The sequence below is a fragment of the Micrasema longulum genome, unplaced genomic scaffold, assembly GCF_059751315.1.
Source record: "Micrasema longulum isolate JH-2025_06_02 unplaced genomic scaffold, ASM5975131v1 h1tg000583l, whole genome shotgun sequence".
Lineage (NCBI taxonomy): Eukaryota > Metazoa > Arthropoda > Insecta > Trichoptera > Brachycentridae > Micrasema > Micrasema longulum.
The window spans coordinates 55,680-308,814 of record NW_028277779.1 but is presented as its reverse complement, the minus strand read 5'-3'; the positions used below and the strand labels follow the sequence as shown (position 1 = coordinate 308,814).

General features: G+C 33.9%; 5 protein-coding genes and 1 non-coding gene across 7 annotated transcripts; 4 read left to right on the top strand and 2 right to left on the bottom strand.

Annotated features, from left to right (window-relative positions):
* Positions 1-7: 7 nt before the first annotated feature.
* On the top strand, positions 8-2,239 carry LOC148280395 (uncharacterized). Its single transcript, XM_088228465.1, has 3 exons — positions 8-117; positions 1,821-2,028; positions 2,140-2,239. Exons 1-3 carry the CDS (start codon positions 48-50, stop codon positions 2,237-2,239), a joined length of 378 nt encoding a protein of 125 aa, XP_088084591.1. The 5' UTR covers positions 8-47.
* A 1,071-nt stretch (positions 2,240-3,310) lies between these two features.
* Positions 3,311-6,947, top strand: LOC148280394 (uncharacterized). The gene is made up of 4 exons (XM_088228469.1): positions 3,311-3,591; positions 4,145-4,397; positions 5,123-5,243; positions 6,609-6,947. Exons 1-4 carry the CDS (start codon positions 3,366-3,368, stop codon positions 6,762-6,764), a joined length of 756 nt encoding a protein of 251 aa, XP_088084595.1. The 5' UTR covers positions 3,311-3,365; the 3' UTR covers positions 6,765-6,947.
* Positions 6,948-17,566: 10,619 nt separating this feature from the next.
* Positions 17,567-28,978, bottom strand: LOC148280393 (protein FAM114A2). The gene is made up of 9 exons (XM_088228468.1): positions 28,287-28,978; positions 27,199-27,387; positions 26,112-26,328; positions 24,866-25,087; positions 22,808-22,933; positions 20,379-20,514; positions 19,297-19,524; positions 19,064-19,193; positions 17,567-18,050 (listed from the first exon to the last, which is right to left on the bottom strand). The coding sequence occupies exons 1-9, from the start codon at positions 28,869-28,871 to the stop codon at positions 17,976-17,978; spliced, it is 1,908 nt and encodes a 635-aa protein (XP_088084594.1). The 5' UTR covers positions 28,872-28,978; the 3' UTR covers positions 17,567-17,975.
* A 4,238-nt stretch (positions 28,979-33,216) lies between these two features.
* Positions 33,217-199,275, top strand: kibra (WW and C2 domain containing protein kibra). Of its 2 annotated transcripts, XM_088228467.1 has the most exons (16): positions 33,217-33,552; positions 87,881-87,990; positions 115,605-115,699; positions 179,983-180,091; positions 185,307-185,466; positions 186,371-187,219; positions 187,520-187,758; positions 189,207-189,320; positions 191,032-191,149; positions 191,604-191,748; positions 192,617-192,788; positions 194,037-194,173; positions 194,583-194,794; positions 194,967-195,236; positions 196,010-196,213; positions 197,272-199,275. In XM_088228467.1, exons 1-16 carry the CDS (start codon positions 33,425-33,427, stop codon positions 197,519-197,521), a joined length of 3,312 nt encoding a protein of 1,103 aa, XP_088084593.1. In that variant the 5' UTR covers positions 33,217-33,424; the 3' UTR covers positions 197,522-199,275. The 2 variants fall into 2 exon arrangements, with proteins under 2 accessions (XP_088084593.1, XP_088084592.1); XM_088228466.1 differs by lacking the exons at positions 33,217-33,552; positions 87,881-87,990; positions 115,605-115,699 and adding an exon at positions 170,628-172,469.
* TRNAV-GAC (transfer RNA valine (anticodon GAC)) lies at positions 177,632-177,704 on the top strand. Its single transcript has one exon. It is a non-coding gene; the product is annotated as a tRNA-Val (tRNA).
* Positions 199,276-204,440: 5,165 nt separating the features above from the next.
* LOC148280390 (nucleoporin p58/p45-like) lies at positions 204,441-227,797 on the bottom strand. The gene is made up of 12 exons (XM_088228470.1): positions 227,524-227,797; positions 226,949-227,328; positions 222,206-222,360; positions 219,955-220,027; positions 216,331-216,378; positions 213,807-214,018; positions 211,861-212,014; positions 209,620-209,763; positions 208,022-208,098; positions 207,260-207,443; positions 205,983-206,102; positions 204,441-205,277 (listed from the first exon to the last, which is right to left on the bottom strand). Exons 1-12 carry the CDS (start codon positions 227,589-227,591, stop codon positions 205,078-205,080), a joined length of 1,815 nt encoding a protein of 604 aa, XP_088084596.1. The 5' UTR covers positions 227,592-227,797; the 3' UTR covers positions 204,441-205,077.
* Between the last annotated feature and the right edge of the window lie 25,338 nt (positions 227,798-253,135).

Here is a 253,135-nt window from a genome sequence, read left to right as displayed (position 1 = left end):
TGATGAATGCAACACTGAGACAACGCCAAAGACTTTTCCAACAACAAATGCAAAATGAATATGCCGTAGTAAACAAAAAAAATAAAACAAAGCACAGGAGAATACGATCGAAGAAAGGTAGTTTATTCAACATTATTTTTAAAGTAAAGCTGCACTCCTCTTAGGCATGCTGGGGACCAACAGTTTACAACTTAATAGGGGTGGGTTCACACTGATCCATTTTTTGAGGCTGATAAGAGGTTACATCGAGAACTCGATGTCTCTGACAGCATAAGCTCAGACTGTTTCCAGAACCAATATGCCTCTGCTCATGCCGATAGGAAGAACAGTCAGGTATCTGAATGCAATCACTTTGGAGATCGACATCTTTCACATTACAATGACATCAACGTGTGATGAAATAATTTTTAAATCATGTTTCTAGTAAAACTTCATTTGCTAAGCGATATGCGAAATAAAGTCATATTTGCTGCACATTTGTTGATACACGAACATCATAGCATTTATCAGTGTTGTAAATTTTAAGTTAAAATACAAGAAAGTTTGACTACTGAAGTTACGATGTCGCATACAATTGTCAATATAGAGTGCTTTGGGGCACTCGAGATAAAGTCGTCTGGTTTTTTTTTGTTGCACCACAATAGACCAAGAAGCTCAATCACAGCACAAAATACCCTAAAATAAAATCACATTTTAAAATTTTATTTTTGTGTTCTCACCGTGAATTGAACCCGGAGCTTTCCTATTATGAGTCAAGCAAACCACTGAACTTCTTAATTGCATAGTACTCATAGTCCTTTTGACTGAAAATGGTATTTTTTTTTATTTTTTTTTTATTTATTTTTCAAAAATATTTACAAAAAATTCTTAAATTAAAGTCCTGCTGAGTTGCATACATACAACTCGTCAGCAGGTTCTTATAAATTACATTAATTATTTACACTTAGCCTACATTAACAATAATTTTACTTGAAAAACAATTACAGATTACATTTTGAAAAATTAAAAACTACCACTAATACAAAAAACTTTTTTCTAATAACCATAATTTGAGCAAACGTCGAACTCCTGTATTTAACTCAGTATTTTTAATATTGTTTGGTAACATATTAAATATTTTAGGTATACTGTATTGCAGTGTCCTTTTGCCATATTTATTGCAGTATCTAGGAACAGCTAGCCCTTCCATACTAGTAAACCTGGTGTTGTAATCATGTACCAACTTGAGTTTATACTCGGAGTGCGACGCATGCTGACAAATTAATTTGTACCAAAGTAGAGCCCTAACAGATAATTTATTTACAGATTTATACATTAATGATATTGAAATATTGTGTCTCTGGCGGTATACATCTTTATGTAGTAGCAATTTGATCATAGAATTTTGCAAGGTTTGAATAAAATTAATATTAGTTTCACTTGATAACCCCCAGGAAGTTATGGCGTATCGTATAATTGATTCAGAGAGAGATAAATAAATAATTCGTAAAGTATTAACAGGGAATAAGTTTGTATTTGTTCAAGTATTCATGTCGTTTATTCAATTCTGAACAATCCTAAACTCCAATTTTTCAAAATCATTCATCTAAACTATGTATTAAATGGCAATTTAACTTTGAATTCTTCACAGGATATTCTCGCTTTTAATGATTTTACAATAATATGGCGTTTAGAATATTCTGGAATGTACCGTTTGTGAAGTTGAAAAAAACGATCTCCTGCACATTTTATGTTTTGGCGTTTAGGATAGTTCAGAATCGAATAAACAATATTCAATCGTAATTACTCTAGGTAACTATGAAGTATTTATCCTTTTCCAGTTGGAATAGCAGACAGCACTTCGAGTCCCGTGGACATCCGCGGAGATGGCTCCCTGCAGAGGTTCATCGTGTCTGATCCTCCGTCCCCTGCCTCCACGGACCCCACATCCTCAGACACCAGCTGTGGAAGTGTCATCGTCCGTAGACCTCGAGGACTGGTCAGCCCCACGTCCTATCTCTCCATGCCTTCAGTCAAATCCTTCCCGAGGTTAGTAAATTTTTGGGGTTCATAGTCCATGATCGATGACACACACACGTGTTTACATTTTTCACCTGAAATAGAGCGACGACCGATGAAGGGAGACATCGTTTTCCATAGAATCCGTTGCAACAATTTGTACAACTCTAAGGGTATTGCACAGAAAGACGAGAGCATCGTCCTGCAGTACATCAACATCGTCCCTACCATGAAGAAATGAACAACAATGGAACGTGGCCTAATAAGAAACCACAGGGCGCAGCCAACGCCCCGTTCAGTTCAGCATCAGTCAGCTCAGCTAGTCCGAAGACTCAGCTCAACGCTTTCACTCAGTTCCAGCTTGTAGTTCAATTGCAGTCCCTTCAACCCATCATCGCTGTAACACTCGTGGAACACAATTCACTATTTATTCACCACGTATATAATATATATGCATTTAACAGCTACCTCGTGTCTTCTCTGTTAATCTTTAACTGGGGTAGGAGCTCCAACCCTCAACAATCGAAATCCTACAAATTAATAATAAAAATTTATTATTGAGAACAGCAGTAGTAACACAATAAGGAAGTTCATTGATTTTTTTAATTTGTTAATAGACTATCAAGCTAACATAAAAAAAACTTTATTTTTATTTTTATGTATCGTTGCTACGATTTTTTAATGTTTTGCAATTTTTTAAATACACCGCGCGTGACGTCACTCTTCAGTGAGTTGTCGTGATTATGGGGTTGGCTTCCCGGAAACCAGAAATCTATCACACAATCTATCATTGGTTGATTTAGAAGAACTTGTGACGTTAATTTAAGTAATTCATCATTATTTAAATAATTTTGATGAATTTTTTTATACATTTTAGAGAAACTTTTCCTTACAATTAAATGCTCTAATTTTGTAAGAAGACATTTTTTATATCCAATTTCCTGTAGCGCTAAACTTCCTCATTATAAAATATTAAGTTTCATTATATAACAAATTTTCATTGGAGTCATATTTGCATATTCTAGAATCATGTTAGTTCTAAAAGAGAATGCATTGGTTTTCAGAACATCTGTATATTAACTAAACAAGAATTATGAAAATCCACTAGTTTTTCTGGGTGTCCCGTGTGTCGTTCGAACTCTTTTCCGACGTTTCGGATTACATTACAGCATCCATCATCAGGGTTGATGTTGGTGCTTGGTCGATAAAATGTCTGCGATGATAAATACTTAAAACTCCCTTCCAAAACATCAACACAAGACAGCAAAAATTAATTATCTTAGGTTTAACCTTTTTTTAATTCCAGGAACAACGCAGTGGAACCTCTTTCCAAAGTCTTGGAGCCCCTCTGCGTCAGACATCTTGATATGGATTCTCCTATTCACCAAACCAAAGCTGGCTCAGGTCAGGGATTCGATGATTCCGTCCACTGTGCTAAGATAGAGGATGGAGGGGACAGAGAAAATGATGCTCAGAATAAAGGGTTGAGAAATATGAAGAATTCTCCGAGTCTTGTGAGATTCGGTAGTATGAACAAGGACCCTGGAGTTGTCAGTCCGATGGTTTGGGACATGCATCAACAGAGAATTCAAGGTATGCAAATTTAAAATCTATAACCGCGCTTAATCCTCTAAAAGTAGCTCAAAAAAATTTCCTTAAAACAATGTTAAAGTTCCCAATTGCCACCAGTTCGGTATTTGTGTTCCAAACAGCGCCTGTTATGAATGTTACAAATACAAGACCAAAACCAAAGCTAAAAACAAAGGAACCCGGGAAGCCATTGAAGAACTGCAGCCGGTACCGAGAATGAGAACATCAGATGGTCAATGTTCCCACTTATATCTTGGACCTAAATCTGCCAGGAGTCTACCAAAAAATGTTCGGGACATATCGAAATACTCAAAATTCAAGCAGAAAATAAAAAAAATATTAAGGCTGTAGTCGGTCATTCGAATTCTACGATTTGCCTAGTAACTTGTATCCCGTTTTCTAAAATGCTCATTCAAAACTAAAATAAAATAGCTCCAAAATTTAAATATTTGGGTAAATCATAAGATCGCAAATACTAATTTTAATTTAATAACAAAAGGTAATTGAGGATCCATGAAATAAAAATTAAATTAGAAAATGATGTTGATGTTTCTAGATAGTAAACTCGGTCTTCGGAATGCAGCGGTGGACAGTACAAGTGGAGCCAACATTTCCAAGATGCGTCAGCGCTTCAGCGAGCTGGTGGACGACGCCTTCAGCCTGTTCGGCAGTGGGAGCGTCACCCCCGGATCCTCGGCTCCTAACGGCCTGCAGCAGCCAGCGCTTGATAAGACCAGGCACCCACCCAAGGCTGACAAGTTGGCTCTACCGTGCGAACTAGATGCTAGGAAACAAACTGCCATAAAAAGGTAGGTGATAATGAGTATTATGCTGATGACAAAAATCTGTACAGAGCGAGGAAGTTCTTGTATTTTTAATCTAAGCCAAAAAAAAATATTTTTTTTTTTATGTATTGTATTATCAGCGCTATGATTTTTTAAAGTTTTGTATTTCTGAAATGAATCCACGTGTGACGTCTCAAGTTCTCTTCCGCTTCTTCTTGAGTAGTTTTTGGTTCGTTGACTGTAAGTAAACCGGAAATCTTCCACAACTCTCTTATCATTGGTTGATTCATATGAACTAGTAAAGTCATTCAAAGTAGTTCATTTTTATTGGAATTTTTTTTTGTACATTTTCAAGAAATTTTGCCATGTAATTTAATGCTCTAATTTTTAACGCGCGTAAGAAAACATTTTTTGTATCTGATTTCCCAGAGGGCTGAAGTTCCTCATTCTGAGCAAATCCTGTACCTATTGCCGATTATATTTCTGATGTGAAAAAGAACCAGAACCCATAATGGGTATTTTCAACTCAAGGAATCAGAAAAACGCCTGAAAAAATAAATCAAGTTCGATTCCTGACAAGGTTAATGTCAAATATTTATTTTAAAAGTAACTTAATTAAGTTATCTACCGCCACATGACAGCCGCTAGATGACAGCACCGCTCTCTTAGAAAACTATAGCTTTAGAGCTGGGTGAGACGCCGAACATTCGCCATTACTATGATTACTATGCATTTTTCATTGTTTCCAGCAATCCAGTTGGTATTCACACATTGGATATAAAGCCAGAGCGGCCTCTAACTGCGCTTCCCCCGCGGCCGCCCCTCCCTAGGCAGGGGACAGCCTGGGGCTCCACACACATTGTGCCTATGGTGAGAGAGCAGTTCTTCCATTCTTACGAAGATGCCAAAAATGGCTCGATTCGTGGATAGCCTTAAAAGATGAATCGTTCTTTCAAGATGGTATTAATACGCTGCCAGAGAGATGGGAGAAAGTAGCCGCTAACGATGGACAATACTTTCAATGACATGTTCTTTACTAATTTTTAAAACAGCGGGAACTTATTCAAGTCCCCAATAGTATATTTTAATTATTCAAAATATTTGTATTTTATTTTTATTATATTATATATTATAGATAATACTGGTTTACGAATTTTTAGGAATGTGTTGTCCCTTCAATTTAAATGCATTTTTCGGAAAGTATGTACTATATTTATGTACAAAATGAAAGTAAAGAAGTAATTTATAGACCTAATTAGGAAGATTCTTTCTCATTCGGCATTTTGTGTTTTTTGTGAAGAAGTTACAAGAAGTTGAATGAATTTTCTTGTTTCATTCGCAAGCGTTCGTCAATAGCGAGATATTGCATCAATGACAGTTCCTCATGCCTTTATATCATTTTGTAATTTCAAATGCAATTTTAGATATTCGTTGTAAAGATTTTTACCAGTTGTAACTTGCAATAATCGTGCGAGATTTCGGGGAATACCAATACCACGTGTGATTTTGTGTAAAATCCCCATTGGGATTTGATTTGAATAGACCAATGTCTTTAAACTAAAACTTTGATGGTCAGAAATAAAAATTGCAAAAGTGTAACTTTTCAGGAGAACAAAAAATGTTATTTCAGTATTCAGCTAAAGAAGACATATTTTTATCATTTTATCTGTGTAACCACATTGGAGTAATTTGTACAAATAACAGAAATATTCCAGATATACTACTTGAACCATTAAAGATGGGACAGAAATGAGTCTACTTATACTACTAGAACCAACTTATATTATTTGTACCACTCAATGAACAATAGAAATGAGTCTACTTATATTACTAAGACAGTGTGTCACTGAAAATATGACACAAATTCGCATACTTATTTTATTCAAACCAAAGTTTAATAGGCACTATAATATTTATGTTTTGAGTAGTCGTATAAGTGTACTGCTTATACCATCGATGCAAGCATAAACAAGAAACATTTTTTCATATTTATTGTAAAAGCTGTTATTATACTGTTAAGTCCACCCATCAAAGTAAGTAAATACTGTAAATGCCTAAATTTCCACATTCCGTAATAATTTATTTTTCTCTGTGGAGATATAGGTCTATTTATTAAGTAAGTTTAATCATGCTCTCGATGAAACCGCTGTAACAAAAATTTGAACATAATAAATCATCTGAACTGAAAACATGTGTACTATGTAAGTTTGCTGAATTTAACTATCTAATTTCCAGTCCCGTTCCACAAGTGCCGGAGCTGTCCGTCAGGGTGCCAGCGACGGCGATATCCTCAGCCCTGACGCAGCTCTGTCGGCGCGGGATCCCGCCTTACCTTTGTTGCAGGCCATACGGAGCGAACTTAATAAACTGCCGGGCACCAGTGATGCGTAGCCGTAGAATTAGTCCATTATCGAAGTATCGGCAGAGGATAATATGTTTAATACTAATCCAATGACGTAGTATATGACGTAATACTACTACAATGTAGTACATCTCAAAACTGAACGTAATGCAGATTTGCGACTTTTGTATTGGCTCGACATATTAAATAAGTTATCGAATTACCAAATGAAATCTCTCGAGGTTTTTATTTTTGATTTAAATTTCATCTCAATAAAAATGCCAAACTGTTTCGGAAGACATATTATTCAATAAATGTTGGTAAATATTTGTATATAACCACTTACTGGCTTTTCTATGTTTACTGGTTTTGTCCGGACACTTACGCTAACATGCAAATCCCATTAAACACCCACTATACACTTTAGTTTTAAAAATTGAAATGAAATAAATAACACCATTTATTTTAATGGTTGTTTGAGAGGAGTTGCCATCTGGCAATAAGCCCGTCCATCGACATTTCAAATTCCATTTGTACATTTACAAATGGACGCTCTTATGCAAAAATGTGTCAAGCCACACCAACCTCATACTGCGACATCACATCAGGCGCATTTTTCAAAAATATGATTTTTTTTAGCTTGGCTGTTACATAAAAAGTTCTTAATAGAACAGAAAAAAGTGATAAAAATTTTATATTTATTATTTTTCAATGTAAAAATTAACAAAAAAGTGGGATAACACATTTTTATGATTCTGATATGTTTTATCACACAATTGGGTAAAAGCCACAATCTAGTGGGGTTCCATATTGTGTGGAATATAGTTTGGAGGAAGAAACATGTCTGTGATTTGTCCATCATCACTTATCGAATCGGTGCAATTTGAATGGTCAGAAGCATTAGCGAGTAACAATGAAGCTTTTGAAAGCAGCTTTAGTTGGTTCATTCCCTCGTTCTTTACCCGATGCTATGGTTCGGATTACAGAGATTATACTGTATTTGATAAATATGATATGTATGCTGGAACTATTTATTATACGTCAATGTAGTACCTAGAATTATTTTTAAAGTGTTTTTATTTGGTTAGCTGTAGTATTAATAGTCTGTATAAGAACATGTAGATAATTTTAATTATTGCGCTAGTGTTTGAATAAAAAATACTATTCTTTGTTTACAAAATGTGTTCAGATAAAAGACAGTAAATTAGTTTTATCAATAATCTAGTTTAATGATTCGTTTGCAAAAAAATATCACATTATTTTGTGTATACGGTGATATACTATATGTATATGTGAAATAATCTTCAATTGAAGAAAAAAGTTCAGTGACAGAAGAGCTTCATTATTATTTATTAATTTATAAAAATCTTTATAGGGTATTTTCACTTTTTTTTTTAAATAAGCAAAAAATTACAATGGTAACTGAGGTTTAAAATATACATATTTTGAATTACCCGAAAATGAGACGTTTCGTACCCTGTAGGACAAATGGCACGTATGACGTTTTGGCACCAAACTTGTACGGAACGTTTATTCCAGGCACAGTCGGCGGTCATAATGCGTGATGTCAAAATGACATGATGCCAAGTGCGAGCTGTTTTGCATGTGCCCATTTTTAAAGCCAAAAATTATAAATGTAAACTTGTTTTGAATACATTGTGACTTGTGAAAATACCCTATTATGTATTATTTAAATAGTAATTTTATTGTTATGCATTTTCAAATAATTATTGCAGTCCCTTCTTTTATTTGGAATTTTATTTATTCTTCTATAGCACAGATAATTTTGTATACTTATTGTTGACGTATCGATACTGACCAAATGCAAAGGCCAGTTTTAAAGTAGCAGGTTATTCTTGTTAAGAAAATATGAAAAATTTCTCACTTTTGATGTAAAATTAAGTTAAATAGGTGCAAAGGTTTTCACGGTCACTGTTATCAATATTATGTATCTTTTTTGGGTGATACCGTGTATGTTGGATTTGATCCGACGTTTCGGCTACCATTGCAGGAGCCATCTTCAGGGAAAACTGAAGACTGTTTTCCCTGAAGATGGCTCCTGCAATGGTAGCCGAAACGTCGGATCAAATCCAACATACACGGTATCACCCAAAAAAGATACATAATATTAAAATTAAGTTGTGTTTTTATTATTTGAAAACTATCAATTATACTTGAAAATGAAATGCATTAAAAACATTGAATTTGTAAAATTTACATGAAATATAAAGGACAATAGCTTAATAAAAAACAAAAGTATATCGTCGACGGCAATCCATCAGCGCATATGTAATATGACCGCCTTAGTCATCTAGTTATACCATTTGGCGGTAAATATATTCAAACATTGTAAGTAAAAATAATAAAAAAACATTTATAACCGTAAAGTATACCTAAATGTTTAAAAAAAAAAAAAAAACTTTACTGAACATCATCATCATCATTAATGGGGCTACAGCTCGTTGTGGGCCCTGACCTCCTCCAGAATTTGTCTCCATTCCTCCCGGCACCCTGCGGCTCTTCTCCAGTCCGTCAGGCCAATTGCTCTAATGCGACTTTCCACACTATCCAGCCATCTTAATTTTAATCTGCCTCTGCTTCGTCTACCTTCCGGAGTGGTATAAAGAATCTTTTTTGGGAAATGTTTATCATTCATTCTATGCACATGGCCCAACCATTGTAATCTTCTTATTTTGATGAATTGTACAATGTTGGGTTCGCCATACAGTGCCTCATGATTAAACTGTCTCCTCCACACTCCGTTTCGGTTGACAGCACCAAATATCTTCCTTAATATTTTTCTTTCAAATGTTAAGGTTAGGTTTTCATCTTCTTTGGTCATAACCTAGCATTCGGCATAACCGGTCTGAGTCTGAGGAGAGTTTTGTAAAAACAATCTTCGTTTTTCTAGAGAGCGATTTGGATCCCAGATGTTTAAACAAGCCATTATAACATCTGTTCGCTGCCGACAATCTCGGTACAATAATTATTAAGATTAGTTTTATCAGGACCTAAATATTTAAAGAAGTTGACATTTTCTATGTGGTATGACCCAACGTCAACTGCCTGTTGTGCATAGTTTATTTGTGACTTTCTTGCTAACATATATTTGGTCTTAGATGTATTTATTTTAAGACCCATGTCACTTGCAGCCATCTCTAGTCAACTTTACTTAACACACATAAAAAAAAAACTTTTTAATCTCTCTCCTCTAAAATGGTTAAATTTGAGTTACATGGTGATAGATTGCCATCAACGATATCGTAATAGCGCCCGTAATATATTTTTTTTGATTGCTCACGAGGTGAATAAAATAATGTATCTTTTATGACGATGGTTTTTTTTGTAAACATTTTTTACTGGTAACAAAAAGTACAACTCGTTGAGATCGTAGAGATCGTAGAGCAACGACGCATGTGATTTTCTTAAACTTTACATGAGAGCGGTTTTATATTTTTTGGACACTTTATGTCACAACTTGATAAGTGCAAAAGAATGCCATTTGAAACTGGGGTAAGTTAAATATTATATGTATATGTACGGCGGCCTCCGTGGTGTAGTGGTCAAGACGCTTGACTCACGCACGGAAGGTTCCGGGTTCGATTCCCGGTGAGAACACAAAAATTAAAATGTGATTTTTCTCAAGCCTGGGTGCTCTGTGATGTAATTCACCACTGTAATTAGGCCTCCTGGCCTGTTGTGGTGCAAAAAAAAATGTAAAAAAAAAAAAAAAAATGTAAAATGTATTTGCAAATCTAGAAAAAAAAAAGACTTTATACACGGTGTTCTTTAAACCCTGTCAGATCCAAAACCACGATGATCAGTATAGGCAAGAAGACATATTAGCATATTTAAAAAAATATTTAGAACGAAGAAAATTTTTAAAAATAAAATATTTAAAAAAAACAAATGGTTGGTTACTTCTGCAGGGGAGAAGCGAGGGGGCGCGGATGTGCGGTTAACGGTGTATTAAACTCCCCTCTCCTCGTCCCCTGCAGAAGTAAGAAACCATTTGTTTTTTTCTATATTTTATTTTTTAAGATTTTAGTTGTTCTAAAAATTTATTTTAATGTGCCTTCCTTGCTCATACTGATTATCGTGGTTTCGGATGTGACAGGGTTATTTATTTATTTATTTATTTATTTACGGACAAAGTCCATTATAAACATTACAATTAAAAGAAATTTTTACAAAGGAATAAAAAAATATAAGGAACAGAAATAAGCAGCAAAGACAGATGATAGATTTTTTAGATTAAGTAAAAAGCATAGGCTAACTATACAGATTCTTTAGCTGATTTGTAAAGAAAGACATCCTTACACCATAATAATCAAGATCTTGATGATCGTTCACCCGCCTGATCATTCTGGGCAAAGGCGACTGTGCACCATAATTGGTCCTGTAGTGACCGAGGAAAAGCATTTCATTATTTCTTAGTCTACGGGTGGGAACGTTAAAAAGAATCTTTTGCAAAATTTCAGGGGCATCAATGAGACAGTTCATAATTTTATACATGCAGATTATATCTGCAATGCATCTGCGTTTTTCAAGACTTGATATGCTTAAAAACCTCTCCATATCAGAATATGAATAGTCTCCTCTTTCCAATCCCATCTTCCATGCAATTTTTCTTATAAAACGATGTTGAACTGATTCAAGGCGCTTGATATGAACAGCATAATGAGGGGACCAGATTACAGATGCATATTCAAGAATAGGGCGAACTAAAGAGCAATAAAGTGTTTTAAGTGTAAGCATACTTTGGAAATCAGACGTAGTTCTATTAATAAAGCCTAAAATTTTTAAGGATCTGTTTACTATATTATCAAAGTGTTCCAGAAAAGTTAGTTTATTATCTAGGATCACTCCAAGATCTCTTATAGAGGTGACAATCGAAAGAACTTGGCCATTAAGTTTATAATCAAAAATAAAAGGATGTTTACATTTATGGTATGAAATAATTTTGCATTTATCGATGTTAAGTTCCATGTTATTAGTTTTGCACCAAGTATGAAATGCATTTATGTCGTCTTGGAGTCTGACACAGTCATCAATATTTTTAATTAGCTTAAGTATCTTGTTATCGTCAGCAAAAAGCCAGAATTTTGTAAAAGAAAAAACATTAGCAGCATCATTAACAAACAGATTAAATAGAAGAGGGGCCAAGTGGGCACCCTGTGGTACACCAGAAGTTACTAGGAAGCTATTTGATATGAAGTTATTGATTTTTACACTTTGTTTTCTATGTGAGAGGTAGGATTTTAAAAACGATAAAAAGGGATCTCTAATGCCTACAGCACGAAGTTTAGCACATAAAATGTTGTGATCAACTTTGGTTTAAAGAACACACTGTATAACTTTTTCAATATTAAATATAAAAGAAAGTCAATGTCCGTCGGATGTGCATCCGTCTTTGTTCTATGATACCGACAAAACTAAATTAGAAATTAAAAATACTTCAAAAATAAAGTTCACTTAACAGATATTACCGGCGCAACAATGATATTTAAAATAAAACAATAAATAAATACTTTTAATTAAAAATAAAATAAAATGGGCCTGTTTTGATTGGGACAGCAATGCTATTTAGCACATATAATTAGGTTATTGTAGTGTAATAAATTATGCAAAAAAATATTTTTATTTGAATTGTATTATAATTTTATATAGTTGAATATTACCTCTAATTTTTTATAGTGTTTTCTTGAGGTAATTAATATGCTGGTTGTAATCATAATTTTTTCGTATATTGAATATTGCATCAGCAGGGCAAATGCAGATTTACATTTATTTTTAGATATTCATACTGTATTCATCAATTTGTATCTTATTTATTATAATGTGTATGATTTTTATTTGCATAAAATAAAAAAACGTGCCTTCCAATTTGCCTTTAAAGAAACATTACTACATAACTTGTTATATTCAATTTTGTAAAGGGCCAGTTACATGAGAAAAAACTTTTTCGTTTTGCTCTATCCAACCCTTTTCATGAAACTCATTTTGATAAAAACGAAACAGTGAGGAACTTTAGCCCTACGGGAAATTGGATACAAAAAGTGTTTTCTTATGTGCGGTAAAAATTAGAGCATTAAATTGTAAGGCACAGTTCCTTGAAAATGTACAAAAATAATAAAAAATATTTTAATAAAAACGAACCAACCAATAATAAGAGCGTTGTGGAAGATTTCTGGTTTACGGTAATCCAACGGATCAATCAGAAGGACCGACCGAGAAGCGGAAGAAAACTTGAGACGTCACACGCACAGTAATTTCATAAAAAAATTTAAAACCACTGAACTTCCTCATGTATAACCTGAACAAAACTTTTTTCTTTGCAAGCCTAAGCACTTTCAAGTGTAATGCATTTTATATTTCTTCCAAGAAATTTTTCTAAGATTCCAATGCCATGAAAAAAATACATAATCCAATCCTATCTTCCACTAAGTAATAAAGAAATTGCGCATTTTCAGCCAAACTCCTGTTCTATTTGTTTCGCCGATGGGTTGTAAATCTAAGTACACAGTTGTTGATCATATGAATTTGAGTCTCTGCGAAAAATCCTCAATGGTCAATCGAGGATCTCGACCTCGACCAGGGATTTTAATATGTCATTATCAAATTAAAGGCCTTCCAGATTTAGGTGCATCTTTCAGATTTCTATTGCCCGATTTAAACCTTTGAAAACAAAATTGACATCTACGTGCTGTTAGCACTTCACCATAAACTTCTTTAATGGTGTTAGTAGTCTTGCTGGCATTAGAACCCTGGTCAAAAAAAAGTAACGTACAGTGCCTGAGGTGTCTTTTGTCAATTTCTAGATAGGACATCAATCTTTAAAAAAAATAGATTTTATTACTCGTAAATAATTCCAAATAATAGTTCAAAGAAAAAAAACTCACGGGCGTGTTTACTTCATCGTATCTGGACACAAACTGCACTCGAATTGCAGGTCATAAAATATGCAATTTCACACCTAGTCGTTGTATATATTGTACATATTGTCGCTGCAAATCCAATTATTTCCATGCTCCATCAAACACTTTTCATAAAGCTTTGGATAAATTTACTTATGGATTCGATTTTTGAGTCATAAAAAAATAATAAAATATTTTTTCACTATTTAAAAACATTTTCCTGAACCAAAATATGCCTTGTAACTCTGATTCATACCTTCATGTGAATGATCAAAATATGCCAAAATTGATCGAAATTAATCCAGCCTATTTCAAGCAGAAGAAATTTACACATTAGAAAGAGATGTCAATAACTTACCTTCCCATATCAGGACTTTATACAACCTTGGAAAATAAGGATGAAAATAGGCTGAATGCTCTCAAAATGTGATCTCTGAGGAATGTGCGGTAAAACTATGTACGATAGGTATATGTACTAATGTCGAGGTCCGTACATTATGTACGGCAAGCGTTATCGATAAAATCAAGAGAAGAGTTTTGCATTGATTTGGACTTTTGGACATGTAGAGTGAACGAACAGCGAAAGAATGGCTAAAAAGATCTGCCAAATGCGGATGCAGAAATCGAGGACAATTGAGAAAGACTTGAAGATACGTCAAAAGGGAATAATCGGCGGGCGTGAATGAGATATGTAAAGACAGAGTGTAATACATTCTATCCCTGCAGGGAAATAGCGTGATAGTTTATCTGTTTGTTCTACCAGAGCGCCCTTGAGATAGTTTTCACGAAAACGGCGCCATATAAATTGCCTATTAATTTATGTAATTTTTTATGAGACTTTTGCTTTAATTAACAAAAAAGTAACTACAGATATACTCTTATAAAATTGTAATTTCTTGATGACAATTTTACACGAGACTTGGATTTGCAGTGTCAATTTTAATTTTGTTACTTGTTTTATAACTAGTATTGTATAAATATGTACTACAAAAAAGTGTCTTAATGGATGAAAATATTTCTTAATTCATTTCAATAATACATTCCGTCCATTTTTATTGTGATTAATTGTAATCATTATATTTGTATAATTCGTTTACCATTTTTAATATTAATAAAAAAAAAAACTAAGCATTGTTTTAGTTATTTTATTCCTATAAGTAAATAAATAATCCATTTGTCCAAACGCATATCCAAACATTATATAAATTCATCAAATATTAATAATTAATTAATCCCGAGAATTTATAAAAAACATTTTTTGAACTCAACACACATAATTGAAAATGTAACACCGGAGCAACTCAAAATTCTCCATTAGGAAGAGCAATCAGTACATTTTCCAAATATTAGAAGATGTACGATTTGGACTTGTTCAGCCACTCAGCTCTCCGCTACAAATGTTACTTTGTGAATAAAAAAATTGAATTTGAATTCATCTAGACTAGTCATCTAGTTTATAAATATTAGTATAGAACCACTTACCGATTTTTAAATGTCTATTAAAATTTACTAACATTACCTGGTTGAAATGTTTGACCAAAAAAATTTAATTCATAATCCATTGCCAAAAAAAATATGTTCAAAACTCATTGTAGATGCTCGAAATGTAACTTACTATGTTCCCATTTAGATGTTTTTAATACGAAATTTTATGACTTAAAACTTTTGAAAAACTTTGAAATTAAATGTTGATCTATATGAAAAAATAAAACATCTGTTGACCATCGAAAGTTTAAATATGGACAGAATGGTAAATGTTACATAGTGTCTAAAGTGGCTACTTAAACCAGCCAATGACAGATTATAAGCCCTGTAAATGTTGTTGCAACAAATTTAGATCTAAATAAGTCCCTAGGGGGGGAAATTCGGCCTATATGTAAACATTTGAGCATACTCAAAACATTGTCGAGATATACCCGATTTGCGTAAAGACAATGCAGCGAATATGCCATACGTAACTGCCACACTTAAAAACAAACTTCGTATAGACGCAAACGATAGTAAAAACAGATTTTCTAATATAAATCCCTCTAACAAAGTCATCCACTCAAGTAGCGAATGCTGAATCAGAATCAATGATGTTGTCACAGATTGGTTTGAAGTCACCACTGGAGTTCGTCAAGGTTGTGTCGTTGCACCGTTCCTTTTAATAATCCTCATGGACTTCATCCTAAGGAAGTCAATTCCGCTAGATCGAGGAATATCCATCTCCTCCTCCCAAAAACTCTGCGAGCTAGCGAGTATGCCGATGATGCGGTTACAATTGACGATGCGGTTACAATATACGATTCAGTCACAGGTCTTCAGACCACTGCAGATAGCCTAAATAGGTACTACATGCATGGGTTTGAAAATCAATATTGCAAGAACCCCGGTACTGTGTAACACTGTATGCCTTGATGCACAAAATCCCCTGACTCCAAACCATGACATCAAAAGGGTCGAGAGTTTCAAATACCTGGGCGTATATGTTACGGAAAATGGCAGCTTTCAAAAAGAACTGGAAGTGCGGCTAGGAATGGCAAGCGCCACATTCAACAGTGTGAATAATTACAAAACTATTTACAAAGCAATTATTGAACCACACGTTAACTACTGTAGTAGCATTTTATTTTTATCAAACAAAGAAAACATAGATAAACTAACTGTATTACAAAATAAAGCCTTTAGAATCATTTTGAAAAAAAACAGATACACGAGGGTCAAGTCGATGGTAAATGAAATGAAATTATTAACATATAAACAAAGAATATTTTACAATACAATGATATTTGTTCATAAAATTATAAACTCTAATAAAAAAACAGAATTTTGGAAAAAAATTGATCGGAACCAGCATGAACACGATCACAATACTAGAGAAAAGAACAAAATTAGACTTCCATTTAGGAAAAAGGCAAAGTCACAAAATTCAATTTTATTTAAAGCAATCAAAAAGTATTACGAAATGGAAAAAAATATTTATGAAGAAAAAAACATATCAAAATTTAAAATAATGGTCAAGACATATGTGATAAACAATTTATAAATTAAATATATTTGCAATGTTATTATAGAACACACATAACAATATGTATGATATGTGTGCCCTACTTTAAGATTTAAATAAAAAATATAAAAAAAACAATAATAATAATAATTAAAGAGGTAACTATGTTCGCTTCCCTAGAGGAAATATTCTGTTCAATCAATGATTTTTGCAAGTGAAGGCTGTCTGGAGATTGGATATTTACTCAGTGAAAACCAAATGCCGCCTATATAACACCTGCATAACACCTATTCTCCTCTATGGATGCAAATTGTGCCACCTCACTAGGGCCCAAAACAGCAAAATACTGAATTTTGAGAATAAGTGTCTCAGAAGAATATTGGGTGTGCGGTGGTTTGACTTTGCAAGGAATGTAGTAATAAGAGAATGGACATAACAAACTCCGGTGATAACTGTCATCAGGCGCAGACGGTACGGTTGACTTAGCCATGTACTGGGGATGCCTCCCGAGAGCCTTAACCACGCTTGAGACACAGGAGCTGGCAGCCAACAGAGATGCCTGGAGCTTCTTCGTAGACACCATATGCTCCAACTAAGGAGCGGACATGGAATGTTGATGAATATAAATCAGCAACACAAAATATGTTGCATTTTATTAGTTTTTTTTAATGGCGAGGTTTTTATCCCTCCTGAAAATATTGACTAATGGTTCATCCGCGGTACTGAACTTACACAGACGATATATTAGGCTACATAATGCAGACACATCAGCTCGACTGGTCAACTCGAAGCAGATCAGGGAAAAATCATATCAATCAACATTGGTATTCATTTATTTGACTTCTGTTGTTTTTCATAAAATTAAGAGAGCATTCATTAGTGTAATTGTTTTTCAAATAAAATAAATACTATATATTATTTAATATATTTGCATTTTCTTAAGTTATTTTGGTTTTATGAGTTTCATTAATGCAGAGATGCATGCAAAAAGACATTTTAAATACATATAGAGAATATTTAAAGGCATGACCTTTCTAGAATTAACTATGTATAAGTAAAAAATTAATAATCTAAAAATGTACATTGCAAATTTTAGAATATCAAAATGCTTACAATTCAATTTAGACTTTTATGAACATGTGGAAAAAATATTATAATACAAAATGCAGAAAAAACCTCGTTTTTATGTTCATCAATTTTACGAGTCTATGATAGTTTAGTACGTAGTAATTCCATTTTTTTCCATGCATTTTTCATTTCATCACTTAAGCATTTTACACTTTTTTTATTGCTACCTTGAAAAATGTAAAAAGGAGGTTTTACTGTATTAATTAAAATTATCTATTCATTAATTGTTATGTGGCACCAATTTGTAGAATGGGGATCGTCAGATAGAACGCATCTTGCAAATAGGAGCTACCTTTTCTTGCCTGTAAAATAATAAATAAATAATATGTCATAATATTTTTTTATTAAAATAACAAGAGGGAATGAAATAATACACAATATACTCCAATAATTGACTTACTGCAAACATAGATTTTGGTATGCGGAGTCGATGAATAATTTATGAATACAGGTAAATGTCATTTTGTGCCAATTTACAAATAAGCTGGTTGGAGCTGGTGTGGGTTTTCCCGGTTCGGCCGACACCAGACGACAGTAGGCGCCGCAATTCTAATAGCAGACACACTTTTACACGTTGTTTTATTTTATTACCGTGTACGCGCAAGCAGCCTATTGTGTGTGTGAAATTGTTTCCAAGTTTTAGTTTTGTTTTAAAGAAAAATAAAAAGGTATAATTATAATTTTTATTTTATTATTGTTAAAATTTAAAGAATATTCAAATGTTTGTAGTTTATACTATGATTCTGCAAGAAAGGAAGCAACAATCGAAGAAAATGAAATTGGATGCTTTTTTAAAAAAGAGTGTGTAAATTAAATTTAGTACCAATGAACTGGTGAGTTATTGATTATAAAAAATATAAAAAAGAGATTATTATTTATTTTGTAGACGAATTTAAACTGTATTTATTAAATACATTTATAGTTTATTTAGAATAAATAAAGGATATGTATTAAATAAACATGTAAGATTGTTCTTAGAATTTTGACACGGAACCTAACCTTTTATCTTCAAATATATCTGTGTTCATTTCACGCCGATTTTTTTATGTCAATGTCTCTCTGAACGGAACCCTATCGTAAAACGACATTTACCCGTATTTTTAAAGAAATTTCTGATATTTTTATATTTTCAATGTTGCAATTTTTATATTTTCAATTACACAATCACAAGAGCCCTTACAGGGCACTGAAGATTGAATGAACACCTGCCATATACATCACAATAAGCAAATTCCACCGTATTAATAAAATTCATAAAAATGGTTAAATATTTAGTAAAATCTAATATAGTTAATAATATCATATGAGCTTTTACCTCTAGGAATATGTTTGTGATGAATTCGTTAACTTTTTCCTGGTGTTCGCACTTCTGGGCAATTTTATGAAGTTTCTGCGAGTAAACAGCGGCGACTTCACCAACATGTGAAGAGAGAACTGCTGTAAGCCTAAAAAAAGTCATTAGTACACATTGAAAATCTATATTTACACTATGACAAAAGACAGAAACTAAACTGCATATTTTTTTAACCATTTAAGAGTTTTCCTTACTGCGTAATTCCGTCAGCTTCATCGGCAGTGGATCTTCTCACCCTGACGCTGAGCAGGGCGGTGGACTTGTGCAGCAGTTGGACGCAGAGAGCGGAGCAGCGTGCGAGGTTGCTGACAGCAGAGTGGTAGATGCCTTCAGCGGTGTCCACCAAGTTTCCTTCTCCTTCAGAGCTGTCTTCGTCCGGTTGGAGAGGTTCATTGGTCTCGGCCAGGATTTCTTCCCAACATCTGCAAATAATTTATCCATATTTTGAGCATAACCAAATTTTGTTGACTAATACTATATTTTCATTAATACTTTGTAAAATAAAATATAATTTAAATTAATTTGTCAAGTCGAAATTGTTATCCCGGCTAGGTAGTTAGAGAAATATCAGCAACCACAAGATTTCCAAATGAATTAATTAGTGAGGCTCCCGCAAAGGAGTTCTAAGCATTAAGACACTCTGAGGACATCACGAGACAAGCCATATTGTTTATCTTTTAGTCAAACCGATTTAAAATTATTTTTAGGCATTTAAATTCACTATTTATTTATGCATCAACAGTTCAAAGAACCTTTTACAAAAAAATATTTTACAAAAATAATCACAGCAGAGAACAATAATTATAGAGTACATTAATATGAAATATAAGGGGAAAAATTAAAACTAAACAATTTAGTAAACATGAAATATTAAAAAAACAAAAAGTTTAAAAAAAACATAACATCTCTAAATAAAACATGAGAAAATAACATAAGATAACAATTAACATGAGAAAATCATATGTTCTAAATATAAATATAACAAAGTAAAGTTGAGAATAATTTTAGATAAAAATAAAGTGGTTAATATTTAACAAGGTAATAATAAATAAATAAAAATTGATGCAACATTAGTACTTTATAAATGATATGTTTTTTAGAGCAATAAGAAAACTTAAATTATCTAAATAACACCTTTATTTTATCAATTGGTTGGAAGAACTTGCCATTTGGCAAAAAATCCACCAATGTACAATTTATATTATGTCCAAAACGTTGAAATAAAGAAATAATAATATTGGAAGTAAAATAAATTAAATATATCTGCTATACTAACTTTAGAATAGTTTCGAAGGTGAGAGGAACTCCTAATTCTTTAGTTGCTTCCTGCAGTTTACATTTAAGGGTTTCCACATCCAGCTTTCCATCACTGTCGTCTTCTTCGTCATCAGGATCAGGAAGTTCGCATATATCTGGAAATTGGTACAAGAAAGAACTTCAAAACTATATTTAACTCTTTCACCGCTAAGCATAGATTACGTTTGTCGACACCCGTACGCGGCGGCATATTTTCAAGCGCTAAATATCACGGATGAGATTTTTAAATCGTCTAGTTATAAGAGACAAAGGCATTTATCCGTATAATTTATCGTTTAGTTATCTTCCCAAATACTTGAACTTCAATAATCAAATAAGTTTTTATGTGTACACAAAGAAATTACATCAATAATCATTCAAATAAAAGCGTTCTAACCGATTTTTGAACAGAGCGCTAGCATTATACTATAGGTACTCACTCATGTTTATAAATGTGTTGATGGAACACAGCGCAGAGACACTTAAGCACAGTAATTATTCGTGTTTACGTTCTAAGATTATACATATTGAACGCATTTGCTTATAATATAGCTCAACAAACAAAAGTATTATTTGTTCAAAATTCATTTAATATTATGTCCTAATATTGATTTATTTATTTTTTTAACATCGCATTGGTTCAAATTTCAAGATGCGCGAGGAGGGAAACTTATATTTATGTTGTTTTTATTGTTAAAATAAAAATAATTATACTTATAATTTTAGGATTCTACATATAAAATAATAAAAGTGAATTTATCGTCCGTTAATATCGGAGTTTTCTGTGGCATATATAGAAACAACAATATTTTGAATATCGTTTTCAAAATGAAAGACTATTCTAGATTACTTTAAAATCTGTCCTTCACAAGTCTACTCATCATTTTCGTCGGTTTGACATATTGAGATATTATGATTATTTTTTAAATAATGTATATTTTTAGAAATACAAAACACGAACTATACAAAATGAGGTTTTTGATGTAATTAATATAGTAGTTATTATTTAAAGTCGTTATTATTACAAATACATTTCTTACATGTTTTCAGTACAACAGTAACACAAGGTATTCAAAAACGCGATCAACGCACAGTTCTATAGAGACAACGAAATACGACACTCGAGATACGGCGCGAGGTCATGCAGAGCGGGAATTTAAAAACTGTTGGGTCATTTTTTCGTCCGCTCTGATTAAAATCTTTTATAATATAAACAAATATAATCCTAGAAGTTATTCAGAGATGTCACTCATCAACAAATGTTCAGGGAATATTTCGATACAAACTTTTTGGCCATCTATCGTGCACTTATCGAAGTATCAGCCTGTAAAGTCGAAAATGTCTAAAGACAGTTGCCGCGTACAGGGCACGATTTTTCAGACTGTCTAAAGATAGTTCTCGCTGGGATTGGGTTAAGATTCCAACAATAATTAAATTTTATCAGTGTTTTTTTTTCAATAATTAAAATAATCATTGATTTCTTATATAAATTCATTATAAAATATTTAAGTTTGGTAGCAAAAAAAAAAAAAAGGCACGCGGCTCGTTGTCTTTTGACAGATAGTTTTTAGACAGTTTTTTTTAATTTTCAACGTAAAACTGGGGTTATGAAAAACGTAAAAAACTTTGATTGGGTAGAATATTTGAATGAGAATGTATGGAAAAAAATGGGACCTAAATATCTTGGTGTAGAAAGCGGGAAAACATAAAATCGAGGAACGTAATAATGAGGTTTTACTGTATATATAACATTCTAAAACGAGACAAGGACAGACGAGACTAATAAATCAGGGACTGAAATTATACAATAAACAACCAGACAAAACTAAACAAAATACTCAAGACTCAAAAGAAAACCTTTACAAAAGATGTTAAGAATATTATCATTAACAACAACAACAACAAACCATCATGCCGCTTCCCCGTAGGGATAGGCAGAGTGGATAGAACGCCATATCACTCTATCTTTGCATACAGACCTCGCTTCCTCTCATGCACGCACGCCGATTATTCCTACTTTTGACATGTCCATCTTCAAGTATTTGATGGACTCGATCGTGACATGTTTTTCTCGGTCTTTCTTGTTTTCTGCATCCATCAACATTCGCATCGTAGATTATTTTAGCCGTTCTTTCGCTGTCCATTCGCTCTACATGTCCAAACCAACGTAGCACCCCTTTCTTGATTCTGTCGATAATGCATGTCTCAGCCTTACACAGTTCACGGATCTCGAAATTTGTGCATATCGTTTTACCAAACATTCGCCTGTGGGATCGCATTTCGACAGCATTAACAATAATTATTTTGTTAAATGAATGTAATCCGTAAGGGTTTATAAATAAATTTCAAATAAAAAAAATTCAAAAATATTGTCAGTGCTAATTGAGGACATCAAGATGAACAATTTACCTTTAACTTGCGCCAATGTCTCTTTTAGTTCAACCAACTCCTTTCCTTGTGTGTTATTAAGTAGAGATTGTATCTTCACATCGCATTGTTTAGAAAGCATTTCTAGAGCTTCCAAATGCACCAGTCCTGAAACAAGGCGGTTCATTTTTTAATCTTAACTTTGAAAAAAAAGGACCATAAAATTATTTTTATTTAATTAAATTTTCATTTTACAAGATTATTATGATTAATCCTAAAAACGAAATTGAGCAAAGATGAGTCCGCCTCAAAGTGTAGTGGATGGGACATTATAACCATGCTTGAGGTCTCTGGCATTGCAATATTTTACTATCCCTGGGCTGGCACCTAAAGCATAAGGTCGATCACCTTATCTTCATGTAAAAAAATATTTATCAATACACACGGGACACAGTGCCTTATACCATACAAAAAATACACATTAAGAAGAAATAAATATTTCAAATACAAAATAAATTAAATGTAATATATACATACACATCATATCACAGTTGTTTCATACAAAGAAAAATTAAATCAATATGCGCAAAATAAAAAGTTTTAAAAAAAAGAAGTTTATCTTTTAACATATAACGAGTCAAAAAAAGTACAGCATCTAGCCCCGCGTTTGCTTTCGCTCCCGTTGGGTGCCATTTGTAACGCGCTGTGCCATTTTACACATGTAGATGCTCATAAGATCACCGCGCGTTGCAATTTGCATGTATGTACATGCATATGCTAAATATTAATATGATAATATTCATCATTCCATGTCCGCTCCCTAGCTGGAGCATATGGTGTCCACACAGATCCTCCAGGCATCTCTGTCAGCTGCCAGCATCCGCGCCTCCTCCCAAGTCGCGTGCGTGTCCAGTAGTTCTGATATAAACTGCCAACGAACAGTCAGTGGCAAATGTCCAGGACATCGAAAACCTGATGCCTTGCAAAGTAGGCAAGCCCGATTGAGGCTCTCAGGAGGCATCCGCAGTACAAGGTCGAGCCAACCGTATCGCCTCCGTTTTATAACAGCTATCACCGGAGTTTGCTGCGTGTGTTCTCTTATTACTTCGTTCCTTACAAAGTCAAACCACCGCACACACAAGATTCTTCTGAGATATCTACTCTCAAAACTTAGTATTTTGTTGTTTGGGGCCCCAGTGAGGGGTTACGATTTGCGTCTGTAGAGGAAAATAGGTGTTATGCAGGCGTATAAATAAAATTATAAAAATAAAAAAAGATTTTTAAAAGATGGTCAAAATAATATATTAACCTAGCCGGACCGAAGGGGGGAATTCGAATCCCCCATAGACCGATTTTAATTAAATAACTCGAGTATTATTTAAGATATTTGCTCTATATTTTTTGCAATCGTAAAAATAACAGAAAGAAGCATTTTCCTGTTTTTGTTTTTCAAATCGTTTAATATTAAAACAAAAAAAAAGACATAAATAATACAAGGGTCGAGTTCACTTTATGTACATTGGCATTCGGCGAACTAGCAAAAATGAATAAAATACACGAATGAGTGAAATATTTATACCTGAAAACATGAATAAATTTTTGCACGATCATAAACACTTCCCACTTTTTATTCTTGTGATGCCATATACAAATAGGCGCTGAGGTCGTTTGGTCCACCCTTTCGGGTCATGTGTAATTTTTGGATGGTTAGTGAGGAAAAGGTTAATAAGGAAACAATGGTGATGAACTTTTAACAAATAATTGTGATCTGAAAAATCTTCTTCTTTATTCCCTTTTCGCGCTGATTAATGTATACGACACTGGATTGTTACACCAATCGCAGCGTATCTTGATCATTTTTGTTACATGAAGGTAAGATGATTAATCTTACGCTTCAGGTGCCAATCCAGGGACAATGAAATATTCTAGTGTAAAAACACCTTTCTAAATAAACATTTCATGTCAAGCATGTCGGGAATCGAACCTCTTGCATGGAAGGCGAACTCGCTGATCACTAACTACACAAAAGAAAAATCTCATTTTCAAAAAAGACCAAATCCAGAAAATGGTTAAAAAATATTCTGAAAGTGATGTCAATACCTTGGAAATCGTCAAAGAGAGCTTCAAATTTAGGTGCCTTTTTGAGGACTTTCTTGTCTCCGTCATCAGACTTGGGAGGCATTTCATCGGCATAGTCCCTGGCTTCTCTCAGCAGAGTGGAAAGTTTGACTCGCCCCCCTGGTTCGTCTCCCTGTATCACTCTCATGGTCCTTTTACCGATCTCTTCTAACGTGTCCAAACCTCCAGATACCACAGCAGTTCCTACAAATAATTCTTTTATTAAACGGTAATATTGAAATATAAATCATTCTTAGGGACAAAGAACAGGTCCCTAAGAATAATTTATAATTCAATATTACATGTAAGCATTCATTTCATAATTAAGAAAATCAGTGCTACGAATAATTGAATAAAAAAACGTTTTCTTAAATGCGGTAAAAATTAGAGCATTTAACTGTCAGAAAAACTCACCGACCTGAATTTGTGACATCGCGGGCGGTGTAATTTTGAAGTTTCAGTTAGGATTTTTAATTTAACAAAATTCAAAAAATCACAACAATATTAATACAATGCATAAAAAAAAATTTGGCTTAATTTGATAGTCAATTGATTCATTATTTAAAAAAAAAACCGCCGAACTGATTAATTATTCAATTATATTGACCAGTTTCAGGTCAACTGACAAACTAAAATTGAAACATATAATATTATGTTCTACACAATTTTAATGAATTAATTCACAAAATGTACAAGTTTTTCATATATTGACATAAGTTATGGTTTCCTAAGAAAGCAATGTCGCTATCTATCAGCCATGATATGCCGTAATCCGGTGGGCGTAACAAGATGGCCGTTTTAACGGTGACCAGAGATGTCAACTTAAGAAGAGCGGTACAGTTATCTAGCACCTGTGATCACCTAAACTGAAACTATGACGTACTGCAGCGGAAAATTGTCATTTCAAACATACTTAGCATTATGAGAAGGTATATATGGAAGATGAAGAGTCTTAGGAAGTCGAAAACTATAGTTCTCAGGAGAGTGAGATGTTTAAAAATCATGCTACAGGGTGATCATTTTAAGGTTTGGTGCAAATTTCAAATTATTCATATTTTTTTCAACCTTCAACCATTTAACCTCTCAAGAAAACCTGAGCTATCTGGTTTATACAGACGTTTTAATAACGTCATCTACCGCTGCGTGACGACAGCTAGATGACGGCACCGCTCTCTTAGGAAACCATAGCTATAGAGTTGTGCGGTTTATCATAGTGAAAAAAAAATACCTGTGGTTTCAACAAGTTTGGTAACACTGGAAACCAATTTTCCAAATTGAAACACTCCGGAATCTTCAACGGCTGATTCTGACATCAGCTTACTGGGATCCTTCGTCTGTTGCTCCTTCTCAAGTTTCTCTCTTGACGCTTTTTGTATCCTCACCAGCTCTTCTGGATCCGGAGCCCCCATTCCTGATTCTATTACATTAGACACTGTGTTAAATCCCTAAAAAAAAAAAAGATTCAGGAGAATACATTAAAATAAATTTCAATTAAGTCATCATATAATAAAAATTGCATTTACAAGATCTGTTTTGTGTGTTAATATGTAATTTTAAATACTTAATATTAACAATAATTAAAAATAATGACAAATAGCACCGCCCTTTAATTATAGTGTTTAATAATATGTTTTTGTATCTTTTATTATTTCATTGGTATATTTACTTATATATGGTTTTAAAAGATTAAAAATAAAAACAAAATGATTTAGGTTTTACAATTTTGTGAACAATATTAGTTGCAAAGAACTTTTTTATAATAAAACATGTGTTTGAACATAATACTGATGTTTTGGTCAATATTTCTTGATAAAACTAATTTTGATATAACGTATCAATCAAACTTCTTAGTTTAGATTTGTTTCTCAATTGACTGAGTGCGAATATTTTAGTTCATTTAATGAAGTTCCGCTATACGAATGTTTGTATTGTTATTCTATTTAAAATTTTGAAGTATTTCAGATGGTGTTGAAAAAACAAAGTAATGATCAATTTTAAATAGGTGCGTAGATTTTCACCGTAGGTTGGCTGCTGTTGTAGAAGCCATCTTCAGAGTAAAATATTTGTTGTGCAGAAAAAATTATGTGTTTATGTACTAGTAGTTTATACCGTGTCGCAGTACATAAACCATTTTTTTTTTCACAACACATAGTTTACCCAGAAGATGGCTCCTGCAACGGTAGCCAAAATGTCAGAACGAATTCAACCTGCAAAGGATCACCCAAAAAAACGATACATATACGATAAATTTTATTTTCTTAAATCTTTTTGACCTTTTTACAGTTCTAAAACGTCGGGTGATATAGTTGGATTACCTGTGATACGTGTGACGTGAGTTGCGAGACTCCGGAGGACAGGAGGCTCGCTCCCCATCCGCCCCACGCGCCCCAGCCCCCGGCCGAGGGCTCCTGGAGGGCTGTGTCCTTGTCGCCGAGGGCACTGAGCCTGTCAGCCAGAGAGTTGAATTCTGTGGCCGTATTCTGTGCGCTATAGCTGTTCGAGATCTGAATACAAAAATTATAATCATTATACCCATGTCGGCACCTGATGGTGCAATTGATCGATCACCTGTTACATCGAAGTATTCTATTCTATCCTACCTACTTTTGTGGAACTCACCCGGAAAGCAATGCTTACTGTCGCTTGACCTACTATTGTCCAAAGTACAGTGCAAAAGGTGAATCATACATTTCCTGTGTGTAAATAATCAAATATTAAAACATCTAAATTACTGATATCAAATTGCTGACAGTCAGGGAAATAGAATAGACCTCAATCACCCACTCGGAAGAAGAGAGAATAATAAAGACAACTAACATAAAACCCATGCCCTTACTACAAGCGGTCAGTGGTTTGGTTCAGTAATAAGTCGGTGGATTAGTTATATAAGTTAACGGTTGGCAGTTCTCGCTATCACTCTTGCACTTTATTATCGATTCTGTATGTCATAAATGTCATAAATAAACATGTCATAAATACACATCGAAGCATCAAGATAGTATTATTCCGTCATCTCCTAATAAGGTAGAAGCTCTCTTGCAAGCAAAACTCCTTCTTACGCTTAAGGCGCCAGTCCGGAGACATGATTTATTAAATATTTCAAGTATACAACATGGTAGGTGAACTACAATCTAGCGACCGGAACTGGTTGTACACTTTCATATAGATATGAATAAATTGTTGTTTTGGCGGTGAAATAAACTGAACTTCAGTTTTGAGAAAAACAACTTTCTTAATAGCTATAAAACATTTATAAATAGTAAATATTGGATATATTATAAATTTCAAAACAAAACACTAAGAAAAATCTTGTTGCAAAAGAGATATTAGGTATTTTTAAATTGGGTCTTTTCACCGCGAAAACAAAATGAAATAAATTGCATAAAAACATAATGATACTCACATGGCTCTTAATTTCTTCAGTATCTTCTCCCCAATCTTCAAATCCGTCATCCCAACCATCTGCATCTTCTTTTTTTGTCTCTGCTTTAATACTTTGGGTAGAACTTTTAATAGCACCATCATCTGTAGACTTTTCGGGAGTTTTAGATTTTGATTTTGATTCAGTGTCGAAATCATTCCATTCATTGTCCGAACAACCTGATTCCCGTGACGTTTGGACCTCGACTTCATCGTTTTTATCTCGTTGAACAGGTTTTGACAGTTTTTGTGCAACTTTTTCGGGTTCGGCAACCTTCACTCCCAATTTCATCGATTGTTTCGGCTTCCGCTCAGCAGGCTGTCTTTGAGGCTTATTTTTCTTTTTTTCTCCTTTATTTTTTACTTCAGAGTAATCGTCATCAGTCGATTCTGTGCGGTTTTTTGGCGTAGAATCATTTCGTTCATCTTTTTTGGACACAGGATTGACAGATGAATCCGTAACTTTACTTTTAGGGTCCGTGATTTTTACATTCGACGATTTTTTTACATTTTCCTCGAGAATATCTTCATCCGCACTTTCGAAGGCCTCGCTATCGGATGTCGTCATTTTTAGGCACTGGAGGAATTTTTAAAAATACTTCGCATAAAATAAACAATATTTACTTTAACGTGTCCGCTGACAGAACAGTGACAGAATATGACGTATTAGATTTTTCTATGGTTATTTTTCTGTTGGCAACATTTGAATAGTGTTGTATTTTAAGTTCATTGTGGTATCTACGTAGTTATTTAGCGCCCTTGTTTGAAAGTTGAAAAAGTATTTCAATATGCGAAATAAATAAATAAATCATTTTCGAAATCCTTAAAATACTAATTCAGTATTTAATACTAATATTTTAGTATTTAATACTCAATAAAACAAAATTATCTCAGATATTTGTACTAAATATCGTAAGATTAAAGTTTAATATTGTAATACGTGTAAGTTATGTTTATAAGATCGTATAATGCTCAATATTGTAATGTTTTTTACTTAAGTATTCTGCCGTATTTTGTTTAATGTTTAATTTAAAGAGCCATAACCTTGATAAGATACGTTTGGAAGCAAGAAGCGATTATCTTTCTCGGGTTTATAAATGCAGAATCGTAAAATTTGCAAAGAAATAACTAAACCAAATGCTCAGCTAGGTAAATGCAAATGGATAGTATGTTTAATTTTATTAATTTAGGCGGAGTAATAATAATAATTTCCAATTCTTATGGTAATCGTAAAAGGATAAATATAAAAATAAATACTACACGTTGAGTTTGGATCAGATCCGTACTAGAAAAAAATGTTATGGTAGGATTATCTAAATAAAATTGTACATAGCTAGTAATGCGCCACACTGATTATTATGACAAAAATATACAATTTTGACTATGTTCGAGAATCCATATTTATTCGAATAGTAACGTTTTTTTCCTGAAAACACTTTGGTCGAATTCAAACTGATATCGATGAAAAAACCAGTGTAAATATTTTTTTTAAATTGAAATTTAACATTGGAAGTACATTTGAATTTATATATGTTTTTACACTAAAACGGGGTGATACTTTAATCCCCTCTAGTTTAATTTTATCGTTGTATATACCAATAATCTCCCGTCGTTATTAAAAATGTACATATGAATTAGTGTAAAAAAATCATCAACAAATTCTTACAGAAAAAATTAAATTGTTTATTGTTTAAATGAAAACTCGTCTTTTTTTAATCTTAAAGTACTTGGTATACATATAAAATAAACAATACACTGATGATTTAGATTTTTTATACCTAGCCGTTGACGATCGAGATCCAAAAAATAATACTTTTTTTTTAAGCCAATCAACAGGCTTAAGTAAGCCCTAATATATTGGCATTAATGGGTAATACTTAATCTAAACCTTCTTAAAATCTACTTGAATTAACAGTGTAGGTATAATTAACAAAAGGTATGTACATATATAGCATAATCTAGGCGGAAATGGCAAGTGTGACATCGCGAGTCAGAAGAGACAACACCGCTTGCTTCTTAAATGCCTGCCCTTGATGTAGTAACACATCAACAGTACCGTTTAGTGAGATTTCGTTTAGTGAGATTTCGTTCACTGTTCTGATCAATGAGTTATTAAACCAACACGCCGTTTCCCCGTAGGGTAGGCAGAGAGAGTTGAATGCCACATTAATATGTATTTTATACAGACATCGCTTCCTCAACATTCATGCATTTTTGCGACTTTAGACGTGTCAATTTTCGGACAAGTATTTGTTGAATTTGGTAATGCCATGTCTTTTTCGGTCTTCCCCGTTTTATGCATCCATCAACATTCACATCTTAAGTCTTTTTATCCGTTCATTCGCTGTCCAATCGCTTTACATGTCCAAACCAACGTAACACTCCTTGATTTTTTCGATAATGGTTATCTCAGCCTTATATGAAGCATACCTAGATTTTGACATTTCTGGAACTATCGTGCATAGTTTCTCTACACATTCGTCTGAGAGATCGCGTTTCGACAGCACTAGCCAACTTAACCTTAATGTTTTTGATATAATTTTTTACATTTTCAATATAATCAGTGTACGTTGGTTTTAGCTTCTCATAGCATGTGTCATATCAGCACTTTCTATTTTTTTTAAAGCAATTATGTATTATGGTAGTGTGATTTTCATGTAAGTGTGTATGCATACGCAAAAATTTGCCGGTTGATGCCACCCGTCAATTAATAAATGCGTTTGTAGTGTCAAGAGTCGATTATTGTAATGGTATCTATGCAGGTCTACCAACGAACAAAATGACTCGCCTACAGTGTCCTACAGTCTGTATTAAATGCTGCAGCGAGATTTATTTTCAGAATCTCTAAGTTCAGTCATATCACTCCACTATTTCGGGAATTACACTGGCTACGCGCACCACAGAGGGTGGAATACAAACTCTGTTGGCTTATGTATAAATCACTGCACAACTCTGCTCCGGAATATCTAAGGGAACTATGCATTCCAGATAAACTAGCTGACAGGCGTCTCACGCTTAGATCAGCTACGTCTACGGCGAGAGAAACGGTTATTATACCTCTACGCAAACAGCCCACTAAATTCGGTGAACGCGCATCTGCGGTCGCAGGCCCTATGGCATAGAATGCTCTCCCAACAGACGTCCGAGGCTGTGAGAGTGGTGATGTTTCGGAAAAACTTAAAACCCACTTGTTCTCTAAATCATTTGAATAAATCCGTGGCATGTGACAACAAAATATTTAAAAAAATAATAATTACTAATTCAAAAGCTTCAATCAAACTTATTTAAGTATATAATCACTTTGTTAAGCGCCCTTGAGCAATTGTATTACAAAAATAGCGCTTTATACGTTATCCATAATAATAATAATAATAGTGTCCTGACGAGGAGACGGGTACGTCTCGAAAACGGTTGATGTATTAAAGTCGGTATGGGACTACATACAAATGTTTGCAAACGTTTTTTGAAGTGTTTGGGCATAAATTTATTGCTTTTTATTAATGTTTTAATAAATACATGTTTTATTTTTGACAATTGAATATTTTTTAACTGTCTTGTTTAAAATTTAATTTTATGACATTGCCTCTTTTCCAAATGGGAATCTGATCTATTCGTTGACAAATGTTTTCAAGCATATTAGATTGAAAATTGAAAGGGCATTTTTTTAGACAAACAACCGATCTGCGTCTGGTTTAGCACTTGAGAATTGAGAATACACTTTTATTCAAGTTTTACTGTGCATAATGTATAACATGAATTTTACACCGGGCTGTGGAGTGCTGGCGACAATTTTATCTATCCGTTTCGTTGCCTGTGACAGAAAGGAATTCCAATACGTATTTTAATAATATGTGAATACATTGATATCCGAAAATTATTCAAATGAGTTTGATTCTCGACGCAAAGGCTTGGCAAAGAGCAATTATAGACGGAGAGATGTAGGCTCTGAAGACCGGTGAACGAGTCGAGTTGTTTACTCGATAAATGAATACTTTACTCTTGATAACACTTTTTAGAGTTTTTCCTTTCAGAACAGTCAGCGTATTTAAAAGTTTAATGGACTTTGGCTCACAAAATGCAGTATTTTATTCGGAGTGGGCGGGAAAATAATCTCGAATTGAGATTCGAGTTTCATTGGAATTTGAAAAACATGTCGCCGTATGCATTTTAAGCATGCAATAACCGGTAAAAATATTTCAAATATCGCTTAGATCTCGAAAATTCACGAAAACATGAAATTGGTTTTGCAAACGTCTTTTGATAGGCGTAAGGCAATCGGCATAACTTGGCATTAGTCAATTTAGTGTTTTTTTTAAAACAGTCTTACCTATGTTTTTATTAAATGATTTAAAAAATAATGGACATATACGCTATAGTCAAAAGTGAAATAAAAAGTAAAGCCCAATTCAAGAGTGATATGAAGTTCCATAAAGATAGGTGAAAATGCTATTTTAGGAGTAGAGTGAATAATTGCAAGTTTTTCATTATCTTTTGAAAACAAACTATTTTGATTTCCTTTGTGGGGTAGGTACCTAATTTCTGTGGTGAGAATCGCACTGAAATATGTTTTTGTTTTTGTCCTCGCAAGTAATGGAACCGTAGGGGGTCCGGTTAGGATAAAGGTTGCGTATTATTGATTTAGATTAGGAAGAAGACGGTAATCAATTTGAAGGCTGCGGATTTCTGGATCCTAAAGCCCTCGGGGAATAATAATTTTAGCATTCAAAGTGCGGCGGTTGGGGCATCACCGCAGGCTCCTCGCGCAGAACGCAGTAACCGGTAACCAGTAACGTTACCGATATGCAGAACCGAAGCTCGGTGACAATAATGGTCGCATTCGTAAAGAGAGTATTTTATTTGCATGATTATCGTCGTGCTTGATAATGGCGGTGGGAGAACTCCTAGCGGCTGGCGGCAGTCGCCGATACATGCTCGTGCGCTCCGGTCGCTGTATACCGCGCGGACTACTTTCAATACTTGCGCATTCCTCCGCCGGCCCCGTCGCGCGATTGGCCGAGCGTCGTGACGTCACGCACTATAATGAGCTATTCAACATGGCCGTGTAGCTAGTTTCGCGTGTGCCAGTTCCTATTCGTTTTGAATGGATTTAATTAGTGAAATATGCCAAGGAGAAGAAATGGTGAGATACCCTTACCCGATGGTTGGGAATTCGCGAGGGACTACGATGGAAAACTCTATTTTATCGACCACAACACCAAGAAAACGACGTGGATCGACCCGAGAGACAGGTAGGTTCAGTGCGCGAGTGTGTTCACCCCGCGGGGCCCCACGTCAAAACTCCGCATTCCTGAGATGTTTTGTGTATTTATCCGACGTTTCGGCCTTCTCGGAGCCCGTGGGGGCCTGTGGAGTGTCCTCGTACTTTTGTGCCCGGTTGTCCTGTCATTTCCTAGCTCGCGATCTCATTGTTTATGTCCAAAATCGGAAAACAAACCGAAAGTTCCCGCGGAGATGCTGCCCTCGCTCTGAAAACACGCGAGTTAGGGCCGCCGATTTCACACAACATTCTTTACTCGTATTTTAGTAGCGATAAATAGGAATTATCGTATCGGTGGAAGCAGATATCGAGTACAGAATGATTAGAGGATGCGTGAGGAAGCTGACAGTGTTGTCAAGCAGCTTGCATAGAGATATTAGGAAATGCCATTAATCCTAGAATCCGACTGCATTCCTCAGCTTAGTACTAGCGAGTAGCGAGTAGTGGCCGTTCGGATATTGCCCAACAGATATGTAATTAACTCGCCGAATAATTTCACGAACTGATGGCTCCAGGAATGTCAATGTTTGTCTATCTGTCGGTTTCGCGTGAGTCAATTTTGAGCCGTTCATTATTGACCCGGTACATAACTTTAGAAATAACATATTTGTTTGCGGACTCGACCATTGCGCGATATCCATCGGAATTCGAGTGTACCGTGTACATACGGACTGATTTATGAAGCTATTCATTGCATGACACGTGATATTTATAACTCTTGATTGTAAACACTTCGCAGACTTTGTGCAATAGTTTTATCCCGGTCATCCAGGCGAATTCACATCGGATTAGAAAATCGCTATATTCATCATGAGGAGTGAGACGTTTGCTCAATTTATGGTTATTAGAAAAAAGTTTTTTGTATTAGTGATAGTTTTTTTATGTTATGTATAGTTATGGGCAGAATGGTGAATGTTATACAGAGTGTAAAGTGGGCACTTTTAAAACAAATTTTAATTATATATTCAAATTATTTACAAAAATAAACAATCTAGATCGCGCCAAGCTAATAATAAATAAAAGTTTATCGGCGCGTTTCTAATAGATTTTTTTTTAATAGTAAATTATCACAAAATATCAAATATACACAAAAACAAACAAAAACAACCACTTTAAAAATTAAACAACACAAATATATTTGGACTGGACAAACACAACTTTACACCTTGATGTTTTGATTCTTGATCAGGAAATCCTACAATCGTTTGCTTCTTTGCTGCAAACTGGTTGAGTTCTTTACCTCGGCAGGAAGCTTATTAATACTTAAACAAGCCAATGACAGGTCATAAGCCCTGTAGATGCCTAGACTTCTATATTTCCTTCTCTAAAATGTTCTTCATCTCTGTTGTAATATGTTTTATTTCTCTAGTAAATTACAATTGACTTCTCTTTAGACTTTTGACTAACAAACTTGAAAGTTGTTGACCAGATTATTATGTAATTACATTATTTGGATATTGGATTTTTAATAAAAACCATTACCCAAGTCTATGAATATTTTCTAAATTTATTATTAAATTTTACCTAAAGCCCGTCTTTAGTGATCAAAGTCACGAAATATTGAGAGAATTTGTAATATTTATGGTAGTTTTATTACTTACTAAATATTTTTATCGATTAAATACCCATTCTTGGCTGTTATCTAAACTTTGGAGCGTAAATATGATCGATCACCTCATTTCATTTTTATTTATTGAATTATTTTTACTAAGAAACAATGACAGACAACTGGACAAACATACATAATATACATAATATTGCTGGACCCGTCATTTGTCCACGTGAGTTACAAAAAAATAAACAAAAAATAAAAATATTGAGATAGACCAGTGGTCGGCCAACCGCGGCTCGCAAACCTTAAGCCACTCGAGTACGGCTCACACAGCGCAAGTTACACTTTTTGTTCAATTTATTTAGTCTATGGGTTCCATAGAATAACTTGCCTTTTGAAGTATCGAGGATATTGCAAATACTGTAATCGAACGCATGAAGAAGCATCATATTAACATAATATGGAGCTAAAAGTATAACAATAAATTAATCACAAGATACTTGTTTAACATTGCATTATTCATCAAGAGGCGAAAATTTTCAAATGTTATCCATTCGGTGATCGATATTGTCAACACAATTGTCGTTAAATCTCATTTACATCGCTTATTTAAAGAATGTTTACTCAATAACGGAGAGTAAATACCAGGATCTTCATTGCATAATTAGGTTGGCTTTGAAGAGGAAACAGTTTAAAACGAAAAGAATTTTGGCCCTCAAAAGAAATCTTAATCGTCGTAATGCTGATCTTTGGCTCTTTTAACTAATGAGTTTGCCGACCACTGAGATAGATGATACAAAACTAAAACTAACGGTAGGTATATATTGCAAATTCTTCTGGGCCTTCTACCGCCCTCCTGAAGGCCTTCAGCGCACACGGGAAGGCGCTCAAAAACGCCTCACGAGTCGCCAAAAATATTAATGTCTTCTTCTCCCTGGCTCCATCCCAACTCTCAACTCACTGTCTGTATAGACTGTTGGGGCCAGCTCTCCTCGTCCTCAGACTAGGTCCTTCTCTCCTGGACGACGTCCCCCGAGCCAAACCTCCGCATCTGGCTATCTCTGCACTACCCACGAATTCTTCGGTCCGCTTCCGGTTGTTATTCGAGGAAGAAAAAGACGGTGATCCATGTGATCAGGCGCTCTGCGTCCCACGTGCCCATACCTTCTCAATTGTCTCTCCTCCATATTACAGTTGATATCTGACACCTAGGCTTCCACGAGAGCGTGAGGATGTTATTTTGTCACGTGGGGACATTCCAGCCAACCATCTAAGCATGCGCATTTCAGAAATTTCCAATTGCCTAGAGTAGGAGTTATACACCGTCCAGCGGTGCTATTCTGAATCGCTCTCGTGGCCGCAGAAAACACTTTTATCTCGCGTATTTACATACAAAATACGTGAGATAAAAGTGTTTTCTACGGCTGCGAGGAGCGTTTGGAATATCGCCGCGGCACTCGAAGCCACAGAGCAGTGCGGGGGAAAGGGAAACTAGGAATGAGGAATCAAAATATATCGATGTCTTCTCCTTTATCTTTTAAGGGATCTGTGTCACAGAAAACTAGTTATTTTCCTGAGATGATGAGGTCCAACTTTTCCCCCATCTCTTCTAGGCGGACGTTGCCCAGATGGGATTTCATGGGCTGCAGTGTACACAAGTCTGTCGCTGTTCATTTTGCCCACATGGTCTCTTCTGTATCTTCATCTGGATCTGTTCCATCATAAGATATCCTCTTTTCCACACGTATCTCTAATTATAGTATTACGGATTCGGTTCGGTCTCGGAGCATTTATTTAAATAATGGACCTTAAGACCTATCAATGTCACGCATAATAAATAGACACGTTATTCTTGCACTAGTAACGAGCTACATAAAATAAATATGAACTAAGGAAATATAATAAATGTCTTTTTTATATTGATGTTTGCATCGTGATATTCAATACATTTTTGATAGAAAAACGTGTCCATTTATTATACGTGACACTGCTATCTTTAGAGGCTTTTTGAGCATTTTGTCAAAAGTTTTGGAATGACTCCGCGTGTGACGTCACAAGATCTCTTCGGTGAGTTCTGCTGATCGGTGAATAGACTGCCCATAAAACGAAAATCTTTCACAACACTCTATTTATTTATTTATTTTATATTATTTGTGATTTTTACAGCTATTACATAAGCAAAATAAGTAGAAAAATATTAACAATACTAGAGCCAATTAAAAAAAATCCACTGTAAATCTAATGACACATAAGATATAAGAAGAAAAAAACGAAATTGTATGTGTGTGACGTTTGTATTCATGTGTATGTGAATGTGTGTATGCGTGAATGAATAAGGGAGAGGGTGCGTGTGTGTAGGTGCGTAAGTATAAAAAATAATTGTTTAAAACTTGCAATTATATTAAAAATGGTACAAGAAAGAGCTTGGTAAAAAGTTTGAAACCTTTTTGTTAAAATTCAAATCAAGAAATGTTATAAATTGTATTTTTTAAAAGTATTTTAAATTTCAAAACCGTATTCTGAAAAAAAGCATTTTATTTTAAAATTTAACTGATACACACTGAATAAATAATGTGCGACGAGTCCCATACTATACGAGTACGATAGGTAACCACAAAATGCAGCAAATACGATATAATGTCAACAATAAAATAAAGTTTGACAATACGCGAACGTTGATTCAAAACGAACATACAAATACATATTAAATGCACCTATCATTGATTGATTCGGAAGAACTAGTGACGTTGTTCACAAAGTAGTTTGTTTTTATTCAAATCATTCTTACGATTTTTAACATACATTTTCAAGAAATTTTGCCGTGATCTAATTTTTACCGCGCCTAAGAAAACATTTTTATACTTAATTTCCCGTATAACAAATATAATAATTCTGTAAATCCACTAAATATTGAGAAAATTGTACATTTACTAGTCAGTTGTTAGGAATGCATAATCTAGTTAAAGGATTTTAAATTTAAAGGCTTCGAAATGTTGAAGACCCTTGTCCAACTCATTCATTGATACTGCAATTTAAATTTAATCATAAAACTTGCCTATTTTCCACTAACAGCAACGACATTCGAATCGGGTTGTGGTCCAGTGGATAGTGTCTCGGACTCACGGCTCAAAGGTCCGTGGTTCGAATCTTACTCTACCCCAACTCGGTTCCCATTTTCTAATAAGGAGTAATTTACAACTCGTTGAAATTGGCCCTCAAAATGAAATGTTAAATATTAAAATTTAAAAAAAAAACATGTAAACTATGCCGAAAGTGACAAATAGCAAGTCGCTATTGTTATTTTATATATCAAACACACACGCTATATCCATATCTAAATAGACACATTCCGATCTTATCTACTCTACCGAAGAATCATTATTGAATTATTGATCATGTCAAATGATAAATTATGATTTTAAAAACGTAATAAAACATAAAACCCAACGTTCATTTTACTTTGTCCGTTCATAGTTCATTGTTTATGTGAATCTGAGGAATTTCGTATATAATATAATGATAATAAAATAATTATCTCGTTTTATAGGAAACCTAAATATGGAGATTATTTTTGTTATAATATGAAATTATTTATTTATTTCACATTTATTATATTTTACACCACGTGGGACTCTTATATTTTTTTTTGTATGTTCTACGTATTTTAATTTAATTTACAATATTTTGAGTTTGTTCAAATGTTTGTAGACAAAATATTGGATTTCACTACGTAGGAAGTTATTAATTTTATTTACTTGAGAATTAATTTAATTCGTGTTGTTTTACATGCGACATAAATTAATAAACGTATCTTAATTTTATAAGAGCGGTTCTGTCTTTAGATTAAAAACATTATTTTTTGTGCTAGGCGAACGGGCCAACCACTACATCTGTGTTCGTTTTATTTTGCTGTCTTTGTAGTCTGTTTATGTCATTTTGATTTCCTGTTCCCCATAGTAGTTGCATATAACATATTTTAGTTTTTACATAGGCTTCGTATGGTTAGTTATATACAACTCGTTGAAAATGGCCCTCAAAATGAAATATTTGGGTAAATCATAAGAACGCAAATATTTCTTTTAAAAAAATACCTTTTTAAATTAATATTTCATGTCAACCATGTCGGGAATCAAACCCGAGACCTCTCGCACGTTAGGTGAACACGCTGACCAATGCAACTCGAAGTGGATTTATACTGCAGTATTTTATTTATCCTCGGACACGGTACCCGATGCTGTCGAACGTGCCGCACACCTTTTCTGCCGAAAATGATGTACAGAAAAAAATATTTTTTATTAATTAGTTCGTTCTTTATCAATTCCAATACATCTTGGTATAAAATAAATAGTATTTTTCGTAAAATCGCCCGCGATAAACGCCGTCGCGTATTCATTTCAGAGCGAACTGCGGCTGAATTTTCGCATTGTCCTATTGTATTGTCCACATGTAAACGGCCCTTTAGTGAGACACTCGAGCGCGTACATCATTCCTCCCCCCCCCCTCCAGGTAGTCCCGTCCTTGACACCCGCGGTGTTGTTGCGCCTCCCGAGAACAAAACAAATAACTCGCCGTGTGCGTAAATAATTACGTGGACCGCATTCCGCACGTCAGAGCGACGAAGGATTTTCCAAAATGCTTTCAGTCGGAAAACGAAAGTTGGCACTCTCCGCCAGCCCGCCGCTCCGACACCGGCGCGGCTATACTTTGTCGCGTGTTGCAATATCCTGCCCGCACTCCGTCACCAATAAAACAAAAATGAAGACGACAAGAGCGAAATAATTATAATGAATAGAGACATCGGGGGGATCCGAGAAGTGGGAACGGGACGAAATCTGGTCCTCTGTCCGTCCATCGGGCGCGTTCCGTCCATACGTACTGTTAATGAGACGCATCCCTTGAATATTTGAAAGTAAGAAGATGACGTATTTTATTACTAAAAAGTATAAATATGAAAAAAAAACTTAAAATATTTATTTTATTTTATTTATTTCAAATACAAACAGATGTACCGGTTAAATTAATATAAATAAAAACTATAAAAAATGTATACATAGTAGGGCCTGCCATCCAATTACATGTACACATTCACTAAATTATACTGCAATAAAGCGGCGACATTTTAAAGTTAAAACTATATAAAGAATAAATATACTATATATTAAAATAAAAGAAATATAGACAAAACAAGGAGATAGTGTGAAGGAAATTGCTAAGAAGTTACGAAGGGTGATTGAAGGAAAGTAGGAGTGGAAAATTGCTTCAATGATTAAGAGCGAGAAAAGAGACACAACGTCTATTCTCTGTTATTCTGAATCAAGACTATTAGTTCTCTTCTGTACCTATTATATGGAGTATTAAATATATCAAGACTTAAAATTATCGCAGAAAATGTTCGAGCGCGCGCAATTTACAATTTCAAGCAATATTTTCAGTATATATACCCAAATGCGTATGCGTATTAGTTTGATACGCTGGAATCTGGATACTTCTCTTCATTTTGAGTCAAGTCTTATTAAAAATATTCCAATTTCCGCGCACGCGCATTAAAGTTTATAACGTTCTCTTATTGTTCTACGAGACTCGCAGAGATAAGAGCATCCAACTTGAGCAATGCAAAGATAAAACGACTCAAATAACGTATAGCATAAAGTTTTCAATAGCGTGTTATTAAAATTTAACCAAAGTTTTAGGTAATGTCCAAATGTTTACAACTTCACTGCTAGACGCGCCTGCTCCCGTGCTCAAAAAAATAAAATAATAATAATAATTTTAACGTATTTTTTTATATTACATTTATTTTATTTTTACAATTCTGCGTGTGCGCTCTTGGAATCTGATGTGTTTTTTTTTGTCTTATCTTTCATGTATCGTTAAAGTTTTTATTTTATATTTATAACGGCCTTTTTTTTTAAATACCAAACTGTATAAATATATACAAAAAAAGTGCTCTTTTTTATATCTGGATATAATATTCGTAATATTTATCTAAATTTTATAAATAACAACTGTGGCGTTTAAAATTAACCTTTACAAAGCGTAAACGCTGTAAAAGGGTGAATGTCAAAAATGGAAGGTTTGAGGTATAAAGTTTTTAAACCTCTGGAACATTCAAATAGACTTAGAATAAAATAAAAGTAACCTACTTAATGTAAATAGGCTATACTGCTTTAGATTATCTAAAAACGGTTTTTATTAATATGAAATTATTGCTTTATTCCCAGCACTGATCCACTCTTTATCCCTTGTATGCATTTTTTTTTCTTATTCAGGTGTCTGAAATGTAAACTGTCGTCAGAAGCCATTGGTTTAAAAAACGTACAAATTGACATTACTAACTGAGATCGATATGTTCTAATCATCAGGAATTGCCACAGCCACTATCGTCTGCGTAGCATGCGATGTTAACGACCTTATCTCCCTTAGTCCTATATTTACAACTTCCTCCATTCTTAAAATCGTTTTTGTTTGTGTAAGGGAAGTTTTTTGACTTATATATGTGTTATGATATATCATAATAGGTATATCGCTAGCCTAAAGCGAAAGTGAGATATCTCTGAAGAACATATTCTGAGATAATCGGACTTTGAGGTATGCAAAGGGTCTGATTAAACTTAATTATTTGAATTAGATCATAAATTATATATTTTCACAAAGGTTAACTAACTAACTTCAATATTTTATTATTTGAAAACATTAATTTATTTCATTCATGAACATATCTGCATGTGAATCTCAAAATTGGTAATTTCGGGTTTGTTCCTGTTGCTTTGGGCTAGCGAAATGTCCTTTTTAAAATAATGTTAATATTATTTAAGTCCCAAATTGAGCTGTAGTAATTCATGGGAATGTAATTAATGTATTTAAAAAAAAAGTTATTATATCATTGTCGACTGTTTGTTTCTTTAAAATAAATGTGTATTATATGATTTATAAATAATAATAAAAATAACTTTATATTTTTCTTGATTGATTGTTTTGGTGTTTATTTTGTAGAACTCCGCAGTTAAACTTATAATATTAGAAATCAAACACTGATTTGAGTCTACTGAACACTTTATTTTATTTTTACAAATATAAAAAATATAAAGACGTAGACTCAAATCAGTGTTTGATTTCTAATATTATATTAATTTTTTTTTTTTCAATGAATATTTTTTGATATCAATACTTTTCTACGAATGAATTATTTCAGTGAACTGATGATATTGTATGTGCTTGGATGACTTTTTTTTTTATGTATTGAATCAGTTAGTCGGGTCTGGAACTGACAACGAGGCGTGGGAGGGATCTCATTGCCTTCGTGTAATTTGCCAATAATGATGAGTAAAGAAAGGCGCATAGGTGCTCCGAGTCCCCCGTGTGTATGCGATGTGTAGCGTACATTGTACGCTGTACTACTGTCGAATAGTCTGGCTCTGGCCGCGTTCTGATTCTCGGCAAGTCACCGGTCACCACACACAACATGACAGCCGAAGCGAATGACCATGAACCGAAGTACGCCGATAAAGAAAAAAAAATGTAAATGTGTATCTATGAACGGAACGCTTTCGACGAATCGTGAACCCCGTGTACCTAATTTGAATAATTCAACAGCTTCTCCCATCCGATCTTTATCAGCGCTTATTTGCGAGGCAGTTTCCCATACATTACCACAAAATTACGCGGACCGAAAATAAATTCCACCCGAATTGAAATCTGTCTATGGTCCCCTATTCGTAGATTTTGTCGTAAACACAAATAGACGAGTGTGTGTGAGTGCGGCTTGGAATGCGGGCGTATTCCGCGCGCGTGTGTTAGTGGTAATACCAGTCACGAACACCTGTTCACCTATGGAAACCTCCCATCTATCTGTACGGACTACGAGCGGGGACCGGGAATTCGATCGTAGTCGAGATTGCGATCGTATGCATACAAAATATAACACGTTACGTTGGCATTTTCATTATTTTTATACGAACTATCGCGTACCTCGATTCTCTTTGGACATTTCGTCTCGAAGCACTGACGTATGATAAATAATAGACACGTCATTCCTAAACGAGCTACATCTAAGATATATAGCAAATCACGATATGCGTGCAATTATTCATGTAAGATAAATATGCTCATATTTCCTTGGATCATCTACTTAAAATAATAACTATAGTCCTTAAATGATTAGTATGACAGTTGTCAGCAAAAGTGACGACATAACTTTGTAGTAACGTCTAAGGAATGATTTATATTGACACACGAAAAATCGTTCGTAACTGGCATGTCAATTTATTTGTTTAGTACAATGCTTGACATATAAATAAACATAAATGTATAAAATCAGCTTTAATACTTAAAAAAAAAAACTTAAATGAACCTAATTATTAACGACGTCCTTACGAGGTTACATCATTTTTCAGAAATGTTAGAGCTGGGACAAATTGATCGAATAAAAAAATAATTCGTTTGATGTTGTTCATGAAAAAAGTATAAAGTGAATAATTGTCTTAAACACACTATAATAGGCTTGTTTTTGCATTTTTATATCAATTTTCGGAAACAGAGTTTCATGTTTGCATGCAAAAACTGATAAAAATCTATTTGATCAGTGATCAGTAATTTCCCATCACTAGTGACATTAGTTTGACAGCTGTCATTTTAATCAAGCCATATTTTAAGGACTATCATTATCGACTTATTCCATTAACCGGATTGTATCTACGAATACAACTATGTATATGTTTTGTTTTACAAAGCTGCAGTGCAATTAAAGTATTTTTTGATCACACACGAACATTGATATAGTAATATAGTAAACTGGCGTAGACAGTATTTTTTCCTCTGCTACGCGTTTTGTACGGCAATGTTGACGCTACAACGCTAATTTTTTAGAACATAATTTTAAACTATCGTTCTATGAAGCATTATCTCTATTTAATTGTACCTCTGTACACACGACGGCATATTTATGCGAAGCATCACATTTGACCACGTTGAAAATGGTTTAAAAAAAGTTTTTTTTAATATTTATTTAATATTTTTTAATAGACTATCAAACTAAGACAATTTTTTTGTAAATTAATGTATTTTTTTAAAGTTTTGTTATTTTGTAATTATTTCGCCCCTGATGTCACGAGTTGTCGTCGGTAAGTTGTGCTGCCATTCAAAAGTAGAGCCCCGTGGCTGTCAAAATAATCTAAATGTTGAAAAAACAGCTACCCGGAAACCGAAATCTGTCACAACTATACATGAACTATGAACAGGCTGGAGGCTTTTGAGATGTGGTTACGTCGCAGACCTGATAACGGACTCAGAAGTCTTAAGTCGAGCTTGAACGAACAGAGAACTCTTAACCACCATAAAAGTTCGTTAAATTTCGTATCTGGGGTATAAAATGCACGGAGAAATGTACCCCTTCATTCAATTTTGAAGGGCAAGATTGAGGGTTAACGAGGGGCTGGAAGAATATATAAGACCGCAGCTCCTGGCTACGTAATATACAAGAACTGGACTGGCTTCAGGACTATGGAGCAGATTTTCCGGGCAGCACAGGACAGAGAAACCTTCGCCAGAGTGATTGCCAACGTTGGGGATAACTGACAGGGCACTAAGATAAGAAGATAAGTCTAAATGTATGTTTTTAATGTAAAATATTCCTCAACCCTTCTGTTGCGGACGTAAGGATTTACTCGGATTAAACGTGAATTAAAAAACCAAATATGTATATGTGTTTGCTTGTGTATGTATCTGTGAACTTTCAAGGCATCTTGCATTTTGCTCTCGTTGCTTATTTTACTAAAGCGAACCGTAAAACGGTCCGCACATCGCGAGAATAGTAAAATAGATGCACCGAATAAAACAAACACAACCGCCTACGTGCTGTCATTTTTTTCACGCGGCGAATTAAACGTCTTTTTTATTGATTGCCATTCGGATTTTTAAAAATCGAACGTACCACGTCTTGCATTCTTAAGCGGTTACTCTGCGACTAATGTGGATGAATTGATTAGTCAAATATGTACATTATTTAAAGAATTTTCGCATGTCGCAATGTTTGTCTTAGAAGCATAGTGCTAAAATATTTTTACCGCATTTATCTTACATATATTATTAATTTCGTAATGATAATGTGGGGAATCCAGCTGAACGTGGTACCAATAAAATTTTACACAAAATATTCCAAAGCTCTAATAGAAATTGATTAAATCGATAATGCATTTCTGGTTTTAAAGGCCTTTGCGTGCTTAATTGTCAATTCAACCGAATTTTCAATCAGGCAATTATGATAGTATCAATGTTAATAATTTTGAAATTTATTGCAACAGACAGGGAAAACATTTTTGTGGGAGGAAGTAGAGAAGTCTAGACATACCTGTCATTGGCTGATTAAGTGGCCGCTTTGCCCATTCGGCCTATGTATAAACATCCATATTTCCTCAACTCTTCCATCTGTTTTTTTTTTTTTGTGAAGTAAAATATCTGAAATTTTTATTAATGTGGGTGAGATCTATCTGGCTGAATTAATTCACTTCTGTTGCAATTAATTTCAATCATATGGCATGGCTTAGCTCGAAATTTTGCACGTTGATCATGTTTTAAAATATATTGTATATAATTATTTTACTGCCCTTGTTTGTCTTTGCTACATAACTTTATGTTCTTTCAGTTTCTAGTACATATGTTTCTTCATTAAAACTGTTGTAATTGGCTTACGCCGTATATATAATAAATAAATAAGTAATTTAGTCGCCCCTTTTAATTGTATTACTTCGGTTCTTATTTCGAAAATTACGTTTTTAAACGATCGAAGAGTTTTTGCTCGACCGTTGAAGATATTTTCGTTCGGTATGTCCGAGAAGTAGCTCGTTATAAAAGTGAATAAATGTATGGAGAAATCCATAAACTAAAATGTCAACTGTTGTTTCCTCATTCTACCCGAGTTCTCGCTATTTCCGTGATCGTCATAATCAAGTTTGACTGTGATAAAAAATATGAACTCCCCAGGGAGTGAAACCGAGACTACAAACATTTGGACATACTCAAAATATTGTTGGCTGCAAATCCTATTATGTCCGTCGGTTCGACCGTCATATTCCCGCTTTCCTCTGTTGTTGTCAACATTGGTTTTCGACTGTACTTATTTGAAGTAAAACTGAAAGTTGTTTTTAAATCAAATGGGAGAGTTGCTCATAAATCCCAGGTAAGTACTCTTTACTGAAATTGCATCGATTTGAAGAAGCGTAACATCTTTTCCCTAATTAAAATCAAACAACTAAATTTTATTTTATGTAACTCAATTATAACTTACGGCATAATAGGATGGGGAGGCACTAACAAATCAATATTAAAACCTCTCGAATCTGCTAAAAAATCAGTAGTAAAAATAATTTTAAAAAAGCCTTTCAGGTACACCAGCGTCAAGTTATTTGAGATCTTTGATATAAGGAATTATATGTTTTTAGAATAATAATGTTTGTGAATGCAAGTTATGAAGTCAAACTAGAGGATGGGTCATGGGGTCTACCACAAACTCTGAATTCGGTCAAAGAAATTTCAGGTTTCTGGGCCCCAAAATATTCAATACGTTACCCGAACATTAAAAAACCATGACCCGGATTAAATTAAATAAATTTGTAAAAAAATGGTTACTGGGTTTAGGTAGAGAAAAATCGGAAAATTTACTCAAAAACATTCTTAAATAATAAATGGTATAAATTAATATTGTATAACTGTATAATAAATTAACTACAAGGTAGTAATGTTATTGTTTATTTTGCATAAAAATGTCTGCTTTTTAAACAGGTTGTACTTTGTTAGACAGACTAGACACGATCCAGAGAAATCTATTAGCTAAGAGTGTATGTAGTAGATAAAGAAATAGTTATTTTTGTTAATAAACCACGATTATTATTATTATTAATGTTTTTGGAAAGGTGGTCTACTTTTTAGGTGGTAACAGCTTTTTAGATGGATGTGACCACGACAGCTAAAATGTATATATATTTAAATTTTTTTTAAAGAAATATTTGCGTTCTTATGATTTACCAGAATATTTAATTTTGAGGGCCATTTTCAACGAGTTGTAAATAACTCACTATTAGAAAATGGAATCAAGTTGGGGCAGAGTGGGATTCGAACCACAGACCTTTGGTCCGTGAGTCCGAGACACTAGCCACAGGACCACAACCCGAGCATTTTTAGCGATTTTAATTCATTTTTCCGTCATGAATCCTCGTACGTTTTTCTAGTCACCTAGGGCTAGCATAATCGGCTAGCCGCGACCGTCAGAGTGCAGAGTGCGGAGCTCGGCGGCAAGGCTGGCCTCAAGAATGCGGCGCGGTCGGATCCGCGCCGGGGGCGGGGGCGGGGGCGGGAGGGGGCTCAATCACCGAGCGGGCGGTGATTGGCCCGCCGTCCGCGGGAAGTGTAACTAGCCATTTCGATCCGCGTGTCACCTGTCTCCCCGCGGATGTGACGTCACGCGAGGCGACGTCCTTAGGGTTGGAAAGCACGAAGGCTTATCATCTTCGTTTCCTGGAATGCGGGATCCAATTGAAGTCCTCGAATATAATCGATTTGACTACCGCTCCCTCGAGCATTATTACTCATCATAAGAACATGCCATTAAAAAAAACAAATGAAATGTCTTCGTACTAAATTTATCGCAACAGAGAGGGATAAAATTTTTGGAATGGAAGTCTAGGCGTTTACAGGGACAAGTCTTAAACCCTTTAAATGCCCAAACTTCCATATTCCCTTCTCAAAAATAATGTTTTGCCTCTCGGTTGCAAATACTATACTGATTTAGATGCTAGCCCTCCCCTTACTGTGCTAAAAAAATCCCCACATTCCGGTGCTGTATAGCCAATACACATACAAAAATAAGGTATTGAAAAACCTAAAAAGACATAAAAATGCTTCAATTAACTAACAATTAACAAAATTAAATATTGGAAATCAAAAGTGATAATATTTTTATATAATCGCTAAAACCTCGGGAAAAAAATTTGCTAACGCGCGAGCTAACAGACCACGCGCGCCCTTAACGAAACTCCTAGAGTAACTAAGGGCAATTGGGAAAATATTAATAAAAACTACTAGTAATACATAGCATTTCAAACAAATTAATACCAAACCAGTTTTTTATTGTATTATTCACCACTATAAAAATAAATGATTAAGTTTGATTATAGAAATTCTAACAACTCGCTAGAAACGCGCGTACAAGAGAACCCAGTCGATTGTAGCCTTAGAGTAATAATTCGCTCTTGTTCAGAGAGAAACCCTTTAGCTCTATTGCATAGAAAGCGTTCCAATGTTTGTTTTGGTTTTTAATTAATATTAATGTAATAATAATTTGGTTATGATATTCACTATTACAATACGCGTTACTCGGGGAATCTTCATGTGTCTAAGTTTCGCTCAACAAAAGTCGGCAGTTGCTCTTTGGAAAATATTGGCCATTCCGAATATAATAAACTGCCCGATGAGCTAAAACACGAAAAATTGAATAAAAAATCCTGAAGTGTCGCAATCAAAAAATATTTCTTAAATCTTTTTGATAGTGATAATTATTCATGTAATTCATATAGATGGTGTAAAGTATTGTGTTTTATGTTTCTTATACAATTTTAACTATGTATGATATTACGTATTGTAAAAAAAACTTTTTTATGCACGGTCCCAAATGAGTTTCTTTAATAACTCCTGGGAGTATAATATGTACTTTTTGTATTATATGTTTTATTAATAATAAAAAAATTAAAAAAAGTATACTGGTTCAATCCACTCCATATCTGTTTATCGGGCCGGGCGGATTTTTGTTGTGGTGTGGAAACAGCTAATGAGTTTTATGGAATGGAATATTCAAAACGAATCAATTCTTACTTGTAGAAAAAAAAATATGGGTCGGCAATTTTTTTTTACGATTTCTGCAACGAGATCGTTTTTGTACGTTCAAGAAAATAGTAGATATTAATAAGAAAAAAACTTGTCGTTTTTTCTGTGATTTTATGTAAAAATATATTTCATATATATATATTTTTTTTAATATTTGCGTCCTAGCGTCCCACAAATAAGGTTTTTATTTTTCTTGACGCTCTCATGTAAAATTCTTTATTTATTATTAAGACCCTTCAAATGGTTTCATTCAGGGCTAGATTCAAAAGTATCACGATACTAACTGTTGTACCGTTTTCCAATTAGGTGCATACTACTGAGATAAACTATGTGAACGTAACTACGCCCTGGCGTAGTATTTACGAAAATGGCTGTGTAAATTACGCATAATTATTAAAAAGAGACCGCGGCCAGACCGCGGCGCTGTTATTAATAAATATTAACATCACTATAACCAGCTAGTTGCTACAATGTAAGGAAGATGGCGACGGCTGGCCCAGCCCGCAAAATGGCCTGCTACAGCGAGGAAGGGGGCCGCGGGGCCGACCCGTCCGACTGCTTTTCCCTGAGAAAAATGCAAATGTTAGAATTCCCTTATAGAGCCAACTATCACAGCACCTACAGCACCGAACAGATTAATTGAAACAAATCTTTTTTTGTGTTTTCCACTTTGGCAAAAATTTTCAAACATGTTTTGGCAGTCGCCATTTTGATGTTTTATGAATATCAGCGTGTATTGCAGATTGCGTTCACACGTTTTTTTGAGATTGTCTAAGGTAATTTACGCGTTTTTTCATTGTTTTATTTAACGTTGTCCAGTTTTATCATTTCAACGGTGCCTTCAAAAATGGATGCATCTATGATTAAGTTTTTAAAAATTCAACACATCGTCGTTTTTGTCCAACAGACCATATTTAACGAAGTTCTGAGAAAGCCTTTATAATATTAAAATGAAAAATTGTTTGAGGGGTTTTTGTAACGAATTTTGTCTTAAGTTGTCGACATTATTTATGCCTATTTCGTAAAAAAACACTTTAAAGCTCTATTTCTGCAGATTTGTGTTTTGGTCTGTTGGACAAAAACGAACTGAAGCGACGATATGTTGACGGTACTGAACATGCTTTCGGTAAAGCAAAGAGTAATTTTAAATACTTAAGTGTTTATACTCAAATTGAAAAATAAATTATTGCCCGAATACATGTTTTGTGATGTTCAGGGTAATAACGAAATTTATCGCTATCCTACGAGGGGAGGTGAAGGTTTCAGACTTCTCAAAACAAGAGTCCAGGCAACTTAAAACAATCTGTATCATAAAGGACTTAAGATGTTTAATGAAACGCCAAAAGGGATGCTGGGTCTATCGCATCGTTTCGTGGGATGGCGATGATTTTTGTTAAAAACAAACATCCATATGGGTAGATAGAGTGTCATCGGAAATCGTCTGGATTTTATAACAGTGTTGAGCTTTTGAAATTATTTTTGTATATGTATTGTTTATTTTTTTATATTTTTATTTTTATTATTAATAAAACATATAATACAAAAATTACATATTATACTCCCAGAAGTTATTAGAAACTCATTTGGGACCGTAAATAAGAAAAAAACATTTTTTTGACAATACATAACATCATACAAATTAATACATCCGAAATAAAAAGAACACATTATTGTATAAGAAACATAAAACACCATCTTATATAAACTACATTAATAATTATCACTATCAAAAAGATTTAAGAAATATTTTTTAATTGCGACACTTCTGGATTTTTTATTAAGTTTTTCGTGTCTTAGCTCATCAGGCAGTTTATTATATTCGGAATGGCCAATATTTTCCAAGGACCTACTGCCAAACTTTGTTGAGCGAAACTTAAGACACATGAAGATTCCTTGAATAACACGTATTGTAATTATGAATATTATGACCAAATGTGTGTTTTAAATTTGAATGAGCAGAAAAGTTGATGATATTTAAAATAGTATTGATTATGTCATATATTAGTCAAGGTATTTGAACAACCATCTAAAATAAATACATTACAAGTGGACAACCGTACTATAATCTTGCTGGACGGCCAGGAAAATAATAAGAATTCACAAACCCAATTGAAAATATATAAGAAGAGTCTCATCGTCGATTCTTAAGTTGATTGCTTCGCTGTGAAAAAGTTCATTTCGTCCATAATTTAAGTATGGTTTTGGGAGGAATAAAAATGCCTACATGCCAAAACCTCTCATCGAATCGATACCAAAAAGAGTAAAATGTTTAATTAAGGCCAAAGTAGATCAAACAAATTTAACTATTGGTACCTAGTACTAATTTTTTTTTAAAGTAGAATAAAATATTTTCCGGTACTTTTTATCTTGTTCCAATAAAACTGTTCAGTACTGTACCTGCGTCTACTTCACAATATTACATACACATTACGGTTTTTTCTCCCGTACAATGGCTCGGATCTCGAATGCAATCCACAGACATTCTGATAATAATTTCTTTATCTGCCATCTTAGATAGAACACGTTAATTATTCCTCCCTTGCTACTGTTTCACGACTGCCACTCTTCGGCTCCGAAGATCGCTTTAAGAGATAGTAACTAATTTTCGTTCATTATTTCACTGTCAAGCCAACGAACGCTTAAGAACTGATGCGGGTATACATTATATCGCTATTAGAAAATGCCAAATTTTAAATCAAGTTTTAATTTTCCACTGTGATATTTTGTCGAAACAAAATATCGCTCTAACAATTTTTAATTGTATAGTTAACATAGTTTTTTTTACGCAAAAAGACAGTCGTAAAAATCGTTAAAATATGAAAATTTCAGTCCTAAAATTTAAAAAAAATTAGTTTTACACGCAATCTTTGTATAAATAAGTTATATTTTGATGTTAATAATGAATGAAAAATATTTGTAACATTTTCGTTTTAGTTTATTCTCTGTACCGAATTCGTCAATTAAATTTATTAATTAATGAATTTTCACCAATATTTACCCTCTAAGTACAAATCGGGTTGTGGTTCTGTGGCTAGTGTCTCGGACTCACGGACCAAAGGTCTGTGGTTCGAATCCCACTCTACCCCAACTTGATTCCATTTTCTAATAGTGAGTTATTTACAACTCGTTGAAAATGGCCCTCAAAATTAAATATTTGGGTAAATCATAAGAACGCAAATATTTCTTTTCCTTTAAAAAAAAATATATAATCCCGTGGGTAGTGTCGCGGATCCTGGATCAGGTGGTTCAAAGTTCGAATCCCGTCCTTTAGCATCTTGTATCCCATTTCCCAACACGGTTTTTAACTCTTGTGTGGCTGTGATGTCACACTAGTCGACAGACGATAAAAGACTTGATATATCTCTCTTATTTTTTTAAATGATGAAGTTGTATTTTTAATAATCTTAAAATGGACATTTGCACACCGGATTTGGAACGTAAAATTTGTATAACTACTGGATTTTAAATACAAAACATATTTGACCTTGCTACCAGATAATGTCCGCAAATACAGCAATACATCTGTTTTAGAGAGAGCACGAAGATAGAACACATAACAAGGAAGACAGAGACCCTGTTCTGTAGCCGCCGTAGCCGGTGTTGTGTGAAACAAATTCAGTCGGTTGTTGACAGTGACGGGGGACGCACACGTGAATTAAGTGCGGTGAATTTATGTTTTTTGTTGCTATAACAGGGTTGAATTATATGTTTATTTTTATAAATTATAGAAAAATAATTATTAAACTGTATGTCTCCATGTTTTTTTTTCATATGTCTGAGCTTTAGAATATTCCGTCTTTTGCTTGTGGTAATACGATGTTACATCACCGCACGCAAAGGAATTATTTGCCAGCCTTTTGAGAGTTAACGACTAAAATAAAATAGCAGAAAAAAATAAATATTTAGCTAAATCATAAGAACGCATAAAAAAAACTTACCTCTGTTATACAGGGTGTTCATTAAACCCTGTCACATCCGAGACCACGATGATCAGTATGAGCGAGAAGACATATTGGCGCATTAAAATATTTTTTTAGAACGAATAAAATTTAAAAAAATAAAATATTAAAAAAAGCAAATGGTTGCTTACTTCTGCAGGGGTGAAGCGAGGATGGGGGGGGGGGAGAGTCTAATACTGCGCTGCGCTCCCCTAACTTCTCCCCTGCAGAAGTAAGCAACCATCTGTGTTTTTTAAATATTTTATTTAAACAAAATTTCATTGTTCTAAATACTTTTTTAAATATGCTAATATGTTTTCTTGCCCATACTGATCATCGTGGTTTCGGATGTGACAGAGTTTAAAGAACACCCTATAGTATGTATGTAATAGTTACTGGCATTCTTCTAATATAAAAATTAAAAATAAATTGAATTATTTACGCACGTTTTAAATGACATACGTAGTTTTAAGTTACGTATTTCTAGTGGTGGAGGATGGGTGGAATTCCACATTCCTCCGGTTGGTATCAGGAGATCAGAGGTCACGAAGGACGACCGGTGACGGTGACCATCCAACCCATATTACAACCATCACAGAAATAGCATTATCATTAGCATTGTTGATTCATGATTAATTTACAATAGCAAAGCCAACTGCTAATTTTAAAATGAAAAAAATCAAAAAACTTCGATTTACCATATCTTAAGCCTCCAATGAAAAACTAAAAGAGGATACGAAAGATTCTGCATTTAAAAAGTATTTATTATAAATACGAGTAATAATGTCGGCCTCGTGGGAGGTCTCAGGTTCGATTCCCGGCATGGATGACATGAAATATTTATAAACAAAGGTGTTTTACTCTATAATATTTCATAGTCCCTGGACGGGCCCCTGAAGCGCAAGACTGATTATCTTACCTTCATGTAACATAAAATGATCCAGATAAACTGCGATTGGTGTAATCTTATTTAAAGATTCTTCTCATCGTTTCTTTGAATCCTTTAAAATATGTATGTGTATATTTATGTTTTTCCTTTTTAAAAAAATGTTATTATTTTATTATTACATCTAAGCATGTTTTTCATTCTTTATTTTAATTACTTTTAGAAATTTTCTTCATTTTTCACTTTGATTTTAATTTTTAAACAACTTCTATTTATGTTTATTTTCCTTCTCTTTTTTGTTCTTTAATTAATAACCTTACATATAATTATTATATAATATGGAAACTTCACTGGTCCATTAGAGTTAAGTCTAACTGTGTAAAATATAAAACTATGTAACTGTACTGTATGTTTCCTAAATAAAAGAAAATAAATAAATAAATCAATGTACCTATGTACTATTTGGTGCGGAAAGGGGAATAATGATGATAATTTTGAATTATGACGAATTTGTTCTGTATTTTGTAAAGATAGTGCTAAAATAATAATAAAACACCGGCCACAGAACTTATTTGTTATAAGTTCTATTCTCGTACAAAAACAGATTTACTGTGGTATTGGCATCACTTTCATTCGTATAATTATTCTTCGCGTAGTAAGTATAAATAATTTTTTTATTAAAATCCAGCATATTTGTACAAATTTTACTTTCCAAATCAGATGTGAAAATGTCCATTTGAAGATCACAAAAATACAACTTTATAATTTAAAAAAATAAGAGAGATATATTAACTCTTGTATCCTACGTAGACTCGTGTTACATCATAGCCACACAAGAGTTAAAACGACAATTAGGCTTATTCGCCAATTTGAAATGAATGAGAAGAAAAAAATCTATAAAATGTATCCTGAAAATGTGCAATTTTTAATTTTGCTTATCATTATTATATCGTATGTTATTAATTTCACGTGCTAATTAAATTGGATGAAATAGCAATAATTTAATTTCCATCAACTTCCACCTTCAACCCAACCTATTATGCGCCACGGTTGAAAGAATTCCGTGGAATTTTAATTGCCGCTTCTCAGCGTTTGTATTCACTATTCATAATAATTAATTAGAGCCAGGAATTATCATGGAAACGCTAGGCGGGTGTATCTCTATGTGAATCCTACACCGAGAATGCTGTAATGATATTTTTAAAGTAATTACACCCCCCTATTTACAATTTATCGTACTAGTAGTAATTACACTCATTCATGTAACGTCAAAAACAATGATAATTGTCCGGATATCTATGGAATTATATAAATATTAGCGCGAAGTCATCTTAATGTCCGAGAATTCAAATATTCGTATTGAATAAATCAGGGTTTCCCATAGTTTTTCAGCAACGAAACACTTCGCTAATCCGAAAGTTTTAACGAAACTCTTGAAAACCTTTTACACGTGGACAATACAATATTTTTAAGTCCTAGGACTCGACTATTGTCCACGTGTAAACAGGCTATCTCCGCGGAACAATGATTACCGCATTGTCCTCGTGCGAATACGCACGGAGAGGACCTTGTGACGATAGCGATTTGCTCGACGTGAATTACGAAATGTAAATATTTTGACATTTAATATTAGGTGTTCACGGATGTTCCATTGTGATCGCGAATACGATAAACAACCGTGGTGCGTCGCTTATCAGCACGTCGATAGTTATTTGTGATTGAGCTTGTGGGATATAAATATGCCTCGTGAATGGTCGTATCTTGTGCTTTTCTCTGCGCCATATTTTATTATTGGGACGATTCTCTATCGATTGACTACGAATGATGAATTCGCAATAAGTCCGCAGCTCGATTGGAGCGACGAAGCATTTGTAATGCAATTTCAATGCGCATACTGTATCTTAAACACCTAAACAATGTTATTTATTTATACGAGAATTTAAGGTACCACGGTACTGCAACCCGTCACAAATGTGATTATTCGGATATCTATACATATATGTATAATTAATTTTATTATATTATTAACTTACTCTTATATATTTTTTGCTATTCTTGTATTTTTTTAAAAGGCTATGCCAAGAATACACAATACATGTATATGAATGTTTGGCCAATTTTGTTTATGGACGGCTTAAGGCTGTTGCGAATTACGAGCTTGTCTGAAATTCAAATTAGGTACTTGCTTTGATTGCGCAATAACAGTAGAAAAATGTGACGGAATGTTATGGCCGCGTGTGGTGACTGGTGACCTTAGAGCTCAGACATTACCTTTATAAATTATACTCCGACATCTATTTGCGTAACTTAGAAATAAATAATTAAAAAATAATATACTTGTTACATCAACTCGTTTTATTATTTTAACGTATTAACATTCCACCGAAAAATGTCCGGGGGAACTAGAAAAAATCGGTTTCCTCTTATGGCTGTCTGATAAAAAATAAGTAAATCATTCGATTTCGTCATTTTAAAAAATGTCGTTCTTTCAAAATCGCGCCATTAAAAAAAAAAAGAAAATTAACATTAGGCATAAATAATCATTTTCTTAGGTATTTCTGATAATAAATCATCATTATCATTTCCGCACCTAATCATGCATTGGTACACCAATCGCAGTGTACCTAAATCATTTTTTTGTAACATGAAGGTAAGATTATTAGTATTGCGCTTCAGGTACCAGTCCAGGGACTATGAAATATTCTAGTGTAAAAACACATTTTTAAATAAATATTTAATGTCAACAGTGTCGGGAATCGAACCCGAAACCTCTTGCATGGTGATCCAACGCACTGACCACTACACTACTACAGATTACGCCTCTTTAAATTTAGATTCAACTTAAGTACATCGGTAGCCATATAAAGACAAAGTATTTCAATAAAATTTATTCTAATAATTTGAACATATTTTTAATTTATTTCAACAGAGAGGGAAAATTTTTGAGAAGGGAATATGGAAGTCTAGGCATTTACAGGGCTTAATCAAACATTGTTGAATTACTACCTGGTAAAAGAAGAAGTATAAAAATTGAAAAATTGTTTTCAGGCGTTGCCTAGTAGGTGATTTGGTTCAGCCGGATGAATCTCACCCACGTGATAAAGGTTTCAGCTCTTTTACTTCACAAAAGTCAACAGATGGAAGAGTTGAGGAAATGTGGATGTTCAAACTTGGGCAGAATGGTGAATGTTACACAGTGTGTAAAGTGGCCACTTAAACCAGCTAATGACAGGTCATAAGCCCTGTAAATGTCTAGACTTCCATATTCCCTTCTCAAAAATTTTCCCTCTCTGTTGAAATAAATTTAAATATGAACAACTCCCTAGGGAGGAAATCCAGCCAGTCTGCAAGCATTTGGACATAATCAAACATTGTTGAACATATTTTAATTGAACTGAAAAGTATCAGACTACAGCCTTAATGTCTTCCTTGGAGCAGTCAAAATAATCAGATGCATGTAGTATAAAATTGCATCCAAAAATTATATGATAACCCAATTCTAATATTTAACCCTCGGTGTGTTATTTAAAACATATATTATGAATGAATATTGTATAACTGTATAAAAAATTAACTAGTGGGTAGTCATGTTATTGTTTATTTTTCATAAAAATGTGCCTTAAAACAAGTTGTTCCTAGTTAGGCAGACTAGACATGGTCCAGAGAAATCTATTACCTGAGTGTGTATGTTGTAGATAAAGAAATTGTTATTTTTTTGTTAATAAACCATGATTATTATTAATAATAATAATGATGTAATGTCGATTCGATCGATTAAATTCTTTAATTGAGTATTTAAAATTATAACAATAATAATATTGTTTTTACTCTGTCTCCTGCCATGGTTTTTATTACATTTCTAGTAATATCTATCTGCTAAAGTTAACATTTACCAACTGGTTTAACATTACTCACGGACTAGTAAAAACGAAAGCTGATTGTACCATTGACAGTCACGTTTTAAATTCAGCTCGCAGTAGCAGAATAGGAGCCTGTGGCAGTCAGTACTGTAAATTTTAACCTTGTGTCAACGAAATTTAAGGTAAATGACAGTTTTGTGGGTCGGCGTAGTTAAATTCTTATTAGCTTGTTTCCTTTGATAACAATCTCGAGGTTTTCGTAATGAAAATATGCATGTATTCGAATCGTGTATCGTTTTGTCAATTCGTTCTAAAGTTGTGCACGAATCGGCGGAATAATTTGGCTAACTGTGCTTAAAATGTCCCACGCAAAATTCGTGTTTTTATTCGTTTGAAATGTATTATTGTGCGTGCTTATTTTTTTATGAGATGTTAATTTTCTCGAAAATGCCTTTACTGCACGAGGGAAGGGTTTGAAAGTAATTATAGTCTTTTGACATAAGACTATAATTACTTTCATGCGTCATATTGCACGACATATGGCGCTCGACGCGGCCGTTTTTAGCACTATTCATTTCTAGAATAATTCGGCCAGTTGACATTTCAATTGAATACCTAATATCGACTGAATCCATAGTTATGTATTAGAGAAATGGATAATATATCTATATAATATAATATATCACGAAGTTACGTCGTTTGAGTTGATTTCACGGATGAGAGTTGTTGTATCACACAGAACCACAGAAAAATATCAATTTATAGTATATATTACTTACATTATATTATGTACCTTCTACGTAGGTACAAATATATGATATTTTTTATAGCTTACCTGTAACTAAAATCACCATTCGCCACTGCTAGGTAGTATGTTTGCAAAAAAAACTACAATCTAGGAATCTAATGCGATTAATTTTTATTTTAGAAACCGTATTTTGTAGTGATTTTAAACTATTTTTAAGACTGTGACTGTGCCATGGCGCAGTTGATTAGACGGCCAACTATGAAACTGCCGTCGCGGGTTCGATTTTTGCCGGTTGGAAGAAATATTTTTTTCTCATTTGGTCTGGGTGTTGCGATGTATTTTTAATAACCTCCTTCCATATCCCCTCTTTCCGACCCGCTGACAAGCTTCCAAATAGTGGCTTAGTGGATTATCCCTTTATTTGTTTATAAAAAAAACGTCTTCCCATGCTCGCACGACGATTATTATTTTATTTTAACAAATTACAACAGAGATGGAGAATATTTTTGAGAAGGAAATATGTAAGTCTAGGTTTTATGGCTAGGGTTCAGGGTTTATGTGGCCACTATCCAAAAACATTCGGACAAACCCACATAATAATAACCCAAATAGTGTAATTTTGCATGCGTTTTGGCCTAATTAAAAATTAATAAATGAATAATATTCATGCACCATAATATGCTTTTAAATGTTGTAATTTAAAGAAATTATATTAAGTATTCTACCTATATTTTTTGTTTTTTTATGTAGTTTTCTTAAAACAAGTTACAAGCACAGAATGGAGTGTTCTAAGATTCATAAATCATAATAGGAAAAAAAACATTGAATTCTCGAGTATTTTTTAAATATAATATCCAGTTTTTCTGATTGTGAGCGGAACTATGAAAACCTTGAAAATGTTTTTAAAATACAAGATTTAAAATATTATTTATGAATAAGTCACTTTACTTATTCAAATACAAGTAGAGGCAATTCAAATATTTAATAAACTTTGCTTATGCGTGACAGAACGTTAAAAATAAAATATTCTAGTGTACTGACTGATTCATTCAAAAAATAGTATACTTATTTGTTTGAAAAAATAAGCTGGAATAATCGGCTAGTGTCTTGGCTCACCCAGGCGCTGGGCGCGCTTTATTAATATTAATATTTGTATACAAATACGAACGGTGAAAATGATTTAAAATAAATGGTAATTATTTTTTTTTCTGTAAATAAAATTAAAGTAAAACATTGTTATGATTAGTCAGATATAATGGTAAGCTGCGCATAATCGCTTCTATACACGGTTCGCCCCTGCTACCGAGGTAGGTACATACTTGTTTTGTGCTATGATAAGGTGTCTGAATCTCTTCACGTTACAAATAACATTATTATTGATGATAATTTTAATAATGGAAGTTTCTTGTTCTGGATGTGAGCGTGGGAATTTCCGTCCCTTGAATTCAATTTTATTACAAATTAAAACTCGCTAAGGTTTTATTATTAATTTTATGTCCGCCAGAACAATGGGTCCGAAAAAACATTTAGGATTATCTTTGATTAAATAATGAAAGTTAAAGCCAGTTTTATTAATTTAGCGCGCATGCGTGGACGCCAGTTATGCGATCGGAATTCAAAGAGTTCTTTAACCCGTTTCATCTCTTGTCTTGCGCTGCTTCGTTACATGTTATTGTTTTCTTTTACTATCTTGGGAAAAACCAACTTACCTACACTTATTTATCTACCTTCTGATAAGATAATTGTTTTAATTCAACTTACAAATTAATTTAATCGCCGATTTCATTCCGCTTCTGTTAATTTCTGGTTAATCTGCAATTACCAATGTTTTTGACCAAACCAAAAAATCGGTCTAGTAGTGTTTCCCAGCCTTCTTTATGCCATGCCCCACCGTAGTCTTTTCAAAAGTCAGATGCCCCACCGGCATATTTTTTAATTAAACAGCAGGTAAATTTTCAAATCATCTTGTAATATGTTTGTAAACATATGAACCCCCAATGAAATTAAATAAAACCTATTCTAATACATATATTATAACTGAAATTATTACAAAACACAAATTGAAAATGTCATTAAGTAGAATAAAATAAATACGTGTATGGTGCCCTTTATAGACACGTCTTCCGCGCATTGACATGCCTATAACAATGTACTATCAAAATACCACAATACAATTATACAGCTTGGGTCCAGTACCAATACAACATATACAGCTACATCCTGCACAGTTTCGGTGTTTTTAGATAATTATTGAAATAGTTACGGGTTTCATTCTATTTTAAGTACAATTTGGCGTATATTTCAATTTCGTACATCTCAGGCATTGTCTTTATGACCGATGAGTATTCCCTTTATATGCGGAATGCCGACGTGTCTCCTCTCTAAAGCGTGGTACCCCACCTCTCAGGCGTTATGCCCCACTGATGGGGCGCACGCCCCACCGTGGGAAACACTGGTCTAGAATAAGAAGCATAATAACGTTGATGATATTATTTTATTTCTTTGGATTCTTCGTTTGTTGACGAATTTTTTCGTACCCGTCTACTCGTCAGGATACTAATTGCACTAAATTACAAATTCCACTAAACGCTAACACCATAGTAATTGCACATAAATAAAAAACCAACTTGCTAATAAGACACATGCTTTAAGTAGCTAACACTAAGATTTTTAAAATATTTTTTATTGTAGTCAGTGCATGTTAGTTTTAGCGACTTAATCATGTATCCTATCGGCGCGTTGGTTTTATATTTCTGCGCAACTACTATGGCTAAGGTGTACAGTGGGATTTGCATGTTAGTGTTAGTAGTGTGCCGAAGAAACCGGTCACCGTAGTAAAGTCGGTAAGTGATTATACAGGATGTTCATTAAACCCTGTCACGTCCAAAACCACGATGATCAGTATGAGCAAGAAGACATATTGGCATATTAAAACATTTTTTTAGAACAATTAATTTAAAAAAAAATTAAATATCAAAAAAAGCAAATGGTTGCTTACTTCTGCAGGAGAGAAACGAGGAAGGGGAGGGGGGAGTCTGATACTGCGCCGCGCTCTCCTCACTTCCCCTGCAGAAGTAAGCAACCATTTGTTTTTTAAATATTTTATTTTTGAAAATTTTCTTTGTTCTAAATATATTTTTTAAATATGCTGATATGTCTTCTTGTCCATACTGATCATTGTGGTTTCGGATGTGATAAGGTTTAAAGAACACCCTGTATACAATTATTTACTAAAATTTTATATGTTGTAAAGTTCTTTTATGATTTTTTGGTAAAGGGATGCAAAAAATATCGTTTTTTCTCATAGGACGTAGGCGAAATGAACCATTGTATATTAGCCCTATGAATTAGAATAATGTATTTTCTTTTTGCAAGTGATGGGTTAACAGTTAATAGCAACAGGGTTACGCAACCCGAAGTCGCGGCGTGTGAATCGCTCTCTTTCGATACATATTTGATTTTTTCGCAACGCGCAGATGTTGAATTTAACAAAAAACAGTGTACAACAACTGCTGAGGAATGTGGACTTTTTCTCGCTTAGCAGGAAATGAAAGGAGCGGCGGGGGGCGCCGGGAGGAGGGAAGGGGGAAAGATCCGAGGCGATTCGCGCCGCGGGCGATTTGTGCAAGCAACAGGCGACCCGCGCACGTTACACACTGGTGATAGGAATTATTGCTATTTCTAATCAATTTCATTAGCTCGCTAAATATATCGCACCCCCAGGGGCCCGATTACAATGGGAAGTTAACGTTTATCTTAAATTTTATCTACAACATAAAATAAGTCAAAATAAAAAAAATAAATAGGTTTTTTTTAAAAAACATGTTCAATTATAGGTTACCGACGAAGATACTTAAACATTTCAAACAAATATTTACATTTTCGTACATGTATATCGATTTTACATATTATTTGTATATTTTTGTTTGTATACTTTATATATGGGCAAGACAGCTTGGCTTTAGATTCTTGTTTATTGATTTTAATTGATTGATTTTATGATGATTTAAATTTATTCGTTTGTTTGATTTAATTTACTAATTGTTGAATTATTTTATATATCAATAATTTTATCGAATTTTATTAGTGATTCAATGAATCCTATGTAAATAATTTTATAATATTTACTATTTTTAAATAATTTAATGTTATTTTTTTTTGTTAATTGTTATTCTTAATATTGCTGTTTGCCATGTGTAATTATTATTTATTTTAAGTTACTATTAGTTTTTTCTTGTTAATTATTAACACGAGCACAGCGTAAACAGCTATGATAAGTTAGTGCATCTGTAAACAAATGTAATTTGAAATGAATAAATTAAAATTCTTTAAAAAAAAAGTGCTCTAAAAATTATCGCTTCAATTGCAAAATTAATTAGATAGGTACGTGAAAAGTATTTTCATGGGATATTTTTTGTTCCAACCCACTATCGGAAACCCGACTCGCAATTTTATCTGTAATTACCTTGAGCTGGGCGTGGTTTGTTTTGGGAATTCCGCTATAGATATAGAAATATGTAAATACGTTGTTAGGAAATGAGATGGTATCACCTTTGGTGAAACATGTTTGCAGCGAGCAATCTCGAAAGGTCAAACACACGTATTAGGCGAGGGAATAACTTGGGAAGATTGAAGAGTTAAGATGTAGAAGTTAAGACTTTTAAACAATAGAATTAAAAAAAAAACAAATCCATTATTATGAAAAAAAAAACAGGTATCTATTATAAATTACGTGAAGAAACCATAATATTACCCATGTTGAATTGATAGACGGAATTGAGGACCTTGTATAAAAATGGAGCCAGATCCAGTTTGCAAAAAAAAGGGTTATACCTGAATTTTAAAGTTATTTTTTTATTTATTATATATAAAAAAACATATACAAGAAACTGAACAAAAATAACATAAAACTATGTAGCAAAGACAAACAAGGGCAATAAAATAATTGTTTACAATATATTCATAAACACGATAAACATATAAGACTTCGAGCTAAACCATGCACAATCCATCTTCATCCCACACCGCTTAAGTGGCGAAGAGATCTACGAAAAGCTAGAAGATCTACCCCAAAGATACCCAAGTTGTGTGAGACGAATTGACTAATCTACTCATTCTGGACATTGGGGCATAAAAACAAAGGTTGCTGTTAAAAGATTTAATAAATATTAGATTTTGGCTTCTGGTGACATGGTTGGGAACATGAAAAGAAATTTATTGCAACAGAGATGGGATAGCATTAAGTATTTTGAAAATGCATATAAGATCTATCTCAGCTCTACGTTTGTCCAATTAAGACAGATTACGAGATTGCTCTTTTTACCCCTTTGCAATCCGAGCATCCATGCCACTTTTCTTAGAAAACGGTGTTGGACAGACGCGATATGGTTAATATGAGTTCCATAGAATGGAGACCAAATTGGAGAAGCGTATTTTAGATAGTAGGTCGAACTAGTGGGCAATAAAGAGTTTTGATGGTATTAATATTTTGAAAGTCCCTATATTATACATTATAGCTTATTAAAATTTTTGCGATGGGTCTAAATTTTAAACTGGCCCCATTTTGCATCAAACTACCGTTTTAAGGATAGTATCTAATAAAATACACAAATATATATTTTTTTATTTTAAAAACATCATATGTTCGCACTACATTAATCATTAAAAAGGGGGACAAAAAGCCTCAGATCTGTTTACGGATTGCACTGTAATGCACCATGCACGGTGGCAGATACAAATTTTGCAATAACCTGCTTGTTTTTTAACGGAATCCACTCTCTTGTGTATCACACAATAGCATTTTTTTCACAGATAGTAGCTGAAAAAGTCGGACGGAATACGCTGTTCACTACTCAATTCTCGGGTTATAGATACATACATTAGTCCTATGGGCTGTCCATGGTATCCGCAACATTCTACGCCAGCACCACGTTTCGAGCGCGTCATAAGGAGATATAAACTTTGAACCATATTAAATAGACAGTTGAAAAGAGCCATTGAGGACCGAAATGAATTGAGAAGGAAATTATAGTATTTGCTGCAAACCAATTAAATTTCTAGTATTGAAACTAAGGAGAAGAAAAAACGCGCCCAATATTTTATTTGTTCATAATTTTAATAAAATTTTATTCATTTTTATAGTTATCTCTTCGCAATTTCATGAAAAAATACAGAATAATAGTGAAAAAATGGCGGCTCGGGCGATTTGGCGATTTTGTGCACGCCTCGTGTTATCTCGAGCTTCCAAAGACATTGTTTAATCTATAATCCAATTACTGAGAAGGAAGTATTTTTACAAACAAAATATCTTTAAATCTTAGTTTAATTAGTTATGACAGCAAATATATATGATTTCGATCAAAGCTGGGCATAGCTGTATGATTTTCCTTAGTAATTTTTCTAGGAATATTAAAATAGGATTATTCAAATGAGTTGTTTGTTCGAAGTATAATTCAGTTTGTTCTGCGAATGATAGGTAATGTGTACTATCCGAATTTCTTATTACTCGGCGAGCATTCATAAAAAAAGAATCGTGACTCGATTTAATTAAAAACCTTTTATGCTCGTCAATAAAATAATCTCGTTTCGAAAGAAAATACTTCAGCTGGTCTACAGGTACTTATTGACGGGCAGTCGATATAAATCGGGTGCTATGCGTTATTGATGGTCCTGTTTTTGTTGGATTGATATTTTCACTTAGTGTGTCTGCGATGGAGAGAAGAACTCAGCAAATCCTTAAATAAAGTCATCAATAAACGCCAATACTTTAACTAAAGAAATTATTCACACAAACCTAAGAAAATTTCACCAGCATCATCATTTTTTTTTTTTATTTTTTTTTATTTTGGAAAGCCAACAGATTACAATGTTTATTAATTACAGTGTAGGTTAAATTATATATTAAGATCCAATTACAGGCCTTCTCGTAAGCTAAAAGATAAATATTACCAATAAGAAGTTAAGAATAGATATTAAATTTAGATATGTATGTACATTTTACAGTGCGGATAACATAATAATAAGTATACATACATATGCAGCGAGTATAACATTTGCGATAATTATTGAGCCTTATAAGAAGAACAACTTAATTGAAGAAAATAATAATTATAAAAATAAAAAAAAAACTCAAAAACTAAAATAAAATAAAGTGTTTATAATAATTAACCAAATATCAAACTCACATACACATGTACATGTACATATCCATACACAATGTAACTGCACAGGTAGGTATTTCGGTTAAATAAGATATTATATAAGAGAATATTAAAAAACATATTTAAAAAAAAAAAAAAAAAAAAATTAGTGAAACATAAATTGATTTTCAATTACTTTTCTAAAATTGTTGCATGTTATATTATTAATATCAATATGGTTAAATTTATTGTTATACAGATTGCAAGTTCTACATATATAAGAATTTTGGCAAGCATTAGTTTTATATTTAAAAATATGAAATTGGTTTTTGTTTCTGGTCTGCGCTACAGGGATCCTAAAACCAATTAGGGATAGGAGCTGTGGACAGTCAACCTGATTATTCATAATTTTCATCATCATTATTTTACTGCGTCTCTTGGTGCATAGCTTCTCATGTCGATTTTTTTTTACATCAAGTTAAGATGATCAGTCCTAACCAGTCCTAATCCTGGGCCCCGATTACAATAGGAAGTTGACATTTATCTTAAATTTTATCTACAAAGTAAAATTAAGTTTCCTGTATGAAAAGCAGAATATGTACCCATACATTCTTTTCTTCTAAACATATTCAGTTATAGGTTACCGACTAAGATACTTTAAATGTTCATGCAAATATACTCATTTTCGTACACAAATATCGGGTTTTCTTTATAGACAGTCTAAGATAACTCTGTTAACTTCTCATTGTAATCGGGGCCCAGGGTACATATTCTGATGGGAAGTTAAAATTTATCTTCAATTTTATCCACAAAATAAAATAAAGTTTTCAGTATGAAAAATAGAACATGTTTACAATTTTTTTCTAAGCATGTTCAATTTCATGTAACCTACTAAGATACTCTGAATTTTCATACACATATACACATTTTCGTACATAAATATCGATGTTAGTTTATATCGCCTCAATATGTATCGATGAAGATATCGTTAATATTCGTGGCGCAGGTACAGGTAAAAAACTTACGTTATTTTTTGAAAGATTTCCCTCTAACGATTTTCCAAGATATTTAGATTTTGAAGCCATTTTCAACAAATAGAAAATGAATGCTTGAAAATGAATATCACGTTGTGGTACGCTTTAATCCACGGAACCGCAACCTGGTTTTAACTTTGTCAATTAGAGTTTTTTGGTCAAAGCGCCCTACAGAGTCGCTGCACTTTCGTCGCACATTTCTTTTATGGAGTGTCGCGCAGTGTAGCGCAGCTGTAGTGCTGTTTGTTTCTTCCAAAACGGTGGAAATTATATTTCGCGTTGCCACAACGCGCTACGCAGTGCCGCTCTAGTGCTGTTTAACCTTTAGTGTCAAAATATCACGCGCAATCGTACGATCACCTCATATTATATCAAGTTGTTTTTTTTTATTGACGTGACACTGTAGAAAATGATGAGTGTTTCTTTCGTCCGACATCCGCATATTTCACATTGTTTGCCGTCGTGCCTTTGTTTAGATCGTAAATTACCCTCCCTCGCACATTTCGGCCGGTATTTTTCGATCGTGGCAATTATTGGGTCACACGAACTCCCAATTTATTTTATTACACGGTGATACTGTATCGCGAGGTGGAATTATTTTGATCGGTGCCGTCCCGACGCACATAGGGCCGAATCCGTAAATTACGACACAAATATAATGCATGATTTTATTTGATATTCTGATCAGAAACGCGTATAAGAAGCATATTTTAATATTTTCAGAAAAATATTTCATTGGAGTCAGTTGGGGGTGAAGTGCTCATAATATTCTGATTTTTAGAAAAACATCACATATAATTATTTCTTTGTTCTGAAATTTACCTACTGTACATAATGTATGTACTATTTTTATTAAATATCCACATCCTCATTATTCTTATCATTATCATCATCATACATAGTTCTCTTCTCGTAATCTTTGATTCCTTTAGAGCGGGCTCTGTGCATGAGTACCTGCAAAGGATACGCTCATTTTCAAATAGGGGAAGAGGGGGACATGTGTTTTACTTCATTAAATTTATCATAAGGTATTTGTTCGTACTAGCAAAATGAAATTAGTAAACCTTTAGAACTTTTTCATTTCACACTCAAGCAAAAGTAAACATGCCAATATTTAAAAAAAAAAAAAAAAATGTTTTATAAAACATATATTACTAGCTGAACCCGGCTACGCTTTGCTGTGGCGAACTTCCTAAGTTGAATGTCAAACATGATGATTTTCATTAAGAACATTATTGCGACCTCAAGCATTACTCAAAACACTTAATTAGGTTGAATTGACCAAACCGCATTCGTTTTTTTAAACAGTTTTATACGTCATTTGTCTTTTAATCATAAGTGTAGCCATTATTTGAAGCAAAGTGTCGCCGTATTAAAAAAAATCCCAAATTAACCACTCTCTAGGGTGTAGAGAAGATTCAGAATACCACCACAGCGACAACTAAATTGATCATTGGCCGATTGGGCGATTCGACGATTTCACACGTGCTAAAAGCTTGGCATACTCGTCTTTTGTACGCGGGATATTTTGTATTAATAGTGTTTTGCGGCGTGTCTTTGTATGTAAACATAATATACATAAATACCTCTGTGGAATGTCGGATTACGACTGCTGACACATTAAAAATTATTCACGAACGATGAAAAAACAAGGAAAATTCTTAGACGACAGAAAACACTATCAATCATCTCGTGACGTCGGCGTCGATCGGAGTATTTTCACTTTCTTTGTGAAGTAAACGGAAATCGGTAATACTTCTTCATTTTCACACCGATACCGTGACGTGTTATGTCTGTAATCGCTTTTCCACCAGATGATCGTTGTAAATTTAACACTGCACTTTCTGATTATAGCTGGCTTTGTTTACTTCACGTGCACTTCTAGTAATCATTATGAGAAAATCCACTCAAATATGCATAATGCATGGTGTAATATGCTTATTTATGAAGCTGCGGTCTATCAGTAAACTTCCAGAATCATAATATCAATCGGGGCCTGTTGTACCACAAAAGAATAAGTGAAAACTTCATAGTTAAATAATTGTTGCGTTTTAAATCAAATAAATACGTTTAATCTGAACCAGGTTGTGGTCCCGTGGTAGTATTGTGGACTCACGGGCCAAATGTCCACAGTTCAAATCCCACTCTACTACAACTCGATTTCCATTTTTCCAACACAAGTTATTTACGACTTGTAGGAAATGGTCTGAAAATTTAAATATTTGAGTAAATAATAAGAGCCCAAGTATTTATCTTTTTTTTAAAATAAATAAATCAGCAATGTTTTGTGTATGTACAAATGTTTGTAGACGGGCTGAATTTTATCCCTAGGGAGTTATTTAATCCGAATGTTTATAGACAGACTCAAGGCAAGTCAACGTGTGGAAGAGTTGAGGAAATGTGAATGTTAGAATATGGGCAGAATGGTGAAGGTGGCCACTTACACCAGCCGATGACAGGTCGTAAGCCCTATAAATGCCTAGATTTCCATATTCCCTTCTTTAAGGTATTCTCTATCCCTGTTATAATTTGTCAATCTTAATGACTCCCGAGGGGGTGAAATACAGCCTTTTGTCTACAAACATTTGGACAAACTCAAATATTGTAATAAATACGTATTTAGTTTGAGTAAAATCACTAACATAAATTCAACATACGACCGGTTTCAGAACACGACTGTTCCTGACAAGGCTTAATATTTTATATATTTTATTTAAATCTTAAAGTAGGGCACACATATCATACATATTGTTATGTGTGTTCTAATAATAACATTGCAAATATATTTAATTTATAAATTGTTTTATCACATATGTTCATAATGGAGTTCTGGTACCAACCCTAATGTATGGAAGCGAAGCATGGAGTTGGAAAAAAAGGGACGAAAGTAGACTGAATGCTGTTGAAATGCGATCCCTCAGGCGAATGTGCGGAAAAACAATGTATGATAGGTGCCCTAATGTCGAAATTAGAGCAGAATGCAAGGCTGAGTTAAGCATTATCGACAAAATTAAGAAAGGTCTTTTGCGATGGTTCGGTCATGTGGAGCGAATGAATGATGAAAGAACGGCTAAAAAGATTTATGATGCGAATGTGTCTGGTTGTAGAAGTCGAGGAAGGCCGAGAAAGACATGGCATGATCAAGTACAACAAATTCTTGAAAGTGGTCATGTGAAAAGTCGGAATAATCGACGTGCGTGCATGAGAAGATGTATGAATGTGAAGGAAGCAAAGGAAGTGTGCCAGGACAGAGTGGTGTGGTGTTCTATCCTCTCTGCCTACCCCTCTGGGGAAATGGCGTGATGGTTAGTTAGTTAGTTAGTTAGTCTTGACCATTATTTTAAATTTTGATACGTTTTTTTTTTCATAAATATTTTCTTCATCATTATTACTAACACTAAATATTTGAAATCTTACCAGATTACTAGAACGAGATATACCTTCTAAAATAAATCTGCTAACATGTGTTCAGTGTTCTACGTCCAGACTACAGTTTCTCAAAAAAATAATATGAGTTGGTTGGTAGGTATTGGTTTAAATGTTTTTAAATAACTGGTGCATCTCTAATAATTTGTTTTTAAATGTTGATAAATGTTTTTTTCATTTCTCCACAACAGGCCAGCAAGCCAAATTGCAGTGATGAATAACAGCATAAATCATCCAGGCTTGAGAAAAATCACATAATTTTTTTGTATTCTAACCGGGAATCGAACCCGAAACCTTCCGTGCGTGAGTCAAATGTTTTAGCCATTACACCACGGAGGTCGCCAATTATTTCATTAAGGCAACTTATAAATATCGCAATTAATGATACATTTTGAAATTGATTCGCCGGCAAATGCGATTCTCATGTATTTCCCGAAAGTAGCTTTGAACGTGTAGCGTCTGCCATTTCTCAGCACTATATGGTAACTTTTATTCCGTTCACCTAAACATTAGATTCCTGGCATTTGCGGAGGTATAAGCGTTTAACAATAATTATCCGGCGCAAAAACAAACCACTTTCCTGGCATAATCTTTCTGGTCTTTGAATTTGTGGCATTCTGCCTGTAATTGGCACTGCTATGATCATTCACCGACCGCTTAATTATTTCAATAGACAAACGTAATCACGACACTTTCACAGAAATTGAAAAATGATTTCACCCGATAAAAAAAAAACTTTGACTTATTTCTAATATTAACATATTATTTTATCAGGCTCAGCTTTCAAATAAATAGGTATATAAGAAAAATAATCAATATCAGAATTAATTGTGGTATACTTTTTTAAAAACTATTTTTTCTTCTTGAAATTTATACGAGTAGCAACATAAAGATTAAACATTTTTGAGAAGGCAGTGTGGAAGTCTAGGGATTTACAGAGCTTATGACCTGTCACTGGCTTTTTATATTATTTTACTTCCCCTCTCAAATACCCTCTTAAATGTTCACAAAATATTAAAAATCGTCCTTCGCTAACAACAACGCTTAAGTCATATTTATTATTGAAAAAACTGCTTATTTAATTTAAAGCTCAACTAAATTACGCCTTTAAAATGTATTCAATGGAAACGTTTACCCGTAAATTGTCGCATATTAGAAGCTTTTAGTCTAACTCTTCTTCGATTCAATAAAATAAGCAGTTTTTTCGTCGTCCTGTAAAAATAATAAAAATTGTTGTTACTTGTTACCTAAGCGACGAAATGCCCATCTGTGAATAATCGTGTTACAAAAGGAAATTAACTTGTGTTATCTCGACCGAGCTCTGTAGCTCAATCACAAATAACTATCGACGTGCTAATAAGCGACGTAATAACAATTTCTCACCATGGTTGTTTATCGTATTCGAGATCACAATGCAACATCCGTTAACAACTAATATTAAATGTCGAATTATTTACGTTTCGCGATGCGTATTCCTGCTGCGCAATCACATATTTAAATTTCACCGTTGTAAATATGGAAAATATTCCAAAACTGCTTTTTTCATTAATTTATTTATTGTTTATCATGCTATTTATTGCATTAAGTCGGCGGTTGACAAGCCAAATGTCAAGAAAAGCAGTCGCCATAATAATTGTAATTTAATTTTAACTTTTTTGCATTAGATACTCCTTACTATTTTTCAAATGCAATATATTGTATTATTTTTTATAGTTAACGCCGATTTTTCGCTAGTGAACTGTATTTATTTACGAGAAAAACAAAAAACAAACCGACTCGAGCGTTGACTAGAGATTACACACGCGTTGACTATGACTGAAAAAAATATCTATGAATTGAGCCCAGCGCCCTGTTGATTTTAATGAACGATGAAACTAGCCGATTACATCAGCTTATTACTCCATACAAAAAAGTACACTATATTTTACATCTTTAATCTACGTCAGTCTTTTAGTACAAAAACAAGCTTGCAGATTACAAATATTATTTGAGGATTCTCTATTTGCAAACTAGTATTTCGAACATTATTTCCGAAGGTCTGTTTTTTATGATAGGATACCGTTGATATACTATGTATCACATAGGACATGTGGCGTTTACTGAGGCTATTTTTGGCATTATTCATTTTAAAAGGATTTGGCCAGTGCTCAGTGTTGACAATTACTGCAGAATGTCATTGTGGTATTAGTTAATAAACTATTGTACAAGTATTGTATTAAAATAGTTTAGAATAAAGCTACGTTTATCGCGTGGTGAATAATAATTGTTGCTTGTGTTGATTTTTATAGAACCACAGAAAAAATAATAATTGATAATTATATTACTTTCATATTAGGTACAAATTATTAAACATTTTTTGTAGATTACCTATAAAATTAATTACGGCTCGCCACTGGTGTATTTAAGACTAAGGGAAAGGTTAATGTTTCCTAATCGGTAAAGAAGTCCCAGTATCCACCGGGAACGGGCGCCGTGGCCGATAGACGCCCGCCTAAATGTTTCCATCGCCGCCCCCGCCTCGCGGCACCGGCTTGTCTACCGAGGACTCGTCTATTTCAGGAATGTCCCAGCCTGTCTCGTTAAGTTTATCGATATGCCTACACAACCACACACTTGTTCCGTCTCCTAACATCGCATCTAATCCCCTCGGAATTACGCTTCGCTTTTATCGACTGTGGAGTAGATATGTTACGAGTACGTTCATTTTCTTTGATCTTTTTTTAAATGCCTAAATTTTATTTCAACGAATACGGAATTTGACATGTTACATTTTTAGAATATTAGTCTTTACACTCTTTACTCATGAAAAATACACAAAAGTCCCGATAAACAGCTTTTTAAGCAATTTTTCATCCGGTTCTCAAACATAAGTTCAATATTTTACTTGAATTACGCTTTTTTTTATTTATAGAAGTAGATGTGTGACGAGTACTAAATTTTAATTCAATAAAAGAATTTTCATCCTTTTTTCTTATCACATTAGTCTTTTTTCATAAAAAAATCACGTAAGGTAGAAAAAGATGATTTTTGTGTCTGGGAAGCATGATTTCAAGAGATGGAAGAGTAGAAAAATATGTTAAAAGGAGAGTGAATGTAGGCAACAAAATGAACGGAGCACCTAACACCGTAATTGCTAATAAAAATATGTCAATCGAAGCTGAACTGGCAGTACACAACGGATTTTTAGTCCCAACACTTATGTACGGAAGTGAAACATGGAACTGGCAGAGGAAGGATGAAAGCCGAGTGAACGCTGTCGAAATGCGATCTCTTAGACAAATGTGTGGGAAATCAATGTATGATAGGGTTACGAATGATGAAATCAGGCGAGAGTGTAAATTTGAGTCAAGCATAATTGATGAGATTAAGAAAGGGTCTCTGAGATGGTTTGGTCACGTAGAACGAATGGACGATGAAATAATGGTAAAACAAGTATATATGGCAAAAATGAACGGTAACGTGAGACGAGGACGACCAAGAAAGACGTGGCATGATCAGATAAATCAAAATCTTAAGTTTGGTCATGTCAAAAGCAGACAGAACCGAAGGGCATGTATGAATGTGGAAGAAGCTAAGAATGTATGTCACGATAGACGTGTGTGGCGGTCCATACTCTCTGTCTACCCCTACGGGGAAATGGCGTGACTGTAGTAGAAGTAGTAGTAGTAGAAGTCCCGATAAACCGTTTTTAAGTCATTTGTCATCGGGTGCTTAAACGTAAAAAGCAATAAAAAATTGATACAAATGCGAGAAGTGTAAGGAAAGAATATAAATGTGAGATATAATATTATATTGGCATATAAAATCAAAAGTTCAAAAAAAAAAATAGATCTATCGCAGTTGGATTGTCATTTTACCTGGAATACATAATACCTAGCCAAATTATTTTACAAAATGACTTCGTATTGTAAAATGGCCAATCGACGATTAGCCGTATTGCATTTTGGCTGATTAAAGGAACTTATTCTGGGAACTTTTTCTTTGTATTTATTTGTTCATGACTGTAAATAAAATTAAAAAATTAAACGTTCGTCCAAAATACTAAAAATCATATGAGCACGAATGTGGAAGTTTAGCCATTTATTTTCATGGCTGGTTTTAGTGGTCACTTTATACAATCTATCTATCTTTAAACAGAATTTCACTCGTCCATGCACTTTGTAGCTGCAAGACGATTAGTAATCTAGCTTCAATAGGTAAATATTATCAACTATCAAATATCCAAATTTAGTAAATGAGGTCTAGAATTCCAACCATCCATACGCTCAGTAGCTGCAAGACTTGTTGTAAACTAACTTCTATTTTTATAAATTTGTTTTTTATTATTTTTTCAATATCACTAAATCTCTAAACTTTATTGTCAAATAAAAAAATAAAAAATGTAAATAGGGGCTAGGTTTCTTATTGTCTATGCGCTCTGTAGCTGCAAGACGTGCTGTAATCTAGCTCCTGTATATAATAATTGGAGACGAGGAACAAGAATCCCAACCGTCCATGCGCTCTTTAGCTGAAAGACGTGGTGGGATATTTATTTATTGTACAGCGCCCTTGAGGTGATTTTCACAAAAACGGCGCTATAGAAATTATCCAAATATACAAATATACATGAATATTTCTTCAATTTCTACACGTGCTGGTATCTTGTAAAAGTATATAGCTTTATTTGGTGTAAGTAGAATTTTCCTAAAATATGTAGGAATATTTTGATAAAATCTGACGGGGGTTTAATACGTTTAAGATTATTTGAACATACGTGATATAGTTTTGCTGAAGTCATTTTTTATTACAAATAAAGTAATCGTAATACTATTAGATTAATTATATGTAAGTGATATGTACTAAACTCAGTAACTCTTTGATAATACACGTTTGCAACATCTTTTGTCTCTACTCGTCGCAAAAATAGATAACCAGTCACGAACTATAATGGATGCACGTACTTATAATAATATAACTATACAAACATAATATGTATCATCATCAGTTTGGAATCCAAGTTATCACGTTTTACTGTTCAACTATATGTTTCAAATTTAAAAACTCAAAAAATTATATTCATTTCGAAAACTTTCATAGGGTTATTGATTTTTTTGTCATTATTTTTTTTTTGTAATTTGCCACTTTTAGAAGGTCGACCTCTGTCTGTACATTGCCATAAACTTACTGCACAAAAGATGAGTCTTTTGATATAAATAATATGTTATATGTCCAATGTCTCTATGAAGAAATCTGTGTAGGTATTTTTTAAACATAATAACCAGCTAATCCTCTTCTTAGAGGCTTGTCAGCAGGTGGGAACTAGAATATGGAAGAAAGTTATGAAAAATATACCACAAGACCCAGACCAATTGAGAAAAAAATCCTTTCTCGGATTTTTACCTTGCAACTGGCGGGAATCGAACCTTCGACGCTAGTTTTACAGTTAGCTGTCTTACCAACTGCGCCATGGCGCCTGTCTGTATTGTATTAATTAAAAAACCGATTAAATCGTCTACAATTATTACTATACCGTATCATACGACGCTGCGCTGGTTTGATATCATATCCCTAGCGCTTGAGTAGAAGTAGAGAAAATATAGATATTATGAATAATTAATTATTAATAATAATAATGAAAAATACAGGTAACATTTGAATTTCATCACACTGATAAAATATCACTAATTTAAAAAGGTCTTCTTTCCTATCTACAATACTTAATTTGATTCGATAAAATTCCGCTTTACAACAGAATCTTTATTTAGTATTGTTATTTTAGCATATCCCTTATCGTTCGTTGTAAAATGCATTTTTTATGCGGTATTTTTGGATGCACGAAGACTTTATATACATGCATTGGAAAATGGCGAATATTTGCTTTATCTCAGAATCTCCTCGATTCAGAAAACGTACTCAAGAACCACAGATAACTCTGAAATAAAACCTGATTTTAAAGAAAACCAATTTATATTTTTGGGGACAAATTTAATGTAGGTAATCTTAATTCTTATTTCAAATCTTAATATCGTTGACAGAATTTTAAAACGCTGTAAAATACGTGATTTTATTTCAATATCCATGGCTCGAGTGACAAAATATTTCGACGGTATTTGGTCAAAACACGATTTTACAAATGAGAAAAATTCTTCTTATTTTTATTTAACAATATTTAATTTGATTGTAATAATTTTATATTTGGGATTTTATTTATGTAAGAATTATATATCTGTACTGTTTTCCACAGCTACAGTCTTAATAAAGCATTTTTATTCTCGACGGTTTTTTTTTCGTAGCTTTACATCTGATCATAACGGATGTCGGTCCCGAAAAACGAGAATTATAACCCACCAATTATGAAATGCCATTTATTACGTGTGTGTAACGTCTCTATTTAATTATACGTCATCGCATTATTGCAATTAAACTGTATACGATTTTACAAACAACAACCTTAGAAAAATACTTGAATATAATATTGTATCACACGGTTAAAATTACACATGCGCAAATTGTCACTTTCGAGATGTGAGCCACTTCGAGTGAATGCAGTTTCTTGGAAAATAAATGTGAGTTGGGATAAAACTCTCTTTTGAATTCTCACTGCTGGATTCTCGGAATAATCATTGTACAGTAGAATTTCTGATTAAAAATGCATGGGTATGTACCTACACAAATGTCGAAATCTGAATATTTTGCGCTCTGTTAAACAAGAAATATTCGTAAATTGATAAATTTGTTAGTTGGTAGACGCAGAAGATCCACATCTTGTTGTTATTTTAATTCTTTAGAGTATACATTGAACTAAAAATATGTATTTTCTCCTTTCGTGTCTTATCTGAAATAATTTCTGATATCAACGGTCTAATCCAGTCATTCTCAAAGTTGACGATTACGCCCCCTCGTTTTTTTATTTAGTCTTAAAATAGTACAAACATAATACATGATTGTCCTAATATTAACTTACGTCTAATTATCATTAAAATATGCACTGATAAGTGGTCACTGCATGCCTTCAGGGGGGCGGTAGAAGGCCCAGAGGAAATTGGGAGGCGTTCTGGGGGGCGATGACTGATTTTAAATAAAAGCGAAAAATTATATTTTCCTCATATTTTGCTTTGAAATTAACGAGTATTTTTCACAGCTTTTTTATCCAAACATCAGCTGCATATTTTCGAACGCGGCGAGTTGCGACTATTTTAAGTAAATTCGAGCCTAATATTGACACATAAGATAAGTTTTATAATGCTTTGTTTTAATTTTAATAAAATTAATGCGTTTCAATTGCTCTAATTAAAAAGGCTCCTTTAAAATGTAAGTTTTAACTCAGAAATAGGATATGGCATGTTAAAAAATAATAATTGCAATACCATTTTTTTAAGATGGTATGTTTTGAAAATTTTAGGGGTTCTAGAAAAAAATTCGCTCTCTAAGTGGGCGGTTTTGCGAAAAAAGTTTGACTTAATAACTGAAAAATATGAGTGTTTTATTCCAAAACCTTACTTAAAAATCCATTGGTGATATAAATATTATTTAGGAGGGAGATTCTTTTTAAAAATATTTTTTCGTATTTCTTAAATTATGCTTTTACTGTTTTCTTTTTTTTTGTTTTAAAAGAGAAATTTTTAGTTCTCAGTATTTACTCAAATATTTAAATTTTCAAAGAATTTCCTAAAAGTCGTAAATAACTTGTGCTGGAAAAATGGAAATCGATTCGTGGTACAGGGGGGTTCGAACCTCGGACCTTTGGCTTGTGAGTCCACAATATTACCACGGGATCACAACCCGTTTTTATATATCAATATTAAATCAATAATTCCTCTAAAACTTCTTTGTTATAATATATGTTCATTATAATGTTTTGTTATTTTTTTTTTTTTTTACTTAATTTGTTCTAAAATTGAATTTTTTAAATATTTATAATTTCTTATTTTTATTGTTCTTCTATCTTTATTTATAATATAAATATATATATGTTTTTTATTCATGTCATCCTGCAAATTTTATTTTATTACTGTGTATGTATTGTGATTAAATAATAATTTATATTATTCACCGTGGAAAATGGATACAGATTTTTTTCTTCCATTTCCAATGAAAAAATTCGTAAATAGTCGTGTAATAAAAACATGTTGAATTCGTTGCCTCCATACGCCAGGCGTTAGGCCACCTAATCCCCTTATCTAAGGAATGTTTTCCGCAAATAGAGCGCTGCGATTTTTCAAGTGGTATGAATCAAGTCAAGAATTAACCTTCAAGATTTTCTCTATCGTAATACGAGTACCTATATAATTTAATTTCCATCCTACAAACACAATTTTTATCTGATCTGTCTTAATAATGTTAATTGGATTTAAAAAATATATAATTAACTTAATTTTAATGTGAAAACTAAAAAAAAAATACTTCAAATACTTACCATACATGTGAAGGTTCTTTCTTGTATAGGTGTGGCTGTGGACTGTAATGAAAGTTGTTGCTTCTCAATAGATATTTAAAATAAAGTCAAGCGGGCTGAGGTACTGCAGGGACTCGATGCACAACCGTTGTTTCGGGAGCTAGGCAAGCAAAGCAGGAGCAAGAGAGAGGAAGAGAGCCTATTTCACTGCCTTATATAGAACGGAAAGGCGACTACGTGGAAAAATAAGTAATACTCGTATATATGCAAACAATGAACTGTATTTTTTTTTTTAAATATATTTTTTTTTAATACAAAAATTAAGTACTCTTACTTTCTGGATATGCCTCGTATATTCGTTTACAAATACTTAAACAAAGCTCGAAAATTGATTTTTTAAAATTACAATTTATGCGTGTAATGGTTATTTACTGGGGGGTGGTCAGTTACTGGTGCTTTGACCCTAACTCAAACATAGATGTTCACGCCAGCTGGTGCAGGGTTCTCGCTTCGACGGTCTCGCCAATCTCGGGTGACATGCGAACGTGGAAAAAGACACACAGTTTCTTCAAAATATGATTTATTTTCTAAATTCCGCAATGTCACATAAATCACAATAGAAAACAGTCTGAAAAAGTTGAGCGGGCACATAATCATTAAATACACAAATCAGCTCAAATAAAACCACAGGGCAATCACACCCTCACACTCGCAACTCGTAACACTCGAGGATGCGTACAAACCTCGCCTGTCACTTAGGACCTTCCGTCATCGTCTCTAGAGACTCACTATTGAATGTCACACAAATAATAATTATTGCAACTATCCTAAAAGATAACTGCAGTTTCTTTAAATGATTACCTAGGTATTACATTTACCTAATACACGTAACACTCGAGGATGCGTACACTCCTCGCCTGCTACGGTCTGACTTTCCGTCAGCAATTCTACAAGCGCACTTGCAGACTTCAAGAAGAAGACTAAAGCTTGCTCCTCTCTCACAAGCTTTCCAAAACCTATTTCGATTACATTCTACAAAAAATACTGATATTTTAGTGCCAAACAAAATATATCTAAGACCTTTTCAAACAATTACGAGATTTCTCTTCCTCAATAAATTAAATTATATGTGACATCCTAGGACAAGAAACAATAAACTAAACTAGGATCTTAACACAGGACAAATGTCCGGTTCTTTGAAATATTACATAAAAAATACAAGGGTACAAAGTATACACAGAAAAATAAATATCTCAACTTCAGTAGACGACATTTAAAAGGGCATAAAACAATAATTCACGATAAACGACACATTTGAAATAAATGAACACGTTGCAAAGCCGAACAATAACATCTGAAATTGCTAGTCGGTATACAAAATTAACCAATAAAGCGTTCTTTGTAAAGTATTATTTTAACCCGCCAAATCTTCGGAACGAAGTTAGTAATTTAAATGCGTTCTGTAAATAATTATTTAATAAACGAAATATTGCTCAAATAGTTTTGACCCCAACAATAGATTTTCTACACGGATCTCTCTGTTTCCCGAACAAATCTGAAATAGCCGAACAAATAATAACTCTTACTTGGTACAAATTCTCGCCTCGGCTGTCACTCCGGGATGTTTTAATAATGTATTTCTTTTGATATGCATAGGCCTTCCCACGCATCTGCTGCCCGTCTTCAGTTTCGGCCATTAATTACGTTCGGAACAAGTTTAATCCTAATTACTTCCACATTAACATAACGCTTATCTGACGAGTGATTGATGTCAACCTCTACGGACAAGTACGTCCAAGAGAGAAACATCTCGAAGTTGTACGAGCGTGTACAGCGAACTTGATCGCCATATTATTGGAATTTATTGATGATGGAGCGGTTACTTCAGAATGATTCAACATAATAGGAATTCTCGCTTAAAAGAAATAAGATAAAGGTGCCTAGTACGTACTGGTTATAAATAATAAAATGAAAAGCTTCGAACTTCGAACATGTATTGTGTTTTGTACAGGAGCCTTCAATGGATTTTCATCGAGCTAAATATCATGAATATTTATATTCTGTTTAAAGTTCGTACCCTCGCAAACAAATATAATGGATTCAACATTTTTTTATTAATGTTCTTAATTTTTTTTCATAAGACAAATTCAGGCGTTGACATAAATAAAATAAATAAATACAATATTTGAGTTTGTCCAAATGTTCGTAGACAAAAGACTGGATTTCACCCCCTCGGGAGTCATTAAGATTAACAATTACAACAGGGATGGAGAATACCTTAAATAAGGGAATATTATTAAGGTATTCTCCATCCCTGTTGTAATTTGTTATTCTTAATGCCTCCCGAGGGGGTGAAATCCAGTCTTTTGTCCACGAACATTTGGACAAACTCAAATATTGTAATGAAACCAACTAGTCCAAGAAGAAGATAAAAAATTGAAAAATTGTTTTCAGGCGTTGCCTAGTATGTGAAATAATTCAGTCAGATGAATCTCTTCACAACAATAAAGGTTTTAGCTCTTTAACTTCACTAAAATCAACAAATGGAAGAAATGAAGAAATATGGATGTTCAAACATAGGCAAAATAGTGAATGTTACATAATGTGTAAAGTGGCCATTTAAACTAGCCAATGACAGGTCATAAGCCCTGTAAATGCCTAGACTTCCATATTCCCTTATTTAAGGTATTCTCCATCCCTGTTGTAATTTGTTAATACAATATATGCTATTAAATATTTGTATATAACCACTTACCTACTTTTCTGTTTACCGGTTTCCAAACGTACAGAAAAAAACGAGGATGAAAGTAGGCTGAATGCTATCGAAATGCGATCTCTCAGGCAAATGTGTGGTAAAACTATGTACGATATATGCACAAATGTTGAGATCCGTACATTATGTAAGGCTGAGACAAGCATTATCGACAAAATCAAGAATGGAGCTCCCCCTGGTTCGGACATGTAGAGCGAATGGACAGCGAAAGAACGGCTTAGAATATTTACAATGCGAATGTTGATGGATGCAGAAATAGAGGAAGACCGAGAAAGACATGGCATGACCAAATCCAACAAATGCTTGAAGATGGACATGTCAAAAGTCGGAATAATCGGCGCGCGTGCATGAGAAGATGTATGAATGTAGAGGAAGCGAGATCTGTATTCAAAGATTGAGGATGTGGCGTTCTATCCTCTGCCTACCCTTACGGAGAAACAGCGCGATGGTTTGTTTTTGTTGTTGTTAACTTACACCTATAATTAAACCCGGATCAATAATATTTGTCCTTTTTTCTTTGTATTTGTTTTTTCTTTTACTGTTTCCTTTCTTGTTTTATGTGACTGTATATAATTGTATTTTTCGTTATTAAATTTGTTGAAATAAAATAATACACTAAAATTCATTTTACGGGAGTGGGAGTCAAACATATGAAGCGGTGCAAAAGTAAGGTTGTCTTTTGATTCCTTCGTATATTGTGGATTATTTATCTATCGAACAACGAAATGTATTTATTTATAGTTTTGTAAATACGGGCGTGCTATGTATGGCATTCCTATCGCAATAATTCCTTAGGAATTTCACACTCCCTTGGTTTGAATTTTTTGTATACTCGACGCGATAGCTAACTGCACATTATCGTTATTTGATAGGGTGATATTGTGTGATTATATTATTTAATATTCGATAACATCAATTTATTACATTGAAATATCCGATAAAAGAGTAGACCGATTTTAAAAATATTAAATATTCGATATTATCTATCGTATAATATTTTTTTTTTTAATACCCGTATTGATTGCAGTATATTCAGTCAGTTTTGAGGGGAAAAGATTTACCGATATTTATCGATAAAAAAATAATTAAAATATACGTTTCAATTTTTCATTGATCTAAATCGTTTACAACGTCACAATGCTACAAACATAACACATAAAATATATATGTATATATGGAAGATGGGATTGGAAAGAGGAGACTATTCATATTCTGATATGGAGAGGTTTTTAAGCATATCAAGTCTTGAAAAACGCAGATGCATTGCAGATATAATCTGCATGTATAAAATTATGAACTGTCTCATTGATGCCCCTGAAATTTTGCAAAAGATTCTTTTTAACGTTCCCACCCGTAGACTAAGAAATAATGAAATGCTTTTCCTCGGTCACTACAGGACCAATTATGGTGCACAGTCGCCTTTGCCCAGAATGATCAGGCTGGTGAACGATCATCAAGATCTTGATTATTATGGTGTAAGGATGTCTTTCTTTACAAATCAGCTAAAGAATCTGTATAGTTAGCCTATGCTTTTTACTTAATCTAAAAAATCTATCATCTGTCTTTGCTGCTTATTTCTGTTCCTTATATTTTTTTATTCCTTTGTAAAAATTTCTTTTAATTGTAATGTTTATAATGGACTTTGTCCGTAAATAAATAAATAAATAAATAAATAAATATGTTTTTTTTTAAATTTGTAATTTGTATAATAATATATACTTTATTATAGATCAACGATCATCCCACCATACATAAAAATAACCGGTAACTAAAAAAAAAAATCTTTTTTTTTTGTTTTTGTTGTCGGTTTTCGAAATTTACGAAGGTCTTGATTTAAGTACCTGTTAATATTTTTACTGTTTTTTTATTCTCCGCCTGTGACAGCTATAAATTTTTTATATTTATTGTTGTTTTGTGGGCGTCACTTTCGTTTTATTAGATATAATTTTAACAAGTTACGTTTCTCTACGGTCATAAACAAAATGGCATCTTGGACTTCATTTAGTGTTATCAAGTTAGTTCAACTTTATATGACCATAAAAGTTAAATTATGTGATTGTAAAAAAATGTCGCATTATCTGATAGCTACTTAAAAATATGTTTTATGAATGACTAAACGTGTTTAGTGTGAAGTGCTAAAAACAATCACAAAATGATGCTTTATTGTTATTTTTTGCTACGAGAAGTTTCTTATAATACAGTAGTAAAGTGTATTTGGTCATGCCATGTCTTTTTCTGCATAAACTATCAAGTCCAGAACCAAATATATCAGCCTTATTCTCACACTGATTACCATATCTGTGGAGCCTAGGAATAGGCGAGTGCGTGTGATAGTTGGACATTATATTTATGTATTTACGGGTGTTTTATCACATGTTTCGTTAATTGTGATCATTGTTTTCATATTAGAAAACAGTGTTATGATTTTGTAGTCTTTAAATAAAAAAAACCTGCATTATCGGGAAAACATACATAAGCCCATAAGTTCCCGATACAGAATACAAAGTAATTATAGAAAATATATCAATATAGTAATGTTGGCAACAAACACAAATTCAATGATGACCGTTATCTATTTATTTTTTAATGGCTGTCTAGATTCCTCAAATATATCTATTATCATAACTATTGTCAGAATTCGTTTTTACATAGATCGTGTTCCACTTTTAATAGCTTTTTTAACCATATAGATATCTATCATACAGGATTACAATTATTTAAAAATAGTGTATTGAAAGCTTTTGAATTAAACTCCCGCTGATCCCTTTTTCTCTTACATCACTTCACATTACATACATTCATATTGTAAATTTTAATCAAATTTTTCTACTGAAATTTGTATTACTGCGAAAATCGCTTTACTGAAATTTTATCAACTACCTTTGGTTTAAAATCTTCTCCTTATATTGCTTTTTCAAATTTTAAATATCACTTGCTATACCTGTTATTCCTTCTTTTTTCTCTGGCTGCTTTGACATGTTTTTATACTTTTAATTTACTTTTACTTATATTGTATATGTATATGAAATCAATATATTGCTGCTCTTACTATGTGTCATCAAAATTGAAGATGTTTTTTAAATTGACATAAATTTATTTTCGTATTTAAAGATTCTTTGAAGATTCTTCTTATCATTTCTTTGAATCCCTTAAAATATGTATGAGTATATTTATGTTTTTCCTTTTAAATTTTTTTTTATTGTTTTATTTTATTTTTACATCTAAGCATGTTTTTCATTCTTTATTTTAAATCTTAATTTTGAATTACTTTTACAAATTTCCTTCATTTTTTTTACTTTAATTTTAATTTTTAAAAAACAACTTCTATTTATATTTATTTTCCTTTTCTTTTTTGTACTTTAATTAACCTTACATATAATTATTATATAATATGGAAACTTTACTGGTCCATTACAGTTAAGTCTGACTGTGTTAAATTTAAAACTTTGTAACTGTACTGTATGTTTCTTAAAAAGAAAATAAATAAAAATAAATAAATATCCAACCCCCCCACCCACTTGGATTAAATTATTAAACGTTCGTTAAATTCTTGGTAGGGGTGAAAGTTAATCAATATTTGATTGAAAGATTGGCAAAAAATGTTTGGTGACGTTGTGTTCTAAATTTATTTGAATCATGGTTTAACGTGAGAATTGATTGCATTTTATGCACTGTGTAGTTATGTATGCTCCTAATAAGGTTAAAATGAGTGTGAAACACTCGTGTTGGTAATAAAATCGTACGTTAATAATACTCATAATCAGTCGATACAAAGTAGACAAGATATTAACATTCTTTTATATTGATAACGTCAGCTAGATAGTACGGTCTACTACCTTCCACATCTACATAAACTCTTCATGTTATAATGATACAATACGTATACGTACTACGTACATCTACCGTACAATTCCTTTCTGATGACGAGTTCGATAATCTGAGCGTGTAGATTGCGTTTACTACTAATAGTATCTGTTATCATAGAGGAAATACCTCGTCTTCCCAACGTTAACAAAAGCTACGTACGTATTTAGAGAAAATACCGCCAAAAATTTCTTCAAAAACAGATGAGTTACTGTCGATGAGATTTATGACTGCATAATAAATGTAAACAACGAATGTCTCGAACAAGCAGAAGAATTTTCGTATCTGGGAAGCATGTTTTCAAGAGATGGAAGAGTAGAAAAATATGCTGAAAGGAGAGTAAATGTGGGCAACAAAATGAACGGCGCACTAAGCGCAGTAATTGCTAATAAGAATATGTCAATCGAAGCTAAACTGGCATTTCACAACGAGTTTTAGTCCCAACACTTATGTATGGAAGTGAAACATGGAACTGGCAGAAGAAGAATGAAAGCCGAGTGAACGCGGTCGAAATGCGATCTCGTAGACGAATGTATGACATGGTTACGATGATGAAATAAGGCGAGAGTGTAAATCTGAGTCAGGTATAATTGGTAAGATTAAGAAAGGGTCTCTGAGATGGTTTGATCATGTAGAAAGAATGGTAAAACAAGTATAGGTATACGGCTTAAGTCAGGTCATGTCAAAAGTAGGCTGAACCGAAGGGCTTGTATGACAAAATGTATGAATGTAAAAGAAGCAAGAAATGTATGCCAGGATAGACGTGTGTGGCAGTCCATTCTCTCTGTCTACCCCTACAGAGAAATGGCGTGATGATAGTAGTAGTTGTAGATGAGTTAACTTAAAAAAACTGCATTTTTTTGCTTCGTGTAACTTTTTTCATAAAACTAATATTTTAACCGATGGATAAAATAACGTTCTTCGTAGGTAAATGTATACTCAAGAGACGCGACATCCGCCCGGCTCCCATGTTTATCTCACTTTTTTTTAAAGATTGCGTCCGAAAGTAAGTGATGATTCACTCCATACAATTTTATAGGAAAATCGCGCACGACAAAATTAATAACGTTTTAAGTAAATCGCAGAACAAATACATGAAAATGATAATAATCGTAAAATAATGATTTTAAAGAATTAACATTCTTTCTGCAAAAAATTCACAAATTGCCCAATGAAAGCTTAAATATTAACCCCGGGTATGCAGTGCTTAGCTTACCTTAATATATTGTTTTATTATATAAAATACATTTGATAAACTCTGATATGTCTACAACAAACTACAGTGCACACTCGCCAATAAGGAGAATTAAAATGAATACGCAAATGATATAGATTATATTTAATAATATATTATCACAGTATTATAATACTTTTTAATGTTAAGAAGCAGTGTATAAATTGATTATCTTCAAACTTAAATACCTAAATACCGCCATGTTGATTTAAATTAAGTACCTTTTATTAACTTAAATCTGTATTCTTTTTTTTTCTAACTTTTCTTTTTTCTGATTTTAAGTTTATTTTAATGTAATTGATGAGAAAAAAGTGCACCTTTGTTCACTCCACTGCAATATATATTCTATGTATGTACGGCTACGGCTCTACCCAATGTAGGGAGTACCGCTTTACCCATCGTTAAACTACTGGGAGTTTTACTCAATTCTGACCTTTCTCTTGACGATCAAATTAGTAGAACGATAAGTTCATGCTTCTACCAGCTGAGACAAATTAAATGCATAAGCAAAAAATTGCCGGTTGAAGCCGCCCGTCAATTAATAAATGCGTTTGTAGTGTCTAGAGTCGATTATTGAAATGGTATCTATGCAGGTCTACCAATGAACAAAATGACTCGCCTACAATCTGTATTGAATGCCGCAGCGAGACTTATTTTCGGAATCTCTAAGTTCAGTCATATCACTCCACTACTTCGGGAACTACACTGGCTACGTTTTCCACGGAGGGTCGAATACAAACTCTGTTGGCTTATGTATAAGTCACTGCACAACTCTGCTCCGGAATATCTAAGGGAACTATGCATTCCAGATGAACTAGCTGACAGGCGTCTCGCGCTTAGATCAGCTACGTCTACGGCGAGAGGAAAAGTTATTATACCTCTACACAAACAGCGCACAAAATTTAGTGAACGCGCATTTGCGGTCGCAGGCCCTATGGCATGGAATGCTCTCCCGGCAGAGGTGCGAGGCTGTGAAAGTGAAGTGATGTTTCGGAAAAAACTTAAAACCCACTTGTTCTTTAAATCATTTGAATAAATCCGTGCCATGTGAATAAATTGTTTTAATCAAATTACAAATTTAAAAGCTTCAATTAAATTAATTTAACAATAGAATCACTATGTGAAGCGCCCTTGAGGTATTTTATTACGAAAATGGCGCTATACAAGTTATCCATAATAATAATAATAATAGACAGACCATAGACTAACGCATGACGCGTCAAGTGGAGTGTTGCTATCATTCGAGTATTTGTAAAAATTCGTGACCATTACCTTGTTTGTACTCAGTACTCAGTTGTAAAGTGTCGATACCTACTTTTATCTATAAAAACTATAAAAAAATAAATATTTGCATTCTTATGATTTACCCAAATATTTAATTTTAAGGGCCATTTTCAACGAATTGTAAATAACTATTATCGTATAAAAATAAAAAAGTATCGATACCAAAAGTAGTCGGTGTCGAAAGAAAAGTATCGAGTAAGTACTTGTATTTACTCGTATCGTTTCATCCCTACTCGTAGTTATTTTGGATTCGTCCATTTAAGTTTTAATTAGATTTATTTGTCAACTAACGATGTTTTTTCTATTTATTTGCAGGTTTACGAAGCCACAAACGTTCGCCGATTGCGTCGGCAACGAGCTTCCCCTCGGGTGGGAGGAGGCGTGCGACCCCCTCATCGGTCCTTACTACATTAACCATCTCAACCGTAAGTTCAGCCCCTCTTACTTTCTACGTGTCTCCAGTTTGCCGTCCAGCATATCCGAACACGACCCGTCCAGTCTTACGCTACGGGTGCCATTACAAAGACAAATAATAATATTGCACGGCAGGGGCGAATCGTCAAAATCCGCGATTATGCTCAGCCTACCATTATATGTTACTTTCGATGATAATGTTTCACAGTAAATATGTTCATGCGAAAACAAATAAAACAATTGTTATTTATTATAAATTACCACCACCTGTTAAATCATCCTACAAACAAATATCTATGAAGTGCGCCCAGCTCCGATCCCGTTCTCAGTAAACGATGAAACTAGTCGATTGCCTCAGCTTATTCCCCCATACAAACGAGTACAATATATTTTACATCTTTAACCAAGTCGGCTTTTTTAGTACTAAAACAAGCTTGCAGATTTAAAAAAAAAGGAATAAGCTAAACCTCTTCATTAGAGGCTTGTCAGCAGATGGGAAATAGGATATGGAAGGAAGTTATGAAAAATATACCACAACACCCAGACCAATTGAGAAAAAATCTTTCTTGGATTTTTTTTCTTGCAACTAGCGGGAATCGAACCCGCGACGCTAGTTTCTCAGTTAGCTGTATTACTAACTGCCCAACGGCGTCTGTCACAAATATAAATATTATTCGAAGATTCTCTATTTGGAAACTAGTATTTCGAACATTATTTCCGAAGGACTATTTTTCTTTGAAAGTATACCGTTGACATATTATTATGTATCACATAGGACATGTGGCGTACGCAGTGGCTGTTTTTTGTATTATTCATTTTAAAAGAATGTCATTGTGGTATTTGTTAATAAACTTTTGTACAAGTTTTGTATTAAAATAGTGTATAAAGCTACGTTTATCACGTGGTTGATAATGATTGTTTTTCGGGTTGATTTTCACAGAACCACAGAAAAAATAGTCATTTATAATTATATCACTTACATATTATGTATTTATGTGTAGGTACGAATTAATGAACATTTTCTGTAGATTACCTATAAAATAAATCACGACTCGCCACTGTTGCGGGGTAGTACAAAATTTTGATGTCGACCTTGCCAGAAATAGAACCTGGGACCGCAAGCATGATAGGCAAACGCCCCGACCTCTTAACTACGAAGCAGACTTTCCCCAATCGATTTACTTTTGTCGGGATTTTTTACCTGCGAGAACACACCCCCATGGCTCTAGATATATTTTTCGTACACGGCATCTTTTTTTTAATTGCCTGGACACGGCCAATCTATGTAATATTTTAATAACTTGCTAATTGTGACAACACTCATGTTCCTAGTTTAATTTTATTATATTATTTTTAAATATAAATCACTGTTTGTCGTGATTTATGCATTCGGTTCAGTGCCGAATCATGGCGTTTATTGGCAAAAATAAATGCTACATATAATTTACTTGTAATGCATTATTTTATTTGTCAATTGCTTAAGTACCTATATGTGTAAATTAGGAAGTTATCAAAAACATCTGACATGTAAAATTGCAAGAAAATATTCATAGCAGCTGGTACAAAAACACCTGTTCTAAAGCTACATATTTAGAAATTACAAAAACAAAATATAAAAATATGTCGGTATATAATAAAATTAAAAACAAACGTAAAAAATAAAAATAAACTTCATAAATAAAAGAATATGCAAATAAATAATCTAGACAGCTAACAATCTAAATTCTTAACACTAAAATTAGATTTAAAGAATATTTAATCTAATGGTGCACAGGGCATTGCATTGGTACTCCAATCGCGGCGTATCTTGATCATTTTTAGTTTCATGAAGGTAAAATGATCAGTCTTGCGCTTCGGGGCTTGTATTCCAAACGCTCTCGTGACCGTATTATCTCGTGTGTTAATATGATAACAAAATACACTAGAAAAACTGTTTTTTCGTGCAACGAGAGTAGTTTAAAATAGCACCCCAGGTCCCAGTTCGGGGACTGTGAAATATTCTAGTTTGAAAACCATTTTTTAAATATATAATTAATGTCAACCATGTCGGGAATCGAACCCGAGACCTCTTGCATGGTAGGCAAATGTTCTGACCATTCTGAAAAATGAGAATTCGAAATAAAAAAAACGGATAATAAAAAGAAGAGGAATTAATATCGACAAAAAAGGCGATTTTTTAAGGCATCGTCAAATACTTAGGACCTCTTCTATAATGACCAGCGTGAAATACTCTCCTGGTTCCATACTAGTATTGGTTAAATATTTTTTGAACTGACGTATTTGTTATTACAGTAATATTTGCATGTAGGCAGATGTAAATAATTAATTGCGTAACCCACGATAATGTTAAGAATCTCGCTATAATTATCTACTTGTATACACATACATAATATCGTACTACAACACTAAGTTTATTATCATATCTGAATTATTTATATTACGCGAAAGTAATTATTGATTATTCCGATGCCTACATGTTTATGTATGTCGCATAAATTACCTATACAAATAAAACGTAGGTAAATCTTTTGAATCCTAATTACTTATGCTAAAATGATTCTTTTTTATGTATAGAAGTCCTTATATGTATCGCGATTCTATGAACGGTGAATACGAGTATTTAATATCTAGACATAAAATTGATTAGTGATCTCGAACTTTCGAAAAATTTCGAACCATTTGATAAAAAGCAAACAGAGGTAAAGAAATATTTTAATACGAAAAACAATATTTATATATACGCCCAATGGGCATTTTCAACGACACATATATACATAGAAAATTATTTTTAAATAAAGTAGAAAGACACAATGGTATATATAGTAGACTTGGTGGGAGTGGAAGCGGGAGAGAGGTGTTTATAATTGAATTTGATTCGGTGATCGTATGAAAGAAGACAACTTTTTATCAAAGAAATCAAGACTGCTATATTTGTTGGCAGACCTGAGAATTCTGGGCACAGGGGAATGAAAATCATAGTTAGTTCCATGGTTATCAGTTATGAAAAAGTAAGTTTAGTCTGAGGTTTTTTAAGCAACGACAGGTGTAGATATGACACATTTACGTTTAATGCTTAGAGACAATTTAAAAACGGTCTTTTTACTTATATGATTATTTACAGTTTTTTAAATAGGGAAATATCAGGGTTTTTTTGCTAGTTATTAGTAGCATAAGAAATATTTTTCAATTTGTCAACCTGAATTCCCGCAAAAACGGTAATTCCATTGGCCACGCCCTTAATACGTCACGATTCATGTTTATTTGTTCCTGACCATTCAAATTTGTTTAGAACATTGTCACAAATCTTGACGTCACAGCTGTCAAGGCCAAACATGTTGTGTTTTTCTAGCGACGTTTTTTTTTTAAGTTCTTTTTTTAAATTTATGTATGAAAACATTTCTCTACAATATCCATTTTGATTTTGAAAATACAATTAATTATTCTAAATCCATTTAATATATTTTTATTGATATTCGTAGTATGTGATATTTCCCTATTGGCGTAAAGTTGTTAAATACTAAAAAGTATCATATCTCAATATACGACTGTTGCAAATAGCTGCCCCTTTGCTCATGAGGGCAGTATACTCATCTTGTGCTTTTTAATGTTAATTTTTAATTTGTCGCCAATTTAATATTTCAAATAGTCAGGTATGTCACTGTAAAATATTTCACGTCAACCGTGTCGGAAATCGAACCTTGCATGGTACGCAAACACGTTGACAATTTGAGCAACGAGGCTGACAGTTTATATTAAACATTGAATAGGGTATTTTCACAAGTCGGAAATAACGTTAAAAATATCATCTATAATTTTCGAATTTAAAAATGAGCACATGCAAAACAGCTCGCAGTTTGCACACGTCATATTGACGTCACGCGTTATGATCGCTGACTGGGCTTCTCGCACAAGTTTGGCGCCAAAACGTCATATGTGCCGTTTGTCCCACGGGGCGCGAAACGTCTCGTTTTCAGCTAAGTCAAAATATGCATGTTTTCAGCATTTGTAGAAAATTTATCCGACGTCGCACGAAAAAATATTAATACTGTTACCATCGTAATTTATTGCGTATTAAAAAAAAAATATTTAAAAAATAAAACATAAAAATACCCTATGTATATATATATCGAGGCTATACTGACAGAATGCATTAAGCCAATAGTTTTTATATATTTCAAATACTTTTTAATATACATAGGTTCAAGATAAAAGAAAAAAGATTGTCGGAGAAATAATGCGTTGAAATAATAAAAAAGCTTAATTGACTTAAAGCATTCTGTCGGTAAAGCCTCGATTTGTAAATATGTGTATGTGTTTTTGTATGTGCATACAGGATATGTTGTTTTTTTTATTTTTTTATTTTTTTTATTTATAAATCATATAACACAAAGTATTTTACAAGTATAATACGTTGAATTAAATTCCCAGGAGTTACAACAACTCAATTCGAGACATAAATAATATTAACATTTAGAAAATAACACATATTGAGAACAACAAAAAAACAAAGCAAGTTTAGCATCTTTATAACTAAATATAGCACAACAATATATACGCCTAAAACCTTTTCTTACACAAGCAGAATAAATATATTTAAAAAAACGCTTTTAAGAATAAAAAAAAAAGAGAGAATCCACTTAGGGAGATAAAGTCATTAACATCACATGCCGTGCAGATAATGCTGCCGTTGTGATGATGAGAACATATCCATCTCAGTTAGTAAACATCTGGATGCCTAAGAAATGTCGTATAATACAATGAACACATGATTATTGGAAACATAATTCGGATATACAAAACGTGTGTCAGACCAAATCATGGTGTTTACAAAGAGGTGAGGATAGATAGAGAGAAAATAAAAAATACGAAAATCCAAGCAGAAAAACTAAATAGAAAAACCAAATAAATGCATTACAAATATTCCGACTCAACACGGCTTTTCTAGCGAGCCGGGGCAAGTTCATAGGCATGGGTCTTAAACTTTAAGCTGTGTTTCTGTGCTTCATAAATGTAAATGTAAAAAAAATATATATATGAATACCCCTCCGATGTCATAAGTCATAATATCGATTTCCCATTTTATTGTTCGCCATTTTAAAGCTAAGAATTTATTGTGTTTCTTGATGGCATTATAATATAGCATTAACAATGATTGCCACCTTTTTCCATTGTTATATTTTTTGCTCGGTTTTTTCTCCATACCTTTTAACACCTCTTAAAAATTAACAATTGAATTTGTCTATTATTTTTTCATAATTGACTCGCTGTGTTTTTATTTTTAATGGCAAATCAACGGGATTGTACGCGATGAATGGTCAATTTGTTACATGAAATAAATAGCAGGCATTCATTCGCAGCAATACTCTGTGTTAGTACTATTTATATCAGTTTTTATTTTATTCGAACCAATCGACAGGTTATCAAATACACCCTTATGGATTGGTATATAAACAAGTATCGTTTTGAAATCAGAAGTTAATTAAATTAAGATACAAGAAAAAAATTCATCATAATTTATATTATTTATTACGAAAATATGCGCTGGAAGAGAAGTTTGATGAATAGGTATTGGAACATATTTTTTTCCTTTCGTACGTCGGATTGATTATGCCTAACTAAAATCGGCAAGATCTAGGTCTCGTATTCCCGATTTCCGCACCACAAAACTAAACCGATTTTTTTTTTAAACGAGTATCGGAACGAATTTTTTTTTGTCGGTACTTTTTTTATTTAAAAAAAATATTTATCATATTTGTATACAGAACTTCCGAAGACAGCAAATAAAATTGGTCACGTTTATGGGTTTTTGGACTGTTCTAGCTTCCATAAAAAACAATTTATCCAAAAAACAAAACTATGGGGACACTATGGTAGATATCTTTTGTGTTTTAAAAAAAATCACCGCTATAGTTTCATAATCCAGGAAGAAAATACGGGAATACGTTTGTATGACGAAAAGTCAGATCTCGTTGCCTCCCTAAATGTTAAAAACATGTAAGTTTGTAAGTGAAAATTCTTGATGGAAGTTCATTGTAATTTATTATATGAATAAAAGACGAGTGATACTTTAATCCACAAATTTGGAATATCCAGTGACCGGTTTCATCTCTTTCGCGACATCTTCGAGACTGGTATCTATATTAAGGAGTTCAATGTATTTATACAAAACAGAAGTAAGGATAGATAATTAAAAATCATATGAAAGTAAATTTAATAAAGTTTTTTTTATCTAAGGATCATTATAAAAAAAATGGGGTTAACTAATAAGTTTATATAATGCTATTTCAATGAGTTTAAGTATTAGACACTAAAAATAAAATACTTAAACTCATTAAAATAGCATTACTCATTAGTAACCCGATAAAAAATTGATAATGATCCTTAAGATAAAAATAACTTTATTTAATTTACTTTCATATGATTTTGAATTATCTATCCTTACTTCTGTTTTGTATAAATACATTGAACTCCTTAATAAAGATACCAGTCTCGAAGATGTCGCGAAAGCGATGAAACCGGTCACTGGATATTCCAAATTTGTGGATTAAAGTATCACTCGTCTTTTATTTATATAATAAATCCCTAAATGTTTTAAACTAATTTAATATTGCATATATAAATAAATAAAGGCAACGCTTTGAGAAACAAATAATTATATAATAATGTGATTCATTTGTATATTTTTTTAACTCGCGTTATGCGGCGTAACAAAAGCTCTGGAGCTTTCTATAAATAAAGCTAAAATACCAAATTAGCATTCCGCGAACCTTTTGTACGCCAAAACATTCCATTGCACATGCTATTCGGTGTAATAATAAATCTCCTACGTACAAATTACAGATGGATGCGAATATTGTTTAATATTCTCCGCACTAACTTAGCTATCAAACTAATAATAAATTTACAAAATTCATGAAGCACGTCTTCTTGAAATATCTTTATTTAATCTAATTAGTTTATTTTGAAAAATATTTGTATGTCCAAATGTTTGCAGACTGGCTGGATTTCCTCCCTAGGAAATTTTTAAGATCTAAATTTATTGCAATAGAGAGGGAAACATTTTAGAGACGTATAAGTAGAATGAACCTTTCCGAAACTTCTAGATGTAGGTTCTGCAGTGCAGATGAGGAAACACCTATACACATTCTATGTGAATGTGACGCTTTACATTATAAAAGGAGCCTCATCCTCGGGGACCACTGGTTAAACCTGAGGATGTCAAAGGGCTCGCCCCCTACCTAATAGCTCGATACTTTTCGGATCTGTGCTTTGGGGAGGGAGGAGATTTAACAAAATGTTAAGTCTCGCCTTCCACACAGTAGCCAGGCTCTTAATAGACCTGGGCTTGGAGGGCGAGAACTATTCACGGGGACCCGTCGCAATAAATTTTCACAGGGCGCAGTGACGTCAGGAGCTTGCATAGCACTGACCCCCACCACTAAGATTAAAAAAAAAAAAATTATATGGGAGTTGCTTTATTATTTACCTTGCTTACAATATACAAGGTTTATATTTCAAAAAGTGGATTTTTCTGCAATGAAATATCTTAAAATTTATCTAAACTATTGGGATGTGGGCTAATCAGGAACTTCTCAGCATTTGCTCACGTGGAGAGGAAACCACTTAAAACTCTTCAGGAGAAGCCGGCCTGTTGGCAGTAGTCAACAGGCCTTCCGTTCCACTAGAGGAGTGTTCGGCATTTTGTTCCCTACTTTGGTTTATTTTACCAATTTCCCGCGCTATATTTATCATGTATGATACGACCTCTCGTGTGAGTTCTTTATTACCTATCACCGATAGGATGTCGCATAGATCTTCACCCAGGCCTCTGCATCGCGCCTCCAGCTGAAGACAACAGTCTTTGAAAGCTGAAAAAGGGGCAATGCATCAACAGGTGAGGGACATCTTGAGGAGTTTCATCGACGATGAAACCACCACTAAGAATAAGAACGTCCAAACGTTTGCAGACTGGCTGGATTTCCTCCCTAGGGCGTTATTTAAATCTAAATTTGTTACAACAGAGAGGGAAAACATTTTTAAGAAGGGAATAAAAATGGCTTCCGTCTCTGTTGCAACAAATTCAGTTTATTTTGATAAAAAAATATATTTAAAACATGCTTGAAAAATTGTTCAGAAGAACGACAGGAATTCGCTCCGAAACAGCCAAAACGAAGTCTATGTGTGGCCGATTACCAACATTGGCAGGAAAGAATGAAGACGTGCTTTGGGATATCCATAATTAAAAATAAACTCGCCGCTTTTTTTATTTCGGTGGGTACGTAACAACACGCTGTTGTATTGATTGTAAATGAATGTTGGCAGACCAGAAGAAGATTGTAAATAAACAAACATTTAAGATGTAAAATGATGTGTCAACATTTGTCCAAGCACTTGAGATAAATTAGAGTTAATTTAATTGCGTAATAAAACCCCCGTGTATCGCATGTCGATATGGGAGCGCCCGTAACTAATAACTTACCACTTATTATAAACTAGACTAAGCGCTCTTAACACGGGTGGCGGAACTTAATGCGCTGTTTTTTTTTGTTTAAACATAATCTAAACATAAATTTACTTTATTTTCACGGCCATTCAGATGCCAAGTGAGTTATTCTGAATTATTCCGTATGCCTTTTGCACTCTTTTCCGACGTTTCAGATCGCATTACATCATCCATCATCAGTGGTGGTATTCTGGATCTTCTCTACCCCCTAGAGAGTGATTAGTTTGAAGATTTTTAGTTTTTTAATGCGACGCGCTTTGTTTGATATAATGGCCACACTGGTGGTTAAACGTCAGATGGTGTATAAAACTGCTTCAAAAACGGAAAAAAAAAACTAATACGGTTTGGTCAATTCGACCTAATTAAGTGTTTTGGGTAATGCTTAAGGTCGCAATAATGTTCTAAATGAAAATCATCATGTTTGATTTCACGTGTTCATATGTTTTGACGTTTAATCATCAGTTTGGTCATATATAAGCAAAAATTAGTCGCATAGAAAAAATAAATATTCCCTAACCACTCTCTAGGGTATAGAGAAGATTCATAATTGCGCCCCTGGGTTGATTTTTAATAAAATAATTTCAAAACAACAATACTAGGTTTATAATCAGACTGTTCACAAAGGCATAAATAGATGCCCATTCTAGTGAGCCTGCTTCGCAATTTTATAGATAATTCCTTGCTAAGTTTTCTTTAAAAGGCAGTGCAAATTTAAATACAATTATTTTTAAATGTAGAATATATTCAAACTGTTATATGTACCTGATTGGAGATATTGAAAGGAGGGTGAGAGCCGGGAACAGGGTGAACGGTGCACTGAAATCTACTTTAGCAAACAATTTTTTATCGCAGGAGGCAAAACTAGCAGTTCACAATGGAGTTCTTGAGCCAAAAAAAAAACTGATGTATAGGAGCGAAGTATGGAATTGAAAAAATAATGAAGAAAGTAGGTTAAATGCTGTCGAAATGCGATCCCTCAGGCGAATGTGTGGTAAAACGATGTATGATAAGTGCACAAATGTCGAGATCCGCGAACTGTGTAAGGCTGAGACATGCATTATCGACAGAATCAAGAAAGGGGTGCTGCGTTGGTTCGGACATGTAGAGCGAATGGACTGCGAAAGAACGGCTAAAAGGATCTACGATGCGAATGTTGATGGATGCAGAAAACGAGGAAGACCGAGAAAGACATGGAACGATCAAGTCCGACAAATACATTAAAAATGATATGAGAGTAGAAATAATCGACGTGCGTACATGAGAAGATGTATGAATGTAGAGGAAGCGAGGTCTGTATGCAAAGACAGAGTGATATGGCGTTCTATCCTCTCTGCCTACCCCTACGGAGAAACGGCGTGATGGTTCGTTGTTGTTGTACCTAATTGATAAAATTGTATCGCATTTTTCGAGTAGTATATTTAACTTATAATTCCACCAAATAATATTGGATTATTCTTATTTTTCCGTAACATTACGATTCTTAAGTTTGTTTGTTGCCAGGAATCAGGAATGCAGCGCACTCGCTGTGGGAACAAATTATATATAAATATGTGGGTACGGCAGCGTGCGTTTATGCCTTTCCTAGAATCACAGATATAGCGCGCGAGTACTGGCTCGCGGGTTCTCGAACTGTACCGGAGACACAATTAATGCATTTTTAAAATATATATATTTTATTAATATTGTTAAATGAATCGGCATTCACTTCGTAACGCTTCATTTAAAATAATTTTTTAATGTAATGGATTTATTTATTCATTTCGTAGTATTACCGTACATAAATAAAGTTATGTAACCCTACCTCAGGGGTGGGCTGCAGGGGGTTCGGAGGGGCTCGCGCGAGCCCCTTGTTAAATTAAGAGAAATCAAACATTAAACTCGGGTTGTGGCCCGTGGTTCGAATCCCACTCTACCCCAACTTGATTCCCATTTTCTAACAGTGAGTTATTTACAACTCGTAGAAAATGGCCGTCAAAATTATATATTTGGGTAATCATAAGAACGCAAATATTTCTTAAAAAAAAATAAAATAGATATGTACTCTCAGATCAAATCAGTATATAATGCAATTTCTGCGCCGATCTTAGAACACTTTACTCTCAGTAGTCTGATCTGAGGTAGGTAAGTACATTTACAACTAATATTAAACGAGTCATATCTATATTTTGTCGTTTGATGTGCATATTAACTATTTTTTTTAATTATTATGCAATAGTGTTTTGGATAGTTAGAACAAAATGATACACCTTCCCCTCTACCTTCCCTCTCCACAATCCCACGAACCCCCCTCCCAACCACCTTCCCCCGCGAGCCCCTTGTTAAAAAATTGGCAGCCTACCCGTGCTCTACCTCCATGAGACTACAAGCCATTTAAAATAAGTATAATTGTTTTGTTACTGAGTAGGAAGGAATTTAAAAAACCACCACCTTTGTAATCATGAAAATAAAAATATGAAAAAAAACATTTGGCGGCTCACGGCGCTGGCAAACCGACCGCCCTTAACGAAACTCCGAAAACAACTGATAATGCAAGAAAGTTAGCCCAAAAATTCAGGGGAAATAATTCGTGTAGTTTTGAAAATTGACACACTTGTTCCTTGTGGTATCTCTTGATCAACGTACTCAAAATCCTCGATGGGGGGGGGTGTGCTAAGGGCGAGAGAGGGGGAGCAGGTCCCCTTTTTTAGATTTTGGGTTAAATCTCGAAAACCTTAAGAAATAGCGCTAAAGTTACTTTTACAATAATTATTTACATAAAATTTACTACAAATTAGGTTCTGTTAATTTTTACCGTAAGATTAATACTTTAGGAGCAACAGGGGGTCCAAAAATGAGAAGCGCAAAATTTAGCGCGGCTGTACGCGTCTCCCCTTGTTTTTTCATTCTTGTCTAATAAAACCCGTCACTTCCCCCTCTCTGCCTTCAGGCCGCCAGCCAGTGTTGCCAATTTAGCAACTCTACCAATAGATTAAGCAACATTTTGACTTTTCTAAACTTTTAATTTTTAAACTAGGATATTCATTCATTAAATGTCGTTTATTTAAATGTACCCCACAGTTGAAGATGCTCCATAGCCGAAGGACAGCGTCCAGAGTGAATTCCTTTAAGCGAATACTTCGCAGGTCATATTTAAGTTCGCGGGTGACGACCGTCTCATTTTCCAAATTATATTTCCATACTTTATTAAAACATGTACCTTACTTTATAGTTTATACTGACTCTTCGTAAAACGAACCCGGTCCAGTGCCGATGCTTGGATACCTGCTGTCTTGCCACTGTGCTATTACGATTAGTAAACAATGTCTAAATTATTTTTCTTTACCACGTTTTTTTATTTATGAGAGAGCTGTGAAAGATATCTCGTTTACTAACCGTCAACGGACGAATCGGCAGAACTGACCGAGAATAAGCGGAAAAGAACCTCTGACATCACATGCGGAGTAATTTCAGAAATACAAACAAATCTTTAAAACATCATAGCGCTGAGATAATACGACTTATAACAATTTTAAAAAATAATTTTTGGCTTAGTTTAATAGTCTATTAAAAAATATTTCAAAAAACCACTGAACTTCCTCATTGTTTTCACCATAAGTTATAATAAAATTGTCTGTACGAAAGTGTGTATATATTTTGTATTAAAAAATATATATCTTCTTTGGTAACCTGCTATTGAACGCGTTTCGATAATAAAAAAAAACATGCAAATATACCCATTTTTGTACAGAAAATTTGATTTTACTTATTGACAATTATTAGGTTACTCTGTTAACGTCCCATTGTAATCGGGGCCCAGATCTTTGGAAGAGTATTTTCGACTCCATGGCTATTCCCAAATATGATATATCCTGAAAGAGGAAATCAAAAGATCAATCGACTCAATGTCGCGTTTGAGAGTTTTTCTACCTTGCGTGATATTTCGGGCTCGATACTTGGGAAGATCGGTATGTTTAATATTGACAAAAATATGAGCCCATTGCAGGTGAAGTGAACCAACTGACAAAATTATCAAACTTTGGATCCAAAGTTATATAAGTTTTTTTTTTTTTTTTTTGAAAATTAACTGATATTTTTAATTAACATGGATGTTTTTTTCATAAGAAAACAATAAAAAAAGGGTTTTTGGATTATACTGATTGCAGAAATGTTATATAAGCAATGAGTTTACATCGCGTTTAAAATGTCAGCTAGTTCATCTCACCTGCAATGGGCTCATATCCAAGAGTGGCTTTACAGTATACATGGTGTTAAGCAGACAGTTGTCCAAACCGAATAGGCGGCCAGGGAAGGCCATTGCCGACTCGATCAGCCCCAATAACCTGGATTTTTCCTCACTGTTAAGAGGGATTTTTTTGTTGTAGTTTTTAGAATAAAGTCCAATATTTAAATATAAAATAATGTTTTTTAGCTCTTTTAGAAATTTTAATAGTTCATAATTATTTTTGAACTTAATACCAGCGCCAAATAAGAATTTTACTAGAACATAACAACACTTGGCATAAAAATAAAATATCGTTTTGCTGGTTGTGTCTACTACTTATTTATTTATTTCAGTTCAAGATATAAATATCGGGCTTTTTTCTAAAAACTAAAACTTTTCTAAAAAAATATTTTCTAAGAACTTCTTGACAGTGAGGCCAAGTCCAGATTATTGAGGCTGATCGAGTCGGCAATGGCCTTACCTGGTCGCCAATTCCGTTTGGATGAACGTCTGCCTAACTCCTGCATTTAATGTAACAAAAATCATTAACTGAAATCATACGAAAAATAAAGCTTTGGGAAAGTCACAAAATTCATGTTGAACTTTTTAAATAGCCTATTTAAAGTCCTTTGTTGAATACTCACATACAGATTATTAAAAATACCGAAATTCGTACCTCAATACAATAGTATTCATCTTTAGGCAGGTAATTGCGAAAATGAATACTTTGTAAAAATATATATTTGTTTCCACTGTAATTATCTCTGTAAATGGTCTTTGTGAATATTGAAGTAAAATTTCACTTATCACGTTCATTAGCTCGTATGCCTCCAAATTGCTGACGCGTCGAGTAAAAATTCACGCATCATGAGTAATTTGTTCCCGAATGCGGCGGGCGAATTCCGAGTAGCGGACGAGAGGTGTAATGACTTCTCCGTTCGGAGCAATTTGTCCAGGAGAACAGGGGACATGATGGGTCGGCCAGGATTTATGGCGGACCTGTGGCATTATTCCGGCGTGCATATGATTATTGTTGGGGTCCTGCATGCACATTCCTCGCGTCTGCCACCCTGGAAGAACAAAACGACGTAGGACTATGAACCCTTCTTATTTATGAATAATTCTCATCTTGTTGTCATTTTTATTTGTTTTTAGTTCGAAACAGTTTTTAAAATATGTTTTTATTTTTTGGTTTCTGTAATTTAATGTGCTGTTAAATATATCGTGGGCATACAAGAGAAATTGACCAAGTGACAAAATCAATAATGTTCAGGGGAGCCATTTTAGTGTTTTTCTAGAGTTCAATTGCTTCTCAAAGATCAGATTTTTCAAGTAGGTGGTTGGTAATTTTACATTATATGTACGGTACTTTCAACTTTAATGTAAAATATAAACATATTTAAAAACATTATCACTTTTATATAAAAAAATAAATTGAAAAACTTCAGTCAATTTTACCTGTAAAATTTGTCATGTAATTTGGCAGATAATCATTTTTGTTTCGTTCATTGATTGAGGTAGTATTTTATTTTATAACTATAAATTAAGTTTTTGTGATTTTTTATTTCAATTTTTTTTATTTATATATTTATGAAGGTTAAATAAACACAGAAATACAAAATAAATGAAAAGGAACAAACAATTGAGAAGTGTTACGTAATAATCTAAAGAATAAATTTTATTTCTGAACTTTTTGTAAAAAAAAACGTATCTGTCAAATACAAAACGTATACTAACTTACTAACTTACTGACTACTGACTACTAACTCTAACTAACTCTTCACTGGTGACATCACCTACAAGTAAAATTGACTTACTGTTACTTGGTCAATTGTTTGGATCTTAAATTTACTAATAAAAGTGACTATGTGTGTTGGTCGGTTTTACTTGTCAAAAATCTGTGAGCTTCTATCAAATGGTCACATATTTTACAAATTAAACTATTTGAGTGTCGGATCGACTTGGCATTTTTACCAGTCAAGCATTATGCTAATGCGATGTCAAAAAGTCGATAATCTCAATTTCGTCATTTTTGCAAATGGTCACTTTTACTTTTATAACCACGATATATGAATTTTTTTTAAATTTGTGCGTTGGGGATGTCTCCGAGTCTCAACTCCACATTCTTCGGCACATGTCTTATGGAGTTTGAGCACCACAATTTATTAAATTATGAATAATTAAATGAAATGTTATTGCAATGGTGCAGTATTTACTAAGAAATAAGAATGCATTTGGATAATATAATATGAGTTGATAAATATCAAACGCGGGTATGTCCACGACAATCCACCACAGTGTCCATGTGGACCTACTAGCTTCTGAATTGAAACAGAGTTTTTTTGACTCTGCTTTATTGTAAAAATGAGGATGTATTTTAATTCTAAAACTCTGTCAAAATGAAATGCCGATTATTCAACTCTTGTATAGTGCCAGTTCTCCTATATGGGTGTGAATCTTGGCACCTTACCAAAGCTCAAAACACCAAACTTCTGAGTTTTGAGAGTAAGTGCTTGAGAAGAATATTAGGTATAAGGTGGTTCGATTCTTTAACTAACATTGAAGTCCGAGAACGGACGCAGCAGCCTCCTATAACGAGCGTCTTGAGGATGCGCCGATGGACCTGGCTTGGACACGTGCTGCGCATGCCCCAGGAGAACCTAAACCCTAGTTGCCTCTTCTTTAAACCCGCGGGATCACGCCGTCCTGGAAGGCCGTCAATGACGATCTTTAGACTTTATTCGGCGGAATTAAGGGGCGCTGGATTGACATGGGAAGAAGCGAGAGTGCTGGCTGGCGATAGGGTCTCCTGAAGGCAACTGGTGATGTCCACATGCTCCACTTAGGAGCGGATGTGGAAAAGAAGAAGAAGATGTTTTAATTTGAACAGTACTGAAATGATCTTTTTTTCTCTCTACATTTTGTAGAACAAATATCAACAAAAAAAATTGGGTGGACATACTGACGTTTCATATTTATCAACTCATAATATATTGATGTCCATATCAGGGCTGGTATTCCGAACGCGTTTACAGCGCGCTATAATGCGTATTTAGTACGTAAAAACGCGCTATACCGCGCTATAATTTCGTTTGGAATACCAGCCCAGAGCGCATTTTATACCACCCTACATAAGTTTCATGCAATTGACATAATGTAACGTTTATTCATATATATATATATATATATATAGGTATATCATCGTCGAATAAACTTAATAGTGATGCTTAATAATTCGTGAATATGTATTTTAACTATTGCTAATTGAAACATAAAATTATTTATTAATCTGTTTACTAAATAATGTAATATATTGTACCATATAAATGTATTACTATCATTATTTTATTGAATTATTTTACTGTCGGCCTCCTGGTGTAATGGTCAGTGCGTTTGCCTACCATGTGACAAGTCTCGGGTTCGATTCCCGACATGGTTGATATGAAATATTTATTGAAAAGGGCGTTTTCTCGCCTCGAAAATTTCATAGTTCCTGGACTGGTACCTGTAGCGTAAGACTGATCATCTTACCGTAACAAAAAATCTATATACGCTGCAATTGGAGTACCAATGCAGTGCCCTGTGCACCATTAGGTGTGGAAAGGGAATAAAAAAAATAAAAGAACAGTTATTTTGTTTTTATTTTTACTATTTAAATTAATTACTCAATAGATTTATGAAATAATTAAAGAAGTAAATTCAAATTTTAGCTGCATGGTCCTAACTTTGCTACACTATGTATAAAATAACTAAATAAGTTATATGTATTGTATTTTTGACACGTATAATTTTTTATTATGTATATTGACGTGTCATAATATTCGTAATGTCATTCGTAAGACAGTCAAAGAAAAAAAATATTTTCAAATTATTATGTTATTTTTTATTATTATTTTTATATTTTTACAAGTAGAATTAATTATATGAAGTGGCCTTTTACAGGTACGCTTTTTTTCTTATTTTTTTTTTTTGCATTGTACATATTAATTATTTTTATATAGAAAACCATGATTGGCTTATACTTTTGGTTTATTTATAAATTATTATTTTTTTTGTTACAATGGCTGTTGTTTTCTTTTTTTTATTAATAAATTTCATAAAAGGTACATGTTTTTTAGTAAATGTTATCACGTAACTCTCCAAAAAAGAGACTAACTCTTGTGCTTGGAGAGTGACTTACACTGTTGTAGTTGTTTATTGTTTATTATAAGAGTTTATATAATTTAAAATACGAGAACATGATAAAAAAATAAAAACATAGGATATATAAAGAAAAAACATAAAACAATAATACATTCATACTAATTAAAATTTAATGTTGTTTTTACACTTGTTCGAAAAATTTCTTTAGATTTACTTTAAATTTATTTATTGATACATTATTTTTAATAGCTTTTAGTTCATTGGAAAGATTATTATAATTTTTTACATCTTTGAAGACAAAGCTATTTTGACCATGACTTGTGTGGAATTTAGGAATTTTAATATTTTGTTGGTATTTGAGTGACTTATTCATCTCAATTTTAAAAAATATATTTATTTGTATAATAGAATTTATTTTATAAAGAGTGTCTACTGTATGAACCTTAAATATTTTAAATAGACTTTCCGTATTGAATGTTGAGGGTTTCTTTAGAATTATTTTAATAATTAATATTTGTACTATTTTAAGAGGATATTGGCGCATGATCCACCCCACCCTACAATATATTTTTAATAAATAAATAAATGTATTGATTTTAGTATAAAAGAGTCCCGACTTAACGCTGAATTTTCTTACAAGTCGGAACATACAAAAATGTAATTGTACTATAATAAAATTGTGTATTGTGTGTATTAAATAAAAAAACAAATAGTGTTTTTTCATCTAAAGCCTAAGCCATCTTTTTAACATAAAACAAATTAAATTTACTCAGCAATATGACTGTACCGACGAGGATGATTAACTAACCTGTATTTTACAGGTACGCTATCATTTTGGCCGTGTCTTGTGTTCAAATAAGAATAATACGTTGTATTGTAACCGCAGTGTCCCGTATTTTACCCTAAATCCTGTAATTTTTGATCATATCTTCCGTAATGGGTTGATACCCTGATGCGCCATGAGATGTAGTTTGAACGGCTGATGATATAAGTTTTAAGACACATTTAGTACCAAGCGTAGACTTCAATGGAACTCTCCATCTCTGTTGAGATGTGAATGTATCCCGAATTTGTATTCACCAGCGTGTCGCGTTCGTTTGCTCAAGAAAACCCAGGCAGGAGGTGATGGATTAATATTCCGGCCGTGTCGTGTGAGACGGACCCAAACTGATTATTTATTTTTCAAGTCTCGAGATCTCTTCACGACTTTTATACCATTATTACTAGTCGCGCGATTCAAAATCAAGATACATTGAATTTCATCAACTAGTACTATGAAGAAAAAAATAATTGTGTATTACAAACAATGAAAATACGCGAGATAAAAGTGTTTCCTACGGCCGCGAGAGCGGTTCAGAATAGCATCGTAGAATAGGATTTCCTAATGAGGAGTCATAAATTACTTTTGTATATACGAGGGTTGTGTAAAAAATAAGGTTCTCAATTTTTTTTTCTGGTTTAAGGCAATTTTTATTTGAACTGAAAAATATATCACTGGAAAGCTTTATTTCTTAACTATTTTTCAACATATTCATCAGATTTTTCAACGCATTTTTGTTGACGACTAATCCACTTTTGGAATCCAGCTTCAAAGAAGTCCGCCGCCAGTCCGTGGAGGAATTTGGTGACCGCTTTCTGCACTATTTCATCAGTCTCGAAACGTTGTCCACCCAAGTGTTGCTTTAATTTTGGAAACAAGTGGAAGCCACTCGGTGCAAGATCAGGGCTGTAGGTAGCCTGTTCAACAAGATCCCAGCCAAAATTTTTGATTAAATCCTTAGTTTGGTGAGAGACGTGCGGGCGCGCATTGTCGTGGTGCTGTCTAACGCATTTCGCCAGTCTTCCTCTCCGGCGATTTTGGATGGCTCTTCTGAGTTTTTTCAAGGTCTCGCAATAATTTTCCGAATTTATTGTGGTCCCTCGAGTCATAAACTCAACAAGCAGGACGGTCACCAAATTCCTCCACGGACTGGCGGCGGACTTCCTTGAAGCTGGATTCCAAAAGTGGATTAGTCGTCAACAAAAATGCCTTGAAAAATCAGGTGATTATGTTAAAAAATAGTTAAGAAATTAAGCTTTCCAATGATGTATTCAGATGTAGTCAGTTCATATAAAAAATGCCTTAAACCTAAAAAAAAATTAAGAACCTTATTTTTTACACAACCCTCGTAGCATATTTTATGTAGTAATTAGTAAATTATTATTTTCATTGCTGTGTTTTCTATTAATTGAAGCCTCATTTGATTTCCCTTATTACTTAAATATAAAATACTGATAATTTTAGACAAATCAGAACAAAATGAATGAAAACCGTTTACGTTACCGTTACCCGATTACGATAAGTGAACATTTATCTTCAATTTTATCTAAAAAGTTAAATGAAGTTTTCTGTATGAAAAGCAGAATATGCATACATTTTTTTCTTTTAAACATGTTTAATTACAGGTTACCGATGAAGAAAGATTATTTAAATGCGCATGCAAATATACTCATTTTCTTACACAAATATTGATTTTTTCTTACAGACAGTCGAAGATAACTCTGTTAACTTCGCATTGTAATCAGGGCCCGTATTCTAATTGGAAGTTAAAATTTATCTTTAATTTTATCTACAAAGTAAAATTAAGTTTTTGGTATAAAAATTAAACATGTCAATAACATAATCTTCCTAATGAACTAAAAACTATTAAAAATAATATATTAATAAATAAATTTAAAGTTAATCTAAAGAAACTTTTTGAACACGTGTAAAAACTACATTAGATTTTAATTAGTATGAATGTATTATTGTTTTATGTTTTTTCTTTATATATCCTATGTTTTTATTTTTTTTATCATGTACTCGTATTTTAAATTATATAAACCCTTATAAACAAACAACTACAACAGTATAAGTCACTCTCCAAGCACAAGAGTTAGTTTTTTTTTTGGAGAGTTACAGTGATAACATTTACTAGGTGTGTTAAAGTAGATATGTATAGAATTTTTAAAAAAACATGTACCTTATATGAAATTTATTATTAAAAAAATAAATATTTAAAATATTTAATTTTTTTTTGAAATGTTCAATTTTTACGGGTCACCGACGAAGATACTTTGAATTTTCGTACAAATGTATATATTTTCGAACCTAAAATCGATGCTACTTTATACCGTCTAGATATGTACCGATGAAAATAGCGTTTGTAATCGCGGCCCTGATTCGTAGAGTTCAGAAAATACTCTACTCATTCGGGTATCAAAACTGGATGCTTATTTTGTCACAATTTCGTTCCATAAGTTCATTAACACATTACAACAGAGATGAAGAAAATTTAAGAGAAGGTAATATAGAAGTCAAGGCATCTACAGGGCTTATGACCTGTCAATGGCTGGTTTCAGTGGCCACTTTACGCACTGTGTAACATTCACCATTCTGCCCATATTCGAACATCTATATTCTCTCAATTCTTTCATCTGTTGATGTTTGTGAAGGTAAAGAGCTGAAACCTTCATTTATGCGGGTGAGATTCATCTAATTGAATTATTTCACCTACATACTAGGCAACGCCTGAAAATGTTATTTTTTAAATTTCTATACTTCTTCATGGACCAGGTGGATTTATCAACACGGCCACTGAAACCAGCCATTGACAGGTCATAAGCCCTGTAGATGCCTTGACTTCTATATTACCTTCTCTTAAATGTTCTTCATCTCTGTTGTAATGTGTTAATGTAAACAGCTCCCCAGGGAGTTGAATCCAGTCCTTGTCTACAAAAATTTGGACAAACTCAAAATATTGTTCCATAAGTTCGTTCGTTCGTCATATATCTATCTCACTAACGCAATCAAAATCGTATTTCGCTCTCGTTCCTCTTATACGATACAACCGAATTTACGAAACGAATCAGCTACAGAATAAGGCCACCACTGTGCAGCGCATACCGTGCGTAGGAAGACTGTCGAGTTGACTTCAGCAATATTTATCGTTGCGTTTGCCGTAAAAATACATGTCAGTTTATATTTATTCAATCAATCAAAATTTCAAACACCACTGTCGGGTTTCCAGCGCTTTGTTTTCTTTCATGATCGCATTGTTTGTCCTCCCACTGCCGGTGAGTGATTGATTTGCGATACTATTTTAAGCGGAATATTAGCATTTTCGCTTTCTAATATCATTATCGTGCCGTAATTAACCTCCTATTTTTTCTCTCCTAATTATCATACCTTTTTCAAAGTATGGATCCTTATATACCGGTAAAACGTTCGAGATATTCGCAAACTCAACGCCATTTATGATTCTAATAATTAAAAAAAATACTAGCAGCAGTGAGCCTGAGAGTACAGTTCTGTGAGAGAAATTTAACCATAACCCAGCAGCTCAATCACAAATAACTATCGACGTGCTAATAAGCGACGTGATAACAATTTATCATCATGGTTGTTTATCGTATTCGCGATTACAATGTAAAATCCGTGAACATCTATTATTAAAAACATAGAAAGAAGAGCCATAAATGCGTATGGAGAGAGGACCAGGGCGTATATACTCCCTCGCATAGTAAAGAGACTCCCGGACGAAATAAAGAATAGTGATATGAATAAAAACAAAGTAAAATTGGTTTTAAAAATCTTTTTCTTAAATTCTAAGTTTAGTCTGTAAAAAAAAAAAAAAAATAAAAAAAAATGGGGAAACCAAACAATTTAAAACAGTGTCAAAAAAGTGTTTGTTTATTATTTTTTATATATTTCGTTTTCAAAAAAGACTTGATTTACTTGTATTTAATTTTTTTAAAACTTTTATTTTATTGATATTTTATGTAAACATTTATTATATTGTGTTACAAAAATGTTTAAAGAGAGAAATCCCTGCAAAAAAACTGCTTTTGCAGTTTGGCGGGAACTAAAAAAAAAATTGTTTAGAATTTAAAAAAGAAAAAAAAAAAAAATTACGTTTCGCGACGTATAATCCTGCTGCGCAATTAGATATTTGAATTTCACCGGTGTAAATATGGAAAATATTCCAAAACGACTATTTTTGTTTATTTATCATACTATTTATTACATTTAGACGGCGGTTAAGCCCAAAGTAATTGTAATTTAATTTTCACCATTTTTGTATTAGATACTCCTTACTTTTTTGCAAATGCAATATATTGTATTATTTTTTATAGGAAACGCCGATTTTTCGCTAGTGAACTGTATTTATTTACGAGGAAATCAAAAAACAAACCGACACGAGCGTTGACTTAGAGATTACACACGCGTTGACCTATTACTGCGATAACTTAAGCATGTTCATTAATGTTCATTGTGATCGCTCAAATTCTTAGCATATTTTAAGCACGTCGATAGTTATTTGGTAGTCTCCCCTGTCCTATACGATGCAGTGCCAAGAAAAGTGTTAATTTTATATTTCTTAAAAATATGCGTGTACTCGCTCCAAAATTTTTAATAATTAATATTTAAAAAATCGTCTGACTTTGCTCCATAAACGATTTTGTATGCCCAGTTCTATGAACGCATAAAAAATGTTAAATGAGGTTTTTATTTCTTCAATCGATGTATTGAAAATGGCCTTTTTTGAGGCTATGAATATGTAATGAGACAGTTATCTAGCTCGTCCAAATCTTCGTATGTGTGTCGTCACAATTTATGCCTCAGATATCAGAAACAGGACTTCCTGTTCGCTAAATATTTTCAATATTCAATCAATTGTTGGCAAAACGCACGCGGTATGCGTGTTACTTGTAAATCTAATAATAATATAATATATTCTGCGCGTTCTTTGGCAGACATTGTAATATTGACTCTGAACATACATTGAATTCTAACTTAGGATTGTGCAAAGTGCAAACACGATATTGGACCAATTATGTATGTACAATAGCTTTTACCCGAGCATTAGGGAGAAATTATTTAACTAATTAATTAGTTGTGTCGTTTGACAGTAAGAGTTTATATATTTTTTTTATACGCCTCCACTCGTTTGCGAGTAGAAACAAGAATAAGAAATTTAAAGAATATACGCTTCAGTGAACGACAAAAAAAACCCATACCCACGAAAAGTTATATTATAATGTGAGGTAGTTAAAATCAGTAAGAAAGAGTTATGTGACAATACAATAAATATTATTACCGTCTAAATTAAACGCAAACATAACATAAAATTTTGAGCCAAAAGTAAAGAGGGACATTCAATTAGACTTATCATTTAAATTGGCAAATAATATTAAACAAATTCAAATATTTTTATTATTTGACCTTAAGAATTTAGTCAGAAGTAAATAAGTATCCAAAACATTCTGGGCGAGAAAAATTTTACATTAAGAGGTAACGTATTATATTCTTCACAAATATTTTGAAGGAATTCGCTTCTGTTGTAGAGGGGACAGTCAAAGAACAGATGATCTAATGTCTCATCGTCATTTTCACAAAGACACATTGCCGAAGTAAAGACACCTATTCTCGATAGGTGTGAGGTAACGAGACAATGTCCCATTCTCATTCTTGATATTAGAGATATATTCAATTTTGATTGCTTTTCGATTTCAAACCATGGTGCAATGGGGATGAAGCATTGAATACTCTTATAAAACAACCCAGTCGAAGAATTCTGCCAGAAAATTGTCCACTCAGATCTGATTTTATTAATTATGGTTGGTACACAATCATCAGTAGGACGACTATAGGAGTGAGGGATGCTTCCATGAAGGCATGCTTCCTTTGCTAGGTGATCAACTCTTTCATTTCCAGAAATTCCGATATACGAAGGGATCCAACATAAAGTCACCTTGAAATTTCTCTCGAACGTAAAAAAGAGTTTATGATTATCAATAGGAATTTTCCCAATGGAATGATATATTTAATCGGGATTGAATGTAGCGTGGTCTTCCAACTATCGCTTAAATAAATACGATGACCCGTTAGTCTATGGTATTGTAGCATCGTTATTCTGTTCACAAATCCGAAACCCTGCTACAAAAATTAAACGAAAAGCAAATCAAACTAACCATAGATAAAACAAGTAAATTATATAAATTTAAAGAATTAATTTCAAATTATTTTTTTTTACCCACCTTAACGCCTTCTCATTTTCAAACATTGTTACTATATTGTATTATTTTTATTGGTGTATTTTTTAAATTTTCGGGATAAAAAGTAAGAAGCCTATTTTACTTCCTATCTCTTCGGCTATCCCTGAGAAAGACGTGGGATGAACCAATACTTTATGATGGACATGCCAAGAGTAGGAATAATCAGCGTGCGTGCATTAGAAGATGTAGATGTAGAGGAAGCGAGGTCTGTATGCAAATACATGCCTCTGCCTACCCCTACGGGGAAACGGCATAATGGTTTGATGTTGTAGCTTAAACATATTTTATAATAGTTATTGATTTAAAATTATTTCGTGTTTTTCTAAGTAAACCCAACCTATATATACCCTGAATATATTTCGAAGGTACCTTACCTACCCTGAATATATTATTGGTACACAGGAAAAAATCCAGTTTCATAACACCGGGAATAAAAGTACATAGGTAAATAATTCCATTGGCGAAACAATAATTTATTCAAAGAGGGCCCGTATTGCATAGCAGTAAAAATTCATAATAAGCATACCAAAAAAATAAGAAAATAAATTGTATTATTTTTTTTTAAATAGTGTTAAAAGTGTTACTGATAAATAAAAGTCTCTATACTATCATATAAAAAAAAGTTTCTGTACAAAAAAAATATATTTTTACATTATTAATTAAAGTTGTTTCTATTCACTCTTATCAAACACACACTTACCCTGTCCATAAACCCACTCTCACACCCATATACACTCATACACATATTCACATACCTACCAAAACCACACTCCACTCACTTACCCACGCATCCTCACATGCAAAAACTAACTGAACTTGATTTTTATAATTGTATTTATGTGGAAAACTGATTTGGCTTTATTTTATGTTTTTTTTAAATAATTTTGTTTGTATTCTTTTGTATTGCTGTTGTTTTTCTGAATAAATAAAAAAAATACTATAAATGAATATTTCGAGGATGCAATTGGTAGTGTCGGTCTCGGGAAAATATATATTTAAATATGACGTCATAATGAAGCTATGTCACTTGCTTGCGCAGATATGTGTACCGTGATGTACGGTTCCCCTTGTTACATATCGATGCGCCTGCCCAAAACTTAAAGGTGAGGGTCGGTTGTGTATCTTCGTAATCGCTCGAGAGAATTTATTTTCAACTATACCGTCATGGTGGAGGGAGGTATGACGGCCTTGGCTTCCCATCATAATCACGGTGGAGTGACTTCTCCGGTGCTCCGATCGCTCTACGGTCGAGGTTACTCCGGCGCGGCGTAATGATGTGATTTGTGTGGAATTCCAGTGCTCACGTGTTCCGTGGGAACCCTCTCCGATCTATACATAATACACGCCACATGCCACATGCATGTTACTCACTGGCGAAGCTCTTGTTTTGATGCTAACAAAGATACATTAAAAAAATATAGCAAACGTTTCAATACATTCCTTCCAATCACAATTTTCCGCAACGCTGCAGCAAATTTATCTTGCATTGCATTTAACGAAAGAGTAATGATGTTCAACAATATTTTGAGTACGTCCAAATGTTTGTAGACAAGCTGGATTTCCTCCCTAGGGAGTTCTTTAGATCTAAATCTGTTGCAACGGTGAAGGAAAATATTTTTGAGCAGGGAATACGGAAGTCTAGGTTTTTACAGGGTTTATGACCTGTCATTGGCTGGTTTATGTAGCCACTTTACACACGGTATCATTCACCATTCTGCCTATGTTTAAATCTCCACATTTTCTCAACTTTTCCATCTGTTGACTTTTGTGAAGTTAAAGATCTGAAACCTTTATCATGTGGGTAAAATCAATCATTTATCATGTGGGTGAATGTTACACAGCTCGTAAAGTGGCCACTAAAATCAGCTTATGACAGGCCATAAGCCCTGCAAATGCCTAGACTTCCATATTCCCTTCTCAAAAATATTTTCCCTCTCTGTTGCGACAAATTTAGAGTTATGATGTAATTAAATGCATAGGAATTCGTGTTTTGTTTTAATTGATTAACATACTAATTTTATAATAGACTTATCGATTACTAGGCAAAATGACTACTACTACTACTAATACTAATACTAATACCATCACGCCACTACCCCGTAGGGTTAGGCAGAGAAGGTGGACCGCCACACACATCTATCCTGACATACATTCCTAGCTTCTTTCACAATCATACATCTTGTCATACATGCCCGTCGGTTGTGTCTGCTTTTGACATGACCAGACTTGAGATTTAATTTTTTTACTGATCATACCGCGTTTTTCTTAGTCATCCACGTCCTACGTTACGATTCGATCTCGCCGTATACATACAAATCTGTTTTACCATTCTTCTGTCATCCATTCGTTCTACATGACCAAAGCATCTTATTACACCTATCTCAGATTTGCACTCCCGACAGATTTCACCATTCGTAACCCTGTCATACATTGATTTCCCGCGCATTCATCTAAGCGACTGCATTTCGACCGCTTTCATTACTGTAATCCTTCCCTCTGCCAGTTCATCTTCTCTGTCAAATTCTGCCAATTTAAAAAATAAATAAATGATGTTTCGTATTATCAGCGCTTTAGCAGTTTTGTAATTTAGAAATTACTCCGCCCATGACGTCACAAGTTCTGGTGAAACTTGGCTTGCCGGAAACCTGAAATCTACTACGACCCTCTATAATTGCTTTTTTTTCTTTTCATTTTCATTCATTTTTCAGAATCTTCGCCATACAATTAAATGTTCTTATTTTTGCTGCGTGAAAGAAAACATTTTTGTATCCAACTTCCATAGCACCGAGCTTCCTCATTCAGTGATCAAAAATACACCAAGTTCAAGAACCCTTTAAATCAATAAATCTTTTTGTTCTATCGTTCATAAATTTTACTTGTGTCAAATCGTCATCGAGTACAGTAATAATAATTTAACGTAGTTATGCAGAAAGCCATAGAAAAGTGAAACTGCGATAATAGCACTTTTGTGAAAAGAGTAAATAATCAAATCTATCCAACAGTTAGAATGTTCTCGACTTTAACCTAGCCGGACCGAAGGGGGGATTCGAACCCCCCATATACCGATTTGGTCAATTTCACTTTATGTACATTCGGCAAACTAATAAAAATGAATAAAATACACGAATGATTTAAATATGTGTAGGTACGCGAAAACATGAATAAATTATTGCACGGTCATAAACACTTCCAACGTTTTATTCTCCTGATGCCATATACAAATACAAGTAGGCGCTGGGGTCGTTTGGGCCCCCCGTTCGGATCATGTGTAATTTTTTGATGCTCAGTGAGGGAAAGGTTAACAAATATGATAAACAATGAATACACTAAGTTTTAAACATGACCAACAAGAATCAAATTATGTATTTGACCAGTTTTAATGCTACGTTAAGTACCGTAAGATTTTTCTAGTTCTGTGGGTGTTTTTGCAAATTGAGAAATGCCGTTTTTGTGATGACACCATTTTCAGAAGGTGATTAATACAGTTTTTTTTATATGAAAGCGGTCTGGCTGTTTTTGGCAGAACATAGAATTGACCTTACTGCACCCGATAACATCAATGTATCATTTTTTCAAAATTTTGGACTGTCTGCTTTCTGCATAACTTATAATAATTACGTTTCCCAAACAGTTCAATTTCCGAACTTCTTTTATCAACGCTTATTTCACTTCGGTGATTTATGATTTTTTTGTGTTTTCAGAGGTGACGCAACTAGAAGACCCGCGCCAAGAATGGCTCGAGGTCCAGGAGGAGATGTTGCGGGATTATCTCCAGACTGCCGAAGTTGCTCTCCAAGTAAGTCAATTTCCTACTCACCAAATCTGCAATAACTAGTATTTATTTATTTATTCATGTTTTTTCCATTATAAACAAAGATTAATAATTAATTACTTTTAGACCGGCAGATAACGCCATTACAAATTTTGACTAAACCTAGGTATCTGGGATCTCTATAAAGACTAAGTATTGAACTAAAATTAGTTTTAATAATTTAAAGATGATAAATTGAACATGAAAGTTTTCATGGTCGATCAATCCATTTCGTGCATGATAGTATAGAGTGCAAACTCGGAATACGCCGAGACTGAATGTCGGTTATCGATTTTATGATGATTTACAGTTATTTATTAGCTACGTGAAATGCTATATTTCATAAATTACGGATTTTGCACTGCAATCCATCCAATGGGTGCATCCTTTTTACACTCATTGTGTTTGCGTGCATATTACGAAACCGGTTCCAAAGCAATATTTTTTGTCAATCCGACAAACCGTCGCTGTGATTGCGCGCCGCGCCGATGGCGCCTCCGCGGCCGGTCGCTTACGGGAATTCTTATCGAATTAAAATACCTCGGCAATTAAAAAATTACAAGACCCGCCGGAGAAGTGCGATCGTCGAGACCCATCAGTCGGGGCCATCCCGGCCCACGGCGGCCGCGGCCGTCTTGTCAACAAGAAATATTTCACGAGTGTCGGTATCGAAGTCTTCATTGTCGTTGATTGTCGTTAGAACATATCTACAGGGAACTGTAATGACGAACCCGATGGCAGACATCTTCGGCAGTTGTAGTGTTCTCCACCCGCCTGGACACCGAATTATGATAAAAGTGAAGATAAGGCCGCCTCGTTGTGAAGTCGTTGGCGCGTTCGCCTACCATTCTTGAGGTCCTGGGTTCGATTCCTGGCAGGGTGGGCATGAAGTAACTATTTTAACGGTTGTTTGACCCTTTATAGAACATATAATATGTTATTTTTTTAAGAAAATAAACCTATTGCCTTTGAAACAGGTCAGTAAAAGACTGATCACCAGTGTACGTTATTACAATACTCTTGTCACATTGATTCGATTGATTAATAATACGATATATTCGAAAATGAATACATCAATTCTGGTGGTATATTTTTGTACCTTAGAGGATATAACTTTGGCCGTTTAGAAGTTAAAAATGCAGAAATCATCACAATAAGCATTGTCATCACTTAAATATACTAAACCTTGGTAAAATAAGTAAAGAAAACTGTCAAATAATAATAATTTTCATGATTTATAACCAAATATTACTAATAAACTTAAGAGACTAACGTATATATTCAAAACAATTCGAAATATAATTAATGTACAGGAACTTTTAAAGATTTAGTTTGCATTGTGCCAATCAATTTTGGAGTACGGTATAATCGGTTGGGGTGGTGCGAGTGACACAGTTTTAAATAGTGTATTTGTTGCACAAAAATCCATAATTGAAATAATACGAGTCCCGATGCAGACATCTACTGAAGAAATATTCCATAAATCACAACTTATGACATCAATACAATTATACGCTAAAACAACAGATTCCAACAACTTATAGATTCAAAAACTACTCTTACTCAAATGAAAGACATAACCCCCACACTACACCACATACAAATAATATAATCACTAGATCCTCAGCACATAGACAACTTAAACAAATACAAACTAAAACCACTTTCGCACAAAGGGATTTTGAGTATTATTCAATTAAAATCTATAACCTACTTCCACTATCTATTAAAACAATTAGTAACGAGAAAATGTTTAAAAAGGCTATAAAAAATGGATAGTGGAGATGGGTAGAAGTAAAATGGATTGTTTCATTCGCCCATACCAATACTGAATCAACTGCTCCACAAGTGTATAGCTTTTGTTAGGTTTTTGTTATTTTCATTGTGTGTTTTGTAATATAAATAATATAGATGTACATAAATACCTTGTTTTTAAAACTGTCTGAATATTTGTTAATTATCTTCGTTTTTTTAAGTTAGTCTTCTTTGTTTATTCTCAAATGTAATTTTAAAAAAGTATATTGTTAAGTGTCCTCGGCACGGGAAACCCCAGTGAGGTCACATTATTTTTATTATCAATTATAGTTTGTAAGCAAAAAATATGAATAAATAAATTAATAAATATAATGTTTGCTTCATATATTTAATGTTGAACGTTTGAGATGCAAAGCAAACACGTCAGAAAATAATGATGTAACCTATACCCTCCTCTCATATGAAAGTCTAGGTACTTTTGGTGGCATAACCACATACGTCATGTTATTTTATTTTCCTAAATTTGGTTATTTCCGATACTTAAACGTTGCTTCGTTCGGTATGAGCCGGTTTTTCCTAAATTGTGACGATAGTTTCTTAGTTTTGAAGAATGCTTACGCAAATTCCAAAACAAAATACTTAATATAGAATCGGACTATGGTCCCGTGGCTCACATAAGTCATGGACTCACATATCAGAAGTCCGAGGTTCGTACTCCACTCTACCACAAATTAATTAGTAAAGGTCGAACTAGGTGTTCAAATTTTAGTTTTACAACTATCTAAAAATAAATTCATTGCATGTTTGCAAACTTTATCTGCCCACAAAAATACAGCAATAATTTGAAAATAATTATGTGTAACTTTTTGTACCATTATTTTTTTTTTCTTTTAAATGTTTAAATTTTTACCAGTCATTTTTTTTGGTTGGCTGGAAGATATTCCTTATAGAAATAAGCCCACCAAAGTGCGCTTATTCATGCACTGAAGTTTTCAATAAATAAATAATAATACAATAAAATTATTAACAAGATCTTGATGAACGGCTTGCGTTCAAACTTATTATTTAATGGGTTTTTCTCACATTAAGCAATTTTTAAATATTCACTCGCTTACCAGCTAGTCATAATAACTGTATTGTTGTTAAGGCGGCTCTACACACTGGTACACAGTACGCTTTCGCGCGTATTGGCAACGAAATCGCTAAAAACACGTTGGCGAGTCGTTCAATATCTGTCCGTGCTGGTCAATGTGCGGACGCGTTCACGCGTTTGATCTGTGTTAAAAAACCGACAATATGCGGATCGCACCCCAACGCATGTGCCAGCGCGTGTGCCAGCTCTGCCAGCCACAGATACCCTCCCTACACGTAGGCCAATACGTGTTTCCAGCGTGTAGAGCCGCCTCTATGCGTGTACGTAATTTTGTACCAAAGTCAGAGCATGTATCAGTCGCTTTAAGTTCCTAGGTACTTTTCCTTTCACATTTTTGTGTTATCACTGCCGTGTAGCGCCTCCGTCGGGCTTCCCGCGTCCCACCCCTGGCCAGCCATAGCCAGTAGCCGCTGGACCAGCGGGCCTAGGATGTGCCACTCTCGCGTCACCTGCGAGTGCGTGGCTGTTATCCAATAGTTCAATAACACCGCGGCATTTTCCTCGGTGAGTTGTGACGTCACGCGAGGAGCCTTTCTATCGGCCAACCTCGCCGCCATTTTGGCTGATCCGCGAATGTCCGTTCAACTCGCGGGGCAACTCGCGCGTCGAGCCTTTTCCTCCGCGAACATCGCGACGTCGGCGGATATGATGGTTACGAACCTTTTACTGCGGGGTTTCGGAAACTGCCTTTCATATTCGCGCTGGAATTCCGTAGTAATTGCTACACATTTTTTTTTTCACTTTCGCGTGGCCATGGACGAACCGCGTAGGCATTCTGTGAGCCGAATCTCCGAGTTTCACGACTCGCGGGTAAAAAATATCGATAAAAAATGCCAGCTCGGCGACCTTTCGAACCTCCGCGTCCAGATACGCGCTTATTGGCGATATTTATTCGCGGAGTTCGCGTAAAAAACATCGCCGTCCCGCCAGATTTTTGCGGCCGACATTCTTTACTCGGAATTCGAAAAAAAACGAAGAATTACGATAATTATGTTCCCGTCCGTTTCTAACCTCTCCGGCCTCGGGTCATTCGGGGCGCTGAGCTGCGTCGGCGCGGCTCTCGGGCCTCCCCATTATGCAAGACGATTAGTAATCTAGCTTCAATAGGTTAATGTTATTAACTATCAAATATCCAAATTTAGTAAATGCGGTCTAGAATAATTCCAACCGTCCATGCGCTCAGTAGCTGCAAGACTTGTTGTAATCAAACTATTTTTATAAATTTGTTTTTTATTTCATTTTTTAAATTTTTTACTTAAACTCTAAACTTCAGTGTCAAGTGAAAAAATAAAAAATGTAAATAGGGACTAGATTTCTTATTGTCCGTGCGCTCTGTAGCTGCAAGACGTGCTGTAATCTAGCTCATATATATCATAATTGGAGACGAGGAACTAGAATCCCAACCGTCCATGCGCTCTGCAGCTGCAAGACGTGCTGGGATATTTATTTATTGTACAGCGCCCTTGAGGTGATTTTCACAAAAATGGCGATACATAAATTATTTTAATAAATATATTTTTAACAAATTTACGGAAAATGTCAAATTTAAACAAATGACAGCGAAAAACAATAATCATACAGTAACAAATAGTAGATGGAATAGAACAAAATAGAGCAAAGACAAGTTAATACATTAGACAGTCAATATGGAGTCCAGGTTAATTCTACAAGTATTTATTGGGAATAATTCTTCAGCTTATTTGTAAAAAAAACTCAATTTTCAATCAAAATAATTTTGATTTTGATTTTTTTTTTTAAAGGAATAACACGCTAAGCCTCTATTTTGAGGCTTGTCAGCAGGTGGGATAGAGGGGATATGGAAGTAGGTAATGAAAAATACACCACAACACCCAGACCAATTGAGAAAAAAAAACTATCTTGGATTTCTTTCTTGCAACTGGCGGGAATCGAACCCGTGACGCCAGTTTCACAGTTAGCCGTCTAACCAACTGCGCCACGGCGCCTGTCAAATAAAATACATTTACCAATCTAATCATTCTGGGTAGAGGCGCATGGAAACCATAATTAGTCTTATGATCGAGGAACATAATTTCATTATTTCTGAGTCTACGGTAAGGAATATTAAGAGATATTTGTTGGAGAATAGTCGGGACATCAAATAAACTATTAAATATCTTAAACATGCGAATTAAATCTGCATTAAATCGACGTTGTGAGAGACGATATATATTTTTTTGTTTTATTTATTTATTCATTCAAAATTACACTAGTTTAAATATCAATGAACTTTTTAAGGCTTTTTAGGCTATGCCCGTGTCAAGCCATAATCAATAACAATAAAAATACATAGTAACATAAATTAGATTAAATTATAATAAAATGTGATGCAATAGAATAAAAATCTAGAAAAAAATGTATAAGTAATAAATAATAAAATTCTAAAGCATACAATGCAAAAAAGGTAATTAGAAATAATTTTAAAAATATAAATTATACAAATTAAGAATCACACATAATCAAATACACAAAATAATGGTATCATTAAAATAAACAAAATAATAGTAAAATAAAGTAGTATTAAAAAAAAACAAAATGAGAGTATCATTGAAATCAACGGAAAAAGAATGTATTTATAAAAACATAATTGAAATGATAATTGAGATATGTTTTCTAGAAACTCACTCAATACTATAGTAAGAAATATGAGCAATAAATCGTATGCTAAATAATAGTACGTACTAAATTAAATAATACAAAAATACGTAATGAAAAAACATAAAAATATCAAAATATATAAAAAGCAAATAAAAGTAAAAGTATGGAAGGAAAGCATATTTGTAAATTTTTGCTGATTGCTAATGTCGAACTTTAAAATTGACAACCTCGTCCCTATATATATTATAATCTAGTCCCGCGGAGAGATTCAGACCCCGGCTCGTATGTTCCGTTTCTCAATATAAGTACTTATAATACAATAAAAGCTAGGTGAGCCGGACTGGTATACGACGTGCTCCCGTTATGGGCATCCCTTCAGAGACGACCATTGATGCCGACGACGTTCGTTAGGAGCTGCTAGGAATGGCATCACAGTTAAACCTAGCTGCAACGGAGATGAAGAACATTTTAGAGAAGGAATTTGGAAATATAGGCATTTACAGGGCTTATAACCTGTCATTGGCTGGTTTAAGTGGCCACTTTACACACTGTGTAACATTCGCCATTTTGCACATCCATATTTCTTCAATTCTTCCATCTGTGTTTTAGTGAAGTTAAAGAGCTAAAACATTTATTGTTGTGAAGATATTCATCTGATCATTCGATCACATGCAAATGCCTAGTAAATGCCCAGATTTCCATATTTCCTTCTCTAAAATCCAGTCTTTTGTCTACAAACATTTGGACAAACTCGAAATATTGTTATAAAACCTAACTGGCCAAAAGCTGTTCATTGTTGGCACACTCTTACCTGTAATGGGTTTTATCTCAATCAAAAGACACATGGAATTTTCAATATTCCATAAAATTTCCCAAATCTATTTTATGCATCTATTTGTAAATTTCCTGAAATAATAAGTGATTTTATTTTTCACAATGTAGTGTGATGTTTAGACTTCCTATTTCAATTAGTATTACTGTATTATTATTTTCTATTTTCATTTCAATTTCTTATATATTTTTTATTCTCATGTATACTATACATTGGGTTGAATCTGATTTATTTACAATTTTATGTTTATTTCTAAATTGCTAGATTGTATTTATTTATTTACTTATGTATGTATGTATGCATATATGTGTGTATATTTTTTTATTTAAAAAAATATATATTACTTTAAATCCACTAAATAACTAAGATAGTGTAAGCCAACTAAAGCTAGTCTCTTTTTGAAAAGTTACAGTTTAAAGATGAACTAAACATATAAAATTAGATTGTAATAGAAAAAAAAAACGTTTACCATTTTATATTAATTAATAAATAATAATATAAAAATATCTTTCGAAACCATTTAAATTCCTCGAAAAATAAAAGTATGGTTTTAAAAGCGTTGCGTTAATTCATCGGCTACCCACGCATCGGTTTCCCAAAACAAGTGTTAGCCCTTGGTAGACATTTTTCTAGATAATTATATACATTTCGAAAGGTCATTTAGTAACGCGTAGGAGTGGATACAACGTGTAGGAGGTAGTTTTCTAAATTCTTACTGTTTGGGATAAAATTCGATTATTATTTCAACTCCGCCACAAGCCACAAGGCACAAGTAACCATTTTGATACTAGAGTTTCTCTACCGAGCTTCTTTGCCTATCGGAATTTTTGTTCCGTCCAATGACGCCTTACGTAACGTGCATATTTCCACGTCTGGAAGTATTGGGCAGGCTGAAGAATTACCCAACACACAGATGCATGGAGTATGGAGTGTGGAGTGTGGATGTCGCCACTGGAAACATTTCTGAATTATTTTAACGACTCGTGTAAATAACTAAAAATACGCGATGGGTGGAATTTGCGGTAGCATTCCTGCATAAATTAGAAAATTAAATAACTTCACTTATTTCACAGAGTGATTGTCCGTGACGTAACTGTAGGCACATGCTCTGATGCTAACATAACTCTTTTATTTATTTATTCAAAACCTCAAGTACAAAGAATAAGTACTTTGGCGGACTTATTGCTATCCTATATAAAAATATAGCTTGATTAGAATGACAGCTGTCAAACTGATTTCATTAGTGATGAGAAATTACTGATCACTGATCAAATCGATTTTATCAGTTATTTCATGAAATCATGAAACTCCGTTTCCGAAAATTGATATAAAAAACGCAAAAACAAGCCTATTATAGTGTGTTTAACACAATTATTCACCAAAAAATGAGACATTTATACCTTTTTATGAACAATATCGAATGAATTATTTTTTTATTCGATCAATTTACATTGATCAATTTGTCCCATCTCTAACGTTTTAGCAAACTGATGTAACCTTGTAAGAACGTTGTTAATAATTAGGTTTAGTTAAGTTTTTTTTTAGTTTCAAAGCTGATTTTATATATTAATGTTGATTTATGTTTCAAACATTGGATAAAAAAAAAAAAAATTAACACGCCAGATACAAATGATTTTTCGTATGTCAATATAAATAACTCCTTTGACGTTACTACAAAGTTATGTCGTCACTTTTTCTGACAACTGTCGTTCTAATCATGTTACATTTTAAGGACTATAAAAGCAATATCTTCCAGCCAATCAAAAAACAGACGGGTCAAAAAAAGAGTTGGTAGAAATTTTGTACTGAAAAACCATAAATATATATCAAAAGATACATACATAAAATAAAAATAACCTAATTAATTAAAACTAACAGCTGTTTTTTAATTGTGAGATAAGGGTTGCACATATTAACTTTTTTTTTTGAAGTACATTATGTTATACATATTAAATGATGAGGAATGTGGGATCAGATAATGAGTTTGGAAGGAGAGAGAAAGAGGAACCAAGGAAAGAAAAAAAAGGTATACAAATATTTTTATATTAATTAATTATAGAATTAAGGATTCTGGGGATATATAATAATGTTTCAGGCGTTTCTTGAAGGGGGCTAGAGAAGGTGCATTTTTTATATGAGGATGTAGCTCATTCCAAAGTTTAGCAGCTTGGACGGAATAGGAATAACTGAAAAAAATATGTGCTAGGTCGAGGAATGGAAAGTGTTCTCTCCTGAGAAGAGCGGAGCGAAAGTCCTTGAGTAAAAAGGTTAAGAAATCTCAGCAAGATATTTTGGAGCGCAAGGGTTGCGAAGAATATAAGGAAGTGAGAGAGATGGAATGTTTATGCTCTGATAAGAATGAAGTCACTTGAGTTCGGAGCGAAAGGGTGATACATGGTCATACTTTTTGAGATGAAAAAAAATCGGATGCCATTTACATCTAATACTACCGCTACCATCACGCCATTTCCTCGTAGGGGTAGGCAGAGTTGATGGACCGCCACACATGTCTATCCTGGCATACATTTCTATCTTCTTCTACATTCATACATCTTGTCATCCATGCCCTTCGGTTCTGCCTGCTTTCGACATGGCCAGACTTAAGACCTCGCTTTATCTGATCATGCCACGTCTTCCTTGGTCGTCCTCGTCTCACGCTACCGTTCATTTCGCTAATAAAAAAATGACTATTTTAATGATGGATGTTAGAGTTGATGGACCGTTTATGTCTATCCTGACATATATTCCTAGCTTCTTCCATATTCATATATCTTGTCATACATGCCATTCAGTTGTATCTGCTTTTGACATGACTAGATTCAGGGTTTCGTTTTAGAATCAGTAAAAATAATTGTGATTTAAGAGTTACTTATGATGAACTCGAACTTAAACATATTTCAAATATCAGAGATAAAGCTATGATTATTTTATTTTATTTATTTTATTTTATTAGGGAAATCAACAGTTCTACATACATATTTTTAGTAAACAAACAGATATAGTGTATAAACTCAGAACTAATAACAGATTTCCACATAGTATACAAAGTTAGTAAAGAAAATATATATTACATATCAAATAAATACATACAATTTATACATATAAAAATGTTATTTTCAAGTACTCAATAATCAAAGATTTTTTAAATATTAATTTTAAGAACATTAAGTTACTGTAAATTGGGCGGGATAAGGACAAAAATGCTTGAAGAGAGGATAAGGAGGGGGGGGGGGGGGAGATGTACATATTTATTATTATAATGTCTACTAAGTTACATAATACATTTTTAGTGTAAATTTTAAAGCTGACAGAGTGATGTTTGTATAATCTATATTTTTAAATTTTGTATTGTACATTGAAAAAGTCCTACGAAAAAAAGCATTTTTAACATACGATGTTTTACTTATTGGTACATGAAACAGGTGGTACCGTCTACAAATCCTGGCTGACATGTATTGTTATTAAACCAAGCAGCTCTGTACAGTCAACGATTCCTGTCACAATTTTGTAAAGCAGTAGTTGGTCCGCACATACTCTGCGGTATTGTAGTGAAATGATTATGCTACGTTTCGTACTGAGAATGTCCAAAGCTTCGACAGTATGCTCTTAATATTCCCTATATTGCATTTGTTCGTAGTTAAGTAAAGTACTGTACTAAAATACAGTCTCCGTATCATAAAGTACACATAGAACTTCTTTAATCGATACAGTTCAATTTTGGTGGGCATTTTTAACGAGCTGTAAATAACTCAGTATAAGAATATGAAAATCAAGTTGGGGTAGAGTAAGGTTTGAACCTCGGACCTATGGCCCGTGAGTCCGCGACACTAGCCACGGAACCACAACTCTTTTCCTATAAAGAATTACAACGATTAACTATAAAGAATTACAAGTAGAACTATGTATGACGAAAGAGAAATGTTTAGTTTTATGTTACTGTATAAAACAGTCAACTCTCTATTTGATTGCCCAGAATTCATCAATTAATAAGGTTTTATGTACCCCAAATACGTACAAGGCAACAAATATTATTTCTGGAAGAAAATTGCTGAACCAACGTCAATTACAAGCACGTTATTAATAGGTTGGCAATTATTGGTAATTGATATAAGAATATTGTTGATATTTTTAACACGAGTGATTCACAAATCAAAAGATGTCTAGAATATCACTTTTTACCTTGAAACTACGTTATTGTATTTAGTTTTCTCCTCATATGCAGGTGTATTTTTATTTTATCTTTTTTTTCCATTTACTTGCGTGAACTTCAGAAACAGGAAAATTACACCGCCAAAGTTGCTCAAATAATTCAATCGAATGAAGAATGGAAAATACGGAGAAAAACAAATAGGAAGCACAATGCGTCTGAATTTAATAACTACTGAAATTATTTTTGTTTATATTGATTATAGTGTAAGTTATTTTATTTTTTTTATTTTATTTTATTTTTGCACCACAACAGGCCAGGAGGCCCTTTATCTATCTTATTTATCTTAAGGATCATTATAAAAAAAAATGCGGGTTAAGTAATGAATCGATATAATGTTATTTTTATGAGTTTAAGTATTTTATTTTTAGTGCCCCATCCTTCGTGAGTGTGATTTTGGTCAATTATGATTTCTGAAAAACAAAGGGTAAAAAGTCATTCGTAAAAATATATTACAAGATGTCGCGAAAGAGATGAAACCGGTCACTGGATATTCCAAATTTGTGGATTAAAGTATCACTCGTCTTTTATTTCTATAATAAAAATTGTATTTGGTTTACTTAATGGATTTTTTTATATTTAAATCACGTCTACCAATGTAATAGGTATATTTAATTTTGTATTACTGCGTACAATAAAAGGCTGTAAGCCATGTAAAATTTAAAAAAAGTTTAAAAAAACAGTGGCTAACTCTCCTTTCTCTGTGAAATAAAATAGCTGTTTTCAGCTGTGCTCAAAATTTTGCTCGCTCTCTGTTGCAATAACATTAGATCTTAATACATAATATATCATGCCTTAAGAATGAGTGATTCACTCGCGAAGTTTGCAAATGTATTTTTATTGATTAGATGTAATGTTTTTTGTGTGCATAACTGGTTCGACTTTCAAGGCTGACCGCGCGTATTGAACACAATCATCTAATAACTGTGTTCTCTCGAACAGCGAGGTTCTTAAATTCTTACCCACATTTCTGCCGAGTTTAATGCAAGTATTTGTCCGACTCGTGGTGCGATGGTCGGCGCGTTTGCCCGCCATGCGAGAGGTCGTCGGGTTCGATTCCCGGCGTGGTTGGCTTGAAATATTTAGCATATTAAAACGGACATGAAGAACATTTTATAGAAGTCAAGGCATCCATAGGGCCGATGACCTGTCATCCAGGTGTAGAGTACACACTGTAACATTCACCATTCTGCCTACATTTGAACATCTAGGGGCGGAAGGGGATGATAATGTATCACCGACGTATTATTAATCCTTGTATACTGTGTTTGAAGAGTGGTATTTACACATTCCACTATAGTCGAGTTATTTTAGCTTAAAATTTGACAAAATTTACAAATTATTTTTTATTTTAAACTTATAATGTAAACAAATTTGGTTTAATTGTTTTTTTTTTTTAAAACAAACATTGCTTTTTACCCAAGATCTGAAAACAAAAATTAAACCCAAAAATTGTATTAAATAATATTATAATACATAATTCAGCAGAAGTTTAAAACAATTTTAAAATCAAAAACAGCAATCTGTTAATTTCTCTAAAATTTTATTGTGCACGCGGAAATATTGATTGACACAACAGAGTACATAAGTAAAGGGTAATTTAATAAGAGTAATAGAATGAATGAACTTTGAACTTAAAATATAAAACAAATTTTATTTTACTTGATGTTTTAAATATAATGTCGTTCAAATGTCTACCGCCGAGTTCTTTAATCCGAAGTCCAATTTTCATTAGTTATCTCATTAGATGAGCAAACTAGAGTAAACAAATTTACTGCCCTGGCAACATTAACGAAATGTCCATTTTGATTTCTTTGACAATCTGACAGATGGAAAAATAATTCAATTTTTAAGTTATCCATTTGCTAATTCCACAAACATGTAAATGTGATCCCATCATGTTTCCTTAAGATCCTAGCAGTATTTATACACTTTAAAAGGACACAACACGGAATAGTTGAATTAAAATCAGGAGTTGCATACTGAGCGACGTCTACAAAGAAACTAATGGGTCCACACGTAAAACTACTCATGTATGAGTAGTTTAGTCGCCTTCTGTTTGATGCTCGTATGCGGTTTCTGGACTATTTTTAAATCTATGTATCTGACCCTCAATGTCGGGATTTTTTTTTTTTTTTTTAAAGGAATAACCCGCTAAGCCTCTATTTTGAAGCTTGTCAGCAGGTGGGATTATAGGGGATATGGAAGGAAGTAACGAAAAATACACTACAACACCCAGACCAATTGAGAAAAAAATATTTCTTGGATTTTTTTATTGCAACTGGCGGGAATCGAACCCGCGACGCCAGTTTCACAGTTGGCCGTCTAACCAACTGCGCCACGACGCCAGTCATCTGCAGCTGTGGAATTTTTAAGATAATTTGTTCTTTTTTAGAGATTCAAGGCTTATTTAATTAACTAGGTCCGTTTTGTCATTAAATAATTGAGATGATGGCTTATTTTCGCGTTTCTCCCTCATCTCGGAAATGCTCTCCCCACTTTCGTCAGTTCACGATTGCTACCGGAAGCCAGTGAATGTGTTTCAAACCTGAAATTCACGTTTTGAATACCGAGTGCCTTTTTTGTAATTCCGATGTCAGCCACTCCTGCCAGGCGCCAATGCACGAGTCTTCCATACTTGAATGGAGAATGGCAATTTTTTTATTCTCAGGATACGATAAATACGCCCGTCATATCCTGTTCTCCATCGCGGTTATTAAATTAGTAAATACTGGCTGATTCAACGTATTTGAATATAACAAGATAGTAAAATGCAACAGTCCGAAGACTTGCATAATGTAAACGTACATACGAGTAATTGAGAGCATTAGAACTTACATAATATTGGAGATAGATCTGATGTGCAGTTGGAAGCTCAACCCTTCGGAATAATAAGGTTCCAACTAAAAATTTGAGTGTATTTAAACTTTCGAGTCTTTATTCCTTTGTTGAGCATCTAGGCGTAAAAAATTAATTTAGTTATCATTTCTTTTTATCTGTTTTTCTTCCTGAATGTACGGACCGAGATGTTAAAAGAGCCGCCTTTGTAATCGCTCGGTAGATAAATACAGACGAAAGTTAAGCATATCTACTTGGTAATTGTCAAAAGTAATAAAAATCATGTTCAAGCGAACATTTTTTGCTTGAATTGGGTTTACCGGGGTTTATAATCGCTTTGGAGTGGCCACTTTTTATCACAGAAGCCTATTTAAAATATAAATGAGAACTATTTAAATTTTCATTGAGTAAAGAAAGTTGACTAAATTTTCGGGGTCATTCATTGGTTGGATTCGATCATACGATGTCGTGGTGGTAGAACATACCGTGGTAGACAGAGATAGTACAGAAGTCAAGTATACCGTCTCGGTATGTACCGACGAAGATAGCCTTTATAATCGCGGCCCAGGACCAAGGTTGGAGAATAAATCTCGCGACGTATGTATTTTTACCAGATATTTTAGACGTTGGGGGAGCACATAGCACATACCACATACCGAATAGTTGAGCGTGTTAATGATAATTCCGCGTTGCTTTAACATATTCGCGTAAACGAAAATACTATTTTCTCCTTGAAGCCTATTTCCTCTCGTACCTAACAGAGGTCGCCCGTTCGCGTCAGCCACCGCCGATTGCCGATTAATTTAATAGTCCAAGCTCCGTAGCCGCCGCCGCCGTCTCCCTATCGAAGCATTCGTATCACCTCCATTCAATATTATTAATTGATCCGCATTTTTCAGCCGTGATTTCCAATTCAGATACGCGTAGAAGGCTCGTTTCCATTTTCGTTATTTGTGTAATTCGATTCAAATACATCCCGCACTTCGTATAAATATTTATTGTTATTCTGCGCATAGGGTTACCACGCGTTCGTATTAACCAATGAGGCCGTATCGGACTATTGATTTATTTTGTAAAATATTTATTTATTAATGTTTTCTTTTCCACCAATTCAGTTCAGAGCTCTGAGCTCTCTAAAAAACATTAAAAAAATATATTTTTAAGTAAGATTGTGTATTTTTTTAGCGAAATTTTACAACTTTTTGGCCCCTTCTGATAATGCATTAATGAAATCTACTACCATTACGTCATTTCGCCGTAGGGGTAGGCAGATAGGATGGACCGCCACATACGTCGATCTTGACATATTCATAGCTTATTTTACGTTTACACGTCTTGTCATACATGCTCTTCGGTTATGTCTGCTTTTGACATTACTAGACTTAAGATTTTGGTTTATCTGATCATGCCACATCTTTCTTGGTCGTCCTCGTCCTACGTCACCATATATTTTATCGCCATATATATGTGTTTAACCATTCTTTCGTCATACATTTGTTCTGCACGATCAAACCATCTCGGTGACCCTTTTTATATTAAACTTATCGATTATACCTGTCTCCAATTTGCACTCTCGCCTGATTTCATCATTCGTAACCCTGTCATACATTCATTTTTTCACATCCTTCATCGCTTTCATCCCTCTGTTAGTTCCATATTTCACTTCCATACACGAGTGTCGGGACTAAACCTCCGCCAGAAATGCCAGTCCATCTTCGACACGGCAATGAATTCTAGATTAATGCACGTATACCCACGTTGTCAAGTAATAAAAATCAACTAAAAATTATCATTAACCAAAAAATTATTTCGGCGGCAATAAGATGACCTAAACTGATTTTCTCTAATTTTCTTTTTCGGAGTTTCCTCCGATAACCCTTGTCGAGATTTTAATGTGCACACCTATTAATGGAGGCAATTTATTTAAATATTAATCTCTTACCCAATACATTCCGATCTTCCCACGTCGGTATTGGTCGACATTTGTAAATCACGACCGGTTGTTATTCAACACACATTTAACGCTATCGTTTTATGTGAATATTCGAGAAAAAAAACTATATACTACCTGGGTGTGGTGGACCCCATTATTTTATATTTTACACGATGTGTCTGAAACTCGTAAGAAAGTACAGGCCGAGTGCTCTTATCTAAGAGAGCATATTTGGGAAATTAAGAGCGGTCGTTATCTGCTCCGTAAATACTAATACCAACTACCAACTACCAACTAGGACAGGCTCGTTTCAAAGGTGGAAATTTTCGAAGCTATCAATCAGGCACACGTGCCTAATTATTTACAGGTGTTAAGTGCCCACTGATCATGTCAATGCTGACTATCATTTTTTTTACTTACATCGGATAACAGATTTACCTACAATGGAATTACTTTAAATGACATTTTGTTCGTGTAGTGATTTACTAGGCCAACCTGAAAGTTTGCTATCTGGTGATCGAGTCGACGTTTTTCAATATTGCTTTTATTGATTCTGCTATAGATGTCCCGGACTCAATATCGAAGTTTCTGTTGATTTTTTATACCTCAGAATTTGTTTAGGGACACGTGGATGCATTTCCTTGCGTCTTCGTCTATTCTCTGACACGCGGGAATATTTTTTTCCTGTTGTTTTGTATCACATTTATAATTGTTGATTTATATTAATTTTGGAAAAAATTCTGTTTCTTTTTTAAAAAAAAATTTACATTATAAATTTAGGATGTTTCTATTCACTCATTATTATTATTATTATGGATAACTTATATAGCGCCATTTTCGTAATAAAATACCTCAAGGGCGCTTTACATGGTGATTCTATTGTTAAGTTAATTTAATTGAAGCTCTTAAATTTGTAATTTAATTAAAATAATTTATTTTGTTGTCACGTGCTACGGATTTATTCAAATGATTTAGAGAACAAGTGGGTTTTGTCCCATATCAAACACACACTCACCCTGTCCATAAACCCACTCTCACACACATATACACTCACACACATATTCACATACCTACCAAAACCACACTCCACTCACTTACCCACGAATCCTCACACACAAAAACTCGCACACATGAACTTCTACATGTAATAATATCTAACTGAACTGGATTTTTGTAATTGTATTTATGTGGAAAACTGATTTGGCTTTATTTTATGTTTTTTTATAATGTTGTGTATATTTTTTTGTTTTGCTTTTGTTTTTCTGAATAAACAAAAATAAAAAATTTAAATAATATAAGGCCAGCCATTGACAGGTCATAAGCCCTGTAGATGCCTAGACTTCTATATTACCTTTTCTTAAATGTTCTTCATCTCTGTTGTAATATGTTAATATAATCAGCTCCCCAGGGAGTTGAATCCAGTCCTTGTCTACAAAAATTTGGACAAACTCAAAATATTGTTAATATAAGACAATTATTATCTTTCTGATAGAAGTCTGCGAGCTACATTTTGCAAGAGTCTCTCTTAATATGTGCATAGCGTTCCGCAATTTTTTGCGTATTCCATAAAGGCTCAGAATGCGAATTATACAGAATTCAGTTCACCCACATAGTAAGCTGAAAAAGGCGTTCAGCCGACCTTTGGCTCCATCTTTCTGTGTCAGTATGCGGGATACGAGAGCTGGTGACGTGACCTTGGAGCGAAAGGTCATTTATTCACCGAGAGACGGTTAAATTTAAATTGCGCATTGTGCCGAATGTTTTACAAATCGCTAAACCGATTCGAATCTATTAATTAAAACTAAGATAGCTAACGAGGCAATCGATTTAATGGATCTTCGAAGCGGCCATAATAAAAATCGGACATTCTTTCGCGTATAGATCATAAAGTGATTCTTACATCCATCGATTGTTCTTGCTGGGATTCGCGAGATTCCTCAGTGCACAAGCCTTGAGAACTGGTACTGTCGTCTATATGGCTCACAAGGAATTCCGACGAATTCCACAAGCCTCACTACCAGTGAACTAACTTATGGTGTTCACAGGGAGGCTCCGTGCATCTGCGCTCAATTATTACGACGTGTATGCAAATCTCACTTTGATTTAATGCAGTTATTGTTTTCTTTGATTTTGTTACGAGACGTACCCGTCGTTCCATAGGGCACTCAAACCACCGACATCCTTTTTTTACTTACGTACCTAACGTATTTACTGGGTGTATTTAACATCTAATATTTCAAAAATATTTTGAGTTTGTCCAAATTTTTGTAGACAAGGACTACAATGAAAGAATCCACCCCTTTCCCGAAACTGTTCATAAAGACTTGAGTCTTTCTTTAGTTTCGCATATCAATATCAATTTTTTTTAAAACTAATTAAGCGAAAATTTAATATTTCTTTACAATCAAACCGCGAAAATAACAAAGCAAATAAACTTTTAAAACTTTGACAAGGACTGGATTAAACTCCCCGGGGAGCTGTTAACATCAACATATTACAACAGAGATGAAGAAAAGAACATTTTAGAGAAGGTGTATAGAAGTCTAGGCATCTACAGGGCTTATGACCTGTCATTGGCTGGTTTAAGTGGCCACTTAACACACTGTGTAACATTCACCATTCTGCCCATATTTGAACATCTGTATTCCTTCAATTCTTTCGTCTGTTGATGTTTGTAAAGTTAAAGAGCTGAAACCTTTATTTATGCGGGTGAGATTCATCTAATTGAATTATTTCACCTACATACTAGGCAACTAGATGTGGAAAGTTTTACACAAAACCAGCCAATGACAGGTCATAAGCCCTGTAGATGCCTAGACTTCTATATTACCTTCTCTAAACTCTAAAATGTTCTTCATCTCTGTTGTAATATGTTAATCTAATATTTCATTGTTGTAGCCTATATTTTTGCAAATTTCACATCCCAAAGTCGCGAGTTCGAAATCCTATTCCTCCAACAATTTATACACATTTTATACTGGTCATTCTTTAAAATAGTAGTGAGTACGAATTGAATTCTGTGTATGTAAATATAATAAAATCGGAAAAAGAAATTATTGTTTGTAAATTTTATATTTTTATAAATACGCCCAGTGGGCATTTACAAGGATGATATTATATATTATATGTTAGAAAAAAAAGACATAATAATGTACAGTAAAAGTTTAAGAATATAGTCAAAATCATTGACATGTGAAGAAGGAAAGAGAGGGAAATAAATTGGATTACGTGGGAATGGAAGAGGAAGATATTTGATTATTATTATTTATTTTTTTTTCATTTATTTTATTTAGTTCTATGATAAACATAGTCTAATATATATTTACAACACAATAGTCAACAGATGGAGGAATTGAAGAAATATGGATGTTCAAACATGCAAAATGGTGAATACCACAGTGTGTAAAGTGGCTACTTAAACCAGCCAATGACAGGTCATAAGACCTGTAAATGCATAGATTTCCACATTCCCTTATTTAAGGTATTCTCCGTCCCTGTTGTAATTTGTCAATAAATAATAATGTTTCGGGCGTTTCTAAAAGTAGCCAATTATTTTTTTTTGTTTTAAATATAACGTTTACTTTACAAACATATATTCAATACGTACATATTATAAATAAGAAAAAAATACACGAAAGAGACTCATGTCAAAGTAGTAGGAGAATCCTGCTCCGGAAAACCCCTTCGGATACATGGAACAGATCAATATCCAGAGCGATGTTGTTCAGCAAAGCGGTAGCCCTTCCAACAGGCTTAACTATATGTAGGTTGGTCTATATATTTATATTTATATTTATTTAAATCTTAAAGTAGGGCACACATATCATACATATTGTTATGTGTGTTCTAATAATAACATTGCAAATATATTTAATTTATAAATTGTTTATCAATTTTATTGTTTTGTTGTATATTGGAATATGAAACAATCTATGCTGACGCTGTCTTAGGTAATTATCAGGAACATACAAACCAATGCTCATCATAATCTCAGAATTATCGATCATACCGCGCAACAATCGATAAAAATGTGTAGTCAAATACACATTCCTTCTAGTCGTTAAACTGTTGTAGCCGAGCATACCCTAGAGAAACTCAGTCGGGTAGAGCCAAGGATAATACCCGTACTCTCTCATGTAGAGATATCTCAGAAACTTATTTTGAATTTTCTCTATCATAAGAGAACATAAAATCTCTTTAAAAAATCTCTATCATAAAATCTGGCACCTCGAACAGAAAATCCATTCTGTTGCTGGTGACAAAATTTACGCTGATTGATAAAAATAAATCGTCCAGTTTGGTACATAAATTCGGCACTTCCTCATTAAGCCGACTCTAAAGGCGGGTTGTGCCCAGCCCGTAAAAATTCCACCGCACCGAACTATGAATAATGCATTTCGCGCCGATTTATCTCCCGCACACATGTGTCGCTCGGATTGATTGCCGCAAATATCTGCCATGCATTACGCACGCACGTTGCACATGGTCCGTAGATGCGCCGCAGTGACGCTGCTCCGCCAGACACCGGACTGACCGCGCGTATTCGACAGAAGCGAGAATCGTAGAAAAAATATTAACATTACGCAGAAAACAAATATAAACCGATGACGTATAATTACATATACTCGTTACTAGCGCGAGTAAAATGGCGGTTCAATCCGTTGGTAATTGCCTTCCGTGCTTTCATTCTCCAACGGATACTCATCGTAATCGGACGTGTTGCTACGCAGAAATATGCCGTTAAAAAAAATATTTAATTGCACTGTAACTAAAAACCAAAACAGATGTATCGTTTTATTCGTAAATACTATCAAATTTATGGAATGAGTTGATAATTAGTTATGTTATTAAGCACATTTTTCAAAATTTTGCCAGCTGCCGGTTAGTGTTATTTCTATGTAAACGAGTTACACAAAACTCTTTTTTTCATTTTCTTTAGGGCAACGCGATATTTGCTATATTTTAGATGTTTTTTTTATTTTTTTATTAGTTGACCTTTATTTTACATGAAAACAATACATGAAGAAATAAAAAATAGAAAACTTCAGATTGAACTTGCCAAAAAAGAATCAGGCTCTTGTGTTCGGCTAATACTACTACACACGTCTATCCTGGCATACATTCCTAGCTTCTTCCACATTCATACATCTTGTCACACATGCTCTTCGGTTCTGTCTGCTTTAGACATGACCAGACCTAAGATTTTGGTTTATCTGATCACGCCACGTCTTCCTTGGTCGTCCTCGTCCCACGATACCGATCATTTTCGCCATATATACTTGTTTTACCATTATTTCGTCGTCCATTCATTATACATGACCAAACCATCTCAGAGACCCTTTCTTAATGGTTGGCAAGTGTACAAAATAATATAAAATAGAAATAAAAATGCATAACAAATAAAATAAAAAAATAAATAAACATTTAAAAATTGAAAAAATATTACACTAAAAAAAAACAAACTTAATTAGTATACGCAGGCACATATATATATTTTAATAATATGCATATATACTTGCATACGTTTTACTTTAGAAATACAGTTAATGTTACCTATGTAAGGAAGCTTTTATTTAATTTATTCTTAAATATTTGGTAATTTATAGTTAGCTAATTTGCAGATGTAGCTAATATAGCAATGCCGTGTATATCGATTGTACGTAAATTGTATAAACTATGTAGACGGGGGAAAACGCGAGTTGGCCGTAATAATTATTGTCAAAATAGTCCCTGAAAACAAATATATTATTCGTTCACGAGGGGAGACTTCCAGCACGCTGCGATATACCGACCATTATTAACTCCAGCAATTTGCTCAACAGGGTCGAGAGATAGCCGGAGGAATACAAATGACAGAGTTGAGACAATTGTCGGTGGCGAACTTGATCTTCAGAAATGTGGAGACGGTGATAGAACAATATTCAATAAATCAATTCATTATTTAAAACATTTAAGTTTGTAAGTGAAAATTCTTGATGGAAGTTCATTGTAATTTATTATACTATAACTTTATAACTTTCGCGACATCTTCGAGACTGGTATCTTTTTAAAGGAGTTCAATGTATTTATACAAAACAGAGGTAAGGATAGTTATGAAAAATTGTATGAAATTAAATTAAATAAAGTTATTTTTATTTTAAGGATCATTATCAAAAAAAATTCGGGTTTACTAATGAGTTTGATATAATGCTATTTTAATGAGTTTAAGTATTTTATTTTCCGTGCCCCGTCTTAAATTTATTGAAAAAGCATTATATCAACTTATTAGTTAACCCAAAAAAAATCAATAATGATCCTTAAGATAAAAATAAATTTATTTAATTTCATACAATTTTGAATTATGCATCCTTACCTCTGTTTTGTATAAATACATTGAACTCCTTAATAAGGATACCAGTCTCGAAGATGTCGCGAAAGCGATGAAACCGGTCACTGGATATTCCAAATTTGTGGATTATAGTATCACTTGTCTTTTATTTATATAATAAATTAATTATCTAATATGAAATTTGCGAAAACTAGGCAAAAATTCACATTGGCAAACTTAAATATAACCGTGTTTTTTTTTTAATGATTTATTATTATAATTAGTAGGTACTCTTGAAACCACGAACCGTGGTTTAGTGCCGCTGACCCGTGGAATGCGGGAGAGCGGGAGAGCGGGAGGGAAGGTTGCGCCGTGCCCTTGTATGGGCGCTACTCGACTCGACAGAGAATGTCAATCTTTTTACTCTCGCGGCAGTTAATCGATGAGAGTTCTACACATAAACTCCTCTCATCTCACGAGTAATTTTATTGTTTGTTTTACATGTTGTAAACAATACCGTAATATTTTATTAGATATGATTAATAATATAATTAATTTGTTCCGGTACTAATTTTAGTATAATACACGCGTTGTCGAGTCTTAAAATTTACCTGTAATTATATGTTATTTGTGAACGATTGGCCCGCGGCAGAATCGCTACCCGAATCAAATCCTCCTCGGAACATCTCCAACGGCAGATAAATGGGCGTGCCATCGTAAGATAATAGAAGCCATTAAGCGTTTTCTTAGAAAATATCTCGTCTCGGAATTGCATCTCGGTAGCCCAAGGTCGGTCCGCTTTTTTTATTCGATTTTCCTTCCATTTTAAAATGGGTGTTTTTTGCCGCGCAATTACCGGCCGCTCCGACTTTGCCGAGGGGCGAAACGGGTCTTCGCCAACCTGGAAATTGAATTGGTCAATTTTAGGCGGTAGTGGGGTTCTCGCCCAGGCGAAAAACTGCACGGCCCTTCTCGGAACTCCGCTGTTCCACTGCCGGGAAAAGGGGATACGCATTTAGAAAATCGAGGTGTGTTGATGTTCGGAATTACTTTTTGATGGTGTTTTATAATAACTTTACCGACCATAATTGAATTCACGCGAACTTAATTGGATTACAAGAAGGATCTAGTGTTATCCTTCTTTGCATTTCGTTTCTAGATTAGTATCCATTTGCACCTACACTTAAGAGGATACGCTGTGTCGGAGAAATTTGACGAACACTGCCTCCCCGATATTGTGCGAAAAAGACAACTGCGCGTCGGACTGATTATGTCTAATTAAAATCGACAAAATCTAGATTTCGCTATACCGTGTTCCTCGCCACAAAACTGAGCCGATTTTGATTTTCCTTTTGAGAAAGAGTATTACAATTATTTTTTTTGTGTCGGTACCTTTTCCGCTTTTCAAAATTATTCGTATACCGTCCGTCCGAGGACGGGAGATAAAACTGGGCGTTTTTTTGAGTTTTTGGATAGTCCTAGCTCCTATAATAAACGATTTATAACGATCGAGACACCCTAATGATAAATATCTATATTGCGTAAAAAAATTCACCGCTCAAGTGCCATAATCCAGGTAGAAAAAACGGGAATACGTTTGTACGAAGAAAAGTCAGACCGCGTTTCCTCTCAAGATCCTAGATAGCATATTTTACAACACGCCACTACTGGAAGTTGACGCGTTGACAGGGGCATAATGGCGTTGTATTTTACGATTTGTTAACGAGACTAGTTATACTTTATAGGAGCTTCAAATCGAGCGGAAGACCTTTTTATTTACTACTCGGGAAGTTTCCTTTAACGATAAGTGCGAGTTAATTTTATTTTACGCGCTTCTAGAACAGGAGTCACCGGTTCGAGTTTCTTTTACCTCAGCAGCGGTGTTTTTTCCTGTTGCGTTTTCGTGAATACATAATATTGAACGTGCTATACGTGCTGCGTGCTGCGTGCTATTTGACACACGTTACAACCGAGCCGGAATATTTCCCGAGGAGATTGCCGATAGCCGATGTCGGTGGAATGCCATTGTTCGCTTTACTCGACGAGCGCGAACGGGTCGGAGTTGATCTCGGGTTGACCTTGCGCGTGATGTGTGATGAGCTACGCGAGTATTACTTCCAAATTATATTTTGAAATCAAAAATTTATGACGGTATTTTATTTTCACGATCGTAGAAATTTGTCGATTCCCGGTCAAATCCGATGTTTATCACACGGGGCCCCCACTTATAAACCGGGTATAAAGTTACGCCCAGGCATAGTGGTAGAAGATTGATAGGAATCTTCTTCTTCTAGTGCCTTGCCGGGTCCCCCCGACGTTGGCGATCACTACGGCGAAAGCATATGTATCTGTCCTGCGCTATTTTTATATTTCGCAGCCAGGACGACTGCTTATTGATGTACTCGCCGTAGTGATTCCTGAGAAAAGATGACCAGAGTGGTTTCCCGTTGCCTTCTCTGGTATGATAGGAATACCATCCTTATTATACCACTGTAATAAGGATGGTATTCCCATCTGTATTCTACCATTATGCCTAAGCGTGACTTTTACCAGGTTTATAAGTAAGGCCAATAGTGTTTCTTCGTGTGGCAAAATAATATTCACGATCAGCGTTGCCAACTCTACCGATTTTGGGAGTAATCTACCGATCTAGCAAATTTGATTGAAATTCTACCGATTTTCAAACATTTTGAACTATTGACGATGACATAATAGCAGCCACCCCCTCCTCTTCCAGCCGCTCACCACGGTTTTCGAACTGTTTCTGATATGCAATACAGTTTAGCAGCCACCCCTTTTTCCAGCCGCTCACCACGGTTTTCGAACTGTTTCTGATATGCAAAACAGTTTTTAGACCAACGCGGTAAAACTGCCCACCCCCTCTCCCCCACGAAAACAGAAAATCAGGCAAACAAAGTGAAATTGTTCTCTAAAAAATAAAGGGTTAAAGCAGTTTTTGGCAGCGTGGCTCGTTACAAGTAACAGTTTAATTCATTTTTGTGAAGCGGTTCTAACTGGTACCGATTTCAGCTTGATGGAGGTTGGGAACGCTGTTCACGATTCGAACATCTTGATACTTGGAGAATTCGATTAGTACCCGCGTGATTTGTATATTTTTGAAAATCTTTATCGGGCAGCTACATTTGCCTCGGGTGTCATGTACTGATACTTTTATTTAAATAATAGTTGCCGTATACCCGTTTCTAAGAAGTATGTGTTTGAACATCAGTTCTGGGGCACGAACGCCGTCGGTATGTAGTCGGTATACGTGCATATACGTAAAAGATATGCACACATAGAGAAACTATACACAATGTTGCCTTCCACGCGGCTTGTGGCTAGCGCGAAATAAAGATGGCGTTCTCCGAAGACTGGTTTTGGCTTACGTGTTACTGTCTCGGTTCATTCATGAATCTGCCATGCGATGCATTCCCCGCGATTCCAGCCTCTGCTTCGTGTCGTGTGTCGCCGGTGTCGCCAATGTCGCCAATGTCGCAATATCGACGAATTTTGTTGGCTGGTTAAACAAATTCGCGATATCCCGCGGAATTAGATAGAGCTTAATGACGTAACTAGAACAAAAAAAGAGAACCTTTGATTTTCTAACGAATACGCTAACGCAAATCATCACCGTTTGTAATAGTTCATTAAAGATGTTAGGATTTTTCCTCTGTTCTGCCAGGGTTTTCGGTAATACACAAGAACTGAGAATTCTTTACAACTCGCTGGTGCGAAGTAGACTTGACGGAGTTGAAATACTCTCTTACGGTGAAGAGGGTTCAGAAGAAATTTCTTCGATTTCTCCTCACGAGGGAGTGCGGATCCATGGTTCTATCCCGATGAGTTTCTCCAGGGTATGCTCGGTGACAATAGTTTGAAAGACCAGAAGGGGTGTGTATCTAACTACGCATTTATTTATGTTGTTGCGCGATATTGTCGACAACCCTGAAATTATGCGAAGCATTAGTTTTCATGTTCCGGATAATAATTACCTTAAACAGCGTCAGCATAGACTGTTCCACATTCCAATATACAGGATCAACCTGCTAGTGGTTATACCTTTTGGAAGGGCTACCTCCATGTTGAACAATATTACTTTGGACATTGATATTTTTCACGTCTCTGAGGGAGTTTTTCGATGCAAGGTTTTTTAATGTACATGTAAATAAATAATTTTAAATATATACTTGTTGATCGTGTCTTTTTTGGGGTTTAAATTTCGCAATTCTGCGTTCTTTCTAAATGTTATGTTTACTGCGCAGCGGTGAGAATTCTTCCTAGCGATATTTGGAAATCGCAACACTAATCATGATCAGTTTGCGAGACATTCCAACCTTTGACGAGGCATCGAGCTCTGTAACCGTTGCCACCGAGGCCCATCACACCAGCTATGAAATAAACACGATTGAATGTTTCATTTCATGAATTACAATTGACCGATTACCTTTGGCTGCGCGCGCACACAATCAGCTCCATAACCTCCTCGGATTGACCACACTGAGCATTGTCTACCTGTGCCGTATTGTCCCGTGACATTGCATTCTTTCGTAATTCGTTACGATTGTTATGCCCCGGCAATGCAAAACAGATGCCTAACAATTGCTTCGATAAACTGAGACTCTCGAACGGCGCGAACGACCTCCATAATAATATAATAATCTCGCATTTAATGGAACAATAGGCTCAATCGCGCGCTGCCGAGAGCCGCCCTGTACATGGAAATGTGAATTTTACGCAAATGTTGCACTAACTCGCGCATACAATGCTGTTAGCCGTAATCAGGTCAATTTGCAATTTTTCTGCATCATTTTCATACTTTTCCCCCATTATGTTTCATTTTCAATCATCTTAAGCGCTGTATTTTTTCATTTTCTAGTAACATAATGCACCGGTTGCCATAATTTTCGTGTGGGCGCGTGCGTGGGTTATGCTCACCTGTTGTGATATAATTTGGACTTGCGTATTATGGACAGGCCCTACCTTTAGTAATGTATCAACAAAGGTTAATTACTACGGCGAAAAACTAATGAAAGTTTCATAAGTTTACGATATTGGTTAGGAGTCAGTTAAAATATCAATTTAGTCACCTCTCTATGCTACCCATTGTCATGAAATTGAAAAAAATTCAGCATAAATTTTTCCTTTTCATAAATTTTTAGTTGCATTTATCGCGAGAAAATATAAACTATAATTATATGTTTTTTTATCAATATTCCTACAGAGATGAGGTAGAATTTTTTCAAATTCAGGATTATCGATATTCGAGCGTTTACAGGGCTTATGACCTGTCATTGGCTGGTATGTACAAAAATACACATACCAAAAAATAATGTTGTATAATTATATGCATTAAATTGACTTAAAATTAGTGATAGAAGAATTATATCTGACCTGGTTTTTTTGTATAAAATTGTCAATAATCTTTTTGATGTTCCTGATTTGATTAAATGTATATATTTTTATGTGCCTAATAGGTCAATGAGGCTTCATATTTACTTTAGATATATTAAAGTCTAATAGTCTAATTCGCACATCAATTCTCTGTTTCCGAGAATTCACTCTCTCGGGAACAAATACACTTATGACCAAAAAATAGATATAGTTGCTAATGCTTTATTAAATTTCAAGAGCCAATTATTTTTTTAAATTTGTTTAAAAGTATTTTAGTTTCTAGTATTTTCATTTGTTTTTTATGTATGTATTTAAAAAAAAAATAATTGTATTTTTATATTTGTAAATTGTTTATAACCTCTGTATACGTAAAAGCCCTTTGGGCGTAAATAAATAAATAGATATTTGAATCAATACGAATAGAAAATAATCAAATATTCTTTCACTGTAGTTTAAATTTGCTCCCTACTTGTTTATTGTTGTCTTATTTATTGTGATTATATTTTATTTCCGCGTATTTTTGCATATTGTTTATGTATGCGTCTGAGATTTCAATGCACAATTATTTCTCGAATGTGTTGTGAGACGCCCGAGTTTTCTTATTTCAATTTGAGATGGCCTCTTTTTTCTTTGAAAAAAAAAGACTAGTATGTTATGCTCCTCAAGTCAGTTCGTCATTACGAAGGTATTAAATCGGCGTCCCGTGATGCCCGCGGCGAGACGAGGGTGTATGTATGTGTGTGCGTGCGTGCATGTATGTGTGTGTATGTGCGCGCGTGTGCGAGAGCGCCTCGTGTCCCGTGTACCGCGACCCGCGTGTGTATGGTGAACACAATGAGAGGGAAATAAATAAATAAAAAAATCCTCTTCAGGCGGGTAACACCGGTGGCTGGACTGGTTTGGAAAATAATCGTAAAAAACTGCCCGTAAAAAGAGCCGGAGGAAAAGAGAAGTCGAATCGAGGAGGCGACCGCGAGAGCGAGAAAGAGAGACTCTTTTATTGCCATATCCAAAGGGCTCGGGAATGCCGAGGATAAGAAGGAATTCAAATGGATCGATCAAAAATGCATTCGTTTGTTTTTTTTTACGTTAAGACTTTTTAGAACTTCTTTCAACTGTGTCTTATTGTTATGGCAGTAATATTATCTGGCTCTCAAAATTGTATTATTTTTAATTTGACGCATTCAATAGTGATGAGATCACTCCTGCAAACGTTCGGTAGATAGATGATGAAGCGGATTCGAGCCAGGTATAAAGTAATTTCAATAATTATTACTTGTAATAATCTGTTCGCGAGAGTAATCTTACGATCAGCTCTATGTAAGTAAACCTTTTATCCTAACTCCTCAGCAAAACGTTATTATATCATTTCTGCTTCGTTTTTCTATTGATCAACCAACCCGGATCATAATATAAAGTCAGCTTCTTCATTATCTCGCGCTATTAAATTTACTATGTGTTCTGTTGATTGACAAAATAAACAGCCTTCGTATTGTAATATTATTAATTTATCATCTCTTCGGACATTATTGATAAAAATTTAGCGCCATAGATCTTTTTAACGAAAAAAAATATATCAAAATTGCGATAGATACGTCATAAGAGCAAAATTTTTCGTTACTATTTTTTTTTATCGTTTTACTTATTAGAGTTCATTATTTTATTATTAATTATATACGTATATGTACGCGAAAGTATGTGCATTAGTGAATGCGTATATGTTAATGTGTGTATGTATGTATATATATGGATGTGTGTGTGTGTGTGTATGTATATGTATGTATGTTGTATGTGTGCATTTATATACATTTTTATTTCTTTTTTCATTGTTTTATATTTACTTACTATTTCTTCTTCTCATCCTTCCCTATTTAGGTTCGTTTAGTCGTGTTCCCTTCATATTAATTTAGAATCTATAACTACTCCGACCTCAGTTCCACCACACAATCTGCGTGTATAAACATGCATAAATTTAAATAAAAAATATACATACCTCACATAATTGTGCATAAATTGCTTTGGGTATTTATCAAGGTATTTTCCATGAAATCCCACGCGTTTATCAGAGTTATTTTGAATTCCAAGACTTACGATGATACTTAGCCATAAATGTAAACAATAATTCATCGGCATCATCATTCCCTTTCTGCACTAATGGTGCATAGGGCACTGCATCGTTACACCAATCGCAGTGTATCGTGACCTTTTTAAATAAATATTTCATGTCAACCATGTCGGGAATCGAACTCGAAACCTCTTGCATGGTAGGCAAACGCGCCGACCAATACACAATACACCACGGGGCCGACAACTAATAATAATTAATGTCGAGTTATTTTCATTTCGCTTCTTTGCTTTAAAGGTAGTTGAAAATCATTTAAGCTTTCAAATTTATATTTGAAGCACTATTTTTGTAGTTATTAATTACTAGCTTTATCCCGCTGATTCGCTTACGTGGTATTAAGGAAAAGTTATCTATGTAATTAATTAGCTGTGTCCTGTGTCGCTTGGTAACTTTTTAATTTCCAGCGTCAAAATGGAGATAATGTCCAGTAGTATTTTGTGTTTGTGCTGTCTAATTTCAGAACAACTTAAAATGATCAAATTTTAACCACCCTCACTCCTTACTTCATTACTCCCCATACCTGCAAAAGAACCAATTACTTCTCGACTAAAGACTTGATTTAAATCCTCCGCATGTATTATAGTCCTTAAAATGTAAGATGATTAGAATGACAGCTGTCAAACTCAAATCAATAGTGATGGGAAATTACTGATCACTGATCATGTACCGATCAAATCGATTTTATCATTTTTTTCATGCAAACATGAAACTCTGTTTCCGAAAATTGATTTTAAAAAAGCAAAAACAAGCCTATTATAGTGTGTTGAATACAACTATTCACCAAAATAAGACATTTATACATTTTTCGTGAACATTATCAAACGATTTTTTTTATTCGATCAATTTACATTGATCAATTTGTCCTATCTCTAACGTTTTTGCAAAATTATGTAACCTTGTAAGAACGTCGTTAATAATTAGGTTTATTTTAGTTTTTTTAAGTTCTAAAGCTGATTTTAAATATTAATGTTGATTTATATGTCAAGAATTGTATTAAAAAATAAATGAACTTACCAAATGCGAATGATTTTTCGTGTGTCAATATAAATCACTCCTTAGACGTTACTACAAAGTTATGTCGTCAGTTTTTCTGACAACTGTCATTCTAATCATCTTACATTTAAAGGACTATAGACTTATGACACTGAAAATCGGATTTATATTCAATTCTTAATAATATTATATTTATTTTTTAATTACTGGTCAAAAATAAAGGTTTTTATTTTAATTGAAACATTCGAGGTAATTTAAAAATTAACATCTTGTTTTACACACAGGGGTTAAAAAACGAAAATATAGTAACTCCGATGTGATCGTGGGTATTCTGCGAAAAAGCACTAAGTCAACATTTTTCTGTTTTGACTTAATAATGAGGTTATACTGTTGAAAAAATACTGCAATCGCCGTGTCGCCGACCAACAATCTCACCTTTTCTCAAGTCAGTAGTGCTCCATAAGCTCCGCTGATACATCCGAAATATTGTTATTGATGGCCCACCAGTACGGCGTCCCTTGTTCCTTGGTGCTTTTTCCCTGAACGAATTTATGTTGTATTGACTTATTACAGAAAATATCTAGACTTGTAGTGTAGATAGGACTTGGTGCTTTTTCGCAGAATACCCACAAAATGTATTATGATACGCGGTATTGGAACTAGATGATGGTATTTTGGCGGTAGCTAATATCATCTTTGGTAATATATCATCTCGTCTCGTAATTTCGGAGATCATATCAATCCGGTCGCACAATAAGATTCAAGTTCCGCTTTGAAAGTAAGCCGGAGTCAAAACTCGGGCGCGAGACGGAATGCCGATAGATTATGAATATTGTTCTCTATCTAGACTAGAGTGTCTAGTGTGTATCTGAATTTCGTAATAACCAAATTCCTCGGCTGATGGGCAGACGCACCGCCGAGAAGAATGCGCCATTACCTTCCGATGGATTTACCGTGACACAATCCTAACCGCAAGATTATATGCTCCGAATTCTTCGCCTTTAAATCTGGGCGACTCGTCAGACTCCATATTGTCGTTTATTTCTTCATAACGCGGGAATTTCACCAAACAAAGGAACAACGTTTTTCTGCGTTGTTAGTATCCTGTGTTAACAATAAATTCTTGCCGAAGTTTCCGACCCCATTAGCAGCGTGCATTCACGCCATAGCCACCCAGAAAAATGCTATTTAGCAGCTCAAAATGACCGTGAAAATGCATTTAAAACACTGTTTTAATTATTCTACGGAAGTTTTAATGCAACTTTTTTAACGTAATATTTTTAACATCACTGTCTTGCGTCGTATTTTAGGTAGAATAATTTTTTTAGAGCATTTTTTTTTTTTAAAAAACCTCATTCGATCACTGAAATGCCTTCTATATAATTTTTAGTTTATTCAGATAAAATAAAAAAGTATACAATATTACAACAATGTTCTGAGTATCTTCAAATGTTTGCAGACTGGCTGGATTTCCTCCCTACGGAGTTATTTAGATCTAAATTTGTTGCAACAGAGAGGGAAAAAAATGAAAAGAAAATATGAATCTCTAGGCATTCACAGGGCTTTTGACCTGTCATTGTCAGGTTTAAGTGGCCACTTTACACACACTGTAACGTTCACCATTCTGCCCATGTCTAAACATTCACATTTCCTCAACTCTTCCATTTGTTAACTTTTGTGAAGTAAACCAGCCAATGACAGGTCACAAGGCCCGTAAATGCCTAGAATTCCACATTCCCTTCTCAAAAATGTTTTTCCTCTCTGTTGCAACAAATTTAGATACAATATTACATCTAAATACATTTTTTTTAAACGTAAATTAATTTAATTTACATTTAGCGTTTAATTTAATTTACATTTAGCGTAGTATAAATTTACATTAGCGTTTCCCATTACCTAAAAGAAAAGAACAATTGATTTTAAAATAAATTTATTGAATAAATAATTATACATATCAGGGAATCTATATAAATCTAGTGAATTAGAAAATTAATGCGGAGCGTCTTCTGGTTAGGATAGTCTCCATCTAACATGGCTCAGCCTGTTTTAAGTACTATTATACTAATATAACAGAATAACGACAGTAAAGAACTATAACTACTCAATTATAAAGTAATGTAAAGCATGAGAATATAAATAACATGTGGATTAATTATATAAAGTAATAAGTTTATTAGTCTATATATATTTTTCAAAAATCTCTCGCTGCACTGTTTACTCGTATACGTGTATTTAAAAAAAATGTTTTACATTTTGAGTCATCTATATTTGGCATTAAATTATTTAACATTTTTGGAGCAATTACATTATATCTATTGTTTTTTTTTTTTTTACCGAAGGAGGCTGATACATGTGGGACAATACAGTTAAATTGTGTTGCTCCGCATACACACGAGTACGTATGTGTACGTAAATGTAAATAGTAACCCTAGTACAGCACTTTGAATAGCAATTTGAATTTCTTGAATACCTAAGCACCCCTACACACAAACACAGTATTTAAAGCATTCCTTACCAAAAGGGGAAGCTGGTACCCATTAATATAATGACTGGGTTAAAATATGAATTCAAATTTAAAAGTGGGTTTGTTTTCGCCCAAGGCTGTCGTAAGCTGCACCGGCCAGCATCCCTGTGGGTACCTACTACCCATATGCATACATATTATAATGCAATGTTTATGTCCGTCGGGGCTACCGTTTGTGGTACAAGTGGGTACTCGTACTTGCCGCTGTGCCTCCTCGGCCCGCTCAGCTCCTGGTATTGAAATTTTAATATCTTCCATGTGGGATGCTGGTTACTGGCTCTGGTTGGTCCCATATTTCAAAACTGCCATCTTGATCGTCTTTCGTTATGCCTGTTGGCGAGGATGTATAATTTTGTGATTTATTTTTTTTGTTTCGATTTGTCTGGCCCCGGCAGTCGAGTCATTCTAGATTTCGTTGCATGGAAAAATAGGCAAAATTCATAAAGTTTTTTTTTACCCTGGGGAAAATTATCTTTATGGTTGTATATTTACGATACGCTGCGGTTGCCCTATGCACCACTGGGTGCGGAAACGGGATGATGATGAATAAAATAAAAATATTTTATGTATCGTATTTAAGCGCTTTTTAATTTTTTTTATTTTATTTATTTTATTTATTTTTCACGCCCATAAGGCTTTTACATACATGGAAGTTATATAAAAAATGAGTATATTATAAACAACATAAAATTTAAAAAATTCAATATAAAGCAATAAAAGATAGAACAGTGTTTAGAAGTAAAGTTGGTATAAAAAAAAGAAGATGAGTGTATAAACAAAAATATAGAACTGTGTTTAGAAGTATAGTATAGAAGGTATGATTTTTTTATAGTTTTGTATTTCTGATATAACTCCGCGTGTGCCCTCAGAGGTTCTCTTCCGCTTATTCTTGATCAGTTCTGCCCATTGGTTCATTGACGGCGAGCAAATTATCAATTATCATTGGTCGATTCATATGAACTAGTGTCGTCGTTCAAATTATTTTGTTTTTATTAAAATATATTTTTTTTTTTTCGTACAAGTTTTACCGCGCTCAAGAAAACATTTATTGTATTCAATTTCCCATAGGGCTGAAGTTCCTTATTATTTATCTCTCACTTTTATAATCTCATGAAAACATTATTTCATCTTTTAAATGGTTTTATTTCACCCAGGCTTCAAAGGCTCTTCGCTTCCTCGATCTTTTACATTTAATATGTATTTTGTTTCTAGTATCATTAAGTATATTCCCGAGTATTTTATGTGCTTACTGCAGAAAATTTTACTGCATTTTTATCTTACTTAAATCTTAGTTTTTCTGACTTCTGAAGATATCTTACTTACGAAGATGCAGGTACGTCATACCTCATACCGCAATCGCTGCAATAAAAAGGATTGCACAAATAAAGTCAGCTGTGGTTGTAATTTGTAATAATTACTAGTATCGTTATCTGGGTAATTAGCACAAGACTCGCAGCGTTCGTTCGTATGTAGCGGAAACGAGAAAGAAAAACGATTTTGATTGCGTCAGTGCGAGATTGATATGGAATACGAACGAATTTACGAAACGAATGCATGACATGCTGAGCATTTTTAATATTGTTTTCGAACTCAATTGAGCATTTAATATTATTGTGGTGTGATTTTTCAGCAAATTAATGAATATTTGTAGGTATTATCACTTATCGCCTTTATTTATTTATTACAAGATTAATTAATATTCCACGTAGACCTTCCCCAGGAATCGAACCCTCAACTCGATTTCCTTATTCAGGATTTTTACCTGAGACTAGCCATCGAGTCGAAAGCACTCGTCCAGAATTCTGGTTCTATTTCCCCCACGGAACTGTATTCTTAATCCGCTCGGATACATAATATACTACATTTAATGTATTAACAAATAAATAACAAATCTATTATCTACAATAATAAGATATTTAAATATTTGTAATACCTTAATTTTTTTATTACTTTCTTAATTTTTTTATTATTATAATTGTTATTACAGCATTTTTGATAATTTCGATTTTTATTTTCATATTTATATTTTCTACCAAAATTAATTTTACGTTCATCTCGGACTCGAACCTTTTACTCAAACCACCAATATAAATTATAATAATCGTCACTTCGCTCATCCGGTGCCGTGGTCACGCGGTAGGATGTCCGTTTGAAAAACTCGAGAGGTGGGGTGGGGTTCGAATCCCGATTTTCGCGCACTGTGCGAATATTTTTTCCAGCGTTCAGCGATAAATTGATATGTATATTATTAGCTACGCACGCGTATAGATGGCTATCACCATTTCCGTGGCGATGGCTCCTATGCAGAACGTGCTATAATAAAAAGGGGATTTCGCTAACACCGCCTACATTCTCATTGGCGGGGTCGGATAGTAGCCCCCTTAACAATTTTTTTTTATAAAAATATTTATTTTTTGAGTACATTATAATGTAGAATATTCCCATAGAATTTTTGTCGAAAACTCATTTACATTCTTATTATGCGGGGTTGGATAGTAGGCCCCCCTGACAAAAAATATATTTATAAAAATAGTTATTTTTTGAGTACATACTAATGTAGAATATTCCCATAGAAGTTTTGTCGAAAAGTCATTTGGAGATGGGCATATTTTTACATTATCAATTGGAAGTATTTACACTTGCCTACATTCTCATTGGCGGGGTCGGATAGTAGGCCCCCTTGACAAAAAAAATATTTATTTTTTTAGTATATAATAATGTAGAATATTCCCATAGAAGTTTTGTCGAAAACTCATTTAGAAATGGGCATACTTTTACATTATTAATTGGAAGTATTTACACTTTTACTATTAATTTATTTGTATTTCTTTGTTTAATTAGTAAATTCATTTGAATTTACATACTAGTATAATTCATTTAAATTTACATACTAATAAAATAATTAAAACAAATATACCTAACCTAAATGTATCTATAAATCTACCCAATATACAAATAACTTATAATATGCAAAAAACGTTTCGGTCGAAAAGTGGAGACGCTTGTAGCTTACCAGAGGACTTTCTGACAACTCATTAAACGTTTAAAAACCTTTTTACAGTAAAGATTATTTTGAGTTACAGTCAGTCTCACCTTAGGAAGCCTAAAATCACCCCCACTTCTCGTCCATACCTGTGGAAATCCTATTGCATTTATTGCTTTTTGACATGTACCCAGAAAGCAGCCCGTTTTTCAACTAGATGCAGAAAAAAACCTAAAAAGATTGTAATATATTTCAAATATTTTTAATAGCATTTTAAAAATGAAATATTTTTGGAAGAAATTTTATATGTATATGGGACAAATAAGGATGTTTAGTGTTACGGAAAATTGGATATCAAAAATGCTTTCTTACGCAGGGTAAAAATTAGATCATTAAATTGTACAGAGAAGTTTCTTGAAAATGTATGAAATTTTAAAAATGTACATATAAACGAACTACTTTGACGACGTCACTAGTTCTTCCGAATCAACCAATGATAGTGTGTTAAGATAGATTTCCGGCTTACGGGAAGCCAACTGACCAATCGACAGAGCTCACTGAAAGAGAACTCCGCCCTGCTAAGCCTAAAATTCCTATGCGTTAAATTGAAATTTTTATTGGAGATTACTGTTTTATGCTTTGCCGATCTGATTTCTTTTTTTATTTTTATAAGGGAATACCCCACATTTTAAAAGCAGACGTGGCTTTTCTGCTTCTTAAATACTTGTGTTATAGAGGGTATTGAATATTTATTATAAAAGTTAAAAAAAACGTAAAACGTTTTTTTTTTTTCTTCTAGTTATGTCTTTAAGGCTTAGCAGGTGACGTTATACCCGGAGTAATTTCAAAATTACAAAACTTTAAAAATTCATAGCGCTGATAATACGGTACATAAAAATGATTTTTTTTAAATTTTAGTTTAGTTTGATAGTCTATTACAAATAAAAATAGCACTAATTTTCCTCATTGTTAAAGTGAGGGGAGATAGCGTTGCTAAAAATACTGTTTTTCGTATTTAACAATAAAAAATTCTTTGCCTACAATGTTCTAGTAAAATAAGTAAATTTGTGAAAGCACCTATTTGTATTTTGAAATAAATATATGTATGTAAATAAATAAATGAATTGTTATGTTGATACGCGTACACATACGAGTACAATACACACTCATGGTTTTTTTCTTACTGCCTCCACTTATAGGGTATTGTTATATTGTTTTTCAACCTTGTGTAGACGCCCCGAGGTCACACTTCTTGCCAAGGACGGAACCCCTTACCCCCACTCCTTTCCGCCATCCTTGGGAATTATTTCCCCCGCCCCTCGACCGCCCCCTCGCCCCGTCTGGCCGAGAATCGAATCCTATACTCACTCCCTCGAAACGCTTCGCTGTAATCATTACTCTCGCTAACTTATATAGCAACATTTTCTCATATAAATACCTCAAGGGCGAATATTGAATTCGTTTGGGTTACATGGTTTCTCATTTTATTGCGTAAATAATATAAAATTATATAATATGAAAATGCAAAAGTATCCTTAGTATTTACTCATTCTTATTTTTCTCAATCTGTTTTCTTGGCGGCCTCCGTTATGTAGTGGTCAAGACGCTAGTCGCGCACGGAAGGTTCCGGGTTCGATTCCCGGTGAGAACATAAAAATTAAAAATGTGATTTTTCTCAAGCCTGGGTGCTCTGTGATGTAATTCACCACTGTAATTAGGCCTCTTGGCATGTTGTGGTGCAAAAAAAAATTTAAAAATGTAAAAAAAAATGTAATAGTAATTTAATCGTTAGTTGTATTCGCGTTTTTTAAATGTAATATTACAACACGAGGTTTTTCTGAAAGGGTCGCTAAAGTGGTTTGGTCATGTAAAACGAATGGATGGCGAAATATTGGTAAAACAGATATGTATCTGCAGGTAAAGTCGTCGCTAGATAAGAATGCCTACGCTCACGTAGTGATCGCAGTGTAAAATATGTGTTAGCGAAGGATTTTCGCAGTTTATCGCAGGAGGCTAAACTAGCAGTTCACAACGGAGTTCTAGTTCCAACTCTAAAGTATGGGAGCGAAGTATGGAATTGGAAAAATAATGATGAAAGTAGGTTGAATGCTGTCGAAATGCGATCCCTCAGGCGAATGTGTGGTAAAACGATGTATGATAGGTGCACAAATGTCGAGATCCGTGAAGTGTGTAAGGCTGAGACATGCATTATTGACAGAATCAAGAAAGGGGTACTGCGTTGGTTTGGACATGTAGAGCGAATGGACATCGAAAGAACGGCTAAAAGGATCTACGATGCAAATGTTGATGGATGCAGAAAACGAGGAAGATCGAGAAAGATATGGCACGATCAAGTCCATCAAATACTTGAAGATGGACATGTCAAAAGTAGGAATAATCGGCGTGCGTGCATGAGAAGATGTATGAATGTAGAGGAAGCGAGATCTGTATGCCAAGATAGAGTGTTATGGCATTCTATCCTTTCTGCCTACCCCTACGGGGAAACGGCGTGATGGTTTGTTGTTGTTGAAGGCATTCTTATCTGGCGACGACTTTATATAGTGAGAATTAATGTCACTTAGGACGAGGGCGATCGAGAAAGACGTGGCGTTATCGGATAAACAAAAAATCTCAAGTTTGTTCATCTCTAAATCAGACACAGTCGAAGGGCATGTATATCAAGTTGTGTGAATGTAGAAGAAGCTAGGAATGTCTGTCAAGATAGACGTGTGTGGCAGCCTCTCTGGCTACCCTTACGGGGAAATGACGTGATGGTATTAGTGTAGGTTTCTCTGTATTTTATTTACACTTAAATCGTGTTGGCAAAAAACAAATATTTTTACACTATACGGTACAGTTTTTATTAGTGTTCCTATATAAAATTTGGTTTATTTATTTTCTGTATAGTTGATGTAGTATTATTTATTTAAAAACGATGTGAATATCATAAATACGATATAAATATATGAATCCCCTTCATTAGAATTGCGTTATTTTAGTGTAAGATGTAAATATTAAAATACTGTTTACATCGTTTTGCTCAACGAGCGTGATCGACAACAAACACACGCGCATTTGTTTATATACATACACACGCACACACGTGTCATTGCAAAGGAATGCGTTCCACTCATAACATTCCTTCATATTACTACTCCCCCCCGCCTTCTCGTACGTCTTAATCCATCTCCTTCGCTCACAACTGATTTGGCCCGTCAAGGTGAGATGGAAAATATGATTGGCGCCGAATTCCAATGCACACCGTTCTAAACATCTCGCTCGCACCTCGACGCGTATCACCCACATGCGAGAGCGAGAGAAAATATCGTGTCAGTGCTGGATTCCTTCATAAAGCGGCTCTACACGCTGGCCGATACGTTGGCCAATACGTAAATAATAGATAATGCACAAATTCGCTCTGCCGCGTTTAAATGATAAGATATCGGTACAGTGCAAAAAGGATTGAATTCGTTACTTACAATTCTTTGTACACGATAAAAAAAAAGTTTTTTTCAAATGATTGATTTTTGATCTTGTGTACATCGTTTTTCTAAAAGCGCCTCTACACGCTGGCCAATACGTTGGCTTAAACTAAAAACCCTTCATTTCAATACGCATTCATGAGCGCTATATAATATGATTTAGAATGAGCTACCTCTTTCTATAAAAATGCACCTTCCTTGTCCACATTTAAGAAACGCCTGAAACATTTTTATTTATTTTTTCCTCGATCTTCTTCCTGTCTCCTTCCAAACATCTCATTCGATCTCACATTCCTCATAATTTAATTGTGTATAATGAAAGTATTTTTTCAAATAAATTTATGTGTACAAGCCCACTAAATAACAGCTGTAATTCGAAAATGTGTATATTAATTTTATTAAGTGAACATTTACGCCGGTCTCTTTTTGGATTGGTTTAAAGCAGAGGCGGTTCCTTAGTATGCGCATAAGTGCAGTGCACTGCCAAGTAAATTTTTTTGTAAATAAATAAATAATTTTATTGATAGTAAAAATATGTTATAAATAGGTAGAAATAAACGGATTCGTTGCAATATTATACACGTAAACATCATAATATGCAATACTAGCGCCAAAAGATCTAGCGAAATCGACCCTAGCGGACGATTTTCTCATCTTGTCTACGCATGCGCAATCGTCCCAGTGCATATTCTGTTTTGCACAATCTTTTACCTTGAATATGTAAAAACTATATTATATCTCATAAAATCGTCATTTAAGCGAGACAGACAATGCTTCATACCGATAAATTGTGCGTTAGAGGGAGAAGATAATATACATATCCGGGCATTGCCAACGCATGCGCAGATTTGAAGCTCGTTTGAAATGTCACTTTGAACATGCGTAATGACATGATATTAGTACGAATTTAGCTAACTATAACGTTCGTATTATGTTGGGGCGCATTTAGCGTTTTTTGGTTCTGATGCCCGGGCTGTCATACTATTGCTCGTTTATCACGTCAGACCTATCATATTATTATAATATTATTGAACTTAATAATATACAAGTTGACAAAATGTAAAAAAATGCACTGCTAATGTTTTAGGTCTGGACCCGCCAGTGGTTTGAAGATATTGCTTTTAGCAATAAGTCCGCCAAAGTGTATATATAAATATATATATATATATGATTTTTTGGCTTTAAGTTTAAAAAAATATTAAAAATTTAAAAACGTATCGGAACAGTTTCTATCCATCTCGGCGTTCGAGCTACGTATTTTTTGTGTAGTTTTGACGTCTGCCTATTGGCTCGCACCGACAGATACTGAACGACTCACCAACGTGTGGGCAGAGTAGCGATTTCGCAGCGTGGCCAACGTATTGGCCAAAGTACTGGCCAGCGTGTAGAGGCGCCTTTAGAATACACCGTTCTAAATATCTCTGTCGCGCATACTGTGTGTATTTCAAAACTCGTTAGTAAAGGATAGAAAATCATCGCGTTGGCGTTGGGAGCAAATTTTGACCTAAAATTTGCATTTCGCCAATTTCTGACAACCATCACGCTTGTTCAGGTAGGCAGAGAGGATATAACGCCAAATCACTCTGTCTTTGCATATAGACCTCGCGTCCACTGCATTCATACCATGCACTTGCGTCTATTGTCCATAGTTTTGACATGTCCACTGTCCACGTCCCAAGTATTTTTTTTTAATCTTGTCATGCCATGTTTTCTCATCCTTCCTCGTTTTCTGCATCCATCAACCTTCGCACCGTGAATCCTTTTAGTCGTTATATTCCCGTCCATTCGCTCTATTTGTCCAAACCAACGCAACTCCTTTCTTGGTTTTGTCGGTAATGCTTGTCTCAGCCTTGTATAGTGCTCGGATACCTTATATTTTCTAACTTTTTATTTATTTAGTTTCTTTTTTTAAATAATTTATTTTTGACTTTTTTTAATTCTTGTATTTTCGTCAATGGAAAGTCAACGTTTATCCTCAATTTAAACTGCAAAGTGAAATTAAGTTTTCTGTATGAAAAATAAAATATTTATGGATTTTTTTTCTAAACATGTTCAATTGCAGGTTACTGACAAAGATATTTTAAACTTTATATAAATATTCACATTTTCGTACATAATATTGATTTTACTCTATACCGTCTCGATATGTACCGATGGAGATAGCGTTTGTAATTGCCCTCCAATGTGATTTTTCTTAAGCCGGGTATTCTGTGCTGTAATTAGACCTTCTGGCCTGTTGTGGTGCAATAAAAAAAATACCGTTAACAACCGCAAAGTTTTCGGGGCGTAAATGGCAGTTTCTCATACATTTTTATCTCAATGCATTTAGTTCCGCGACAAGATCGGCAGTCTCTTTTACGTTACAGTGGCCCTATTCTGGAACTAATTCGTTTCGTTAATTTATTCGTATCGTATGAGCGGGAACGAGAGCGAAATACGATTTTGATTGCGTTATAGTGAGATGGAAATATGACGAACGAACGAACTTGCGAACGAAATTGTGGCAGAATAATCCCGCAGAACAGAAATCGAAAGCTAATTATTAATTTTAATTAAGTCAATAATTTACCGATCAATCGCAATAAAATATACACAGAGCTCGGTGTATTATTATTTTTTAATTTTTTATTTGTATTGTAAACTTTTTAAAATCATTCTTATGTTGCTGAAATTCCACTCGTCGATGCGCTTTGTAGCTGCAAGACTTTTTGTGATGTTAGCTATCATATATAAATCATATTATGTAAATGTTATCAACTATCAAATATCTAAATTTAGTAAATGAGATATAGAATTTCAACCGTCCATGCGCTCAGTAGCTGCAAGACTTGTTGTAATCTAACTTCTATTTTTATGAATTTGTTTTTTATTTATTTAAACTCTAAACTTTATTGTCAAATAGTTTATTTAAAAAAATGTAAATAGGGGCTAGATTTCTTACTGTCTATGCGCTCTGTAGCTGCAAGACGTGCTGTAATCTAGCTCCTATATATCATAATTGGAGACGAGGAACTAGAATCCCAACCGTTCATGCGTTCTGTAGCTGCAAGACGTGCTCGGATATTTATTTATTGTACAGCGCCCTTGAGGTGATTTTCACAAAAATGGCGCTATATGAATTATCCAAACATACATACTGAGAGTAACTTCTGGCAACAGTTGTTGACTAAAACAAGGCTGTCCAAAGCGCGACCCGCGACGTATTTTTGATCTATCGAAAATACAAAAATGTTTATTTTGCATAATTTGTTTCGTAGGACATTATTTTATTTTTATTTTTTATAGCATCCCAACTGTGTATTCGTTTGCGTTTTGACATGTTCGTCAGACGGGCGTGACGGCAACCGTACCAGCGCTTCGCGTGATTGCTCCGAAAGCCGGTGCTTGTCGTCTATTGGGCTTACGATGAGAGTTGTGGCTACGCGAGCTCACCCCTACCGTTCATGCATTTGTTGACATCCCCGTATTTTTAATTTTCTTCAAAAAGCTGAAGTGTTTGTTTCTGCGGCACTCCAATATATTTAGTTATTTGGACTAGCCCGAGATCGTATTAGTGCCTCGATTATGAACGCTATCTTCATCTGTATATATCGAGACGGTATACTTAACTTCTGTACTATCTGAAAACAGTGATTTATCGATTATCGAATAACAGCACTCAAAACATGTGTATTGGCATGCAAAATACTTCATTAAAAAAAAAATATATAAATATATTCGTGTTCATTTCCCCACACGTGTTATGATGTGGACTTACCAAGTTTTGGCAGTAAAGCGAGTATTTTCTACACAACACAGCACCACATTCCGATCGTCATCTTTCGTCATCCGTCTTCGTCTTGCGCAACATTGCATTCTATTACGTCCGTCGGCCAATTTACGCATTTTTCAGGAAAACTACAGCATCATAGCCTGTAATCGCACATTCTTACGCCGATTTCCACTTAAATTGAATTAACTATCATTATCAGCATTATGATCTCGCCGGCGTCAGGTCGACTTATATACAGACGGTCATATTTGTCGTACCCACATTCGTGAAATGTTCGAGACTGCTCTTCATACAAACATATTCCCGTATTTTCTTCTGGATTATCGCGCTAAAGCGATGATTTTTCACGCACTATCCATCATTGGCGTTTTCCTATCGTTTGTGTGATTTAATCACTTGTCTTTAGTAGGAGCCAGGACCACCCGAAAACCCTCGAAAGGACCTAGTTTTGTCTGCCATCTTCGGACGTATGGTACACAAATATAATAACAACATATTCTTCTAAAAAGCAAAACGTGCAGACGCATACCTAATATTTTACAATATTATGAGTTTGTCCAAATGAATCTCATCACAACAATAAAGGTTTCAGCCCTTTGACTTCACTAAAATCAGCAGATGGAAGAATTTAAGAAATATGAATGTTCAAACATCGGCAAAATGGTGAATGTTACACAGCACTCAAATAAACCAGCCAATGACAGGTTATAAGCCTTGTAAATGCCTAGACTTCCATATTCCTTCTCTAAAATATTTCTCCATCCTTTTTGTAAAATGTAAATTTTTATAAATGTTAGTAAATATTTGTACACAACAACTTTGCGACTTTTGTCTACCTGTTTCGAGACACCCGTTTGTTCGTCAGGACACTGATTACAATAACATGAAAAGTCCACTACGTACACACCTTCACCATAATAATACTGTACGTTGGTGTTAGCTTCTAGTAGCATGTGTCCTATCGGCACGTTATTTTTATATATTCGTGCAACTACTATGGTAAATATTTCTTAGTCCCTGGACTGGTACCTGAAGCGTAAGACTGATCATCTTACATGCCCTATGTTCCATTAGGTGCGAAAAGGGAATGATGATGATAATGACTATGGTGAAGGTGTATAGTGGGATTTGCATGTTATTGTAAATAGCGTCCTGACGAAGAGACGGGTGTGTCTCGAAACAGATAGATAAAAGTCGTCAAATACACAAATATTTACTAGCATTGGATAAAATGTTTGACCATAAAGTTAATGCTTTAAATATTAATGAAGTTTTTAATTTCTAAATATGTATTCGTAATTTTCATAGGTCATAAACCCTGTAAGTGCCTAGACTTACATATTCTCTTCTCTAAAATGTTCTCCATTTCTGTTGTAATTTGTTGACATAATATTTGTTTACTGTAGGTACGTCGAAGGCAGGAGATAAAGCTAGACGCTTTTAAGGGTGTTTGGATGACCCTAGCTCCCATAAAAGACAAATTATTGAGAAAAAAACGATAGAAACACGCCAATGTCGGATATCTATAGTGTGTAAAAAGCTAGCTGTAGCGCCATTTTCCAGGGCGGAAATGCGGTAATACGTTTTTATGAATAAAAGTCAGACCGCGCGTCCTCTTAAGTATTCGAAATGTAGTTAGATATTACTGTTATTAAAATAGTAAATTCGTTAGATTTATGATAAAATGTTGTCCGAAGATAGAATTAGTTCACGCCAGCCGAAGGCCCGCAGGTAAAGCCCAAAACCAAACATAGCAACGCCAACGAGGAAAAATTCCCGCTTATGGCCTGCGGAGCTTCCACGCATCCACCAAATACTGGTATCCAAATATTAATCAAAGCGATTGACGACTTCCTTCACTTACGTTTATGATCATGTCGCTCCGGTACCCGGTACCCGGTACCCGTACCCCACGGACCAAGAAATGAGAATCCGAACGACCGTGAAATGCGTGTATATTAACTTTCGTGAGTAAGGCGGCACTCGGGGTCTCTCGAGGAGCGTACATTCCGGCCGATGTGACTCGAAACTCCTCGGATTCGGCTCCTCTCGTTCGACAGAGTAATTACTATGTAGAGCCAATAATTCGTCGCAACTGCTGGTGTTACGCCGCGCGGGTCGAATCTCGCCGCGGGGCATAATGGAATAATTAGCATTTTCGCTTAGCATCGTGAATTCACTACGAAATATGATTAATTAACATATTACAACAGAGATAAAGAAAATTTAAGAGAAGATTATATAGAAGTCTAGGCATCTATAGGGCTTATGACCTGTCAATGGCTGGTTTAAGTGGCCATTTTACACACTGTGTAACATTCACCATTCTGCCTATATTTGAACATCTATATTCCTTCGATTCTTTCATCTTTTGATGTTTGTGAAGTTGAAGAGCTGAAACCTTTATTTATACGGGTGAGATTCATCTAATTGAATTATTTCATCTACATTAGTATGGCAACGCCTGAAAATGTTATTTTTTCAATTTCTATACTTCTTCATGGACCAGGTAATTTATCAACAATATTTTGAGTTTGTCCAAATTTTTGTAGACAAGGACTGGATTCAACTCCCTGGGGAGCTGTTTATATTAACATATTACAACAGAGATGAAGAACATTTAAGAGAAGGTAATATAGAAGTAATATAGTTGTAAATATGATTAACATTCGCAGAAGCTAATATCATCATCATCATCGAACCTTATGGTGCATAGCGTGCTGCATCGATGAAATGAATGCGGCGTACCTCGATCGTCTGTTATAGAAAGGCAAGGTGATCAGTCTTGCGTTTTGGATGCAGTGATATATTTCAATGTAAAACCGTTTTTAAAATAAATATTTTACGTCATCCCTACAAGCATGATAGCCGAACGCGCCAACCACTACACATCGAGGCAAATTCTTCACTCGATTTCCCTTTTCAGGAATTTTGCATAAAAGTAACTATGCACCGAGTCAAAATCACTCATCCGGGACTCTGATTTTATTTCACACGCATAACTGTATTCTTTATCCGCCTGGACACGGATAAATTTAATTCTACTACGTAATAATAACTTACTAATAACCAACGATAACTGTAGCAATAAATTTATTTACGAAGATTTCCATTTTAAAAATTCGAGTAATTAGATTAGATTTTCTTTGACATGTTCCGAGTATTTTCCCTAATAAAAAGGTCCGATATTATATCTTGGAACCGTGTCATGAAGGGTTTTAAATAATACTGTTTAGTAATGCCATTATTTAATTTGCTCAGGACATTTTTCTGAACACTAGCTAATTTTACATTAGCTAATTTTTATGTAGGAATGACGTGAAAATGAGAAATATTACAATAATTATTTAGCGCAGTTGGTATACGTATTTCGCGGAGTCGTTATCGTGAAAAAAAAATCCAGAAAAATCTAAAATCTCTGACGATAAAAAAAGTATCGCATTGTGCAAACAAAACATCGAACCTTTTGGAATTAGAAATTAGCAATCGCGTTTAAAGCATTTTATTTACATACGATCGAAAATAGCATCACGTATAAACTGTTAAAAAAATAACAGCAATAATTCCGTCACTAGCCGCGGGTAATAAGCGAGCTTAATAATAAATAATAATTATTTCCGAATAAGTAGAGTAGAGTAGGGCTGATGCTGATGCTGATGCTGATTCACACGTGGCGCCGGAGTGCTGAACCTCGGTCCGGTCACTTATCAGCGCGCGCATTACCATATTAGCCATCGGACAGCAGGTAACAAGTCTAGGTACTGCGAGAGCTGATCCACATTTGTGGCCTGCCACGTTATTAAACATTTCTCGTACAAATAGTTGTCGCTGTTGCATTCTTCGGGCAGCCAACTCTTCCCGAGAAAATGGCTAAAGCGCAACGATTCAATTATACAGGTGTTCTTTAAACCCTGTCACATCCGAAACCACAATGATCAGTGTGGGCAAGAAGACATATTAGCATATTAAAAAAAATATTTAGGATAAAGAAATCTTTTAAAAATAAAATATTAAAAAAACAAATGGTTGCTGACTTCTGCAGGGGACAAGTGAGGGGAGCGCGGCGCAGTATCAGACTCCTCCCTCCCCCTTCTCGTTTCTGCCCTGCAGAAGTAAGCAACCATTTGCTTTTTTTGATATTTTATTTGTTCTAAAAAATTATTTTCATGTGCCAATATGTCTTTTTGTTCATACTGATCATCGTGGTTTCGGAATGAACAACCTGTATACACATAACATACAAAAAACATATCGAAAATTTTTTTTTTGTAAAGTGAATATTTTTCTGTGTTTGGGCAAAAAATATAATACCAAACAACACTACTACACTAAAAAAGCAAGGGACTATGGACTCGAACACTACATACAATTACTTACCTGACTACTTGAAAAAATATATTGGAGACAAAAATACTACTCTAACCAGACGATATATAAAATGACTCCATCTATAATGTGTTTCTTTAGGGTTAACGGGTTTTTTAAAATTGCGAATAAATAAGGGTATTAAAACTTAGTAAACTTAGAAATCTCCACCAAAAACGGAAAATTCGTTTTTGATGCCAAAGTAAACTATACATAAAAACCTACCTACCTAAATAATAGCGTAATTCAAAACCGTCTCTAAATCTTGCAAAACCAGATTTCAATTATACTAGTTGACACCGCAAACTTAGCATTCTCTAGTGAGTTTGTTTTTAGCAAATATCTCAGTACCTGTACCTAAATAATAGCGTAATTCAAAACCGTCTCTAAATCTTGCAAAAACAGATTTCAATTATACTAATGATGTAATAACTTATATTTCCATATAAATTATTAATTTAAAAAATACTTGGTACACTTCCACTTATTTATTTTGACCAATTAGCGCTTTCACTAATGGGCATTTTCAGACTGATGAATGAAATATAAGTTATTACGTCATTACAATGGAATTCCATCAAGAATTGTCAATAAATAATTTAAATGAAATCAATTGTACTAGTTGACACCGCAAACTTAACATTCTCTAGTGAGTTAGTTTTTAGCAAATATCTCACTAAGGAGTTTCAATGGAGATTTCTAAGTTTGCTTAAAATATATACACTTATACACTTTTTGCACCTGCATCGACTCGTGTATTCGACCAATTGGAGTTTCGCTCACCTTCGGCGCATCTTCATACCGTACCACACCTACTATCTACACATTGACAGGTAGGAGCAAATTAATCATCGCGAGAATATTTTCTCTTAACGTGAAGTTATCTAAGGCAGGCAATCAAAACATTAATGGTTGAGTCGTGACCCATTGTCCAACATTCCAGCCCGGGTGTTTCTCCAAATTTCTACATTCCTTCGTCGAACGCTCTTCGACGTAGGATCTTCCTTATTGGTAATATAATTATTATCCGTAGAAAGTAGGGAGTTCGATAGTCAAATTATTGGGCGTCAAGATGTGAATTGTGAATTATTGTGCATCGGCGGTTGTATTTACAGGCCCGCCCCTACAGCGTGTGTTACGGCAAATCCGTGGCTCAAAATTTTTAAACGTATTTCGGACTTCATATAATAAAACGCCAAATGTTTCGGGTTCAATCAACATGGTTGATATAAAATACTTATTTAAAAATGTATTTTTACACTACCTATATAATTATTTATTTTTAATTAATTAATTAAAAGAAAATAATAGCCATTGTAAGAAAAAAAATAGTACTTACAAATAAACTAAAATTATAGGCCAATTATAGTTTTCTATATATAAGTAAATACAATGCAAAATAATAATAAAAACACGTACTCGTAAAGCCACTCCGTATAATTCCACTTGTAAAATAAATATAGCAATAATAATGAAAAAGAATATAATAATATGAAAATATTTTTTTAAATAATAATATTTCATAGTCTCTTGACTGGCCACCTCAAGCGTGATGTTATGTGCTCACTTAGACCAGTCAATGTTAGGTCATAAGCCCTGTAGGTTCTCCAATTTTTTTGGAATCATTTTTACGATCATCGTCATTTTCGGATGGTTCATTCGTAGCATAATTTTCGTGTAAATCAGATCAAGAGCTTTGTACATTAAACATCGCAACATGTCTTGCAGTTACAGAGCGCATGAGATGTAGATTCCATGTTCACTAAGAGTAGTGAGAGTCGTGAGGATATTATTATGCAAACATTATTAGGAAAGCATGGCATCGAAATTGTGTAGTGTCTAGAACGGGCAGTCCCGTCATACTCGATGTGACTTCTCTGGATAGACAATCTATTGTGTTGATGTAGATATATATATTTTTTTTTTACTCGGACACGTAAATATGGTATATTTTTACGTCCGAACAATATCAACAATCATAAAAGTATTTAGAATGGGTAAAAATAATATTTATAATTTCAAATCATAAAATTAACAATGTGGAAGTTCAGGAATTTTTTTCTTCTTATTTGTTAATGGACTATCAAGCTAAGCCAAAAAAAATTTATTTTTTTTATTATCGCTACTATTTTTTAAAGTTTTGTATTTTTTAATTACTCCGTGAGTAAAAGCATATTAGTTCTCTACAGTGAGCTGTCCTGATTTGAGTGTTGGATTTTTAGAATCTGGAAATCTATAAACCCCCCCCCCTCCATTGGTTGATTTCGGAGAACTAGTGACGTCGTTAAAATTAGTTCATTTTTATTATCTTTTTCATACATTTTAGAGAAACTTCGCCGTACAATGAAATGCTCTAATTTTTACCGCGTAAAACATTTTTATATTAAATTTTCCGTAGCACTGAACTTCCACATCGCATCGTATATTGATAAGGCTTTCGCTTTAGATCCAGTCCAAACTACAGAGACCATGCAATATTGTAGTGAAAATAAAACAATATTTTTTTTTACATATTTAATATCAGTCTTGTCGGAAATCAAACCCTGGACCCCATACACGGCATTAAACCCACTACACCGTGAGGCGGACGAAAGAGTAAAATTGTAATATGGTATTTGGTCTGGCGGATGATTCAGTTTCCTGCTTCGCATTCTTGAACTCACCTGATCGGGGAGGTGAAAGGAGAGCTGCGCGGGGATAATAAATTACGCATCATTTCTTATGGAAATAATTCACTCATTTTTGCATCTCGATGTCCACGCCCATACTCCCGAGGGCAAGCAGTATACCCAGTGCTCTGTACCCTCGCAGCTGGTACTTGTATATTTTTGGGTCTGATGAAGACAAGCTGATTTTAAATATAGCTCATAAAACATTTATTTATTAATATCAATCAAATTAATGGCTATTTTTTCAATAGAATTGTTAGCAGGCAGATTTCGGACCGAATATTACGATATTTGGCACCGTTCCATCTAATTATCACCAAAATTCAATTCCCAATTCCTTTATAAATACGCAATGAAAAAAATATCAAACTATCAATTTATATATTATTTTATTTTTATATTATTATTATTAGCCTTCTGACATTAAAAAAAATGTAGTTACATAAGTGATACATGTTTTTTTTTCTATGACAATCTACTTTAATACTTTTAGTTAATGTTATAACTGTAACATAAAAAAAAATGACTAGCTTTTGTGCTTGGAGAATGACTTACACTGTTATATTTATTTAGTCATTTGAAGTTATATAATTTCGAATACACATGAGAAAAAAAAAAACGAAATAAAAAGAAAAACAGAAAGTAATAATTATAAATAATAATAAGAAAATAACAATTAAAATAGAACGCTGTTTTTACTCGGGTTCGAAAAATTTCTTCAAGTTTCATCATCATCATTCCCTTTCCGCACCTGATGGTGCATAGGGCACTGCATCGGTACACCAATCGCAGCGTGTCTTGATCATTTTTGTTACATTAAGGTAAGATGATCAGTATTACGCTTCAGGTACCAGTCCAGGTACTATGAAGTATTCTGGTGTGAAAACACGCTTTTCGAATCACCTTAAACACAAAGTTGTTTTATTTATTTTATTATAATGAATGAACACAAAGTTAGTGCTTCAAATATACATTTTATAAAAGTTAGTTAAATTTATAAAAAAATCGACTAAAAGAACACGAATATATTGGTGTAATACATCGTAACATTATTTATTTAAATATGGTTTGAATGCGCAGAGACTCGATTCAAAAATGCATTTAAATAAACTACATATTTCCTTATCCTCCTTGTTTTCGAAAACAATTCAGATGAAAGATATTACTCAACCTAACCATTGCTCAACTCCGTGAACCATACGAGGAAAATCTCAAGATGTACAGGATGTTCACGTGATTTGAACGAATTCCTCCCGCGCCTATCAATCACCGCCCCGCCCCGCGCTCCACGCCCCCCGCGGTCGTGAGGGCCCGATATTAGAGGCGGATTTCGTAGGAATTGGGGGTTTTGGGATTTTACATTCGTCCGTCTTGCAGATCGCGTGATGTGATGTAACAGGGAGAATTGTTTCCTGGGAACCAGCAGGAACATATGGGATGCGATGAAACAAATTCAGAGAGGCGGAAACAACAACTCCCTGTATTTTATTGTGTTTAAAATATATATTTTTATCCCTTTTTTTCATCGCTTCCTCTTTCTCTCTTCTTCCAAACTCATTCTCTCATTCCACATTCCTCATCCTTTAATATGTATAACATAATTTAAAAATATATATAAATATATAACTTTTTTTTATACCATACTATACTATTGTTTAAAATTGTTTAAACTTTATTAGTGTTTTTTTTTTCTTTTTTCGTTTTTTTCTTGGTTTTATTTATAAGTACAAAATATTTTTCTTTATTATTTTTTACATCATTATCCATTTTTATACATAAATATATACTATTTACCTAAGTATTGCCGTATTTTTTAGTTATAGATAATCAGTCCGACGTGCGGTTGTCTTTTTCGCTTAGTATCGGGGAGGTGTTTGCGAGCGAAAGAGTGTCAGAAAAACAGTGTCCAAATTCATCAAAATTGTCAGCCATTGCATATTGTCTTGAGCATTCGAACTTAAAGATTTTGACGTGGTTAAAATAGGCTTTGAAATTCTCATTTGTATACTATATGGTGAAATGTACTCACACTTACCAAATATTTCCCAAATAAAAAAATGGTATTTTGATTTTTGATAATGCCCGTAAACTGTAATGACATTTTAAACTTGACAAAGCGGCTGTTTTTATCGTTTCTTTTTATCGTAATCAAAAATGGATTAGTACTCTTTCCAACGTGATATAATACGTAATAATAGATGTACACGACTAGGTATGCAGTAGGTACTCCGCTCTGTCCTCCCGCGATCTCTCCTATCCACGTCTCTCGATATAATGGCCACGGAATAGGCGAGCCTCCTTTGTACCAGCACTTCGTGCCTCGGTCACAACAAGGCGGTAAGAGATTTACCGACGTTCGTCGGTATGGCCAACTCGAATTTTCTATCCCAAAATTGGAATGCTCGATACTATTTTCGTCTGCCTTCGTCGGTTGCACAGCGCAAACCATGTAATTATGTATCGTATCTATTAAAGTTTACAAACAATACATTAGACATTGGTAAAATTCAATAAATAAACAAGTTCATCGGGCAGTTTATTAATTTGGAGCCGCCAATGTTTTCTAAAGACTTTTTGCCAAAATTTGTTGAGCGAAATTAGACACATGCACGTTTTTATTGTATTGAATGTATATTTCAAATTCATTTGTGTGAGCTGATTTTTTTTAAATATCCATAATCGTATTGGTGATGGATGTCATGCTATTAGATACTTTGAAAGGAAGTACAGGTAAACGTCGTTTTGTGCCGGGGTTCAGTTCCGAGAGACACCGGCGTAAAATGAACACAAATATAATGGAAGATATAAAGTTAGGTTCCGTGTCAAAATTCTAAGAACAATTTAATTTGTTTATTTAATACATATACTATATATATTCCAAATTAATTATAAATGTTATTAATAAATACAGTTTAAATTCGTTTACAAAATAAATAATAACCTCTTGATATAAATAATGATTTTTTATTATAAAAACTAACTCACCAGTTCGTCGGTACTTAATCAAATTCTCACACTTTTTTTTAAAAAAAGCATCCAATTTCGTTTGCTTTGATTGTTGCTTCCTTTTTTGCGGAATCATAGAGTCTACATATTCTTTTAATTTTAATAATAATAAAAAAATATATACAATCATACCTTTTTATTTTTCTTAAAAACAAAACGAAAACATCCGCGGAAACAATTTCACACGCACAATAGGCTGCTCGCGTACACGTTAATAGAATAAAACAACGTGTAAAAGTGTGTCTGCTATTAGAATCGCGGCGCCTACTAACTGTCGTTTGGTGTCGGCCGAACCGGGGAATCCTACGCCGGCACCAACCGGCGTAAATCGAACCGGCGCAAAACGACGTTTACCTGTATTTTCGTCTGTCGGTAAACACGAGTATCTTTTTTAAAAAAAATTATACGCCTCATAATAATGGTAGTTTCATATATTCCAATTTAAGTGTGGAAACTCGAGTTTATGATATCGAAACCTATCGGTATTTGAAATATTGATAAATATCTTTTTATCTCATCGTAATACGAGGCTCGCCTCTTTGTTTTCTCCTGAAAATATTATTTCATTTTATCCATTTTATTTCGCCATGATAGGATTTCCAAAGCCTCATGCTCCCGAGATCTCTAATGCTTCATTATATCATCGAGCATCGGTAAATCTCTACCGTCCCACCGAGTCGAGGGCCGGGCCTGTCGAGTCGTCTCCGGGCGGTTTGATATGATGATGGCCGGCCTTAATTTTTTTATACCTGGACCGTCCCCTCCCGCGCCTCCCCCCTCCCTCCGTCCCTCACCAAGCTCCCGAGGTCCGGAGATGCGATCCGAGACCCGAAATGTGGACAGGGGCGCAGCCTAAACTGAACAGAAGATTTTAATCTCATATTTTAACCACAAAAAAAAAATATTTCGAAGTCACATATTAAATTAATTATAGTTTCGGGTTTCGCGTTTTTATTATAAAATAAATTCCATGTTTATGGGGTTAAGTCTATTGTCTTTTTAATTACGGAGTTTACAAATGAACTGAATATAGTATTGTACTTTTTACTTTACTTTTACTTATGTATTTTTTCAACGGCTTATACCTTTAACAAAGTATAAAAAATATAATTAAAAAAACGTGTAAAAAGAGTGTAAATCTGAGTCAAGTATAATTGATAAGATTAAGAAAGGGTCTCTGAGATGGTTTGGTCACGTAGAACGAATGGACTACGAAAGAATGGTAAAACAAGTATATATGGCGAAAATGAACGGCAACGTGAGACGAGGACGACTAAGGAAAACGTGGCATGATCAGATAAACCAAAATCTTAAGTCTGGTCATGTCATGGCGGCCTCCGTGGTGTAGTGGTCAAGACGCTTGACTCACAGACGGAAGGTTCCGGGTTCGATTCCCGGTGAGAACACAAAAAAATTAAATGTGATTTTCTCAAGCCTGGGTGTTCTGTGATGTAATTCACCGCTGTAATTGGGCCTCCTGGCCTGTTGTGGTGCAAAAAAAAAAAAAAAAAAAAAAGCAGACAGAACCGAAGGGCATGTATGACAAGATGTATGAATGTGGAAGAGGCTAGGATTGTATGCCAGGATAGACGTGTGTGGCGGTCCATTCTCTCTGCCTACCCCTACGGGGAAATGGCGTGATGGTAGTAGTAGTAGTAGTATTAATTAAAAAAACTTAATAATTCAATCAACATAGAAAAAAACACCGTAACTTTAGCATACAAGACAGAATAACAACGAAAAAAAAAAGTTTTGTAATGACAAAGGCAATGTTTCATAAATGTGTTTCTTTACAATTATTAAGGTAATCTGCGCCAGATACACAGTTGATAATTACAGTTTGGATTGGAATGTATTACTTTATACATTTGAATTTATTTATTCAATGTTGCTGTGAATTTTGTTTTTCAATTTCTGTAGAAATTATACGAAGATAAGTTCTCAATAAAAACGCTCTTTTTATTCGTTGTATATTTTTGTATATTTATTATTGTACATTCTGTTTTTTCATCACAATATCTATCACGAAAAATTAGTTAAACTATGTAAATATAAAATGCCGTATTTAAAAAAAAATGTTGAATTCAGTCGAGTGATTTATTTTTAATCTTGTCTTTGCAAGAAACAACTTATTTATTTTGAGAAAATTATTTTTTTCTGAATTGTACAAAATACAAAAAAATAAGAGGAAAAATTAATAAAAATATTAGCGGGTCAGTCCCTTCCCGGCTCCGGGCGTTTCGGGTGTCGCAGGAATGCGGCTCCGCCACTAGCCACTCGCCACTCGCCACCGGCCACCAGTCCTCCGGGGACCGGGGCCCGGCCGGCGAGGGCGAGCGTTCTTTCGGCCGCGCATTCCTCTCCGGCCGCCGGTCGGACGCGCGCACGCCGCTCCCGCGCTCGCAGCATCCCGCGTCCCCAGGATACAGTGCCGGCGGAGCCATGCTCGAAACCTAAGCGGGAGATATGAATACCAACTCGAAAGCCGATGCCGCCGGATCTAGGGAAGTGTGTTCGCGTTGCTCGTTCGACTCCGCCAAACTCGGCCCCAAAGATAGTGAACCGTTCGCGTTAAAGAATAGAATATACGAAAACACTATGTGCAATTCTGTGATACTCGATTCCGGCTGTTCCGGCGAAATCGGAACCAAGAAGGCGGACTCCCTCCGAGCCGCTTGCGGGTGTCACTCGAACGGGTCCTCTGTCCCGCCGAAACAGACGACGAGTCGCGCGCAGAACGTCCCCTCGACGTCGGCCGCCTGCGACGCCAAGCGCCGCTGCTGCGACATCCGGCCGCGCAGCTCCACGATCTCCGGCGAGAACGCCTCGTGCCGTGCACCGCGGAGCGTGAACTCGTCCATGTCCAGCTCCACGGGCCGCGTGAACGACGCCGGGAAGGCGTACCGGCAGAACCGATGCCACGGAGCGCCGGGCAAGCCCTGCAGCTGCAGGTCCGCCGGACCGCAATACTCCAGGATGAGGGACTCGGCCTACAGGCAGCCCCCGTCCGTATCCGAGCGGGAGTGCCACTGCGCCGCGTGTAAAGCGCAGCATCCCAGAGAGCCCCCGCACAGGAACGTCTGCCTCGACGGAAGGATAGGGCTGTGCAATTGCGCGACATCCGGAGACGTGCGGAAAGCGTTGCGACCGAGCGACAGGCCGGGCAGGATGAGTATCCTCGCGCCCCGATCTGGCGACGGTTGCGCGCGATGCGAAAGTTTCAAGAAGAATCACGCCGCCGTGGACAGCGTGGACGGGGCCGATTCGACCCTCAGGAAGGCCGCGATAGCGGAGAACATTCTGGAGTACGAGATCTCCGCCCTGGAGTACGGCATCTCGGTCGTGGAGGGCTCCGCCGACCTGCTGGACTACGGTCGGGGGCTCTACGTCAAGGAGCTGAAGGAGGCCGAGCCCAAGTACCAGAATGTCCGGCAGTACGTGGCGGAAGAGAAGCCGCAGTATGCCAACCTCGAGGAGATGACGAGGCTGTACGGCGACCGGCTCGGTCCCGAGGGACAGAACTCGGAGGACGAAGTGTATTACGAAAACGTGACTTCGGTAAGAAACTCCCTACGAGGGTGTCGGGACCAGAACGCGGCCACTATGCGGATCCTCTCGGCGTCCGCCAGCAGTCTCTGCTTCCATAGCGACGTGAACTTCTACAGTGGAAGTCACAGCGGGACCTTCCCCCAATATCTGCAGAAGGAGATGCGGGGGTTCGCGGGAGTCACACTTTCCCGCAGTCACTCCGATAAGGGGGTGGTGTACGCCGTGGATGAGAGATCTTCCGCTGTAATGGAAATTGTAAGATGCTCTATTGATCTATTTTTCTTCTCACTTATCCGCATCTAATATTGCGTAGGATATTTACTACGTCGATTAACCATTTACAGCGTATCTCTATATTTTTTATTACGTTTGTATACATAAAGGTTTACACTTTAAATTCCAGTCCAGGATATTAAAAAAAAAGAACCATTAAATAGATTAATATTTTATACCGATCGTGCTCTAATTTGAACCAGGAATTTTCAATAAAATAACCTTTTACATTTCACATGCATTTTGATACCACAGAAATATATTTTTTAGTGTCTGTATTATTTTTTTAGATAAATCGAAAAATTAACAATAAAATCCAAGGGTTTTTTTAATTAAAAATATATTATCCATAATGTCGTACAATATTGCCAAGGAGTTTTTGGAAAAAAACTCTTTAAGGGACAAGCATAATTTATTATTTATATTCGTACTTATTTATGTGCGTATTTATTTTTTTAAAGATTATACTATTTACAAAAGCAGAATAAAAAATAAGATGAATTATAGATTAAAAACCTAATCGAAGAAAAAATATGTAATCGAAATTGCAATCGAAGTTATTTTTAAATTTTTTAAATATACATAATACACATTTCTAGATCAACTAAAGCAATATTATTTATTCGAAGTACTTCTAAATTTTTATTTTTTTTTAAAAATAGAATAAATAAAACAACTTTGTTTTTAACCACTTATTAAAAAATTTAAAAATCCACCTACCGATTTCAAAGCTAAAACAGCTTATTTCTCAAGGTATATTTAACTAATTGATTATTTGTTTTATTTATTTTATTATAACGAATAATCACAAATTTAGTGCTTCAAATATAAAATGTTTATATTTTTTTTAATTAATGCGTCCCGCTTTTATTTCGAAATCGGTTCATATTTTAAAACAGACTAACCGTGAAGTTTATCGATATTTACGTCACGTGCTATATTTGTTTTAACAAAGCATAAAACTTTATTTGCTCATTTGAATAGTACTATGTATGTTGTACGTTAGTACGTGATTTAGTTTTGAGTGACTTTCTTTAGGTGCGAATATCTTTACTGAGATCTTTACACATTTTATCTTCATTGCGGAATAAGATATGCGCGTGGTGTGATCGTTTGTTTACCGACAAGTACCGAAAATACATTTTCCTTTATCGCGCTTTTCACAAACTAGAAAATGGCAGTAGTCGTGAGTATAATAATTTCGCGCTCATTTTTCATTTACCCGTTACGAAAATCCACCAACTGCAACTGACCTACCATTACATGGGAGTAAATAGTAAATGCATACAATGCAGAATAATTATTATCACATAAGGAGAATAATGTAATTATCCATACGTTCAATGAGGTAGATTTAAAAAAAATCTTACTGTAAAATAACTGAGCTAAATTATCTAAAACTCATCAAGACGTTTACAAAATTTTACATAAAATATAAACCACCCTAATTATATTGTTAAATTCTTATCTGTAACATATTTCAAAATTTTACATACATATATATTTATGTTCATTTGATTTTATTGGTTTGCAACTCATATTTAAAAAAAATGCAAAACCTTCCTTTTATCATTCACCAGAATATTATATGTACGTATTATGTACTAAATATTTATTTATTATCATTTGATTGTAGTATATACGTGTACATATAATCCCAAACCAAGCTCAAGGGCTTGCATCTTTTTTTGGTGTAATATTTTTTTATGTTTTTTACTATTTTAAAAAAATATTTTTTATTAGTAAACCTTTATGAACATGAAAACAATAAATAAATAAAAAAATAGAAGACTTAAGGTTGAACTTGTCATAAAAAGAGTCTGGCTCTTGTGTTTGGCAAATATACAAAATAATATAAAGAAAAAACAAAAATGCGTAACAAAATAAAGAATAAATAAAAAAACTATTTAAAAAAATAAAAATTGAGTAAATATAATACTTAAAAAAAAACCAAGCGAAATGAATCTCTTATTTAAATATGTAGGTATCATTCTCTAAATTGCAAACAAACCATCATGCCGTTTCCCCGTAAGGGTAGGCAGAGAGGATAGAACGCCACATCGCTCTATCTTTCCATGCAGATCTCGCTTTCTCTTAGGGGCCGATTATTCCGACCTTTGACATGTCCATCTTCAAGTATTTGTTGGGTTTGGTCATGCCATGTCTTTCTCGGTCTTTCTATATTTCTGCATCCATCAACATTCGCATTGTAAATATTTTTTGCCATTCTTTCGCTGTCCATTCGCTCTACATGTCCAAACTAACGCAGAGCTCCTTTCTTGAGTTTGTCGATAATGATTATCTCAGCCTTACATAATGTCTAATCTCTCAATCTCTAAAATTGTATTTGTATAATTATGTATTAATATTAAAATAAAAAGATTTGCGTTATATTGATGCCGCTATGCTTTTTTAAACATTTAGATTTTTATATTTCCCCGCTTACATTCGACGCTTTCGCCTAAAATATTAAATTTGTCTTTTTTTTTATTTTTTAAAACGAATGTTTATAATAGTTAGCGAACGAATTTGTGAATGATGACGCATAGGTGTGCGTAATTATGATGTTTTAAAATTAATTTATTTTTACTATATTTTGGGTATATTTTAGAGAAGTTCTGTCGTGGAATTAAATGTATTGTTATCTAGACTTCTTCATTATTACTATACATATTTTATCATATAATTATATTGACTTATTGCTGTTTTATTTTTTCTTCTTTTTTTTTTATTTACATTTGCATTTGTAACTCGCAGCATCGGTATTTTTTTCTTAAACAACTTATCTAATACATTTGTATAATGTGTGTCTAATGAATCGTAATATTTATATATTATTTTCACGTACATGTCAAATTTCATTTGTTACTCATTTTGAAGTCCTAGTTTTCTTGCAACTTATACAGAAATGAATATTTTATTTTATTAACATAAACGGCAAATCTGCCTTTTACAAATATTTATAATACTAACATATTTGGCTTAATATATATATGTATTTTTTAAACATTAATTTTCTTATACCCAAGATTTAAAAGAAAAACTAAACCTAAAAATTATACAAGATTTATATTTAAAAAAATAACCTAAAAATTAAACAGCATATTCAGCAGAAAGTTTAAATAATTCAAGAATAAATGTAAAAACAAAATTAAATAATAAAACATTCTACAGTAATACAACAAGAAAATCATAAGTACTGTTTTATACAGCTGGGCAAAGTGAACAAAAAACTGTATATATTATGAAATGCATGAATAAATAAATATAATTACCATTCACCATCTTTGAAAAAGTTCAAAAGGTTTGTTCTATAGGAACAATACCCTACACTAAATATATCAGATACGTGGGAATGACTATTGCCGAGTTCATGAAGTCTGTTTAATACGGCATTACAAATATACACTGTCCGTGAATTGTTGCTACAAAACGGTGGCACCTGTCTAGTCATTCTTCCAGGCATCCTGAAGTTGATGAGAGATAATAGTTCAGGGCAATCCCATATTGAATTTACAATTTTGAATACATTTAAAAGGTCTTTAATTTTTCTTCTATCGTTAAGTTTTAACAAATTTAATGTTTTTAGTAAAAAATCGTAATTTAAAAATTCATGACTGATTCGAAGTTTAAAATTTATATACCGTAAGAAAATTTTTTGGACTCTTTCAAGAGAATTTTGGTGACAGTTGTAGTAAGGAGTAGTAATATATCATAATATGGTTATTTTAATTTGTTCTTTTACATTATTTGGTATAATAATCTTATTTTAAATTAACTTTTTACATTATAAGTTATGCTGTTGTTGAATTTGTATGTAACTTGATCGTTTTTCTGAAACTAGAACTTATTAATAAGAAACTACTCTAATAAGCGCAATATAACAAAAAAAATAATATTCCAAGAAGAAAATACGTAAATAAATTAAATATATCTAAAGGTTTTATTGTACTTAAAAAATAACGAAGAAAATAGTCTGAATTCCAAGAGCTTTCATTTTTTTCATATTTATTTATTATCATAATATATAATGTAAAGTAAATAACAGTGGACTGGATGTAGAATTATTTTTTACTAAAATTTTCAGTAGACCAAAGTTAAATACTAGAAAATCAAATGCATTTTTTACTTAATACAAATTATCTATGTGGTAAATAGTACGTTCGTACGTTGGCAGACATAAATATTGTAAATACCAAATTCAACAAATAATTCATATAAACCATACTGAACATTTTTACGCAGTTAAAGTTGATTAATAATGACCGAAAAATGAAACGCTCTAAGATATTAAAAAACACAAAAAAACATGTTCTTGATAAGTTTTGTTAAATGAATTTAATAAAAATATATTTGTACTCAAGATCCTGTGATCTAAATTAAGCACAAATATATTAAGTTTTGCATGAATGCAAGACGTTATGTGCATATTATATCGTATTTATACGACGCTGCGTTTGAATTTCGTTTCGGGCGGGATAGGAATTCGCTCCGCCAAATTCTAAATTACGAATTCCGATCTTGCAAAAAATATCGCGCGGGAGAAAAAAACACGGCCGCATTGTAAACAGTGTGGCAGGTGTCCCGGCCGCCATTTCTGCCTAGCCCAGCCTAACCCAAACCTTTTCTGGGATTCGGTGCATTTTTCACAGATCCTCCGCCATTGTGCCTTTTGTCAGTTTGCGGAATGCGCACAAAAAATGCGCACACATACCTGTCTGGCAGAGGTGTTACTTTATTTTATTTATTTATTGCATTCTTGGGGAATTTAACGATGGCCATTCTTCCTTTTCTGTGTTCCGATAAACAATAACTTCGGAACGTGGGTTCGAGTGTGGAATTTTATAGTTTTTTTTCTTTTTACAATTCACAATAAAAACATATTTTTACAGCGGCCATATATCAACACGAACCATCGTGTTTTCGAGTTAATATTTATTTTTTAGTACCTCTTTATTTTACGAGTAAATAAATATGCTTGACTTTTTTCTGAATTCAGATATTATCAAACTTAGTAAGGAGTAATCAAGATTGACAAATATTTGAACAGAAAAGTAGTAATTAGAAGAAATTATTTTGTGCGAGATACGTGTAAAAAAGTAAAGCAGTACGTAATTTATTTATGGCCGCATATTTACATTGTCGGCCTCGTGGTGTAATGGTCAGCGCGTTTGCCTGACATGCAAGAGGTCTCGGGTTCGATTCCCGACATGGTTGATATGAAATATCTATTAAACATTATGTTTTTACACCGGAATATTTCATAGTCCCCGGACTGGTACCTGAAGCGCAAGACTGATCATCTTAACTTCATGTTACAAAAACGATCAAGATTCGCCTGCGATTGGTGTGCCAATGCAGTGCACTATGCACCATTAGGTGCGGAAAGGGAATGATGATGATGATGATATATTTGCATATTCACAATAGGTTTAATAAATAATGGTAAAAGTATACATATGAGGATATTAAAAGCAAACTTAGAAATGTCCATTGAAGGAGTTTACTAAGGAGAGATATTTACTAAAAACTTTGAAAAAAGAATTATTAGATTTGTAATTATGCTTCACCAACTCAACGGAGTTTGCTGTGTCAAGTATAATTGAAATCTGTTTTTGCAAGATTTAGAGACGGTTTTGGATTACGCTATTATTTAGGTAGGTAGACTTTTATGTATAGTTTATTTTGGCATCAATAACTCATTTTCCGTTTTTGGTGGAGATTTCTAAGTTTTTTTTTTTTTTTTTTTTTAAAAAAGAAATATTTGCGTTCTTATTATTTACCCAAATATTTAATTTTGAGGGCCATTTTCAACGAGTTGTAAATAACTCACTATTAGAAAATGGAATCAAGTTGGGATAGAGTGGGATTCGAACCACAGACCTTTGGTCCGTGAGTTTGAGACACTAGCCACAGGACCACAACCCGAGTTTGCTTCTAATACCCGCGTAAATATTTTTTTTTTTTTGCTGTGAGTCATCTAAACTGCCTAGCTAGGGATAGTTTCCCCGTTCTAAGACAGTAAATATTTTTTTTTAGTATACGACTTTTTTATCATAAATATTATCCGCTTCAAATTTTCTTTTACGAGTATCCATTTTGTTAGTTTTCCTATCTTCATAATTAATATTCAAAAGGAAATTAAATTATTATATGATGTAAAATAATAAATTAGATAAATCGTTATAAATTTTAATGAAACTGCATAGTAATGAATTAGGCAAAGAGAGGTTCATTCATATCATATCAAAATTCAGACTTGTGACACATGTGTTAAACTATTTACAAATGAGATTATGTTTATACAATATTATTATTTCTAGAGCACACATGAGTATATGCTTTTGTGTGCCCTACTTATAAATAATAAAAATACCACTAATACCTAATTTATGTTAACGCTGTTTTTGATTTTTAGAAAATATTTTAATTTACAAAAAGTAAATCATTATTCCTACGTAGTTGCAAGACATGCTGTAATCTAGCTCCTTTTTATTTTTTCACCAAATAGTGTAGTTTGTTGACGACTCTAAACAGGAAACTCCCAACCCCCCATGCACTCAGAATTACATCATAAATATAATATAATATCAATATAATGTTCTTTCAATTAAAATTGGTAATTTTTCAAATATTTAGTAATTTCAGAGAACGTTTTGCCTGTAAACTTTTAAAAGGTTTCTCTAATTGACATTTATAAAACATTTTTGTATATTTGTTTTTACAACAACAAACCATCACGCCGTTTCTCTGTAGAGGTAGGCAGAGAGGATAGAACGCCATATCACTCTGTATTTGCATACAGACCTCGCTTTCTCTACATTCATACATCTTCTCATGCGCGCACGCCGATTATTCCTACTCTTGACATGTCCTTCTTCAAGTATTTGTTGAATTTGATTGCGCCATGTATTTCTCGGTCTTCCTCGTTTTCTGCATCTGTAAACATTCGCATCGTAGATCCTTTTAGCCGTTCTTTCGCTGTCCATTCGCTCTACATGTCCAAACCGACGCAGCACCCCTTTCTCGATTTTGTCGATAATGCTTGTCTCAGCCTTGCATAGTGCACGGATCTCGACATTTGTGCACCTATCATACATAGTTTCACAACACATTCGCCCGAGAGATCACATTTCGACAGCATTCAACCTACTTTCATAACTTTTTTCCAATTTCATACTTCGCTCCCATACATTAGGGTCGACACTGGAACTTTGTGAATCGTGCTGCGTCTTTGTTGTCCTACGCTACTATTCATCATCGTGTATATATTATAATGGTTATACCATTCTTTTGTCATCCATTCGTTCCACTTAACCAAATATTTTAAAAATTTAATCACTTACGCACTGTCTCTGATGTGCATTTTCGTCTGCAATTAAATATACCTTATTGTAAAAATCAACGTGTCTTTTTAATTATGTGTTTTTTTTATATACAGTAATGAATTGAATAAACAGTTCCCATGTTAATAATTTTAATTTGTTTGTTGCAGGCCAAGAAGGAGATGTGCGATGTGAAGCAACAGAGGCTTTTATTAGCGCAAGATGAATACAAGCATCTTAGTAGTACCCTCACCGCCCTCGCTACCTCTAGAACGAGTTGTAAGTTTTATATATTTTCATTTCATACATTTTAAAGTTATTCATTTCACTTTTAGGTAACTTAAATTCCACGTGGTTATGATAGAATCTTATTCTTCTTCTTTAGCCTCATTGTCTTTACTGCTAGATAATGGCATCTTCCAAATGTTTTTGCTTCTTTTTATCCCCCGCTTTTTTCATTCGTTACCGACTATCATCGAGGCAATGTCGTCGGCTCGTCTTTTTTGTGACCTTCCTACACCTCTTTCTTTGCCCATGGTCTCCAATTTATTATTCTGGGTGTCTACCGAGTGTCCTGCCCACTGCAATTCAAACTTCGCTGTACGATCGATGATATGATAATTTATTCATTTTTTATTGTCTCTTAGACATACACCAAATTCTGGCTTTCCACGGATTATTGCGTTCATTTCAGTTTCTGGATGCTTTTAGGTGTCACAGACATGGTTTCTAGTCCGTATGTTGTCACCAGCAGTATACACGATTCATAGACGTCTTTTTAACCATACTGGGACTTTTTTGTTTTCGAAAATGTAGCTAAGCTCGCCGACAGCAGCCCAACTTAATCCTATTCTTTTTGGCAACTCCGCTGTCAAGTTGTCTTTACCATGTTTGATTTTGACAGGCTCGAGATTTAAATTTGCAAAATGGCCGTGCCATACAAATATTAAGAAAGTTTTTTGAATTCGTATTTCTATTAAAGCCAATTTATTAGTATTTCAAAGTTTAAGTTCAGTGAAAATAACATTTCTAACATAAAGACTCTTTGGCATTAGTGTAGCAGTTTTTGTTATGTTTCTCGAAAACACCAAAACGGGAGTTTGCTATCTTTGCTTCCGATGCCCTCATATATTCATCAACCACTTTGATTTCATTAAAATAAAATATAAAAATATCTTTCCCCGTTGGACTCATAACCTTTGTTTTAAGAATTAAGAATCTATCAGTGTATTATTTACTACTTAATAAAGATTTAAATATTGTATATTTTTTTGTATATGTTTTTGCTTTCTATGTATTTAAAGCAAATACAGTTTGCTACAAATGTTGATATCGAAATTTATTGCGACAAACATTTTTGAGTAAAGGATATAGAAGCGTAAGGGCTTGCAGGACTTCAATGGCTGGTTTAAGTAGTCGTTTTACACACTGTGTAATATTTACCATTCTGCCTATGTTAAAAAACAGCTAAGCCAGACTTACCGTAGGTTCAGCTGGAGCAAAGAACCAGACACTTGTTTACAAGGGAGGGGAGAATAATGTGCTCGTATTAATGTACAAATAGTACAACAGTAGTAGTAATGGCGCTAGATTCCATATTGTCCTCTCTGTTGCAATAAATTTGAATCTTAGTTCCTCGGGGATAAAATCCAGCCTTTAATTTTTATTAACGACTAAAGCTTAATAACATATCCCAGCCAGGTAAATTCAACAGATTTTGGAATGCTTTTGCTTTTTGCTTTGAAAGAAAAATACCGTCAATAGGGATAAGTTTTGTTAGAGGATATCATGTGGAATGGTCTCTCTGTTCATTTAAGGCAGTGTGTCGAATTGACAGTAAAACATATTCTAGATATCGACACGCAAATGTTCGTGTTACACGTGCCATGGGCGAGATATCCCGCTTGTGGTTATTATAGATCAGTTCCCATAGATATTTGTTTTATTTTAATAAAATTATTATATTTTGAATCAGGAACAATGAGCTAAACCGCGAATCTCCCATTATTTGTAAATAATCATGACAAATGGATTAATTAAGCAAAGTTTACTCTTAATAACAATATGCCCCTCATTTATTGCACGGTATCATTTCAGCATCTGTCACAGTGTTTGGATAAACGATACCACATTGTTTTGATAACACATTATTCATAATTTATTGTGAGCTCACATTTCAGTTTTGTTAACTTCTGCTTATTATTTAGTAAACATTTGTGAATTTTAAATGAAAACAGGTGTTATCTTGTTTTCCATAATGTTGCATACATTTGTGACTTTCACTATTTGCAAGTAGGTAAATTATTATATGCCATTTTTTTAATAACTTAAATCTGTTAACTGCCGATACAATGGGAAGTTAACAGAGTTATCCTCAATTATCTTCACGATAACGAGTATATATGCATGAATTTTTTCGGAAAATTTAAACCACAGATTACCGATGAAAATACTTAAATTTTTTATACGAATTTAAACTAAGGCATTGAGACTAAAGTTCTGTTTCGAGTTGGGACGAATAATATACTACAATAATATTATAGTATAACAAGAACATTTCGATTTGTTGCAACAGAGAGGGAAAACATTTTTTAGAAGAAAATATGGAAGTCTAGGCAATTACAGGGCTTATGACCTGACATTGCCTGCTTTAAGTGGCCACTTTACATGCTGTGTAATATTAACCATTTTAAAACATTTAAGTTTGTAAGTGAAAATTCTTGATGGAAGTTCATTGTAATTTATTATATAAATAAAACACGAGTGATACCCAGTCTCGAAGATGTCGCGAAAGCGATGAAACCGGTCACTGGATATTCCAAATTTGTGGATTAAAGTATCACTCGTGTTTTATTTATATAATAAATTAACCATTTTGCCCATAAACATAAACATTAAACAAACATCCGCATTTCCTCAACTCTTCCATCTGTTGACTTTTGTGAAGTAAAAGAGCTGAAACCTTTATCATGCGGGTGAGATTCACCCGGCTGAACCAATTCACCTACTAGGCAACGCCTGAAAACAATTTTCCAATTTTTATACTTGTTCTTTTACCAGTTAGTTAATTCAAAAATGTCTCGAGTATGTCCAAATGTTTGCTGACTGGCTGGATTTCCTCCCTAGGGAGTTATTTAGATCTAAATTTGTAGTGGCTATTTAAACCCGCCAATGACCGGTCATAAGCCCTGTAAATATTCCCTTCTCAAAAATGTTTTTCCTCTCTGTTGTAACAAATAAAGATCTGAATAACTCTCTAGGGAGGAAATCCAGCTTTGCTGCAAACATTTGGACATACTCAAAATATTGTAAATAAAAACATCATTAAAAATAGCACATTGTACATTCCTATAGAAAAAATAAACAAAGAAAAACATTCTGTTAACATGAAACAAACCAACTCAAATTATTCAAGATTAAAATCCTTCCCCGAGAAAAATTCAAGTCCTGTCTCAATAAAAAGATGAAATAAATATTTCATGTCAGCCATGTCGGGAATTAAACCCGAAACCTTTTGCATGGTAGATAAATGGGCTGATCATTTAACATAACAAATAGTAAAACTTTTTTGACTAACAATATTTTGAATTTGTCTAAATTTTTGTAGACAAGGACTGGATTCAACTCCCCGGGGAGCTGTTTATATTAACATATTACAACAGAGATGAAGAACATTTAAGAGAAGGTAATATAGAAGTCTAGGCATCTACAGGGCTTATGACCTGTCAATGGCTGGTTTAAGTGGCCACTTTACACACTGTGTAACATTCTGCCTATATTTGAACATCTATATTCCTTCAATTCTTTTATCTGTTGATGTCTGTGAAGTTAAAGAGCTGAAACCTTTATTTAGTATGTAGGTGAAATAATTCAATTAGATGAATCTCACCCGCATAAATAAAGGTTTCAGCTCTTTAACTTCACAGACATCAATAGATAAAAGAATTGAAGGAATATAGATGTTCAAATATAGGCAGAATGGTGAATGTTACACAGTGTGTAAAGTGGCCACTTAAACCAGCCATTGACAGGTCATAAGCCCTGTAGATGCCTAGACTTCTATATTATCTTCTCTTAAATGTTCTTCATCTCTGTTGTAATATTTTTTGATAAAGTAAAAAAATTTAATGAATAAAAAAAACATTTTATATTGACCGGAGGGAGGAATGTTTCCATTTGCATAAAAATATTTTGCACCTGTCATACCTGACATTCCTAAGTGCTTTCAAATAATGTCATCACACACTTTTATGTAGACACACGTACATTTTGCTCACCAGAAAAGCAACCAGGTCACGGAGATATTTTAATTACTCTGAGATATATCGGATATTGGATATTGCCATTCCTAGAAATGTATGTAATCTATCAGAGTACCTAATACTAAATAAACCTATTCAGCCTCTGCTCATTCAGAAAAATGTTAAACATTTCATTTACACCGACATATTTCAATAGAGATGGAGAGCCTCTGTAAAAAGTGACTACAGAACTTGACGTAGCGGACTTGTAACATGACATTAACTGGTTTAAGTGATTCACCATTCTGAACATGTTTAAACAGCGATCATATTGCTACTATGAAGATGTAAATCGCTGGAGGTACAATATCTCTGAAACAAACTGGGCCCCGATTACAACGGAAAGTTAACAGAGTTAATGTCAATTGCCTAATAAGTAAATTCGAATTTTGTGTATATTATAGTCCTTATAATATACACAAAATATAAATATAACTTGATTAGAATGACAGTTATCAAAAAAGTGACGGCATAACTTTGTAGTAACGTCCAGTGATCGATAGTGATTTATATTGACACACGAAAAATCATTCGTATCCGGCATGTTATTTTTTTTAATACAATGCTTGACATATAATTCAACATAATTATATAAAATCAGCATTAAAACTAAAAAAAAAATAAAAAAATATTAATGACGTTCTTACAAGGTTACATCATTTTGCCAAAATGTTGGAGATAGACAAATTGATCAATATAAATCGATTGAATAAAAAATAATTCATTTTAGGTTGTTCATGAAAAAAAATTTTAAATGTCTTATTTTTTGGTGAATAAATGTCTTAAACACGCTATATAACAAGCCTTTTTGCGTTTTTATATCAATTTTCGGAAACAGAGTTTCATGTTTGCATGAAAAATCAGATAAAATCGATTTGATCGGTACATGGTCAGTGATCAGTACTTTCCCGTCAATAGTCACATTAGTTTGGCAGCTGTCATTTTAATCAAGCTATATTTTAAGGACTACAGCATGATTTCTTTAGGGGTTTGATTCAGTACCTGTTTACAAATATTACTCCTGAAGGGTTTGATTCGGTACCCATTTTCAATGATTTTGGCACACTTAAAATGGTGTGTTTTTTTATAGTGTGTACAAAAATGACTTCATCCGCATAACGTCTCCTGGCTATCTAGGGTACAGGTTAGGAATACATTGAAATATTTTCTTATACAGTGTTTTTCTCTTGCAGTATGTTCAACGGGCAGTGGAAGCAGCGGGCGATACGACCCCGATCTGCTGAGGTCCGATGTGGCCTTGGCTAAGGATCGTGTGGCCATGCTGCGAAGGGAGCTACGGCAGGCCAAAGCTGAACTGTCCTGTACGCAGCAGGGAGTCGACACCCTTCACTCGTGAGTACTCCATACATTTCATAAGAAATTACATAACATTATGTAGGAACAAAAAAATATTTGTAGTAACTAATAAATGACTATCCATGAGAAATGTTTGTATGATTGATACACATATTACTTGTATTCTTTTGTATTATTATATCAATTTCAATAAGACACATCGGACCATAAGACGCACCCCAATTTTTTATTGAATTTTCAGAGTAAAATAGTGCGTCTTATGGTCTGAAAAATACGGTATCTAACTCATAATTATTATTTAATTCTAATACATATTGAGTTTGTTATTTGTTTTAATATTAATGTTGGTATTGAAATACTTATAATTTAAAAGCCATGTTAGATGGACACTAACTTAACCAGAGGACACTCCATATTTATGTTGAAATGCTGTAGTGTTATATAGATTCCCCGATAATAAATATGTGCATAGGTGCAATAAATTATTATTAACATTACGCCTGAGAGCGCCATATCTTCATGACTAAGTATGCCACTCACCGCAAGAGTTATCTCATAGCCACTCGCGATTTAGACCCTTATTGTGTTCTCATTTTATAGAAAATATGAATAATTTTGCTTTGAAATATTAATTTCAAAGCAATTGTCTATTAAGACAGTTTCCAAAATTGTAGCAATGTTCAGTCTACATATGTGTGTCGAATAAAATATTCTAGTGTGCGTCTAGGCACACAAGCGGTAGTAGTAACCACAAGCAAAATTTGAATGAGTACTCGTACAGGCACTAACACATTGACATAGGCTTATTAAACTTTCAAATGCACTGTATGTAAATTTGTCCACAATTCAACTAACAACTATACCCCAATTATCGTCTGTGAGCGACAATATGAACATATTTAATAACCTTTAAAAACAAATATTTTTTTCTTTCTTTCAGTGTCGAGCAAAAGATGAGCAACCAGCAAGGGTGCTACAACATCATCGAAGCACAGGCAGTCATGACCGAGTTGAGAAACATTCAGAAGTCGTTAACTTCGGGAGAGAAGGAGAAGGCGGAGCTCATGCAGTCCTTATCCAAGCTCAAGGACGACCTCACGAGGCTGCAGCTCGGGGAGGTGTCTCCCTCGGCCTCCACCCTCAGCATACCGCAGGAGAAACTGAGCACGGCCTCGCAGACGGAGCTGTGCGCCGACTCCGTCCCCATCGGCACTCGGCTGGCCGAGATGGCGCGCATGCGCCTGCAGTACGACGAATCTCGCAAGCGGGTGAAGCGGATACAGCAGCAACTCGCGGACCTCGAGGAGAAGGTCCAACCGGGGCAAGCCGAGTCCGACAAAGACCGCCTCCTGTTGTTCCAAGAAAAGGAGCAACTCTTGCGCGAGCTGCGCAGCATCACCCCGCGCACCAAGTCCGCCCAGGAGATGAACAACATTCAGCTCAAATGCAAACGGTTAGAGCAGGATCTGAACAACGCGCTCGAGATGTCGAATCGCTGCATCACCGACCGCCTGCGGTTGCACGAAGAGAAGCAACTTCTTCTGCAACAGCTCAGCGACGCCCTGAGATCCATGACCATGCTGGAGTCCCAGCTCAAGAGTCTCTCCGCCAGTACCCTGTCTGTGTCCAGCAGCTCTAGTCTGGGTTCCCTATCCACCACGAGTAGTAAGGGCTCCCTTAGCTCTGGCCTCAGCTTCACGGATATCTACGGCGGTACGCAGTGCATCATCAATCCCCTTACCGTGGACAAGCCCATCGACATGGTGGATTTGCAACGGAGAGTTGCGAGGTGAGTGTCTTCTTCAATAAATACAAGTATCAGTTAACTTTCTACAGTGCAGACCTAAAAACATTCTCCTGCATTGTTTGAGGTCTTGAAATAAAAACCAATTTTTCACTAAATCTCTAAAAGACGATAGTTCCATCAACATCGGTCACCACTTCAGAAGTATCCCCGAGACTTTCCCACTTCTTAACCCGAGAGTCAAAAAACCGAGTAAATGATCAATTCATACCATTCTTAACCACACCAGGATTCCAGACTGATCTAGTAACATTTCAATTTATAAATTAGAATGTCTCCTCTCAGGTTACTGCAGAGCTCCGGCTCGGCCAGCCCTCACAGCAGCCTGGGCAGCCCCCCCGTGTCGCCGCCGGCGCCCCTGCCGCCGCCGCCCCCGCCCGCGGCGCCCCCGCCGTACAGCATCGCCTGCCTGACGGACATCCTGGAGGTGCTGTGCACGGGCGGCCAGCTGGACCGGGAGCCCCTCCTGTCCCCCATTTCGGAGACTCCGCCCCGCCCCGACTCCAGCGGCACCTTGTCCTACTGTGAGACCCTGCTCTTTATTATTATTTATTTCATCTCGAACCTTCGTGATTCGTAAATTCTCCTATCAGACTGCGCCGGCTCGGAAACCAGTATGGTAAAATTGATTCATTTCGTTTGAAAACATCAAAATAACTAACATAATTTGAATGCTGTAAAAATCACTTTGACTTTTTGTATATTGCTTACCTACTGTAAACTTAAATTTTTTGTCTGAAACTGTTATTATTTATTTTACACATTTAATTATACAGTGTGTTCTTTAAACCCTGTCATATCCGAAACCTCGATGATCAGTATGGACGAGAAGACATATTAGCATATTAAAAAAAAAAATTAGAACAATTTTTTTTTTAAAAATGTTTTTTCGTTCCAAAAAAATATTTTAATGTGCCAATATGTTTTCTTGCTCATACTGATCATCGTTTTGGATGTGACAGGGTTTAATGAACACCCTGTAAATTTTTATGTAGTATGTTATGTTTATTTATGTATATCTATAAAGCATATCGTGGACTTAAATCCTTTAACAGCCTGCCTAAAAATGTTTGGGACATATCACAATACTATTATGAATCAAAGTGCAACTAACCTGGAAACTATGGTCAGCCTACAATTTCTACAATCCAAGCTACCTACACTTAATTGAGATTTGTAACAATAAACATTTGTATTTAAAATCAAGTATTTTTTAATATCAATGTAAAAAGTCTAAAACAATTAATTGTGAAAAAAATATGTAAATACATATATATACAGGCTGTTCTTTAAACCCTGTCACATCCGAAACCACGGGGATCAGTATGGGCAAGAAGACATATTAGCATATTTGAAAAAATATTTAGAAGGAACATTTTTTTTTAAAAGAAAGTATTAAAAAAAACAAATGGTTGCGTACTTCTGCAAGGGGGGAGGGGGGAGTTTTAAGCCCCCTCCTCGTTTCTCCCCTGCAGAAGTAAGCTACCATTTGTTTTTTAAATATTTTATTTTTGTAAATTTTATTTGTTCTAAAAATTTATTTTAATGTGCCAATATGTTTTCTTGTTTATACTGATCATTGTGGTTTCGGATATGACAGGGTTTAAAGAACATCCTGTATATATCACACTAAACAAAAATTATAAAATGTCTTCCTCGGTACAGGTTTTCCCAGTGAGGAATAGTTTGTTAGTTCAATTATTAATTATTAAGTATTAAATAAATAAATAATGTAATTTGGAACTTTGGAAAAATATCTGTTCATTAGATACATATTTATTAGACCTGCATATTGTCTTGTTATACCATGAAACGCTTGAATTTTAATTTTATATCTGTCACATAAAAGCCCTTTGGGCGTATATAATAAATAAATGTTATTCATAACCAGCCACGAGAATATCAAGTTGATCGACTTCGAGAAAATTGTCAATTATAGATCGGAGTTTTTAAACAGGGATTTTGTTTTCAGGTACAAATAGTAGATCAGTGTCTGCCGCGGTCAGCGACGAATCCGTGGCGGGAGATTCCGGAGTATTTGAAGCATCCTGTAGGCCACGAGACGCTCAACCATCTTCCTCAGTCGGTGAGTGCAGATCTTACTTTCAATGTTTCAAAATCCTTCACCTTCAACTTGGGTTTATAGTAATATTTTCTTGGCACAGTAATCAATTCTGAAGCTCTCAAATTAAGAGTGCAATTTCTTTACCACTTATTAAAATAGGTAAAAAAACATAAGCCGGTAAATGAGGCACTGAGAGCCATAGGAGCTTATGCGACATTTGACATACATTAATACCCGTATGCAACAAAACTTAAGGTGAGGAAAGCACATTCTAATTTCAAATGCAGAGGATAACCCGAAGGTGAAGACAATAGAATGTACTCTCCTCACCTTAAGGTTTGTCTCTGCATACGGGTATTAATCTGAGTGAAAAGAAATCCTTTGTTTAAGCACATTCACTCAAGCGCTAAAATCTTAGCTAGAAACCTAATCAACTGTATAGCTAAATTAAAGTTTCACAAAAAAGTTATGCGAGAGAAACGCAAAAGCCAAATTTGTGCGAGCTATTTTAGTCTTATTCATTCTATAGATGTTTGAAAGCCATTTGGCCAAAAACTGTTTAAATATCGCTTAAGTTCCTTTGGCTCTCAGCGTCTCAAATATGAGAAGTCAAATTCTTTCTTACCTCTTTTGTTACCAAAAAATTAGTACAAGATTTGTGTATTAACAAACTATAACATTTCTTTATTTCAATATAAATAGGGGCTAGAACTCTCAATTGTCCGTGGGCTCCGCGTAGTTGCTCTAGACATGTCGTAATTCAGCTTTTATCTGTTGATATACCCGGGCCCCGATTACAATGCGAAGTTAACAGAGTTATCTTCGACTGTATAAAGGAAAATCAATACTTGTGTACGTAAATGAGTATATTTGCATGAACCTTTCAAATATCTTCATCGGTAGCCTATTATTATTATTATTAATAATACACTAGCTATTAAGCTGATGCGCGTATATCAAGTGTACAACTGTACATGGTTATTAAACATTATAAATTGATGTGTGCATCTAGGCGGTTTTTGAACACATTAACTGAACTAGCACCAATCACTTTCTCGGGAAGGCCATTCCATTTCTCCACAACTCGGTTTGTCAGGAAGTTCTTCCCGGGGTTGGATGAGAAGGAGGTAGTGTTGAGTTTCAATGAATGACCTCTGAGATGGCGGTTTTCATTCATAGTGAACATTGATTTCAACTTGGGTACATTATATTGCTCAGTTAAGATTTCGAACGTTTTAATCGAGTCACCACGCTGCCTCCGCTCTTCCAGTGAACTTAACCCGAGCTCCCTTAAGCGGTCCTCGTAAGATTTATTTCTTAGGGAAACTACCATTTTAGTTGCTCTTCTCTGGACATTCCCCAATAACTCTATGTCTTTTTTAACATAGCGGTTTTTAAAATATCTGTAACCTATAACTGAACACGTTAAAAAAAAAAGAGTCCGATTTTCATACAGAAAACTTAATATTACACACAATTGAAGATGAATGTTAACTTCCCATTGTAATCGGAGCCCCGGATCATGAACCGGGAATAAGAGTCCCGATCGCTTATGCACTCTGTAACTGCAAGACTTCTCGGGACGTTTATTGTACAGAGCCCTCGAAGTGATTTCCTTATTCATCCTAAATAATACTTATACGGATTTACATTAGAGATTATTTCATTACAAAGTCATAATTTTAAGCAATATTTATAAGATTGTGATTACAAATTAGCTTTTGTGTTTCAGAGTTGAGCGCCCAAGTGCAGATCAAGCTTCAATATTCCACAGAAGAACAAACCTTATACGTGGGAGTCCAAAAACTCCGGAACCTTCAGGCTCTCTCCATCAAGGAGGAAGAATCTGTGTAAGTTGCTTATTTATTCTAATTTTAATTATCACCGTATTATAAATAATTATAAACAATGTACAATGACAAGGGTACTAGTACTGTTCTCAATTCTATATAATTTTTCAATTATATAAAAATGGACTGGTTTTTTTTTACCATTGCTACACAGCTCAAGGTCCCATTGCTCCGCAACTCGGTTTGTCGGAATTTTTTTTCTGAGGTTGGATGCGAAGACAGTAGTGTTTAATTTTAACGAATGACCTCTGAGATGGCGATTATTATTCATAGTGAACGTTGATACTCCAGGAGTAGACGAACATATGCGGGTATTAGAAGCAAATTTAGAAATCTCCATTAAAGGAGTTACTGTCAAACCTTCTATATTATATACATATATATAGAAGGTTTGACAATTATGATAATATGCGATGTTTTGTTTGTAATTAATTGAATGTTTATTTTTTTCCAGATATATTCGCGCTGTGCTATTACCTGCGGTGAGGGAAGCGGGAGCCCCCCTCCCCGCCCCCCTGCGGCTGCCCCTGCCCCTCCCGTTCCCCCTCCTCCGGCACCAGACCCTGAGGCTGCAGGCGTGTCGCCGTCAGCACTGTCTGGTGAGTGCCAAACTACCGCGCTCCTTGTTAGGATTAGATATGGGGGCTTCGAGTCCATGATGATAACTAGCCAACTACGAGTGTCCCGCAGTGCAAATTATTCCAAATCTTTTGATTTGTCGAGTATTTGCCGCGGTGATCGCTGTGACTATAACCACGTTTTGGCGAGAGCGATTTCACTTTCTGAGACATTTAACGGGGGTTTATTGCTGGGATTCAAATCAGACCCCGCGACTTAGCGCACGGTTGGATTTGCTAACCACCATGCGATACATTGATTTAAGAATAATGTAATGTAATACAAAAAATTCAAAATTATAGGGTATTACTACACTCATCTGATCGATGTCGATCAATGTCATCGGTCAGCCTGGATCGATCAGTGTGGTAGCATTGGCTGATCGACGGATACGGGTCGATAAACAATCGATCAACCATCGATCGACGATGGATTTGACAATGGATTGACAATTGATCAACCATCAGCATGGCGCGAGGTGGGGCCACGCAAGAGCCGTTTGTCATTGATCAACATCGGTCGGGTGAATGTTGTCCTTAAGATATACATAAATAAAACTACATTTAAAAAAGCAATTCTTAATAAGTAGAGAATTCAAAATCGGTTTGGCTGAATGACACAATCTATTTTACTTCTACCCGCTCTGTTCATAGCATATAGGCTAGATTAATTCAAATTATTTCCCCTTCTGGGTAATGCTTGAAATTAATATGTTTCAATCTGTTATTACTGACTTCAAATTAAATGTTATAATGGCTATTTAAGGTGTTGGGTATAAATCAAGTTTGGAATCTTGTACAACACTTCTCACCAAATAGACTCTAAATAATATCCGTTTTCCATTGCCAGGGTTTCGCGCAAGTGAGCCTCGCGGACTTTGCCGGCGATGCCGTGTCGGTGCGGTGGTACAACATCCTCACGCTGCAGGCTGAGACTGCGGCCGACTCCCACCGGGAGGAGAGCTCGGACGAGAGCACCCTCATACCTTCGCAGACCAGCACCCTCACCAGGAATCAAGGAGGTCAGTTGTCTTCTTGTTACGAGATACTATTGGCGGGGTTTCCGGCAAGTGACGTCACTAGCTGTGTTAGGCAATTCAATATATGGCAAATGACAACAATTTAATGTGATTTTTCCTAATCCTGAGTGTTTTATAATCAGGAAGTTCAGTGTTTTTTTTATTATTTGTTAATATACTATGAAACTAAGCAAAACATTTAAAAAATATACTTTTATGTATCAAATTATCAGCGCTATGAATTCTGAATGTTTTGTTATTTTGAAATTACTCCGCCAGTGACAACACAAGTTCTAGTCGGTGAGATCTATCACAACGCATCATTTTATACCATTTTTACTTCACCGTACAATTAAATGCTCCAATTTTTTACTGCATGTAAGAAAACATTTTTTATTTCCAATTTTCCATAGCGCTTAACTTCCTCATTAGGTTTCGGCCTTGTTGTGGGGGAAAATGCAGAATTCAAAAAACAACGCGGGCAAATAATAGAATACAAATTCACATAATTTCCGCACCATTTTGCATAATTTATTAATGACGACGTGTTTGCTATTGTTTATTCCGTGTCCGGGCGGATAAAGCATACAGTTCAGAGTGTGAAATAAAACCAGCCGCGGACAGGCGTCCAATTCCTGGCTGGGTGGACGTGAAATATTGGTTGCTATATTTCAATGTTCCTGGACTTGCCTGAAGTGTAAGACTGATCGCCTTACCTTTCATGTAATGGAAATGGTCTAGATAAGCCGCGATTGTAGTGCCGATGCTGTGCCTTATGCACCACTGGGTGCGGATAGGGAAATGATAATGAAGAAGGGTCTGTTATCTGAATCGAAATGTTTAGTTATTGACCTGTATTTCTAGATATCTTGGCTCTTCTAGAGTATAATACATATCGAGCCGCCCAATTTTGAGCTTCTGATATAAATGTGGGCACTGACATATATATTTATTTATTCATTTTTTTTCCATTATAAACAAAGATTAATGATAAAATAATGTGACCTCACCAGTGACCCTGGGGTTACCCGTGCCGAGGACACTTAACAATATACTTCTAAAAATATTTTTACATGTGAGAATAAACAAAGAAGACTCAATACACAGAGGTACTCGACATCAGAAAGTTTTAAACACTACGTATTTAAGTTTATATTTAATTTATGTACATCTGTATTATTTATATTATAAAACGTACAATAATATATCAAAAACAACTTAAACTATACATATGTGTTATTTATTTATCAGGAGGTGAAGAGTTGTGCGATATCGCTCCCGCGGAAAGTCCTGTCTCTTCAGATGACGAGGATGACTGTGAAGGAGACGGAGTAGAGGAAGAAGACGATGCCCTGTTGCTGCATCAGTATCCCCCCATTACTCACCAGGTAAGCCACAATTGTAATTACTACGTCTGAGTGCGAGGTTGCTATAGCACATTTCGATACACATCGTAGAACAACAACAGATGTTCAAAAAATGCGACAATGACTTTTTTGACTTGAAAAGGTTGTATCAAGGCTTCATATTTCAGGTTGGAAAAAAATATCAAATATCAAATGTATATAATGTATCAAATGATATACTTTTGTTCTAATTAAGTTGTGACATCAAGTGTCAATTTTTATTTTTAAACCATTTTCATGTAAATTTGAATAAAATCAAATGCGTCGCTGTTCTACAATCATGAGGATTTATTAACTCTACATCATTCAATTTTTTAAGCTCATATTCTGGATCGTTATATTCAAGTTATTTTCCAAACCAAAATAACCGGTGTTTATGTTTTGTCCACAGTTAATGGAGGAAGATGAGGAGCAAGAGTATCAGGAGGGTGAGGAGGGAGAGGAGGCAGAGGAGGCAGGGGCGCCCCCGCGGACCGAGGAGAAGGAGACCAACACGGAGTGCTGCATCGTGTGTCCCGAGTCAGCTGACGACCGCCTCGCCATCAAGCGCTCGCAGACCTTTTCCCCGACGCCGCAGCTGGCTAAGACCCACTACATCTGCAGGTCAGTACCTTGATATATTATATAACTGTTTTACTCCCCTGAGCAAAAGTAAGTTATGGATTTTAGACAAGTTTTACAAGTTAGTCTGACGATGTGCCGCATTTGGAGTTCCGATGCGGTGAGCATTTTGATTTAAACGAATGAATTACTTTAATGATGATTTATTTTCCAGATTAAACCGCTCGGAGTCGGACTCGTCCATGCCGCTGTACAGGCGCGCGGGCGCGGCGGCGCCGGGCGCGGCTTTCGACCGGCACGCGGCGGCGCGGCGCTCGCTGCGCTGGGGTCGCGCGGGAGGCGTGCCCCCGCCACCCACGCCGCGCGCGAGAGCCCCTCCCGCCCCCCGCACCTCCCTGGACTTGGAGCTGGACCTGCGCGCGCAGCACACGCGCCTCTCCACGCTGCAGACTGAGATCAAGGGGCTCAAGGAGCTCAAGCAGAGGTGATTACTACTACTGATTATATTCCTTCGCTGACTGGGCAGTGTGCAACTGAAAATTAATGACATTTTGACTTAACACCGCTATTAGTTTCTACGAGCCATGTCCAGGAGGAAGTAAATTCCATTTGTATTTCTCCAGGAAGTAAATTCCTTTGCAGTGCTGCTTTTTGACCTATCGAGAAGGAGTTGACACCATTACGAGTAGCTATGTTTCATTTTCATTTTCATTTCAGTAGAGCATTTAATTGAATGTCAAAGTTTTCCAAAAATGTTTGATAAATTTAATCAAAATGAACTGCTTAGAACTACATCACAGTTCACCCAAATCATCTAACGGCAGAGTGTTGTAGTAGATTTTCGGGAAGCCAACTCACCAATCAGCAGAACTCTACGACAAGAACTTGTGACGTCACGGGCGGAGTAATTACAAAACTTAAAAAAAATATGATAATACAAATACATTAAAAAAAAATTAAAAAAACACCGAACTTCCTTATAAGATGGGTGATACAGTTCAATAAGGGTCGTGTTTATGTGCATGACGATGAACGAAGTGGGTGTCCATCTTTGATTAGTGATTAACTGGTTTGTCAAAAATGGATTATCAAATGTGGGCGAAAGTGTGAAGCTGTGGTGGCAAGAAATACGAATGAATCTTACTTTCTGAACATACCCCCCTAGTTGAAAATGGCCCTGAAACTGAAGGAACATTTGGGTTGTAACGCTTTAAAAAATGAATAAAAACGATAATCAAACATATTTTTTTCACTCAGGTTGGAGGTGGCTAAATCTCAAGGCGACACTGCCGTGGCGACGTGGGCTGCTGAGGACACAGCCCTTGCTGGTCTGTGCGCCCGGGCCCAGGTGGGGGAGGGAGACAGGAGAACAGCGAGAGCGGTGCAGAAGGTGCGCAAGGACCTCTTCCGCCTGAGGAGGACCAAGGCGCCGCGAGGACGACCCGACATCATCACCTTTAGGTAGTTACAATGTTGATATATTTCGCAACATCGTTATTCCGTGTCCACTCCTCAGTTGGAGCATATGGTATCCACAAGGTGGCGCCAGGCATTTCAGTCAGCTGCCAGCTCCTGCGAATCCTCCTAAGTCAGGTTCGCGTCTCTCAGTACAGACACGAACTGCTGACGAACAGTCAGCAGCGGACATTCAGGACGTCGAAAACCTGATGCCTTGTTAAGTGGGCAAGCGTAGTTGAGGCTCTCAGGAGGCATCGCCAGTAATGGCTTAGCCAACCTTATCGCCTACGGTTGATAACAGTTGTCACCGGAGTTTGCTGTGGTTAAAAACTGCTTCAATCGAAATTACGGTTCGAAGCCTTTGTCCTAAACATTGTCATAATGTTGTCTTTAACTATTATACACTGTATTGAAAATTATAGATAGGTACGCAAAATATTACCTTAGGGATGCCCTAAAAATTCTAGTAATCGATACTTATATTATTATATAATATTAAAAAGCGCATTTTAATATCATCATTATACGCATCATTACGCAATATTTGTGTGATTTTTCTATCCTAAGAGTATTTTTGATTTCTCATTAGGATTAGACGATTTTGTTCCAATACAATATACTTGAATATTTTTTCAAAATTGAAATTACGTATTTTTCCTTCTGTTATCAAAAAAAAAAAGTGTAAAACAAAAAATCCATCATCAAAAGGCACGTTGTTTTATTAATCTCTTAACGGAATGACGATATACACTGAAAGCTCTCTCCAATAAACTAAAACCACTAAAAATCTTTCTATCTGTTATGCTCGTATTAAAAAAAACTTAATTTATTTTCAATTTCATAAACCACAATTTTAATTGATATTGCTTTCATTCCCTCTTTCACTTTGGAGTTGGACAAATTATATGGAGGGATTATGTCAGATATTGCCATTTTTCCTCGTGTCCAGTAGCAAATCCATTACCATTATTACTAGATTATTGTTATTATTTTGAAGGATTACCCAACTCTACAAGTCACCAAAGACCAACGAATATAATTGAATATGTTTTGTTTTGCAGAGAAAAAATGGTGTTCTTCACGCACCACCAGTCCAGCGTTCCCGTCCTGCCCAGCGACGAGGATGTCCCGGCCATACATTCCCCCCCCGGCGGGGGCGAGGGCTACCGCGTGCGGCGCAGCGGGCGCTGCCAGGACGTACTGGGGCAGGGGCAGGAGCAGGGGCCCCCGTCCGCACCTCCGCCGCCGCCCAGTCCCCCGCCCCCCGACCTCCACTACGTACTGGACCGAGTGCTCGGCGTCCAAGTCTAGCTAGCATACGTAAATCAATTATACGAATGGATTGCGAACGATCATTTATAAATAGGCAGAAACAGATTAAAACGTTTCTACGATCAAATAATAAGAAATATATTTGTGCCATAAAGTTATGGTATTGTACATGATTAAGAATTGAACAGGAATTGTATAATGAATGTGTAAATATAGAATTAAGAGTTGTATCCCGGTGTGGACTCGACACGGAATCTCCAGCGTCGGTGCTGGAGAGGTGTAGAATGCTAAACATGTAAATTATTTTCATACGGGGACGTTTGCAATTTGTAACAAACATTAGTCTTAAGGAAAAATTTATTCTAGTACGATTCTTTAAATAATATATAAAAATTTCTTACAAAATGTCCATTGTGTTCAATAATGTAAAAAGGACGAGAAGAAATGGGGAATGAATGGTGGAGAATATTGTTTCATATAGTTCAGCTCTAAACCCACCGAATTCACTAACTTATTTATGGTTAAATAATTTATATTTGTTAAATATTCTAGTTTGGCCGAGGGAGTTTTGCGTGTTATACACGCAACTGCGCCCGAATATATCGTAATATACAAATTGTTCTAATTATGTCGGCCTCTACAACTAATTCATATATGTATTTAGATTCATAACTTTAATAATAATATACACTTGTTGAATTTGCCTTAAACGATGTATCAGAATTCCATCCACTTGCGTGCCTTTACCTGTTTATGTAACAAAGTGCCGACTCGATATTTTGGTAAAACTCGTCTGGTAGCATAATAATGTAGAAATCTTGCCCGGAGAAATTTTCCCATGTCCGCTAGAAAATTATTATACCTTGAGCAATGAATGATCTGTTGAGATAGGAATAAATTATAGTCCCGAAACTCGACACTTACCGAGCTTCAGTTAGTAATTTCATTTTGATGGATAATGAAGGGCAAACGAAATGTAAGAAGGTAGAAAACCTCTAGATACTGTTTGTATTGTGGTGCCAAAAACGATTATATAGTTATGTCATTTGTTAGTAACTGCTGGTTGGTCAATTTTTATGATGAAATGTTAAATGTTAAAAATCATTGCTCAGTTTTAATAATGTTAAATATGAAATAAATTATTATAAACTGTTATTCATTATTGATATACCGGTGAGCAAGAAACAGAAGCTTATTTTCTATAGGTATTATTACACAAAAAATATTATATTATAAATTCTCAATATTTGGAGGACGTAATCTTAAAAACGAAGAGAAGCTGTTAATTTTCTCTTATAAAACATTGCTCACTCGCGTAGACAGTAAATTTTTTCACATTGTAATCCTTGATTCTTTAAATATTTTTCTTTCGGCAAGGCTCATCATTTTCTTAAATTGAAATGTTTAACAAAACTAGAATCTGTTTATTAATTGGTACAAAAATATGAGGGGGAATTAGTCAATTAAGTTAATTGTTGAAATGTTGGCAAATTTTACAGTAATACATATTTATTAACAATTTTGCCACATACCTCCTGTAAATACATACTCTGTCCAATAGGCTACCCCCCACCCGCGAGCTAAATATTGTACTCGTCTTGGTTGATCCAAATTAGAGTAACGAATTCCCCGAACTCGGGTAGCCTTCGGCAGTATAGACTGAACCTTCTTTTGTAGTCATATTTCTCAACAAATGTATCCGTCGACCATTCATTTGTCTGTGACAATTGATAATTTATTTCGCTGTATTTATTAAACTGAATTTTTAATAAAGGGTATAATATAAAAATGAATTCCTTCGTTTTAATCATTTTCTCCTTATTTTTAAAAACATAAATCCTCTCCAAAAAAATGTTAAGCACACCATTTCCCTATTCACATCCTTCCACATATTCATAGCATGACTAAAAACTAAAATAAAAGAGTATTTTTTTACATTTATATAAATATAATTTATCAAAATAACATTTATTCTGTGTTGACTCCATTCAGGAATGTCGCTAACAAATATAATGCAATTGCTTCATATTTGAACTAAACTGTAACCAACCGTAAAATATTTACAGATAATATGTACATCATATCTAATAATCATTATCTATACACATTTAACAATTTTAAAAATATGTTGCAACATGACAATAATACTTCGCGAACTTATTACATTTTTTAGTCAATATGCTGGTACATAAATATTACACTTAACAAAACACAAGATTTGGAGAAAACATAAAATAGGACAATAACAACTTGTTTTGACTTTTTACTATAAATATTGCCCACAATATATTTTTTTTCTATAGTTTATTTATCTATGTGTGATAAATAAATTAAAAACACAAGTGTTTTATGAAATTAAAATCGACTACATACAGGCAATAGGGAAATATCACATACCACGAATACCGCTAAAAATATATGAAATGGATTAATTGTATTTTCAAAATCAAAATGGATATTGTGGAAAAATGATTTTATACATAACATTAAAAAAAAAAAATGTCACTAGAAAAACAGAACATGTTTGGCATTGATAATTGTGACATCAAGATTCGTGACAATGTTCAATAAAAATTTGAATGTTTAGGAACAAAGTTGAAAATTAAGATGAATCGTGACATATTAGGAGCGTGGCCAATGCAGTGATCTACTAATAAGTAGCAGAAATTTTTTTTTTTACTCAACAGTATTTCATAGACCCTTATAGCCCCGCCACACTATGCTCCTTGCGCTGCTCATGCTCATGCTCCTCGCGCTGCCGCCCTCTCGCCCGATGTCGCCCTCTCCGCCCACACACTGCTCTACTCGCGCAATATCGCACTTGTCATTTGTCTTTCTATACAATGGACGATAAAACTGTGAAAGCGTGCGCGCTATGCATTTTTAGTACACCTTTTATATCAATGTATATTAATATGGAATATTTTTTTGTTTTTATATATTTTTTTATTTCCTTTTTTAATTACTATAAAATAAAAAAGCACCTTATAATCTTTCACAGAAAATTTTCTTTTCTCTTTATATAACACAAAAATATTATATCTGTCTATTTATTATAGGAGCAAAAATTCATAAACATTTCTTGTATATCCACGAACAGGCCATGCCTTTGTGGGATTTTTGTTTGCTATTTTTACAGTTAATATCTTAGAGTATATACTTTTCATTTATATGTAATTATCCTTTATATTTTAAAAGGTACTTTGTTTCACCTCTTCTGTATATTGTAAAAAAAAAAAAATTAACAAAAAATAGTAAAAAAATGTCATACAAAGAAATATACATCATTTAAAAATGACGTGCGCGTCTTGTGTGAGCGCTCGATGCGTACTGCGACCGCGCGATTATGTGGCCCCCACTCGCGCTCATATTGCCGGCCCTTTGACTCGCGCTCAAAAAACCGACAAAATAGGGAGCGATGGGCACGACGAGGAGCATGACGAGTAATGTTGCCACACTACGTCTCTGCCTCCTCTCCTCGCTACTTCCCATGCCACTCGTCGAGTGTATGGCAGGCCCATTATTACTTTAAAAATGTTAAAAAAGAAGTGAGATTTCCCAATAGAAAAAAAGGCACAATGTCACTAAATTTGCAAATCGAGTTCATAATAATTTTGCAAGGATCTTTATAATAACAGTGAGAAAGTTTGATTTAATTTTTTAAATGTTTTCTTCGACATAATAGCAATAAGAACAATTAATTGTACGACAAATCTCCACCCAGAACCAAAAATATGATAAAAGTATTTTTGTAATCAGTAATTTATTAGTTAAGTTTCCGCTGGTAGTTTATCGGTGCCAATTGATACGTGGGGGAGAGATCGCAGGTTCGAGAAGCAATTTTTTATTAAATTAAAAAAAAAAAATTGTTCAAAAGAAATTTTGTATAATATTATAGAAACTGGATTTGGATGAAAAAAAATTTGAAAATTGTCATTCATGGTTGTTTTATCTATAAAACATGGAGGTGATAGCATTGAACCAATTTCACAAGCGAGGGTTTTTTAGGTCGCAGTCTAGCGCCCACGCCTTGCTAACCCTCAAGTCAGAGGTTGCCACGATCTCCTCGATAAGCCATCAACCTCCAATTGTCATGCTCTCCTTCGTCATCTGACCTCGAATCCGGATCTCATCAGCCTCCAGATTGTGCGACGCCCGCACCCCGCCTGCGCCCTTGCTGCTCGAGAACCCGAAAGGCCATCCAATGCGCTAGCGTCTCCGGGTAAATTTAAGTTAAATAATAAGTTCCAATATTAAGATTTAAGCTTATACCTAGGTTAAATGCTTTAATTTTTCGTATGTTTAAAAAAAAAAGTTATACTTGCAACTTTCTAGAGTAAATATTGTCTTCATTAAGAAATCCTTCCTCTCAACATTATAGTATATAGTGTTAAGAGCCCAGTTATAAATTTATTGAAGAAATTTCTGAAGCAGTAGAAAACGTGGATTCCGACTTTGAAAAGAGTGATGGAAGAGTTTGAAGCAATCATCTAAAACTTTCAGATCCAGATCATCCGCTATTGAAAACTTACCAGGACCTTCTATACAACCTCATAGATTCGACAAATTCACGGTTGGAGTCCAACCTTGATTGAAATTGTTTTTTTAAAATTCTCAATTGATGACCAAGACAGCTGACCAAACAAAGAATTTTTATTTTACCTTAATGAGGCGTACGGAATACGGGCCAAAAGCTTGGATTTGTAATTGGGAAGTGAAAGATATACTAAAAGTCGCCACTTATCTGTTAAGGAATATTGGTCAAATAAACAGTTTTATTCAGTCCATTATTTGGTAAAACTACGTCAAGGGATATATCCGAACTAATCTTACAAATGCTGCACTCCAGTCACAGTGAAACGAATTCCCTTGATAAACTTTATAAAATAAGAACTCTAGTGAACCATACACAAAACATATTTCAAATGACTATTTTGCCTTACAAAAAATTGTGTATTGATGAGAGCATGGTAGTTTTTAAAGGTAGATTAAGTTTTAAGCAATATATCCCGTCAAAGCGCCATAGATTCGGTATAAATCTGTTCGTATTGTGTGATGTTACGACTAGCTTTATTTTGGATTATATTATTTATTGTAGTGAAGGGACGGAGATAACTGAGTGTTTAGGTGTGTCAGGAGCGGTAGTGACAACTCTCCTCAAAGACTATTTGGGAGAAGGACATAACCTTTGGTGCGATAATTGGTACACCAGCCCAGTAAGTTTGTTTCAGCACCTACATATACATACAAAAACAAACGCTTGTGGTACAGTATAGAAAAATCGAAAAGGCATGCTCGATTTCCCAAAAACAAAAAGGCAATTATAAATCCGAACACCAGGGTCCTCTTCAACAACGATTCACGGAGATAATTTAGCACCATCAGGAAAAGTAGACCGCGACACTGGGGAGAGTATTTTAAAACCACGGTGTTCTGGTATACAGAAAAACATGGGTTCCATCGACAAAACTGACATGATGTTATGTTGTTTAAATTGTATGCGGAAAACCGCAAAGTGGTACAGAAAATTAGCTTTCCATTCAGTTGACATGTTTTTGTAGAGTGCCCGCTGTCTATTAAAATCTGTCAAATTGTTAAAACCTTCTTTAGCAGACTTCCAAATGGCCATTATTTTTAAATCATTAGAAGTACAAATCTTTGACTGTTATCCTAAAATTAAGTTATTGGGTAAAGTCAAAAAGAGGGTAATGCCGAAAGGAAAATTGGCGGCAAAATACGGAATTCCGAATTTGTTATTATCTTTGATAATAAAATAAAAAGAAGATTTTTGTAGCTTTTCATAAATTTTAAGAAAGCTCAACCGTGCAAAGAATGAGACCTGCAAAACACAAAGTGCTGGAATTGTAAGTTTTCAATTTTTTTTTTCAAAATCAGGTTGCAAATTTGCCGATTTCGGGTCCAGTGTTAATGGAGAAAGCGAATCGTTGGCAAACCAGTTGGGTATTGAAGGATTCCAAGCTTCTGGTGGCTGGCTCAATCGCTTAAAGGGGCGATTTAATATCACCAGTCTCATTATGGGTGGCGAAGCAGAAAAGGTCGACGAAGGTCAGGTAACCTCTTGGCTAGAAACTGAGCGGGATATTTTGGAAAAACACCAGTCCAAAGAAATTACAACAGGGACGAGAGTGGTATTTTTTATAATATTTTACCAGAGAGGACATTGGCGCTCAAAGGAGAAAAATCCCATGGAGGGAAAAGTACCAAAGAGCGTGTGACCGTGGTGCTTTATTGCGTTTTGGACGGTTCCGATGAAGTTAAGCCAACGGTTATTGGAAAACCGAAAAATTCACAAGCGTTTAAAAATGATGACGCAGCACATATTTTCGTCCATTGAGGAAGTAATAAGAAAGCGTGGATGACTAGAAGATTATTCAAGTCGTGGCTGACAGTTTTTCAATGAAAAATTATGGTTCAAAATAGAAAGGTTTTGTTGATTTTGGACTATTGCTCGGCGCATCGGCGTAGGACCCGATACCCTGCATTAGTAGTGGCGAAATCATGCCTACGGAACGATACCCCGCGATTGCAGTGTCCGAGTTGTGTGTACTTTTGAACTTAATAATTATCTATCCTCGCTTCTTAAAGACAAAAGTAAAAATGTCATTTTACTAAACATGGTATTGTTCGCATATTGGCGTAATCAAAATACCTTTTTTACTCAATGATTTAATTTAAATATTACTTTTTCCGAGACGTGGATCATTCAGATATCATCCGTCTGACTGAGCGCACACACACAGTCACACGCGGGATACGGCATACCGCGGTCGATTATCGGTACGAGTCATATTTCAATGTTTGTGTTATCTTTCGGGTACCCATACATTTTGTTTATATGGGTGCGGATTGATTTGTTAGAAGATCTGTGAGAAAGTTTTTTGTTGCAAACATTTTGTTTTCATTAATTGACTGTATTAAACTCAATAAACAAAGCTGGTTCGTGAATGGCTGTAGTGTTTATTTATTAAAAAGACATTTATATTTTCAAACACCATAATGAATGAAGAAGAAATTGAAAGATTCATATTAGACGAAGACTCTGATTATTCCATGAGTGACGATGAAGATTATTTACCCAAAAATGTTGTAGATATAGATAAAGATAATGTATGAATGTAGAGGAAGCTAGATCTGTATGCGAAGATATAGTGTTGTGGCGTCCTATCCTCTCTGCCTATCCTTACGGGAAAACGGCATGATGGTTTGTTGTTGTTGTTATTTTAGATACTTTTGTCAGTGTTTTGCAAACAGATCATATTGTATACTTGTTGTTCAGTTTGACGCAATTATCACCCAACTGGCCGGAATTCATTATATTGAGTTTTAGAGGACTGCCATTGGATAAATATTATTATTCAAAATTCGAGTGGGAAATCCCTTTGCCATACAAAGATTCAAACATTTTTTGAAAAAATCCAATTGTTATTATACCAAAGAAAACATTTTTTAAATCCGGTTTCCGGTAGCACTAACTTTCCTCATCGAGAACAGACCACTGGCTGGAGTCAGTTTTTCAAACAGGTTTCATCCGGCGCGAGGAGTCACTTTTGCCTCAGACCGAATGAGTCTCCGTATCAGTGCTTTCCTCTCTTGTTGCCGGCGGGGGGCTTCTGCAGGGCGAAGGGGCTCTGGTCCGCGCCCCCGAGCCACGACAGGTTGGCCTGGCCGAGGGCGCTCTGGCCGAGGGCGGGCTGCCCGAACGCGGGCTGGCCGAGGGCTGCGGTGTTGCCGAGGCCGGGGGGAGGAGACGAAAACGACCAGGAGGATGTGTTTCCTGAAAAATAAAGAGAAAGAGGCGTAAGAACCCAACAACTGCGCAAGCCATTAATAAATAAACGCTTTCAATTAATATTGTTTATTCAAATTTACCATGTTGCAGTAAATGTAGAAAAAAACACAAGTGCCACCATAAATTGGAAGATAAATTGAATCTAAGGCGGCCTCCGTGGTGTAGTGGTCAAGGCCCTTGTCTCACATACGGAAGGTTCCGGGTTCTATTCCCGGTGAGAACACAAAAATTAAATGTGATTTTTTTCCACTGTAATTGGGCCTCCTGGACGGTTGTGGTGCAAAAAAAAAATATATACATCAAAAATTTTCACTAACAAACTTGAATGTTTTAAAATTACGATGTGAACCGCAAGGTCATAATTTTGAAAGCATTTAATATTAGGTGTTAAAATAAGTATTGTACGTTTTTTTCCAAATTTAATTGAATCGGGTTGTGGTCTCCTAACTAGTGTTTCGGACTCACGGCTCTAAGGTCCTCTAACATCCGCACAAATGCCTGTATACATTTACAACATTTTTTTATATAATAATCAAAACACTGTACGGATATAAGTGTAGATTATAAATAGCGGACTATGGCGCCGGAGCTTTAGAGTGGACTCGCTAGAATAAAATAATTAAAGCTTTTTCAACTTTTAAAAACAGAAATACTCAGGATTGAATTAGAATCAAATGCCTACTTACTAACCTAGGGTGTTAGAGGCGGTAACAGGTGGCTTGTTAGGAAATGAGAGGCCCCCAAATCCAGAAGGTCCTAATAAACTAAATGGTGTTGGGCCCAGCGAGTTTGCTTTCGCCTGGTTTCCTCCTGCAAATAACATTAATTTAACATATTTGATTGAACAATAATCTCAAAATACAAATTATTCTAGATGTTTACGTACAGCGGAAACTACTTGTGTTAAAATTTCTACCTTACATTAACTCATAGAGCTTGCATTGTCTAGATTATAAACTATTAGTTCTGCTGCTTTTTCTTTTCCGTCCAAGCTGCTAGACTTTGGAATGAGCTACATCTTCATATAAAAAATGCACCTTCTCTAGCCACCTTCAAGAAACGCCTGAAACATTATTATATATCCCCAGAATCCTAAACTCCCCGAATTTTTTAAAAGCCTTATCTCCCAATTAAAAAACAGCTGTTATTTTATTTTAACATGTATCTTTTGATAAATATTTATGGTTTTTTATTACAAAATTTCAACCAATCTTTCTTTTGTCTGTTTTTTGGTTGGCTGGAATATATTGCTTTTAGCAAAAAGTCCGCCAAAGTACTTATTTTTTGAGCTTGAAGTTTTAAATAAATAAACAGCCAAAAGTCCCTTAACCAAGTTTTAGTCACCTTGCCTCATTAAAAACCTTCCAGATATTTTTAAACGTATCAGAAGTAAAAAGTTACCAATGGAATTTACTGAAAAAAACATAAATGAATTATGTTATGTACGTAAACCCTCCAAAACACAAAAATCTTATTTTTCCTTGGTCTAAATTGTGATTTCTCAAAATGATGTTTTCTGGGTTAGTGACTTTTGCCTGAAGGGCGACGATATACTGTATGTGTATTTGCCAATTGACAATTAAAAAACATAATTTGAATAGATTTTGCTCAGGTACGCCACATGCTACATCATCATCCTTTTATTACTCAGATAGTACTCCGATCAGAGGTATGATAATCAGTCTTATATTTCGGGCACCAGTCGAGGGCCTATAAAATATTGCAGAGAAAGCTGATGAAATTAATATTTCGTGACATTGACTTTGCCGTGAATCAAACATAGGGCTTCGGGAAAGGTATAAAACCTGCGCTAATTGCAAGACCACTAGGCGGACTTATTAATCTCCACTGGATTTCCTTTTTTTATCTGAGAATGGCCATTGAGTGGAAAATGCTTATTTTGGGGTTCTGGTATTACAAATCGGTAAATATTTCAAATTACAAAGAATAAAAAAACACTGATTTACCAAGGCCCAATGCTGCAAGAGGATCGGATATCACAGCGCTCGGGGGCGGAGCACCCGACGATGTCCGGGACAGCCAGTCTAAGGAGGGTGGCCCGGGTGCAGAGCCCTCTTCAGCAAACACATCCGTGGGGTCCTTCAACACGTTTCTTCGCAGACTAAGGTACTGCGCCTTTTGAGCCTCCACCTGTTAAAATGATATTTTAAAAAAGACTGTTTAGAATATTCCCTTCCCAAAAAGCTGAAGCCAATTGAAGTTCAGTGAAACTAATTTTAACGCGACAAGGATGACTGCTAAATTTGCTCTCTCGGTGTGTTAATTTTTGTCCAGAAAATGCATAGGGCACTGCATTGGTAAACCAAATGCAGTGTATTTTAATTATCTGTCAGAAACAATGAAATATTGCTGTTTGAACAACCTTAAAATCAATATTTCATGTCCACTTTGCCAGGAATTCAACGTAGGACCTTAAAAATGGTAGGCGATCACGCCACCAACTACACAATGACGTGGACTAATTTCCATTAGGTTTCCTTGTTCGGGATTTTTACCCAAGAGCAGCCATTGAGACGAAAACACTCGTCCAGGGTTCTGGTTCTATTTCGCACACAGAGCTGTATTCTTCATCCGCCATAAATATAATAAAAATAATGTAGTAACAAATACAAGGGCATCAAATAGACAATATTTCAGAACTTTCTTCCAAGTCACATGTTCATTGGACCAACTACCAGACTCAAAATCTTAATAAAGACTTGACAAACCTGTTGATGTACAGCTTGTAGACGTCCCGCTACGGCGACAAATGATTCGTATATTCTTCTCATACCCAAAGCAAGACCTGAAATTGACATTTAAAATTATCATAAATTTTACAGAGTATTTTCAATGCGTACCTAACAGTGGCGAGTGGTAACTCGTATCATTGTTGTGCTAACAATATCTGTTGAGTGATTTTACTTTTTTAAAAGCGTTTTTAATTTCGCATTAAGATTACACAATTTTGTTTCAACAAAATATGCATAAATATTTTTTCAAAATAAAATGACGTATTTTCCCTTTTTGCCGTTAATAAAAAAATGTTTTATTAATCTCCTTAATAACTTTTGAGGCGCTGAGCGCCATAGGAGCTTAAGCAACGTTTGACATCAATTTGAGCCGAGTATATAGTTAGTTAAAAAAAGTTTTAATCCACACTAACTCAAGCACCAATACTTGAGCTAGAAATCAAATAAAAAACATATGTATGGCTAAATTGAAGTTTTAAAAAATAATATGCTAGAGAAACATAACTGGCGAATTTGTATGAGACGTCAGTTTACTTAATTTATTTCATTATTGTTTATTTGAACAAAAACCCGTCATATTAACCGTAATGGTAGTCATTTTAAATCAACAAAAGTCATAAATGCTTGGAAGACATTTTGTAGAAAATTGTTTAAATGTCGCTTAAATTCCTCTCTAGCTCTCAGCGCCTCATATCATCCCTCAACTTCAGCTGAAGACTGAATGAATGCTTATAGCAATCACCATCAAAAACAGCAATAATTATTAACTTTGCGATTCTGCACTATTTTAGTACTAAACTTACAACCTGGTAACAGAGGACTTCATGGATTTCTACAAAACGCCAATATCACGTAAGCATGAAATGCGCCAAAGAGTGAAAGGAAATTTCATAGAAAAAAGAGCTCTGAATGCGTATGGAGAGAGGACCAGGGCGTATATTCTCCCTCACATAGTAAATAGACTCCCGGACGAAATAAAGAATAGTGATATAAATAAAAATAAAGTAAAATTGGTTTTAAAAATCTTTTTCTTAAATTCTAAGTTTAGTGTGTAAAAAAAAAGGGAGGAAACCAAACAATTTAAAACAGTGTAAAAAAAGGTGTTTGTTTATTATTTTTTATATATTTCGGTATCAAAAAAACTTGATTTACTTGTATTTAATTTTTTAAAACTTTTATTTTATTGTGTTACCAAAATGTTTAAAGAGAGAAATCCCTGCAAAAAAACTTGGCAGGAATAAAAAAATTGTTTAGAAGAATGCCTATGTAAAAAAATTTCAATAAAAAAAAAAAAAAAAGTTTTCAGAAAATGCTATTTAATTTAAAAAATAATAAAAATAATAATGACTCCTCTGTACAATCTGGTAATGCCACCAAATTTGCACAAAGAAATTTGTGATAAATATATCCTACCTCTTATTATTTATTTACAACTTTATATACATATAAGGGCGGGAATAATGCCTTGAGGCCATTTCTTCTTACCTACCCAAACCGATCAGTTTGAGAAAATTACAAGTATTCTAGATTATTATGCAGAATATTATACAAAAATTAGCAAAAAAAACACCTACCTTGATCAGTAATAGGACGAGGTGATGCTTCGAGTTGCTTCTGAGCAGCTTCTAATTGCTTCCGGAGTAACCGCAATCTGCTTTCTGCCTCCGATACCATTCCGGAGATCCAAGCTATTGCCTCTCCACTTTCGTATTCCACACCTAAACGAGTGAATTACAAGAGTGCATTGTTTTTTTTAAGAAAATAATGTCAAAGCCTCAATAGAAAAATAAATGTTGAAAAATATTTGTAAAGTGGCCGCTGAAACCAGCCAATGACAGCTCAGTAAATGCTTACACTTCCATATTCCGTTCTATTAAATATTCTCAATCTCCGTTATAATACGTTAATCTTAATAAATCCCTAGGGGGTGAAATTCAGTACTTGTCATCAAAAATTTGGACAAACTTCAATATTTATATATCTTGCAAGTTAATATTCTAGCATAGAATTAAGAATAGTCCAGAAAATGCATACGAGCATCAAACAGAAGGCGACTAAACAATTTATAAATGAGTAGTTTTATGTTTTGACCGATTTTGTTTTGTTTTATGTTTCTTTGTACGCAACTCCCGATTTGAATTCAACTATGCCGTGTTGTGTCGGTTTAAAGTGTAGAAATACTGCTAGGATCTTAAAGAAACAGGATGGGATCATATTTCATGTGTAATTAGCAAATAAATGTGTAAGTAGCAAATACATTACATAAAATTTGAATTATTTTTCCATCTGTCAAGATTGTCGAAGAAAACAAAATGGACATTTCGTTAGTGTTGCCAGGGTAGTAAATTTTTTTACCCTACTTTGCTCATCTAATGAGAGAACTAATGAAAATTGGACTTCGGATTAAACAACGCCGTGGTGGACATTTGTCCGACATTATCTTTAAAACATTAAATATTATTTAACATGATATAAAAATATCAGTTTAAAGTAAAATAAAATTTGTTTTATATTTTAAGTTCAAAGTTCATTAATTCAATTACTCTCATTAAATGACCCTTTACTTATCTACTCTGTTGTGTCAATCAATATTTCCGCGTGCACAATAAAATTTTAGAGAAATTAACAGATTGCTTTTTTTTTTACCTTACATTTGTGTTATGATTATATTTTTTCCCACCGTGCAATATTATGCGGCGACATCAAGAATGCGCGCGGCAAAAATGGGGCATAGTGGGGGATTTTTGGACACAGTCCGAGCATTTAAATATGATTCTACACTCCTTCTGGACTATTCTTAATTCTATGTGTTCTAGATATTTTTAATGTTTTAGATTGCATTCATTGCTTATTTTGTTAAAGGCATTTTTTTTTCTGCTTTTAAGAAGCTTCTATTTTCTCTTTCAGTGATGGGATCAGGAGGGATATTCTATAGTAGGCCAATCAGGAACTTCTCAGGATTTGCTCTTGTGAAGAGGAAACCACTCAAAACTCTACAAAAGAAGCCGGTCTGTTGACAACAGACCTTCCGTTCCACTAGACGAGTGTTCGGCATTTTGTGTCCTACTTTGGTTTATTTTACCGATGTCCTGCATCAACTTGACCATGTAAGATACCTCTCGTGTCAGTTCTTTATGAATATTCTAGGTATTGTGGGATGTTTTAGGATAATATGGGATTGCCCTGAGCTGTTATCTCTCATCAACTTCAGGGTGCCTGGAAGAATGACTAGACGGGTGCCACCGTTTTGTAGCAACAATTCACGGACAGTGTATACTTGTAATGCAGTATTAAATAGACTTCATGAACTCGGCAATAGTTATTCCCACGTATCTGATATATTTAGTGTAGGGTATTGTTCCTATAGAACAAACCTTTTGAACTTTTTTAAAGATGGTGAATGGTAATTATATTTATTTATTCATGCATTTCATATACAGTTCTTTGCTCACTTTGCCTAGCTGTGTGAAACAGTACTTATGATTTTCTTGTTGTTTTACTGCAGAATGTTTTATTATTTAAACTTTCTACTGAATATGCTGTATAATTTTTGGTTTGAAATTTTTTTAAATATATTAAATATATAATAAATTTATAATAATTGTTTTTTTTTATAAATCTTATATTTAAAATTCATGTTTTTGAAAAAAAAGGGAAAAAAATATTAAGCCAAATATGTTAATATTATAAATGTTTGTAAAAGGCAGATTTGCCGTTTATGTTAATAAAATAAAATAATCTTTTGAAGCACTGTAAGTGTAAACAAGAGTTTTTGTCTGATAAACTAGACAACCAGCAGGCCAGTAACAGTTTACCATGCGGAGCCTCAGCGGTTCGGTGAGCTCTCTCGGCGGCGGACAGTGCCGAGGCAGCACGGCCCCTGAGAATGTTGGCCGAGCGCCGTTTCTCCACCAGTTTGGCTTTCAGCTCTGTGGTGTCTTGTAACAGGGAGTCAGCGTCGCTGTTTACCTGGGAGGAGAGATATAGAATAATTACATTGACCAGACCTGGTTTTGTAGGCACTTGTCATAGCGTGGCACAAACTTTCGTATTCCCTCTTCATAAAACGGGGTGCCCTGCCCCCTTCATGAAAGAGAACCCCCACTTCGTTTGTCGTCGGGTACATTATCACGACCTTCATTCCCTCGTTATTGAATCACTTATCACATGTTCTCACAGATCTGTTGATGAATGTGGACTGGTTTAATGTTCTTCATATTAAGGAAATTTATTACAGATCTTATTTATTTGACATTTGTAGTCTGCATTACTTTATGGACTGTTTAGCCCATCACATAATGCAGACTGTAAATACGAGGTAGAAGTTAACGAATATAAAGCAGATAGCTGCTAAACTGCCGACAGTACAGAAAAATAGGTTCATATAACAGTAAAACCCCCTTTTTACAATTTTTAAGGGAGCAATAAAAAAAGTGTAAAACTGAGGAAATCAGTAAAGTAAGGAAATGAAAAATGTATGGAAAAAATAGGAATTACATGAAAATAAAATTAATTTACTACACTATAGTGTACACATACTTCATTGTATAAAATGGTGATAATTGTGGATTGTTAATATTTTTCAAACAATATTATATAATCTAGTTTTTTATTTGATTTAAAAACAGCATATTCAAATTATTTAATGTGTAAATTAAAAATAATGAAAATAAAATTTGGAATTTGAATAAAATAACGTACAATATTTTTACCCCTAAATGTTGTGAATTTTTTTTTTTAAACGGTATCACTTTTTTTCAATGGCATCATCACTAAAAACAACTCGGTAGTCAGGTGGCAGAAGGGACCATCTGTATTTTTTTCTGTTTTTTAGTTTTCAAAAGTTTTAATCAATATTTCAGTAAATACACATAGAAAAAAAAAAACACCATAATATAGAATGGTAATTCATTATTGAAAAGCAACACTAAAATATTTAGTTTGGGGATTGAAGTCTTGAAATTGAGTCGTATTTCAGCTCTCCTGGACATTTTTGAAAATTACAGATGGTCCCTTCTGCCATCTGACTACCGAACTGTCATATAGATCGCGGACAAATTGTTTCCACTTTTATGACAACTTTTTAAACCATCTTTTTTATAACTTTAAATATATCTATTGTTATGTTTTAAACATCGCAATTATAATAAAACTTTATTGTTTCTAAACGTTCGTCAACTGCGTATCATGATTTGTACAAGTCAATATGACGTTTTTGTTAAAATGAAAACTAAGACTAACCCTAAAGGAGGACACTTAAACAAAAAGGTCATTTACACTGCACCTGCTTTGAATTTAGGTTAAGACAATAATTTATCCTTTATTAGTTGTTTACCTGTATTTATTCTTCATTCGCGTGGCACAGGTCGGAATAAGTACTTTGTATATGCGAAACTGCGCTGCGATGGCAAGAAATACAAATGGAACTTACTTTCTGAATAAACCTCGTAGTAATATATAATTCTGGTGTGTTTAAACAAAGACAGGGATCTCCACCATCGCTCTAAAATGAATTAGATATGGCGATGGATAGAGAAACAAAAACACTATTGACTGCTTGTTGCAAAGGTTTCGGATCATAAATGGCAGTATCTAAATTTTGACTCAATGTATTTAGTTCCGCAACAATAACGGTAGTCCTCTTTACGTTACAGAAAAAAAAAATAAAACCATCTATTAATTTATTGAAATATCTACCGATCTGGATGAAATCCCCAATATTTACTTGTCTACGATTTGCACATTTTAAAAACAAAGTTACCTTATGCAACGGGCGAATGGAATGTCTAGCTATATCCGAGCTCAGCTGCTTCCTCTGCCTCACGCTGGCTTGGAAGGCCTCCACGGAGGCCAGGAGCTCCGCCGGCAGGGGGGCCTGTCGGGGGGCGGGTGCCTGACCCGCCGCTGCCCCCCGGGCGCCCCCACCGGCGGCCCCCAGGCCTGCCGAGTCCACACCTCCGAGACCGAGAGAGGCTGAAATGAGAGTTTGTCAATGTTTGTTTTGTTCATCTTGAATTCCAACCGTCCATGCGCTCAGTAGCTGCAAGACTTGTTGTTATCTAACTTCTATTTTTATAAATTTGTTTTTTATTTAACTTTTTTGAATATCACTAAAACTTTATTGTCAAATAAAAAATAAAAAATGTAAATACGGGATAGATTTCTTATTGTCTATGCGCTCTGTAGCTGCAAGACGTGCTGTAATCTAGCTCCTGTATATCATAATTGGAGACGAGGAACAAGAATCCCAACCGTCCATGCGAACTGTAGCTGCAAGACGTGGTGGGATATTTATTTATTGTACAGCGCCCTTGAGGTGATTTTCACAAAAACGACGCTATATAAATTATCCAAATATATATATATATCCTTGGACAAAGTAGACGGAATGAGAAAGACATTTAATTAAATAGAGAATTGAAGATGAACCTCGCAATGTGGCTTGTAGTAAATCGTTTTTTGGACAGTAAAAACATTCCTGTGGCTCCTCAGCCTCATTATTTATGCGACAGTCATTGTGATGTTTTCCTCTTCGCGAGATTGAAAACACACCTTTAAAGGACGTTGTTTTGGGGCCCTGGATGGCATTTAAAAGGCTGCAACCAACCAGTTGAAGGCTATTCCTGTATCCGAATTCCAGCACTGCTATGAGGAGTGGAAGTAAAGCCTCCAGCGCTGTGTGGCTTCCCAAGGCAATTATTTTGAAGGGGACAATGTTCAACTGTAATGTTATTGGTATAAAAAAGGTGAAAAAAAAAAAACTATCTCATTACTTTATTTACAGCTCTCGTATAAATGACTCGGTTATAATGTATTCCTTATTGAGAAATCCTGCGCCAAGGAATATAAAATAGTTTTTTTTGACAAAGAAAAACACATGATGATGGAGCATAACTTTAGTATGATGAAAATTTCTAAAATATGCACAAAAAAACAGTAAAACTGAACAGATTAAATTTAACGTCTAAATTTGTTGCACCAGAGAGGGAAAACTAGACATTTACAGGGCTTATGACCTGCCATTGGATGGTTTAAGTGGCCACTTTACACACTGTGTAACATTCACCATTCTGCCAATGTTTAAACATCCATATTTTGAGAAGTAAAAGGGCTGAAACCTTTATCATGTGGGTGAGATTCATTCGGCTGAACCGTTTCACCTACTAGGCAACGCGTAAAAACAATTTTTAAACATCTTTTACCAGTTAGTTAATTCAACAATGTTTTGAGTATTTTTAAATGTTTGCAGACAGGCTGGATATCCTCTCTAGGAAGTCATTCACATTTAAATTTGTTGCAACAGAGAGGGAAAACACTTTTGAGAAGGAAGTATGGATGTCTAGGCATTTGACCTATACATGCTATGGCACTTTTTTCTCATAGGATCTACTCAAAACATAACACTTTTTTTTTTTAAATATCTCACTTCCGATTGGACCATAGTTGATGGTTTGAAGTACAGTAAAACCTCGTTTTTACGTTCCTCGATTTTACGTTTTCCCGCCTTTTACACCGAAATATTTAGGTCCTATTTTTTTCCATACATTCTTATTCAATATTCCCCCCAATTGACGTTTTTCATAACCCCAGTTTTACATCGAAATTTTCCATAACTCATTCGATCTGTGGAATGGAAAATAAAATCGAGGTAAATAAAAAAATGTGTAAATTATTGTCTCAAACCAAATTCAAAGTAGGTGCAGCGTAATTGAACATTTTGTTTCAGTGTCGAATTTTGTCATTTTAGTAAATAGTGATATGCAGTTGACGCATGTTTAGGAAGAATAAAGTCTTCACATCAATACATTACGATGCAGAAAGTTTTAAAAAATGGCAATATAAATATTATTTTATGTTATATATACATTCAATTTAACAAATTTGTAAAAAAATGGTTACTGGATTTAGGTCGAGAAAAATCGGAAAATTTACTAAAAATTAATTCCTAATAAATTAATATTGTATAACTGTTTAGTATATCAACAAGTGGGTAGTAATGTTGTTGTTTATTTTTGCATAAAAATGTCTGCCTTAAAACACGTTGTACCTAGTTAGGCAGACTAGACATGATCCAGAGAAAATTTATTACCTAAGTGTGTATGTAGTAGATAAAGTTATTGTTATTTTTGTTAATAAACTTTGATTATTATTATTATTAATGTGAAAAGGAGATAGTTTAAACAGTTACTGTATATCTTATTTGATTAACATACAAGGACACTTTAGTTGTTGACTGTTTTTTTATGGTGACACAATATCTCCTCTAGTATAAAAAGGAATTTTACCGGCTGTAGTAGGTTTGTTGAGATCAGCTTGGGTGGTGGTCGGCTTACCTAAAATAAATAATAAGTTTAGTTAAAATTAAGTCAAATAAAAATGAGAAAAATAAAACGAAAAATCAATTAAATTAATTACAAATAATTATTAATAAAACAATATAAATACATACGTAATTGATAATCAAGTAAAAAAAATAAAATGCAAACAATTAAAATACATTGGAATTCGGATATTAGAATTGCAAAAAAACGTTATCAATCAGTTATTGTTGTTACAATCAGTCGGTCCCAAAACCATCTACGAGGGTCATCCGGAAAGTAGTACTCGTTTGGGAATATAAAAAAATCTAGTTTATATAAACAAATATGAACGTTTTATTTGTAAAGAATATACCTTAAACTACTTCTCTACAGTCACCTAGCAAATTTAAGCATTTGTCTTAAAGTGTGACGAGTTTTGGATTTTTAAATGTTCTAGCCAACTAAGGTATATATCGATAACTTTATGAAAGAACTGAAAAGCTTAAGAATGGGAGCAAAATTGGGTGATCTAAATGTCAATTGTCTTTTGTATGCTGATGCTAACAACAAAGAGGAACTGCAATTCTTGGTAACAAAGGTCTACGATGTATGCGAGGGAAGCGATTTGCTGATGAATGTCGATAAATTCAATGTGATGGTTTTTGAAAGAAATGAAAATATAATGACTATATGTGAAATTACTGTAAATGGGGTTATACTAAAACAGGTAGAGGAACTTGTGTATCTGGGAAGTATGTTTACTACGGATATATTTTATTATATATATTCTATTTTTTATGTATCTTTTTTTATTTTTTATTACTCTACAGTACAGGTAAATGTCGTTTTGCGCCGGTTTGATTTATGCCGATTTACAATTACGCCGGTTGTAGCCGGCGTAAAATTCCCCAGTTCGGCCGACACCAGACGACAGTAGGCGCCGCGTTTCTAATAGCAGACACTTTTACACATTGTTTTATTATATTACCGTGTACGTGAGCAGCCTATTGTGTGTGAAATTGTTTTTAAGAAAAATAAAAAGGTATGATTGTATTTTTTATTTTATTATTATTAAAATGAAAAGAATATTCAAATATTTGTAGTTTATGCTATGATTCTGCAAGAAAGGAAGCAAAAATCAAAACAAATGAAATTGGATGCTTTTTTCAAAAAAAGTGTGAGAATTTAATTTAGCACCGACGAACTGGTGAGTTAGTATTTATTATAAAAAAAACATAATTTATACGAAGAGATTATTATTTACTTTGTAAACAAATTTAAACTGTATTTTTTAAATATATATATGGGATATGTATTAAATAAACATGTTAGATTGTTCTTAGAATTTTGACACGGAACCTAAATTTATATCTTCCATTATATTGTGTTCATTATACGCCGGTCTCTCAGAACGAAACCCCAGTGTAAAATGACGTTTACCTGTATTATTAATTTAAAATTATTAAAAAAAAAAACATATTTCCCTATTGTCATAATAATAATTCTCACCCCTAGGAGACAAGACACTGTAGGATACTTCCGTTGGATATTTTAAGCGCATCAAGTTAACTGGACTCTGATGGGGTATAAAGGAAGGCTGGATTGATGGTGTGGGAATTACGTAGTTGTAAGGAATGGGTGTGCTTTGAGGACAAACATAAAAATTATTGATTGGATAATTATACTGCAAATTGTTAATGTGGTCTATGTTTTGTTGATCAACAGCGCCGTAAAGGCCACCGGGAGAAATATTAGGATTTTGCATGTTTTGGGTTGTCGATACAGGATTTTCTTGGAACTTGAGGAGATGAAAAGATTCTGTAGGAAGAAAAAGGATAAGGATTACAAAGATATTTTATTTGTCAATACATTAAAATTTATTTTATTTAAGACTGATAAAAAAAAAATTCAAAATATCTTCTCAGACCAATTTTGGCACCATACTTTTAAATATTTACAAATTATAACAGAGATGGAGAATATTTTAGAGAAGGGAATATGGAAGTCTAGGCATAAACAGGGCTTATGACCTGTCATTGGCTGGTTTAAGTGGCCACTTCACACATTGTGTAACATTCACAATTTTTGGCTATGAACATCCATATTTCTTCAATTCTTTTATCTGCTGATTTTAGTGAAGTTAAAGAGCTGAAACCTTTATTGTTGTGAATAGATTCACCTGATTTAATTATTTCACATACTAGGCAATGCTTGAAAACAATTTTACAATTTTTAAACTTTTTCTTGGACCAGTTAGTTTTATTACTATATTTTGAGTCTGACAAATGTTTGTGGACAAAAGACTGGATTTCACCCCCTGGGAGTCATTGGTTATGGAAGTAACATAACAAAATTGATACATATATAACCCTGATTATTATTAAAATAATCATTATTCTCGTTCCACACCTAACGGTGCATAGGGAACTGCATTGATACATAACCTTATACTTGATGTCTCGATAAAATAATAATATGGTCTCAATTGAAATACAATTTAAAAAGTCATCATTCATTTTTAATGCTCTTTGGTTTATTGTTATGTTATACATATAAATAAAATAAAATAAATAAAATATATACTTTACTTAAACTAATTCAAATTCGAATACACTAAAGGTAGAGAATTATTTTATTGTAACAATTCTCGTACCAACTTCAAAATGCATTCACCTATATCCAGAATACATAGGTATGGAAATAAGTTCGAAAAAATATTTGATATTTTTAATACAAACCCTGTAAATGCATTAAAATGTAATCTCACTCGTTATTTTTTAGAAAAGGAATGAAGTTATTTAAAAACATATTATTAAATTTAACTTTGTTTTTTCTGGATACATATTTTTGTTTATTTCTTTATATATAAATGATACATTTGTGGATTTATTGCCAAATTCCACACTTCTTCCAACCAACTGATAAAATAAAGGTGTTATTAAGATTATTTAAGCTTTCACATTGATCAAAAAACATATTATTTATAAAATCTTATTGTAGCATTATTTTTCTTTTTCATTATAACCTAACTCACTAGTCACTTTATGTTAATTTGTTCTCAATTTTAATTTGCTATATTTATATTTAGAACATAAGGTTTTCTCACTTCAATTTGTTATCTTTTATTTGTCATCTTATATTTGTATGTTTCTTTTTTACTTTTTTGCAGTTTAAAAAAAAATAATTTACTAATTCGTTTAGTTTTAATTATTTAGTTGAATTATGTAGTTATATTTCATATTATATATTACATAATGAATTGTTCACTGCTGTGATTAATTCTGTAAAACTTTTTATTGTAAAAGGTTCTTTGAACCGTTGATATATAAATAAATAAATATAACTTATATGTAACAGTTCTTCAATGTATGTTATAGGAACTTTAACTTATTCACTATAAAGGAACTAGGGGCGTTAGAAATGGTTTTTTTCGTAAAGGGGTTGCGTATTCAAACATGTTGAAAAATACGACATTAATGCATCCCACCATGATTCTTCCAAAATGTGTTCTACTATAGCGATCATAGAAAAATTCCCATGATCCATTGAACATTTCCAAAAAGGTTAACCATTTAAATATGTGCATATAAAAGTGAAATGCTGGCATACCAAAAGATAGTCCACCTCCAAATCCTGGTTGTGTATTAGCCGCACTAGTGAGACCAGCTCCAAAAGAAAAATTCTGAAATAACAATTTGGTTATTAGATATTTTGTCAACAGAGATGAAGCTAAAACAAAATATTTAAAAATAATGTTTTTGATATAATGAGAACTTTAACATATTACAACAGAGATGAAGAACATTTTAGAGAAGGTAATATGGAGGTCTAGGCATTTACAGGGATTATGACCTGTCATTGGCTGGTTTAAGTGGCCACTTTACACACTGTAATATTCACCATTCTGCCAATATTTGAACTTCCATATTTTTTTATTTTTTAATTTTTTTTAATTTTAATAGTATTATTATACATTTTTACAATTTGAAAAAAAATTCACTTGTTAAATTTTTACTAAAACTAAAATCCCACCAAGCCACTTTCTGTAGCTTGTTGGTGAAGATTATATTTATACTAACTTAATAATATTATTTACATTTATAAAAACAATGAAAAACAGATAAAAATTAACGGCTGGAAAGATCAGAATAAACATGTTTATACAAATAATAATGTATAAATTTATTTTTTAAATACAAGAAAATATATGAAAAATTAAAATATTTACACCTAAGCTACTATTCATGTATAAAACTTTTGATCGAGTACCCACTCTCTTATTTTGTTCTTGTTACAATGTGAGTTAAATTTAAGTTCTTTTGGTAAATTCCTTCAATTCTTTCATCTGTTGATGTTTGTGAAGTTAAAGAGCTGAAACCTTTATTTATGCGGGTTAGATTCATCTAATTGAATTATTTCACCTACATACTATGTAATGTTTGTATGTAAATTTCAATGTCTTAAAAAAATTTTTTTTTTAAGACTGAGTTTGAACATATCCTAACAAATCGTCACTCATTCAACTTTGAAGATGGCAAATTTTAAATACAAACAAAAAATAATATGCACTTGATTATTTTGAAATATTGGAGATTAGAAAGGCTGTAAATAAAAATTTAAATATTATTAATAATCAAATAAATCTTAGTGATAGTCCTAATTTAAATATGTTCCCTCTCCCTAAATCCACACACAAACCCCATCTCCTCTCTACTCCCGTAGCCACGCCCACTCTACCCTCACTGTGAAAATTTTATATATGTTATGTTAGTTTGTAATTAGCCCTGAAGAAGGCTGTTGCTGAAACTAGTTGGTTGTCAAATTATAAAAATATAAGTGGTACATAAAAACAAAGTGATTTTATTTTAATATATTAAACAATATTTCCTTTACTACCTCAATCGGCAGAACTGACTGAGAATAAACGGAAAAGAACTTAAGATGTCACACGAGGAGTAATTTCAGAAATACAAAAAATTTAAAAATCATAGCGCTGACAATAAGATACATAAAAATTTTAAAAAAAAAACTTTTTGGCTTAATTTAATAGTTTATTAACAAATAAAATAAAAACCACTGAACTTAATCAATGAGAAAAAGGATTGTTGTGGGTAAGGGTTACCATTTCAAAATGAAGAAATGCCTGTATAGGGTGCCTAAAATGATTGATTTTTAGGAAGGTTTTCTTAGGTAAAAAGCGGTAGATTCTGAAAAATAAATCAGTAAATCATGCATTGTCTAGCATTGCCAGCCTATAGATACACTATCCCCCAAAGCCATGGGCTGGTAGCTACTGTTGAAAAAAAAAACCTTGGATGACCGATGATTATGCAAACGCTAAGATTTTGGGCGAAATTTAAAATGCCTGTCTAGACCTTAAAGTGGCTGGGAAATGCGGCAAATGCCTGTCAAATAGTAACCCTAGATGTGAGTGAATTTTAAAAATTTTATCACATGAAATATACAATAATATAATAATTATCTTTCAACACCTAATCGTGTATAGGGCACTGCATTGGTACACCAACACAAAGGTAATGGTCCATATAAGACACAGTCTTACGCTTCAGATGCTGGTCCAGGGACTACGAAATATTCTGGTGTAAAACACCCTTTTAAATGAATATTTCATGTCAACCATGTCAGGAATCGAACCTGAGACCTCCAGCACGGTTGGCAAATGTGCTGACCAAAGTAAACAAAATTAGATTCCGCCAAACTAATAAAAAATAAGAGTGTGTAGGAACGCATTTCAAATTAAAATAATTTTTAAAAAGCGAGACGTGGGAATATTTTTAACACATTCTAGGGTTAAAAAAATTCACTGCTGATTAACTGTAGAAAATATATTTATTCTTACCAATCCACCGGAAGCAGCTGTTGTTGTGGTAGGGGCTCCACCAAAATTGAAACCCCCTAAGCCTCCTCCCAGCCCCCCTGCGGTAGGAGCAGCAGTCGGAGCACCAAAGTTGAGGCCCCCAGAAGGGACTAAGGAACCACCGCCGAACGAGAGTCCTACAAAAATACAATTATTATTTATTGATTTTAAAACTGCACAAAAAAATATTTGCTTAGCAAATGGTAGTAAATACAATACAATGTAATTAAATAGACAAATTACAAGAGCAAAAAAATTGCCTTTTATTTAGTCTCTAATGGACTTTCATTACAATCAGACGAGACGCTATGCAGAAATATGCCATTGTGTGTGATGAATACTGCTATTCGTTGACTTCTGACTTGTGCGACCTACGACTGTTCGACCACAATGCACGATTAGTTTCTTCGCAGCTCAATTTCTAAGACATTTAATGAGAATCAGCCCAGCAGGAGATATTTACTCTTGCTGTTCAAGGTACACCATGAGGTCTTCAAACATCCTAGTTGATTCTGAATGGTTTGGCTCTTTCTTTTCTTCTTTTTTGCAACGTTTACTGTATGAAAGTATTGAATATGGTAATCCAAAAAGTATTTCGGTGATTTGGTTGATATGGAAATTAGGTTTAACATGATTCGGTTAAACGGGACTGTAGTGTATTTTTTTTCCTCACTAATGTTTGTATGTGTGCAGTGATTTGATATGTCTTTATTTTAAGTTATTGATGGCAAAGCAATATTTCCTTAATATTACAAGCAATTTATTTATATATTAGAAAAATCACATAAGCCAAATTACAAACAAATATTCTACTCAAACACTAGGAATAAATCAAGCAAGGGAAGGAGTGCGGTATAGCAGAATACTTGAGAGGATCTATCGGTACCTATATAGGCGATGCCTGTTCTGGGGAACCGATAACCGATACCAAAGGAACCGATATGTTGAGGCAAAAATAATATCATTATTTAGGGTCGTATTTGCAAAAGTGTAAACGGATATAATAAGTATGAATGTAATCTACAAGGATATATATTATAAAATAAGTACAGTCGAACTCGGTTTTAACGATCACGGAAATAGCGAGATCTCGGATGTAACGAGGAAACGTTAGTTGACATTTTAGTTCATGGTTTTTTCCATACAATTATTCACTGTTATAACGAGCTACTTCTCGGACATACCGAACAAGAATATTGTCAAAAATTACACAAAAAATCTTCAATTGTTAAAAACATCATTCTCGAAATAAGTACCTAAGTAATAAAATCCAAATGGTCGGCTAACGCAAAGGATAAATACCGCAGGGCGTTGGGATCGGATTATGTTTTTATGATAGCTATGTAAGTGTCTAAGTACCTAATTGGATTTTTTGCCGACAATATTGAAAAATTAACACACATAATTTTTTTTAAATCCAAGCTTTGTGAACTTAGCAAGTGTCGGTTCAGCACATTGTTACAATTTACAGCTGCTTTTGTAGTTCATGCATGACATGCTTGTTTCGGGGGTTTTTACGGGTTTTTTAAACATTTTTTAATGTTTTATACTTATTTCAATACACAAAAAACATTGCAAGTGGGTGATATCACAGGAGTTCTAGACCAGATCAGTTAAAACCTAACCCCTGAATTATAAACATGTCTACTAACAAGAGGAAGTGTCTCTCAATTCGTGAAAAAGTGGCAATTATTCGTGAAATCGAATGTGGCGCGAAAAATGTGGAGAAATAAGGGTGTTTTTTTGTCTGCATTTGAAAAGAATATCACGGATATAAAAAAAATTAGAAAGTGCGATCGTACTAATGTCGATGAAGCATTGCTCCAATGGTTTTGTACCCAAAGAAACATAGAATTTTCCATCGATGGACCAATATTGAAGCCGCAAGTGGAAAAGTTCGCAAAGTAGTTTGGAAACAATGTTTTAAATGTAATAATGGTTGGTTAGATCGTTTTAAAAATCGACACAATATAGTTTATGCAAAAATAAATGGAGAAGCTGCATCTGTTGACTGTGTAATGGCAAGTGAATGGTTTAATAGCGTTTGGTCAGAACTGAGAAAGGAGTGACAATGTGCAATAGCGATTGTATAAAAAACCTTTCTCTGATATAACGTGTAACGCTTATAACGAGCAAATTCAATCAGTCCCATCTTCCTCATAATAACCAAGTTCGACTATATGTATATAATAAAAATATGTAACATATAATATAATATATATATATATTATAAATATGTACATAATATATAAGTATGTACATAATATATAAGTATGTACATAAATTTACTTTTACAAATTTTCTTCATTTTTTAAACTTTAATTTTTAAACAACTTCTATTTATGTTTTTTTTCCTTCTTTTTTTTGTACTTTAATTAATAACCTTACATATAATACGGAAATTTCGCTGGTCCATTAGATTTAAGTCTAACTGTGTAAAATATAAAACTTTGTAACTGTACTGTATGTTTCCTATATAAAAGAAAATAAATAAATAAATAACATATAGGTACAAATTAAGTTAAAATTGTCAAGAAATTTTCGCTTTGAAAAGACTCTTTGCTTCCCATGTCTATCAACCATTTGCCAATTTTTTTCCCCAAAACATCTTGTACTTTCGTTTTTCCAGATGAAAGGCACTAAGTTATAAAGCTTTTCCCGTAAAAATAAAAGATCTTTGAAACACCGCTACCCGCGCTCTAGGCATCATTAAGTCATTCCTTACAGAACTTTGTGTTTTGTGAAAGAATAATGCGTCCATTTATTATGGTAGTGAAATTGACTTATGGGCAGGAATAAAATATTCAAGATAAACCACTGAGGTATGATTAAATAGAGATGATGCTTTATAGAACGATTGTTTGAAATTATGTTCTAAAAAATGAGCGTTGTTGCGTGAACATTGTTGTACAAAACGCATAATAGAGTAAAAATCACTGTCCATACCAATTTACTGTGAATTCAAAGCTGTATGTCACGCCTTTTTACACGGCTTCACGTTTACTGACTACAAGTTAGGTTCCGGAACTTAGGTTGAATAGAACACAAGACAGGTGCTTAGTGCTGCATCTAGTGTATACATATCAATGAGATAAATAATAAAATGCCACATATTTATGTAAAGTAAGTTAGTGTTAAAAGAAAAAATGAAGACATTTCTAATTTTTGAATTCAGAATGTTACATTTAAACAATAAATAAAAGGTACCTACCTATCCAAGAAAAAACTTTCAAACAATAGTAATCAACATACTACACGTTTTCCTTTAACCTTTTTTAATCAAGACAAGACTGACAAGACAAAATCTTCCATTTTACACAGGTAACGCGTCAACGAGCTATTTAAAACAATCTACAATACCTAGAATATGCAAGCAATATAACTATAGATTTACCGAGGCTGATATTTTTCATGACAATGTATGTAAATTTAAGTCAAAAGTCATAGAAATATTGAGAGAAGCAGATATTTGATTAATTTTATTATTATATACATCTTTTACATTTGTTATATTTAAGATAATTTAAATTATTGTCTTAAGTATAAACAATTTTTTGGTGTGTGCATGGGTGTCCTACACTAATATACAAAGAAATTGACAATATATCTTGTACATACTGTTTGTTTACCCAATAAAATAAATAAATATGCGACCCCTTCACGAGTACAAAAATCTGGTGACACCCAGGACCTGAATGTTATTATTATTATGGATAACTTATATAGCGCCATTTTTGTAATATAATACCTCAAGGGCGCTTTACAAAGTGATTATATAAAGATATATATTTAATTTTAACTTTTTTAATTTAAGAAAAACAATGTACTTTGCCACCACATGCTAAGGATTTATTCAAATGATTTAGAGAACAAGTGGGTTTTAAGTTTCTTCCGAAACATCACTTCACTCTCACAGCCTCGCACCTCTGCTGGGAGAGCATTCCATGCCATAGGGCCTGCGACCGCAAATGCGCATTTGCCGAATTTAGTGCGCTGTTTGCGTAGAGGTATAATAACTTTTCCTTTCGACGTAGATGTAGCTGATTTAAGCGTAAGACATCTGTCAGCTAGTTCATCTGGAATGCAGAGTTCCCTTAGTTATTCTGGAGCAGTTGTGCAGTGACTTATACATAAGCCAACAGAGTTTGCATTCCACCCTCTGTGTAAAACGTAGCCAGTGTAATTCCCGAAGTAGTGGAGTGATATGACTGAACTCAGAGATTCCGAAAATAAGTCTCGCTGCGGCATTCAATACAGACTGTAGGCGAGTCATTTTATTCATTGGTAGACCTGTGTAGATACCATTACAATAATCGACTCTAGACACTACAAACGCATTTATTAATTGACGGGCGGCATCAACTGGCAAATTTTTGCGTATGCAAATGCATTAAATAATAGATTAAATAATCTGTTTCAGCTGGTAAAAGCATGAACTTATCGTTCTACTGATTTGAGCGTCAAGAGAAAGGTCAGAATAAGGATTATACTCGTATACCAGCGATTTTAATGACGGCATATTTAATTTTCTTTTTATTGGGATGATTTCATTATTAATCGAGAAATCAAGCGCCAGGTAGGAGCAGCAGCTCTATCTATAAGTTTAAAGAAGATGAAATTATCGTATTTTGGTACTGTGGAATGTAAAATCCACACTTTTTACTATTGCTTTGGTTGTGATTGTGCTTCTTCTGTTTAATTAAAATATATTATCTAATTTATTACCTGTGGAAGGAGCGCTAGTTGTGGCAGTTCCAAAACCAAATCCAGGTGTGTTGAAAGCCGGTGCGGACGTTGCGGGGGCCCCAAAATTGGTGCCAAAGGCGGGAGCGGACGTCGTCGGTGCTCCGAAGTTTGTGCCGAAGGCGGGTGCGGATGTCCCCGGCGCGCCGAAGTTCGAGCCGAAAGCGGGTGTAGCTGTTGCAGGCGAGCCGAAGTTTGTGCCAAACGCTGGCGCGGAGGTAACGGGAGCTCCAAAACTAGCTCCATAACTCGGGGCCGCCGTCGAAGGCGTCCCAAAAGAAGGGGCTGAAGATGGCTGATTCCCGAAAGTCAGCCCCCCACCTGACGGAGAAGCCCCTAGGCCAAAACCAGGTGTAGCTGGCCTACAAATAACAACATTTTTGACGTGGGTACAACATAACCAAAAAAATGACAACAGCACATATAAACATCAACATTCCAATCCAACTTGAAAGCGTTATTCTTATCTATTTTAATAAATTATCTCACATTAAGACAAATATACATTTTAAAGGGGGTTTGAGACAATTTTAAAACAAGAAACACGTGATTCTTACTTATTGGCTCCAAACGAAAAGCCCGTAGCTGCTGTGCTTGCTGGAGTCATGAAGTTGAATTTTGACATGCCGATGTGACAGTAAAATTGAATCTAGAGCTGAATGCTCAAGAATAAAAAATAATGGTCCTCGAATATGTAATAAATAAGGAACAATCTTCAGGTTTCGTTTGAGATCGAACACAACTTGACCAAAGAAAAAGAACTTTGGAGTTTTTCAATTCTGATGGAAGGTGACAGAGACAACCGCCATTTACCGCCAAAAACAGTTCTCTGTTTTATCTATGTAGTGTTAGTGATGTGAATAATACAGAATATTTATTTGAAATTCGGCCGTATTGAAAACTTAAATTTTTTTGTTGAAATTTCAACTGAATGTTTGCGTACTCAAATTAACTACAAGTATAAAAGAAAGGCCTGTCTATGAGCGTTACATACAAAATATGATTATAATTGCGTCTGTTTTTTTTTCGTGTTCTATTTCTCCGAATTATCCGAATATTTGAAAATTTCGAAAGTGTTTTATTATTTTATTTTTAAATAGTAAATAAATTAAAATACTGGCGTCAGTCTAGTTTACAAGAGGTATTTTAACAGTAATGGATAAATTTCTTGAGAAGATAATATGCAATTATATGCATTAACGGGGCGGGTTGGTCACTACACATTGTGTAAAATTCTCCATTCTGCCTATGTTTGAATATCCATATTCCTTCAATCTTTCCATATGTGGATTTATGTGAAGTAAAAGAGCTGAACGCTTTTAGTGATGTTGGTAAAATTCTCATTTTTTTTTTACCAACTAAGCAACGCCCGAAAATGATTCCAAAATTTATTCAACAATTTTTTTAGTCAAATAACATAATTACGATTTCGGTTTGTGTAAAACTACTTTATTATACTGATTTATACAAACTAAATACATACATAGTTAAATTATACCAACTATTGAAAATGTACCAATAATTACATATTTCTTCATAATAAACATTATCTATCAACAAAATAACTAAACTCAGACCGTAATTTTCATTTTTTAATAGCGTCCATGGAAAAATATATTAAAAAAACATATAGTTACAAGCACGTGAGCAGGAGAGAATAAATGCCTTCGAGATGTGGTGTTGGCGTCGAATGTTTAGGATCCCATGGACTGTCAGAAGAACAAACAACGAAAGTCTCCATACTCCATACTGGAGGAACGTTCGCCTATCGGCCGTATGCTGCAACAAATGCATTCTTCAGTTCTTCGGACACAGCCAGACGTGACCCAGAAAACATGGAAAAAATTGTAATCATTGCCAGGACGAAGAAACAGATAGAGATAGATCGACCAGCCATGAAGGGTGGATGCACATTATGAATAGAATGGCTGGGGAAAGTATCAACGATCAAGGCCTCAGAACTGAGGAACGACAAAAAAGAAGAAGGACGTGGCATCCCTATAGTTGAAAAAACATCAACAGATAGAAGAGTTGTGACGAATGTTACATTATTATTTACATCTATTTTTCTTCGACTCTTCTTTTGTTGACTGTGAACCAACAGAGCTGAAACCTTTAATGACGTGAGTGAGATTTATGTGTCGGAATAATTTCACCTACTCGACAATGCCTGAATTTAAAAAATACCTGTTTACACAGAGAAAGTAAAATATTGCACTACAAAGTGAATTAATATATAATTAATTAATTAAAACAACAATATATAATATACAAATGTTTGCGGACAGGCTGGATTTCCTCCCTAGGGAGTTATTTAGATCTAAATTTGTTGCAACAGAGAGGGAAAACATATTTGAGAAGGGAATTCCCTTCTCGATTTCTCCCTGTTGCAACAAATTTAGAATTATTAATATTATAATTCATATTATCTCTTTTCTGTTAAATAAACGCTATCAGATTTCTGATGGGGTTTTTCTGATAGTGTCTATTTCAATTTCATACGAAATATTGGAATTTTCTTAGTTTGAGAACATGTTTATTATAACAAATGTTATTTTTTATTTTTTTGTTTATTTATTGACGGACATATGCAGTCCATTCTAACAATGGTAAATACAATTTCTTTTAATACATACAGGTACTGATCAAACAAAATACAACTAAGTAAAATTAAAGCTAGGACAAAAAAAATAAATTACTGAATTATTTTATGTTATTCCTGTATATATATTTTTCTTGTGTGTTGTTTATGTCCGTGTTGTTATTCCTTACTGTTTGTGTTGTTTTAATGTTGTTTTAATTGCTAAAATTAGCATTGAAAAAATGTATGCATATGTAACTTGTTTTTGGCCGATGTTATCATGTTTTGGTAGAAGGCTCTAATAAAGAAAAAAAAACATTATAAAATACTTTATACACAGAGGTAATTTAAAACTCCTTACCAGGGAAACCTATTTTGAGGAGGACTGTACACACTGTACAGTGTTCAAATGTTTTTTTATTACATATTTCACATAGCTTTAAAAAAAAAAAACTGTTTTCTATTTTCTTCTCCCAGATTTTGATTTCTCTTTTGAATTATTGTTTGTAATTAGTAAACTCTATTTTATGTGAGAGTATATGAAACAATTTGTCAGAAAAATAATCCTTGCACCTTTGTCCAAATGTTGCGGTAAAGGGAGGAATATTGGCAATGATATTATTATTTCTTGCATCCCCGAGCAGATGACGATGTCCATCTCCAAAAACTAATATTTAAAGAGCACCCTGCCAGTGAGAAATTCAAGCATGGTAGAAGAGTGTACCAACCACTGCACTATGAGTGAATTCCCATTTTCAGGATTTTTACTAAAACTCTCATTCAAAACTCATTCATCATCATCTATTTCGCGCACTGAACTGTATTCTACGTCTGCCCGGACACAGAAAAAGTAACACTTTGAGCACCGGCCGAATACACATAAAATTTACCCTGTGCCCGCCCCATTTTTGTGAAATTTCATGCTTTGTGAATAGTTTCTTAAAGTGTCATAATTATGAAAATACTGGATTAAATCAATTGAAACTTCTCATATTTATTTAAAACAATTTAATATGTAATTTTTGAATGATAGTTTGCCAGCATTAGCCTTTATGGAGAGCCATATTGCAATGTTCGCACATATACAGGGTCTCACTCCTTTTTTGTGCTTTGCATCCCGGAGCCGTGTTAACACGTGATTATAATAACCACGCGTTGTGTCCCGGTCCCGTGTTTTTACGTGGTTTACCAGCAGCGAAAAAGTACTAATAAACTAAAACACTAGATGTCATGATGTCAGTAAAATGGTAAATCAAGGCTCTAACCTGGGTCCATTGTTCTCAATTTTCATTAATAATATTTAAAACGTAACTTCTGAAGATTTTCGTCTTCTCCAAGCGGATATATCTAATATATCTGAATGGGGAAGGCCATGTATTAATAAATCAATGGGGAAGGCGAAACAAACTTAGGTTTGATGTTTCCAAGTGTTCGGTCACGTCTTTCACTAGGGCCCAAAAACTCTATTTTTTCGCTACAAAATGAACTGAAATGAACATTGACCATACGAACATCGATCTGGGCGTTAGGTTTATGAACACCCTGACATTTCATGAACACATAGAGACAATCAGTGGTAATGCATTGAAGATGTTAGGATTTGTTCTGCGTACTGCCAGGGTTTTCGAAAATATCCGCGTACTGAGAACTCTTTACAACTCCTTGGTGCGAAGTAGACTCGAGAGTGGCTCGATGATTTGGGGGCCACATGAACTGAAGTACTCTCTTATGATAGAGAAAATCCAAAAGAAGTTTCTGAGATATCTATATATGAGAAAGTGCGGGTATTATCCTCGGCCCTACCCGACCGAGTTTCTCCAGGGTATGCTTGGCTACAACAGTTTAGAGACTAGAAGGAATGTGAATTTGACTACACATTTTTATCGATTGTTGCGCGGTATGATCGATAATTTTGAGATTATGATGAGCATTGTTTTGTATCTTTCTGATAATTACCTAAGACAGCGTCAGCATAGATTGTTTCATATTCCAATATACAGGACCAACCTGCCTATGGTTATGCCTGTTGGAAGGGCTACCGCTATACTGAACTACATCGCTCTGGATATTGATCTGTTCCATGTATCCGAAGGGGTTCTCCGGAGCAGGATTCTCCTACTACTTTAACATTAGTCCGCCTCCATGCTTGAGGACCTGGGTTCGATTCCTGGGAAGGCCGATATGAAATATTGATTGAAAAGGTGGTTCTACACTGCAATATTTCATGTTCCTGGAACGGCACCTGGGGTGCTATTTTGAACCACTCTCGCGACACGAGAAAACAGTTTTTCTCGTATGTTTTGTATGTAAATACACGAAATAATACGGCCGCGAGTGCGTTTGGAAAACCAGCCCTGGCACTTGAAGCGTAAAGCTAATCACCTTATTAATGTATGTAACAGATGATCGATATACGCTGCATTTAGTGAACCAATGCAGTGTCCTATGCACAATCGGGTGCTGACAGAGTATGATGATGATGATGAGAATTTATTGTCTTGTTTTCAGTAGGCATTTGAACAGTTTCCCTTTGCGATTTCCCTTAAAAGCATTTCTCGAAATTCCGACCCGAAAACGAATCAACTGCCTAATTATTCTTGAGTCAAGTGTGTTATTTACCCCCCTTCAGGCAAAAATGTGAATTGTACAATTTAGGGGTCCAAAATTTCCGAGGTCATTGAATGGCTAGACTTTGAGGTCAACATTCTACGCGGCGAGTCAAGGTCCGCTTTTCTTTGTCCACAAAATGGCGGCTGTGACCTCAAGGTAGGTTCATAATGGTAGCGAACTTCAATTCAGTAATAAGGACGATATTCAATCCGATTTTTAGGGTCATTGGCAACAAACGCGAAACTACACATTTGATTTTATTTTTAATACAAATAGATGCACAGGTTATAATGCTTATACTTAGGGAAATGAATAGAAAAAGAGAAAAGGTAGGTACTGTCATTCGATTCCTTGTACAATATAAAAGGTTTATAAATATTATGAGACATAAATATACAAAATACACAATAAAAAATTACACATGTCAAGAAATACAATACAGATAAGTTATTTAGTATGTAATACATTGTGTAGCAAAATTATGATCATGTATAATTTTTTTTATTTATTTCTTTGATAATTTAATGATTCAATTTAGTAATTACTTTTGATAGTAAAAATAAAAATAAAATAAGTTCATAAAAACATAATAGGAATCCATTTATATGGTACAATGTATAATTTAATGAAAATATTAAAAAATAATAACATGTTTCGATTAGCAATAGTTAAAATACATATTTACAAATTATTACATTATTATTAATTATTAACAATAATATTTCAAGAACTGCTTACAGTTTATTGATGTTCTAATGCTATGTGAAATTTCGATCAAGGAACATGAAACCTGTTTTTATAATATATCAGAGTATAATTCTTTAAATTTTTGCATAACTAATAAACAGGGTGGCGGAATAATGCCATATATTAGTAAGAGGTTAAATTTTAATAAAAAAACATTACAAACCACTTTTTTCGAAAATGTATTTGGGACTTTGACTTTACCTAATAAAAGCAATGTACATATCCTGGCAATATATAGACCCCCAAATCTAAACAAACAGGGGTTCTTAAATGAAATCTCAACATTCCTCAAAGATAGTATAAATATAAATGAAAACTTATTGTTCTTAGGAGATATTAATTTAAAACTTTTGAATGAATTTGATCCGATAACTATCTCATATGAAAACATAATGACTGATAACTTTTTAGTCAAATGTATTTCCGACGTCACAAGGGAAGCGATAGTTAGAAATGGAATTACTATCTCATGTATAGACCACATATACTTGAGATATATTGCGAAAAAGGAAGGTGGTATGCGGTGAGAGGCGTTCTCCACAAACATACGTGCCTGTGTATGCGAATACATGATAGCTGATCATTATACGACAGCGATTAGTTTTCAATTTGCCGCTAATAATAAATATCTAAATGCTGCCAAAAGTAAACCAACGTACATACTGTCACAGAAGTGTGTAGATATACACATTACAAAATATGACTGGCATGCCCTCCTAGGGGAAAATTATGTCAACGCATAATACAATAAAATTAGTGAGAATTTTGCGAATATATATATGGATAGTTTAGTTTTAGTTTCATATAAGAATAAAACCAGATCTCGCGCTTTTGGATGGATGAATGGTGAAATATTGAATGATATAAAATATAGAGACGTATTATTTAAGAAATGGAAAAGCTCTCCTGGCAATAAATATTACGAAAAGGAATATAAAAGGTTACGGAACAATCTAAATAAAAAAATTAACAAATTTAAGAGCGCACATTACAATAAGAAATTTCAAAATTGTTTCAATGATGTTAAAAAGACATGGGACGAATGTAACAGAATATTGGGCAGAAAATCTAAAACAAACTGTGATGAAGTTATTAAAAGGTACTTTGTTAACAATGATGATAACGTTGAAAAGGTCTCGAATGATTTTGCCGAGTATTTCTCTGAAAATGTGTCTCAAATGTTACACATCTGTGACAAGAAAATTGATAAATCAAGATCTGAAGAGCTCCCCCACAGTTTATACTTACCTCAAGCTAAACTATTTGAAATCGTTAATATCATAAGGCTAATGAAAAACTCGAAAACACCAGGAGCTGATCTAATTAGAATGGTTGATATTAAAAAACAAATAGATATTCTAGGACCGATTGTAACGCATTTAATAAATAAAATTATATCTTAGGGCGAAATTCCATTGAAATTGAAATGCAGTATAATTAGACCAATATACAAAGGAGGTGATCATTCATTATTAGGAAATTATAGACCTAATAGTATTCTACCTGCTCTTCAAAAGATCTTTGAAAAATGTGTATTATTAAAATTAACAAAATATCTCGAACTTTTTGGAATAATTGATATTAACCAACACGGTTTTCAAAAAAAGAAGAGTACTGAAACTCTTCTCCAAAGTTTTGCTAATTATGTTAATAATGAACTAAATAATAGAAAACATGTATTAATATTATCTATTGATTTTTCTAAGGCTTTTGATACTATAGATCATTGTACATTATTAAAATGTTTAAATATAATCTGAATAAGAGGACTATTACTTAACCTCTTCAAAAACTACCTAACTAACAGAACAATGTCCGTAAGTATCGATAGTGCACAAAGCAGTAATATAAATATCAAAGCAGGTGTCCCCTAGGGTTCCATATTAGGACCCATATTGTATATAATATAAGTTTCATTCGTTAAAAATATTTTTTCACATGTTAAACACTTTGTATATGCAGACAATACTGCTCTAGTTGTTTCGCATAGGGATATTAATAAATGTACTGAAATGTTGCAGGATGACTTTAATATTTTACAAATTTGGTGCCATGATGCGGGTTTTTTAATAAATGCCAAAAAAGTCAATTAATGCATGTTAGATCGCCACACGCCAAAACAAATATGTTACCTATTGTAAAAACTCATAATTTTGAATGCCTTCATAACTCTACCTTTGATAGAGTTTGCTTATGCGATAAATTAAAAATTGCGAATGAATATGTTTATTTAGGTTTAACTATTGATAGCTTTTTTAGGTGGAATATTCATGTTATGAAAACATGCAAACGGTTAAGATCTGTAGTTAGTCAACTACACAAATTAAAGTTTTTAGTTCCTCTCTCCACACTTAGATTAGTATATTTGTCTCTGGGAGAATCCATAATAAGATACGGGATCACCGCTTGGGGACATTCTTGTGCAACAAACACAAAATGTTCAAAATGCACTTGTCAAATTGTTTGCACCCAATTATGTATACAACCAGAGGAATAATACCCCATTTATGTATAATAAATTAAATGTTTTACCAGTTAAGGGTATTTTATGGAGCAAAATTATTATCCAACAGATGATCAGCTCGATATATAAAAATAAAATAAATTAGAACACAGCTATCTAACAAGATTTACATCTGTTGATGGCCTAGTAGTACCAAAATTTAAAAATAAATATGGACAACGTACGTTGGATTATATTGTTCAAGAAGTATTTAATTTGTTGCCACTTGACATGAAAACATGTCATAGTAAAAATAAAATTAAGTTTCTATTACGTAAGTGGTTAGTTGATAAAACGTTCCTATATTGATTTATTATTTATGTAATACATTAAAAAAAAATTATTTTTTTTTACTTATTATAATTTTTATTTTTATTTTTTATATATGTTTTTTTATCCCTCATTGAAAACATTTTTGTTATTTTCTTGGGTTAACCTTTTCTTTTCTTGTATTACTTTCTTATTTCATTTACATTTTTTAGATCTTAATTTTAATATGTACTTTTAATTTTCTTGTTATTTTTTTTTCTGTAGATATGAATTGAAATTTTCGATTTACTTTACTTTGTTTAATTTATTTTTTATCTTGTTTTGATTACATTTATGAGCACACACTATTGATATATGCGTCTATTATTTTTTTTCCTTATATTTAAAATATATTTAAGTAAATTACTATTCTTTGATTTTAATTGTATTATTTTACTCTATTTTATTACTAAAAAAAAAAAAATCTTTAAACTATTTTTATGTTTATTATTTTATACGTATACAGTATTATGTCTGTACTCTTCTTATTTGATTATTAGTTAAAACTAATGTCTGAGCACCCGATGACAAACTATTATTGAATAGTTTATCGGAACAAAATATATCTTAATACTTTGTTTTCTTTATAATGTATTAATATTGTAATAATATGTATATTTTATTGAATAAAGACTCTATAAAACAAAAAAAAACATTAAGCATCACTAAATCAACAATATTTTGAGTTTGTCCAAATTTTTGTAGACAAGGACTGGCTTCAACTCCCTGGGGAGCTGTTTATATGAACATATTACAACAGAGATGAAGAACATAAATAAAGGTTTCAGCTCTTTAACTTCACAAACATCAACAGATGAAAGAATTGAAGGAATAAATATGTTCAAATATGGGCAGAATGGTGAATGTTACACAGTGTGTAAAGTGGCCACTTAAACCAGCCATTGATAGGTCATAAGCCCTGTAGATGCCTAGACTTCTATATTACCTTCTCTTAAATGTTCTTCATCTCTGTTGTAATATGTCATCAATATTAAGTTTATTCAAAGGTGATTTACATATAAACGTATAAGGGTAACAATGAAGACAATATAAAAAATAAATATATTAAAATAAAAGAAATAGCGACAAAACAAGGGTGGGAAGGAAAAATAAGAAAAGTGACGAGTGGTAACATAATAAAAATTTCAAAATCTAAATAAAAATGTCATAAAATGTATATTTGAAGCACTAACTTTATTAATGAATTATTAGGTGTTAACATTATTAACAACCCCTTCGTTCTAATTCCCAAAGCACTCTCTTAATACCCATCCACAATTCCTCTTTCTTCTCTAACTCATATAGTGTCCATGCGGCTCGACTGTGGAAACATCTCCCATCCACCATCAAAGATGTTACTACAGTATCTCTGTTTAAATCATTTATGAAGAAACATCTCCTTCCTCTTCCTTAATCTCTCCCCCTTTCCTCTTTTCTCTTTTTTCCTTCTTCCCATTGAGTGATAGTATCGATTTAAGGTAATTTATATAAAAAAACAGTTATTTCTATTTTTATATATCGTTAGCTTTTTTATTTTCTATTGAATATGTTTTGTTACTGGAAATATAATTTTATTTTAAACTATTTTATTAGTCGGTTGGAAGAAATTGATATTTGGCAATAAGCCCGCCAATGTACAATTAACATTATGTACAAAAAGTTAAAAGTAAAACAAAATGGTAAAAGTTATACGTCATTCGAATGGAAATTTTCTGCTCTATAAGATATTGTTTTTGCTTTTACGTTACATGTATTATTTTATTCGATTACAAGCCTCCAAAATAGACGTGTCACGTGTTATTTTGTGTTTGAGGAGGTGTGAAGGACTCATAGGTGCTTGATTCGTATTTAGAGGTGAGAGGACGTAAAAAGTAAAAAGGTCGTACAGTGAGTCATACCTCTTATGAAATGCGTTTTAAAAAAAGTTTTTCTAACTCAATGGACCGTTAGTCTCCATTTAGTTCGTGAATATTTAAACATATTTATTTCACTATCTTGATATATTTAACACTCCATACAATGGCTACAGAAGAGAACTAATTGGCTTGATTCAGAATAACAGAGAAAAGACGTTTTGTCTCTTTTCTTACTTTTAATCATTAAATCAAATGCAATTTTCCACTCCTACTTTCCTTCAAACCTCCTTCACCACTCCTTATCAATTTCCTTCTTTACCTTCCCACTATCTCCTTGTTTTGTTGAAATATGAATTTATCTTATTTTAATAAATACTATATCTATTATTTATATAGTTTCAAATTTAAGCCGTCGTCGCTTTATTACAGTATAATTTAGTGAATACATATAATTGGATGGCAGGCCCTACTATGTTTACATTTTATTTAGTTTTTATTTATATAAATTTAACCTGTACATTGTGTACATCTGTTCGTATTCGAAATAAATAAAATAAAATAAAACAAGATTAGGTAGTAGGAACGGCGATTTGTTTCGAAGTTTTATTTTATTATAAAGGTCGGCAAATAGAAAATGGAAGGAAAGGTAGGGAGAGCTTGTCCAAGGAAATATATTACCAAAGATTCTGTTAGGAATTGCAAAGGGTGACCATACATTTTATCTTGAGACATCCGATTGAAAGATTTATAGTGGCAGAGTTTAACATTGTGGCACTAACACAACACGTCAATAGCAACTCGCACTTTATACTGACTTAAATGTATAGGATGATTATTTTTTACACACTTATGTGTTATATGCTCAGAGTAATAATTCTCCAGAGAAGCTCTTAAGCTCTATTGCAAAGAACCAAAGCGCTCCAAATCTTTGGTTTGCTTTTAGTTTGGTTTTTAGTTTAATAACAAACGTGTAATGGATAGTTTCGGTTAGCGCTCGCAATTCTGTACCCGAGTACCTACGGCCTGTTGTATTACTGCAATCTATTTAATTATTTATTTATGCTTTATTAAGTTAGTTCATAACATCTTAAGAACTAATAATGTTCTAAACATCTTGAAGTAATTGTTAATAAACTAAGATATTTAATTGTTTGATTTGGAGTTTATTTTGTAGAACTCCATATTTAAACTTATAATATTAGAAATTTCCCGAAATTCAAATATAAATACCTAAATTCCCTATTACCTACTAAACACTTAGCCTCGCCCTTGACCATTGGTTTTTCCCTCAATTATGATGTTAAATGATGTTAAATATACATGCTATCGTTCATAATATTTTTATTTTCTACTTAAGTACCTTGAATTATATAACTATATAAGAACATTCAATCCATCTAATCTTCACATTCGTTTGAAAATGCCCTAACAAGGCGAAAGAATTGTCACGAAGGTTTTGTTTTTATATTTTTTATATTTGTAAAATATTGTTGAAATAAATTTAAATATAAAATAAAGTGTTCAGTAGACTCAAATCAGTGTTTGATTTCTAATATTATAAGTTTAAGATATTTAACCTCTGTGTTCAAACGACTAAGTATTTACGCCCAGCTAAATACGATTAAAATGGTATATTATGCACTTGTACAGTCATCGCTTTCCTATGGAATAATTGGATGGGGGGAACTTACAACAACCATATTAAACCATTAGAAACTGTTCAAAAATTTATATTAAAAATAATGCTTCACAAAAATCTCACTTTTCCCTCTTTCCAATCGTTCCAAGAAGCTAAACTTTTAGACCTAAGACAAATATATTGTTTTCAATGCTTAAAATATATATTTAAGAACCAAAATTTATTTACAAGTAATTCAAATAGATCAAGTCAAAGAAGGAATCGTGCGTTAGAAATACCACATTGTAAAACGAGGCATGCACAGAGACATGCATATTTTATTGACCAAAAATTTTTTAATTCTTTTTTTACTGATAATATTTCATTGATTACAAACTTTCTTTTAAAAAACACGCACTATTCTGGATTCAAACTAAGATATGAACTCTTTTTTTCTATAATAAATATTGTGTTGCCCTATATATTTTTATACTTTTTTATTTCCTTTTTTAATTACTATAAAAAAAATACCATTAAATCTTTTACATAATATTTTATTTTCTCTTTCTTATGTTACACAAAAATATTATAACTGTCCATTATTTATTATAGGAGCAAAAATTCATTAACATTTTCTTGTACACCCACAAACAGGCCATGCGTTTGTGGGATTTTTTTGTTTAATATTTTTACTATTAATATGTATCTCATTGATATGTAATTATGCTTTTTTTAAATACTCTGTTTTACCTCTTATGTATATTGTAAAAAAAACAAAAATAAAAAAAATACAAACTTTTGATAACATTATAATTTTTTAATAAAAAATTTTCAATAACATATTTTCTCAAATGAATTTTAAATATTTCGATCTTTTCTATCCCCTTTATTCCTTCAGGTAACTCATTGTACGGCTTCAATCCTTTGTACAGTGAGTTTTGAGATTCTGTTTTTCTCCTCATTGGTAATCTCATCTTTTTTATCCCTTGCTTTATATGTATGGCATTGTTGGTTAAATTTTATAAATGTTTTTATTTAATTCATCCCCTTAATTATTTTATGTATAAAAATTGCTATATTATATTTAAATTGCTGCATCACTGTGAGCAAGTCAGTTTCTTTGGGCATTCTTTCTACATTAGAATAGATATTTCTCTTGAGTATAATCCTCATCCCTTTATTTTGAAGCATTTGTATATTTTTAATTTCTCCTTTATTACATAAAAAAAGAAAAGAAGAACAGTAATTTATATGGCTCCGTTTATATGGCTTATATATGGCTTTATATGGCGTTTATATGGCTCTTAGGAAGAGCAGTTAGTAACTTTTCTAAAATTGAGAAGATGTACGATTTAGACATCTTTAACGACTCAGCTCTCTGCTACAAACGGAAGCTGAGTCTTATAGATTTTAATGTTTAGTTTTACTAATGTTATTATTGTTATTATTGGAGCACATAGGGGAATTTGCTTATGTGTGCCCTACTTCAAAGTTTAAAGTTACTGTAATATTAGTATCATTTAGCCTCTTTGAAAATAAACAGAAACAATTAATACTAAACTAGGTACTACCAGAATACACACTACATAAACACCACATCTTATACACATCACTCCATACACCTCACTCCACGCACTACATTTCATACTCACAACAATAAAAACACAATCACTAGTAAATTCACACAAAGCACAAATTCTTCTTACATCTTGTTGTACTGTTAGATAGTTGTTTCATATATTGTGTTGTGTACGTAATTGGTGCTGTGTTAGGTTTATTTTTCGTTCGTAATATTGTCTAGATTTATATTAACATAGCACTGTGTGCACAACATTAAATTTAAACAAATAAACAAATAAACAAATAGACATATGATTGTTTTATATATAAGAACACTATTTTTTACTGATTGATTGATTTGGTGTTTATTTTGTAGGACTCCATATTTAAACTTATAATATTAGAAATTAAATACTGATTTGAGTCTACTGAACACTTTATTTTATTTTTACAAATATAAAAACAAAAATTTCGTCACAATTGTTTCGCCTTGTTAGGGCATTTTCAAACGAATGTGAAGATTAGACGGATTGAATGTCTTTATATAGTTATATAATTCAAGGTACTTAAGTAGAAAATAAAAATTATCTTATGAACTATAGCATGTACATTAATCAATTGGAAAAACCAATGGTTAAGGGCGAGGCTAAGTGTTTAATAGGTAATGGGGAATTTAGATACTTACGTTACTACTTTTTACATCTATTACATTTCGCAATCTTACCATAAATGAAATTAAAAAAAAAATAAAATTATTACACGTTGAGAATGTGTTTTGAAATTCAAATATCCATCCAAGTAAACCCCGAGATACTTTATTTCGTCCACAGGATTTATATTTAAATTATCCATATTAATATTGTATCTCTGGGGTATATTTTTTCTCCCTATATTCATATATTTTGTTTTTGAGATATTTAATTTTAATTTATTCACTTTTAACCATTTTGACATATTTTCCAAATCGTAATTTATCTTATTTATTATTGTATCATAATTATCTCCTGATATATAAACCAGTGCATCATCTGCAAAAAGTTGGATCTAACAATATTTTAGAGAGACACCGATGTCATTTATGTGTATGACAAATAATATGGGTAATCTGTAGCTAACGTCGTGGTCAATAATCGTAGAATGGTTTTTCTCCTCATGTTTATTACTCTAAAGTTTTATGTTTAAAATTAAGGCAACTCAGAACAATTTGTACCATAAGGGATGATGTTCAATGTGCTGCCGATTATTAGGGATGCTGGGTCTATCGCATTATTTCGTAGGATGGCGATGGTTTTCGTCAAAAACAAATTTCCAAATAGGTAGCTAGTGTCAGAAAGCGCCTGAATAAACGATAATTTTTAAAACATTATTTTTTGTTAAGAAATAAACAGTTGTTAAAATAAATTTTGTACATACAACTATCCAAATAAAATACATTCATACATAATAGATGAAAATATTACAGCATTCATTTCCTTAAAAAAATTTCAAGTATGGAAGTGAAATATAGAATTGGAATACCAAGGATAGAAATAGGCTAAATGCTGTCTAAATCTTAACTCTAATAACTTAAAATATTTTATATATTTCTTGTATCTTATATTTCTTAAAATTGTTATTACCTTATACTTAAATGATTTAATTTAAATTCTTTTATTTCCATAATTATAAAAAAATCATGATTTACAACCCCTGCTTGCACTTGTATATAACATAGAAATTGGTTTAGTCTCCCACCAGTCTGATGATGTCGGTCACGTCGAAACCCAGTCACTGGTAAAAAAATTACAAAAAAATTATAAATAAAAGTGGAATAAAACCATATGCGTATTTTTATTATTATAATTAAAATGCAGTTCCACCAAGAAATGTCAGTAGAAAAACTGAATATAACCTGATAACCTTACATATAATTATTATATAATATGGAAACTTCACTGGTCCATTAGAGTTAAGTCTAACTGTGTAAAATATAAAACTTAATAAAAGTTTCCTGAATAAAAGAAATAAAATAAAATATTATTAAACAATACCAAAAATTGAAATTATTACATAAACACATATTTTAATGAACATTTGGACAATACGCTTAATATTATATGAATCTATGCAATATCTTGCAGCAGTCTCCTGCAATGGTTTATTCCCTAAGAAAAGATCCATTTTTTTTAAAAGCTAATTAACAGGCTTACGTAAGCCTTAACAGATTGGCATTAATGAGTATATGTAACACTTAACCTAAACAGTCTTAAAACCTATTAAAATTTACAAAAGGTATAAATATAGTATAATCTGGCGGACATGGCAAGTGTGTCATCGCGAGTCAGGAGTCACAACACCGTTTGCTTCTTGAATGCTTGCCCTTGCTGTAGGAACACATCGACAGCACCGTTTAATGAGATTTCGTTCACTGTTCTGAGGATCCTCGGCAGAGTGGAAAAGAATCCTATGTTAGTTTTATAATTTTCTACAGCAAAGACAGGATTGGTACTCAAGTTACAGCGAGGTACATTAAGGTTTATCTGAGCAAGGATATCATGGGCATCTATGCAGTTAGATATGAATTTGTGCAAGAATATTAAACTTGTACACTTCTCCTAGAAATTTATTTTGTTTTGGAGAACTTAACATTTCATCCAGGGCATTAAACACTCTTGGGGCCACAAAAGAGAAATTTCTCTGAGAAAAAGTCATCCGTATTTTTAGTATAAAATAATTGAAATTACAGGAAAACCTCACAAGAGCATTTTGCCGTGATTTTCTATTGTAACCACCTGGGCAGAAATGCGTCATGGACTCTTTTAAAAAAATGTCTAATGTCCAGTATTTTCTTAAATTGAAACAATGTGTCAGATGGGAAAGTGGGGGGACATTGAAGCATCACTCTAAGTATTAATTTTTGTACATTTATTAGGGGGTTCATGATAGACGCCGTGCAACCTCCCCAGCCTACTAAACCATAGGAACTGTGCATGGAAAATAGCAAAATGCACAGTTCTGAGAGTGCCAATATCCAAGATGTTCCTATGTGAGCAGAATACACGACGCACTTTTCTTAATCTGGAAACCAGTAATTGGACCTCCCATCGTAGATTTCTATCAATAATTGATCAACTGATTGAATATAAATTGAAACTTATTCAGAATACAATTGTTTACAATGACTATAAAATTATCAGTTCAAAATTAAGTTTATTTGTGAGAATCTGTCTTTCAAGCTATTGGGTCTGTTGCAAACATGGCAACCTCTACTTGAGTAATGCGAAATTGGCAATCTCCAAAATTTTTTTTTTTTACTATATGTTCCATCACTGTTACTTATAAAACGTTAACTGGTTATAATAAAAAAAATATATATAATAAAAGAAGTTGAAGCTATTTTTGTATCAGTTTTTTGTGATTTGCTCAAAATAAAAAAATATGTTTTTGGCCGGGTTTGCAAATAATACCCTCATTTGTGGTAAACTATAACGATAGGTTGTGCACAAATCGATACCCCAGAAATAAATTTAATTATTAAAAAAAAAATTGAGTTAATTATGTTAGGTGGTTAAGAAACACCCCCTTCCCATATTTCAATAAAAAAAGTCGAATTTGACCAGGGAATATTATTATCATAGTTAAAAATATAATACATAAATTATAAAAGAACAAATAAGTCAAATAAAATAAAATAAATTAAGTTTACTCAAAATTAGGTATTTTAAGTTATTTTCCCATAGAACTAGGGCAGTGGTCGGCAAACTCATAAGTCAAAAGAGCCAAAGATCAGCATTACGACGATTAAGATTTCTTTTGAGAGCCAAATTTCTTTTCGTTAAACGGTTTCCTTTTCAAAGCCAACGAACCTTATTATGCAGTGAAGATCTTCGCATTTATTCTCTGTTATTGCGTAAACATTCTTTGAATTAGCAATGTAAAGCAGATTTAACGACAAGTTAAAAATCTTGTTCACCAAATCCATAACATTTGAAATTTTTCGCCTCTCAACGAATGATGCAATGGTTAAAAAGCATCTCGTGATTAAATTTTGCTTCGAAAATAGAAAAAAAAACCGTTCTCACTGCGGTCATAATTTTAGCTCCATATATTGAAATTGAAATAATTTCCTCAAGTTTAAAATGATGCTTCTCCATGCATTCGATTACAGTATTTGCAATATCCTTAATAATTCAAAAGGCAATAGTCCTAGAAGTTCATCTAAAGAACCTGTAGACTAAATAATTTAAACAAAAAGTGTAACTTGCGCTGAGCCGCACTCGAGTGGCTCGCGAGCCGCGGTTTGCCGACCACTGAACTAGGGTACCGAAATTTCTAAATGCTGATATAATCATTATCGACAAAATCAAGAAAGGAGTTCTTCGTTGGTTTGGAAATGTAGAGCGAATGGACGGCGAAAGAACGGCTAAAAAGATCTGCGACGCGAATGTTGATGGATGCGGAAAACGAGGAAGACCGAGAAAGACATGACGTGACCAAATCCAACAAAGAAACTGTCGCGTTCTGAAACAAGTCGGCGTATTAAATATGTTTTTGTTCATCCTGTATCAAACAGCATCACGTTTATGTGGTAAATATAATATTTTTTAATCGGAAGACCCGAGTTATTTATGCTCATGGGTATTGCATTTTATGGTACGATCATAAATTGGAAAATCGCTTCCTTATTATAGAAAAACTATCAATGAAATTCAACGAGGAAGTTTAGTTCTACGGGAAATAGTATATTTTTATGTTAAATTACTAGAGAAAAGAACAAAATTAGACTTCCATTTAGGAAAAAGGCAAAGTCACAAAATTCAATTTTATTTAAAGCAATTAAAAAGTATTACGAAATGGAAAAAAATATTTATGAAGAAAAAAACATATCAAAATTTAAAATAATGGTCAAGACATATGTGATAAACAATTTATAAATTAAATATATTTGCAATGTTATTATTAGAACACACATAACAATATGTATGATATGTGTGCCCTACTTTAAGATTTAAATAAATAAATAATTCTTAATTTTACTTTGTTATATTTATATTTAGAGTATAAGGTTTTCTCACTTTAATTGTCATCTTGGATATTTTATGTTTCTTTTTTACTTTTTTTAAAAAAGTTCCTTGAACCGTTAGTATAATCTTTTTTTTTTTAAATCAATAAATACTGATTCTAAAAATCTTACATTATATAAGTTTTTCCGGGGTAGGTTTTTTTTGGTCGTTTCATTAAAACGTATATTATTTAACTTTCTTATTCTTGTTTTTAAGAGCCAAAATCATTCGCAAACGAGTAGGCGTATAAAAAAAAAGAACGGATTATTCAAGTGTGGAAAGTGATCACATAAACTTGCCAACGGCAGGCCATCAGCTTTGTAAACGCTTTTGGCAATAAAGTTCACCATTTAAGCCTCACCGCAAAAACGAATAATCTGTTTGTTATTTATGTGAATCTTGGGAAAAACACACACATATTTCCTTTGCTACAGAAAGCGGAGCTAGGGAGGAATATTCTACTTAAGGGGATAACAAAGATATGAATTTGGCAGCTTCCTCTCAATTTTCTCCAATTCCCGTCAACATTCCTACAATAACAACAATTTTCCACATTACGACGAAGAAAACATGTGATTCGGCGCAATATTTTCTCTGCGCCAATTTATTTCGGATGAGAATACCTATAAATATAAATATAAATATTCGTATAAACTCGAACAAACGAGCCGAACATCAACAATATATAAATATTATGATTATCGTGTTCAACGTAGGCTCTGTTGTCGTTGTTGTACACAATAAATTCTGACACGTATTCAATGTTTGAAATATATACATGTTTAAGAACCAAATTTTATTTACAAGTAATTCAAATAGATCAAGTCAAAGAAGGAATCGTGTGTTAGAAATACTCGTACCACATTGTAAAACGAGGCTCGCACAGAGACATGCATATTTTATAGGCCCAAAAATTTTTAATTCTTTTTTTACTGATAATATTTCATTGATTCCAAACTTTCAAAATTTTCCTTCTTTTAAAAAACATGCACTATCCTGGATTCAAACTAAAGATATGAACTCTTTTTTTCTATGATTTATTTCGTTGCCCTTTAATAATAAGGAATATTTTTGTGTTTTTTAAAAATATTTTTTATTATCTTTTTAAATTACCATAAAAAAATAAAAACATATTATCTTTTACAGAATATTTTATTTTTTCTTTCTTATGTTATACAAAAATATTATAACAGTCCATTATTTACGATAGAAGCAAAATTTTATTAACATTTTCTTGTATAGGCCATGCCTTTGTGGGATTTTTTGTTTATTATTTTTCTATTAATATGTATTTCATTGTTATGTAATTATGCTTTATTTTTTTAATACTCTGTTTTATTATTATGTTCATTGTAAAAAAACAAAAAAAAATATACATATTTAAAAAAAGGGTTCATTTTTTGCATTGAAGTATTTTTATTTAATTTAATGCACAAAATACACAATTCTATCATGGCACAATTATAATTTTTTATGTCCCGACATGTTAGATAATTTCGTGTTAAGTCAGGACTCTTCTATATATAAATCGAAAATATTTATAAACATATTAAACAATATCCAAAATAATCCAGACAATATACTTTTGAAATAATAATAAAAATATATTAATAATAAAAATTTATACATGTCAAGAAATGGAATGCAGAAAGTTCATAATTTATAGTAATTTTATAATTTAATTCGATGATTAATTGATAGTAAAAATAAATACAAAATAATACAATAAAGTAATAATATTAACACATGTATGTGGTAGAATATGTAGTTTAATAAAAATAATTGTTTGCTTCAAATACATAAAGATAAATTAAATAGTAGTATTTCTAGGTCTCAAAACGTAAGTACGCGACCTAGAACAGGTGGTTATATCTTAATTCCTAAATTAAAAACAACTACTGCACAACATCATTATACTTACAGAGGAATATTTTTTCTTTAATGAAATGAACAAAGATAGTAAAAAGTACAGTCAGGAATACAATACATTTAAGAAAGAAGTAAAAAAATTACATCTATAATTCTTCTTTATGTAACACTGATTGAAAACATCGTTAATATCTTTTTTGTAAATTATGTATGTTATTTTTAAAATATTATTGATTAAAATAAAATAATCTATTGTAAGACGTCACTCCCAATTATGTACACAAGAATTGTTTATTTCTTTTACGTAATGGGAAACGTTAATGTAAATATATGTATTTGATTAATGTAACAAAATGTATTTAGTTGTAATATTGTATTTTAATTTGTTATTAATAAATAAATAAAAAATAAAATTTAAAAAAAATATACTATTACGCGTATTATCCTGATGTTTAATAAAATTTATGTTTTTGTAATAATTTTAATTTTTAGTATTCTTTGAAAATATTCATGCTTTCACTTTCCATTATGTTGTATCCCAACTCAACACAGGACTCTGAGGCCCATAGAGTTAGAGATGCGTTATTTTATTTTTTTAATATGTATTTTTATATGAATAAAATGTATTTACCTTTCGCCCAGCAGACAATGCCTCTTCAAATATAGACAATACATTGGTACTTAGATAGTCAATGTACAAAATATGTGATATAAACTAATTAAAGGTAGGTAATAAAGAACTCACACGAGAGGTAGTATCATCCATGGTCAATATAGTGAAGGCTAAAATACACTAAAGTAGGGAACAAAATGCCAAACACTCCTCTAGTGGAACGGAAGGCCTCTTGACTACTGTCAACAGGCCGGCTTCTCGTGAAGAGTTTTAAGTGGTTTCCTCTCCACATGAGCAAATGCTGAGAAGTTCCTGATTGGCCCACTTTAGTATATCCTTCCTGATCCCAACCGTTTAGATTGATATAAAGAATTATAATTGCAGAAAAATCCTCTTATGAAATATAAAACTTGTATATTATAAGCAAGGTAAAAAATAATGCAACTCCTATATAAAAAAAACTAACTGAAGTTATTCTCCATCCCTGTTGTTATTTGTTAATCTTAATGACTCCCGGTGAAATCCAGCCTTTTGTCCACAAACATTTGGACAAACTCAAATATTGTAATGAAACATATTGGTCCAAGAAGAAGTTTAAAAATTGGAAAATTGTTTTCAGGCGTTGCCTAGTATGTGAAATAATTCAATAAGATGAATCTCTTCACAGCAATGAAGGTTTCAGCTCTTTAACTTCACTTAAATCAACAGATGGAAGAAATGAAGAAATATGGATGTTCAAACATAGGCGAAATGGTGAATGTTACACAGTGTGTAAAGTGGCCACTTAAACCAGATGGCAGGTCAGAATCCCTGTAAATGACAGAACTTCCATATTCCCTTATTTAAGGTATTCCCCCTCCCTGTAGTTATCTATTAATGAGTTTTATTTATTATATATAACGAAATACATAATTATATATTATAGTTATAATTGTCAGAACCTAAAATGACTTTTGTCCCCATAGATTGCTCCAAAGCATTACTGTGTGTCGGGAGAATAATTGGTCTGTTAAACAGCCTAGCGAGAGAGGTGGATCTTGTCCATGCTGGGATTACCAGTTCTAGACTTCTTCTCCAACTATGTATCGTAATGTGTATTAGTGACTTATTCGTCTTCGTTTACTATTGTTTTTATGGACCTCAATAATCTATTGTGATTTTTTTAAAAACATATTTTTATAATTACCGAATAATATAATTTATAAACATTGTAATTGGTAGTAGTGCTGAATTGCAAATTTAAATAAATAAATAAATATCGTCTTAAAGATCAGTTTTATTCTCAAAAATTTCTCCATCTCTGTTAAAGTATTTGTAGAATAAAGAATTCGCTTTGGGGGAGTATTTACCCTGCGTAAATTTATTTTAATCCTTTCAACCCTTGTCGGTGAAATTTAGAAAAAGGGATGTGTTTTTTGAACTCTTCTGGCGTGGAAAATATCCTACGGCCAGAGGAAATAATGATTTCGATTCCTTCGAAATTGACCTCAAGACGAGAGACGTCGGCCCCATATTCGCTAGAGGTCAAAGCTTTATTTACTCAGAACCCACGAGAAGCGGGGAAGAAAAATGATGCCAAACAAAAAAAGACTTATTTGATATTTGTCATTTGTCACTCAGAGTCCCGGAATAAAAAGGGTCCATAATATTACGGTGATCTACGATTTCCATATAATATATTTTCTACTTTGCTTGATGTTTACTTTTTGTAAATTAATTAATATAATTTTAAGCATTAGTATAAACATTTTTTGGCTTCAACATGTAAATGTTCAAATCTCAGATACCTACATTTTGTAAATGGGGTTGAGAATTTTAACCGTCCATGCACTCAGTAGCTGAAAGACTTGTTATAATCTAACTCTTATATTTAACGAGCTTTTTTATTATTTAAATAGCGTTTTAACGATTTACTTAAATATTTAACAACAATATTTTGAGTTTGTTAAAATTTTTGCAGACAAGAACTGGATTCAACTCCCTGGGGAGCTGTTTATATTAACATATTACAAACAGAGATGAAGAACATTTCAGAGAAGGTACCTAATCTATATGTTGATAAATCTATTGTAATACAAAATATTGTTGATAAATCCACCTGGTCCATGAACAAGTATAGAAATTAAAAAAATAACATTTTCAGGCGTTGCCTAGTATGTAGGTGAAATAATTCAATTAGATGAATCTCACTCGCATAAATAAAGGTTTCAGCTCTTTGACTTCACAAACATCAACAGATGAAAGAATTGAAGGAATATAAATGTTCAAATATGGGCAGAATGGTGAATGTTACACAGTGTGTAAAGTGACCACTTAAACCAGCCATTGACAGGTCATAAATCCTGTAGATGCCTGGACTTCTATATAACCTTCTCTTAAATGTTCTTCATCTCTGTTGTAGTATGTTAACTAAATATTTAAATTTTGGTGACCATTTTCAACTAGTTGTAAATAACTCACTATTAGAAAATGGAAATCAAGTCGGAGTAGAGTGGGGTTTGAACCTCGGGTTTCTGATCCGTGAGTCCGCAGCACTAGCCACGGGACCAAAACCCAATCAAATTTCAAAACAAATTTATTTATTTTAATATCATTCAAATACTAAACTTCATTGTCAAAATAAAACATAACGTAAATGGGGGCTAGATTTATTATCGTCCATGCGCTCTGTAGCTGCAAGATGTGCTGGGATATTTATCTTTTCTACAGCGCTCTTAAGGTGATTTTCATAAAAAATGAGCCACAACAATAATTATACATTGAATGCAAAGAGAGCTTTAACAATACAGAGTTGTTTATAAAATATATAATACAGTTTACAATCAATAATATGTTGGAGTTATACCTTCTACACAAAGGTTGGGAAAGAAAGTTAATAATGATTTGTTTATTGTGTTGATTCAAAAGTTTGCAACTTGATTGTTGCAAAGTGTAAATTAATATATTTTTAAAATTAATATCAATGTATACTTTTACAAATATAGCTGGGAGGAAATCCAGCTAGTCTGCAAGCATTTGGACATAATCAAACATTGTTGAATTAATACCTGGTAAAAGAAGAAGTATAAAAATTGAAAAATTGTTTTCAGGCGTTGCCTAGTAGGTGATTTGGTTCAGCCGGATGAATCTCACCCACGTGATAAAGATTTCAGCTCTTACTTCACAAAAGTCAACAGATGGAAGAGTTGAGGAAATGTGGATGTTCAAACATGGGCAGAATGGTGAATGTTACACAGTTTAAAAAGTGGCCACTTAAACCAGCCAATGACAGGTCATAAGCACTGTAAATGCCTAGACTTCCATATTCCCTTCTCAAAAATGTTTTCCCCCTCTGTTGAAATAAATTTAAATATGAACAACTCCCTAGGGAGGAAATCCGGCCAGTCTGCAAGCATTTGGACATAATAAAATATTGTTGCCTTTTTTTTTTACTTACGTACCCACACACACGCATCCTCATAAATTCTCCCTCACACGCACATGCACACCCATTTATTTACATACACATGAATACAAACGTCGCCCACGTAAAATTTTGTACAATTAACAGTGATTTTTAAAAATTGGCTCTAGTATTGTTAATACGAGTATATTTCTACTTATTTTTTACGCAATAGCTGTATAAATCACGATTACAACAAAATAAAATAAAAATAAAATTATATAGTGCAATAACATCAACTTATATTTCAATGCGTCTAGTTGAAAGCGAGGATACATGCAATTTTTCAAATAATAAATCATATGATATCCCAGAAAGGGGTAGACCCATCTTATGGTTAATATACCGTAGGAACTTTCTCTGGACTTTCTCTAAGTTGTTTGTATTTACATTGTAAATAGGTCACCAGATTTGAGATGTATATTCTGAAACCTCGCCAGTGAGCAGGACAATAATTAAATTAAATGAATTATACGCTTTAACTTTAAAGTTATGCGTCGACCGGTTTCAAGGTTACTTCCCCATCGCCAGGACGTAAACTAACTTAGAATTACTTGAGTTGATATTTATTTATTTTATTTTATTTATTTACTTAAGTTAGTTAATATTACATTGTATATTAACTAATATATTTACAATTATAACAAATACTTATTAAATATTTCTTACATAACTACATTATTGCAATAAACATAACATTTTTTTTTTAAATCCGTAAGTTTTCTTTCATTCTTCATACTTTCAGGCATCTCATCATACAGTTTTAACCCTTTATACATTAAGCTATTTTGTGATTTTGTTTTTTTCTTAAGTGGTAGTCTTATCCTATTTCTATTTCTTGTCCTATATTTATGTACATTTCTATTTAATATAATTTCACTTATAAAATACTTTGGCATGAGATTATTAAACACTTTTTATATAAAAATACAAATACATTATACAATAGTCTTTTCTTTATTCCTATCCAGTTCAATTGTTTTCTCATTTTTTCAACACTATTGTATTTGCTTTTTTTCAGTATAATTCTCATTGCTCTATTTTGTAGTATTTCAAACTTGTTTATGTCTCCCTCGTTAGCTAAATATAATATAGTAGAGCAATAGTCCCAATGAGGGGCAATTATTGTTTTGTATATAAGTTCTGCACTCTTTTTATTTTATTTTTTTCGAATTCTTCCTAGGAAGAAAATCTTTTTTGAAATTTTCTTATGTATATATTTATATTATAAAACATTGCACGAAAGAAACAGAAGAATGAAAGAAGGAGAGAGAAAGAGTATAATATGAATCATAACCACGATTTTATTGAAACGGATGTAGAATTTTTGCATATTTATAAAAATGGTTTTCGCCATTAACAAAAACTCCCTCATAATATACGATCAATTAAATTTAACTTCGAGTCCTCTTTTACGAA

What these genes read in the sequence shown, in the direction of transcription:
- kibra (XM_088228466.1), top strand. Translation starts at nt 171,132, where the DNA reads ATGAATACCAACTCGAAAGCCGATGCCGCCGGATCTAGGGAAGTGTGT. An exon ending in GGAGTCGACACCCTTCACTC is followed by an intron (nt 185,467 to 186,370) that starts GTGAGTACTCCA and finishes TCTTTCTTTCAG; the next exon opens with TGTCGAGCAAAAGATGAGCA. An exon ending in CAGCGGCACCTTGTCCTACT is followed by an intron (nt 187,759 to 189,206) that starts GTGAGACCCTGC and finishes TTTTGTTTTCAG; the next exon opens with GTACAAATAGTAGATCAGTG.
- LOC148280394 (XM_088228469.1), top strand. Translation starts at nt 3,366, where the DNA reads ATGGATTCTCCTATTCACCAAACCAAAGCTGGCTCAGGTCAGGGATTC. An exon ending in GCATCAACAGAGAATTCAAG is followed by an intron (nt 3,592 to 4,144) that starts GTATGCAAATTT and finishes TGATGTTTCTAG; the next exon opens with ATAGTAAACTCGGTCTTCGG. An exon ending in AAACAAACTGCCATAAAAAG is followed by an intron (nt 4,398 to 5,122) that starts GTAGGTGATAAT and finishes CATTGTTTCCAG; the next exon opens with CAATCCAGTTGGTATTCACA.
- LOC148280393 (XM_088228468.1), bottom strand. Translation starts at nt 28,871, where the DNA reads ATGACGACATCCGATAGCGAGGCCTTCGAAAGTGCGGATGAAGATATT. An exon ending in CTGAAGAAATTAAGAGCCAT is followed by an intron (nt 27,388 to 28,286) that starts GTGAGTATCATT and finishes TTTTGTATTCAG; the next exon opens with ATCTCGAACAGCTATAGCGC. An exon ending in ACCTTCGAAACTATTCTAAA is followed by an intron (nt 19,525 to 20,378) that starts GTTAGTATAGCA and finishes AATTATTTGCAG; the next exon opens with ATGTTGGGAAGAAATCCTGG.
- LOC148280390 (XM_088228470.1), bottom strand. Translation starts at nt 227,591, where the DNA reads ATGTCAAAATTCAACTTCATGACTCCAGCAAGCACAGCAGCTACGGGC. An exon ending in TTTTCGTTTGGAGCCAATAA is followed by an intron (nt 227,329 to 227,523) that starts GTAAGAATCACG and finishes TGTTATTTGTAG; the next exon opens with GCCAGCTACACCTGGTTTTG. An exon ending in TACAAGCTGTACATCAACAG is followed by an intron (nt 207,444 to 208,021) that starts GTTTGTCAAGTC and finishes TCATTTTAACAG; the next exon opens with GTGGAGGCTCAAAAGGCGCA.
- LOC148280395 (XM_088228465.1), top strand. Translation starts at nt 48, where the DNA reads ATGCAAAATGAATATGCCGTAGTAAACAAAAAAAATAAAACAAAGCAC. An exon ending in GAGAATACGATCGAAGAAAG is followed by an intron (nt 118 to 1,820) that starts GTAGTTTATTCA and finishes ATCCTTTTCCAG; the next exon opens with TTGGAATAGCAGACAGCACT. An exon ending in TCAGTCAAATCCTTCCCGAG is followed by an intron (nt 2,029 to 2,139) that starts GTTAGTAAATTT and finishes CGTTTTCCATAG; the next exon opens with AATCCGTTGCAACAATTTGT.